At 46.0% G+C, this 288,358-nt stretch overlaps 2 protein-coding genes and 1 non-coding gene across 3 annotated transcripts in view; 2 read left to right on the plus strand and 1 right to left on the minus strand.

Annotated features, from left to right (window-relative positions):
• The first annotated feature begins 23,947 nt into the window (after positions 1 to 23,947).
• Bin1 (histone deacetylase complex subunit SAP18) lies at positions 23,948 to 177,909 on the plus strand. Its single transcript, XM_080276418.1, has 4 exons — positions 23,948 to 24,022; positions 61,157 to 61,263; positions 111,831 to 112,025; positions 176,955 to 177,909. Exons 1-4 carry the CDS (start codon positions 23,951 to 23,953, stop codon positions 177,034 to 177,036), a joined length of 456 nt encoding a protein of 151 aa, XP_080132544.1. The 5' UTR covers positions 23,948 to 23,950; the 3' UTR covers positions 177,037 to 177,909.
• Positions 57,700 to 57,818, minus strand: LOC145405190 (5S ribosomal RNA). The gene has a single exon (XR_013898291.1). It is a non-coding gene; the product is annotated as a 5S ribosomal RNA (ribosomal RNA).
• Positions 177,910 to 248,845: 70,936 nt separating the features above from the next.
• ND-B17 (NADH dehydrogenase (ubiquinone) B17 subunit) overlaps positions 248,846 to 288,358 on the plus strand; it is a 140,933-nt gene continuing 101,420 nt past the window's right edge. Inside the window, exons 1-2 of the mRNA XM_080276417.1 lie at positions 248,846 to 248,889; positions 272,221 to 272,336. Of these exons, the coding sequence (XP_080132543.1) occupies positions 248,874 to 248,889; positions 272,221 to 272,336 (132 nt within the window). The 5' untranslated portion in view covers positions 248,846 to 248,873. The remainder of the gene's footprint in view (positions 248,890 to 272,220; positions 272,337 to 288,358) is intronic.

Raw genomic sequence — 288,358 nt, forward strand, 5'->3', positions numbered from 1 at the left:
TCCCCCCCCCAACGGCAGCACGCCCTCACCACCACCACGTGCCCAACCACCCCCACCACCCCCCCTACCACCACCGCCACCAGGTCAGGACATCTTTCACGCCCATCCTCCAGATACACACCAACACCGCCGCCCACCACCCACACACCCCACCATTCACCACCACAAACCACCCACACCCCAGACACCTCCCCCATAACCCTCCCTCTCCACCAAGCACGATGGAATCCTCCCAAATCCCAATGCCACACAGTACAACGCTCCTCCCACCGACCCATCCCCCATAAAACCACCAATCTCCCGTCACTCTCCAGCATTCAGCTTTTGCCTCCCCACCAAGCACCATTACCCGAGATGAAGATCACCAGAATCCACTGGCTGCCCTACGACCGCCCACATGTCAGGATCCAGGAGACACACCACCTTCTCCGCCTCATACACCGGACCGACCACCCATCCTCCCTCCGACTCACTCTCAACCTCCACCGAGAGCCAAACCCCGCACCTTCCACTGGACCAGCCTCCTACAACTCACCCCGGCCCACCAGACATCCACCACTACAACATACCACCTCCAGTCACGGGGCCATGACTTCTTTACCACGGAGGGTGGTAAAATACCAGCAGCCGGACCACCCACCCCGTCACCCCTCACCCCACCACCGAGCCGCTGCCACACCACCACCCCAGGAGGACACAACGGTGGGGCTAGTGACCCAAAACAAGAGGGTCACCGGGACACTACTGTCCTGAGTCCCTTTTCCCCGCAACCACCTCAACACCAGGTGAGCGGAAAGAGGCAACGACCCTGCGAGGAGGACAGCCGTCACCAGAACAAGATTCAGTCCCAGGTGACACCGCGTCGACAGCCACTGTACGTGACGGGGGAAGGAGCGGCCACTGTACGCCCTTCAGTTACTTCCCCAAGGGCAGGAAGGCCCAAGGCTACGGCCAAAGTACACACCAGGGTAAGTAGACCCTCGGCTACGGCCTCAGTGTGTACCGGAGAGGACGCGGCCTCTGTGCACCCCTCTCCTGCTGTTCTCTCCTATTGGAGCAACACCGCGTCGACGGCCACTGTACGTGACGGGGAAGGAGCGGCCACTGTACACCCTTCAGTTCCTTCCCAAAGGGCAGGCAGGCTTACGGCTACGGCCGAAGTACACACCAGGGTAAGTAGACCCTCGGCTACAGCCTCAGTGTGTACTGGAGAGAGTGCGGCCTCTGTGCACCCCTCTCCTGCTTTTCTCTCCTACGGGAGCAACACTGCGTCGATGGCCACTGTATGTGATGGGGAAGGAGCAGCCACTGTACGCCCTTCCGTTGCTTCTCTAAGGGTAGATAAGCTCCCGGCTATGGCCAAACTACGTACCATGGCAAACAGACCCTCAGCTACGGCCTCAGTACGTACTGGAGAGGGCGTGGCCTCTGTACACCCCTCTCCTGCTTTTCCCTCCTACAGGAGCAACACCGCGTCGACGGCCACTGTACATGACGGGGAAGGAGCTGCCACTGTACACTCTTCAGTTGCTTCTCATAGGACAGATAGGCTCACGGCTATGGCCGCAGTACGTACCAGGGTAAGCAGACCCAAGGCTACGGCCTCAGTACGTACTGGAGAGGGCACGGACTACGTGTACCCTTCTCCTGCCTTTTCCTCCTGCGGGAGCAGCACCGCCAGTACGGCCACTGTACGTGCAGGGGAAGGAGCGGCCACTGTAAGCCCTTCAAGTAACTGTGAACCAAGTCTAGGGTGTGAGGAAGAATCAAAAGTCTGTGAATAAGTGCCGTCGCGACTAAGTGACTCCATCAAGTGTCACGATCCGCACCCTGTCTAGTTATAGTAGTATTCACCCCACTGACTCTTGGCCTTGTTCATCCCCAGTAGGAGGAGGTAGTGGATGAGGGGCATACAGTGGCCGAACCCTCCCTGACACGTACAGTGGCCAATATTGCGGTTCCACTCCTCCTCTCTCTGCCAGTCGGAGTGCGCTCAATAGCTGTCACTCCGCGGCCTTTGCCAATCGGAGTGCGCTCAATAGCTGACACTCCGAGGCCCTTGCCAATCGGAGTGCGCTCAATAGCTGACACTCCACGGCTCTTTCTGCCAGTCGGAGTGCGCTCAATAGCTGACACTCCGAGGCCTTCTCCAGAGGTGGCTGTAGCTGAAGGGTGCACAGTGGCCTAACCTTCCCCCACACGTACAGTGGCCGATGTGGCAGCGCTACAAGGGTAAAACAACTGAGGGGCGTACAGTGGCCGAACCCTCCCTGGTACGCACTGAGGCAATACCGCGGTGTTGCTTGGGACTGACTCTGGATCAGTCCCACCCTGAACCTGGTGAGTGCTGTCCCGCCTGCAGGGTCGTGTCTTCTGCCAGCGTAGTTTCCGTCGAGGGGGTTGAGGGTTAGAGGGACTCAGGGCAGGGAGGCACCGATGTCCTTCTTGCCCCGGGTTGACCTCTCGGTGACCCGGCCCTCCGTGGTGTCCTCCTGGGGTGATGGTGAGGCGGCGGTTTGGTGGTGGGGTGGGGGTGGGTGGGGTGGCCAGTCTGGCGGCGGCAGGTATTGCACCACCTTCCGTGGTGGAGAAGTCACGGCCCTGTGACTGGAGGTGGTATGTTGTGGTAGTAGAGGTCTGGTGGGCCGGTGTGAGGTGGTTGAGGAGGCTGTTCCAATGGTGGGTGATGAGGTTCGGCTCCTGGTGGGGGCTGAGGGTGAGGTGTAGGGATGATGGTTTGGTGGTGTGCCGTAGGAGCCAGAGGAGCTGGTGCGTCGACCGTATCCTGATGCTGGGGTGGTCGGGAGAGCACCACCCTTTCGATCTTCATTTCGGGTGGTGGTGTTTGGTGGAAGGGTAGAAGCTGTATGCTGGCGAGTGTGGAGATCTTGGGGTTTATATGGGGGATGGTTGGGTGGGAGGAGCATTTTCCTTTGGGGAATTGGGATTTGGAGAGTTTCCATCTTGCCTGGTGGAGGGGTAGGGTGATGGGTGTGGTGTTTGGGGGGAGGTTAGCACGTGGTGGGGAATGGGGAGCAGGGTGGGGTGGAGATGTGGGCGTTGGGGTATATCTAGGTGGTGGGCGGGACAGGCGTCCTGATCTGGTGATCATGGGTGATGAGGGTGGTTGGACAGGTGGTGGTGTTGGGGTGTGATTTTGGGTGGTGGCGGGCACGGGCGGGGATGTGGTGCGTTGTGTGTAATGAGAATGGTGGGAGGGTAAGGGGTGGGCAGGGGTGGTGGTGTGGGTGGTGCGAGTGAGAGGAGGTGTGGGCGCACTTGGTGGGCTGGAAGGTGGTGTGGCGACAGATGTAGTGCGCGGGGTAGGGTGAGGGGAGTTGGTGGTAGGATGCGGTGGTGCGATGGTGGTGGTTGGGAAATGTGCTGATTGGTCGGGAGAGGGCGGGGTGGAGGGTGCCATGGGCGGTGTAGGAGACGGGTGTGGAGGTGTGGGCGTGGGAGAGGGATGTAGAATGGGTGGTGGTGGGGGATCGGGGTTGGTGGAAATGGGTGGTGCGTCAGGGGCTGGGGTGAGGGGCGGTGGCGTGACCATTGGTGAGGTGGAGGGGGGTGGGGAGAAGGAGTAGGAGTAGGAGTCTGAGGGGTAATTCTTAGAAGAGGACACGGTGGCAGGTGTGTGGCGGGTGGTGTTTGGCGTGCGAGTGAGTGCAGGGTCATTGTTGGAGGATGGGAAGGGACGCACGTGCCTGTTCCTGTAGGTCCGTGGTTGGCCCTCATGGTTAATTGTGACTTGATAGGGGTTAGGGACTTTGATGATGGTGAAGGGCCTGTCAAAACGGGGGGAGGTCTTGGTGAGGGTAGGGAGCTGTGCTACGACGCCCGAATCTCCCAGCTTGTAGGGGTTTGTGGGGTTAGTGTCAGGTTGCAGGTCTTGTTGTGCTTGAAGGTGTTGGAGGCGTCATTTGAGGTGGTGTAGGGGGTCGGTGGTGGAGAGTGTGGTGGGAGGTTGTAGGTGGTGGAGGAGGGGTAGGAGGAGGGGGGGATTCCCCGAAAACTCGTTCGTGGGGGGTGATGCCGTCCTCTCTGGGGCACGTGTTCAAGCCCCATTGCACGATTTTGACATGCGCCGGCCAGTCGTCATTTCCAGTTTGAATGATTCTGGTCCTCACTTGATTTAGGAGGGATCTATGACTCCTCTCACAAATGCTGTTTCTCTGTGGCCAGTATGGGGATGAATGGGAGATGCGATAGCCAAATATTGATGTGAGTTCCTCCCAGATTTTACCTGTAAATTACGGTGCGTTATCTGAATCTAAGGCCTGTGGGATTCCGAAATAGGAGAAGACGTGGTGGACTAGGGCATCGGCAACTGAAACTGCGTTGTGTTCTTTAGCGGGGCAGGCGATGAGGAATTTAGAGTAAACGTCCACGAAGGTGATGATATATTTGTACCCCGATTTAGGTGTGAGGGGACCGATGACATCGAGAGAGAGCAATTGCCAGGGTTTTTGTGCAATTATTTTCCCTGCTGGTCCAGGTGTTCGGGTGATGTCTTTGCCCAAGGTGCAGGCACGGCATGCTTGGACAATGCTTTTGGCGATGGTGGAGGGGTTAGAGGTCCAATATATATTTTTGAAAACTTATAAAAGTTTCTTTGTTCCGAGGTGGATGCTGTTGTTGGCGTGGAGGTGCAGCATTGCATCGTGGGCAGCAGTCGGGTCGAGGATGATATGGCTGTCTGAGTTGAACAGGTGATCGCTGTGCTGGTGTAATTTAATGAATGTACGCTGGGGAATCCAGATGGGGCATTGTTTATCCCGCTACATTTGAATGAGGTCTGGTTTGGGGCGTACAGCATTGATGGGTAGGCAGGAGAGGGCGTCAGTGTTGGTGTGTAGTTTGACAGGCCGATAGGATATTTCGAAATCGAACTCTTCTAACGCTTCTCGCCACCGGATGAGTTGGGCGTTGCTAGTATTGGACTGTTGTAGTCACTGCAGGGATTGGTGATCAGTGATGATGACCACGTGGGAGCTGGAGATGTATGACCAGAAGTAGTCAAGCGCCCAGATGATTCCGAGGCATTCGCGTTTAGTGGCCGTGTAATTACGTTCGGCCTGATTCAGGGTTCGGCTGGTGCAGGCGATGATGTGTTCGCGCCTGTCCTGCACTTGCGTGAGAACAGCCCCTATAGCAATGAGGGAGACATCGGTGTACAGACGAAAAGGGAAGTTGTAGTCTGGAAAGGCAACGATGGGAACTGAGATGAGTTTTGACTTAAGGTTGTTAAACTCGGCTTTCCTTTCCTCAGTCCATGTGAATGGTTCACCTTTCTTTGTCAGGTCATGGAGTGGCTTTGCGATATCGGCGAAGCCTTTTACGAAACGCCTATAATATGAAGTCAGGCCTAAGAAGGCACGGGTTTCGTGAACGTCTTTCGGTAGGGGGATGTCTGCTATTGTGTGTAGTTTTTCAGGGTCAGGTGAGATGCCCTCAGCTCTGATCTCGTGTCCTAGGAAGGAGACGGATCGCTCGGCTAGGATGCATTTGGAGGGTTTGAGTTTTAGTCCAGCCTGGCGTATATGGAGGAAAACTTGTTTGAGGCGGTGTAGATGGTCGGCCCAGGTGCGACTGAAAACAATGACGTCGTCGAGATATGCCAGGCAGATTTCCCAGGTTAGGCCGCCTAGTACAGACTCCATGAGGCGGGAGAATGTAGCTGGGGCGTTGCAGAGTCCGAAGGGAAGGACGTTAAACTCATAATACTTTCCGTTTGAGGTGGAGAAAGCGGTTTTCTGTTTGTCCCCTGGATGGACAGGGACTTGCCAATAACCTGACTGTAGGAGAACCAGGTTGAGCCGTGTAGGGAGTTGAGGGAATCGTCGATTCTTGGGAGGGGCGTGGCGTTCTTGGTGGTGACATCGTTTAGTTTGCGGTAATCCACACAGAACCGCATTGTTCCGTCTATTTTTCTAACTAGTATGACGGGAGAGGACCAGGGGCTATTTGAGTTGGAGATGACCCCGGCATCAAGCATGTCCTAGACCTGCCGGTCTTCCTCTGCCCGTTGTTTGGGTTTTTGCAGCTTGATGGTTGGCGAATGGGCAGTCCGGTTGTGTGAATTTCATGACTGAGATAGGTCGTGTGGCCGATGTCTGCAGGGCCAGATGAGAAGAGGTCTTGGAAGTCCAGGAGTAATCATTGGAGGCTGTTGGTCTGGGAGGTAGATAGATGTGAAGGGAGAGGAGGTAGAGTGGGGTGGGTGGAGGGCAGTGTTGTACAAGGCTCGGCTTCTTCCATATCGCCAACGATTAGTCCTCAAGGTAGGGTAAGGGGTGTGGCGGCGAGGTTAGCGATACGGACAGTTCGGATGTGTGGGGGGAGGAAAGTCTGGGACACTAAACACGATGACAGGGGTCCGGTTGGTAGGGCGGGAGAAAAGAGAACGGAAGTACCGGAGGGTCTGTTTAGTTCTAATCAAGCCTCGTGATGGGGTGGAATAGTGATAGTGGAGGCGTTAGCGGCAGGGAAAGTCGAAGAGTGAGGTTGAGTTGGTTCGGTGGAAGAGAGGGGTGGTGATTGACGGGGTGGGGTGTGAGGTGACCATGGAGTGGAGTTGCATGTGCAGATGGGTTGGGGAGGATGACTGTCAGGGGGAGGTGGTTTGTATGTGTTGTGTTGATGAGTGGTGATGTTGGGTTGTTTTTGTTTTTGTTTCAACGGGGGTCTGGGGGCTGGACTGAAGTGGAGTCGGCGCTGGTGGCAGTCGATGGTGGTGTGTAGTTTTTGAGGGAGGTCCAGCCCCAGGTAGCCATCGTATGCACGACAGGTGGAGTCGAAGATGATGAAGGGATGAGTGGTTGATGCTTTCTGGTGTGTTTCGGTCTGCAGGGCCCGAGTTTCCCCACAGATAGGCAGGGGGCCATCCCCTGTGTCTACGAGATTGGCTGAGGTGGGGAGAAGGGGGTCGAAGGCAGAGTTGTGGCGGGAGTAGAAGTGCGAATACAGGGATGACCTAGCAGCTCCCGTGTCCACCAGTAATATAGCCTTGACCCCGTTCAGGTGTATTTTGTTGTAGACTGGGGGTCTGTACTTGTGTGAAGTGGCCCCTGCCACCGTGGGGAGGTGCGGGGGCGGACCTAAAAATCCATCGGCTGCGGGTTGTCGTCCTCGTCGGGCTGCTCGTCGCCGGGTTCTGGGTAGATGATGGGTGGAGCGTCGTCCTGTGTAGCATCATTCTCTAGGGATGAGACCTTCCTGCGCCCCTGATTGAAGGTCCTGCATTGGTTCGCCTTAAGTTGTTCCCTGATGTTATGCAGGGGGCAGGTACGACTGCAGGCCGTAAATTCCCAGGGGTTAATAGATATGAGGTTGGAATTTTCCCTGGGGTTGGGGCGTTTTCTCTGTGGATGAGCCCTGGGGACGGTGACGGACGGCTCCGTGGTGGGTTGGCTGGCCTGAATGGGTGGTGTCCTAGCCTTGGGTGGTTGTGGTTTGGTGGTGGGGAATTTGCTCACTGCATGAATAGGTTGTCGCATGGGACGGGCGGCGAGGGGCCGTCAGACGAGTTGCAGATCACGATCCATGTCACCTGAGGGATCGTAAATGGTGAAGTGTTCCCGCGAGGATCCTTAACAGGGTGTTAAAAGTGTGTTGATCCCGTGTTGCAGTGGTAGCCTCGGGATAGGCGGCGCTGATGAGGCGCCTAGCCTGGACGAACGTGTCTTCAAGGCAGCCGTCGTAGGTGAGGGCGTCGAGTTGTGAGAGGGTGACAACTGTGCCCAGTGAAGGCGTGACAACCTGCTTTACAATGTGAGAAAAATTGGTCCCATGTCATTTCAGGGACGATTTTCGTGGCTACAGTAGCAATTATTTTGCCCAGGTTGAGTAGCGTGACAGCTATTTTTTCTCTGTCTGTGTCAAACCCAATGTCTAGGAGGGGTTTTACCATATCTAGGTAAACATCTATGTCATATTGTTCAGTATTGAACTTCGGCAATTGGATGTGAGGTTTGGCTGCCATTGTGCAGGTTTCCCTTTTGTGTTCCTCCGTGCTTTATTCGGATCCAGAACCACCACTGGCCACCAGTGTTATGCAAGGTGTTTTTAGCTCGACTTCTGCGTCAAAAACACTCGCGACTGAGCAGGGTCCTCTTTCCGGACCGGAAATAAAACACTCACAAAGGAACAGGGCATAAAAACTAGGCAGTACACCTTAACACATCTATTAGCTTATTTCAATACACTGTGACAATACAAACAAAGAGTTACAAGATATGATAGGGACAGGGTTACAGAGTTAACTTCACAATAACATATAGCACACACAGCACAGGCAGAGGGTAGAGTTCTGTAATTATATCTCGATGGTAGATCGTAAGTTCAATATACCCGTATTGTGTCTATAGGCAAAATGTGTATTTAATAATCTCGACCTGATGCACTATGGATGGAGTGGGCCAAGGGTCGAGAGAGTGAGTATTACTATAATGGATTATATCACGAGCCGCGACACTCGAGGAAGTTATTTACTCGCGGGGACACTGTTCACTGTCTTTTGGCTTTTCTCTGTGCTCAGGTTCTATGTCTGGGTTCACTGGTCTTTCCTGTTCTGCCTGGGTATTTTAATTCACTGTGTTACTAATATTATTCTGGCCTCACTCTTTCACTGTCACTGTTCACTCCCGTCTCTGTGGTTTTTCTCTGACACAGGAGATACACTTAAGTCACTACTGGCCCTTGTTTCCCGGGGCTTAACACAAGTGGCGCCTGGGCATGGGAGGGGGCTCTACTGGGGAGCTCTCCTGAAGGAGACAGTGGACTGCCCATAGGAGTGTCACTGCCCAGGGTTCCTTCGTCAGAGGGGTGCAGGGAGGCTCTCCCATTTGGGAGCATCGACCTGAGAGGCCCTCGTGGCAGAGCCTCGTTGGTGGGGTGCAGGGAGGCCCTCTGGACTGGGGGCCTTGACCTGAAGGGCGGCACTCTGGACCGGGGCCGAACAGCTGCAGGAGGCTGGCCTGTCGCCTCTTCTTCTGGGCAGAGAGTCGTGGGGGAGTAGAGCTCATGTGGCTGGACTCTGGGGCCTGCCGGCCCGGTCTGGGAGCCTGGGTGCTGCAGTCGCCTTTAGTGAAGGGCGCCGTCAGGGGCAGACTGCGGCACCTCTTCTTTCCAGCGTCCGTCAGAGACCGGGACCGACCAGGGGTAGGCGGCAGCGCCGACACAGGGCCACGCCACCACTCCGGTGGTACCTCGGGGGAACCACACATGAAGGGAGTAAGAGAGGGGCGTCCCACGCAGCCGAGAGGTGAAAGGCCTGCCGCACAAGGGACCTCCTTCTCCGGGAAGACCTCAGAGATCACAGACGAAGGACATACAGTGGCTGATCCTTCCCCCACACGTACAGTGGCCAATGTGGCGGTTCTGTGATCTCCGGGGCCTACAGCTGAAGGACGTACAGTGGCCGATCCTTCCCCCACATGTACAGTGGCCGATCCTTCCCCCACATGTACAGTGGCCGATGTGGCGGTGCTGCTCCCAAAGGAGGAAGAGGCAGGTGAGGGGCGCACAATGGCTACACCCTCCCCGGCACGTACAGTGGCCGATACCGCAGTTCTGCCTGCCCCACGAAAAGTAACAGAAGGACGTACAGTCGCCGATCCTTCCCCCACACATACGGTACAGTGGCCGATGTGGCGGTGTTACTCCCGTAGTAGGAAGAGGTAGTGGATGAGGGGCGTACAGTGGCCGAACCCTCCCCGATACGTACAGTGGCCGATATCGCGGTTCCACTCCTGCTTCCTTTTCCAACCGGTGTGCGCTCAATAGCTGACACTCCGGAGGTAGTACTCCCGTAGGAGGAGGAGGTAGTGGATGAGAGGCGTACAGTGGCCGAACCCTCCACGACACGTACAGTGGCCGAACCCTCCACGACACGTACAGTGGCTGATATCGCGGTTCCATTCCTCCTCTCTCTGCCAGTCGGAGTGCGCTCAATAGCTGTCACTCTGCGGCCTTTGCCAATCGGAGTGCGCTCAATAGCTGACACCCCAAGGCACTTGCCAATCGGAGTGCGCTCAATAGCTGACGCTCCGTGGCTCTCTCTGCCAGTCGGAGTACACTCAATAGCTGACACTCCGCGGCTCTTTCTGCCAGTTGGAGTGTGCTCAATAGCTGACACTCCGAGGCCTTCTCCAGAGGTGGCTGTAGCTGAAGGGCGTACAGTGACCGAACCTTCCCCCACACATGCAGTGGCCGATGTGGCGGCGCTACAAGGGTAAAACAACTGAGGGGCGTACAGTGGCCGAACCCTCCCCGGTACGCACTGAGGCAGTACCGCGGTGTTGCTTGGGACTGACTCTGGATCAGTCCCACCCTGAACCTGGTGAGTGCTGTCCCGCCTGCAGGGTCGTGTCTTCTGCCAGCGTAGTTTCCGTCGAGGGGGTTGAGGGTTAGAGGGACTCAGGGCAGGGGGGCACCGATGTCCTTCTTGCCCCGGGTTGACCTCTCGGTGACCTGGCCCTCCGTGGTGTCCTCCTGGGGTGGTGGTGATGTGGCAGTTTGGTGGTGGGTTGGCCGGTCTGGTGGCGGCAGGTATTTCAAATTGAGTTTTATTACTCATAGGGAGTTTAATTTGTTATTATAAATTATAACTAATTTCTGTTATTGGATAAAGATATACATATATATTTTTATGCATGCATAAACCAGGCTGCAACCGCTGTGGAATAATTTTTTATAATTACTTTTGTTCATGCTGCATTGACACAATACTGTTTAAAAGAGAAGAAATAGAATATTTATGTATTTTTACAACAAGTAAGATGCATGAAAAAGGGCATTCAATTATTGCCCGACATGTGATTTTTTTTCCATCTGAAAAATTAAAATATTGGTGACATCTGACATTTCTCCAGGCGCGCGAACGCTCCTATTCATGGAGAAGGTTTGGGGAGGCCTTTGTTCAGGACACTAAATGGCTGATGATAATATATATATCAGCAGCAGCAGCATGACCTGCCCACCTCCATTTCTGTTCTTTTATAACTTCTATAATGTCTTTTACTAGTTTAGTCTGCTCTCTCACCAAAGATGACGTGTTCTGTCCCTCAAGGATATTTCCAAACAGCAATAGAAACGACAATGTTAGGAATCTATATATATATATATATATATATATATATATATATATATATATATATATATATATATATATATATATATATATATACATATATATAAATATGTGTGTGTGTGTGCACCTCCACTGCTGGACCCTCCACCTCGCTACAGAGCTGCAGCCCTACCTCCACCCCGGGAGGACACCACGGCGAGCCAGGTGAGTGCGGGACTGGCCCAGAGCAAGACAGGCGCTGGGACATCCTGACCTTGTGTCCCTCTTCCCCTCAACCTACCCAACTGCGACGTCGCAGGAATGCAATACTACTTCTCAGCCGGAACAGCCCTCTCCAGGATTGGGGTGGGACTGCTCCAGATACAGTCCCAGGCAACGCCACGGTAATGGCCACTGTACGTACCGGGGAGGGAACGGCCACTGTACATCCCTCAGTTGCTTTCCCCTGCAGCCCCACGGTAACGGCCACTGTATGTACTGGGGAAGGAACGGCCACCGTACGTTCTTCTGCTGCAACCACATCTGGAGACCGCCTCAGTGTGCTAGCTATTGAGCACACACCGACAGGCAAAGGCAGAAGGAGTGGAACTGCGACGACTGCCACTGTATGCATCGGGGAGGCAACGGCCACTGTACATCCCTCATCCACTTCCTCCTCCTCCTATGGGAGTAGCACCACAGTAACGGCCACTGTACGTACCGGGGAGGGAACGGCCACTGTACGTCCCTCAGTTACTCCCTGTTGGGCAGGCAGACCCTTGGCAATGGCCACTGTACGTGCCGGGGAGGGAACGGCCACTGTACGTCCCTCATTTGCCTCTTCCTCCTTTGGGAGCAGCACCGCGGTAACGGCCACTGTATGTATCGGGGAAGGAACGGCCACTGTACGTCCTTCTGCTGCTACCCTTTGAGACTGTGGAACTGCAATGACGGCCACTGTACGCACTGGGGAAGGGACAACCACTGTATGCCCTTCATCCGCAGTCTCAACGGTTCTCCCGGAGGGGAAGGCCCCTTGCGCGACCAGCTCACCACCTCTCGGCTGCGTGGGATGCCCTTCTCTCTCTCCTTCCAGGTGTGGTTCCCCGGAGGTGCTGCCATTCCAGGAGTGGTGGCGAGGTCCTGTCACCAAAGACTGGGTTTCTGCCCTACGGTCTGCCCCTAGACGCCAGCCCCTGACGAACGCCCCATAGGAGAGGTGCCGCAGCCAACCCCTGACAGCGCCCCAACCTAAAGGTAACCACAGCACCAGGCCTCCCAGGGCCAGCCAGTGGACCCCAAGGCGGGACCGTTCCGGCCCCGCTCTCTGTCGCCCCTCCTCCAGGAGCAAGAAGTGGTAGGCCCGACTCCTGACACTGTTTGGCCCCAGTCCCGAGGGCCATTTACCAGGTCGAGGCCCCCAGACGGAAGGGCCTCCCTGCACCCCAGACCAGACACGCGCCCGGGTTGTGATGCCCCCGAGAGCTGTACCATGCCTCCTACAGGAGAGCTCTCCCGAAGGGCCCCCTCCCTCTCCCGGGCACCATCTTCGTTAACCCCAGGCCTCAGGAATCTGGTGACAACACCTCTAACTCCCAGAGTCGTGTTAAAGACTTAGTACAAGTGACAATCAGTAATGTGAACAGTGAGACAGAAACAATACACTAAGATTCCTACTCTAGCTTATCCAAGGTACTATGTTTGTGCTTAAGCCCTTTGGAACCAGGGTAATGTACTAGTGCGCGGCCCGAGACTAACCTACTAAGGACAGTCCAAAAGACAGAACGAGTGATCAGTGTCGCCCCGGCTAAATGCCAACCCCTCGTGCATTGACTCGGGTATAGACACCATGCCCATGTGCTATGTATGCTAGTATTAATTAACTTGTCACTTCACACTATTCATACGTAGTGTATCTTGATGTGTACAGTATATTGAATGGAAATTGTGCACTGGCTCTGACATCCATACCTTCCCCTTGTGACGTTATATATGTGTATTGAAGTGAAATTGTACACTGACTTCGACATCAATACGTTGCCTATGGACATGTTGAACCAGTATTAGTCACTCTGTCACTTTACCTCTTCCATATTCAGCATATCTTTGTATGTGTACTGTAAGGAGATTGAATTGAGACTATAGATGTGTTAAGGTATACTGCCGAGTTTTTATGCCATGTTCCTTTGTAAGTGTTCTACTTCCTGTGTAGAAAGAGGACCCGGCTCAGTCGCAGGCGTCTTTAGGACGAGAGGTCGGACTAAAAACACCCAGCGTAACATATATATATATGTATATATGTATCTTTGTATGTATCTTAATTTCCAATCAATAAATACTATAAAGTACTAATAGGCAAGCTACATAACTACTTTCATATATACCAAAAAAAGAAAAAGAATAAACTCACTGTTCTAATGTTGCAGAATTACAATCGGAACTAATCTATTTCATGTGAACTCTACCACCACATATATATCTTAAAATGCAGCAAAGTGCCCCCTGGAACACCCAGCCACCCCCTCAAGGAATACAGCATAGTGCCCCCATGAACTCCCAGACACCCCCACAAGGAGCCCACGGAGGAGCAACAGCAGCGTGACGGGACTCGGTGCGACATTGGCCTAAGTCAGCCAGGGCCGCGCATCCCTATGACCCGGAGCCTGCCCGCCGTCACCATAGCAGGAATACAGCACTACCTTCTGGGCAAGCCTTCACCAACCAGCTAAGGGGTGGAGTTGCTTATCCAGCTCCTGCCACCACCTCAAAGGAGACGGCCCGTAGCCGCTCTCGCCTTCGTCAGGAAACGGCCTGTAGCCGCTCTGAAGGTGTCTTCCTCTTTGAGACAGCCTGTAGCCACCCACCCCTCACTAAGGAAGCAGCCAGTAGCCGTCCTGAGGGTAATAAGGAGATGGCCAGTAGTCGCTCCTGCCTTCGCCAAGAGATGACCTGTGGTCGCTCTGAAGGTGTCTTTCTGGAGATGGCCGGTAGCCGCTCCAAACCCCTCCTGCAGGAGTCGGCCAGTAGCCGCTCCTACCTTCGTCAGACGGCCTGTAGCCACTCCCACCTTTGTCAGACGGCCTGTAGCCACTCCGAAGGCGTTCCCCCTGAGACAGCCAGTAGCCTCTCGCTAAGGAGATGGCTTGTAGCCACTCTGAGGGTAACAAGGAGATGGCTGGTAGCCGCTCGCCCCTCGCTAAGGAGACGGCCTGTAGCCGCTCTGAGGGTAACAAGGAGACGGCCAGTAGCCGCTCCCGCCTTTGTCAAACAGCCAGTAGCCACTCCGAAGGTGTTCCACCTGAGTTGGCCTGTAGCTGCTCTACACCCCTCCTGAAGGAGTCAGACTGTAGCCGCTCCTGACTTCATCAGATGGCCTGTAGCTGCTCTGAAGGTGTCCCTGGGTTTATTAGTAGACACTCACCCTCTCAGGTCACAGCTAGTAGCTGGGCCTTAGCAGCTTGTAGCCGCACCTCAAGGAAGCCACGGCCAGTAGACGGGCCTTACGGCAGGAAGTGGCCAAGAACCGCCCCGTCGCCTAAGCTTGACACCTATTCCCTGACCCCCAGTGCAGAGGGCATAGAGAAGTATTGGAGAGGCCCTGTAGTTTCCCCTGGCCTCTGCTCCCTACGAGTGGCTCAGTAGGAGACCCACCTGACGGACCCTGACGCAGACTGGTGCCAAAGTCCCCTCCTGTCGGCGCCACCCAGCCCTGGGGACCGCAGTCCTCGGGAACCCCAGACCCTCCCCAGAACGCCCAGGTGGGAACTCCCTATGCCGAGACGGCAGAGGACCTCCCCCTCCATCAGGAGCCCGAACGACCGGTTCAGGCAATTGTTCGGCCCCAGTCCTGAGGGCCGCACCCCTGTCCCGAGCCCTGAGAGTACGGGCCCCTTCGTCACCCATAGCCCCGGACGAGAGCAGATGCCCCTGCACGTGATCCCGTGCCCCCTGAGCACGGAGACTCCTGGTGGTGCCCAGCCCCGTCAGTAGCAGAGCTGCGTTGCCCCTCAGTCACACCCTTGGCGTCAGATGAACCATAGTGACTGTGACTGTGTAATAATAGTGATCGAGCAGTGCCGAGGTGGAATAGTGAATTGACAGTGATAAACCTAAGTGTTAGAAAGAAGAATGGACACAATGAACTGCTATACAGTAATGAGATAAACACCAGGTCCGTGGTGTAAGTGACGGGAATTGACCAAAAGTAACTTACAAGTAGAAAATAACAAAGTGAACACACTACCATTAGACTCCATCTCATAGTACCATAATCACAATTAGACCCCTGTGCCTTACACCCCCCCCCCTTCTTGGTGAGAAATAGCTCTAGCATCTCCAATTGCTTAAAGGCCCTGGACCACACTAATTTAGAACATTCCGCCTCCAGTATTGTTTTCACTGTATTCCCAAACAGTATCCTGCGAGATACTACTACCTTTATCTAGTTATAAGAGTTTATGATCACCAAGAATATCGTTTCTGTAACACCTGCTGATTCCCTTGTCTGATTGAGTAATACACGTGTAAGGATATCGCCTGGAGTTTTTGTGTCCTGCCTCTCTCCTATTTGTCTAAGCCCTGGTCTTGAAAGAAAACTCCGCTACACGTTAGGTGCTTAAGGAAAGGGAAGCCGAACCAAAAACACCTAGCATTACAGTGGTGGACAGCGGTGGTTCTTGACCTGGGTATGCGAGAGAGGTAGTCAGGAAATACCGGAAAAATGGCAATCAAACCGCACGTGCAATTGCCTAAGTTCGACCCCGAACAGTACGATGTTCACACATATCTGGCGATCATCAAACCTTTACTAGATATCGGGTTTGAAAATGACCAACAAAAAACTGCAGTTACACTCCCACTATTGGGCAAAGCGGCGGCTAATATAGCACCAAAAACCGTTCCGGAGCTCGCTTGGCTGAATTTAACGAAAATCGTGATCTGAGCCATCACCCCATCACTCGGGAAAGTGGTGGCACTATCCCAACTGGATAGTTTGACTTTCAACGGGAATCTAGATGATACCCTAATTCAGGCAAGACGCCTAGTCACCGCTGCCTACCCGGAGGCAGATGACGAAACCTGGGAACAACATACCTTTAACACTATCCTGAGAGTGCTCTCCAGTGTTGTAAAAGAACACTTTACGATCCATGACCCGACAGGAGACATGGATAGAGACATCCAACTAATACGGCACATCCTGACCTCCCGCCCTGCACCCCAGCAGATCAACGTGGTGAAAAAGTTTCCCACCAAAATTTCGGCTCCCCCAGTCAAGCCACGTTCGCCCATGCCCCGTACCAGCCCCACCGCAGCGCCTAGTTCACCCAGGGCACACCCCACACACCGGCACCCCGCCCACAGGGAGAACCCCAACCTTCTCCTAGTGAATCCCTGGGAATTCTCAGCATGCAGCTCCAAGTGCCCACTGCACGATATCCGGGACCATTTGAAGGCTGCACGTCAGAAAACTACCACCCCAGGCCAATGCAAAGTCTCCTCTCTGGAGGACAAGATGTCAGAGGATGAACCTGCACCTGTGGAGGAGACCGATCCTGGGGAACAGGAGCAGGAGCAAGAAGGAGTCCTCAGACAGCTGGATTTTTAGGCTCGCCCACGCACCATCCCATGGTGGCGGAGGCCGGTTCCCCCAAATTTCGCCCCCCAGTTTACCATAAGATGAAGCTGAACGGGGTGAAAGCCAGACTTCTGGTCGATACGGGAGTGGCCAGATCCTGCCTTTACAGCCACTACTTCTCCCGCCACAAATCGACCTTTGGCCCGCTCTGCCCCATGGCTACTCAACTTGTGGATGCAGGGAATGGCCCCCTGTCCATCCATGGGGAGACACGGGCCTTAAGAGTCGACACCCACCAACCGGTGTCAACCCAGCACCAGTCTATAATTTTCGACTCTTCCTGCCGGAATTACGATGGGTACCTAGGGCTGGACCTGTTGCAGAAGCTAGGGGCCACCATAGATTGCCGCAACAGACAGCTCCAGTTCCGTGCACCGCCCAACCCTCCCCCCCGGGCCGTTTGCACTTGCACGCCACGGCCCTGGCTGGAAGACTCATCCCCCCCTTCCCTTCTACCTCCTTCCCCCCAGTAATCCCCAGCACCCCCCTCCCTCTTTTCCTGCCACCGTTTCTGCTGCCATCACCATTCCCCCTCATCATGAAGCCTGGGTGCCCCTCAACCTGCCCTCCGGCCCCTCTGTCCTATTTTCCCCACTCCTACCACCAGGAACCCTCTTGGGCTGCCTTTAGACTCCGACTTTCCTCCCCGTGCATCATACAGCAGTCCGAATTGCCAACCTCGCCCCTTCACCCTTCACCCTCCCTAAAGGGCTCATAATCGGAGAGATGGAGGAAGCCGAGCCCCACGCCCCTTCCCCTCCTAGTCTCCCGCCCCCCTGCCCCCCCATTCCCGACCATCTCTCCGCCCATCAGTCAGACACACTATGCTTCCTTCTCCCGGGTTTCCAGGATCTGTTCGTGGCAGGGCCAGCAGACATCGGACACACCATCTACCTGGCTCACGAAATTCATACGACAGGCCTGCCGATACGACAGCCATCCTGATGAAAGAATCCTAAGCAGCAGGAAGAGGAAGACCGCCAGGTGCAGGAGATGATCGAAGCTGGAGTCATCCTCCCCTCCACCAGCCCCTGGTCCTCCCCTGTCATCCTCGAGAAAAAGAAAGAGGGCACGATGCGTTACTGCATCGACTACTGCCAACTTAACGATGTAACTACCAAAGATGCCACTCTGCTCCCATACATAGACAATTCCCTGGATTCCCTGTATGGAGCATCTTGGTTCTCTACCCTGGACCTCCAGTTGAAGTATTGGCAGGTTCCCGTGCATCAGGAAGATCAAGAAAAAACTGCTTTCTTGACTAGTAACGGGCTCCAACGCCCCCACCACCTTCTCCAGGTTAATGGAGTCCGTTCTCAGCAGTCTCACATGGAAAATATGCCTCACGTACTTGGATGATGTCATCATTTTCATCCAAACCTGGGCCAACCACCTGCAGTGCCTCCGCTGGGTTTTTACCAGGATCCGACAGGCAGGCCTCAAACTCTGGCCCACCAGGTGCTTTCTAGTCGCCAGAACCGTCTCGTTCCTGGGGCATGTCATCTCGTAGGTAGGAATATCGCCCAACCCTGACAAGCTCTGCGCTATCGCAGACATATCCCCACCACAGGACGTTCACAGCATCTGAGCTTTGCTCGGCTTCACATCCTATTACCACCGTTTCGTGAAAGGGTTTGCCCACATCGTCAAACCCCTCCACGACCTGACCCACAAGGGGGAACCGTTCCTTTGGACGGACTAGAGACAAGCGGCCTTTCACCAGCTCAAAGACAAGCTCATTTCCGCCCCCATCGTGGCTTTTCACGACTACGACCTCCCCTTCTGGCTCTACACCAACGTCTCTCTCCTTGCCATAGGCACGGTATTAGCCCAAGTCCAAGAGGGCCGCAAGCACATCATCGCCTGTGCCAGCCGTACCCTGAATCTGGTGGAGAAAAATTATGCCGCCACCAAGCAAGAATGCTTGGGCATAATTTAGGCGTTCAAACACTTCCGAGCATATCTCTCCGGGACCCAAGTCACCATCAATACGGACCACCAATCCCTCCAGTGGTTACGACAGTTCGACACCTACAACACCCGACTCATCAGATGGCTCAAAACCCTGGAGGAATTCAATTATGAAATCTCATACCAACCCAGCAAACTCCATACCAACGCTGACGCCCTCTCTTGGCTCCCCGTCCACGCTCCCCAACCAGAGCCAGACCTCCTCCAACAGTGGCACTGCAAGGAGTGTCCCCCTTGGATTCCTCACCACCATTTAAAAAAACTATCGGCAGAGCGATCACCTCCTGATCCCCTCCGGTCATATTCTCCTAGCCCCTGACACCGCCCTTGACACCCTACGACACCTTCACACCCACAATGACATTCATCTGGTTACAAAAAAACTGCTGCAAGTTTTCAACGATGCCTACTGGGCACCAAACCCTTCCGACCTTGCCAAAGAAATCATCCAAAGCTGCCGCGCCTGTGCCCTTGGTAAAGACATCACACATACCGCAGGACCCTTGGGCCATAACACCACCCACAAACCCTGGCAGCTGTTAGCAATTGATGCAGTAGGGCCTCTGCCTCCAAAATCAGGCTATAGATACATCATCACGTTCATAAACACGTATTCCAAGTTCGTTGTGGCCTGCCCAGCAAATGAACACCACGCTGTTGCAGTAGCTGACGGCCTCCTTCGGCACGTTTTCCCCTATTTTGGCATTCCCCAAGCGATCCACTCAGATAACGCACCCGAATTCACTGGTAAGATCTGGGAGGAACTAGCCAATATTTTCAGGTACAACATCTCCCACTTCTCCCCCTACTGGCCACAGGGAAATACAGTGTGCGAGCACAGCCATCGTACCCTCATGAACCAGTTCCTCACACGAATAGAAGCCACTAAGGACGACGACTGGCCCGCCCACGTAAAAATCGTACAATGGGGCGTCAACTCCTGCCCCCGAGAGGACGGAATTTCGCCATATGAGCGAGTATTTGGAGAGACGCCCCTCCTGCTGCCCTTTCGGCAGCATCTGCAACCACCCACCTCCGCCCCCACGACGGACCCACTACACCACCTCAAGCACCGTTTGACCTACCTCCAACACAACCTAGACCTCAGCCCCGACAGCACCCAACCCCTACAAACCAGGCGACACTGTCATGATTGCCCAGCTCCCCATCCCTCACAAACTCGCACTCCACTTCACTGGACCCCACACCATCACTCGCGTCCCCAGCCCCTATCAAGTCACTGTTAACTCCCATGGCGCCCCTTGCACCCTCTGAAACCGGCACGTGTGCCCCTTCGGTGCTCCTACCCCCCACCGCCTCAGCCCCACACCCCATCCTGCCCCCTACCCTGGCGCCACTCCCCCTTCTACCTACAAATGCAACATCTCCTCTCCATCCCCCTCCCCCTCCCCTACCACTTCCGCCTCCCTGGCCGCCACGCTGCATCACACCTCACCTGACAACTCACCTGCACCACCAACATCCCGCCGCTCCTCCACCCCTTCCCTACCCGCCACCCCCTCTCCCGCGCCCAGCACCATGTGTCCCGCCCTCACCCCCACACGTCCACCTCCCTCCTTACCCACCGCCACCCCCACCCCATCCAGTCTCCTGCACCTCCACATCCCCACTCCTCACTCCCCACACCCCTCCTCAACCACCTCCCCCCCAACAACACGTTCCCCATGCGCCTCACGTCTACGCCAACCCTGCACACCGACATTACCATCCACACCAACCCTCAAAACAACCACCACCCGCTCCAGCTGCCTCTCCTGCTCACCCGCCCGATATACCCACTGCCCCACCCCACCCGTCTCGCCGCGAAATCACACTCCCACCCCTGACCTAAACCATCTCACCCTCATTCTAAATCAGGCCCAAATCCCAGCCACGTACACTCCTCAGAGACATCACGCCGCATTACCCCGGCATAAAATCCGACTCCTAACTTCTGTCTCAAGCATTCAGCACCACACCACACCACAGGCAAAAACCTTCAACATGAGGATACGGCGAGCTGTATGGGCACCATCACTTGGACGCAACCAACGAGTCCGAGGACTACACCACCTCCTCCAACTCCTCCACTACCACATCCACCCTCTTCCTCACCTGTGACCAGAGAAGGACAAGAACAATGCCGCCACAGCCTGGCATGCCCTCCTCCAACATTTTCAACCGATGTATGCCACCCACGATACGCAAGTCTACCACCTCTGGTCATGGGGACGTGACTTTTTCCCAGCGGACAGTCGTAAAATGCAGCATAGTGCCCCCTGGAACACCCAGCCACCCCCACAAGAAATACAGCATAGTGCCCCCATGAACTCCCGGACACTCCCACAAGGAGCCCACGGACGAGCAGCAGCAGCGCGCCGGGACTCTGTGCGACAACGGCCTAAGTCAGCCCTGGCCGCGGGCCCCTATGACCCGGAGCCTGCCCGCTGTCGCCATAGCAGGAATATTGCACTACCTTCTGGGCGAGCCTTCACCAACCAGCTAAGGGGTGGAGCTGCCTATCCAGCTCCTGCCAGCACCCCAAAAGAGACGACCTGTAGCCGCTCTGAAGGTGTCTTCCTCTTTGAGATGGCCTATAGCCGCTTGCCCCTCGCTAAGGAAGTGGCCAGTAGCCGTCCTGAGGGTAATAAGGAGACGGCCAGTAGTCACTCCCGCCTTCGCCAAGAGACGACTTGTGGTCACTCTGAAGGTGTCCTTCCGGAGACGGCCGGTAGCCGCTCCCACCTTCATCAGACGGCTAGTAGCCGCTCCCACCTTCGTCAGACGGCCAGTAGCCGCTTGTCCCATGCTAAGGAGATGGCCTGTAGCTGCTCTGAGGGTAACGAGGAGATGGCCGGTAGCTGCTCCCGCCTTCGTCAGACAGCCAGTAACTGCGCCGAAGGTGTTCTCCCTGAGTCAGCCTGTAGCCGCTCTACACCCCTCCTGCAGGAGTCGGCCTGTAGCTGCTCCCACCTTCGTCAGACGGCAGCTGCTCCAAAGGTGTCCCTGGGTTTGCTGGCAGACACTCACCCTCTCAGGCCACGGCCAGTAGCCAGGCCTTAGCGACTTGTAGCCGCGCCCCTAGGAAGCCATGGCCAGTAGCCAGGCCCTACAGCAGGAAGTGGCCAAGAGCCGCCTAAGCTTGACGCTTGTTCCCCAACCCCCAGTGCAGAGGGCGTACAGGAGTATTGGAGAGGCCCTGTAGTCTCCTCTGGCCTCTGCTCCCTACGATTGGCTCAGGAGGAGACCCACCTGACAGACCCTGATGCAGACTGGTGCTGCAGCGCCCTCCTGTCGGCGCCGACCAGCCCTGGGGACTGCAGTCCTCGGGAACCCCAGACCCTCCCCAGAACGCCCAGGTGGGAACTCCTTACGCCGAGACGGCAGAGGACCTCCCCCTCCGTCAGGAGCCCGAACGACCGGTTCAGGCAATTGTTCGGCCCCAGTCCTGAGGGCCGCACCCGTCCCCAGCCCTGAGAGTACGGGCCTCTTCGCCACCCGTAGCCTCGAACGAGAGCAAACGCCCCTGCGCGTGATCCCGTGCCCCATGAGCACGGAGACTCCTGGTGGTGCCCAGCTCCGTCACTAGCGGAGCAGCATTGCCCCTCAGCCGCACCCTTGGCGCCAGATGAACCATAGTGACTGTGTAATAATAGTGATCGAGCAGTGCCGAGGTGGAATAGTGAATTGACAGTGATAGACCTAAGTGTTAGAAAGAAGAATAGACACAGTGAACTGCTATACAGTAATGAGATAAACACCAGGGCCGTGGAGTAAGTGACGGGAATTGACCAAAAGTAACTTACAAGTAGAAAATAACAAAGTGAACACACTACCATTAGACTCTATCTCATACTACCATGATCACAATTAGACCCCTGTGCCTTACACCCCCCCTCCTTCTTGGTGAGAAATAGCTCTAGCATCTCCACTCGCTTAAAGGCCGTGGACCACTCTAATTTAGAACATTCCGCCTCCAGTATTGTTTTCACTGTATTCCCAAACAGTATCCTGCGAGATACTACTAACCTTATCTAGTTATAAGAGTTTATGATCACCCAGAATATCGTGTCTGTAACATCTGCTGATTCCCTTGTCTGACCGAGTAATACACGTGTAAGGTTATCGCCTGGAGTTTTTGTGTCCTACCTCTCTCCTATTTGTCTAAGCTCCGGTCTAGAAAGAGAACCCCGCTACACACTAGGCGTTTACGAGACAGGAAGCCGGCCCTTAAAACACCTAGCATTACAATAACCACTGCTTTGTGAAAGTATTTGAATCTGAGTGCTTTTGTTTCAATATGGTGGCCAAAACCACACGCTCGCGGCGGAGATAGCTTCTTCATACTATAGAGCTCTACTGCATCCGAAGCCCGCGCCTTTTGAAATCAGCCGATGACTTCGAAAAAACATAGTGTCATAGTCCATTGCGCAGCTAAAAATATATTTCCATTGGCCACTCCTCAGCATCTGCAAGCAACAGTGAATCAGAAACAGCAAGCATTACCACGGTGGAGGCGACGATTGCGGGTGTTTCAATGTGGCGGCCAAAGTCACACACTCGCTGCGGAGATTGCCCCGCCATATTATAGAGCTCAGTGGTTTTTATCCGTTTCCCACATGACATACAGCCTTTGTGTTTTGCTTCGTTTAATTTAGCCATTTCGCTTTTTCTTAGTCCGGAAAATTTCAGTTATTTAAAGCTCAGCACAGCACATCCAGGGAGTTTTGTTGTATTTTCATCGAAGAAAATGAATAAGGAGGAACTTTATATTTGCACATAGTAAAAGAAATTTCCTTTTTTGTTACTCTTAAAAACTACTACATACCATTGAATGCCCAAAATCCCTAGGTTTCTAAGAATTTAAGGGAGGGCGTCTCTCCGTCCCTACTTCTTGGAAAATAGGTTTAGGCAAGTAGGGACATGTTTATATAGGAAATGAAAACAATTTAATAGGACAATTACTGTTTAGTGAAGAAAATATAGGAAGAACAAAAGACTATTTACATCATATATGGAGGAAAAGAGAGAAATTAAGGAAAGACGAATACGTTAACAAATAGCAAAGAATAGGAAAAAAAAAATACAAAACAAAACAAAACAAAAGACACGAGCAAAACACGAGAAAAATAATAAACTAGAAAAATGAATTGACAAGAGGAGTGCCGATGAAAAGGCAATACTCCTCACCTATCAACTGACCTGAACTGATGTGGCCGGGGTTGGCAACACTGCTGGCTGTAAACACTAAACATACACACACGCAGAAGATGGCGTCGACGCTGGAGAGCAAAGTAGAGGAGCGGAAAGATAATAATGAGAAGACTATTGACAGAGAAAAAGTAAGGGTTGGAAACGTGAAGATATTATGTAGGCGAAATCTTGAGGATTAAGTAGGTAGTGGAACGATGATTTTGCTTCTGTAAACAAGGTACCTGTAAAGTGTAAGGTCTTGGACGATACTCGGCCAACCGCTTGTTGTGGGAAATTGCACTTGAAACCTGGTAAGCGTCCTGTATCTGTCTATCTGTTGCCAGGCGCCTTAATCTAATTAATTGTTTATATTTGCATGATTTTGTTGTTACTGCCGTAAAAGCCGACTGGGCGAGTAACAACGTTTAGTTGAAATTATATAGAGTTGTTAAGGTTGCTATAACATGGGCAGAGTTAATGATTTAGTGATGCTGTTTGGGTTTAGCCATGGTCTGGCATTTGTATAAATAGAGTTTCATAAGGTAATTTTGCAGTTTTAACCCAAAATAACTCGAAGTCAAATGGCCACCCCTTGCGGGATTTTGGCGTCTGGCAATAGATAGGTAGACCTTTAAGACCAGTGCTAGGTAAATGATTGATTCTTTACCAAACAGGTGCGACCTTTATGTTTTGGTAAACGTGCTTTATTATAAACAGTAGAATAATTCTAGTAGATCTTCTTCCTGATTATCTTATATTTTCTGATTATTTCTGAGATGGTAAAGAAACATTTCATGCGAAATCTGTTTCCCCATTGTTTTAAGCTATGGTCCACTGTATCCACTGAAGGATAAGTTTGACGGTGGTCGAGGTCGGACATGTCTAAGAGAGCTCTGGCATATTGCCCATTATGTACCTGTTGTGCCCATATTTTTACTAGTTTGTGCTGAGAATAGTGAAGATGAGTGCAAGTAAGGTCCAAACATTAGTTAGACAAGCTGGGAGAAAGGAGAAAGGTGTGGATGCAGGAGAAAAAATCGTCATAAAACCCAGTCAAGGTGATCAGCTGACTGAGAAGCAAGATGGAGGTGCAGGTAAACAAAGAACCAACAAATGTCCAGGATGCAACGCTATAGTCCTTCGGTCAGAAAAAGCCTTGGGATGTGACTTAGGTGAAATGTGTCACCACATCAAATGTGAAGATGTAAGTGAGACTGTATGAGTTTCTAAAGGAGAATAATGCCATCTCTATTCACTGGTATTGCTCTAAGTGCAATGTGGTAGTAGGTAAAGTGGTCTCTCATATACCTGTATCCAAACTTTCAGTCAAGCAGGATAAATTGAGGAAAGAATGGATACTCATGAAAGTGATGTTTCTGAGGGCTATAGAACAATAAAAGAGGAGATGGTTAATAGCAGTGTCAGCATTAGCCAGGAAGTTGCTAACCAGGTGGAATCCATTAAAGGAAACATACTTGAGGAAGTTAAGGAAGAAATGAGTCATGAAGTGAAAGAAGGTATTAAGAGTGAACTCGCAGGTGTTAAATTGATTTGTCTCGCACATATAGAGATGTGGCACAGGAGGAAGCAGAGAAATTAAGTATTCGTCAAGCACAATCCCTGCAAGCCGGAAAAGATGTAACTCAGGTGGTTCAGAATAGGATGGATCAAGTGAATAATTTAGTATTGTTCAACATACCTGCTCGGTGAAGAAAGGTATAAATAAGAAGTGAAAAAATTGAGCATGATAAGATGGTATTTATATACTGAAATATGTGAGGAAATGAATTTGTCATGTTCTGGAGGATTGGGCAATACACTGAACCCAGTGTGATGGGACAAGAGAAAAAGCCCAGGCCTATGCTGGTGACTGTTCAGAGAGGCCTAAAAAATAGAATACTGTCAAGGGTATACAAGTTGAAAACTGCCAAGAATTCAGTGTATCGGAAAGTGAGCATTACACAAGACATGACGAAAGTTGAAAGAAAGACTGATGCAAATCTAAGAAAGGAAGCAAGGGATAAGAATGAGGGGGAAAGGAAGTCAGGAAATTTTTATGTAGTTTGAGGAGATCCATGGAACCACTACATCTTGAAGGTGAGGAGGAGGGAATTTGGTGAGGCACCTTAGGATCGGGAGAACAAAGAAGGAGTCAGCAGTCAGTAAGAAATGAAAGTAACAATGTCTGTTTATCTATCTATTGCCAAACGCCATAATCTCGTAAGGGGTGGCCATTGGACTTTGAGTTATTTGTTTTATGGGGAGGGGCACTAATCCTCCACCAACCCACTTGCTGACATGTAGAGAACACTTATGGTTTGGTTATATGGTTACCACCCAGCGATGTAAATGGTTTCTAGGCATACAGAAAACCGTTTGGCTTGTCACACAATGTAAAGCCACCTGTAAAGGAAAGAAAAGCAATAAGAAGTGACAGGAAAGATGGGAGAAATAGGAAGAGAGGAGGGCAGGCACAGAAAAATAATGATACAGGCTAAGGAAGAAGTAGGCAGCACTACATCAAGTGAGTGGATGATGGTTGCCACCACCTACGACACTAGATGTAAAAATATCACAGTTACGTTTAGTAATGTAGATGTACTTACTGTAGATATGCTAAATGAATTAAAAACTAGGATTAAGGATATGGATTTTCCTCCACATGTGAGAGTAATCAGGAGGATGGATGGTGAACTTGTTGAACGAAAGGCAATGATAAACTACGTGTGTGTGGATGAGCGAATGAGAAGACAAGTGTTGGATGCAAGAGGGTGGGGGAATGGAGTCTTGGACCATCACTTAGTGATGGCCAAGGTGAAGCTGCAAAGAAAATGGTTGAGGAGACGAAGGGGAAGACAGGAGGAAACAGCTCCTGTGAGAAGAGTGGAGAATTTGCAATATAGTGAGAAAATGGCAGAGTATAAGAGCATAGTACAAGAAAGATTGGGAAGATACGAGCTAGAGCAGATGGAAGGAGTGGAAGACGTATGTAAGATATTTACTGAAGAGATAGGCGCAGCGTGTGAGGTGGTTTGTGGAGTGAGGAGGAGATGCAAAGGTGTACAAGGGACAGCATGGTGGAATGATGAGGTGAAACGACCTGTGGAACAAAAGAAGAAGGCATATAGTGAATGGTTAGCGAGTAGAGGTAGGGGAGAAGATGAGAGAGAGAAGAGAGAGAGATATGTGAGTAGGAGAAGGGAGGTGAAGAGACTGGTGAAGGAGAGTAAGAAGAAAGTGGATGAAGAGTTTGGAAGGAATATGAGTGTGAAATGGAGGGAGAGTAAGAAATTGTTTTGGAAGGAGGTAAAGAAAGTAAGGCAGTGTGAAAGGGGAAATAGTAGGGGAGTGAAAGATAGGAATAATAGATTGTTGGTGGAGAAGAGAGAGAAATTGAGGAGATGGAAGGAGCACTTTGAGGATTTGTTGAATGTAGAGAGTGACAGCAGTGCGAGTATAAGTGGTTGGGGAATGGCTGGGAGAAGGAGAGATGAGAGGAGGGAGGAACAGATCAGTAGGACGGAAGTAGTGGAAGCAATGAAGAAGATCAAGTTGGGGAAGGCCCCAGGAATTGATGGAGTGTGTGGTGAAATGCTGAGGTATGGGGATGAGATTGTTGTGGAGTGGATATGGAAGTTGTGTAGATTGGCTTGGGAAGAGGGAAGGGTTCCAAAGGACTGGAAATCAGGTATAATTGTTCCTTTATACTGCATGATAGAAAAAGGGGAGAGAGAAGTATGTGGTAACCATAGGGGTATTTGCCTTCTTAGTGTGACTGGTAAAATATATGGTAGTATACTCATTGATAGGGTTAGGCATATGGCAGAGGAGCTAGTTGGAGAAGAACAAGGGGGATTTAGGAAGGGAAAAGGGTGTGTATATCAGATATTTGTTCTCAGATGTTTAGTGGAGTAGTATTTAGAGAAGGGAAAGTGTATGCCGCCTTCATGGACTTGGAGAAAGCTTATGACAGAATAGATAGGCAAGGTATGTGGAAGGTATTAAGAATATATGGAGTGGATGGGAAATTGTTGAATGCTGTGAAGAGTTTGTACGAAGGAGCTAGGGCTACGGTGTGAGTGGATGGTGAGCTGTGTGAATTTTTTTAGCTCAATGTGGGGCTGAAACAGGGTTGTGTGATGTCTCCATGGCTGTTTAATATATACATGGATGGGGTTGTAAAGGAGGTGCAGGGTAGGGCAGTGGATGTGGAGGTGGCTCTAATGAATGAGGGTGAGATTTGGAAGATTCCGGTGTTGTTGTTTGCTGATGATACAGTATTGCTGAGTGAAAATGAATGGGAGTTGCAAGGTTTGGTGAATGAATTTGGGACAGTGTGTAGGAGGAGGAAGCTGAAAGTTAATGTAAACCAAAGTAAAGTTATGGTGTTTGAGAGGAATGAAGTCACAGAATGTACAGTGAGGTTGGATGGTGAGGATATGGAGAGTGTGAGTGCATTCAAGTACTTGGGTAGTGTGATGAGTAAGGATGGAACTTTGGGAGTTGAAGTGCGTGAAAGGGTACAGCAGGGAAGGAAGGTTGTTGGTTCACTGAAAGCAGTGATGAGAAATAGGGAAGTGAGTATGGAAGTTAAGAAGTCACTGCATGATAGTATTGTGATCCCTACCCTGACGTATGGAAGCGAGGCGTGGACCTTGCAAGAGGGGAACAAGTCAAGAGTGAGAGCAGTGGAAATGAGTTACTTGAGAGGAGCTTGTGGAGTGACATGGAGGGACAGGTTGACGAATGAAGAAGTGAAGGAATGTTGTGGGGTGGATGTGAGAAGATTAGGAGAAGTACACTGAGGTGGTTTGGACATGTGGAGAGAATGGAGAATGAAAGACTGACTAAGAGGGTGTATGTAGGTGAGGTAGAGGGAGGGGTAGACCGAGGATGAGGTGGAGGGATGGAGTTGAGAGGTATATGAGGGAGGGGGGGTGAGCTGGGGGGAGGGTAGTCAAATGGTGGGTGACAGAGCGACTTGGAGGCGTTTTGTCTGTGGCCACCCTTTGCGGGATTAGGGCGTCGGGCTATAGATAGATAGATAGATAGATAGTGATTGCCTTACAGAAGGTAAAATCTAAGAATTTTAGAGCTGAGAGATTATTAGTAGAATTTCACATTGAAGGATATGATATACTTGATAAAAATGTTTCACAGGGTGGTGAAGGAAGAGGGCTGCTATTCTATGTACAACAAGGAATCTTTTATGCCTCTGTTGTGTTTGAGAAAAGTTTTTGTGAATATATTGATGTTAAAATGAAAAGCGACAATGGTGATATGCTTATTTTATCAATATATAGAAGCCCAATAGTGACACAGTGAACAGTGGTAATTTTCTGGAGCATATGCAAGAAATCAGCAACTATAAAGGTGCTAGAAACAAAGTTTTGATAGAAGATTTTAATGTGCCAGGAATAAATTGGGAGAACTGTGCTGTATCAGTTACTGAGGAAACCTTTTATTATGAACTAGTTGAAAAAGTAAGGGACTGCTACCGTACTTTACACAGCTTGTTCAGGATATAACAAGATTTAGAGGTAATGTACAGTACAAGGAAGTAGTTTAGATCTTATATTTACTGATGATGAATGTTTGGTGGGTAATATAATAATAACAGTTCCATTGGGAAGGAGTGATCACAGATTTATTCTGTTTAAGTGTGATGTAAAACAGTATGAGCGAGAATGTAATAATGCTAGATGTCTCTATGAGAAAGGAAATTAGCTATGAAGAACTGAATAGAAAGTTGAATATAAATTGGACACAGTATTTAGATACGGGACACACAACATGGATGAGATGTGAAAAAGATTTCTATACAAGTTTCAAGAGGCAATCAGTGAATGCATACTATGCAGAGAATTAAAGGTACAGTTGGCCATGGGAAGCAAACAAACTGTGACTTACCCATGAGTGGAAAACTATGGAAAAAGAAAAAAGGAAAGCAAAGGTTATGGGAAAGGCTGAAGAAAATGAGAAAGGACAATAGAGATATGGATAGAAAATATGGTGAAGTGCTACTAGAGTATAAGTGAACGAATAATCAGGTGAGGAAGGAAAGTAGAAAGGAGATGAAGAATAAAGCAACATAGCAAGGAACATTAAGGATAACCCAAAAGTATTTTGGAAGTATGTCCAGTCCAAGACAAAACATAAATCAAACATATCTGACCTAGGGCCTATGTACTAATGAGGAGGAGAAGAACAAAACTAGCGACCACAAGGAAATGGCAGATATTTTGGTCAAATACTTTAGCAGTGTCTTTACAAGAGATGAAGGGGATATCCCTACAGTAACAAGAAAACAATTTCCAGTACTGGAAATTGCGGAGATTACAAGGGAGGATGTAAGGAAAGAAATTAATAAACAAGCAAAATAAATCACTGGGGCCTGATGGAATACATCCCTGAATTGTTAAAGAGGTAGTGGAAACTATACTGGACCCACTACAAATCATACTTGATCATTCAATAAGGAGTCATCAAATCCCCCAAGATTGGAAGAGAGTGAATATTACGGCTAATTATAAGAAAGGGGACAGGAACGACCCAGGGAATTATAGACCAGTTAGCCTGATAAGTATCATCTGCAAAATCTTGGGAGTCCTTGGTACGAGGAAAAACTATGAAGCATACAGAAGGAAACAAGCAATTTAGTGAAAAACAGTGTGGGTTTATATCTGGAAGATCAACAGTACTACAATTAATAAAAGTTATTGATGAATGGACAAAAATACTGGATGAAGGTGGGGCCATAGACATTGCATACTGTGACTTTATGAAAGCTTCTGATACATTATCACATCAGCGATTATTGCAAAAAATCATAGGATATAACATTACAGGAGATATACTCGGTTGGATAAAGGCATTTTTGAGTGACTGGCAACAGAGGGTGATAGTTAATGGTGTGGCTTCCGCCTGGAGTGAAGTAGTGAGTGGTGTTCCACAGGAATCTGTGCTGGGACTGCCATTATTTGAAATATTCATAAATGATTTGCCTGATGTAGTAAGGAACTGCGATGTCTATCTCTATGCTGACGATGCTGTGATTTTTAGAAAAATTTATGATGACGATTTTAACAAGATGGAAGAGGATATAGTAGTAATCAGAAAATGGTCTCAAGAATTCCACCCCCAAAAATGCAGTTATATGAAGATTGGAAGGACAAATTTTGAAAAAAGAAAATATAAAATGGAGGAAGAAATGAAAGAAATACATTCCGAAAAAGACCTGGGTGTGGTGACTGATACGGTAGTGACTTAAGTTTCTCAGAACATACGGCAGAGAAAATAAATAAAGCAAACAAGATTGTGGGCCTCATAAGAAGAACATTCAGTGCTCTGAATGAAGAAATCTTTAAACCTCTGTTTACTGCCCTAGTTAGACCACATATTGAATATGCTAATCTAGTTTGGTGTCCTTATAAGATGAAAGATATTGAGGCGATAGAAAACATACAGCAGAGGGCGATGATGCTGATTCCTGCTCTATGAGATTTGTCGTATGAGGAGAGGTTAAAGAAGCTGGATTTACCCACTTTGGCTTATAGACACATAAAAGGTGACATGATAGAGGTTTTAAAATTTTAAGAGGCGTTTATGATAAGGAGGTGCGCAGAGGTATTTTTATCCAGCAAGACTCGGCCACAGGAGGACATAACAAGAAGATCTATAAACAACGAGCAAGACTGAACATCAGGAAACATGCTTTCTGTAACAGGGTAATTAATGTATGGAATGGTCTTCCTGATTCAGTGGTTAGTGCAGAGTCAGTGATAGATTTTGAAAAGAAATTAGATTATGGGCCAATCAGGATAAAAAATATAATTATAGAGTATGTTTGGAGTATAGTCGCCTCGACCACCTGGGTGACATGACTAGCTTGAGTAGTAGGGAGCTGGATGTACAGGCTTAGAGGAAGCCTCCATCCAGAAGACATCTGTGAGTACCGGTATGGTATCAGCTCATTTGACTCAACAGGATAATGGTGGAAGAGACTGTCCTAATTTACCGTAAGTGTTCAGGTGACGAACATCATCCACTCACTTGATGTAGTGCTGCCTACTTCTTCCTTAGCCTTTATCATTCTTTTTTTGTGCCTGCCCTCCTCTCTTCGTATTTCTCCCATCTTTTCTGTCACTTCTTATTGCTTTTCTTTCCTTTACAGGTGGCTTTACATTGAGTGATAAGCCAAATGGTTTCCTGTAAACCAAGAAACCATTTACAGTGCTGGGTGGTAACCATATAACCAAACCATACATGCTCCCTACGTGTCAGCAAGTGGGTTGGCGGAGGGTTAGTGCCCCTCTCCGTAAAACAATAACTTAAAGTCAAATGGCCACCCCTTACAGGATTATGGCATCTGGCAATAGATAATAGATAGATAGTTTAACTAAACCTAACCTAACCTAGCTTAGCTGTACCTACCTTAATAATTTCATGTAACTTAACCTAACCCAGTATCGATTTGGGAAACAAAAAGTAATTTGAGTACGTTGAGTAAGACAGGCAATCATAGGTCTCGTAAAGTGGGGTGACCGGACGATTTTTACCTATTCTAAGTCTCAACATGTTAAGTTTTAACAAGATTATTTCTTGCATGAATGTGTGGCTTAAGAACGTAGCTTTATTGTGAGACAGATGAAAAAAATTCAGGCCTCCGCTTGTATTTAAAAAAAATATTTATAATGCTGTCCGAAGTCATAATCGATGTGGGGTAACTTCGGACTGGGGTGGGGTGACTTCAGACAGTTAATGCTTTTGCCCTTTAAATGGGAGTGCGTTATTTGGCAATGGTTTCGGACACTGCTGAGGTGACTTCGGACACTGACGGAAGTTTTTAAAAAAAGAAACTGTGAAAAACATATTTTTGTAACCCCTATAGAACTAAATAAAGATTATAATTTATTTTGCACTCCTTTTCTCACACTGAAGACATACACATATGTCTGTTTGAAATAAAGCCACGTAAGTGTTTATCACAATTGAATTCTGGTACACAGAATGTGTAGGAACATTTCTAACTTAAAGAAATATATGATTTTCTTTGTGAAATACATGTAATGATGCCTTGAAAATGTAAGGCACACCTGTGACACAACTTCTAATAATAATAAAAGTGATATTCTTGAGATAAAGCAAATAAATCTTAATTAGGTATATATAAGTATCACAAGTAACACCAGACTTAACACATTACAGCCTGAGTAATTTATGGCTCATTGTGCCATTTTGCTATAGTAATGATATGCGAAATTAAAGCCCGTAAATTACACAGATATTTGTGTCACATGATTATCACTTTTCTTATTCATCCCCTTCTTCTACATCTATTAATCTAAACTTACTGATCATGTTGAGCCTCATTACCCAATAATTCTCTCTCTCTCTCTCTCTCTCTCTCTCTCTCCACATTGAATATCATACGACATTTTTTGTCAGGTGTTGGCTCTGGCAGTTTTTTAACAATGTCATCCTTGTCTACAACACTGCAATCATCTATGGTAGGGTTAATGAACGCGTTATGTGTTCCATTGACATGTTTGAGAAAACGCTCAATGTAATAATTCTGTCACAAAGGTATTTCTCTTCTACTGATGACAGCACAGTCAGTCCACCAGCTGCTTTGCTGTGCTTTCCCTTTAGATAGTCATATAAGGTACTTTTACTTAAGTTCCATTTTGTAGCTGCCTTATGCACACTCAGGTGTTTTTTTTCAATGTCATCTTTGGCTTTTTTTTTTATGCAGTCTTTATATACTTTGCTGGTATAGTCCTCTTTTCACTTTGCACTTTTGGGACGTATTTCTTAGGCATTTTGGCTCAGTAAAAGAAAGACAACTTTAATATACAGTAATTTCACTTAGTAATGCTCAGCAAGCATCCCCCAAATCATGTCAACATCTGTCGCCTTACATAGTTAAGGTTTCTTAAGAAGGGAGCAAGTGACAGATGTTGTCAAGATTGAAAGGATGCTTGCTATGTATAGTTAAGTAGAAGTACTGTCTGTGTGCCTCTGTGTGTCTGCGCATGCACACACCCAGGTTGGAAGTTATATTTTTTTCCTTTCCCTGTCCGAAGTAACCCCAGATCATGTCCGAAGTAACCCCATTAAGTCTAACAAAAGAAGAAAATTTACTGTTAGGCCTGTGGACCTTGAACTATGGACACTGAGGCCAAAGTAACTGTATGTATGGTATTGCAAATGTTTTTGCAACATTCTGGCAATAGTCATATGTCTTCACACCTTCCCATCCTTTACGCTTAATAGAAGTTTGACTGATGCAAAAAAGCATGCCTTTTTTTGTGACGTATTCAGTGAATAGGCTATTTACACAAATTGTGTAAATGGGATTACATTATTATTTTATCTAACTTATAGCTACAACATTCCTCTTCAATAATACTCGTATTTTTTTCACAACCAGATTTTCATTTCTCTGTATTTTAATTGGTTTACATTTTTTCCTGAAATGTCCGAAGTCGTCCCCAAGTCCGAATTCACCCCACTTTACGGTACCATACAGCTTAAGAAATGTGATGATAAAAACAATGGAAAATTTTTTATCAGGAAGAGGTAATTTACCATTCTGAGAATAGTCAGGAAAATACTGTACAGAGAACACACTGAAGGAATTTATGAACTTAATTGATAAGCCCCTTCTACTGCTTCAAGTAAAGCATCTGTTTACCCATATTTTCTGTTGAAATGAGTCTGTCACAGGTTACTTGTTAGTTTTCCTGGATCACCATAGCTGCTGGGTATTTTTGTAAAATTACCTCTGAAAGCTATAAATGAGGATTTAGAACATATAAGTATTCCGCCGATGTGTACCAGTAGCTGGACATATCTGACATTCCTAATGCATTTTGTTCAAATTCCAAAAGTGGCTGTTAAAGGTTGAATTAGGTTTGGTTAAATTGTTTCCCATAGTTTTGGCATGGATACCGTATTAATGTTCTTTCCATGTGTACATTCTGAGTATGGTTAACACACTGAGGTTACACTCAATGACCTCGTCCAGGTCTTTTTCGGTCTGCCTCTTGCAGCCCTACCGCTAACGGCAACACTTCTCGCTTTCTGCACCCAGTTATCATCCCCCGTCCTCTCTACATGCCCAAACCATCTCAGTCTACCTCTCCTTATCACAACACCAAGTACACTCCAGTCCCATCTTATCTCTTAACTCTTCGATTGTAAACCTAGTCTCCCCCAGGCCTCGCACCCAGGGACACATTTCATATCCACCTAATCATTTTCATTCCTGTACGTTTGAGCCCGCAAGTATCCTCTTCCTTTACTGCCCAGGTCTCAGTCCCATACAGCAATACTCTCATAACACATGCCACATACAAAGATCCCTTAGCACAGAGGGAGAGTCCTCTCAGTGTCAGTAGAGGCAACAGCTCCCTGATCTTCTTCCAGCCACTCCTCACTCTAGCCACGGGGCAAGCTCCAACCCCACCTTCAACACATAACGTGTCTCCCAGGCAACAAAACTTTTTCACGCACTTGATAGACTCACCAGTAGGATCAGTCCTTTCATATCTGACAATTTGCACATGCTCCCGCTGATACATTGCCCACACAAAATTGGCATTATCTCGCAGTCTGCTTATAATACCTCTGCATCTCTTATGCACCCACTTATCACAAACACTGCACAAGATGGAATTATAGTACAGTAGGGTCCCCATTTATGTGACAGTTTGGTTGGCAAACAAGCATGAGTAGATGGAAAACATATAAATGGAACCACAGGCCTTATGGGAAAAATGGAGTTTGGTGGACAGACGATCTCCACTTTATGAGTTAGACTTATGATTACCTATTATATTCTCACTCACATGGGCATTACTACTCCTCCATTATAAAGAACAATGATATTTATTCAAACTAAGGTACAATAATAAACAAAGAACAATGTACAAATGGTTGTTTACCATAATTCTACCGAGTTACGGGGAAGGATGGGATTCCGTTGCTGTGGGCGAGGTTACTGCTCATCCACATCCTCTTTATTGCTATCACCTAACACTGCCCCAGAACACCTCATAGCATCCACCTCTTCAATGAGTCCTTCAAAATTGTGATGACTCACAACAGACATTTCATCATTATTCTGGTGTGATGGGCCTGGCCTGGTCTCGAACGGTGTGGCAGGCTGGGCTGGCTGGGCAAGACGAGCGAATTTTGTTGTTAGCTAATGTTTGCTTCCTCTCGTTCATTTTTTTCACGTGCTGTTCTTTGTAGAAGTGAAACGTGTTGTCAGTGGCATGAATCACTTCTGTTTTGTGAATGCTTGACTGCTCGTTTGCCATTAAGACATCCTTCAATACATCTACAGTTGCCAAGATAGCACAGATGTTTGCCATAGCGAGCTCTCCTCATGTGTGACCTGCCGGGGTTGTGGCTGATCCTGTAGACTGTCCTCGATTGCTGTAGCACTGATGATGTTTTCTGGAGTAGTCACTTCACCAGCTGCACTGCTATGTCCTCAAGAGTCACCTCACTAAACCTGGGAACCTGCCTTGCTGCCTATGGCTTGTGTAACACTGTCACCCAAGTTCTGCACTTGCCCACGCTGCTCACTAACTAGAACGAGACTGAGAGGCTTCTAGGCACGGTAAATTGTAGTATAACTGATCCTGTTCCATGCCTTAAGAAGATTATCCACTGCCTCCTTAATGGTGAACTGGCGCCAGAATTGGTGCACGCTCAGCACTTGGTGGTCAGCCTGGGGTAGTGGCTGAGGATCATCAACTTTCTCATCATCTTCAGCCTTGCGCTGAGGGTCGTTAATGTCAGCATCCTCGTCGGCCTGAGCGATGATTTGAATTTCTTCCCCACTCTCAGTTCCTGACCTCAGCAGCTTATAGACATGCATTTGATAAAGTGCTTTCACATTAGCAATGATTTCTTGATCTAATGGCTGGACCACACTTGTAGTATTAGGGGGAAGGAAAACAGTCTTGACATTGGGGTGAAGATCCAAAAGATAGTCAGAGTGGGCAGGGCAGTTGTCCATTATTAGCATAACTTGAAAGAGTATCCTCAACTGTTGACACTTTAACTTTGCATCCGGCACAAAACACAGCCAATCCTTGGTTGTTGATGAGTTCATCCAGCCATTCTGGGTTGCCCTTCGGTAAACAGGTGCGTTGCTCATGCCTCGTAGGTGCTTGAAACACATGGGATGCTTTGGTGTGTGTACCACCATAGGCTTGAATTTGTGGGTGCTAGTCAAGTTACAACAAAAGAGCAGTTATTCTAGACTTATCTGCTTTTCTGCCCTGAGCTTGCTTGATTTGTTTTGAGAGGTAGGTTTACTTTGGCATTTTTTTGTATTGTAATCCAGCTTCATCTATGTTATAAATGCAGTCAGGACTATAGCCTCCCTCGTTGATTAGCTCTTTCAGATAAGTAGAAAACGTCCCAGCTGCCATGCTGTCTGCTGAGGCACTCTCCTCAGTCAGCTTCACATTACGAATTCCTTTCCTTCCCAGGAAACGCTGTAACCACCCATTTGATGCAGTAAGCTTGCCTGGAGGGGAGTTCGACGTGCGACAGATAACTTGGTAAAATGCCTTAGCTTGCTGTTTAATTTGAAGCTTGTCCAGTGGTACCTCCTCTTGTTCTTTCCTCGATATCCAGATGTTCAGAAATCTCTCCATCTTTATCACTCGATCATCTGTAGTGTAACTGCGAGAGTCTAGGCCAAACAAGCCATAGGCCTTGATACTTTTCAAAATTTCCACCTTGTTCTTCCAAATTGCTTTCACTGATGATTCACCCAACCCAATAGCTGTACCGATGGCTGTATTACCCTCTCGTTTCTCTTTTCTCTCGATAACTTCTCTCTTCATCTTTAGAGTGATACTCTTATGTTTCCCTCCTCGACTTAGCAGCAGAATAGCAGCCAAACAATATGCAACTCAGCCTATGTGAAAGTAAGCGAAATTGTGCGACTGGCAAACAATCACGAGGTCAATGGAGAGCAAGCCAGGGGTAGACTGAGCACTATGTTCAAATGGCGGGAGTGGTGGAATACCGCCCAACTCTGAAACTGACTCACAAGCAGTGCAGTAGCTATGTGCAGCCAGCTGGCAGCAACTCCACTCATCCACTAGTGATGGGCGATACTCACTTTTTACGGTAATCGATTATTTTGATTACTTTTGTGGTCAGTAATCAATTAGTAATCGATTATTTTCTATTACTTCTACCTTAAAATAGATATTACATGAATATATTGGTAGAGAATAAAGTATAAAATTTTATGATCTTTGGTGAACTCTCTCTTTCTCTCTCTCTCAGCCAGGCGCCAGCCAGGCCACCACAGCCTCACATAAAATGATGGAGTGCACGCATGATTGTGTTTCTCCCTGAATTTAGGCCACTATGTGTAGCGAGCTGCATAAAATGAGTTAATTTCGCATAAACTGATAATTATTGAATGAATATTTTGCCGCTCGCATAAATGGAGAAACACATAAATGGGGGCCGTACTATACTTCCCACGTCCTTGTGGCAAACCGCACTTGGCCACTGTCCCTCTTCTTTGGCAGTACCACAACCAGCCCAAGATTCCATCAACTTTGTTTTATCTTCATTTGCTCTCAAGCCCTTGTGCCCCATACAGTCTCTCCACTTCCTGAATCTTTCCCCCACCTCCCTTTCATTCACAGCAATCAACACCAAATCATTGGCATACAACACCTCTGGTCCATTTCTTCCAGGTTATTGATGTCTAAATACTCTTTCCAGTTAATATTTATTTTCTATGTCAAGGCTATGTAATCAGCTTTCTCGGAGGTAAACCAGTCTTTTTCTTTCTCATTTTGGCAATTTCACATCATTTGAATGCATGCATAGTCACTTTTGCCTAATGGACTCATTATGCATATATCATCCATTAGACATTCGTCTTCAGAAAATACAAGATCTAGTATGTTTCCCCTGGTTCTACCCCTGTTTATTGTTATGTCGTGTACCTGCTGTATAAAGTCTGATCTTTTCAGCAAATTCATATCCTAAACTGCCCTCTCCTGATTGAACTGTAACGAATTCCCAGTCTATGCCTGCTGTAACTGATGTGATTCTCTGAACCAATATACAGTAGTTCGTCAATTTTTTTATGTAATAGAGCCAAAGGCATGTCCAGGTACAGTAATGACATTGTCTGGATAATGAACAATATCCCCCCTACTATACCCTGATCCTACCTACTGTATACCCAACCTCCAACCTGTACCTTACCCATTTGTACAGTAGCTACCTCTGCTTACTTTGGCAGTGTTTTCAGTCATTCAGGCATATGTAGACGTCGAAACACATCTCGGAATATCCAAAGTAATGCTAAACACCATGCAAACCACTGAAAACCTAAAAACACCCTACTGATACACTACTGAATGTGCAGCACCCCTTCTAATTTTGGCAGTCTTTTTTGGTCATTCTGACATTTTGACATCAGAACACACGTAGGAGTATCCAATATAATTTTTAACACCAAGAAAACCATGCAAAATAAAAAATATGTATCTGTTGCCGGACGCCCTAATCCCGTAAGGGGTGGCCAGAAAAAAATTGCCTCCTTGTCGCCCTGTCCCACGCCATTTCACTGCCCTGCTCCCAGCTCACACACCCCTTTCTCATATACCTCTCCACTCCATCCCTCCATCTCATCCTTGGGCTACCCCTCCGTCTCCCCTCCACCTCACTCACATACACTCTCCTCGTCAGTCTCTTCCTTTCCATCTTCTGCATGTGGCCAAACAACCTCATTGTGTTTCTCCTAATGCATTTTGTCACATACACATCCACACCACAATGATCCTTCACTTCCTCATTTGTCAGTCTGTTTCTCCATGTGACTCCACATGCTTCTCTCAAATCGCTTATTTCCACTGCTCTCACTCTTTACTTATGTCCCTCCAACGAGGTCCAAGTTCCACTTCCATATGTTAGAGTTGGTATAACAATACTGTCATGCAGTAACTTTTTCATTTCAATACTCACTTCCCTGTTTCTTATCACTGCTTTCAAAGAATCAACAACCTTTTTCCTTGTTGCACCCTTTCAAGCACTTCACCCTCTAAACTTCCATTCTTACTTATCACACTACCCAAGTACTTAAATGCACTCACATTTTCCATTTCCTCCTCATCCAACCTCACTGTGCATTTACAGACTTCATTTCTCTCGAATTGTTGAACATAGAGGTTGGAAGTAATGCGAGTATAAGTGGCTGGGGAATGGCTGGGAGAAGGAGGGAGGTGAGAAGACAGGAAAAAATCAGTAGGATAGAAGTTGTGGAAGCAATGAAGAAAGTTAAATTGGGGAAAGCCCCAGGAATTGATGGAGTGTGTGGTGAAATGCTGAAGCATGGGGGAGAGATAGTAGTAGAATGGATGTGGAAGATGTGCAGATTGGCCTGGGAGGAAGGTAGAGTCCCGGAGGATTGGAAGTCAGGTATAATTATTCCCTTGTACAAAGGAAAAGGGGAAAAAGAAGTGTGTGGTAATCATAGGGGCATTTGTCTTCTTAGTATAATAGGAAAAGTGTATGGTAGGATACTTATTGACAGAGTTAGAGAAAGAACAGATAAATTAGTTGGAGAAGAACAGGGAGGCTTTAGGAAGGGAAGAGGTTGTGTAGATCAGATATTCATTCTTAGATCTTTAGTGGAAAAGTTTCTAGAGAAGGGAAAGAAGTTGTATGCGGCTTTCATGGATTTGGAGAAAGCATATGACAGGGTGGATAGACAAGGATTGTGGAAAGTGTTAAGAATATATGGAGTAGATGGGAAGTTGTTGAATGCTGTGAAGAGTATGTATGATGGTGCGAAGGCTGCAGTGCGTGTGAATGGTGAACTAAGTGAATTTTTCTCTTTGAAAGTTGGGTTGAAACAGGGATGTGTCATGTCTCCATGGATGCTCAATCTGTACATGGAATGGGTAATAAAAGAGGTACAAGGTAGGGTAGTGGATGTTGGAGTGGCCGTGGTGAGAGAGGATAGTGTTTGGAAACTCCCTGTACTGTTGTTTGCAGATGATACTGTGTTGTTGTGTGAAGACGAAGGGGAGCTGCAAGGCTTGGTGGATGAGTTTGGGAGAGTGTGTAAGAAACGGAATCTAAAGGTGAATGTAGGGAAGAGTAAAGTGATGGTCTTTGAGAGATGTGAAGTCAGTGAATGTACAGCGAGGTTGGATGGTGAGGAATTGGAAAATGTGAGTACGTTCAAATACTTGGGTAGTGTGATGAGTAAGGATGGAGGTTTGGAGGGTGAAGTGCTTGAAAGGGTACAGGAGGGAAGAAAGATTGCTGGTTCTTTGAAAGCAGTGATAAGAAACAGGGAAGTGAGCATGGAAGTGAAAAAGTTACTATATGACAGTATTGTGATACCAACTCTAATGTATGGAAGTGAAGCTTGGACGTTGTTGGAAGGACACAAGTCAAGAGTGAGAGCAGTGGAAATGAGTTATTTAAGAGGAGCCTGTGGAGTCACATGGAGAGACAGGCTGACGAATGAGGATATAAAGGAGCGTTGTGGTGTGGATGTGGATGTGACAGGAAGCGTGAGGAGGAACACACTGAGGTGGTTTGGCCATGTGGAGAGGATGGAGGGTGAAAGACTGATGAAGAGAGTGAATGTGAGTGAGGTGGAGGGGGGAAGAGGGAGGGGGAGGCCAAGGATGAGATGGAAGGATGGGGTGGAGAGGTTTATGAGAGAGGGGGGTGTGAGTTGGGAACAGGGCAGTGAAATGGCGGGGGACAGGGTGACTTGGAGGCGATTTGTTTGTGGCCACCCCAAATGGGATTGAGGCGTCTGGCAATAGATAGATAGATAGATTTCTCTCAAAGATCATAACTTTACTCTTCGCAACATTCACCATTAAATTCAGTTTCTTACACACTCTCCCGGACGCATTCACCAAGCCTTGCAGCTCTCCTTCGTCTTCACTTAACAACACCTTATCATCTGCAAACAAAAGTACAGGGAGGGGAGTTTCCAAACACTGTCCTCACTCATTAGGGCTGCTCCAACATCTACTGCCCTACCTTGTATCTCATTTATAACCCCATCCATATACAGATTGAACAGTCTCAGTGACATGACACATCTCTGTTACAATCCAACCTTCAAATAGAAAAATCACTCAAAAAACACCCTATCTACAGTTTATACTACTGTATATGCAGTACCCGTACTAATATTGGCAGTCTTTTTTGGTCATTCTGCCATATTTTGACATCAGAACACATATAGGAATATCCAAAATAAATTTTAATGCCAAGAAAACACTGAAAACCAAAAAATACCCTACCTCTACGGTACTGTGTGTACAGTACCTCTCCTAATTTTCGCACTGTTTTCAGGTCAATCTGTCATATTTTGACATCAGAGCACACCTGGGAATATCCTAAATAAATTTTAACACCATGAAAACTGTGAAAAAAAAACTAAAGTTTCCTGCCAAAAAACATTCAGTTGGGATACTTACCACCTAGGACACCGCAGACAGGCTTTGTAACCTGCACACCTCCAGCAGATGTACAGTTGTCCCATGTGGTCTAGTGGCTAACCTTCACACTCAGCAATGGTGGAAGAACTCCTTCTCTTCCTCCTCCTGTAGCTGCTGGAGCTGGGCAATGAGCAGTGACGTGCAGTGCAGTGATGGTGCCCTACCTGCCTCAGGAGACTCGGAAGACAGATAAAAACTTACATCCAAAGGAGACTCAGCGATTGTCGATGTGCTTGGATGCGGGTCCAATGGTGAAGGTGGGAAACGAGCTGGTGGTGGGGTGGTGGTGAGAATGGGCTGACACTTGTGGGGGTCACAGGCTTGAAGAATGAGTCGATCCTGGTCTGACGATAGGACTGACGATTCTGCCAAAGGATGACAGCGTCCTGGACTGCCCGCAGCTCCATCGCCAGGCTGAGCAGCACCAACTCACAGTGCGGGTGCTCAGAGTACTTCAGTACCCCCTCCAGATTGGCACGAAGGGCACTGAGATTAGGGAGGGAATGAGTTGTGAGTCAGGGTCCTCATCCTCGTCCTTATCAGTCTCGCTGTCCTCTTTCGTGCCTGCAGAGACAGCAACGGCTATCTCCTCATCAGACGAGGTCTGATAACCGGGATCACCTTCGTCGTCGTCCAGTCAGTCCCTTACTTTGTCGATGTCCACCTTCTCACCTGCTGTTCGAAGACGGCAGTGGAAATCATCCACGTCAAACCCCTCAAAGTTGTGTTCAGCTTCAGTTCCCTGAAGGAGACGAGACCAACTGCTTGTGAGGGTTTTCACTGAGAATTCCTTCCACGCATTCGCCCACTTGAACACTGCAGACTTCAGGTTGTAACTCTGAAGATTCTGCAAGGTCTGCTCCCCATATGTGTCCTCAGCCCCGTCCTTGTCCTCCAACATCACCATCACCTCGGTCAGGAACCTCCACTGGTACAGTCTCATGGCAGCCATGATACCCTAGTCCACTGGTTGAATCAGAACAGTTGTATTAGGTGGCAGAAATGTGCATCTAAGCCACCTTTCATCAGCAACCAAATCCTTCTTAGATGAATGCAAGGATGCATTGTCCAGGAGCAGGAGTGTCTTCACCTGGTCGCGAGTGATACCAAGGACCTCCATTTGATAACAGATAACCTCCTTGATGAAGTGTCTGTGGAACCAGTCTCTGAAGATCTTGGCAGTAAACCAGGCCTACACAGATTGGTACCACACAATAGGCAGGCTATCTATCAACCCACGGAGACAGCATGGTTGTATTGCACATCCAACAACAACGGGTTTGAGGCGGCGCATCCCATTAGCATTGGCATAGCATGAAAGAGAGACATATTGTTTGGATTATGTCCAAACAGGCACAGTCTTCTCTGTCTCCTCTGCCAGGGTGCTGTTGGTAATGAACGGTAGAATAAACCAGTTTCATCAGCTTTATAGACTTGACCAAGGGCAAGGCCCTCATCCTCGATCAGGCGCTGAACTTTCTGGCAAAACAGGTCTACTTCCTCTGCTGCTGCGTCCAAGGCCTCTCCATGTGCCTAACGGCTATTAAGTCCATGGCAAAGCTTGAAGTGAAAGATCCATCCTTCGGAAGCCTTGAAGTCTATGTTGTGCAGGCATGCAAACTTCTCGGCTGCAGCCTTCACTTTGGTCCTACGCACTAGCTCACCGGCAGCACGTTGCTTGCGAAACTACATCAGTGTCGACTGGTTGATGATGGTGTGCCTGGCCTGGGCCATGACTAGGTCGCCCCTACCTGTTCTTTCACTGAAGCCCTGTCCGTACTGCATAAGCTTGTCCTGTGATTTCTTGATATCGAACAGTGTTGAACGGGCTAGATCATATTCCTGCAGTATGCGTCCTGTGGCAACCTACGAAACCGTGCCCAATATCTCACACTTCTCCAGAGTCAAAACCTTCCTGTTCTGCTTGTCAGGTGGTGGTTGGGCAATCGTCACACACACACAAGAATGCAGCAGAGGAGGACCACAACCTGAAGAAGGTGGGGGACCACCACAAAAGGAACTGCATTCACAGCCATACTTACAAGTGTTACCACTCATGGGCGAGACAAAGGCAGGAACTGAGGTTTGGGGTTGTAGGCCGCCAATCAGTTCGCACCCTACGCTTGCATCCGAGCACAGAGGAAGCAAAATACATCAAACTGACATCTGCATTTAAAGTTTACTTCCGTTTGCCTAGGCAAAGGTTATCACATGATGACAGCAGTGGATGGCCAGTACATCATCACCTCAGGCAGTGTATGACTAATGCTGCCTGCCAGGCGACTCTCACCATTCAGTAGGGAAGCAGACAGGTGCGCATGGTGGGGAGTTTCCACACTAATCCCGGAGGCTGAGGGACTTCTCTCATTCGGTGTAGAGGTGGACAGGCACTTTTACCAAACATTTGCTTGTGGCTTGCGGTCAGTATATACAGTACTACATGCCCGGTTGCCATTCGGAAATTCAACTCCCAGTGACCAGGTGACTTTGGACGTTCGATTGAGAGGCGGATGGCTGCTGTCACCGAACATGTACTTGTGGCTTGTGGTCTGTGTTACAGACTTGGTAGCAGTTATGAAAGACTTGGCCCGGTGGCCACGCGACTTTGGACATTCGGTGGGGATGTGGACAGAAGTTTTGACCGCTTGTGGATTACAGTTGTATTACAGTAATCCCTGTACTTTCCGGACACCTCTCTTACCGGACATTGGACCTTCGGAACCCAAAAATAACCAAAAAAAGAAAAAAAATCCTCCCAAAATCCGAATTTTTTCCCACCCGTAATTTAAAATTGCCACGCATCGAACAGCTGGTTTACACCATGGCCCCTTCACCCCTTCCTTCCTCCCCACTCCCCCCTCCCCTGTCAGGGTTGCCATTTGGTATTTTTCATTACCAAATGTGGGCCAATTTGGTAATGAAAAATTCGTTTGGTAATGAATCAGAATAATTCATTACCAAACGGATTTTTCACATGTATGAGGATACACAGGATGGAGATGGTGGATTGTTTGCTCTTTCTCATTAATCTGCTAGTCAACATAATGTGAAAATAATCAACATGCTGTTAATTGTGAGAAGAGTGATTACATGTATTTCCACTTGTATATATAATTAGTGAAGAATAAATGCTAGCTTTACGAATTTGGTAATGAAAAGTTAAATTTGGTAATGAAAATTGAGGAGTTTGGTAATGTGGCCGTTGAGATCTGGCAGCTCTGTTTCCATGTCACCACTCCAACAGCTACTGCCTAACTTTGATGGCGAGTAGATGCCTACCGCAGTGGCAGCCACACGTGCTCATTTTTTGTGAATAAACCGTGAATAAACTGCAATACCTCACCAGTAGACCACACGGGAATTTACAGTGTTGTGCAGTGTTAAGAAATTAGAATTTAGAGTGCAAAGGATTAACTGGAGTGCAAATTGGGGGTTGAAACTGGTGTGTTAAGAACAATGTGCAGTGTTAAACAGTTATAACTCACAGTGCAAAGAACTAAGTGCAGCACAACACTGGATTACTGTACGAGCTTCTAGAGCATTTTCACCACTGCCAAAACCTAAGAAAACCCTGGCTGAGGTACAGTCACTTCTGATTCCTCTTTTTTGGTTCCTTTTCATTTATTTCATGCTTTACGTCCATTATTGGTGTGAATAGAGTCTTAAATAGGTTTAAATAGGAGCCATGTATGTCTGGTAGGGAGTTATTGAGGTGGCTTTCAAAGTTAGGCTGGGTTAGGGTCCTTAAGTACCAGTTCAGGAGCTAGGGGCCTACTTTCCGGACGGGAGCACTTTCCGGACATGCCTTTGGCTCTAATACATCGGGTTGTAGACAGATTACTGTATTTGGGTGCTGGAGGCTCGTTGGGAGTGATAGGACGAGCATGCGACTTTGACCATTCAGTACTCGGGCAGACGGATATTTTAGCTCTGGTTGTTGGTTATAGCCTACATTCCGCTCACAGCTCGAGCCTGCCCACAATACCAAATGTTTGAACATGTTGGCTGGCTGGCCGAAGTTCTTGGGGACTTTTACGTCCGGATAATAGCAGGTAAATTCGGATAATGGTTTAATAGAGCCAAGGTCCAGCGTCCAGATAAATGAGGGACTACTGCATTGCCGATACTTGCATTTTTTCTGATACAGAACTGATACCACTATTTACTGCCGATATCAGGATATCGGAAATGGGCGGAAGACTCTTTAAAATGACTTTTATTGAGGATTTCTTTCATTGTTTTGCCAGATTCTGTGTGAAAGAATGTTATTACCTTGACACTGTTTTGCAGCTTAATAGTCTTACTCAGAATCATTAACCCGTGGATTGCACATTTACCTTTTTTTTATCACACCTCGTGGTGCGCAAAAAACGAAGGAATTTTTTTTTTTTTCCTTTTTAGTTTTGTTTATTATAAACTTGAAGATAAACATCGAGGACATCGTCTGGTGAAAAGAAAATAATCTCCCTCTCTTCGTCTTTGTGTAGGGCCATGTGTAAGTTTACGTACAGGAGTAGTGAAAAAATGAAAAAAAAAATGTTTTTGCTTATTATAAACTTGAAGATAAACATCCAGGGCATCATCTGCCGAAAAGAAAAAAATCTCTCTCTCTCTCTCCGTCTTTGCGTAGCGTCATGCATAAGTTTGCGTAGGGGTCAAATTGATTATGGTGATGCACGGCCAGCACAGCCTGAGCTGTGGCTCGCAATGCGACGCTACCCAGCCTGAGCTGTGGCTTGCAGTCCATGGGTTAAATGTTCATAAAAAGTAGGCATGTGGGAAAGGAGAGGAAAAAATAAGAATTAAGCAGCAATTTGAATGTGAGGTATACTGCGTACTGGTGTTGTGCAAGTGTGGTGCCCGTTTGGACTTCTGTCTATCTACCATATCTATTGCCAGACACCTCTGTCCCATAAGGGGTGGCCACAAACAAATCGCTTCCATGTCATCCTGTCCCCCGTCATTTCACTGCCCTACTTCCAGCTCACAAGCCCCTCTCTCATATACCTCTCCACTCCATCCCTTCATCTCATCCTTGGCCTTCCCCTCCCTCTCCCCCCCTCCACCTCACTCATATGCACCCTCCTCATCAGTCTCTCACTCTCCATACTCTCCACTTGTCCAGACCACCTCAATGTGTTTCTCCTAACGTTTCCTCTCACATCCACACCACAACACTCCTTCACTTCCTCATTTGTATGTCTGTCTCTCCATGAGACGCCATGTTCTCTTCTCAAATAACTCATTTCCATTGCTTTCACTCTTGGCTTCTCTCCCTCCAACAAGGTCCAAGCTTCACTTCCTTACAGTAGAGTTGGTATTCCAGTACTGTCATATACTAACTTTTTCACTTCATGTTTCTTCCCTGTTTCTTATCACTGCTTTCAAGGAACCAGCAACCTTTCTTCCTTGTTGTACCCTTTCAAGCACTTCACCCTCTAAAGTTCCATCCTTACTCATCACACTACCCGAGTACTTAACCCGCCGAGTGCTGGAGCCATACAGGTATGGCGGTGCCTATGTCTGCAGACAGTGCCGGAGCCATACCTGTTCGGTCTGCAATTGTAACGGACGTCAACACACGAATTTTCAAATTTGGCGGGAGTTGACTGCATGGACATGCATGCACCCTTCCTGCATCTGTACCCACTTCCTGTATTATCTGTATACCCAACTAAAGTGTCATTGGCTCAAATAGCATAGCAGCCAGTGAAGAAAATGAAGATCTACCTCAACTCAGTGGGTGTTGGCAGGGGCCGATAAAGTCTATTGGCGTTACTCTGAAGTTTTCAGCCGCCTGTGCAGGGAGAATCGACCTCAAAATTGACCTAAATGGCTCCTGTGGGTACTTTTATGGTTGTTCTCCATGTTTTCTCATGATTTCTAACCTATCTAGCAAAAAAAAAAAAAGTTGAAAATTGGCCGGCTCCACGGCTCCATGAGGGTCCAAAGTCTGCTGGCACACAGCAGGTTAAATGCACTCATATTTTCCATTTCCTCCTCATCCAGTGGTTATAAATGAAACAATAAAAGCAAAATTCAGTAAAAGAGGATGCACACAAGAAATCTGTGTCCCTTGCTGTCTTATCACTTGCTGAGACAATTTACACAAGCCACCACAGACAGTTTTGGTATATGTGCAGCTCTCATAAGGGCTACCTAGTTTCTCTCTCTCTCTCTCTCTCTCTCCATTTATAACATTGTCATAGCATGTCAGTATGGCCACGTGGAGAGGATGGAGAGCGAGAGACTTGATGTGGAGAGTGTATGTGAGTGAGGTGGAGGGAGGGAGAGTCCAAGGATGAAGTGGAGGGATGGAGAGGGCAGTGAAATGGCGGGGAACAAGGCGACAGGGAGGCGATTTGTCTGTGGCCACCCCTTGCGGGGTTAAAGCGTCTGGCAATAGGTAGATAGATAGATGTCAACTTATATGTCGTTATTATCACTCCAATGGTGAGTGGTTAGTCATTTGGAAGGGAAGGGTTGAGGAATGGGGACGGATACCAAGAGGGGTGTTGTTATTATCCCATGACTGCTACATCACTTGCCTGTATTTTGAATGATGATCACTGCTTGTGTAACCATGTAAACTGCAAAGTTTTCTATGTACCGTATATGCTGAATGTACATTGCTTGGGGTTACTACTTATGAGGTGGATGGTACAAACAGTGAACATGTAATGGTGAGCATAATGTATGGAGAAAAATTTCCTGACATTTTCATTATCATTTAAACAATAGATCGTTGCATACCAGGTCATTGTTTAACGAGGGTCTATTGTATATGGTTACCATCCGGTGTTGTAAATGGTTCGGGTTACAGGAAATCATGTGGCCTGTCCCTCAGTGTAAAGCTGTCTTAGGTGCAGAATAATAAAAAGTAACAGAGAGGAAAGGGAGAAGGTGGAAGAGAGGAGTGCAGACACAGAGATATAATGAGAAAGGTGATGGTCTTTCCTCGTCCATCTGCATATGGGTAACTTTACACTCCCTCTTTTGTCTTTCTTTCCTTCATTCTTTCCTGTTTCTTCTGCCTATGGGTGATTCTGCACTGAGTGGCAAGCCAAATGGTTTCCTGTACACCAGGAAACCTTATAACCATATGGCGCCTGGTGGTTTAGTGGGTAATTGCGGCGCTCCAGTCGGATTGAGCTGGTGAAGGTTGATATCCAAGAGGTGGTTGGGGTTTATTGCTCAGGGAATGCCACTTGGATGAGTGAGACTGGTCACTCTCATCTTAAATGCCAGGACCAACTTGCCTTGCCCCGGGCATGTACGCTCCTCGTGGGGCAACGTAGGAATGGATGATGGATGGATATATATATATATCTCTAGCCAGACGCCGTAATCCCATCAGGGGTGGCCATATGTCTTTGAGTTAGTTGTTCTACGAGGAGGGACACTAACCCTCCACCAACCAACTTGTTGACACGTAGGGAACACGTATAGGTTGGTTATATGGTTACCATCCAATATTTCCTGGCTAACAGGAAATCATTAGACTTGTCACTCAATGCAAAGCCACCTGAAAAGGAAAGACGAGTAATAAAAAGTGACAGGAAAGATGGGAGAACGGGAAGACAGGAGGGCAGACACAGAAAAAGTATGATAAAGATGAAGCAAGAAGCAGGCAGCGCTACATCAAGTGAGTGGATGGTGGTTACCACCACCTACCACAAATATATATATATATATATATATATATATATATATATATGTATATATAAATAATCTCTCCAATATCCGACGTAATAGAGCCATAAGCAGGTCCAGATAATGGTCCTGTCAGGATATTGGGCCCCAGCTTATGGACTTGTACTTATGGACCCTAACTCAGAGAAACACCTATACAACTCCCTCTGGACATGCATAGCACCTATTTAAGACTCAAATCACACCAGTAAGGCACATAAAAGACAAATAAATGCAAAAGAAGCATAAAATGAGGTTTTTGAGGTAGGTTCATACAATATTCAACATTCTGGGTACTTACAAGTCCCTGGCTCCTGGACTGGTAGTTATGGACCCTAACCTAGCCTAACTCAGAAAAACACCTTCCTACTGCACATGCATAGCACCTAAGACACAGCATATTCACATCAATAAGGGACATGAAAGAGTGAAATGAGGTGTTTGAGGTAAGTATAGTATGGAAAATACAATAAAGTACAGTATGAAACATTCTGCCTACTTACAGCAAGTCCATGGCCATCTCGATGAGTAACCGCCTCCTCTCGGACTCTGACAGTAAGAAGGATTTCCTGAAGCACTTGCAGTACACTGTTCATGAAGTCTTGCATTGAACTTAGTCATTCGCACTCAGAAGTCCGTTTTCTTCACAGTGCGCACTCTTGTCTAACTTGTGCTCCATTGTAACTTACTAAGTGTTGCACTCTGCACTTTAACTTTTCTCACTCTTCTAACCATTTTCTGAAGCAAAAACACACAATTCTATTTGGTTCAAAAATTGTCTTTTCACTCACAACTGTAAATCCTTAACACAATGCACTGTTTTTTTCACTGCACAACACTGTAAATTCATGTGTGGTCTATTGGAGCAGTTCTTGGTGTCTATTCACTGTCAGAGTCCAAGAGTATCACTGGCAGGTGACCTAGGGGTGCGTCGCTGGGTCGTGGTGATGGCGTACCCACTGCAGACGACTCTGAAGACAGACGCAAACTCACGTCGAGCGGTGACTCCACCATGGCTGATGTGCTGGGGTGTGGCTCAGAGCATGAGGGCCTGTCTTGGGGAGGCAACGGAGTGGAACCAGGGCTGGGCACAGCGGGGGTCACGGGCCTGAAAAAACTGTCAGTCGTTGATTGACGCAAGGAACGACGATTCTGATGATTGATGATGCGCGCCTGAAAGCACGCACTTCCCCCACAAGTCCTAGAGGCCCCATCTCCCTGTTGCAGTCCAGGTGTTCCAGGTAGTCAAGAACGAACTCTAGGTGTTCCCGGAGTGCGCTCAGCTTGGGGATGGCTGGAGTAGTGTCATGCTGAGAGGAGTCGCATCATCGTCGCCGTCCTCGTCAGAATCATCAAGCTGGGTACTGACACCTGCAACTGAAGATGCGATCTCGATACCAAACAAGGTCTGATACCCAGGATCGCCCTCATCATCATCCAACCACTCACGCACATCGTCCACGTCAACATCGTCGCCATGCATACGTAGATGTGCATGGAAGTCATCCACGTCAAAACCTAGGAAATCGTACTCCACATCCGTTCCGAGAAGTAGACGAGACCAACCATTTTCTAGAGTCTTGACAGGGACTTCCTTCCATGCACTGGCCCAGTTGTAGATTGCAGACTTGATGTTGAAGCGGCGAAGGTTTTCCAAAGTCCGCTGGCCTCGCGTGTCCCGTCCCTCCCTGCGCTCGTCCTCGTCCTCGAGAACAGCCATCACCTCGTCCAGGAACTTCCTTCTGTATAGGCGCTTTGTTGCCATGATCTCTCCTTGGTCCATTGGTTGGATGAGAGCAGTCGTATTAGGTGGCAGAAACATGCACCTAATGCAGCCATTCTCAGCCACCAAGTCCTTGTCGCACAGGTGGGCAGGTGCATTGTCGAGGAGAAGGAGGGCCTTTACCTGGTCGCGCGGGATTCCCAGTGTCTTCGTCTGGTAATGTATGACCTCCTTGGCGAAATGGCGGTGGAACCAGTCTTTGAAGATGTGGGCTGTGAACCATGCCTTCAAGGAATGGTACCAGACGACAGGAAGGACATCCATCACTCCACGAAGACACCGAGGCTGCTTTGCACGGCCAACAATAACGGGCTTAAGCTGGTGCATGCCGTTAGCATTGGCACAACACAAAGCAGATATCCGTTGCTTGGAGAGCGTGCGGCCAGGTACACGCTTCTCTGTCTCCTCGGCTAGAGTGTTCGTTGGCAAAGAGCGATAGAATAAACCAGTTTTGTCAGCATTGTAGACTTGACCGAGAGTGAAGCCCTCCCTGTCGATCAAGCCCTTCACCTTGTGCCGAAACTCGTCAACTCCATCCTCGTTAGCGTCCAAAGCTTCGCCATGAGCTTTACAGTTGGTAAGGCCATGCCGTAACTTGAACACGAAGAGCCAGCCCTCGGATGCCTTGAAGTCTAGGGCATGATGAAGCCTGGCGAACTTCTCAACAGCAGCCTTCAGCTCCATACCACATACCATCACACCAGCAGCACGTTGCTGTCGATACCAAATCAACGTGGAGCGGTCGACTTCAGCAAACTTGGGAGTAAACATCACCTTCCTCTCCACGTTGCGTTTGCTTCTCGACGAGAAGTCATCCGTGTACTGCATGAGTTTGTCTTGGGATCTCTTAATATCAAACAGAGTAGATCGAGCCAGGTTGAACTTGTGGAGGATGCGGGAAGAAGACCACCCCGCATCTACTTTCTCCAATATCTCCCATTTCTTCTCCAGAGTCAACACCACTCTCTTCCTGTTCTCAGGCGGTAGGGCCATCATCACACACACTAATAAGAGGCACGAGAGCAACAGGAGTGCCTGCAGCAGGTAAGGCACCCCACAACAGCGAGCACGTGGGCAGCCATGACGATGTGCGTGCACTAACGATGAGAGACAGGCGGAAAGTGGGGAGGATGCAGGGGCGCTCTAGTGGACATCGGAGGAATGATGCGCTACAACAAAGCTGTCCCGCGCCCCATGTGCCAAGTTCAATTTATGGGCGGGGAAAATTTTTTTTCTTTCTTTTTTGCGGTTTTCGGACCATTTTGGGAATATTGGATCCCAGGAGGATTATCTCCGGTTAGTGGGGATGTTCGGATATTGGGCGTTTGGATATTAGAGGGAATATATATATATATATATATATATTTCTATATATTCAGTAATCCCTCCACTATCCGATGTAATAGAGCCAAAGGCATGTCCGGAAAGTGGTCCCGTCCGGATAGTGGGCCCCTGCCTGCTGGACTGGTACTTATGGACCCTAACCTAACTTTGAAAGCCACCTTAAGTAGCTCCCTACCAGACATGCATAGCATCTTTTTAAACCTATTTAAGACCCTTTTCACACCAATAATGGACATAAAGCATGATGTAAATGAAAAGAAACCAAAGAATGAGGAATTAGAAGTGACTGTACCTCAGCCATACTTACAGCACGTTTGTGGCCGCCTTTTGTAAGGTTTTGGTAGTGGTGAAAATGCTCTTGAAGCACGTACAGTAATCCTGGGTTGTGCTGCATTTACTGTAATTCTTTGCACTGTGAGTTATAACTGTTTAACGCTGCACATTGTTAATTGCATCAGGCCAGTTTCAACTGCCAGGTTTGCACTCCACAGTTAATCCTTTGCACTCTAATTTCTAATTTCTTAACACTGCACGACACTGTAAATTCCTGTGTGGTCTAGTGGCGAGGTATTGCAGTTTATTCACTGTTTATTCACAAAAAAATAAGCACCTGTGGCTTCCATTACGATAAGCTATCACTCGCGATCGAAGTCCACTCGTGATCGAAGTTAGGCAATAACTGTTTGGGTGTTGGTGAGGGGGAAACAGAGTTGCCAGATCGCAATGGCCACATTACCAAACTCCTCAGTTTTCATTACCAAATTTAACTCTTCATTACCAAATTCGTAAAGCTAACATTTATTCTTCACTAATTATATATACAGTAATCACTCCAATATCCAACGTAATAGAGCCATTGGTAGGTCCGGTTATTGGTTTTGTCCGGATATTGGGCCCCAGCTTATGGACTTGTACTTATGGACCCTAACTCAGAGAAACACCTATACAACTCCCTCTGGACATGCATAGCACTTATTTAACACCCAAATCACATCAATAAGACACATAAATGACTGAAATAAATGCAAAAGAAACATAAAATGAGGGTTTAGAAGTATGTTCATACATTAATAAACATTCTGGTACTTATGGACCCTAACCTAGCCTAACTCAGAAAAACACATTCCTACTGCACATGCATGAGGTAAGTATAGTATGGAAAAAGTACGGTATGAAACATTCTGGTAAGTATAGTATGGAAAAACGTACAGTATGAAACATTCTGGCTACTTACAGCAAGTCCCTGGCCACCTCGATGAATAACCGCCTCCTCTCGGACTCTGACAGTAAGAACGATTTCCTGAAGCACTTGCAGTACACTCTTCCTGAAGTCTTGCACTGAACCTAGTCATTAACGCACAGAAGTCCGTTCTCTTCACAGTGTTCACTTTAGTCCAAATAATGTTCCATTTCAATTTAGTGTTGCACATTAACTTTTCCCAATCTTTTCAAAATTTCCAAAGCCAAAACAAAGAAGTTTATTTACGTTAAATTTAGTTTCCACTGAGTCTTTTCTCTCAACTCGAAAACCTTAACACAACACACCATTTTTTTCACTCCACAACACTCAAAATTCCCATGTGGTCTAGTGGAGAAGTTCTTGCTGTTTATTCACTGTCAGAGTCCAAGAGTATCACTGGCAGGCGACCAAGGGGTGCATCGCTGGGTCGTGGTGATGGCGTACCCACTGCAGAGGACTCTGAGGAAAGCTGCAAACTCACGTCGAGCGGTGACTCCACCGTGGCTGATGTGCTGGGCTGTGGCTTGGAGCATGAGGGCCTGTCTTGGGGAGGCAACGGAGTGGAGCCAGGGCTTGGCACAGCGGGGGTCACGGGCCTGAAAAAACTGTCAATCGTTGACTGACGCAAGGACCGACGATTCTGGCGATTGATGATGCGCTGCCTGAAAGCACTCACTTCCTCCACGAGTCCCAAGGGCCCTATCTCCCTGTCGCAGTCCGGGTGTTCCAGGTAGTCTAGGACGAACTCTAGATGTTCCCGGAGTGCGCTCAGCTTGGGGATGGCTGGAGTAGTGTCCTGCTGAGAGGAGTCCGCGTCATCGTCGCCTTTGTCGTCGGAATCTTCAAGTTCGGGACTGACACCAGCAACCGAAGACGCGATCTCGATATCAGACAACGTCTGATACCCAGGATCGCCCTCGTCGTCGTCCAACCACTCATGAACATCGTCCACATCAACATTGTCGCCGTGCGTACGTAGCCGTGCATGGAAGTCATCCATGTCAAACCCTAGAAAATCGTACTCCACATCCGTTCCGAGAAGCAGACGAGACCAACCATTTTCAAGAGTTTTCACAGGAACTTCCTTCCATGCACTAGCCCAGTTGTACAGCGCAGACTTGATGTTGTAGCGGCGAAGGTTTTCCAAAGTCCGCTTGCCTCATGTGTCACGTCCTTCCCTGTGCTCGTCCTCGTCCTCGAGAACAACCATCACCTCGTCCAGGAACTTCTGACGGTACAGGCGCTTTGTTGCCACGATCACTCCTTGGTCCATGGGTTGAATGAGAGCAGTTGTATTAGGTGGCAGAAACATGCACCTAATACGGCCATTCTCAGCAACCAAGTCCTTGTCGCACGGGTGGGCAGGTGTATTGTCGAGCAGAAAGAGAGCCTTTACCTGGTCGCGAGGGATTCCCAGTGTCTTCGTCTGGTAATGGATGACCTCCTTGACGAAGTGACGGTGAAACCAGTCTTTGAAAATCACAGCTGTGAACCATGCTTTCAAAGAATGGTACCAGACGACAGGAAGGACATCCTTCACCCCATGAATGCACCAAGGCTGCTTTGCACGGCCAACAGCAACGGGCTTAAGCCGGTGCATGCCGTTAGCACTGGCATAACGCAAAGCGGATATACGTTCCTTGGAAAGCTTGCGGCCAGGTACACGCTTCTCCGTCTCCTCGGCGAGAGTGTTCGTTGGCAGCGAGCGATAGAATAGGCCAGTTTTGTCAGCATTGTAGACTTGACCGAGAGTTAGGCCCTCCCTGTCGATCAAGCCTTTCACCTTGTGCCGAAACTCGTCAACTCCATCCTCGTTAGCATCCAATGCTTCGCCATGTGCTTTACGGTTAGTAAGGCCATGTCGCAACTTGAACGCGAAGAGCCAACCCTCGGATGCCTTGAAGTCTAGGGCGTCGTGAAGCCTTGCGAACTTCTCAGCAGCAGCCTTCAGCTCCATTCCACGTACCATTACACCAGCTGCACGTTGCTGTCGGTACCAAATCAATGTGGATCGGTCGATTTCTGCAAACTTGGGGGTAAACATAACCTTCCTTTCCACGTTGCGTTTGCTTCGCGACGAGAAGTCAGCCGTGTACTGCATGAGTTTGTCTTGGGAACGTTTGATATCGAACAAAGTCGACCGGGCCAGGTTGTACTCGCGGAGAATGCGGGAAGACCAACCCGCATCAACTTTCTCCAATATCTCCCTCTTCTTTTCCAGAGTCAACACCACTCTCTTCCTTTTCTCAGGTGGCGGGGCCATCATCGTACACACTAAGAGGAGGCCCGAGAGCAGCAGGAGGCCCTGCAGCAGGTACGGCACCACCACAAAAGCGAGCACGTGGGCAGCCGTTGCGAAGAGTGTGGGTCCAGTCGCGGTGAGAGACAGGCGGGAAGTGGGGAGGATGCAGCGGCGCTCTATCAGACGTCGGAGGAATGACGCACCAAAACAATGCTCTCCCGCGGCGTGCGCGGCAAGTTCATATTACAGACGGGAAAAAAAATCGTTTTTTTTTGGGGGGGGGGCGTTTCGGACCATTTTGGGAATGTTGGATCCCAGGACGATAAGGTCCGGGTAGTGGGGATGTTCGGTTAGTGGGCGTCCGGATATTAGAGTGATTACTGTATACAAGTGGAAATACTGTACATGTAATCACTCTTATAGTTAACAGCATGTTGATTATTTTCATGCTATGTACATTAGATTAATCAGAGAGAGCAAACAATCCACCATCTCCATCCTGTGTTTCCTAATACATGTGAAAAATCCATTTGGTAATGCATTACTCTGATTCATTACCAAACGAATATTTCAGGACCAAATTGGCCCACATTTGGTAATGAAAAATACCAAATGGCAATCCTGACAGGGGAGTGGGGGAGGAAGGATGGGGTGAGGGTCCGTGGTGTAACAGCTGTTCGGTGCCACGCGGCAATTTCAAATTACGGGTGGGAAAAAATTATGATTTTGGGGGGATTTTTTTCTTTTTTTGGCCATTTTTGGGTTCCGAAGGTCCAGGCCCACAATATCCGGTAAGTGGGGATGTCAGGAAAGTGGGCGTCAGGAAAGTACAGGGATTACTGTGTAATATATATATATATATATATATATATATATTCATTCATTCATTGCCAGACGCCATGTATCCCAAACGGGATGGCCAGGGGCTTAGAGTTAATTGTTTTACAGGGAGTGGCACTAATCCTCCACCAACCCCACTTGACACGTAGGGATGCCAACAGCATCTGGTGTTCCCACTCAGTCACCCATCCAAGTACTAACCAGACCCAACGTTGCTTAACTTCGCTGATCGGACAGGAAGCGGTGTACTCAACGTGGTATGGCCGTTGGCTAACTCACGACCTTGAGATTATTCTCATGCGCTGCCAACTGCACATATATATATATATACAGTAATTCCTCTAATATCCGAACGCCCAATATCCGAACATCCCCACTAACCGGACATAATCGTCCCGGGATCCAATATTCAAAAAAAAAAAAAAAATTCCTGCCCGTAATTTGAACTTTCGTGCACGGGGCGCAGGACAGCTTTCTTGTGGTGTGCCATTCCTCCGACGTCCGCTAGAGCGCCCCTGCATCCTCACCACTTTCCTCTTGTCTCTCGTTGCGAGTGAACTCTCGTCGTCACGGCTGCCCACGTGCTCGCTTTTGTGCTGGTGCCTTACCTGCTGCAGGCACTCCTGCTGCTCTCGTGCCTCTTATTAGTGTGTGTGATGATGGCCCCGCCACCTGAGAAGAGGAAGAGAGTGGTGTTGACTCTGGAGAAGAAACGGGAGATACTGGAGAAAGTAGATGCGGGGTGGTCTTCTTCCCGCATCCTCCGCGAGTTCAACCTGGCCCGATCTACTTTGTTCGATATCAAGAGATCCCGAGACAAACTCATGCAGTACACGGCTGACTTCTTGTCGAGAAACAAACGCAACGTGGAGAGGAAGGTGATGTTTACTCCCAAGTTTGCTGAAGTCGACTGCTCCACGTTGATTTGGTATTGACAGCAACGTGCGCTGGTGTGATGGTACGTGGTATGGAGCTGAAGGCTGCTGCTGAGAAGTTCGCCAGGCTTCACCATGCCCTAGACTTCAAGGCATCCGAGGGTTGGCTCTTCGCGTTCAAGTTACGGCATGGCCTTACCAACTGTAAAGCTCATGGCGAAGCTTTGGACGCTAACGAGGATGGAGTTGACAAGTTTCGGCACAAGGTGAAGGGCTTGATCGACAGGGAGGGCCTCACTCTCGGTCAAGTCTACAATGCTGACGAAACTGGTATATTCTATTGCTCTTTGCCAGCGAACACTAGCCGAGGAGATGGAGAAGCGTGTACCTGGCCGCAAGCTCTCCAAGCAACAGATATCTGCTTTGTGTTGTGCCAATGCTAACGGCGTGCACCGGCTTAATCCCATTATTGTTGGCCGTGCAAAGCAGCCTCGGTGTCTTCGTGGAGTGATGGATGTCCTTCCTGTCGTCTGGTACCATTCTTTGAAGGCATGGTTTATAGCCCAGATCTTCAAAGACTGGTTCCACCGCCACTTCGTCAAGGAGGTCATACATTACCAGACGACGACACAGGGAATCCCGCGCGACCAGGTAAAGGCCCTCCTTCTCCTCGACAATGCATCTGCCCACCCGTGCGACAGGGACTTGGTGGCTGAGATTGGCCGCATTAGGTGCATGTTTCTGCCACCTAATACGACTGCTCTCATCCAACCAATGGACCAAGGAGTGTGGCAACAAAGCGCCTATACCGCCGGAAGTTCCTGGACGAGGTGATGGCTGTTCTCGAGGACGAGGACGAGCGCAGGGAGGGACGGGACATGCGAGGCCAGCGGACTTTGGAAAACCTTCGCCACTACAACATCAAATCTGCAGTCTACAAGTGGCCCAGTGCATGGAAGGAAGTCCCTGTCAAGACTCTAGAACATGGTTGGTCTCGTCTGCTTCTCGGAACGGATGTGGAGTACAATTTCCTAGGTTTTGATGTGGATGACTTCCATGCACGTCTACGTACGCCTGGCGACGATGTGAGATGGGGCCCTTGGGACTTGTGGAGGAAGTGCGTGCTTTCAGGCAAGCGCATCATCAGTTGTCAGAATCGTCGTTCCTTGCATCAGTCAACGATTGACAGTTTTTTCAGGCCTGTGACCCCTGCTGTGCCCAGCCCTGGCTGCACTCCATTGCCTCCCCAAGACAGGCCCTCATGCTCCGAGCCACAGCCCAGCACATCAGCCACGGTGGAGTCACCGCTCAACGTGAGTTTGCGTCTGTCTTCAGAGTCGTCTGCAGTGGGTACGCCATCACCACGACCCAGCGACGCACCCCTAGGTCACCTGCCAGTTATACTCTTGGACTCTGACAGTGAATAAACAGCAAGAACTTCTCCACTAGACTACACGGGAATTTACAGTGTTGTGCAGTGAAAAAAACGGTGCGTTGTGTTAAGGATTTACAGTTGTGAGTGAAAAGGCAATTTTTGAACTAAATTTAACGTAAATAGACTTGTTTGTTTTTGCTTTAGAAAATGGTTAGAAGAGTGGGAAAAGTTAAAGTGCAGAGTGCAATACTTAGTAAGTTATAATGGAGCATAAGTTAGACAAGAGTGCTCACTGTGAAGAGAACGGACTTCTGAGTGCGATTGACTAAGTTCAGTGCAAGACTTCATGAACTGTGTACTGCAAGTGCTTCAGGAAATCCTTCTTACTGTCAGAGTCCGAGAGGAGGCGGTTATTCATCGAGATGGCCATGGAGTTGCTGTAAGTAGGCAGAATGTTTCATACTGTACTTTTTTCCATACTGTACTTACCTCAAACACCTCATTTCACTCTTTAATGTCCTTTATTGGTGTGAATAGGGTGTTAGGAGCTATGCATGTGCAGTAGGAAGTGTTTTTCTGTGTTAGGCTAGGTTAGGGTCCATAACTACTAGTCCAGGAGCCAGGGATTTGTAAGTACCCAGAATGTTGAATATTGTATGAACCTACCTCAAAAACCTCATTTTATGCTTCTTTTGCATTTATTTCAGTCTTTTTTGTGCCTTACTGGAGTGATTTGGGTCTTAAATAGGTGCTGTGCATGTCCAGAGGGAGTTGTATAGGTGTTTCTCTGAGTTAGGGTCCATAAGTACAAGTCCATAAGCTGGGGCCCAATATCCGGACAGGACCATTATCCGGACCTGCCTGTGGCTCTATTACTTCGGATATTGGAGAGATTACTGTTTATAAAATCACTGGTGCAAATGCTGTCCCAAATTCCCAAAAAGGAAACCTTCCTAATTTGATGAAATATGACTGTTGAACAGTTGCAAAACCGAAAATTCCATATGATATAGAAAGTTAAAAGTAGTTCAAACTTTACTTGCCATAGTCAGTGAGGCAAGTGGGTTATGTAATGTATTTCATCCTTGAAGTATTCCAGTATTCAGCTTACTGTATGGGAGAGCCCTTTTTGTGAAAGGCTTAAACAGTTTTCAGTAATTTTTTCTGTGCAAGTGATAGCTCTCCATTTATTCTTGCCACCACCAGATCTTTCAGGGTGAAGGGGTTAGGAAAAAAACATCAGCAATCTTTCATTGTGATGGTATTTTTTTTATATTATTCTTACTAATGTCACATAACTTCTTCCAGGTTAGGAGAGAAATAATCTGTGGTGTGGTAATGTTATGTGTTGTGCTTCAGACTTGCCCACTGTTGCTGCGGGTGTTCTGCTCCACTGGACGTCACAATGCCCTCACAGAGTACCGTCGAGGCAATGTTCCCCCAAATGAGCTACAGATATACACATGGTCAGTTGCTGTTGGATATACACGTGGTCATTAGCTGTTACTGCCTACCTTCCTCACTGAACCTCTTACCTTCAGATCTCTCAGTCCTAAGCAGAGCATAAAATTGAAATATGAAATCATAGTATCACTAGCTAGCTGTGTATGTAACTGTATCTCTTCCTTAACTTCCATTAATTTCAGTGAGGTGGGAAAGTTTCAGGAATAGGAGGAAGAAACCATAAGAGAAGAGTAAAGCCTGACATACTTCCATCTTTTTGTCAGCTGTATTTGATCGGTCGGTCATTGACTCATTCATTTGTAATTCTTGCCTCTAATATTCTTGTATCAGCCCCAAAGATGAAACTTGTATGATACAGTAACAAGAAGCAACAAATACCATACTGGATGTAATATGCATTAGATATTATAATGGAAGAGTTACAGTACTTGGGCCACCAAGGTCTTTGAGAATTTCTTACTTTGATACTCTCCATTCATAAATTATTAATTTTCTTTCATTCAGTAACTATGTAAATATCCAATATACAGTACATACCAGCCTCTGTGTGTGTGTGTGTGTGTGTATGTGTGTTTAAGAAAGAGGACAGTGTCGATTGATGATGATGATGAAAGTTACTTTCTGTATTTTAAGATCATAAAATCCATAGACATTCATTTCCTGTAATAGATTTCCCTTGGAAGAAGTTGTACCTTTCTGTGAAATAAGTACTGTATATCTTAAATTCTTCTTGTGGTGCTGATGATTAACTACATGTGGTGGCATTGTGTATCATTGATGAAGTAAAGTAGCTGTGGCATCCACTTCAGAGCCAAACCTGATATTTCCCTGCTCCGCATCATGGCAAGAATCCTGGTTTGACCCTGGCTAAGTGCTGTCCACCAAATAAGGGGGCATCAACCCCCAGTGTGGTGTATGTACGTTACCATACCTAAGGGACTGCTCCATAGTAGCAGGTGCTTACCTTTGGTTGATTAGTCTGCTTAGCCAGACTCTGTCTTCTGTCTAACTATTGCCAGATGCCTTTATCCCATAAGGGGTGGCCATAAAACAAATTGCCTCCATGTTTGACTGAGGTGAAGTACCGAGAACAACACTCGTCATGTTACTATTTATTTTATTTTTTATTTATTGTTCATTTATTTATTTTCATTTATTACATCCACCAAGGAGATTGTGTTTTACCCCACTTTTTTTTTTTTTTCTGTCTGCCTGTATGTATGTTAGCAGGATTACTCAAAAGTTATGAACGGATTTTGATGAAATTTTATGGAAAGTTGGACCATGGTCCAAGGAATAAATAATTAAATTTTGGGCTAGATTTGGGTCCAGAGTATCCTGTACAAGATCTCCAAAAGTTCTCATTGAATTTCAGTGAAATTTTGTGGAAACATGTGCCTTGGACCAAGAAAGAATTGATTAAATTTGGGGGCAAATATGGATCTGGGAATACTCAAAAAGTTATTGATGGATTTTCATGAAATTTTGTGGAAGGGTGGGCCATGGGCCAAGGAAGAAATTATCAATATTTGGGCTGGGTCTGTAGTATCCTACACAATATCCCTAAAAGTTCTCAATGAATTTCAATGAAATTCTGAGAAAACATGCCCCATAGACCAAGAACGAACTGATTAATTTTGGGGCAGATCCGGATCCTTTTTCGATGGCAGTAGCATTGGCAGAGTTATGTGCCCTCTGAGTGCTTTCTAGTTCTTTATTGTAATTACCTCTGCCAAGGAGGTTGTGTTTTTGCACGTGTTGGTTTGTTTGACTGTTTGTCTGTTAGCAGGATTCCTTAGAAAGTTATGAACGGATTATGCTGAGATTTTTTGGAGGGATAGGATGTGGCCCAAGGAACAATCATTAGATTTTGGTGGTGATGTGGATCATCATCAGGATCCAGGAGTTTTTTGTTTGTTTGTCCACACTTTATCTATATAAGTTCTCAGTGAATTTCAATGAAATTTTGCAGAAGGGTGGGCCATGAGCCAAAGAAGACTTGATTACCTTTTAGGGTGGATCTCGGTCTGGATCCGGAACCTGCGATGGCATTGGCAGAGGTATGCACTCTCTGAGTGCCTTGTAGTTATTTTTTTTTTTTTTATCTATTCTATCTATTGCCAGACGCCTCAATCCCGTTTGGGGTGGCCACAAACAAATCGCCTCCAAGTCGCCCTGTCCCCCGCCATTTCACTGCCCTGCTCCCAACTCACACCCCCCTCTTTCATATATCTCTCCACCCCATCCCTCCATCTCATCCTCGGCCTCCCCCTCCCTCTTCCCCCCTCCACCTCACTTACATACACTCTCTTCGTCAGTCTTTCACCCTCCATCCTCTCGACATGGCCAAACCACCTCAGTGTGTTCCTCCTAACGCTTCCTATCACATCCACACCACAACGCTCCTTTATATCCTCATTCGTCAGCCTGTCTCTCCATGTGACTCCACAGGCTCCTCTTAAATAACTCATTTCCACTGCTCTCACTCTTGACTTGTGTCCTTCCAACAACGTCCAAGCTTCACTTCCGTACGTTAGAGTTGGTATCACAATACTGTCATGTAGTAACTTTTTCACTTCCGTGCTAACTTCCCTGTTTCTTATCACTGCTTTCAAAGAACCAGCAACCTTTCTTCCCTGCTGTACCCTTTCAAGCACTTCACCCTCCAAACCTCCATCCTTACTCATCACACTACCCAAGTACTTAAACGTACTCACATTTTCCAGTTCCTCACTATCCAACCTCGCTGTATATTCACTGACTTCACCTCTCTCAAAGACCATCACTTTACTCTTCCCTTCATTCACCTTTAGATTCCGTTTCTTACACACTCTCCCAAACTCATCCACCAAGCCTTGCAGCTCCCCTTCGTCTTCACTCAACAACACAGTATCATCTGCAAACAACAGTACAGGGAGTTTCCAAACACTATCCTCTCTCACCACGGCCACTCCAACATCCACTACCCTACCTTGTACCTCTTTTATTACCCCATCCATATACAGATTGAACAACCATGGAGACATGACACATCCCTGTTTCAACCCAACTTTCAAAGAGAAAAATTCACTTAGTTCACCATCCACACGCACTGCAGCCTTCACACCGTCATACATACTCTTCACAGCATTCAACAACTTCCCATCTACTCCATATATTCTTAACACTTTCCACAATCCTTGTCTATCCACCCTGTCATGTGCTTTCTCCAAATCCGTGAAAGCCGCATAGAACTTCTTTCCCTTCTCTAGAAACTTTTCCACTAGAGATCTAAGAATGAATATCTGATCTACACAACCTCTTCCCTTCCTAAAGCCTCCCTGTTCTTCTCCAACTACTTTCTCTGTTCTTTCTCTAACTCTGTCAATAAGTATCCTACCATACACTTTTCCTATTATACTAAGAAGACAAATGCCCCTATGTTTACCACACACTTCTTTTTCCCCTTTTCCTTTGTACAAGGGGATGATTATACCTGACTTCCAATCCTTCGGGACTCTACCTTCCTCCCAGGCCAATCTGCACATCTTCCACATCCATTCTACTACTATCTCTCCCCCATGCTTCAGCATTTCACCACACACTCCATCAATTCCTTGGGCTTTCCCCGATTTAACTTTCTTCATTGCTTCCACAACTTCTATCCTACTGATTTCTTCCTGTCTTCTCATCTCCCTCCTTCTCCCAGCCATTCCCCAGCCACTTATACTCACATTACTTCTATCCTCTGTGTTCAACAATTCCTTAAAGTTCCTTAAAGTGTTCTCTCCATCTGCTCACTTTTTCTCCCTTCTGCATTAGTAATTACCATTTTTATCTTTCACACCCCTGCTAACTTCACTTCCACCCTGTCTTACTCTTTTCACCTCTTTCCAGAACATTTTCTTACAGTCCCTCCACTTTACACTCAAATTCCTTCCAAATTCCTCATCCACTCTCTTCTTACTCTCTTACTAATCTTTTCACCTCTCTTTCTTTCTGCATATAACTCTCTCTTCCGCCTCTCAACTTCTTCCATGCCCCTATTTCTCATCCATTCATTGTATGCTTTCTTCTTTTGTGCCACAGCCTGTTTCACCTCTTCAGTCCACCACGCTGTTCCTTGCACCCCCCTCCGTCTTCTCTTCCTTCCACACACCACATCACATGCTGCACATATTTCTTCTGTAAATATCCTACACACACCTTCGACGTCTTCCATCTGCTCCATTTCATATTTGCCCAATCGTTCCTCCACTTCTCTCTTATACTCTGCCTTTTTCTCATCCTCTTGTAACCTTTCCACTCTCCTTTTTTTTTATATTAACACCAATATGCACCACTGGCTTTAGTAACTTGCCTACCTGTATAAAAACGTAATGCAGAATGGGGACTCAGTTTATTGAACATTTCACCAAAGTTGACTTCTTCTGGAGCAACACACACTGGATGCAGTCAGTGCCTTAAATAGACTATACAGGGAAGTGACAAACAGGTCAGTTTTTGTGTAAATCATGTTTTTGGTATATGGAAGTGATACGATAGAAGGAATTGACAGTTATATAAGACTGTTTACCGATGACGCTAAGGAAAGTGAAAAAAGAGGAAGACTGTAAACAGCTGCAAACTCCTTGATAAGATGTCTGACTGAGTCAAAGGTGGGAAATGCTGTTTAATGTGAAGAAATGTAAAGTAATGGGATTTGGAGAGAGTACAAAGAGACAAACAGGGAAATACAGAATGGTGAACAATTGGATTAGTAAAACTGAAGAAGAGAAAGATTTAGGGGTACTGTTTTCAGATAACCTTTTGCCGGAAAATCACATATATAATCAAGATCACCCGAGATACTTATAACCTTTTGAGAAACATAAGAATTGCATTTACTTATCTGGATGAAGAGATGATGAAAAAGTTGATTGTATCAGCGATTCACCTGAGGCTGGAATATGCAGCTTTGGTATGGTCATCACATAAAACGAAGGATTGAAAGAATACAAAAAGCAGCAAGGAAAATAGTACTTGGCTTGAGAGAATTACCGTACAAGGAAAGACTGTTGAGACTAAATCTTCCAGCCCTAGAAAAAAGAAGGATAAGGGGAGATCTGATTAAACCTGGAACACGGTCGTGGGAATTTTTTACTACTAATACGGTTCTGGGGTGTATTGTACCCCTTTTTGAAAAATAAAATAAAAACAGTTGTAATCAAAATTTAATAAATCTGTAAACATTACAAGAAAATATAACATCTGTACTTCCAGAATCTGTTATATTGTACTTAATAATGAGGTATATTAGGATCCTTAGGGACTACTAAAAAAAAAAAGCCAAAAATCGTTATTTTTTTATTTTTATTTTTTTTTTTATTTTTTTTTTTTTTACTGTAAATGAATGATAATTTTGACTGAAATAAAAGATAATATATATATTTGCCCTAAAAATAGGTTTTACTGTTATTTGCCATTGTAACACGTTATTTATTCATTCTTTGGTTATTCTTCTTGGGTACAATTTACCCCCCCCCCCCTACACTGCACCACGCGCGAGGAAGCACCGCGACACTACCTTCCCCACTAGAGCACACTGAGACATGAAGCTACTGAGAGGCCCAAGTGGTGACGGAATCTCACACCCCACGACCGTGTTCCAGGGTTAATGTGTACAGAGTGTTCAAGGGAATGGAGAGATGTAATAGGGAGGACCTGTTTTGTGGGACGAAGGAGACTTGAGGGGTCACAGAAAAAAGTTGAAAAGTACCACATGCAAGAGGGAGACATTTAGAAATACAGCTTCCCTTACAAAACTATTGAAGCATAGAATAACCTGGATAAAAAGATGATAAATGCCAAGAATATTCATAATTTCGAAACTAAGCTGGACGTTAGCAGTTATGGAGACAGGACAGTACGAGCATAGCTCCTTTCTTGTAAATCACAACTGGTTAAATACACACACACACACACACACACACACACACACATTCTTAAAGTTGTCCTTCATCTTTAGAAGACAGTGGTTGCCATACTCAAATGGGTGATGTGTTTCTCATTGTCTTTGATGTCAGTGTGTATGGCTGTTTAGATCAATTCTGTACACACAAACTTTGCCACACAGTCAACATGTCAAGTCTGGATTTGCAGGGAGAACTCTTTGGTTGTACCTCTGTTGTCTGTGCTCTTCACTGGCCAGGCTCCGAGATTCTTTAAGATGAATGGTTCTTTCCCTCAGAGGGCTCGCCAGTGTTCTTTGTCCAAGGCATTGGTTTCAAGATATTTTGGTATGAGGTTGCATTTCTTTAGAGTTGTTCTCGCATGATCTTTGTATCTCTACTTCTGTGCCCCTGAATTATGGTGTCCTGCAGGGAGTTGGCCATACAGAACCTGGCGGGGAAGATTGTGCTCAGGCATGTGGGACATGTGTCTGACCCACCTTAGCTCCTTTTTAGCCAGCATGGCTTCTATGCTGATTGACACTGCCTGCTAGAGAATTAGTGAGTGAGGAAATTTTTGTTCAGTGGGATAATGTTTGCATTTATATTGGCATGTGCTCCATAGGCAGGCGTGGATGAGGTATAGAAGGATAGATTCTGGGATGACCTAATATGTGCAGTAAGTGGTATGAGGGATCATGAGATTGTAGTTTTGGGGGGAAACTTAAGTGGTCATGTAGGTGAAACAGCACAAGGAAGTGAAGGATGGGGGATATGCATATGGTAAAAGAAACGAGGAAGGGGAAAAGATACAGGCAAACCCTGATTTACGATACCCCTAGATGCGTTACCCTGGAATAGTGATGGAGGTAAAAATACCACCCTAACCTGCCTATCGTAGGCCTACATCTGGTTTTGCAATGTTTTTATTTATTTATTTTTTTTACTGATTTTGATTAATTTATTTTAGACTTAAATTTTGTTTAGGTTGATTTATAAACTGTTTTTAGAATTAGATTAACCCCTAAAGACCGCAATTATTTCAGGCAGGGTACCTCCCACAGCCGCAATTCGGGGGTGTTTTGGCGACTTTCACCAAGGGCAAATTGATTCTGTTCGGGCTAAAGAGGAAGAATTTACACACCTGACATCACAAGCCGCACCCCTGTAGGCCAAATGATTACCGCACAATCGCGTGTCAAAGTTAACAAAAGTTTATAGTAGATACCCCTCGCAGACACTCTAAAACGTGAAAATTTTGATTACATATTTCTCTTATTGAAACACTCTAAAACATGAAAATTTTGGTAACTACATATTTGTCTTATTGAAACAAGTCATTTCAAAGTGTTTTGTCACACCAACCTTGAAAACAGGTGTATGTAGTTGTGGGGAGATTGCTAGGCTGTGGGGAGATAAAGTAGGCTGTGGGGAATAGGCCCATTGGTATAGGGGTTGGAAAAAAAAACAACTTTTTGCACGAAGAGAAAGCACTTCTATGTGTTCTGTAACATCTTGGCGGCCTGATACCTCTCGGGGGTCTGTAGGCGGTGGGATGGTAATGAGGGACAAGGAGGGAGGGATGGGGTGGAGTTCAGGGGGGACACAAGACTAGCACTGTGGGGGGAGGGGCAAGAGTGGGTGGGAAGGGACACAGGTGGTTGTGGGAGGAGAGATGCAGGTGCTTGGAGGGGTAGGAGGGTGATGGGGGACAAGCAGGGAGTGAGGGAGTCGGGTAGAGGGTGGCATGGAAGCAACCCAGAGGGGGGGTGTCCCCCCACCGCCCGGGAAGGTCCGATCCCCCCTCATGCCACCTTGGGTGAGTTCTCATTGGCCTGAAGCCATGTACGTCATAATCAGGGCAGAGGAAGTGCTCTGGAGTTTTTTACAGGCCCCACTCAGTTGATGCGATTAGGCATTTTGGCATAAAACTCAAATCACATCAATTGATGTGATTAGGACTTTAGGGGTTACTGTAATGTGTTTTAGTTGTAGGTGGAGCGAACACTGTCATTTGGGGCACGGATTCTTGGCCATCAGACGAGGTAGAAAACAGTATGGACAGCTAGGGGACTTAACAAAGAATATTTCATGTTTGACCACTGAACTGCCATCTAACCTATTATGGAATACGTAATAGTAATTTTAACCCATGGATTGTGCAGTTACCTTTTTTTATCCCACCCCATGGTGTGCAAAAAATGAAGGAAAAAAAATGTTTTTTTTTAGCATTTATTTATTATGAACTTGAAGATAAACATCCAGGGCATCACCTGGTGAAAAAAATAATAATCTCTGTCACTCCGTCTTTGCATAAGGCCATACGTAAATTTACGTAGGGAGGTAGTGAAAAACATTTTTGTGTGTGTGTGTGTTTATCATAGACTTGAAGATAAACATCCAGGGCATCATCTGGTGAAAAGAAAAAAAAATATCTCTCACTCCGTCTTTGCATAGTGCCATGTGTTAGTTTGCGTAAGGGTGGAGCAGTTAGTGGTGATGCACAGCCAGCACAGCCTGAGCTGTGGCTCGCAACACGACGTTACCCAGCGTGAGCTGTGGCTCGCAATCCATGGATTAAATAGTAATTTTAAATGATTATGGAAGTCTTAGAGAGTAAATACAGTATGCTCGCCCTGAACACGTTCTCACCGAACGCTCTTGTAATTATACGCGGTTAGTGCTGGGATACGTATAAGACAACATAAGATTAAAGAACCATTACGAAAACTATGAATTTACGCAAGAGAGGCCTTTGATAGTTCAAATTCTCGAACCTCAGCACAGCGCGCATGGCTTGTTTTGATCACTGTATCAGCAGCATAGGAATTTCGCCACTGTAATCATTTCGGCTATGGAATTCCTCAACTAGTCACTAATATACTGTATATCAGCTTGGAACCCCACAGCTGATCACCAGTTTATTATATATCAGCTGAGTCGTGACCTCACACTTCCAAGCAAGATAACGTTGCTCCTGGTTAAGTCACCTCCGGCTGACACACCCCACCAAAACTCTTCTCACACACAGGAGATGGTGGGAATCGGTGTAGAATCCTGTTGAAGGAATGTAGAGGTAGCGTGTGCAGGCGAAGAGAAACGGAGCAGATTAACTCTCTATTTATTGGCCACAGAAAGTTACAACTGCGACACAGAGAGAGAGCGCAGAGTTGTACGTCCCTGTCGTTTGAATGATATATGCGTTCTGCTGTTAGCCACCTTCCCCCACTGGGGAGTGGCACTGGAGTCAGCATAAGATAGAGGTGCCAAACCCCACAGACAACTGGGATTTATACATGATTAGAAGCATTATAACTGTTCCATGTACATTATACACATCAATAATATAGTATTGATTACATTAAGGTATACCAACAAGGTAAATATTTCCCCCAAGACTTAAACATATCTACAATTCATATTTCTCTATCGCCTTCCCTTTACTCTAGGTTTTTGATTAAAAACAGATGTCTGATTGCGCATCCCATCCCAAGCCATACTTTACAGTGAAATGGCGTTTGGTTGCTTATCATTCACAGTATCTTATACATTGTTAATTGTGAATAAACAACTTTGTATGTAATATGTAACAATAGTGTGAAACTACAACTAGTCATGGGAAACAATATTGGCACCAGAACATCGCTCGGCCACACCTTTCGATGTAACTGTCGACATTTTTGTCCTAACTACTGTGTAGCCTAACCAATGTGTAGGGTAGCTAACTATTTATCCATGTCCACTTGCAATCTGCGAGTACGGATCCATGGTTTTAGTGGGTTTCTCATTTGGTTTTGTAGATAGTAGCCCCAAACACAAACACAGGACAAGACCACAACTAGTAGAAAACCAACGCCAGGACCAAATAGGAAGGAGAAGGGTATGAAGAGAGATAGGACAGTACATATGGTTCTAAATCAGTCTTGTTCAGGTGGGAGAGGAACTGTATCTCCTTGAGCACATGAGACAGCCTGTTGACTTTCAAGGTAGAAACATTGAATGAATGTAAAAAGGGTCGTAACTGGGACGAGAAGTTCACCGACAAGGTTAGATGGTGCTTGTTAGGTAGAACTGCTCTCACTTTACTGTGTAACTCACAATAATCGGGTGCAACATAGTACCCCTTTACCGTAAGGAACTGGTTTTGTGAGGTACATGTGAGTGTTACGTCCTCTGTCTCAGGAAAGAAGAAGTATTTTTTCGCATGTACAGGTAACTCGCACGGAACACGATCTCACGGAACGCCTCGCAATTATACACGGTAAGGGCTGGGATACATCTAAGACAACGTAAGACTAAAAAACCATTATGAAAACTACAAATTAACGCAGGAGAGGCCTTTGAAAGATCAAATCCTCGAACGTCACCGCAGCGCGCGGTTTGTTTTGATTACGTGACGATCTAGGCGGGAAATTATTCAGTGAGTGAGACATTCCCGAGTACAGTAGCACAGTACAGTAATCCCTCTAATATCCGAACGCCCAATATCCGAACATCCCCACTAACCGGACATAATCCTCCTGGGATCCAAGATTCCCAAAATGGGCCAAAAACTGCAAAAAATTCGAAAAAAATCTGACTTTTTTCCCTCCCATAATTTGAAATTCCCGCCTGGCGCCAAACAGCTGTTACACCATGGTCCCTTCACCCCTTCCTTCCTCCCCCTCCCCCCTCCCCTGTCAGGTTGCCATTTGGTATTTTTCATTACCAAGTGTGGGCCAATTTGGTAATGAAAAATTCGTTTGGTAATGCATTAGAATAATGCATTACCAAATGGATTTTTCACATGTATGAGGATACACAGGATGGAGATGGTGGATTGTTTGCTCTCTCTGATTAATCTGCTACCCTACATAGTGTGAAAATAATCAACATGGTGTTAGTTATAAGGAGAGTGATTACATGTATTTCCACTTGTATATATAATTAGTGAAGAATATATGCTAGCTTTACGAATTTGGTAATGAAAAGTTATATTTGACAATGAAAGTTGAGGAGATTGGTAATGTGGCTGTTGCGATCTGGCAACTCTGTTACCCCACCAACATCAACAGTCACAGCTTAACTCCGATGGAGAGCAGATACTCATAACAGTGCAAGCCACAGGTGCTTGTTTTTTGTGAATAAACAGTGAATAAACTGCAATACCTTGCCACTAGAACACACAGGAATTTACAGTGTTGTGCAGTGTTAAGAAATTAGAATTTAGAGTGCAGAGGATTAACTGTGGACTGCAAACTGGCGGTTCAAACCAGTCCAAGAGCAAGGGACTTGTAAGTACCCAGAATGTTTAATATTGTATAAACTCACCTCTAAAACCTCATTTTATGGTTCTTTTGCATTTATTTCAGTCTTTTATGTCCCTTATTGCTGTGATTTGGGTCTTAAATAGGTGCTATGCATGTCCAGAGGGAGTTGTATAGGTGTTTTTCAGAGTTAGGGTCCATAAGTACAAGTCCATAAACTGGGGACCAATATCCGGACAGGACCACTATCCGGACCTGCCTATGGCTCTATTGATCCGGATATTGGAGGGGTTACTGTATTTGTAAGTTAAATATTTACAGTACTGTACTGTTCTGGTAAGTTTATGTGCAACTTAAAGTACTATTAAATAACATTAAAGCAAGAAATAAAGTCTTATAACCAGTTTACCTGATAGGCGTCAGAATATTGCCTTTTTTATTTGTTCGTTTTTTACACAGTACTGTACAGTATTTGTTAGTTAAATATTTACTGTTCTCGTATGTACTGTACTTACAGGCACTTAAATAAAGTTAAATCATTAAATAAAGCCTTGTAACCAGTTAACCCGAATTATATGATTACCCATGATCGGCATCAGAATATTGCCTTTTTTGTTTGTTCGTTAAACTCTTACTGTACTGCTTTTGTACAGTACTGTATTTGTAAGTTAAATATTTACTGTTCTGGTATGTACTTGTAAGCAATTAAAGCATTAAATAAAGCCTTGTAACCAGTTAACCTGATTTATATGATTACCCATGATTGGCGTCGGAATATTGCCATTTTTGTTTGTTCGTTAAAGACTTATAATAAGAGAAAAATACATTTTTGTCTTGGTATCTTTACCTATTTGCTCAGGTTTGCTGTAATGGTTTGGATCATTTGATGCAATGCAACTTGTAGAAAACTGTGAAAACTTTCGGGAAGTGAACGAAAATCTGGGACATGAGACTGACCTTGACTTCACCCTCTCATGTATCATCTGTCAGTTCACCACCTGCTATCGTGAGGAGTGGATGTACGATTTTTTCGCTCGCAGCCATGCCCAACCACACATAGTTACACCTATTATCTCGACCCAGACAGAAAATACAACCTTTTTCCTCCCTTGCAAAACACAATCAACCACCCTGTTTACGAGACAGCAATATATATTGCGAAAATGACAAGGTAAAATGATAAAGATGAATGTAAAATGATAGGGAAAGATGAACATGTTATGACGGAAGAAGTACGTTTTCCCCGTCTGTAAACGTATTTATTTCTGCTTTGTATCTGTATTCGTAATAATTAGACTTATTGTTAGTTCTGAAACTGCATTATGATTCTATTTTTAGCCATTCTCGTGGTGTGGGAGCTGGAAGTTGTGACACAACTTCCTTATTGCTAATCGGACTGACCCTTCACTTTATTCTCCCCTGGCAGAGTCTAGCCTTGGAGGACGTGCAGTTTTCTCATTTAGGACTGAAAATTCAACTCTTTCGCTCCCTTTTCCAAGCATGGGCACAACGATAATGTAAAAAATAACTCGAAACTACCATAAACATATATCAAAAAGGTGAAAATGTATTCATAACATTTTTTTTTTTTTCAGCCATTCCTAACAGATTATGTACTGAAATCATTCGATATCACAGTACTGCATTTCTAAGTTAAATATCTACTGTTCTGGTATGTACTTGGAAGTTAAAGCACTGGTACCAGTTAACCTGATTTATATGATTACCTATGATCGGTGTCGGAATGTTTCCTTGTGTTTACGTACAGTATTTGTGTGTTTAAGTTTTGCTCTGGAGTACTGTATTTGTGAGTTATAACATTAAATAAACCTTCTAACCACTTAAAGTGCTTTCTAGTGATTACCAGTGACAGATAACAGCAAAACAACACATTTGGGAGGTCTAGGGAGCAAAATACGGAGTAGTTTAAATATACGCGATTTCGCACCTAACACGGCACGGTAGGAACGAAACCCACGTGTTCCGTGCAAGTTACCTGTACATAAACATGGAAAACTGACTTCAACTGAATGGGTTAGTAAGTGCAATGTTGCAGTGCAGAGGAAGTATTTGTGTCCAACAAGGTCATCTTACATTTCTCTACCCTTGATGGAATGAAGACAAAATGGAAAGCAGGACATACATGGAGATCAAGAAATGAGGCCTTACACTTCTCAAACTCATCCACAGTCGTTTCAGCTATATACCCTTTGTCATCCGACATAACTAGCACCTCTGGTCCCTCATTCAGAATAACAAGTGTATTGTTAGTAGGAGCAAAAAGGAAAGGAATGAACTGCCATGCATGGTATTTTACAGCATTCCTCATAGGTACCAATATCAGGATGCCCTCATGAGTCAACTGGGCCTCTAACAATGGGTAATAATATTCCAGTTGATTCATACCAAAAAGTGGCGTAAATCCATGCTTCTCCATAGCTACATCAAGAGCATTGATCAAAATGTGAGTAGGAAGCAATAAAGCATTAACCCTATTCAAACTTGCATCGATTAAGCCGTCCACCATATTGGCTGCATGCGACTCCAAAGCAGTGGTTGACTCGTCGAGAGCATGTAAGTACTCAGCGATTAACACTAAGTTAGCCAGGGCTGGTAGGGTGGTTTGGATGTTGTTCACAACTCCTACGAGATGGTTGGTAGTCTTAATTATCTCATTAGCTTTGTCAGTGAACTCACCTAACTGTTCATACATGTGTACGATTAGCCTGTTATTCGCCTTTGCTTCCAACATCAAATCATGCATCTGTCTACCCAATTGCACTACGTCCTTGTCTAGCACTGTACCAAAAAGCTTTTGAGACAGGATACCTAGAAAATCCACAAGTCCTCTCTTAGTACGTACATGGACATGCTTGGAAAGATCAGATTCTGCATTATAACTGTTCCATGTACATTATACACTTCAATAATACAGTATTGATTACATTAAGGTATATCAACAAGGTAAATATTTCCCCCAAGACTTAAACATATATACAATTCATATTTCTCTATCGCCTTCCCTTTACTCTAGGTTTTTGATTAAAAACAGATGTCTGATTGCGGATCCCATCCCAAGCCACACTTTACAGTGAAATGCCATTTGGTTGCTTATCATTCACAGTATCTTATACATTGTTAATTGTGAATAAACAACTTTGTATGTAATATGTAACAATAATGTGAAACTACAACTAGTCATGGGAAACAATATTGGCACCAGAACATCACGTGATCATGTGATTTGTTGTACTGCTTTTCCACAGTACTGTATTTGTAAGTTAAATATTTATATTACTGTTCTGGTAAGTTTATGTACAAGTTAAAGTATTGTTAAATAACATTAAAGCAAGAAATAAAGCCTTATATCCAGTTTACAGTACCTGATAGGTGTCGGAATATTGCCTTCTTTACTTGTTCATTATAGATTTGCTGCACTGATTTTCCACAGTACTGTATTTGTGAGTTAAATATTTACTGTTCTGTAATGTAAGTTAAAGTACTTATATAAAGTTAAAGCATTAAATAAAGTCTTGTAACCAATTAACCTGATTTGTATGATTACCCATGATCGACGGGTTCCAAGACAATTCTCCGTCGTCAATTCGCCACCAGACAGTTCCCCATCAAAACATGGACGATTCCCCATCAGGACAATTCGCACCCTGAACGATTCCCCGTCATTCTATAAATATACTTATTTCGCCTTTGAGTTATATTCTAGCATCACCCACAGCTGTCTTCATTAATGACGGCAGATTGTCTGGTATTGTTGTGATGGTGAATTGACTTGACGATGAATTGTTCCGAAACCAATCGGCGTCGGAATGTCGCCCTGTGTTTATGTATTTGTGTGTTGAAGTTTTGCTGTGCAGTACTGTATTTGTAAGTTATAACTTTACATAAACCATCTAACCACTGAAAGTGCTTCATATTGATTACCTATGGCAGATAACAGCAAAACACCACATTTGGGGGGTCTAGGGAGCAAAATAAGGAATAGTTAAACTTACGCGGTTTCACGCCGAACGCGCCATGGTTGGAACCAAATCCTTGCATTAGGGGCGAGCTTGTTGTACTGTATTTCATGCATTGATGAAAACTGTGACATCGATAGATCATGTTTACATTCGGTCTGTTCAAGGAAGAACGTGTTGAATATACAAAGGAATTTCTAAATAAGTGCTGGAAAATAAGAGTGGAGAAAGTAAAGGAGCTCAGCAACCAGAACAGAAAACTAAAACGTCATAAAGAGGGACTGTTGAAAAGGCTGTTCCGATTGGATCATCGATTGATAAATCAGGTGTTTACATTCGGGTTGTTCGAGGGAAAATGTTTTCAAAATACAAAGGAATTTCTAAATTTCTATCTATCTATCTATTGCCAGACGCCTCAATCCCGTTTGGGGTGGCCACAAACAAATCGCCTCCAAGTCGCCCTGTCCCCTGCCATTTCACTGCCCTGCTTCCAACTCACATCCCCCTCATATACCTCTCCACCCCATTGCTCCATCTCATCCTCGGCCTCCCCCTCCCTCTTCCCCCCTCCACCTCACTCACATACACTCTCTCCATCAGTCTTTCACCCTCCATCCTCTCCACATGGCCAAACCACCTCAGTGTGTTCCTCATAACGCTTCCTATCACATCCACATCAACACCACAACGCTTCTTTATATCCTCATTCGTCAGCCTGTCTTTCCATGTGACTCCACAGGCTCCTCTTAAATAACTCATTTCCACTGCTCTCACTCTTGACTTGTGTCCTTCCAACAACGTCCAAGCTTCATTTCCGTACGTTAGAGTCGGTATCACAATACTGTCATGTAGTAACTTTTTCACTTCCATGCTCACTTCCCTGTTTCTTATCACTGCTTTCAAAGAACCAGCAACCTTTCTTCCCTGCTGTACCCTTTCAAGCACTTCACGCTCCAAACCTCCATCCTTACTCATCACACTACCCAAGTACTTAAACGTACTCACATTTTCCAATTCCTCACCATCCAACCTCGCTCTACATTCACTGACTTCACCTCTCTCAAAGACCATCACTTTACTCTTCCCTACATTCAACTTTAGATTCCGTTTCTTACACACTCTCCCAAACTCATCCACCAAGCCTTGCAGCTCCCTTTTGTCTTCACTCAACAACACAGTATCATCTACAAACAACAGTACAGGGAGTTTCCAAACACTATCCTCTCTCACCACGGCCACTCCAACATCCACTACCCTACCTTGTACCTCTTTTATTACCCCATCCATATACAGATTGAACAACCATGGAGACATGACACATCCCTGTTTCAACCCAACTTTCAAAGAGAAAAATATACTTAGTTCACCATCCACATGCACTGCAGCCTTCGCACCATTGTACATACTCTTCACAGCATTCAACAACTTCCCATCTACTCCATATATTCTTAACACTTTCCACAATCCTTGTCTATCCACCCTGTCATATGCTTTCTTCAAATCCATGAAAGCCGCATACAACTTCTTTCCCTTCTCTAGAAGCTTTTCCACTAGAGATCTAAGAATGAATATCTGATCTACACAACCTCTTCCCTTCCTAAAGCCTCCCTGTTCTTCTCCAACTAATTTCTCTGTTCTTTCTCTAACTCTGTCAATAAGTATCCTACCATACACTTTTCCCATTATAAGAAAAAGACAAATGCCCCTATGATTAACACACACTTATTTTTCTCCTTTTCCTTTGTACAAGGGAATAATTATACCTGACTTCTAAATGGATGTTGGAATATAAGGATACAAGAAAATAAAGGAGCTCAGCAACCAAAACAGTACCAAAAATGACTTAAAGTGGGGTCTTTCAACAGGCTATCCCGATTGCATCATTGATTGATAAATCATATGTTTACATTCGGGCTGTTCAAGGGAAAACGCTTTGAAAATGCAAAGGAATTTCTCTTATCATCGATCTCATTCCCCGTCAAGAGAATACCCCGTCAAAATACAGTATCATTGATTCTCCGTCAAAACATTTCGCACATTGGATGATTCTGTGTCGTTCATACATTATTATTATGCATAACAGATGTTTATTTAATTGTCCCGGGACTGTGTGATGGTGGGATTGTATACAATGCTGCTGCTTCTTTTCTACCGAGTTTCAATCTGAGTCGGAGATGCTTGCTCCAGTGACTTTGACTGGGTACAAGCGAGGTGGACTCAGATTTTAGGCTTAGGTTAGCTTGTTTTACAGCCGTTAGGCCATTTAGATTGGCTTTAAATTTTTTTGGACTCATTTGGGAGGGTTTATGACTTGGTTGGGGGGAAAAACCCAAGGCTGAAAAATGCATCTCTATGCTTGACATATTACATCTACCCTGAGATACGATATCTCACCTAGTGATGGGTATTTACGTAATCAGTTGGCTTGTTAAACTGAGGTATGCCTGTACAGTCAAGTCGCCTATGGCACGTGCTTCTATGCCACGATTTTCTATGACACGGCAATGTGCCAGACCCGAAAAAACGAACCACATGCATAAACTGTGCCTATGGTGCGGACACAGCAAGGTTTGAAATGCGGGCAAATTCCCCTGGTGGCATGCTTCCCTGTTTGTAAACAAAGAAGATGGTGGCCACTTCAGCTCCATACTACAAGTGCTCCAATTGTGGTCTTTTTTCTCTCTTATGAGGAGGTTAAAATTCACTAAATTCATTTTGTTAATGAAACATTAAAGATTCTTTGGGTATTGTGACTAGTTTATGGGTTTGTTCGTAAAACCGCTATGAATGGGTTAGTGACGAAACACCTATCTCTGAGCTAAATCGAAGTGTAATGCCTCCCCGGAAAACAACTAACTAAAAAGACGAACAAGAATCCTCGGACAAGGCCTGACCAAAAGAAGACGACCAAGGACCGGACAAAGGACGTGGTAATTGCAACTTGGAATGTAAGAGGTGCGAATGATGAGGTGAAAGAGAGAGAGATTGTCCAGGTGCTTGAGGGTGCGAAAGTTGATGTATGTGGAGTAACTGAAGCTAAATGGAAAGGTGAGAGCGTGAGAGAATGGAAGTATGGATGGGGTATATGTGCAGGAGTAGGTGAGAATGAGAGGGCAAAAGAAGGAGTGTGTATAGTTGTGAGTATAAGATGGAAGAAGAACATAAGAGAGTATGGATCAGTTGGGTCAAGGATTGTGTGGGGAAGTTTGAAAGTTGGAATACAAATGTGGGCAATTGTGTGCGTGTATGTGCCAATGCAAGATAATGCAAGCAGAGTGAGAGAAGAGTTCTGTACAAATGTGGAAGTGTGCATGGAAAAGTTTGGAAGGAATGAGAGAGTGTTTTTGATTGGTGATATGAATGATAAAGTAGGGAATGTGAAGGTGGATGGAATAGTTGGTGAGTGGGGTGTGCCTGCTGAGATAGATGAGAATGGCAGTGCTGGGAGGGGGTTGGTGATAGTCAATACCCTCTTCAGGTATAAAATGATCCACAGGTATACATGATGAGTGATGAGAAGGGTGGGTTGTGAACTGAATGAAAGGAAGGCAATGATTGATTATGTGTGTGTGGATGAAAGGATACGAAGATGTGTAATGGATGCAAGAGCTTATAGAGGTTGGGGGAGTGGACTTTCTGACCACTACTTGGTGGCCAGAATCAAGATCCAAATAAGATGGAGAAATAGAAGAAGGGAAGGAGGGGAAGAAGCAGTATTTGCAAGGAGAGTGGAAAGGTTACAAGAGGATGAGAAAAAGGCAGAATATAAGAGAGAAGTGGAGGAACGATTGGGCAAATATGAATTGGAGCAGATGGGGGACGTGGAAGGTGTGTGCAGGATATTCACAGAAATATGTGCAGCATGTATGTGGTGTGTGGGATGAAGAGAAGACGGAGGGGGGTGCAAGGGACAGCATGATGGAATGAAGAGGTGAGAGAGGCTGTGGCACAAAAGAAGAAAGCATACAATGAATGGATGAGAAATAGGGGTGTGGAAGAAGTTGAGAGGCGGAAGAGAAAGTTATATGTAGAAAGAAAGAGAGAGGTGAAAAGATTAGTAAGAGAGAGTAAGAAGAGAGTGGATGAGGAATTTGGAAGGAATTTGAGTGTAAAGTGGAGGGACTGTAAGAAAATGTTCTGGAAAGAGGTGAAGAGAGAAAGACAGGGCAGAAGTGAAGTTAGCAGGGTTAAAAATGGTAGATTACTAATGCAGAAGGGAGAAAAAGTGAGCAGATGGAGAGAACACTTTAAGGAACTTTAAGGAATTATTGAACACAGAGGATGGAAGTAATGCGAGTATAAGTGGCTGGGGAATGGCTGGGAGAAGGAGGGAGGTGAGAAGACAGGAAGAAATCAGTAGGATAGAAGTTGTGGAAGCAATGAAGAAAGTTAAATTGGGGAAAGCCCAAGGAATTGATGGAGTGTGTGGTGAAATGCTGAAGCATGGGGGAGAGATAGTAGTAGAATGGATGTGGAAGATGTGCAGATTGGCCTGGGAGGAAGGTAGAGTCCCGAAGGATTGGAAGTCAGGTATAATTATTCCCTTGTACAAAGGAAAAGGGGAAAAAGATGTGTGTGGTAATCATAGAGGCATTTGTCTTTGTAGTGTAACAGGAAAAGTGTATGGTAGGATACTTTTTGACAGAGTTAGATAAAGAACAGAGGAATTAGTTGGAGAAGAACAGGGAGGCTTTAGGAAGGGAAGAGGTTGTGTAGATCAGATATTCATTCTTAGATCTTTAGTGGAGAAGTTTTTGGAGAAGGGAAAGAAGTTGTATGCGGCTTTCATGGATTCGGAGAAAGCACATGACAGGGTGGATAGACAAGGATTGTGGAAAGTATTAAGAATATATGGAGTAGATGGGAAGTTGTTGAATGCTGTGAAGAGTATGTATGATGGTGCTAAGGCTGCAGTGCATGTGGATGGTGAACTAAGTGAATTTTTCTCTTTGAAGGTTAGGTTGAAACAGGGATGTGTCATGTCTCCATGGTTGTTCAATATGTACATGGATGAGGTATTAAAAGAGGTACAAGGTAGGGTAGTGGATGTTGGAGTGGCCCTGGTGAGAGAGGGTAGTGTTTGGAAACTCCCTGTACTGTTGTTTGCGGATGGTACTGTGTTGTTGAGTGAAGATGAAGGGGAGCTGCAGGGCTTGGTGGATGAGTTTGGGAGAGTGTGTAAGAAACGGAATCTAAAGGTGAATGTAGGAAAGAGTAAAGTGATGGTCTTTGAGAGATGTGAAGTCAGTGAATGTACAGAGAGGTTGGATGGTGAGGAATTGGAAAATGTGAGTACATTTAAGTACTTGGGTAGTGTGATGAGTAAGGATGAAGGTTTGGAGGGTGAAGTGCTTGAAAGGGTACAGCAGGGAAGAAAGGTTGCTGATTCCTTGAAAGCAGTGATAAGAAACCGGGAAGTTAGCATGGAAGTGAAAAAGTTACTACATGACAGTATTGTGATACCAACTCTTAACGTATGGAAGTGAAGCTTGGACGTTGCTGGAAGGACACAAGTCAAGAGTGAGAGCAGTGGAAATGAGTTATTTAAGAGGAGCCTGTGGAGTCACATGGAGAGACAGGCTGACAAATGAGGATATAAAGGAGCATTGTGGTGTGGATGTGGATGTGATAGGAAGTGATAGGAGAAATACATTGAGGTGGTTTGGCCATGTGGAGAGGATGGAGGGTGGGAGACTGACGAAGAGAGTGTATGTGAGTAAGGTGGAGGGGAGGAGGGGGGGGAGGCCAAGGATGAGGTGGAGGGATGGAGTGGAGAGTTATATGAGAGAGAGGGGTGTGAGCTGGGAGCAGGGCAATGAAATGGCGGGGACAAGGCGACATGGAGGCGATTTGTTTGTGGCCACCTCTTACGGGATTAAGGCGTCTGGCAATAGATAGATAGATTGAGTCTTGAGGATCATCTGCAGTGTATTTGTGGGTGTATGACTAGCCTAGTTGCAGTGTAGTGAGAGTAAGGTCATAATATGGTCTGTTGAACACTCAGTACCTCTCATAGCTTGGGTTATGAAACTTCTCTTTTGTCATCCTACCATACAATGGCACAGTCAATTTGGTGCCAGTGTCTAGATTGTGAGTGCATCCATATGGTCTTGTGTTTTTTCATAAGTTGAAAATGGTGTTGGTGATGACCAGACCTATGACCCTGGCAGTTGTGCCACCAGATTTTAAATATTTGCAATCAATCAATTTGATGAGCAGACTGTGTTCCAAACATAAAGAAAGCAGTGTAAGGCCACTGTTGTTGATGTTATCAACACCATGGCAACCTGTATGCCTTGCCAGAGGTGAATATCTTTTCCTACTGTGGCATTAAATTTTCCAGGCAGAATGAGTTTGTCATTATATGGTATTGAGCAAATGGCAGCATCCAGAGAGTCAGAAAAGAAATTTTTGACAGTGTTCTCAAAGTCAGGTGCTGGGACATAGGCACTGCTGAGTGTTGCATATTGGCCTTTAGAAAGTGGTATATGCAAGGACATCAGCCTCTCTGATATACCCACAGGTGATTCTTCGTTCTTATGTAGTAGGTTGCTTTGGACTGCAAATCCAATCCCATACCGTGGTTTCTTCTTACATTGCCTGGGTATCCCCTCCAGAAATTGGTCTCCAGCTGCTATTAGGTTGCCCTCTCCTGAGAGGACAGGCAGTTGCGTCAGTTTTATATCGTATCAGTTCATGGGCAATAAGGGTGGTCCTACAGTGTGGTCATGTGTCTTGGTCAGTGTCATACAAGGTGCAGTAGTGTCAGTTTTATATCTTATCAGTTCATGGGCAATAAGGGTGGTCCTACTGTATAGTGTGGTCCTTTGTCTTGGTCAGTGTCATATAAGGCGCAGTAGCGTTAGTTTTATGTCTTATCAGTTCATGGGCAATAAGGGTGGTCCTACTGTGGTCCTACATGGTTTGTACATTCCAGATAGCAAGAGTCAGTTGGATTCTGATGATTTTTTCGACCACAGTGTGCAGTGCCTTGACAGAAGTGGTTATCTGCCCAGGTGCTGTGGAGGAGCAAACGTTTAGGTTACCTTTTCTAAACCCCTGCAGTCAGGGTAAGCAGTTGGGCATCCAGTGCCAGCTGCTTAGTCACACTGGATGCTGCCGAAGGCATGACCTGATCCTATGCAGTCATGCCAGTGACTGCTGTACCAGTGCTGCCTATGTGCAAGACTTGACCAGATGACTTCCAGCCACATCCTTGACCTGTCACTGTCAACCTGTCCTGTTGCCACAGGTCTTTTGATTTTGGTGAAAGAATGAAGTGGGAGGTGAGTATTGCAGTGGGCTTGTGCTGTGGCTGGATATGGTGTGATGGTGAGAGTGTGCAGTCCATACCACCACATACCTTGGCCCTTCTCAGCCTGTGATATTGGAATGAAGGTTCACAACAACCATCTACTACCCAGAGTTGCAGGAGTCTGTCGGGAGCTCTATCTTTCGAGCCCCACCTTCAGTGGGACTCCACTCACGGATTTTTCGTTTTGGGCTACCATCCACTCATCATCCACTCACTCGCGAGATGAGCTTCCCTCTCCCTGGCCAATAACTCGAAGTATAAAGAGATCTGGCTTTCTGTCTATGTCTGGTCATCCTCTTCTCAGGCTTGTCGGGGTTTTGAGACGAGGTTGACTAGGCTGCGAATTGGCCATACGCGTTTGACTCATGGGTTCCTTTTGTACTGAGGGGTCCCACCCCAGTGTGACATCTGTCATGTCACAATAACTTGCCGGCATTTTTGGGGGGACTGTCCGACCTATGCCCGTTCTCGGGCGAAATTTTTAACAAATAGGGGATCCCTATCAGTTGTTTTAGGTAATAGGGCAACTGTTTCTAGCCTTATGGCATTTTTAAAGGAGACAGGGCTATGCTGCAAGCTGTGATTAGTGTTGTCATAGTTATGTTTTAGGGCTCGCTGTCTGCATCTATCTTCATTTTACCTACGATTTTTAGTTGCATGATTATTGTGTAGTAGTTTTCTCTATTTTTATATTCATTCTTTTAAACTATCATCTTTCATATCTCACTCATCAAAGCGCTGAATGACCTCTCAGGTCCCAGTGCTTGGCCTTTGGCCTAAACTTCATATTCCATTCCATTCCATTCCATCCACTCACTCGATGTAGTGCTGCTCTCGGGTGTGTGTCCTTTCCTCTCCTTCCTCCATTCCTTCCTTCCTCTTCTGTCTTTCTTTACTTCATTCTGTCCTTTTCCTTCTGCCTACGGGTGATTTTGCACTCCCTCTTTTGTATTTCTTTCCTTCATTCTCTCCTCTTCTTCTGCCTGTGGGTGACTCTACACTGAGTGACAAGCCAAATGGTTTCCTGTACACCAGGAAACCATTTACTACGCTGAGTGGTAACCATATAACCAAATTATGGTGGCTGGTAGTTTAGTGGGTAATTATGGCGCTCCAATCAGATTGAGCCGGTGAAGGTTCATATCCAAGGGGTGGTTGGGGTTATTGCTCATGTAATGCCACCCATGGATGAGTGAGGCTGGTCACTCTCCTCTTAAATGTCAGGACCAACTTGCCTAGCCCCGGGCTCCTATGCTCCTCATGGGGCAACGGAGGATTGCATGATGGATGAATGGATGGTTTACTCCTGTAGCCTTAACCCATCCAAGGTTAATCCATTAGGTACTGGGACTAGGAACACGTGGTCTGACCCCTCACTGATGGCCTTTCCAGTATAGGTAAACTTATCCTCCTGCTGAGGCTGTGGGGATCTCCCCTTGCTGGTACAGCCCACCAGACTCACAGGGTAGGCAAGCCCACCACCACAGCAAGGTGGTTCCCGTTGGGGAAGGACACACACACACACACACACACACACACACACACACACACACACACACACACACACACACACACACACACACACACACACACACACACACACACAAGTACAAAGGAGAATTACTAACACAGACTTTTGTAAAGAGCTACAAGAAGAATTAAACTTCATGAATGGAGTAGTACATGGCAAATGGAATTCAATGTGGACAAGTGTCATGTAATCAAGTTTGGTAAAAGTGGAAAAAGACCTGATTGGGATTATAAGTTAGGAAATAAAACCCTATACACATCAGAAAGAGAGAAAGACCTAGGTGTGATTATCAATAACAGACTATCTCCGGCTGACCACATCAGCGAGAAGGTACGGAACATGTATACACTGCTTGCAAATATGAGAATAGCATTCACATACATAAATGAAGACATGCTAAGAAGGATAATAACATCATTCATTAGACCAACCCTGGAATATGCATCAGTAGTCTGGAGTCCTCATCTCAAAAAGCACATAGACAAGATTGAAAAAGTTCAAAGGGCCGCTACAAGATGGATACCAAGCTTAAGGGACCTAAGCTATGAAGAAAGACTAAATAAACTGAATCTACCAACACTACAGGAGAGAAGGAAAAGAGGTGACATGATAATGCTATATAAGTGCATATCAGGGAAGGAGAAAATAGACATAAATGATTACTTAACACATGGAGAAGCATCAGCAAGAGGACACTGCAAAAAACTGCATAAGAACAGAGGTGATAAAGACCTAAGGAAATTCAGTTTCCCAAACAGAGCAATTGATCAATGGAATGCACTACCGAATGAAATAGTGTGTGCCAAAACAATTCACAAATTTAAGGATATGTACGATAAATATGGTTTAAGACACGGAACAGTACAAGCTTGACTCATTCCTGTAAAGATACAATTAGGTAAGAACACACACACGCACACATACGGATACTACCATACAGAGTCTGATTCAGTCCAGTGAGATAGCGAATGAAGAGATTAGAAATTTGAAGCTGAAAATGTCGAGTTGAGGAGGAAACTAGAAGAGAGTACTAATAAAACGGACAAGGTGAGTAGTGTAGTAGAAGAACATAAGGCAAAGTGGGCACACGTAGAAGAAGAACAGAAAGAAGTGATCAGCTTAAGAGAGATCATCCAGGAAGAAAGGGAAATGAACAAGAAAAAAATGGAAGAAAATGTAGTGAAAATACTGAAGAAAAAAAAGAAAATAGTGAGAGAAATTGTAGAAAGGAACAGATGTGTGGCAATATTTGGAAACAGGGAAGAGGAAGAAAAGGTTAGGTTCGTAAGACTTGAGAGAGACACGAACCTGGTGAGAGGAATATTAGGCTAGATTGACCCCGAAGGAGACAAGTGGGTAAGAGAAATTGAGGAAGTAAGGAGGATAGGGCCTTATAAGAAAGGGGAAACAAGACCAATGAGAGTCAAGTTTACATCACAAAGTGTAATAAATGAGATACTTAAAGTGACCTGGAAATTAAGCAAAGAGGCGGGGATGGAAAATATTATAGTAAGAAAAGATATGAATGAAGAAGAAAGAGAAGTTTTAAAATCATTAAAGGAAGAAGTAAAGGAAAAAAATGATAAGAGGACAGAGGAAGAATTTAATACTTTTTTTTGGAGAGTATTGGATATGAAAGTAAGGAAGTGGTATTTAAGGAAATAGAAGTGAAGGAAACTAAGTGGGATGGCTGTGAAAGATCAGAAGTTGAGGAAGTGGTACGGACAGAGAGTAGGAGAGAAGATGGTATTAAAAACGCCAAAAATAATTTGAAGGTGTTATATACTAATGTTGATGGTTTCATATCGACAAGGATCGAAATTAACGATTTCTTGAGAGAACATGAACCTGATGTCATGTGCTTTGTAGAGACCAAATTAAGAGAAGATATTGATGTTCATTTGGGAGATGGTAAATACAAACTGTGGAGAAAAGACAGAAAAGAAAAAAAAGGAGGAGGAGTGATGATAGTAGTGAAAAACAACATAAATGTAGATACTGTGGAAATGGGAGAAGGCAGGGCTGAAGTGATATTTATGAAATTAGAAACTGGAGAGAATGTTAACAGAGATATGATGGTAGTGTATGTTCCCCCAAAGACGAGAGCATGGAAGGATGACGAATACCTTGAGATGTTGTCAGATATGGCTAGCTATTTGCAAAAAATAATTGAGAAAAGCAATAATATAATTTTGGTGGGTGACTTTAACTGTAAAGAGGTGAACTGGGAGGAATGGTTCTCGGGAGGCGGCAAGGATTCGTGGGGCACTATGTTATTAAATATAATAATGAATAATGTGATGAAGCAATGGGTCAAAGAAGAGACACAGTTTCGAGGTGAGGACACACCAGCAAGGTTAGGTTTACTGTTCACCAAAGAACCCGATGCAATAGAATCATTGAAATATCTCTGTCCTTTTTGGGAAAAAGTGATCACGTGGTCATTGAGTTCCAGATGTTAATAGGGAACATCGAGCCAAGAGACGAGCTTAATAAACAGGGAAGATACAACTTTGGGAAAGCAAATTTTACAGGATTGAGAAACTTTTTTGAAAATGCGGATTGGAGAAAACTCAGAGAAACAAGAGAGATACAGAGGAAGTGGGATATCTTTCTAGACCTCTATACAGTAATTTGGGAGTGGAAAAATTTGTACCAAGAGTAAGAGGGAAAGAAAACAGGAAAAAGGAGTGGTTTAAGAGAAGGTGTATGAGAGCAGAAAAAGAGAGAGATAAGGCGTGGAACAATTGGAGAAAGAGAGGTAACAACAGAACAAAAGAAGAATATAAAAGAACAAGAAATGAATACACAAGAATACGTAGAGAAGAAGAAAGGAATTTTGAAAAAGGTATAATAGACAAATGCAAGGATGAACCCAAACCGTTTTATAGATTTGTTAATGGCAAACTGAAACAAAAGGAAGGAATCACCAAACTGAAAGTAGAAGGAGAGGTCTTTAAGGATGCGGCAATGCAAGCAGAAATAATGAACAAACGTTTCCAGTCAGTTTTCACTAAAGAAAAGGAGCTTGTGGAAGGGGAGGGAGTGATTAGAAATGTTCCGGTGATAAAAGATATAATAGTGGAGGTACAGGAAGTGTATAAATTACTGGAAACTCAAGCTGTAAGGAAAGCCCCAGGACCTGATGGAATTTCTAATTGGGTACTGAAGGAATGCAGAGAACAACTGGCGGATAAAATTCACAGTTTAATCGTATGCTCACTGGAAGAGGGGAAAGTGCCACAAGAATGGAAGAGGGCAAATGTGGTACCAATTTACAAGGGAGGAAACAGGGAAGAACCTCTGAATTATAGACCAGTGTCTCTAACCAGCATGGTCGCAAAATTGTGTGAGAGAATCCTGAAAGACAGACGGATAAAATATCTGGAAGAGATGAATATTTTGGCTGAATGTCAGTTTGGATTCAGAAATGGAAGGTCATGTGTTTCTAACTTGTTGAGCTTTTACTCAAGAGCGATTGACGTGGTACAGGAGAGAGATGGTTGGGTGGATTGTGTGTACTTAGAGAAGGCCTTTGACAAGGTACCTCATAAGAGACTAATGTGGAAACTTGAATATATAGGAGGACTGAAGGGGAAACTTCTGGAATGGATGAGAGACTTTTTGAGAGACAGACAAATGAGGACAGTTATAAAGGATAGGATGTCTGGATGGAGGGAAGTAACAAGTGGGGTCCCTCAAGGCTTGGTGTTGGCGCCAGTAATGTTCCTGATTTACGTAAATGATATGGTAGATGGAGTGAACAGTTATGCAAGTCTGTTTGCTGATGATGTAAAGATCTTGAGGAAGGTAGAGGTTGAGGAGGATTGTAAAATACTGCAGGAGGATTTGGATAGGATACACAATTGGAGCCAAACGTGGGAAATGAAATTTAATGTAAAGAAATGTAAAATATTGAAAACGGGTAAAAGTACCAGGAGGCCATCACTGAATTATTTGTTGGGTAATGAATTAATCACAAAAAGGAGAGAAGAGAAAGATTTAGGAGTGCTGGTCCAAGATAGTTTGTCACCAGAAAAGCACATTAACAAGATATTTGGAGAGACTTATAAACTCTTGACTAACATAAGTGTAGCATTTCATTATATGGATGAGGAGATGATGAAAAAATTGATAGTGGCCATGATCCGCCCCAGATTAGAATATGCAGCGGTAGTGTGGTCCCCACACAAAAAGAAAGATATAAACAAGATTAAGAGAATGCAAAGAACAGCAACCAAGATGGTCCCCAGTCTGACAGACCTGTCATACAGAGAGAGGCTGGAAAAACTGGATTTGCCTTCCTTAGAGGAAAGGAGAAAGAGGGGAGACATGATTGCAGTGTTCAGGACCATGGTGGGAGTAGATAAAATTGACAAAGAAGATCTGTTTGTATGGGATAAGAGAGCAACAAGAGGACACGGAATGAAATTGAAAAAGTCAAGCTGCTTGAAGGATATCAAGAAATATAGCTTTCCTTACAGAAGTATAGACTTATGGAATAGCCTGGACAAAGAGATCGTCCAGTCTAAAAACTTAAATGAATTTAAAGCTAAATTTGACTTATTGAGAAACAGCGACGGAAACCCACGAGCATAGTACATTCCGTGTATATCACAATTAGGTATATTAGGTAAATACTTAAATATTTGGAATGACTTAGACAAAGAGGTGGTGGATGAGAAAAACATTCATGTGTGTAAAGGTAGATTTGATAAATGTGGATATGGAGACAGGACAACACGAGCATTGCTCAATTCCTGTATACTACAAATAGGTAAATACACACACACACACACACACACACACACACACACCATCAACATAGATGGAGCTCTTTGTGGATTGTAGGGAAATAATCGCCTAGTCAACGGCGAAAAGGAGACCAGCCCCTTGTGATTATGTGAATGAATATGTGAGGGGTGGTCCCGTTGGATATTAGTGAAAAAAAACATAGGTTCCAGTCATAAAAAGAGTACAAGAGACAGTGAAAGTATAAAGCTTTCGTATGGTTGCATCATGGCAGAAAGAGATAGTTCATTGTATACATCTAATGACTGTGAATTTGCGGTTTCTCTGATGAAGATAAGGGTAAAGGAAGTATTAAACTGAACCAAACAAGAGTAGCAGGAGTGGTGAAAATGGCAGAGAGGAATATCCAAGAGTTAAAAAAGGTATGGTCAATACAGAGTTGCAGGGACGGACCTTAGAACAGGGAAAAGAGATTAAGGTAATGCAGAGCAAGTTGGAAAGCATCTGCACATGCAGTGTTGAATAAGAAAGACAAGTTACAGAATTAGGAGTGATTAACGAATCTGCTTCAAATGAAATAAAACAGCTCAAGAGGGAAAATAAGAGGTTGAAAGAAGCAAGGGACAGGGTGAAAATTAAACTAGATGAGCATGAATCTAGATCAAGGATGCAAGACGAACACATTAAGGAAATCAAGGAGCAACACAAGGTGTGGAAGAAATTTCAAGAGAAAGGAAATATAAATTTGAAAGAGAGTATAGAACAATAAAGCAAGGAAAAGGTGGAGAAGGAAATGGTTAGGGTACTAAGAAGTAGAGAATCTTTAGTTAGGGATGTAGCAGACAAGAAAAAAATGCTTGATAATTTCAGGAGTAAAAGAAAAACATATGGCAGTAAGATGAGGAAAGGAAAGAGAAGAACTGAGTAAGGCCAAAGAGATAATATCAGTAGTTATGGAGGGTAACAACGAAGCTCAAGAAGAGATTGAAGAAGTGTTTAGGCTAGGAAAGTATGAGGAGGGAGGGGCGAGGCCACTTAAAATAAAATTTAAGTCTCAGGTAATGGTAAATGAAATCATCAACAGAGCATGGAAATGATCAAAGAGGGGTTCAAGAATGTTTGGATAAGGAGAGATGCAAATGAGGAAGAAAGAGCTAAAATAAAGGAGCTAGTAAAGGAAGCAAAGGAAATAAATACAGAACAGAGGAAGAGAAGACAATGTTCTATTGGAGAGTTATGGATCAGAAATTGTAGGAGTGGTACTGACGGAGAGAGGAAGAGAAGAGGGAATAAAAGACAACAGAAAAAGTTTGAAAGTGGCATATATTGATGTTGATGGTTTAATATCGGCACAATTAGAAATCAGCATTTTCTTGAGGGTACATGAACCAGATATTATGTGCTTTATAGAGACCAAGTCAAGAGAGGATATTGATATCCATATGGGAGATGGTAAATACAAACTGTAGAGAAGAGATAGAAAAAATGGGAGGAGGAGTGATGATAGCAGTGAAGAACAACATAAATGTGGGTATGTGGAACTGGGAGAGGGCAGGGCTGAAGTGATAAATATGAAATAGAAACCGGAGAGAATGGCAAGGGAGACATGGCAGTAGTGTATATTCCCCCTAAGACAAGGGCATAGAATGACGATGAATGCCAGATATTGTCAGATATGGTTAGATATCTACAGAAAGTGATTGAGAAAAGCAAAAACATATTCTTTTGGGTGATTTTAATTGTAAAGAGGTGACCTGGGAGGATTGAGACTCAGGAGGCAGTGAAGATTCGTGGGGCACTATATTGTCAAATATAGCATTGAATAATGTAATGACCCAGTGGGTCAAAGAAGAGACAAGATTCAGAGGCAATGACACATCAGCAAGACTAGATTTACTGCTAACCAAAGAACCTGGCGTAATTGAATCTTTGAAATATCTGTGTCCTATAGTAAAAAGTAAGCATGTGATCATTGAGTTCCAGATGGTAAAAGGGAACGAGGTGTGAAGAGATGAGTTTTATAGGCAGGGAAGGTACAACTTTGGGAAAGCAAACTTTCCAGAACTGAGGAAATTTTTCAAAAATGCGGATTGGAGAAAATTGAGAGAAACGAGAGATACAAAGGGAGTGGGATATCTTTCTAGACCTCTGTTATTCAGGAGTGGAAAAATATGTGCCAAGAGTAAGTGGGAAAGAAAACACGATAAAAGACTGGTTTAACAGATGGTGTGTGATAGCAAAAAAAGAGAGGGACATGGCATGGAACAACTGGAGAAAGAGAGGTAACAATAGAACAAAGGAAGAATATAGAAGAACTAGAAATGAATATACAAGAATATGTAGAGAGGAAGAAAGGAACTTTGAAAAAGGTATACTTGACAAATGTAAGGAAGAACCCAAATTGTTTTGTAGATTTGTTAATGGTAAAAAGCCCGAGGACTGGATGGAATCTCTACTTGGGTACTGAAGGAATGCATAGAACAACTGGCAGATAAGATTCACTGTTTAATTGTGTGTTCTCTGGAAGAAGGGGAAGTGCCTCGGGAATGGAAGAGGGTCAGTGTGGTACCAATTTATAAGGGAGGAGACAAGGAAGAAGCCCTGATTCATAGACCAGTGTCCCTGACCAGCATGGTCGCAAAATTGTTCGAGAGAATCCTGAAAGACAGATGGATAAAATATCTAGAGGATGTGAACATTTTGGCTGAAAGTCAGTTTGGATTCAGAAATGGAAGGACGTGCTACAGGAGAAAGACGGTTGGGTGGATTGTGTGTATTTATATTTGGAGAAAGCCTTTGACAAGGTACCCCACAAGCAACTAATGTGGAAAGTGGAGCACATAGGAGGACTGAAAGGAAACCTGGATTAGATGAGAGACTTCTTGAGAGACAGACAAATGAGGACATTAATAAAGAATAGGATGTCTGGATGGAGGGAAGTAACAAGTGGAGTCCCACAGGGCTCAGTGTTAGTGCCAGTAATGTTCCTAATTTACGTAAACGATATGATAGATGGAATGAACAGTTATGCAAGTCCGTTTGCTGATGATGCAAAGATCTTGAGGAGAGTAAAAGTTGAGGAAGACTGTAAAATGTTGCAGGAGGACCTGGCTAGGATTCATGATTGGAGTTGGATGTGGGAAATGAAACTCAATGCAAAGAAATGTAAAATATTGGAAATGCGTAAAAGTACCAAGAGGCCATCACTTTTTGGGTAATGAACCAGTTATTTGATGGGTAATGAGCCAGTCACAAAAGTGAGGGAGGAGAAAGCTTTTGGAGTGGTGGTCCAGGATAGTTTGTCACCTGAAAAACACATTAACAGGAGAGAGAGACGTATAATCTCGTGACTAGCATAAGAGTATCATTTCATTACATGGATGAGGAGATGATGAAAAAATTGATGGTGACCATGATTCGCACCAGGTTAGAATATGCGGCAGTAGTGTGGACCCCACACAAAAAGAAAGATATAAAAAAGATTGAGAGAATACAAAGAACAGCAACCAAGATGGTCCCTAGCCTGGTAGATCTGTTGTACAGTCGGCCTAAGAAGTGACGGCGGAGTATCAAGAAATTTTCGGTCAGCGACAGTGCACATATTCTTCCTTATATCTCTATGAGGTGAAACCTAATACGTAAAATTGTTACAAAAAACAATAAATCAATGCCAAAGTACCTGTATATTTCAGAATTGTATGAAGCAGTTCGTTAGTTACGATAATAGGAAATCCTAAACGGAACTAATTGAAAATTCACAACTGTCGCTCAGGGACAGTCAGGAATAATTTGCGGAGTTCAAATCTAGTATGGTAACACGCAATAATTTTTTAGTAGCGTAAGACTGATCAAAAGGGAGCTTCAATAAACAATAAAATTTAGCAATTGTTATTTATAAAATAATTTCCGTTACAATACCAGGGAATAATTTATAGTTGTTTATTTCCGTTTCCAATATCTCCATGGATGACGACAGAAAGCGGGAAGACGGCGTAAGCCAGTAAGCTATTTTAAATGTTTCGATCAACACGCACGAAAAGGGATAACATTTACTCAAAGACATGCAGTTATTACACTGCCTTTGGCCAGTTTTCCATTAAGAAAAATCTCTGGATTATTTAATATAAGGCAGAGCGCTGCCGGTGAAAGAAGTATAAAAATAAAACCTCGATGTTTGCCTAGAGTCGGAGTTCCTTGCAGAATGCTAACTTTTGTCATAGTCTGATATCCTCAGTGCATAATCGATTAGCAAGAGTAATAAAATGCAGAGGTTCATAAACAAATCATTGAGTTCAAAACTTCCAAATCAGCATTTTCTGTTCAGCAGGACATTATAGTTTCTTTAAAAAGACAGATATTAAGATTAAAAGATGGAGTAAAGAGTGCGTGGTTTTGCATTGCAAGAGTTTATGAACTCATGTTTTGGTCCTGTTTATTGCTTAATGTATGAGAAAAAGGCAGAATCTGTCATACCTCCTTACAACTAATAATAATTTTGCATCAGTTGGGAATAAAGTTGCTAATTATAATTATTATTGGAGAGAGGAAGACGGAATAAAAGGCAGTATGGTCTTGCTGCTACCGCAGGTAGGGCATCATTACGAAGAATATTTTCATTGTTATGGCATCTTTATTGTTGTTGGATCATCACCATAGCATTTTAAAATAAGGCAGTGTATTGCAGTCACTAGAATTTTCCTTAACTGGTCTTCAAAACTAGAGCTTCTGTATTTGAAATCCTGGGAAACAAATCAGGAACACAGAGTTATAGACCTACTACCCACCGCACGTGGAGTAATACATCTCACATTCATTCAAATTGGGAAAGGTAAGAGTAAGAAGAGGACACAGAATGAAACTGAAAAAGCCAAGTTGCTTGAAGGATATCAAGAAATATAGTTTTCCATATACAGTAAACCCTCGATATAACGAACTAATTTGGGGGAGGGATGGGTTGCTATATCCGAAAGTTCACTGTATGCGAGGGGTCAGTTTTTCTGAAGGATTACCAAACTCAGTTCGCTATATAAGGGGAGTTGTTCGGTCCTGCGTGCTCAAACATAACCTAAACTAACTCTGTGAAGTTTTACATGTAGAATTCAATGGTTTATGAATTTATACATGTAAATACAATACTGTATGAAGTTGTAGGCTACATATAGATACAATACATATAATAAGAATACAGTATAATGTAGTGCTGTTACAGTACACTTACTTGCCAGGAAAGGATGCTGTTGAAATGCACTTACTGTGCCAGGAAGGGATGCTGTTGTCACCGAGGACTGATTCCCAAACTTCCCCCTCATTTAGCAACTTTTGTTCGCATAATCCAGGGGAAGTTTGGTCGCGAATTGGCTGTTCGTTTTATCCAAAATTCGCAGTACCAGGGTTTGTTATATCGAGGGTTTACTGATGCATAGACCTGTGGAATAGCCTGGACAAAGAGATTGTCATTGCAGAATTTGACTTACTGAGAAACAGAGATGGGACCCCACGGTTGTAGCTCATTTCCTGTACATCATAGCTAGGTAAATACAACTAGGTAAATACACACACACACACACACACACACACACACACACACACACACACACACACACACAGGAAGCAGGAGGCAGTGAAGATTTGTGGGACACTATATTGTTAAATATAGCAATGAATAATGTAATGACCCAGTGGGTCAAAGAAGAGAAAGATTCAGAGGTAATGACATGCCAGCAAGACTAGATTTACTGCTGACCAAAGAACCTGACATAATTGAATCATTGAACTATCCGTGTTGACACACCACCATGACTAGATTTACTGCTGACCAAAGAACCTGACATAATTGAATCATTGAAATATCTGTGTCTTGTGGGAAAAAGTGATCATGTGGTCATTGAGTTCCAGATGATAAAAGGGAATGTGGTGTGAAGAGATCAGCTTTTTAGGCTGGGAAGATACAACTTTAGGAAAACAAACTTTCCAGGACTGAGGAAATTTTTCGAAAATGCGGATTGGAGAAAATTCAGAGAAACAAGAGAGATACAGAGGAAGTGGAATATCTTTCTAGGCCTCTGTAATTCAGGAGTGGAAAAATATGTGCTAAGAGTAAGTGGGAAGGAAAGCAGGAAGAAGGATTGGTTAAACAGAAGGTGTATGATAGCAAAAAAAGAGAGGGATATGGCATAGAACAACTGGGGAAAGAGAGGTAATGATAGAACAAAGGAGGAATATAGAAGAACTAGAAATGAATGTGCAAGAATACGTAAAGAAGAAGAAAGGAACTTTGACAAAGGAATAATTGACAAATGTAAGGAAGAACCCAAATTGTTTTATAGATTTGTTAGTGGCAAATTGAAACAAAAGGAAGGAGTCACCAGACTGAAAGTAAAAGGAGAGGTCTATAAAGATGTGGCAGCACAAGCTGAAATAATGAACAAATGTTTCCAATCAGTCTTCACCAAAGAAAAGGATTTTTTGGAGGGAGAGGGAGTGACTAGAAATGTAGTGAAAAAAGTTATAAAAGTGGAAGTGCAGGAAGTGAATAAATTACTGGAAACTCAAGATGTAAGGAAAGCCCGAGGACTGTACGAAATCTCTACTTGGGTACTGAAGGAATGCAGAGAACAACTGGCAGAAATGATTCACAGTTTAATTATGTGTTCTCTAGAAGAAGTCGATAAGTTGGATTTGGAGGATGGTACGAAGGGTGATCAGAAAGTAATGACAGTTCGTGCTATAACATGAAAACCTTGAATGATGGGAGGTAGGGGAGCAAGGAGAGTGCAGAGTTGCCTGTCCTTACGAGTTTGAACTTGTCGCCGTATGCCTGACTTTTCTTGTTTTATTGTTGTGAGTGAATGCTTCACTCTTGTTTTTGCTCTCTGGCCAGAAACATGGATTACTCGAAAGAAGGCTGCAGGTTCTACATTTTTACGAGGTGGAAACTGGGAAAGAAAGCAACAGAGATTCGAGGGGAATTATTACAAGTTTATCCAGACACTACTCCTTCCCTGGAAACTGTTTCCCGCTGGATTCGTGCTTTCACAGCAGGAAAAACTGAATTGAAAGATGAACAACGCTCTGGACGCCCCCGGACATCCGTGACCGAAGCAACAACTGTCCGTGTACGGTCCATCATTGACGAGGATCCAACTGTAACTCTTAGGTTCTTAGCCTTGGAGCTTGATATCAGTTATGGGAGTGCATATGACATCGTGCATGAACAATTACACCTGAGGAAGAAGTGTTGTCGATGGATACCCCATTTGTTGACTGATGAGCAAAAGGCTGAACGGGTGAGGATTTGTCGTGTCTGGCTTGCTGAATTTTAACCAAATGGTCCAAAACGGTTCTCAGATGTTGCTACTGGAGATGAGTGTTGGATTTCATTCTTCACAACCCGTGACAAGCAGTCAAACATGGTGTGGTTGGGCGATGAAGACCCTCGACCTCAGATTTTGAAGGAAGGATTTCGCAGCCGGAAGCGCCTTTTCACCATCTTTTTCAATTCTCAAGGACCAATATGCGTGGATGTGATGCCTGAAAAGTCCACTATCACAGCCCAATACTACACAGACCAGGTCCTTCCACAAGTCTTGGAACACAAGGCCAACACCGCACCAACCCGCCGTCGGTCTCGCCTTTTGCTGCACCACGACAATGCTGCACCCCACAAAGCTCGCCTCACTATGCAGTACCTGGAACAACAAGGTATAACTCTGCTCCCCCACCCACCCTATTCCCCTGACCTGGCTCCCTGTGACTTTTGGTTGTTTCCAAAAATTAAATCTGCCATCGCTGGGAAGCAATTTCATCGCATCCAAGACTTGGCACGGACCGTCAATTCAGAACTCCGAAGTATACCGTCTTCAGAGTACCACGCTTGCTTCATGAAGTGGAGAAAGAGAATGGAACACTGCATAGAGGTTGGAGAGGAGTACTTTGAAGGAATGTGAGTCATAGTTTGATAGTTCTTCATGCTAATAAAAGTTTATGGACTCACTGTCATTTCTTTCTAATCACCCCTCGTATACGTTTATTGATATCTGGTCGACAGGACGGAATGCATTATCAGGGAGTAGGATTGTTGCTGGGTTGTAAGGCAAATAAGGCTTTATGTGAGTGGGATCCTATAGATGAGCGATTGTTATACGCACGGTTTAAATCAAATCATGGCAACATCAGTCTGTTTGTGTGTTATGCACCTACTAATGATGCACTCAATGAAAGGAAAGACACATTTTATGAAAAGTTGCAAGAAGGAGTGGGAAGGGTACCTAGACATGATGTTTTGATCTGCATTGGAGACTTTAATGCAGTAATGGGCTGTTCAAATGAGGGATTTGAGGCATGTATGGGTAAGATGGGAGTTGGTAGTAGGATGAGTGAAAACGGAGTGAGGTTTGGAAGCTTCTGTTTAGCAAATGACTTAGTCATCGGGGGCACACTCTTTCAGCATTGCAATATACAGAAGACAACTTGGGTGTCGCCGTGTGGAAAATATAAAAATCAGATTGATCACATCGCTATCAGTAGGAGGCACAGAAGTTCTCTGCTAGATGTTCATGTTAAACGGGGAGCGGATATTGGTAGTGACCATCAACTCAGCATTGCAAAAATAAGGTTTAAACTTAAAAATCAGAAGAAGGAAAAATCTGGTGTTGGTAGATACGATATTGTTAAGCTTAGAAGGGAAGGAGAAGAAAAGGAGGAATTCAGATTAGAATGCAGAAATAGGTTTTTGGTGTTGGAAACATTGGAAGAGGGGGAGAGAAGTGTAGATGAGATGTGGGAGGATGTGAACAAAGTTTTGCATGAGACTGCTGAATGTACGATTGGAAGGAGACATAGCTTCAGGAGAAAGAAATGGATATCAGAGGAAACGTGGGATATGATAAAAAAGAGAGGTGAGGCTAAATTGAGGAGTGAGATGCAATGCGTTGATGAACAAGAGATTGAATTAGCAAGAGCTGCGTACTGGAGTTTGAATTCAGAAGTAAGAAGGTTAGCTAGGAGAGATAAAAGAAGATGTGTGGATGAAAAGGTTGCAGAGACTGAAATCTTAATAAACAAAAATGATGGACAGAGTCAAAGAATAGCATATGAATCGATTAGAGAACTGAGTGGTAATGCAGGTAAACGCAAGGAAATACCAGTTAGAGACAGGGAAGGAAATTTATTGACCAAAGATGGAGATATTAAAAATAGATGGAAAGAGCATTTTGAGACAGTTCTTAATAGACCAATACCACCAGAAGAGGATATACCGTCTGCTCAGGAAGATTTAAATATAGAAACAGGAGAGTTGAGGCTTGCAGAAGTGGAGAAAGCAGTAAAACAGTTAAAGAATAATAAGGCACCAGGGGAGGATGGTTTATTTCCGGAAATGTTTAAAGTGGAGGGGGATAGATTAATAATGATCTTGACCAAGCTATTCAATAAGATATGGGTGACGGGGTTACTACCATCAGTTTGGAAGAATGGTGTGATTGTTAAAGTTCCGAAGAAGGGAGACCTGAGTGAATGTGGTAATTGAAGGGGAATCTCTTTGTCACCGATAGCTTTGAAAGTTTTCAGTAGAGTGTTGTTAAATAGGTTGGAGCCAGTGGTTGAGGGTATTCTGAGGGATGAACAGGCTGGTTTTAGAAAGGGACGTGGTTGCAATGATCAGATCTTTATAGTTAGGCATTTGATGCAGCAAGTTAATGAAATGAGAGTACCGTTAAGTCTTTGTTTTGTTGATTTTGAAAAGGCTTTTGATAGTGTTTCGAGAGAGACTATGGGGAAGATCATGAGACATTATGGAATACCAGAGGAGTTTGTGAGGGTCATTATGAACATGCTTGAGGACACATTTTGTAAAGTGATGGTTGATGGTTGTCTGAGTGATTCGTTTGAAGTCAAGTCCGGAGTAATTCAAGGTGGTGTTCTATCGCCTTTACTATTTATATTGGTCATTGATTACATTATGAAACGCGTTGGAACAGAAACCGGTGCAGGTATACTTTGGGGAGAGAACAGGAAACTTTTGGATTTAGATTATGCAGATGATATAGCTTTGATTTGTGATGGCCCAGAAGAGATGCAGAGAGTGTTGGACTGTTTGGTGAGTGAAGGTCGCAAGGTGGGTTTGGTTATTAATTGTGGAAAAACTGAAATAATCAATATGAATATGGAAAATGCGCAGGAATGTGTAATTGGAGGTATGGTTGTAAAGCAAGTTGATAGGTTTAAATATTTAGGTACTTATTTAGCCAAGGATGGTTCTTTGAACTTTGAATTCGAGGAAAGGTTAAAGAAGGCTAATCAGGCAATGGGAATGCTTAAAAATATTTGGAATAACAACAATTTCTCTGTGCATACAAAAATCAAACTTTTTAAGGTAATGGTTAGGAGTATCTTAATTTATGGACATGAGTCTTGGTACAGCACTGTGACTATGGAAAATAAATTCTTGGTGTTTGAAAATAAAGCACTTAGAAGAATATTAGGAGTTAAGTGGTGGGAAAGGATACCAAATAGTAGAATTAGAGAAATAACGGGAGTGCAGCCGGTCGATGAATATGTTAGATTCTCACAATGGAAGTGGCTAGGACATGTGTATAGGAGACAGGGAATAGTACAAGGTACACCAGGGTGGGTGGCACTTGGTAGGAGAGGTAGAGGAAGGCCAAAAGAGACGTGGGTGAGGACAATGAGACGGGAAGCTGGAGATGAATGTTGGGGAGATCTTGAGGAGTTAGCACAAGATAGGATGTGGTGGTGTGAGTTCATCGAGGCCCTATGCATCCCCGAGGGTGCCACAGGAAATGATTCATTCATTCATTCATTCATTCTAGAAGAAGGGGAAATGCCCTGGGAATGGAAGAGGACCAGTGTTGCACCAGTTTATAAGGGAGGAAACAAAGAAGAACCCCTGAATTATAGACAAGTGTCTTTGACCAGCATAGTCACAGAATTGTGTGAGAGACTCCTGAAAGATGGATAAAATATCAGGAGGAGATGAACATCTTGGCTGAAAGTTTGGATTCAGAATTGGACGGTCGTGTGCTTCCAACTTGTTGAGCTTTTACTCAAGAGCGATTGACGTGCTACAGGAGAGAGACAGCTGGGTGGACTGTGCGTATTTAGATTTGGAGAAAGCCTTTGACAACCCCACAAGCAACTAATGTGGAAATTGGAGCACATAGGAGGACTGAAGGGAAACCTTTTGGATTGGATGAGTGACTTCTTGAGAGAAAGACTAATGAGGACAGTAATAAAGGATAGGATGTCTGGATGGAGGGAAGTAACAAGTGGAGTCCCACAGGGCTCAGTGTAAGGGCCAGTAATGTTCCTGATTTACGTAAATGATATGGTAGGTGGCATGAACAGTTATACAAATCTGTTTGTTGATGCTGCAAAGATCTTGAGGAGAGTAGAAGTTGCAGAAGACTGTAAGATGCTGCAGGAATACCTGGCTAGGATTCATGATTGGAGTCTGATGTGGGAAATGAAATTCAACACAAGAAAATGTAAAATATTGGAAATGAGTGAAAGTACCAAGAGGCCATCACTGAATTATTTGATGGGTAATGAACCAGTCACAAAAGCAAGAGAAGAGAAAGATTTGCGAGTGCTGGTCCAGGATAGTTTGTCACTGGAAAAACACAGTATCAAGTAGTTAGAGAGATGTACAATCTCTTGAGTAACATAATAGTGGCATTTCATTACTTGTATGAGGAGATTATGAAGAAATTGATAGTGATCATGATCTGCCGCAGGTTGGAATATGGGACAGTAGTGTGGTCCCCACACAAAAAGAAAGTAATTAACAAGATCGAGAGAATACAAAGAATAGCAACCAAGATGATCCCTAGCCTGGCAGAGCTCTCTTACAGAGAGAGGCTGGAAAAGCTGGATCTGCCTTCCCTAGAAGAAAGGAGAGAGAAGGGAGACGTGATCGCAGTGTTCATGATGGGAGTAGATAAACTTGATAGAAAAGATCTGTTTGTATGGGATGAGAGAGTAAGAAGAGGACGCGAAATGAAACTGAAAAAGCCAAATTGCTTGAAGGATATCAAGAAATATAGTTTTTCATATAGATGCATAGACCTGTGGAATAGCCTGGACAAAGAGATTGTCCAGTCTGAAAACTTAAACGAGTTCAAAGCAAACTTTGACTTATTGAGAAAAAGAAACGGGACCCCACGAGCATAGCTCATTTCCTGTATATCACAACTACGTAAATACTAGGTAAATACTGTACACACACACACATCACCAAAAGAGGAGCAGCTTTGTACTGACTGTAGAGAAATATAGTTAAAACAGCAGCAAAAAGGAGGCCAACCTATTGTGATTGTGTGAATTGAATGCGTGAGTGGTGGTCCCAGGCGATATTAGTGTAAAAGCCGGAGGATTTAGTAAAATAAGTGCGCAAGGCACAGTAGAAGTTTAAAATTTTCGTTCAGCTGTTTAATGGCGGAAAGAGAGAGTCATTTGTTTACCTCCACTGAAGGTGAGTTTGCGGGTTTCTCCAATGAAGACCGGAGTGGAGAGAGTATTAAACTGAACCAGACAAGAGTAGCAGGTTTAGAGAAAATGGCTGAGAGAAATGCCCAGGAATTAAAAAGAAAGGTATGGTCAGTAATTAGAGAGATGCAAGAATGACCACTAAGAGAGAGATTAACCCGAGGCATCCCATCGATATATGGGTACGTCACAACATTTTGTCACAGCTAGTCCTGTTGATGTACTGGTACGTCGCGCAGTTGCAAGGTTCATAAATTGCACAATTTTCAATTTTCGCATGTGATTTTTCGTACGTATACACGGAATACCTTCCTCTGTTCCTCTGCAAGATGCCAGGCAGGGACAATTCCTTACACCGCGTTACCCTCCCCCCCCCCCGCATGCCATTATCTTGGCAATTCACCTGTTACCAGTGACCTCGCCAATAAAGACATTCAGGGCCAGAGTGATTCCCCAATCGATGACAATGTAGAGGACAAAGTTTACATAGCATTAGAGGAAGAAACAGTCAGAAATGATGATCAGGTAATGTTGCCGTAAAAGGTCAGGTATGTTGATGAATTACTGAGTGAAACAATGCTTATAATGCCTATATTACTGTTTGAAAACCAATATACTCTCGTACTACATATAAATTCGTACCAAATAGATAAATAAATACTGTTTATGAGTGGTGTGGAATAGTTACTCCCTCATAGAACTTGTTTTCTTTGGAGCCAGCCTGATAGAAAACCCAGTAAGGTAAGGAGGTACTGTTACCTGTATCGAGTATTTTAAACCTCAGGTGAGCGATTTCTCTATGAATTTTTTATGTTTCTCACCAAAAGCGGAGGTTTTAACCAAAAAAAAAATTTTCCAAAATAGCTCGGGATTGGGGGGTGTCAGAGGTGCGAAATAGCTCGGGACGTGACGGGTTAAGGATTTGAAAAACGAGTTACAGAGCGTATGTTCATGTAGTGTGAGGCAAGAGAGAGAAGTTGGAGAATTGAAAGTAAGTAATGAATCAGCCACAAATGAAATAAATCAGCTTAAGAGGGAAAATAAGAGGCTGCAAGAAGAAAGGGATACGATGAAAAGAAAACTTGATGAGAATGAATCGAAAGTGAAGATGCAAGATGAGCACATTAAGGAAATCAAGGAAGAACACAGAAAATGGAATAAATGCAGGAGGAGGGGAAAATAAACCTAAAAGAGATTATGGAACAACAGAGGAAAGAAAACCTGGAAAAGGTAGAGAATGAAGTGGTTAGAGTACTAAAAAGTAAAGAATCACCTGTCAGAGATGCAGCAGACAAGGAAATGCATGATTATCTCAGGTTTGGAAGAAAAACCAATGTCAGTGAGGTCAGAAACAGAAAAGGAAGAGGGCGAAGGAAATAGTGTCAATAGTTATGGAAGGAAAGGATGAAGCCCAAGAGGAGATCAAAGAAGTGTTTAGGCTGGGAAAATATGTGGAGGGAGAGGCTAGGCCACTAAAAGTAAAATTTCAGTCTCAGGTCACAGTAAATGAAATAATCAAAAGATTTGAAAATTAGCAGATAAGGAGGGATTCAAAAATATCTGGATAAGGAGAGATGCAAATGAGGAAGAGAGAGCTAAAATAAAGGAGCTAGTTCAGGAGGGTAAAGAAAAAAACGACCAGAGAACAGAGGAATAGAAGACAGCTCTATTGGAGAGTCATGGCTCAGAAGTTGAGGAAGTGGTACCGAGAGAGAGAGAGGGAGAGAGAGAAGGACAGAATAAAATGCAGTGCAAAAAGATTGAAAGTATGAGTAGCATATGCTGATGTAAATGATTTAATCGCAGCAAGGCTTGAAATAGACGATTTCTTGAGGGTAAATGAGCCAGACATTATGTGGTTTGTAGACACCAAGCTAAAAGAGAATATTTAAATCCAAATGGGAGATGGGAAATACAAACTATGGAGAAGAGATAGAAAAGAGAAAACAGGAGGAGGTGTGATGATAGTTAAAAACTGCCTAAATGTGGATACTGTGGAACTGGGAGAAGATATGGTTGAAGTGATACACAGGGTAAGAGGAACCAGAAGGAGAGGCAAGAGAGACATCGCAGTAGCATGTGTCCTTCTCAAGACGGGCGTGGAATGAGGAGAAATATCAGGAGATGTCGGACATGGTTAGATACCTACAGAAAGTGACTGCGAAAAGCAACAACATAATCCTGATGGGTGACTTTAATTGTTAAGAGGTAAACTGAGAGGAGTGGGACTCAGGAAGTAATGGAGAATTGTGGGGCAGTATACTGTTAAATATAACAATGGATTATGTAATGACCCAGTGGGTCAAAGAAGCGACAAGATTTACGGGGGATGACAAACGAGCAAGACTAGATGTAATTCTAACCAAAGAACTTGATGCAATTGAATCCCTGAAATATCTGTGTCCTGTAGGAAAAAGTGATCATGTAGTGATAGAGTTCCAAATGATAGAAGGAAATGGGGAGACGAGATGAGCTGTACAGGTATGGAAAATACAACTTTGGGAAAGCACAGTTTACAGGATTAAGGAAATTTTTCAAAGAAGCGGGTTGGCGAGAATTCAGGGAAACGAGAGATACAGAAGAAGTGGGATCTTTCTAGACATGTATAATATGGGTGTAGTAAAGTATGTGCTAATAGTTAGTGGGAAAGAGAACTGGTGAAATGACTGGTTCAGCTAGAGGTGTTTGATACAAAAAGAAAGAAAGGGATAAGGCTTTGAACAAATGGAGAAAGAGAGGTAATGATAGAACACAGGACGACTATAAAAGAACCAGAAATGAATGTACAAGAATACGTAGAAAGGAAGAAAGAAACTTTGAAAAAATTATAATTGACAAATGTAAGGATGAACCTGAATTGTTCTACAGGTTTGTTAATGGCAAATTGAAACAAAAGGAAGGACTCAATAAACTGAAAGTAGAAGGAAATGTCTATGAAGATGCAGTTATCCAAGCTCAAGTAATGAAGAAATGCTTTCAATCAGTCTTCACAAGAGAAAGTGATTTTGCCGAGGGGGAGAGAGTGACTAGAAATTTAGTGTTAAAAGAAGTAACAGTTGGAGTGCAAGAAGTATACAAATTACTGGAAACTTAAGATGTGAGGAAGGTCTCAGGACCAGATGGGATCTCTAATTGGATACTAAAGGAATGCAGAGAATAACTGGCAGATAAGATTCACAGTTTTTTCAAGTGTCCTGTGGAAGAAGGGAAAGTGCCTAGGGGAAGAGGTCAGTGTGGTGCCAGTTTATAAAGGAGGGAACAAGGAAGAACCCCTGAACTATAGACCAGTGTCTCTGACCAGTATGGTTGCAAAATTGTGCAAGAGAATCCTGAAAGACACATGGATAAAATGTCTGGAGGAGATGGACATTTTGCCAGAAAGTCAGTTTGGATTCAGAAGTGGAAGGCCATGTGTTTCCAACTTGTTGAGCTTTTACTCAAAAGCGATTGATGTACTACAGGAGAGAGATAGTTGGGTACATTATGTGAATATAGATCTGGAGAAAGCTTTTGACAAGGTACCTCATATGTGACTAATGTGGAAATTGGAGCACATAGGAGGACTGAAGAGGAACCTCTCAGAGTGGTTGAGAGACTCTTGAGAGACAGACAAATGAGGACAGTAATAAAGGACAGGATGTCAGGATGGAGGGAAGTAGCAAGTGGAGTCCCACAGGGCTTGGTGTTAGCACCCGTAATGTCCCTGATTTATATAAACAGTATGATAGATGGAATGAACAGTTATGCAAGTCTGTTTGCTAATGATGCAAAGATCTTAACAAGAGTAGAAGGAAGAAGTCTGTAAAATTCTGCAGGAGGACCTGGATAGGATTCATGATTGGAGCCGGATGTCTGTCTATCTGTCTGTCTATCTATCTGTTGCTGGACGCCTCAGTCCTGTAAGGGGTGGCCAAAAACAAATCGCCCCCATGTCGCCTTGTCCACCGCCATTTCATTGCCCCGCTCTCAGCTCACACCCTCCTCTCTCATGTACCTCTGCACACCAGCCCTCCATCCCATCCTTGGCCTCCCCCTCCCTTTCCCTCCCTCCACCTCACTCACACTCACTTCGTCAGTCTGTCGCTCTCCATCCTCTCCACATGGCCAAACCACCTCAGTGTGTTTCTCCTAACACTTCCTATCACATCCACATCCACACTGCAGTGCTCCATCACTTCCTCATCTGTCAGTCTGTCTTTCCATGTGACTCCACATGCTCCTTTCAAATAACTCATTTCTACTGCTCTCACTCTTGACTCGTGTCCTTCCAGCAAGGTCCAAGCTTCGCTTCCATACGTTAGAGTTGGTATCACAATACTGTCATGCAGTAATTTTTTTACTTCCATGCTCGCTTCTCTGTTTCTTATCACTGCTTTCAAAGAACTAGCAACCTTTCTTCTTGTTGTAACCTTTCAAGCACTTCTTCCTCTAACCTTCCATCCTTACTCATCACACTACCCAAGAGTAATCCCTCCACTATCCGATGTAATAGAGCCAAAGGCATATCCGGAAAGTGGTCCCGTCCGGAAGGTGGACTGGTACTTAAGGACCCTAACCCAACGTAACTTTGAAAGCCACCAAAAGAACTCCCTACTGGACATGTATAGCACCTATTTAAACCTATTTAAGGACCTATTCACACCAATAATTGACATAAAGCGTGAAATACATGAAAAGGAACCAAAGAATGAGGAATTAGAAGCGACTGTGCCTCAGCCAGGCTACTTACAGCATGTCTGTGGCTGCCTTCTTAAGACTTTGGCAGTGGTGAAAATGCTTATGAAGCACGTACAGTAATCCAGTGTTGTGCTGCACTTTCAGTAATTCTTTGCACTGTGAGTTATAATTGTTTAACACTGCACATTGTTAATTGCACCACGCCAGTTTCAACCACCAGTTTGCACTCCACAGTTAATCCTTTGCACTCTAAATTCTAATTTCTTACCACTGCACAACACTGTAAATTCACGTGTGGTCTACTGGAGAGGTATTGCAGTTTATTCATTGTTTATTCAGAAGAAAAACGAGCACGTGTGGGATCCACTGCGATAAGCATCCACTCTCGATCGAAGTTAGGCAGTAACTGTTGGAGTGTTGGTGACGGGGAAACAGAGTTGCCAGATCGCAACAGCCACATTACCAAACTCATCAATTTTCATTACCAAATTTAATTTTTCATTACCAAATTTGTAAAGCTAGCATTTATTCTTCACCAATTATATATACAAGTGGAAATACGTGTAATCACTCTCCTTATAATTAACAGCATGTTGATTATTTTCACACTATGTAGGCTAGCAAATTAATCACAGAGAGCAGACCCAATCCACCATCTCCATCCTGTGTATCCTCATACATGTGAAAAATCCATTTGGTAATGCATTATTCTGATTCCTTACCAAACAAATTTTTCATTACCAAATTGGCCCACATTTGGTAATGAAAAATACCAAATGGCAACCCTAACAGGGGAGGGGGGAGGAAGGAAGGGGTGAAGGGGACATGGTGTAAACAGCTGTTCAGCGCTGCGCGGCAATTTCAAATTACGGGAGGGGAAAAAAAAAAATTTTTGGAGAGGGGGATTTTTTTCTTTTCTTGGCCATTTTTGGGATCTGAAGGTCAAGGTCCACAATGTCCGGTAAGTGGGGTGTCCAGAAAGTGGGCGTCCGGATACTATAGGGATTTCTGTACTTAAATGCCCTCACGTTTTCCATTTCCTCCTCATCCAACCTCACTGTACATTCACTGACTTCATTTCTCTCGAAGACCATAACTTTACTCTTCCCTACATTCACATTTAGATTCTGTTTCTTACACACACTCCCAAACTCATCCACCAAACCTTGCAGCTCCCGTTCATCTTCACTTAACAGCACATTATCATCTGCAAACAACAGTACAGGGAGTTTCCAAACACTACCCTCTCTCATAAGGGCTCCTCCAACATCCACTGCCCTACCTTGTATCTCTTTTATAACCCCATTCATATACAGATTGAACAACCATGGAGACATGACACATCCCTATTTCAGTCCAACCGTCAAGTAGAAAAATTAACTCAGTTCGCTATCCACACGCACTTCAGCCTTAGCACCCTCATATGTATTCTTCACGGCATCCAACAACTTCCCATTTACTCCTTATATTCTTAATACTTTCCACAATCCATGTCTATCCACCCTTTCATATGTTTTCTCCAAATCCTTGAAGGTCGCATACAACTTCTTTCCCTTCTCTAGAATCTTTTCCACTTATGATCTGAGAATGAATATCTGATCTACACAACCTCTTCTCTTCCTAAAACCTCCCTGTTTTTCTGCAACTAATTCCTTCATTATTTCCCTAACTCTGTCAATAAGTATCCTATCATATACTTTTCCTATATCACAAAGAAGACAAATACCCCTATAATTACCACACACTTCTTTTTCACCTTTATCTTTGTGCAAGGGAATAATTATACCTTACTTCCAATCCTCTGGGACTTTACCATCCTCCCAGGCCAATCTGCACATCTTCCACATCCATTCTAGTACTCTCTCTCCCCCCTGCTACAGCATTTCACCACACACTCCATCAATTCCTGGGGCTTTCCCCATTTTGACTTTCTTCTTTGCTTCCACAACTTCCATCCTACTGACTTCTTTCTCTCTTCTCACAACCCTCCGTCTCCCAACCATTCCCCAGCCACTTATAATTGCATTACTTTCATTCCCTATGTTCAACACTTCCTTAAAGTGTTCTCTCCATCTACTCACTTTTTCTCCCTTCTCCACTAACAATTTACCATTTTTATCTTTGCTCCCCGACTATGGTAATTTCTTAGACACTGTCTAACTCTCTTTACCACTTTCCAGAACATTTTCTTACATTCCCTCCACTTTACAATCAAATTCCTTCCATATTTCGCATCCACTTTCTTCTTACTCTCTCCTACTAGCCTAATCTTTTCACCTCTCTCTTCCTCTCAACATATAACTCTCTCTTCTCTCCCTCAACTTCTTCCACACCTCTGTTTCTCAGTCATTCACTATATGCTTTCTGCTTTTGTGCCACAGCCTGTCTCACCTCTTCATTCCACCATGCTGTTCCTTGCACCCCCTTTCGTCTTCTCTTCACCCCACACACCATCTCACATGCGGCACAGATTTGTTCTGTGAATACCTTGCACACACTTTTCACGTCCCTCGTCTGCTTCAGTCCATATACTGTATATCCAATTGTTCCTCCACTTCTATCTTATATTCTACCTTTTATCCATCCTCTTGTAACCTTTCCACCCTCCTTGCATGAACTACTTCCTCCTGTCCTTCCCTTCTTCTATTCCTACATTTCATTTGACACATGATTCTGACCACCACCAAGTGGTGCTCAGAAAGTCCACTCTCCCAAACTCTATATGCTCTTGCATTCATTACGCACCTCTCATCATTTCATCCACACACACATAATGAGTCATTGCCTTCCTTTCATTCAGTTTACCACCCACTTTTCTCCTCACTCTCCACATATACCTGTGGATCATTTTGTGCCTGAAGAGGGTATTGGCTGTCACCAACCCCCTCCTGGCACAAATGTCCACTAGAGCACTGCCATTCTCATCCACCTCTGCTTGCACACCCCACTCACCAGCTACTCCATCCACTTTCACATTCCCTACTTTTCCATTCATATCTCCAATCAAAAACACTCTCTTATTGCTTTCAAACTTTTCCATGCACACTTCCACATTTGTCCAGTACTCTTCTTTCATCCTGCTTGAACGATCTTGCATTGGCGCATATGCTTACACAGTCGCTGACATTTGTAGTCCAACTTTCAGTCTTACCCACACAATCCTTGAGCCAACTGATCCATACATTCTTAGATTCTCCTTCCATCTCTTGCACACAACAGTACACACCCCTTCTTTTGCCCTCTCATTCTCACCCACTCCCATGTATATACCCCATCTATACTCTCATTCTCTCACCTCCCCATTTAGTTTCAGTTAATCCACTTACATTCACTTTTTCATCCTCAAGCACCTGGACACACTCTCTCTCCTTCAGCTCATCATTTGCACCCCTTACATTCCATGTCACAATCCATACCATGTCCTTTGTTCAGTCCTTAGTCATCACCTGTTGGCCAGTCCTAGTCCAGGGTTTCTTGTTCGTATTTTTAGTTGTTTTCTGGGGAGCGGCACTAACCCTCCGCCAACCCACTTATTGTCACGCAGGGAACACGTGTTGGTTGGTTATAAGGTTACCACCCAGCGTTGTAAATAATTTTGTGGTTTACAGGAACCAGATGTGGGAAATGAAATTCAGGAAGAAAATAAATTTAAATATTGGAAATGGGTGAAGTTCCAAGAGACCATCACTGAATTATTTGATGGGTAATGAACGAATCACAAAAGTGAGAGAACAACTTGGGAGAGCTGGTCCAGGATGATTTGTCACCCAAAAAACACATTAACAAGATAGAGAGATGTATAATCTCTTGACTAACATAAGAGTAGCATTTCATTACATGGATGAGGAGGTGTTGAAAAAATTGATAGTGGCCATGATCCGCCCCAGGTTGGAATATGCAGCAGAAGTGTGGTCCCAACACAAAAAGAAATTGACAAGATCGAGAGAATATAAAGAACAGCAACCAAGTTGGCCCCTAGCCTGGCAGATCTGTCATTCAGGGAAAGGCTGGAAAAGCTGGATCTGCCTTCCTTAGAAGAAAGGAGAGAGAGGAACGATATGATTGCAGTGTTCAGGGCCATGATGGGAGTAGAAAAAATTGACAGAGAAGATCAGTTTTTATGGGATGGGATAGTAATAGGAGGACATGGAATGAAACTGAAAAGCCAAGTTGCTTAAGGATATCAAGAAATATAGTTTTCCATATAGATGCATAGACCTGTGGAACAGCCTGGACAAAGAGATCGTCCAGTCTATAAAGTTAATTGAGTTCAAAGCAAAATTTGACTTACTGAGAAACAGAGATGGGACGCCTTGAGCACAGCTTATTTCCTGTATATCACAACTAGGTAAATACACACACACACACACACACACACACACACACACACACACACACACACACACACACACACACACACACTCACACACAATTACACCCAAGTGGAGTGACATCTCACACAGCTCAAACCACATTACAGCTGTTTCTGATGAAAGTGTCATTTTTATCAGCCATGTAACATTTTCATGAAGTATACTAGGCTCTAGTGTATAGGGTAGTCTTTGTTTCTGCCATCAGTTTTTCCTTGACAGTTTTCTTCTCATGTTTCCTCAGCACTGCCTAACCTTTTCTTTTTCTTTCTCTCTCCCCCCAACCAGGATGGATGCAACCTTAAAGGAGCTTGTTAACCTCATCCAGGACGTGAATCCAGACACTCGGCGCCGTGGGACAATTTTTGAGTTTCGTCTGATATACCCAGACCTAAACAAACCAATACCACGTATGAAAGAGCTTGGCACCGTTACCATGGGACAAAAAGGCTTCGATGATACGAAGACACTATTACAACTAGGGTATGTGCATGAGAGGGGTGCAGGGAATAGGTGATTGAATGAAATGATGGATGAGGAACAGTCATATACAGTGGGCTTGCACAGTATGCGTGATCACAGTGCGTGAATCACATAGTACACGTGTGACCAAAAGCATGGCTATAAAACTTTGAATGTGTGAGTTTAGTCCACAATACGTGAGGGAGAAGCAAGGAGTGGCCTAAAACCGCTATTTACCCAGACTATTTGGCCCCCCCCCCCCTGCACAGCGTGTCTATTCGTGACGTTAGAGGCTCGTGGAGAAGGTGCTCAAGAGGAGTCTACAGTAAGATCTCACCAATAACAACTTTGACAATAACATTTTCAGCAATAACGGTATGTTTGAATAGATACCTGTACTCAGTTTCTATAATTACATTTGGATTCACTAGAATAACGGTTATTTCACGAATGTCAAGTTGTTATACTACAAATATGTCCATAAAGAAGAGATGAAGGAAATTGTCGAAAATGTGAGCAGTAGCGAGGAGGAGGATCCTCCCTTCACCACCTCCCCTGACTTGCCTGCCACCATCCCCTCCACCTCCACTGCCCACCCTACTCATGAGCCACCTCCACCTCCACAACCCCACCTGATGCACCTGCTCAACCTGGCACACCTGCAACCCCCACCATAATGACTGTTGCTGCTTTCTAGAAGTATAACATTCGACTGACTGTAAATTTCTTCATCAAGGCCTGGAATAATACAACATTGGCAACCATTAGACATGCATGGTGCGGCGGGGACATTCTAAGTGTGTTGCCACGCCTCGGAACCCCTGCTATTTAAGTCCATCAGGCCTGTCGTCTTTTGTTTTTGAGATGACTGACCATATTTTTATTTTAGCTATACCTGTAGCATATGTCTTAAAAATTTTTCCTTTAGTATGTCCCTAAAGTTAAAAAAATATCAAGGTTTGAGGAGGTCCTGCCCATATGTTATCTTCCCACAAGATTATGTATTCACATTACGAGAAATCACAGTGTGCAAGGTTGTGGACTGCCCATCCACTCACGTACTGTGCGAGCCCACTGTATATGAGTGTAATGATGGTTGAGGGAAATTTTATTTAATAGGGGAAAATAGGAGTGGAATAATGCATACATGTGAAAGCAAGCTCATGAAAACTATGATGCTGATCACAGACAACTATATTAATGTTATACACTACCTTTTTTTTTTTTTCCCTCAGCTAGTGTTATTTCTATCTTTTTGGACCTGTTCTTCATTTTAAAAAACTCTAACAGTAGGATATGAACTGCTGTAGGTTGAAGTTTGGGGAAAAATGGATCTGGGAAGTGAGTTCAAACAGAAGCAGTTTGGTGATTAAGGAATTCTGATAACGTAGAAATTATTCAATATGGCAGTACAACAGTCAAGTCATGGGCGCAATCAGATGCCCATGTAGCAAGGGGGAAGGTGTGGAGATGTGGCACAATAGCTGCAACTTTGTCTGGTATAACTGAAGAGGTAGAGCTGGAACTGGATTTGATTTCCATAAAAAAACCATTTGAAATACCCTATGAGACTGGCATTGGACAGATTCCCCATTTCCAAGTAGCTTAGACATTATCTTCACATAACTGCTTCTCTCTTCATAACCTGAACCTAGGTGGACTGCACCAGAAGTATTCTGCCAAACTGGATTACCAGACCCAGCTTGTATCAGAATTAGCCAGGTGAACTAGACAATGACCATCGTAATTGTAGCTGCCAGAGCTGGATTGGAACACATTTCTGGAAAGAAAGATGAACTAGATCAAATTTGTTTTTTAGTAGTAGATCCAAACTGTGAAGAGCAGAGGCAAGGCATTACAGTGAAACTCCAGAATATTAGGAAGTCAGCAAAAAGGTTTAGATAATGCCACAGTATGAAGCTGTGATGTGGGGAGGAAAAAAAAAAAAAAGTGCAATATTATGTTGGTGAGAGGGGAGGAAGAGAAAAGTTTGTGTTAAAAATATATATATATATTTTTTTGGGGGGAGGGGGCATCCTGTCAGAATTTGAGTACAGTTGTATATGTAACTTTTGTGTGTGTGTGTGTGTGTGTGTGTCTTACCTAATTGTTCCTACCTAACTGTATCTTTACAGGAATGAGTCAAGCTCGTACTGTCCTGTGCCTTAAACTGTTTTTATCATACATCGCCTTAAATTCATGAATTTTTTTCACACATATTGTTTCATTTGGTAGTGCATTCTACTAATAAATTGTCCTGTTTGGGAAACTAAATTTCCTTACATCTTTATCACCACTCTTTTTATGCATTTTTTTGCAGTGTCCTCTTGCTAATGCTTCGCCACAGGTTATATATTAATTTATGTTTATTTTCTCCTTCCCTGATATGCATTTCATCCATCCATCCATCATCCAATCCTACATTGCACCATGAGGAGCGTAGGAGCCAGGGGCTAGGCAGTTGGTCTCGACATTCAAGATGAGAGTGACCAGCCTCACTCATCCCTGAGTGGCATTACATGAGTAATCAACCCCAACCACCCCTTGGATATAAACCTTCACCGGCTCAATCCTATTGGAGCGGAATAATTAGCCACAAAACCACCAGGCGCCAAAATTTGGTTATATGGTTACCACCCAGCGTAGTAAATGGTTTCCTGGTGCACAGGAAACCATTTGGCTTGTCACTCAGAGTAGAGTCACCCACAGGCTGAAGGAAGTGGAAAGAATGAAGGAAAGAAAGACAGAAGAGGGAGTGTAAAGTCACCCATAGGCAGAAGGACAAGGAAAGAACGACAGAAGAGAATGGAAGGAAAGAAGGATGGAGAGGAAAGGGCAGACACCCGAGAGCAGCGCTACATCGAGTGGGTGGATGGTGAGCGCCCCCACCTATGCATTTATATAGCATGATCATGGAGGGATTAGGGGTTAGTGCCCCTCCCCGGAAAACAACTAACTAAAAAAACAAACAATAAGCCTCGGACAAGGACTGACCAAACGATGACGGCCAAGGACCGGACAAGGGACATGTTTATTGGAACGTGGAATGTAAGGGGAGCGAATGATGAGGTGAAAGAGAGAGAGATTGTCCAGGTGCTTGAGGGTGCGAAAGTGGATGTATGTGGAATAACTGAAACAAAATTGAGAGGAGAAAGTGTGAGAGAATGGGAGTATGGATGGGGTACATGTGCAGGAGTAGGTGAGAATGAGAGGGCAAAGGAAGGAGTATGTATAGTTGTGAGTAAAAGATGGAAGAGGAGCATAAGACAGTATGGATCAGTTGGGTCAAGGATTGTGTGGGTAAAGTTGAAAGTTGGAATACAAATGCGAGCGATTGTGTGTGTCTATGCGCCAACGCAAGATTGTGCTAGAAGAGTGAGAGAAAAGTTCTGGACAAATGTAGAAGTGTGCATGGAAAAGTTTGGAAGGAATGAGAGAGTGTTTTTGATTGGTGATATGAATGGTAAAGTTGGGAATGTGAAGGTGGATGGAATAGTTGGTGAGTGGGGTCTGCCTGCTGAGATAGATGAGAATGTGAGTGCGTTAGTGGACATTTGTGCTGGGAGGGGGTTGGTGATAGCCAATACCCTCTTCAGGCATAAAATGATCCACAGGTATACATGGCGAGTGATGAGAAGGGTGGGTGGTGAACTGAATGAAAGGAAGGCAATGATTGATTATGTGTGTGTGGATGAAAGGATGCAAAGATGTGTAATGGATGCAAGAGTTTATAGAGGTTGGGGGAGTGGACTTTCTGACCACTACTTGGTGGTGGCCAGAATTAAAATTCAAGTAAAATGGAGGAATAGAAGAAGGGAAAGACGAGAGGAAGGAGTAGTTGCAAGGAGAGTGGAAAGGTTACAAGAGGATGAGAAAAAGGCAGAGTATAAGAGAGAAGTGGAGGAACGATTGGGCAAATATGAATTGAAGCAGATGGGAGACGTGGAAGGTGTGTGTAGGATATTTACAGAAGAAATATGTGCAGCATGTGATGTGTGTGGAAGGAAGAGAAGACGGAGGGGGGTGCAAGGAACAGCGTGGTGGACTGAAGAGGTGAAACAGGCTGTGGCACAAAAGAAGAAAGCATACAATGAATGGATGAGAAATAGGGGCGTGGAAGAAGTTGAGAGGTGGAAGAGAGAGTTGTATGTAGAAAGAAAGAGAGAGGTGAAAAGATTAGTAAGAGAGAGTAAGAAGAGAGTGGATGAGGAATTTGGAAGGAATTTGAGTGTAAAGTGGAGGGACTGTAAGAAAATGTCCTGGAGAGAGGTGAAAAGAGTAAGACAGGGTGGAAATGAAGTTAGCAGGGGAGTAAAAGATAAAAATGGTAGATTACTAGTGGAGAAGGGAGAAAAAGTGAGCAGATGGAGAGAACACTTGAAGGAATTGTTGAACGTAGAGGATGGAACTAATGCGAGTATAAGTGGCTGGGGAATGGCTGGGAGAAGGAGGGAGGTGAGAAGACAGGAAGAAATCAGTAGGATAGAAGTTGTGGAAGCAATGAAGAAAGTTAAATTGGGGAAAGCCCCAGGAATTTTTGGAGTGTGTGGTGAAATGCTGAAGCATGGGGGAGAGATAGTAGTAGAATGGATGTGGAAGATGTGCAGATTGGCCTGGGAGGAAGGTAGAGTCCCGGAGGATTGAAAGTCAGGTATAATTATTCCCTTGTACAAAGGAAAAGGGGAAAAAGAAGTGTATGGTAATCATAGGGGCATTTGTCTTCTTAGTATAATAGGAAAAGTGTATGGTAGGATACTTATTGACAGAGTTAGAGAAAGAACATGGAAATTAGTTGGAGAAGAACAGGGAAGCTTTAGAAAGGGAAGATGCTGTGTAGATCAGATATTCATTCTTAGATCTTTAGTGGAAAAGTTTCTAGAGAAGGGAAAGAAGTTGTATGCGGCTTTCATGGATTTGGAGAAAGCATATGACAGGGTGGATAGACAAGGATTGTGGAAAGTATTAAGAATATATGGAGTAGATGGGAATTTGTTGAATGCTGTGAAGAGTATGTACGATGGTGCGAAGGCTGCAGTGCGTGTGGATGGTGAACTAAGTGAATTTTTCTCTTTGAAAGTTGGGTTGAAACAGGGATGTGTCATGTCTCCATGGTTGTTCAATCTATACATGGATGGGGTAATAAAAGAGGTACAAGGTAGGGTAGTGGATGTTGGAGTGGCCCTGGTGAGAGAGGATAGTGTTTGGAAACTCCATGTACTGTTGTTTGCAGATGATACTGTGTTGTTGAGTGAAGACGAAGGGGAGCTGCAAGGCTTGGTGGATGAGCTTGGGAGAGTGTGTAAGAAACGGAATCTAAAGGTGAATGTAGGGAAGAGTAAAGTGATGGTCTTTGATAGAGGTGAAGTCAGTGAATGTACAGCGAGGTTGGATGGTGAGGAATTTGAAAATGTGAGTACGTTTAAGTACTTGGGTAGTGTGATGAGTAAGGATGGAGGTTTGGAGGGTGAAGTGCTTGAAAGGGTACAGCAGGGAAGAAAGGTTGCTGGTTCTTTGAAAGCAGTGATAAGAAACAGGGAAGTGAGCATGGAAGTGAAAAAGTTACTACATGACAGTATTGTGATACCAACTCTAACGTACGGAAGTGAAGCTTGGACGTTGTTGGAAGGAACATGTTAAGAGTGAGAGCAGTGGAAATGAGTTATTTAAGAGGAGCCTGTGGAGTCACATGGAGAGACAGGCTGACGAATGAGGATATAAAGGAGCGTTGTGGTGTTGATGTGGATGTGATAGGAAGCATTATGAGAAACACACTGAGGTGGTTTGGCCATGTGGAGAGGATGGAGGGTGAAAGACTGACGAAGAGAGTGTCTGTGAGTGTGGTGGAGGGGGGAAGAGGGAGGGGGAGGCCGAGGATGAGCTGGAGCGATGGGGTGGAGAGGTATATGAGAGAGGGAGTGTGTGATTTGGGAGCTGGGCAGTGAAATGGCAGGGGACAGTCCCCAAACGGGATTGAGGCGTCTGGCAATAGATAGATAGATAGATGTCTCCTCTTTTCCTTCTCTCCCATAATGTTGGCAGATTCAGTGTTTCTAGTCTTTCTTCATAGCTTAGATACCTTAACCCTTACACCGCAGGCATGTTTCCCAATGTTTTGCGTCTCCAGCAGGCTTATTCGGGCTCCGACAGACTCTCAAAAAATATTTGCCAAAAATCAGGTATTAGTCCTAGAATATTAAAATTACATATGCGTATGGCACATACCTCCAGCTTTCTCCTGGGATGTTTGTTGAGCCTTCGTCGATTACCGTTGGACTTGTGGAGACCTCTGAAGTTGGGTAACGAAGTCTCCACTTTACACTTCCCGACAACCTGTGATATGATTACCACAGCCAGATATTAACACTATAAACACAACTCTATGATTATCAAGTAGTTTGGTATCCATACTCCAAATAAAAACCACTGTGAAAGCAATGAAAATTATGAGCGTGTATGACCTTCCCACTTGCGCTAGTTTGCTGTTGGTATTCTGTCATTTATTATTCATAAAACCCCTCACACTTTATATTTCTATTACTATATAACACTTATATATCTCTACAGTCTTTATCCATAAGTTTCCTTCAGTAGTATTAGTTTATTGTCACTGTAGGGATTCAATTTCTTTCAGTAAAATACGTAACATTCACTTTCTTGTCCTGTATACTAGCATTGAGAGTGGATGTCACTTTCACCTTCACTCTCATAACTCATAGTAATCAGACATGCTAGAGTGAAACTTTCACTTTCATTACTCCTAGGGTATATACTCGTATTCTTATAAAACTACTCATTTACATTTCTATTTACGTTCTCTATTTTATTTACGTTATTTACATTTCTATTTTATTTACACTGTGTTATGCACTGTCACTTGAAGTAACTTATAAAACTATTTTCCACTGTTCACGTATCTTTACATTCATTACTTTCACTTGCTGTTTACACATTATTTACAATTCCACTTGCACTGTTTTACTCAATAGAAAGATCGTAGTCACTCTTTTATCAATTGTCAGCCCTTTACCTCTTTCCACACGAGGTTTAGTAGGGGGTAAAGGTCACACGGCCCTTTGCATGGGTGTGAAAAGTCCCTGAAGTCAGCAAGAGCAAACAGACGTACCTCCACATTGGGAAGATGAGAGTGAACTGATAAGGGTGGGCTGGGGTGGTGGCCTACCTAGGGAAATGCATTACTGCCAATATTAGCCTCTTGACAGAGCTAATATATAGCAGTGAAATGATTGGCAGGAAATCTAGACAATACATTATAAATTAGGTAATTCCAGGTGAATGTAAATATCACTTAGGCTTCTCCCTTCCCTCCTTATATGTATATTTATTACGAAAATAGATTATACGGCATATTTCAAGGGGAAATAAACAGCGAAAATTAGCGAACGAGTGCACGTGAGGTGTTGTCAGGTGATAATTAGCCAATTCCAGGTGTATGGCACTCTCCCTTACCTTATTTCTTTCTTGTATATATTATTTGGTATAAGAATAGGGCATAGGGCTTATTTCAATGGATGAAATCAGTGAAAAATTCCAGGTAAGATTTCCTTAGCGTAGCACGGCTGGGCAGGCGAGAGGATAGGGTAATGGAGGGGGGGTAGGGAGGGGAGTCAAGAACGGGGAGAAATGGCTAAATTGTCAACAATGGATGGGAGTACAGATGAGATTAGGAGTGCTGACTAGTGTTGGACATTGGCAGTATTGATAGATGATACAAGCCACCACTTGGAAGCCCGGGTAAATTCAAAATAACACAGAATCACAAAAGCGACGCCCCGCGGTATGATCCCTTGCTCCCAAGCGTCACGAAAGTGACGCCCCACCGTTAAGGGGTTAAACTTGGTACCCATCTTGCAGGGGCCCTTTGAACCCTATTGATCTTATCTATGTGTTTCTTGAGATGAGGATTCCACGCCACTGATGCATACTACAGGGTTGGTTTGATGAAAGATGTTATTATCTTCCTCAGCATGTCTTCATTTATGTATGTGAATGCTATTCTCATATTTGCAAGCAGTGTACTGTATACATGTTCCATACCATCTCACTTTTGTAGTCAGTTGGAGATAGTCTGTTATTGATAATCACACCTAAGTCCTTCTCTCTTTCTGATATGTGTAGGGTTTTACTTCCTAACTTATAATCCCAGTCTGGTCTTTTTCCATTTTTACTAAACTTGATTACATGACACTTGTCCACATTGAATTCCATTTGCCATGTATTACTCCATTCATGAAATTTATTTAATTCTTTTTGTAGCTCTTTACAAGAGTCTGTGTTAGTAATTCTCCTTTGTATTTTTGCATCATCAACAAATATATTTAAATAGCTTTCATTTCCAATGTTACCATCTGTATCATTTATATTCACTAAAAACATATTTGGTGCCAGCACTGAGCCCTATGGAACTCCGCTAGTCACTTCCCTCCATGATGAGTAATTTCCTCTTAGTACTGTTCTCATTTCCGTTTTTCTGAGAAAATCTTGCATCCAACAGTACAGTTTGCCTCGGCTTCCTCCTTGATGGTACAGTTTCCAAAAAGGTCTCTGGTGCGGTACTCTGTCAAATGCTTTCTTGAAATCTAGGTTGATACTGTCCACCCATCCTTCTCTTTTCTGTAATGTTTCTGCAGCTCTGTCATAGTAGCTCAATAGATTAGTAACACATGATTTTCCCTTTCTGTTATCATATTGTACAGAGTAGCTCAATAGATTAGTAACACATGATTTTCCCTTTCTGTTATCATATTGTGTTCTTCCAGATGATTTACCTAAACTTTTCTTATCAGCTTTTCTAATACCTTTCTTACAACACTGGTTAGTGATACTGATTGGTAGTTGAGTGGATTTTGTCTATTCCCTTTCTTGAATAAGGGAACAATGTTATCGTTCTTCCAAATATCAGGTAGTTTACCTTGACCCAAGGATTCCTTGAATATTAAGGATAATGGTCTGCTTTACTCCTTTGCACAGTCATGTAGCACCCAGCATGAAATTTCGTCTGGACCATTTGCATTTCCTTTGTCTAATGTGCTTAACTCCTCTTGTATTTCTTTTTCTGATATTTGTATATGTGGTAATATGTTTGGGCATGCATGTTCCATATCATTCCTCTCAAAATTATTTTCTTCTGTAAAAACTTATTGGAAGTTATTACTTAGTGCTTCACAAATATCTTTCTCTTGTGTATAGAGGATCCCTTCATCCGTAATGGATTGTATTTTCTTTTTCTCTGGTTTTGCTTTGGATGTAGCTGTAAAGTAGCTTTAAGTTGATCACTACTTTTGTTTATGATGTCCTCCTCAAACTGCTTTTGGACAAGTTTGAGAGGAGCAAGAGAGTGCTGTTGATTGGAGACATGAATGGCAAAGTTGGGAATGTACGAATGGATGGAGTGGTTGGTCAGTGGGGTGTGCCAGCTGACGTAGATGGGAATGTAAGTGCTTTGGTGGACATCTGTGCTTGTAAGGGGTTGGCAATAGCCAACACCTACTTTCGGCATAAGATGATCCACCGGTATACATGGAGAGTAATGAGGAGGATGGATGGTCAACTTGTCGAACGAAAGGCAATGATAGACTACGTGTGTGTGGATGAGCGAATGAGAAGACAAGTGTTGGATGCAAGAGTGTGGAGAGGGTGGGAGAATGGAGTCTCGGACCATCACTTAGTGATGGTCAAGGTAGAGCTGCAAAGAAAGTGGTTGAGGAGATGAAGGGGAAGACAGGAGGAAGCAACTCCTGTGAGAAGAGTGGAGAAATTGCAAGATAGTGAGAAAATGATAGAGTATAAGAGCATAGTGGAAGAAAGATTGGGAAGGTATGAGCTAGAGCAGATGGAAGGGGTGGAAGACGTATGTAAGATATTCACGGAAGAGATAGGCGCAATGTGTGAGGCGGTTTGTGGAGTGAGGAGGAGATGCAAGGGTGTGCAAGGGACAGCATGGTGGAATGATGAGGTGAAACAAGCTGTGGAACAAAAGAAGAAGGCATATAGTGAATGGTTAGCGAGTAGAGATAGGGGAGAAGATGAGAGAGAGAAGGGAGAGGTATATGTGAGCAGGAAAAGGGAGGTTAAGAGACTGGTGAAGGAGAGTAAAAAGAAAGTGGATGAAGAGTTTGGGAGGAATCTGAGTGTGAAATGGAGGGAGAGTAAGAAATTATTTTGGAAGGGGGTAAAGAAAGTAAGGCAGTGTGAAAGGGGAAATAGTAGGGGAGTGAAAGATAGGAATAATAGAATGTTGGTGGAGAAGAGAGAGAAACTGAGGAGATGGAAGGAGCACTTTGAGGATTTGTTGAATGTGGAGAGTGAGAGCAGTGCGAGTATAAGTGGTTGGGGAATGGCTGGGAGAAGAAGAGATGAGAGGAGGGAGGAAGAGATCAGTAAGGCGGAAGTAGTGGAAGCGATGAAGAATATTAAGTTGGGAAAGGCCCCAGGAATTGATGGAGTGTGTGGTGAAATGCTTAGGTATGGGGGTGAGATTGTTGTGGAGTGGATATGGAAGTTGTGTAGATTGGCTTGGGAAGAGGGAAGGGTTCCAGAGGACTGGAAATCAGGTATAATTGTTCCTTTATACAAAGGAAAAGGGGAGAGAGAAGTATGTGGTAACCATAGGGGTATTTGCCTACTTAGTGTGACTGGTAAAATATATGGTAGAATACTCATTGATAGGGTTAGGCATATGACAGAGGAGCTAGTTGGAGAAGAACAAGGGGGATTTAGGAAGGGAAAAGGGTGTGTAGATCAGATATTTGTTCTAAGATGTTTAGTGGAGAAGTATTTAAAGAAGGGAAGGAAAGTGTATGCTGCCTTCATGGACTTGGAGAAAGCTTATGACAGAATAGATAGGCAAGGTATGTGGAAGGTATTAAGAATATATGGAGTGGAGGGGAAATTGTTGAGTGCTGTGAAGAGTATGTACGAGGGAGCTAGGGCTGCGGTGCGAGTGAATGGTGAGCTGAGTGAGTTCTTTGATCTCAATGTGGGACTGAAACAGGATTGTGTGATGTCTCCATGGCTGTTTAACATATACATGGATGGGGTTGTAAAGGAGGTGCAGGGTAGGGCAGTGGATGTGGAGGTGGCTCTAATGAATGAGGGTGAGATTTGGAAGCTTCCGGTGTTGCTGTTTGCTGATGATACAGTACTGTTGAGTGAAGATGAATGGGAGTTGCAAGGTTTGGTGAATGAATTTGGGACAGTGTGTAGGAGGAGGAATCTGAAAGTTAATGTAAACAAAAGTAAAGTTATGGTGTTTGAGAGGAATGAAGTCACAGAGTGTGCAGTGAGGTTGGATGGTGAGGATATGGAGAATGTGAGTGCATTCAAGTACTTGGGTAGTGTGATGAGTAGGAATGGAACTTTGGGGGATGAAGTGCGTGAAAGGGTACAGCAGGGAAGGAAGGTTGTTGGTACACTGAAAGCAGTGATGAGAAATACGGAGGTGAGTATGGAAGTTAAGAAGTCACTGCATGATAGTATTGTGATCCCTACCCTGACGTATGGAAGCGAGGCATGGACCTTGCAAGAGGGGAACAAGTCAAGAGTGAGAGCAGTGGAAATGAGTTACTTGAGAGGAGCATGTGGAGTGACGTGGAGGGACAGGTTGACGAATGAAGAAGTGAAGGAACGCTGTGGGGTGGATGTGGATGTGGTTGAGAAGATTAGGAGAAATACACTGAGGTGGTTTGGACATGTGAAGAGAATGGAGAATGAAAGACTGACTGAGAGGGTGTATGTAGGTGAGGTGGAGGGAGGGAGAGGGAGAGGTAGACCGAGGATGAGGTGGAGGGATGGAGTTGAGAGGTATATGAGGGAGGAGGGGGTGAGTTGGGGGGAGGGTAGTCAAATGGTGGGTGACAGAGCGACTTGGAGGCGTTTTGTCTGCGGCCACCCTTTGTGGGATTAGGGCGTCGGGCTATAGATAGATAGATAGATAGACTGTTTATAATTGTTATATGCCCTCTCACTTTTGTGTCTTCTGTATCTATTTCATAACAAGAGTCTTTTCTCTTTTGATCTTTAACATTCTTTATTAAACCATTTCTCTATTTTCATTTCTGCATCTTTGTACTGAGGGATGTAATTTTGGATTCCTGTTTCATAAAGTTCACAGAATTTTCTATATATACAATTTAAATTGTGTCCTCTAAGCTCTTTTTCCCAATCCATTACTAAGAAGTATTTCTTTAGGTCATGATAGTTGCCCTTTTTATAGTTATGGCTCTTTTTGTAACTTTCATTAGTGTTAACTATGTCATATGCAATCCTGAAGTTGTAATTTAGTACTGCATGGTCACTTTTGCCGAATGGAGGGTAATACATAATATTGTCAGTATCATTTTCTTGCCTCATAAATACAAGATCTAGTATTGATGATTCATCAAGTCCTCTTTTTTCTGGTGCTTTCTTTTACATGTTGTGTTAAGAAAAACTCCTCCACAAGGTCCAGGAGCTTTTTGGTCCCAACAGCTTTCCTGGCTTTTTATATTTAGAGTATTCCAAGTTATATTTGTAACGAAATCTCCAGTTAGTATAATTCTTTCAGATTTCTCCTCCGTTCTATGTAGTAATGCTTTTAAACTTTGAATTTTTTCCTCTGCCAGGTATTCATTTTCGCCTTTTTCCCAAATGTTTGATCTGGGTGGCATGTATAAATTTGCCACAGTTACTTTTCCTTCAGACGGAATAATCTCTACTGTGATCAGTTCTACGTGTGAGGGTACATCTAGTTCTATTTCTTTGACTTGCAGACTTTTCTTTGTTAATATGTTAATATTATAATTCCTCCTCCTTTTTTTAAGTTCGTATCTCTTCTCCATATATATTGCATTCCTCTAGGTTTAGGGTATCATTTGATATCCTAGGTGTTAATTTTGTTTCATTCGTATCTCTTCTCCATATATATTGCATTCCTCTAGGTTTAGGGTATCATTTGATATCCTAGGTGTTAATTTTGTTTCAGTCAGGCAGACAGTATGTGGTTCCTTTTCTAATCATTCATCTCTAGTAATTTAGATACCATTCTATCTTCATTAGAGTACATCAGCTTAATCATCTTGTTTGCATACTTGCCATGACTTGGGTCTACTACCTTTCTCCTTTTTAATCCCTCCTGTTTATGTACCACTTTTGAACCTGCAATCCAATTACTTTGTAAGAAAAATGTGTTCTTCTCTTCCTCTGATCTTCCCTCATTCTTTGTTCTTTCTTCCTCTCTCTTCTCTTTTAGTAATCCCTGTTCCTCCTGAGTTAGGCATCTTTTTATCCATACATTTTTGAAGTCCTCTTTTTCCATAAGTTTGTACCATTTTTCAGTATTCCCTCCACAGTGTTTACACTCTGGAAGGTTACTTTCAGGGGCCTTGATTTATTTCTTTCATACAGTACAGTCCCTGCTATCCAGTATCCAGACAAACGGAATACCTAGAGAAACAGGAAAATTCAAGGGCTGGTAAAAATGTCAGTAAGTTAAAACTGTGCGCCAATTTGAATTGACCGCCAAACTGCCATTTTATCTTGTCACCCGAGGCTGGGTGAAGTCGGACAAAGCAAGGTGAAGGCATTTCCGACTAATGTAAATTCCTAGTAAATCCTCTTAACCACCCCTCCTCTCCCCCTCTCTTCCCTACTTGAATTCAGTCATCCTCTACACCCTCCACAAATCACCAGTCTGCTTTTTACCACCAGACAGTAAACAAGCTCTCTTGCTGTTGTGTTGCTCTGATAGACGGTAATTTCTACATTGCAAAATGCCTAAAGAACAAACTAAACGTAAGCGTGTCGTGCCTACCTTGAAACAGAAGCTGGACATATGCAATAGACACGAAAAAGGCGATCATTATAAAACACTGATGACTGAATAATGTAGGAAATTCAATGATTTATGATATCAAGGCCCAAGCATCCAAGCTTAATGAATTTTTCATGAAAAGCAAGACAAGTCCATTGAAAAAAAGGCATACTCTTCATTGTACTAGTGGTTTTGCTCAGAAAGATCTAAGGGAGCACCTATTTCTGGTCCTTTTTTACAAGAAATAGCAAGAGAGTTTCACAGTAAAATGAATATAGAAGTCGAATGTGATTTCAGTATTGGATGGTTAAATCGTTTCAAAGACAGGCATGGAATTCGTAAACTAGACATCTTGGGAGAGAGCAAATCAGCAAACAGTAAACGCTGGTGCTTTTTTTTTCCTACGGACTGATTTGCACCACATAAATTCATCTTAGAATGCATATGCGCTGGCAGAGATTAAAAAATAAATAAATGTTAATAGGAATGAAGGTTTACTTTGTTGGAAGAAAAAAAAATAATATGCTTGCACTTCATATGTACATTATTTATTTTATTTTGTGCAAAGCAGCTGATTGGCAGGTGAAGGGTGGAACAGCGGCGGTCAGTTGGGGCCGGGACCATAAACAAAGCTCACGTGGGGGCACAGCTGTCGTGATAATTCTGCAGTGCAATCTTGACATAACATCAGTTCACCAATAAATGTTCAAGATTTTATTTATTTATTTTTCCGTTTTTATGAGTACAGTACATACAATGAATAATTTGGTAGTTAACAGAATGGACTTGTGCATTTTGCATTACTGCTAGACATTGCATGCATGTGTGTTATGACCATGGTGTTTGTTTACAAGGCGGTTTTTCAGGTGGAATCTTTTTGTGTGGCCCCTGATGTGTGTGGTGAGTACCTGATTTACTGTTGTGATAATTATAGCCTTTGTATAGATTTGATCTGAATATCAGAAATACGGGAAAAATCTGCAACCGGGAAGGTAAATTCCCCAAGCCTCCCGGTTAGCTGGGATTGTACACTATTTCCCTAGCCGTTTGTGTTCCTCTATGTCCTTACTACAGATTTCCTCTGATAATTCCTTCAACATGCTCATTACATTTGCCATCTCCTCTTTGTCTCTCGAAATCTTGTTTTGTGTGTGTGTGTGTGTGTGTGTGTGTGTGTGTGTGTGTGTGTGTGTGTGTGTGTCACATTGGCATAAGAGAAAAATTCTTTGATGTGGTTAAAGAATGGAAAGGCATCAGATGTTGATGAGGCTTTCATAGAGATGAATAAGTGCAGTTGGGAAGTACAGTACATAAGGAGGCTTTGGTGAGTGGGTCTGTACCAGGAGAGTGGGCTGTGATTGCACCCTTATACAAGAATGAGGATGATCAAAGTGAGTGCAAAAATTCTCATAGTATAGGTTGGGGGAGTGGACTTTCTGACCTCTACTTGGTGGCGGCCAGAATCAAGGTCCAATTAGGATGGAGAAATAGAAGAAGGGAAGGACGGGAAGAAGAAGTATTTGTAAGGAGAGTGGAAAGGTTACAAGAGGAAGAGAAAAAGGCAGAGTATAAGAGAGAAGTAGAGGAACGATTGGGCAACTATGAATTCGAGCAGATGGGGGACGTGGAAGGTGTGTGCAGGATATTTACAGAAGAAATATGTGTAGCATGTGATGTGGTGTGTGGGATGAAGAGAAGACAGAGGGGTGTTCAAGGAACAGCGTGGTGGAATGAAGAGGTGAGAGAGGCTGTGGCACAAAAGAAGAAAGCATACAATGAATGGATGAGAAATAGGGGCGTGGACGAAGTTGAGAGGTGGAAGAGCGAGTTATATGTAGAAAGAAAGAGAGAGGTGAAAATATTAGTAAGAGAGAGTAAGAAGAGAGTGGATGAGGAATTTGGAAGGAACTTGAATGTAAAGTGGAGGGACTGTAAGAAAATGTTCTGGAAAGAGGTGAAAAGAGTAAGACAGGGTGGAAGTGAAGTTAGCAGGGAAATGAAAGATAAAAATGGTAGATTACTAGTGGAGAAGGGAGAAAAAGTGAGCAGATGGATAGAACACTTTAAGGAATTGTTGAACATACAGGATGGAAGTAATGCAAGTATAAGGGGCTGGGAGAGGAAGGGAGGTGAGAAGACCGGAAGAAATCAGTAGGATAGAAGTTGTGGAAGCAATGAAGAAAGTTAAATTGGGGAAAGCCCCAAGAATTGATGAAGTGTGTGGTGAAATGCTGAAAGATGGGGGAGAGATAGTAGTAGAATGGATGTGGAAGATGTACAGATTGGTCTGGGAGGAAAGTAGAGTCCCGGAGGATTGGAAGTCAGGTATAGTTATTCCCATGTACAAAGGAAAAGGGGAAAAAGAAGTGTGGGTTAATCATAGGGGCATCTGTCTTCTTATTATAATAGGAAAAGTGTATGGTAGGATACTTATTGACGGAGTTAGAGAAAGAACAGAGGAATTAGTTGGAGAAGAACAGGGAGGCTTTAGGAAGGGAAGAGGTTGTGTAGATCAGATATTCATTCTTAGATCTTTAGTGGAAAAGTTTCTAGAGAAGGGAAAGAAGTTGTATGCGGCTTTCATGGATTTGGAGAAAGCATATGATAGGGTGGATAGACAAGGATTGTGGAAAGTATTAAGAATATATGGAGTTGATTGGAAGTTGTTGAGTGCTGTGAAGAGTATGTATGATGGTGCTAAGGCTGCAGTGCGTGTGGATGATGAACTGAGTGAATTTTTCTCTTTGAAAGTTGGGTTGAAACAGGGCTGTGTCATGTCTCCATGGTTGTTCAATCTGTACATGGATGGGGTAATAAAAGAGGTACAAGGTAGGGTAGTGGATGTTGGAGTGGCCCTGGTGAGAGAGAGTAGTGTTTGGAAACTCCCTGTACTGTTGTTTGCAGATGATACTGTGTTGTTTAGTGAAGACGAAGGGGAGCTGCAAGGCTTGGTGAATGAGTTTGGGAGAGTGTGTAAGAAACGGAATCTAAAAGTGAATGTAGGGAAGAGTAAAGTGATGATCTTTGAGAGAGGTGAAGTCAGTGAATGTACAGTGAGGTTGGATGGTGAGGAATTGGAAAATGTGAGTACGTCTAAGTACTTGGGTAGTGTGATGAGTAAGGATGGAGGTTTGGAGGGTGAAGTGCTTGAAAGGGTACAGCAGGGAAGAAAGGTTGCTGGTTCCTTGAAAGCAGTGATAAGAAGCAGGGAAGTGAGCATGGAAGTGAAAAAGTTACTACTTGACAGTATTGTGATACCAACTCTAACGCATGGAAGTGAAGCTTGGACGTTGCTGGAAGGACACAAGTCAAGAGTGAGAGCAGTGGAAATGAGTTATTTAAGAGGAGCCTGTGGAGTCACATGGAGAGACAGGCTGACAAATGAGGATATAAAGGAGCGTTGCGGTGTGGATGTGGATGTGATAGGAAGCGTTAGGAGGAATACACTGAGGTGGTTTGGCCATGTGGAGAGGATGGAGGGTGGGAGACTGACGAAGAGTGTATGTGAGTAAGGTGGAGGGGGGAAGAGGGAGGGGGAGGCCGAGGATGAGATGGAGGGATGGAGTGGAGAGGTATATGAGAGAGGGGGGTGTGAGTTGGGAGCGGGGCAGTGAAATGGCGGGGAACAGGGCGACGTGGAGGCGATTTGTTTGTGACCACCCCGAACGGGATTGAGGCGTCTGGCAATATATAGGTAGATAGATAAATTTTTTTTAGTGTAATGGAAGTGGAAAGTAGAATTACAGCATGCCCTAATTGTGTATATATATACAGTAAACCCTCGATATAACGAACTGGGGGAGGGCTGGGTCGTTATATCCGAAAGTTTGCTATATCCGATGGTCATTATTAACCGAGGGATTATCGACCCAAGGTCACTATATCCGTGGAGTTGTTCGGTCCTATGTGCGCAGCCACAACTTACTCGATGAAGTTTCACATGGATAATTCAATGGTTTATGTACTGAAGTTATACAGTACATGGACAGTAAATACCAAACTGTATGAAGTTGTACATATAAATTAAATACAATGCCCATAATGTAATGCAGTACTGTTACAGTCCACTTACCATGCCAGGGAGCGAACTTCCGCCGGATATAGCGACCAAAGGTCACTATATCCGGCAGAAGTTTGCTCTGGAAATGATGGGTCATTGTATCCAAAGTTCACTATAAAAGGATTTGTCATATGAAGGGTTTACTGTTTATACAGTACAGTCACTATTTTCGCTACCACAATTGCGGTGCGATACTTAAACTCGCTATATTTGTGCGTATACTTTACATGTAATAAGTGGTAATTGGTTCCGGGGTCAGCCATCTCATTCCCCCTTAGCTACCCAATAATGACACAATACCCCTACTATAAATTACATAAAGTTAATCAGACATATAATATATTACTGAACAAAGAATTTAGTAACATTGACACTTAGGCTGAACTGCTTGATGGGGCTTGAAGATGAGTTCCAAGGCTGGGAGCAGTGGTTAGTTACCACCTTCCCCCTCACTGCTTCCCGCCACCACTATTGAGTCCCTCACACCACCACTTCCCGATGCTTCAACATCAAAGCCCTGAAAATCCAGTGGGAGCTCATCAAGCTCCCCAGTGTCGTCAGTGTCCTCATCCACAGCACTGTCGTCCTCCCCAGCCTGTGTGTTTTCCAAAGCCTGGGCTTGTTGAGTATGAGAGGACAGGAATGATGTTATCAGAGTCTGATGACGTGCATGTACTCTGGCGTTGAAAAGGTCTTTGTAATTAGCCAGAAGTCTATCCACCATTGGGAGGAAAGTGTCCCTGATCTCTGGCCTCCCATCACATTCCTCAATTTGCTCTTTCAAACAAGCAGTGGTTGCCAGCAAGTCTGTGATTTGGTGACATGTTGGCTCACCTGGTGGGATAGGTAAGGGTTCTTCCTGAACTTTGTTGTCATTGACTTGTTTGTCAGTTTCCATCATCTCCTCAGTGGTTGGTTCAGGCTGCCGTTCAGCAATGATTTCCTTGAAATCAGACTCTTGCACATCAGCGAACCCTGGTGCTGGGATAGGGCGAGCTGCCTCAACCGTTTCTCGGAGAACAACTTCTTCCCGCTGCCTGTGCTCACCACCCTCGGTAGTAGGAAACAGTGGCTTCCAAGCATGATGCACTGTTGCAGTATTCACACTTTTCCAAGCATCGACGATTCTGTCAACAGCATTTCTTATGTTGAGCTTCCACCAGAACGCATTGACAGTGATAACTTCACGAGTGAGGGGTTCTGTGGTGGAGGTTCCTGCACTCCCAGGCAAGGGTGGTGAGGTGGGAGCGGAGGGTCCAGCAGGTGAGGAACCATCCACATGAATGTCAACATCTTCTACTTGAATTTGCTGAAGCTCCTCCAGTGAATCTGTCTCTTGGCTTAGGTCATTGTAGAGGCCTTTGTAGTACAGCAGCTTCACATTACAAATGATCTCCTGATCAAGTGGCTGCAGTAGGGATGTGGTGTTCGGTGGGAGGAGCACTACTTCCACATTAGGGTGATGACCAACTAGAAACTTGGAATGGCCAGGTGCATTATCCAGGAGTAAAAGAATCCTAAAGTCGATTTTCTTTTTTCTACAATAAGCCATAGCATCGGGGACAAAATGTTTGTCGAACCAGTCTGTGATAATGGGTATTGTCACCCATGCTTTGGTATTGGAGGTCCAGTAAGCATTTAACTTGGACATATCTGCATGTTTGTAAGCCCTGGGGTGGGCTGCTGTGTACACCACTAAGGGCATCATCATGCAATCACCTGTTGCGTTGCAGGTAAACAGCACCGTCACTCGGTCTTTCAATATTTTCACACCCTTGGCTTGTTTCTCCTGTGTGGCAATGTATGTTGTTTTCGGGGCTCTTTTCCAAATAAAGCCAATTTCGTTGCAGTTGAACACTTGATCCATGGTGTAACCACCCCGTGCAACAATGTTTTGCAAGACTGCAGGAAAATTCTTCACAGCTTCAGTATCAGTGGAGCCAGCATCACCCTGATACACACAAAATTTCTTCTTGCAACGTCTTTTGAAAGCGTTGATCCAACCAGTGGATGCACTGAAGGGAGATGGATTGTCAATTCAGTTTTTTCGTGCAACAGCCTGGTAATAGAGACATGCCTGGTTCCTCATCTCAGCCCCAGAGATGCTGCCTTGCCCATGGTTTCTCCTGGCCTCCCACTCCCTCAGATAATGTTCAGTTACAAGAAGGAGTCTGTTTCTTTCAGAGGTTAAACTAAATGCACGTCCAGTTGAGAAACGGGAAAATAAATTCACACTAGCACTCACTGCATCACGGTTCGTTTTAATTGAACGCGCTGTTGATTCTGGGCACTTAATCTTCTTCACAATAACATATGTTCTAGCACCGCTGTCCAGCATGGCTAGTATACCACGCTTTTCTTCCAGAGAATATTTCTTCTTACTCACACCTTTGCGGTACTCCCGGGTGCCCTTGCCCTTTCTTGAACCCTCAGCGCTGCGGTCACTCATTATGTAATCATGAAACACGTTACACAACACATGAACTAGAGACTCAAGAGAGATTGTCCTGTGAGTGTGAGATCAGAACACAAAGTGGTGCGGGATATGACGTCACAAACATGGTGGTGGTGGCTCAAAAAAAGTGACTGTGGAGATGTGGGGGCTCGTGAAAATTGTAGGAAAATCGCAAGACTCCAAGGAAGAAAAAACATTCCCTTGCCATCGCGAAACGAAATTTTGCAAGAGTATATATCGCGACAATAGTAACTGTACTGTATATATACTGTATATATATATACACACACACACATTTATATATACATTCAACCCTCTGCTATCGCACATTCAGGTATCGCTGTTATCTGTCATCGTGCACACATCAACTGCACAAATGTACATGCTATCACGCACCCCAAGACCGCTATCACACATCGAGTTTGAAGTGCTTGGGTCATGAATGCTGCACCGGATTGGTGCAACATCATCCGCCTATGTCACAGAGTACCCCCGCCGGTGATTTGCTGACGCTCCCCAACCACCCCGCCACTTCAGTTGAATGCGTGTTAGCTGTCTGCCGACATTGAAAGAAGAATTCCTTACACCTTTTTTTTGTGTGTGTGTGTGTGTGATGTAATGGCTGACAGACCACACAAAAAACCACCACCATCGCCAAGTGGAAGATGGCGGGAAGTTCAAGGGAGGTAAAGCCACGAATAAATCTGACATATGCCCTGGAACTAGAAATCTGCAAGCTTATTTATGGTAGCGAGACAAAGAGAAGAGTAGCAAAGAAGTTTGGAGTGAATGAGACTATTGTGAGAGGAATTTACTTAAAAAAAAATATTTTGAGGAGAGAGTCTGGCCTGTGAGGGCTCTGGCAGCAACTAAGCCACTCCCAAGCCTCGGAAGCCTTCACAGCACCCAAGCCTTCGTTAATCCTTAGAAAAGTAAGTTTGATGGCCTTTTATGTTGTTTATTTATTGATTATAATGTTATTATTAATATAATAATGCTTTATTTCATGTTGGAGGAGAGATTGGCTGGAAATCATAGTCATAAAGTGGTTAAAAGTTAGAGAAATGGGCCACCGAAAAACCAGTTAGAGATTTTCCCATTGATTCTTCAGTTCAGGTATTGCAAATTCATCTATCACACGCGTTTGCTGTAACCAGCTAAGCGTGATAGCTGGGGGTTGAGTGTATATATATATATATATATATATATATATATATACAGTACGCTCGTGTCCAACACGCGTTTGTCCAGCATGATTCGTGTCCAGCACGGAGAGCAAAAAAATTGTACGATTTAATACTATTTAATTACTGTAACACGGGTGCGTTAGCATAACACGGATGGAGCTCCGAGAAGTGGGTGAAATCTGCAGAGTTTGCCTCTAGCATGATGACCCCCGGTCCAACACGGTCATACTTGACGTTCCCGTGACGCTGACAGCCAATCAAAACTTCTGATCAAGTAGCCTCCCCCATCTGCTATCGTGATGTGATCATGATGTTGCCCAAATAAAAATGCCTCTGCTCTCACATGATGTTTTGTTTAAATTTCTCCCGCCACAGCACCACTCAGTCACATAATTCGCATTGGACAGTGCTTTTTTCTTGCTGCATTTTCTGCCTTTGCTACTGCATTTCACCCTGCTCACAATGCCTAGGAAGCCTTCTGAGAACCCCAAGAAGTGGCGGCACCTCCCTCAGGCCACCAAGCTAGAAATCATCGAGGAAGAAGAAAGGGGAGAGGAATGTGGACATCGTCAAGGCCTACGACGTGAATGAAGCCAGTGTGAGGACCATAATAAAAAACCAAGACAAGATCTTCCAGCAAATAGAGGAAGAGAGAAGAGTGCTAGGACAGGCAGAAGCAGGACCTTCCATGGATGTGGATGAGGATAGTGATTCTGAGTGTGATTTTCAAGGATTTATGGGGGAGATTGAGGAGCAGCAGCTGCCATTACCCTAGTGAAGCCAGCAGCCATTCTCTGGGGACCCAGTAGGACTACTTATAGCCTCGAATACCACTTTCCATTCCCAGCAAGCCCACCAACACTATCCTAAAAGGTTAGTTATCATTCATAGTACAGTACCACTTATTATAATTACAGTAGTACCAATATACGTATAGTGTATGGCAGGTATGTAGGGTGACTTTTCCTAGGGTTGCTGACATACAGTAATTCAGTTTTCCCCATAAGCTCTGTTGTTTGTCCAACACGTTTTTGGTCCAACACGGGACCTGTGCATGACACTATTACCGTGTTGGACGCGAGGGTACTGTATACTGTATATATATACTGTATATATATATATATATATGTATATATACACAGTAATCCCTCCAATATCCGACATAATAGGGCCATAGGCAGGTCCGGATAGTGGTCCTGTCCGGATATTGGGCCCCGGCTTATGGACTTGTACTTATGGACCCTAACTCAGAGAAACACCTATACAACTCCCTCTGGACATGCATAGCACCTATTTAAGACCCAAATCACACTAATAAGGCACATAAATGAAATAAATTCAAAAGAAGCATAAAATGAGGGTTTAGAGGTACCGTAGGTTCAAACAATATTAAACATTCTGGTTACTGGCTCCTGGACTGGTACTTATGGACCCAAACCCAGCCTAACTCAGAAAAACACCTTCCTACTGCACATGCATAGCTCCTAACACCCTATTCACACCAATAAAGGACATTAAAGAGTGAAATGAGGTGTTTGAGGTAGGTATAGTATGGAAAAAAGTACAGTATGAAACATTCTGCTTACTTACAGCAAGTCCATGGCCATCTCGATGAATAATCGCCTCCTCTCGGACTCTGGGACAGTAGTTCAGGATTTCCTGAAGCACTTCCAGTACACTGTTCATAAAGTCTTGCACTGAACTTAGTCAATCGCACTCAGAAGTCCGTTCTCTTCACAGTGCGCACTCTTGTCTAACTAATGCTCCATTATAACTTACTAAGTGTTGCACTCTGCACTTTAACTTTTCCCACTCTTCTAACCATTTTCTAAAGCAAAAACAAACAAGTCTATTAACATAAAATTTTGTTCCAAATTTGTCTTTTCACTCACAACTGTAAATCCTTAACACAACACACTGTTTTTTTCACTGCACAACACTGTAAATTCCCGTGTGGTCTAGTGGAGAAGTTCTTGCTGTTTAATCACTGTCACAGTCCGAGAGTATCACTGTCAGGTGACCTAGGGGTGCGTCGCTGGGTCGTGGTGATGGCGTACCCACTGCAGACGACTCTGAAGATAGACGCAAACTCACGTCAAGCGGTGACTCCACCGTGGCTGATGTGCTGGGCTGTGGCTCGGAGCATGAGGGCCTGTCTTGGGGAGGCAACGGAGTGGAACCAGGGCTGAGCACAGCGGGGGTCACGGGCCTGAAAAAACTGTCAATGGTTGATTGACGCAAGGACCGACGATTCTGACGATTGATGATGCGCTGCCTGAAAGCACGCACTTCCTCCACAAGTCCCAAGGGCCCCATCTCCCTGTCGCGGTCCGGGTGTTCCAGGTAGTCGAGAACGAACTCTAGGTGTTCCCAGAGTGTGCTCAGCTTGGGGATGGCTGGAGTAGTGTCATGCTGAGAGGAGTCCGCATCATCGTCGCCGTCCTCGTCGGAATCTTCAAGCTGGGTACTGACACCTGCAACTGAAGATGCGATCTCGATATCAGGCAATGGCTGATACCCAGGATCGCCCTCGTCGTCATCCAACCACTCACGCACATCGTCCACATCAACATCGTCGCCATGCGTACGTAGCCATGCATGGAAGTCATCCACGTCAAACCTTAGAAAATCGTACTCTACATCCTTTCCGAGAAGCAGACGAGACCAACCATTTTCTAGAGTCTTGACAGGGACTTCCTTCCATGCACTGGCCCAGTTGTAGATTGCAGACTTGATGTTGTATCGGCGAAGGTTTTCCAAAGTCCGCTGGCCTCGCGTGTCCCGTCCCTCCCTGTGCTCGTCCTCGTCCTCGAGAACAACCATCACCTCGTCCAGGAACTTCTGTCGGTATAGGTGCTTTGTTGCCACAATCACTCCTTGGTCCATTGGTTGGATGAGAGCAGTTGTAGTAGGTGGCAAAAACATGCACCTAATCTGGCCATTCTCAGCCACCAAGTCCTTGTCGCACGGGTGGTAGGTGCATTGTCGAGGAGAAGGAGGGCCTTTACCTGGTCGCGCGGGATTCCCAGTGTCTTCGTGTGGTAACTGATGACCTCCTTGACAAAGTGGCGGTGCAACCAGTCTTTGAAGATCTGGGCTGTAAACCATGCCTTCAAAGAATGGTACCAGACGACAGAAAGGACATCCATCACCCCATGAAGACACCGAGGCTGCTTTGCACGGCCAACAATAACGGGCTTAAGCCGGTGCATGCCGTTAGCATTGCCACAACACAAAGCAGATATCCGTTGCTTGGAGAGCTTGCGGCCAGGTACACGCTTCTCCGTCTCCTCGGCTAGAGTGTTCGTTGGCAAAGAGCGATAGAATAAACCAGTTTCGTCAGGATTGTAGACTTGACCGAGAGTGAGGCCCTCCCTGTCGATCAAGCCCTTCACCTTGTGCCGAAACTCGTCAACTCCATCCTCGTTAGTGTCCAAAGCTTCGCCATGAGCTTTACGGTTGGTAAGGCCATGCCGTAACTTGAATGTGAAAAGCCAACCCTCGGATTCCTTGTAGTCTAGGGCGTCGTGAAGCCTGGCGAACTTCTCAGCAGCAGCCTTCAGCTCCGTACCACGCACCATCACACCAGCAGCACGTTGCTGTCGATACCAAATCAACGTGGAGCGGTCAATTTCAGCAAACTTGGGAGTCAACATCACCTTCCGCTCCACGTTGCGTTTGCTTCTCGACGAGAAGTCAGCCGTGTACTGCATGAGTTTGTTTCGGGATCTCTTGGTATCGAACAAAGTACAGTGCTTGTCAGAAGTACAGAGCGCCCTGTTTCCCTCCTAAGAAACAAACCTTTCAACATTGAAAAAACATATAAATAATGCATTTTATTTACCTTTAGTGCTTCATACGGTAGCCTTTACGTTTCTTCACGGACCTGAGACGTCTTGGAAGTGAAAGGGCGAGGCTCCTGAGGTGCTGGAGGGGTATTTTGTCCCAGGAGTCACGAATGGCGGCTTCCAGCTTAGGCAGAGAGCTCACGTCCTTCCCTTGGAGACTCTTCTTTACGAGGTACCAGAGGTTTTCAATCGGGTTGAGGTCTGGGCTATTTCCTGGCCAGTCTGTCATGAATGATACCTCGCAGTCACGAAGCCAATTGGTGACCGATTTGGCCTTGTGAGCAGGTGCACCGTCCTGCTGAAACACTCGTGCACCTGTTAGCTTGAAGGAGTCTGGTAAATGATCACACAGAAGCTCCAGGTAAACATCCTGATTCACTCTGAGGTTCTTGGGAAGTACAACAAGCTTCCCCAAACCTTTCCCTGAGAAACAACCCCATACCATGAGTGAATCAGGATGTTTAACTGTGCTTTCTACATTCCGTGGGTCAAGTGGGTCACTACCTTTGCGTGCTCCTCTGTTACAGGTAACACTAAACGTTGCCTCATCAGACCACAACACTGACAACCATTGCTCCTCACCCCAGTTTAGATATTTATTAGCAAAGGCAAGCCTACGAATTCTCTGGCTGCTAGAGAGAAGAGGCATTTCCACAGGCCTGTGACTTGTGTAACCAAGCTCATGCACCCTACGAGACACTGTTCTCATTGACACCTCACCAAACACTTCCGGGTTGCTCTCCTTAATTTTCCTTGCACTCACACGAGGATTAAACTCCACTGCACGTTTTAAAACATTAACAGACCTTGGGGAAGTTTTCCTAGGCCTACCAGACCTCGGTTTCTTTGTGGGAACTTCACCACTGTTTTCCTCCCGAAACCGCGCACACCAACGACGCACTGTCGATCGTGCCACACCAACCAATTCACTAATTTCCTTTGTCTGGTGGCCTGCCTCCTTTAGAGCAATGATCTGGGATATGATTTCACTCGATAGTTCACGGGTAGGTGCCATAACAAAGTTTTAAAGGGCAAAACACTGCGGGACACTCGGTAAAAAATGGCTTAATTTGAGAGGGACACTCGGCGGAGTTCCTCTCTCTCAGGCAGCCCGTGGGCGACTGAGGCGGGAACCAACCAGTGTGTCGGAAGGCCTCAGGCTACCGTGACGTCATGCTCGGAGCTCAAACTTGTGGCTCAATTCTTAGCCCCAAAAATGGGTGATTCTTTTTGGGCCATAAGTATTGCGCGCCCGGCGGACAACGCTGAATACTTCTGACGAGTACTGTAGATTGGGCCAGGTAGAACTCGCAGAGGATGCGGGAAGAAGACCTCCCCGCATCTACTTTCTCCAATAACTCCCGTTTCTTCTCCAGAGTCAACACCACTCTCTTCCTCTTCTCAGGCAGCAGGGCCATCATCACACACACTAATAAGAGGCCTGCGAGCAGCAGGAGTGCCTGCAGCAGGTAAGGAACCACCACAAAAGCGAGCATGTGGGCAGCCATGACGACTAACGTGCACTCGCGGCGAGAGACAGGCGGAAAGTGGGGAGAATGCAGGGGCGCTCTATCGGATGTCGGAGGAATGATGCGCAACAACAAAGCTGTCCTGCGCCGTGCGTGGCAAGTTCAAATTACCGGGGGGTTTTTTTTTTTTTTTTTTTTTTTTTTTTTTTTTTTTTTTGGATCCTGGGATGATTATGTCCGGTTAGTGGGGATGTTCGGATATTGGGTGTTCGGATATTAGAGGGATTACTATATATATATATATATTTTTATATATATATATATATATATATATATATATTTATGTGTGTGTGTGTGTATATATATATATATATATATATATATATATATATATATATATATTTATTACACTCATCCCTCAGCTATCATGCCCAATTGGTCCCGCTAGAGCTACGCTATAGCCAAAAGCGTGATAGCCGAACTGAAGAACTTACGGTAATAATTCTAACTGGTGCCATTACCTCAATATTTACCCCTAAGATGCCCTTTTTGTCACACATATTAACATATAATAGTCTAAAAATGAGCATGCAAATTAGAAACAAACCAAGGTTAATTAAAAACAGAGCTTAATATCCCTATTTATTCACCTTTTGGGGGATGTTGAGTGGCTTGGGTGGGATAGAGGGGTTACAAGGCTCGGTTGGAGTCTACTGAGCACCTCTTCGACGTTCTATCTCATCAAGGAAATTCTCAGCAAACCCATGAAATTCCTCCTCCTCCTCATCATCATCAAAGTCCAGGAGGGCAAGTGCTGACTGACGGTCCTGGTTTGAAGGTCCTGGTTGTGTGTTCGGTTGTGCCTGTGTCCGACGGCGTAGGAAGTCGGTTATTTGCCCTTGCTGTAGAGAGTTGATGTGAGCATGGTATTGCTCTTCATATCCTGCCTGTGCCTGAGTAATTAAGGAACATTTCTGGTGCGCGATAGCAGGCATTTAGTGCGTGATATAGGTATTTGGGTGGTTTTTTATATAGGCATGATACTAGATACGCTATAGCAGAACCCGTGATAGCAGAGGGTTGAGTGTATATATATACAGCGGGTTCTCAAATTTCGATGGGGATATGTACCAAAAAAAACGCATCAAAATTGAAAACATCGAAATTTAAACTGAACTTCGTGTGGGAAAAATTAGTTTGGGTTCAGGGCCTCTGAACCTAGCTACCTAAAATCATGATTTTTTTGCCCGCACCCCCTGTAAACTTTATGAACTATAATTGTGGTTAAGTAACTGTAGTTCTGCATTGTATTGCCATACTGTCAGCAAGTGTATACTTGGTGTATTTCTGCCATTTCCTGTATTGCCATTTCTCCTTTGGCTGCGAAGATTTAGAGGTGCCAGGCTGCTGTCATCCATTACCATTGCTACCCGAAGAACCACTCTTGCTTACCATCTTGAAACAGGTAAGTTGCAATGAAAATACAAAGAAAATACATACAACGAAATTGCAGTGAAATGCATGTTCACATATGGAAGGTACATGCGAAAGTGCAGCACTTGGCTGTAGAGGGCTGGCTGCTGGCAGGACAGTCGCAAGATGGCCGCTGACAATAGAGCATCGCCTTGCACATAGCTTGTTGGTGGTGCCTACTCTCATCTGGGAGCTCTTGTCCTTAAACAACATGACTATTTTTTTTCTGTCTCTATTGTTCATTTCTATGTTGCTCCTTATATTCATAATTACCATACTTCTCTTCGTTTCAGTATTCTGCCTACTGTACGGTATTTGCTACCACCTGTAATTCATTTTGTTTCAGTATTTCTGCTATTGATTCTCTTCCTCTAATTTCTCTTGTTATATCTTTGAGTTATTAAAGTATTGATTAATTAATAATAAGTATATTTATAGAATGACGGGGAATCGTCCAGGGTGCGAATTGTCCTGACGGGAAATTGTCCATGTTTTGACGGGGAATTATCTGACGGGCGAATTGACTTGACGGTGAATTGTCTCGGAACCGTATCATCGCATGCTACATGTACTGTATGAATAAATGATGTTGATTTTCATTCTCTTCTTGACACATAAATATTATCTTGCTTGTTTTGGTTGGAATCGGGCCTTGAGAGCACGTCACATACGATATTAGGTTAGGTTCATACTTTTTCTATAATCTTCCTTCACTTCTAGCATTTTGGTTCGCATCAAAAATATCTTTGCTTGTTTTGGTTGGAGTCTGGCCCTGAGAGCATCGAAATATGCGACTTTGCAGTGAAAAGAAAGGTAGGCAGACCACTCCAAAATGCATTGAAATATGATTAATTTAATTCTAAGCTGTCGAAATTTGAGATTTGACTATATATATATATACAGTAGGTTCGCACAGTGCGCGTCATCACAGTGCGCAATTTGCATTGTGCGCGAGTGACCAAAAATCATAACCAAAAACCCTTGAATGCGCGAGTTTACCGCACAGAACACGAGGCAGAGGCAAGGAGTGGTTAAAATATGCCATTTTCTATTAGTGTGCGACCACTCCTCACAGCGCGTCACGTGTCGTCATGTTGATGCGCAGAAATTCCCGAGCATTCTACTGCGCAGCTTGGGGTACAAGGGAGCAGGCACGCCATAACAGTCCTGGCTCGTGCACTGTGCGGATCCACTCTCTACAGGTAACCTGTCGTGTACAACGTGTGCTCCTTGTGCTTGATAATGCACCAAGTCACCCTCCATACCTTGAAGATCTGCATAAGGATTGTCGTGTTGTGTTTCTGCCGCCCCGCACGACGTCACTATAGTAGTACTCGCGTATATTTGCGCCTGTGGTGTGGCCCGCACCTGTGTACAGTGTTGCCACGTTTTCTATACCGTTATCTCTCTCTCTCTCTCTCCTGGCGGGAGATGTGAGCCACCCTGAGTACTTTTGATTCTTTTATAAGTTATTTATAATTGTGCTTCCATTTGTTAATTTGGTTTTGTTATATTTAGTGATATCATTTTTTGTATACGGCGACAGATGACCCGTTATTTCAGTACCATTATTGATTTTCATTCATTCATTCTCTTTCCCCTTCCTCCATCTCTCTCTCAGCCTGACAATGCCTCCACCACCACCACCCCTTGTCATGCCGACAATGCATTCAACCTTGCCCCTCTCCTGCCTGCCTCTCTCTCTCTCTCTCTCTCTCTCTCTCTTTTATTGCAAGAGACATTTTGGATATTTTTTTTAACATAATATTGTATATATTGTAAATTTGACATCATTTCCACGCCACCCTTCAGGTCAAGGCCACGGACTGGGTGTGGAAGTGTTGCCGCTCGCGAATAATGTTTTTTTTTTTTTTTTTTACTTCGGTATTGGCATATGCCTACTATTTTGTCCTACATATTAGCTTATGATTATAAATGTGATTATTCCTCGCCCTTAAAATTACGGTAAAAACCAGTAAATGTGAGCATTTTTCCCTATCAACACCTGTACAAGCTATGCTTGGGTCTATGGAGGGGTACGTACTTTACCTTAGGCCAGACAGTGTTGCCACTCACAAGAATTATATGAATTATTTCTTTTACTTTGGATATTGGCATATTTATTCTTTTTTCAGGCTCATTATCTTATATCCATAACTGTGATATTATTACCCACCCTAAAACTACGCTAAAAACCATTAAAAGTGACTACAATTTCTTTTAGCAACACTGTACAATATGTATGCCATGTTTCTGTGTTACTGTATAAATATTTTATGCATAATAAGATTGCTGTTGATTCATCCATCAAAATACACAAGTGTAAGTTTTATTCATATGAATTTATCGTATTTGTTATGCCTTTTACATAAATAGCTTCCGTTTTACATCGCAAGTTGGGGAAACGTGGCACCATTGTACACAGGTGCGGGCCACACCAAAGCCACACATTTACGTGAGTCCTACTATAGTGCAGCCACTGGATCAAGAACAAATCGCCACTGTGAAGCACTTCTACCATAAGCAAGTGTACGACTACCTACGCAGGAAGACTGACACACAAGAGGAGCTTCATGCCCTACAAGAAGATCACGACGAAGACCTTGATGAGGCATCTGCTCCCGTTCCATCTCCACCAGCATCTGTATCCCGACCTGCCACAGATGCCATGACTGTTGAGGCATTTTGGCATAATTTTACGGTGAAGGACGCAGTTGAATTTCTTCTACAAGCTTGGCATCAGATTACACCTGCAACGGTGAACCATGCGTGGCGAATGCTCGTGCCTCGCTTATGCACGACCCAGGAGACGGCCATTCAACCACTGGCCTAGGCCGAGGTAGCAACACTGACAGCAGCACAAGCTGTACCAGGTTTCGAGGACGTTACATTGGCGGACATACAAGAAGTGCACACTGCTACTGAGGAACAGCCTCCCAAGGAAGTGTTGCAATGGGTAGACAAGGCTGAAGTAGAGCCCGACGCCAGGCAGAGTCAAGTTGAGCAGCCTAGCGTGTTGGAAGGCAGAACTGAGCTGTGTATGTCAAACATTAGCAAGATCGTTGCTACCGTGGATAAGCTCAAGGAAGAGGTGAAGGAACAGGAAGTGAGCAACCTAAGAACGGAGGAACTTCTGGTTGGTATCGACAAACTCTTCCGTTTCTACACAGACAGGCACAGGGAAGAAATAAACAGGAGAAGACAGACGCTCATAACAAGATACACACAGCGGGCTCAAGTTGGTGAAATTGCGGAACCAGCGACATCGTCTGCTCCAGTTCCTGTTGAGGATGAAGAGGATGCAATATCAGAAGTGTCAGCATTGGACTTTGAAGGGTTTATGGCCGAAGTGAGTGACTTTGATGCTCCTGGGAAAGGTGCTCAAGAGGAGTCTGTGGAGGGAAGTGTTGGTGCGGTGGGAGATGCGGTGGGGAGTGCGGCACTGTAAGTGTTGCTGCGCCTCAGAACACCTGTTATTTAAGGTCATCAGGCCTGTTGTCTACTGTTGTTAAGGTAACTACCCATGTTTTTGTTATTGTAGCTATAGCTTTAGTACAATGTCTGAAAAATATGACCCTTATTATGTCTCTAAGGGCCAAAAAATGTCCAGGTATGAGGGGGTACCGCCCATATGTAATTATTCCCATAAGATTATGTATTCCCAGTACGTGAATTCCCAGTGCGTGAGGTCGTGGACCGCCCAATCTCTCGCGCACTGTGCGAGCCTATTTATATATATACAGTAGAACCTCTCTCATTCGGACTATATGGGGGGAAGGGTTGTCCGAATTAGCAGATTGTCCGGACCATCAGGGTAATCTCCAGTTCATACCAAAAACTATCTACATATGGTATGTTTGTTAATTACTAACATATGTGGCATATGTCAACCCTACGTAACTGCAAAAGATGAAAGGATACTAAAATAACCAAACTAATCATGTACGATAGTTTTGTATTGCATAATTTACAGGTAAGGCCATGACAAGAAACTGGCCTACATTTTAAATTGTAGTAAGTGACTAAGGTCCGTGTAGGCAAAAAAATAAATTAATTAATTAACTGTAATATTTGGAATAAATATAAAACTTATGTAGGCAAAAAATACATTGTCATATTTGGCATATTGATAATGCCCATATGCAGGCAAAAAAATAAATTAATTAATTAACTGTAATATTTGGAATAAATATAAAACTTATGTAGGCAAAAAATACATTGTCATATTTGGCATATTGATAATGCCCATATGGGCAAGAAGCTAATGTTTGATGTACAAGTAAAGCACATTTAAGTACAAAAAATAACCTACAGTAATCACTAAACACTGCAGAATATTCTGACCCATTTTTGTGTAAGCAAACTCCTCCTTTTAACACCTTTATTCATTGCAGAAACTACACTTGCATTAAGGGGCATGGTAAAGAGGATTAACTTTTGAAATACAGCGTAAAAATGTAAGTAGTTGGTGAACTAGTTGATGGAACGAATGCTAGCGTGTGTTTAAACAGGCGCTCATGTTGCGACCTAGCATGATCCGAGACTAAACGAATGACGATCGCTTTCTGCACCGATAATGAAAATGACTTTAGAATTACTTTCAACATATTTTTGGAGTTTATTATTTTTAAATTTTGTCTGAATTAACAGAAATCCGGATTAAAGGGGTCCAGACTAAAGAGGTTCTACTGTATATATATATATATATATATATATATATATATATATATATATATATATATATACATATATATATATCTATATATATATATATATATATATATATATATATATATATATATATATATATATATATATATCTATCTATATACCTAGGCTGCTTCCCCCAAGGAAAGGGAGGTAGCATATATATATATATATATATATATATATATATATATATATATATATATATATATATATATATATATATATATATCTATCTATCTATATCTATCTATATACCTAGGCTGCTTCCCCCAAGGAAAGGGAGGTAGCATATATATATATATATATATATATATATATATATATATACAGTATATATATATATATATATATATATATATATATATATATATATACAGTATATATATATATATATATATATATATATATATATATATATATATATACAGTATATATATATATATATATATATATATATATATATATATATATACGGATAAGCCCTTAATTCACGCGAACTTTTTTCATGCGATTTCGGTTATCCACGAATTTTTCGTACAATAATTTAAACATAAAATTATAGTATTCAAATAAATAATTTTGATATACAAGAGAAATAAATAAAATATAAAAATGCCTACCTGCTGCCCGTGTGTATACATATATGTGTGTGTGTATGTGTGTGTGGGAGCCTGGGAGATCGGTCTACCACGCACCACACAGTCAGTTTGAAACTGATGGTCGAACCATGCGTGGCTCGCGAATCGTTATTTTTGGCTTACTTTTCTGCCTTCCAGTGATTGCTTGCCTTGTCTGCCAACATGGGGCATAAGCGTAGTGCTAGTGATGCATGTGGTAACACACCAAAACTGACTTGTAAAGTGATGTTGCTGACAGAGAAAGTTAAAGTGTTGGACAAACTTAAGGGAGGAATGTCGGCGACAATTCTCCTTCAGGATGATTCCCCGTCATTTATTTACATACCAGTTTATTTAGCAAGTACAGTACACTAGTTTTTTACTTATATGAGGTATAAAATCCCCCTGAAAATTAGTTATTAAAGTATTAATTAATCAATAATAAGTATATTTATAGAATGACAGAGAATCGTCCATGTTTTGATGGTGAATTGACTTCATGGTGAATTGTCTCGGAACCGTGTGTTTGGGGTGAGTCAACTGTTCTTACAATAAAGAAGGCAGAACGTAGCATACGGGAGGCAGTGAGGGCTAGTGCACCAGACTGTGCTAAAGTGTCTCCACCTACGCCTGTGAACTGGCTCGGAACCGTATGTTTGGGGTGAATGAGTCAACAGTTTGGACAATAAAGAAGGCAGAATGTAGCATATAGGAGGCAGTGAGGGCCTGTGCACCAGACCACTGAAGTGTCTTCACCTACGCCTGTGCTTATCAGGTTTCAGTGTTAAATTTCGTACATTTTTGTTGTTTTTCATACTTTATGCTAGTTTATAAGGTGTATGTAGTGCATAAACAGTATTATTCAGATGTAATATACTTAGTAGACATGCGTAATTATGTGCACACAAGGGCAGAACATATACGCGAAGGGTCTGGGAATGTAACCCTCGCGTGATTTAAGGGCTTACCTGTATATATACACTCAATCCTCGTAAATCGTGGCAATTTGGGTCTGGACCACTGCTACGATTTACAAATTCCGTGGTTTATAAACAATAACTCTTATGTGAAAAATGAATTTGGGTCTGGACTTTGGCCAACCACTCCCCACAGCATCCTATCTACACCTATCTAGGCACCATCAAACACAAACATACAAATTTAGGAATATTCAGTGCATGTATTGAATAGTAATAAGCAATGTTAAGCGATCTCACCTTAATCCTATGACGAAATTGCTTTAGTGAATGGAGTGGGGTGGTGTTGGGAAGAACTTAGAACCTCTCAGCACTTGTTCTTCCCAAACTCTTTTGCCAGCTTTGAAAACTTCTCTCCCCTCTCAACACGACGAATGAGCTCCAAACGTTGACTGTACAACAACTGCGGCAGCTTCTTGATGCCATACTGCTTAGAGTGCTTCATTGGGGGGTCGGGAGGGGCCATGGCAGGTAGGAGGCGGGGGGAAGTTGCACAAAAAAGACAGTTAGCTCTCGTACTCCACGGCGACGGTCTGTAGTGTGCGGACTGGCGGGACAAGAACAACAACAATATGGCGACATTGGTATGCACATATGCCACCAGGGACGCACGATGATTGGTTGTTGGGTCGCGATTTTCAATTTGGATGCCGCGGTTTACAATTCTCTTCAGAAAAGGCCCACTTCGGTGCCTAGGTCCGCGATTTTCGTGACTTAACAGCGATTTAAGGGTTGACAGCCACTTAGCCGTGATTTATGAATCCGTGATTTATAAACACGCAGTTTACGAGGATTGAGTGTATATATATATATATATGTATATACGGTATATATATATATATATATATATATATGTACTGTATATATGAGGTGTCTAGAGCCACAGGGGCATCCCCGCCAATATACTGGCTTTGAGTTAGGTAGGGGAGACAACAGGCTTAACCCTCTTCTCAGTGACAGCACTGGTTGCCATAAGATTCGACCTTTTGGAGAGTGGTAGAAGGGCTCAAAGTCATGTGGTTTTGTCCATGCTGCCGGGCGAGCATATCTGAGCAGGCAGGCATCTAAGCCACCCAGCCCAAACCAATCAGCATTCTCACTCTCTACCACTCTCCCAGAGCAGCCAATCAGCAAGCGTGTGGCCCGCCCGGTGTGCCGGTGAGGCTTCCCTCCTATGTTCACTGAGGTGTATAATTATTACGTATTGGATTTGTACCCCATTTATCGTGGATTATTGGTGACAAGATGACCTGTTGTTATTGGGGTTGAAGGGGGAGTGACAAGATGAGTTCATCACATAGTTACAGTGAGGAGGTGGTGCCTATAACCTCTCGTAAGCGTCAGAAGTGTGTGGAGAAGTGGAAAAAGGTAGGAAGGAAGAGGAAAAGAGAATGGTGAGGGGAGACAGGGGGAGGGGGCATGGCACCGAGGAGGCAGAGTTGGATGTCGATCTCCTAGATGACGACCCCACCATTTAACCTCCCACTACCCCTTCTCAATTTACTTAAGCACTACACTACTTTTTTTTTTGTTTTTGAGTGTTATTATTTCAATCTATTGTGGTAGAGGAAAAATATTAACTGCATTGATTTCAGTTTTAGTTGTGAAAAATGTGAAATTACAGTAATAATTATTCATTTATTAATATTAAGTGAACTGGAATCTTCAGTTAATAAAGTTTTGTACATTAATACATTTGTTGATGTTTTTTCTGCTATGTTTTTAAATCCCTACAATATGTTATTATGCCCACTTATAAATTGGGGGTTTGGTTTACTGCATATTTTGTGGTTACGATTATTATTGTTTTGTTTTTTTTGCTTTACATGTAGAGCATAGGCGCTGATGATCATTTTGATATATAAAAGGTTTGTTTATTGCCTTCTGGTTATGACGTTGCCAGAAATATATATACAGTAATCACTCCAATATCCGGATCAATAGAGCCATCGGTAGGTTCGGATATTGGTTTTGTCCGGATATTGGGCCCCAGCTTATGGACTTGTACTTACGGACCCTAACACAGAGAAACACCTATACAACTCCCTCCGGACATGCATAGCACCTATTTAACACCCAAATCACACCAATAAGGCACATAAATGACTGAAATAAATGCAATAGACACATAAAATGTGGGTTTAGAAGTATGTTCATACATTAATAAACATTCTGGTACTTATGGACTCTAACCGAACCTAACCTAACCGAACCTAACCGAACTCTGAAAAACCCATTCCTACTGCACATGCATGAGGTAAGTTTAGTATGGAAAGAAGTACAGTATGACACTTTCTGGTAAGTATAGTATGGGAAAAAATACAATATGAAACATTCTGGTAAATATAGTATGGAAAATAGTACAACATGAAACATTTTGGCTACTTACAGCAAGTCCCTGGCCACCTCGATGAATAACCGCCTCCTCTCGGACTCTGACAGTAAGAACGATTTCCTGAAGCACTTGCACTACACTCTTCCTGAAGTCTTGCACTGAACTTAGTCACTAACACACAGAAGTCCGTTCTTTTCACAGTGTTCACTTTAGTCCAAATAATGTTCCATTAAATTTAAGTGTTGCACATTAACTTTTCCCAAGTTTTTTAAGTTTCCAAAGCCAAAACAAAGAAAGGTTAGTTACGTTAAATTTCTTTTCTACTTAGTCTTTTCTCCCAACTTGAAAACCTTAACACAACACACCGTTTTTTCACTGCACAACACTCAAAATTCCCGTGTGGTCTAGTGGAGAAGTTCTTGCTGTTTATTCACTGTCAGAGCCCGAGAGTATCACTGGCAGGCGTCCAAGGGGTGCATCGGTGGGTAGTGGTGATGGCGTACCGACTACAGAAGACTCTGAAGACAGCCGCAAACTCACGTCGAGCGGTGACTCCACTGTAGCTGATGTGCTGGGCTGTGGCTCGGAGCATGAGGGCCTGTCTTGGGGAGGCAGCGAGGAGTGGAACCAGGGCTTGGCACAGCGGGGGTCACGGGCCTGAAAAACTGTCAATCGTTGACTGGCCCCGCAAGGACCGACGATTCTGGCGATTGATGATGCGCTGCCGGAAAGCACGCACTTCCTCCCACGAGTCCCAAGGGCCCCATCTCCCTGTCGCAGTCCGGGTGTTCAGGTAGTCTAGGACGAACTCTAGATGTTCCCGGAGTGCGCTCAGCTTGGGGATGGCTGGAGTAGTGTCCTGCTGGGCGGAGTCTGCATCATCATCGCCTTCGTCGTCGGAATCTTCAAGTTCGGGACTGACACCAGCAACCGAAGGCGCGATCTCGATATCAGACAACGTCTGATACCCAGGATCGCCCTCGTCGTCGTCCAACCACTCACGAACATCGTCCACATCAACATCGTCGCCGTGCGTGCGCAGCCGTGCATGGAAGTCATCCACGTCAAACCCTAGGAAATCGTACTCCACATCTGTTCCGAGAAGCAGACGAGACCAACCATTTTCAAGAGTTTTCACAGGGACTTCCTTCCATGCACTAGCCCAGTTGTACAGCGCAGACTTGATGTTGTAGCGGCGAAGGTTTTCAAAAGTACGCTTGCCTCGAGTGTCACGTCCTTCCCTGCGCTCGTCCTCGTCCTCGAGAACCACCATCACCTCGTCCAGGAACTTCCGACGGTACAGGCGCTTTGTTGCCACGATCACTCCTTGGTCCATTGGTTGAATGAGAGCAGTCGTATTAGGTGGCAGAAACATGCACCTAATACGGCCATTCTCAGCAACCAAGTCCTTGTCGCACGGGTGGGCAGGTGCATTGTCGAGAGAAGGAGAGCCTTTACCTGGTCGCGAGGAATTCCCAGTGTCTTCGTCTGGTAATGTATGACCTCCTTGACGAAGTGATGGTGAAACCAGTCTTTGAAAATCACAGCTGTGAACCATGCTTTCAAAGAATGGTACCATACGACAGGAAGGACATCCATCACCCCACGAAGGCACCGAGGCTGCTTTGCACGGCCAAGCAATAACGGGCTTAAGCCGGTGCATGCCGTTAGCATTGGCACAACACAAAGCAGATATCCGTTCCTTAGAAAGCTTGCGGCCAGGTACACGCTTCTCCGTCTCATCGGCGAGAGTGTTCGTTGTGGCACCGATAGAATAGGCCAGTTTCGTCAGCGTTATAGACTTGACCGAGAGTGAGGCCCTCCCTGTCGATCAAGCCTTTCACCTTGTGCCGAAACTCGTCCCTCCATCCTCGTTAGCGTCCAATGCTTCGCCATGTGCTTTACGGTTAGTAAGGCCATGTCGCAACTTGAACGCGAAGAGCCAACCCTCGGATGCCCCTTGAAGTCTAGGGCGTCGTGAAGCCTTGCAAACTTCTCAGCAGCAGCCTTCAGCTCCGTTCCACGTACCATCACACCAGCTGCACGTTGCTGTCGATACCAAATCAACGTGGAGCGGTCGATCTCTGCATGCCACTTGGGAGTAAACATAACCTTCCTCTCCACGTTGCGTTTGCTTCTCGACGAAGTCAGCCGTGTACTGCATGAGCTTGTCTCGGGAGACGCTTGATAACAAACAAAGACGACCGGGCCAGGTTGAACTCTCGGAGAATGCGAGAGGAAGACCAACCAGCATCAACCTTCTCCACAATATCCCGTTTCTTCTCCCGAGTCAACACCACTCTCTTCCTTTTTCTCAGGAGGCGGGGCCATCATCACACACACTAAGAGTAGGGCAGAGAGCAGCAGGAGGCCTTGCAGCAAGTACGGCACCACCACAAAAGCGAGCACGTGGGCAGCCATGACGAACAGCGCAGGTCCAGTCGCGGTGAGAGACAGGCGGGAAGTGGGGATGATGCAGCGGCGCTCTATCGGACGTCGGAGGAATGACGAACCAAAACAATGCTCTCACGCGGCGCGCGCGGCAAGTTCAAATTACGGACGGCAAAAAATCGGTTTTTTTTCCAATTTTTTTGGATTTTCGGACCATTTTGGGAATGTTTGATCCCAGGACGATAAGGTTCGGTTAGTGGGGATGTTCGGTTATTGGGCGTCCGGATATTAGAGTGATTACTGTATATATATATATATATATACTGTATATATATATATATATATATATATATATATATGTATATATATGTATAATATATACAGGTAAGCCCTTAATTCACGCGAGGGTTAGGTTCCCAGACCCTTCGCGTATGTGGTAAATTCGCGTATATGTTCTGCCCTTGTGTGCACATAATTGCGTATGTCTATACGTATATTACATCTGAATAATACTGTTTATGCACTACATACACCTTATAAACTAGCATAAAGTATTAAAAACAACAAAAATGTAACAAATTTAAAACTGAAACCTGACAAGCACAGGCATAGGTGGAGACACTTCAGCAGTCTGGTGCACTAGCCTTCACTGCCTCCCGTATGCTACATTCTGCATTCTTTATTGTATGAACAGTTGACTCATTCACCCCAAACATGCGGTTACAAGACAATTCACAGGCGTAGGTGGAGACACTTTAGCAGTCTGGTGCACTAGCCCTCACTGTCTCCCGTATGCTAGGTTCTCCTTCTTTATTGTATGAACAGTTGACTCACCCCAAACATACGGTTCTGAGACAATTCACCATCAAGTCAATTCACCGTCAAAACATAGGCAATTCCCCGTCATTCTATTAATATACTTATTATTGATCAATTAATACTTTAATAACTAATTTTCAGGGGGATTTTATAACTCATATAAGTAAAAAACTAGTGTACTGTACTTGCTAAATAAACTGGTATGTAAATAAATGACAGGGAATCGTCCTGACAGAATTGTCGCCGACATTCCTCTCTGAAGTTTGTCCAACACTTTAACTTTCTCTGTCAGCAACATCACTTTATGAGTCAGTTTTGGTGTGTTACCACATGCATCACTAGCACTACGCTTATGCCCCATGTTGACAGACAAGGCAAGCAATCACTGGAAGGCAGAAAAATAAGCCACATATAATGATTTGCAAGTCATGTATGGTTCGACCGTCGGATTCAAACTGACTGTGTGGTGCGTGGTAGACCGATCTCCCAGGCTCCCACACACACATACACACACACACATACATATATGTGTGCACACGGGCAGCAGGTAGGCATTTTTTATACTTTATTTATTTCTCTTGTATATTGAAATTACTTATTTGAATACTATAATTTTGTTTTAATTATTGGACGAAAAATTCGTGGATAACCGAAATCGTGTGAAAAAAGTTCACGTGAATTAAGGGATAACCTGTATATATATTATATATATATGTATGTATATATATGTATTTGTGTATGTATATATAGATATAAATATACAGTATACAGTAAGACCTCACTATAGCAGACTAATTGGGGCCCAAGCCATTCCGAAAAATGTGAAACTCCGATAAAAGCAACATCTGGACTTCCCCCTGCTAACCCGGACTTTTTCCGATATATCAGACATTAGTCTGGAACTATTTTGACTACCGTTGCAGTAATGTACTGTGTTATAACTTCAGCACATTAATCAAATGGTATAATATATATTATAATACTGTACTATACACCGATATACGTCTTTTATTTACTTTATTGTGGTTAACATAGCTGAAGTGGTCAGGCAGTCCGGACTGCTTCTGGCTTTATCTGACTTTTTCCAGTATACAGTATAGGAATTTAGTCCGGTAGCTCCTCAAGTTCGATAAAAGTGAATTCCGGTCGATTGAAGTCCGCTATATTGAGGTTTTACTATATGAATTTTATGCCGTGTCTCCTTTTTTCAATAAGGGATAAGGCGTTGCCTGTGGGTAGAGAACTTTGGTTTTGGAGGGTGTAGCTCTTTGTGACCGGATGCCCTTCCTGATGTCTACCAATGACCCTTGGGTGGACTCAAACCTCTGATCTTTCGGTCAGAGCACTGTAACCCACTGAGCCGTGGCTGAATGTGTTTGGAAGAAATCCATCACATAATGATGTATTGTACATCTAGTATTTTATAACGTGGGTTCAGTAGGAATACGTTTTAGGTCATGGGTCACCTCCCCATCAGAGTTTAATAACAATTTTCCAGCTGTCCAAACCATTATTTATTTCACATCATTGCACTTCGCTTGCTGCATACATATTTACCTCAATATACAATACCCCGGCTTAGCGATGGGGGTAGATATACTGTACCACCATACCCCACTTGACGATGACCGTGCCCCGGTTTAATGATGGGCCCTCTGAGGTCATGTCCACGGGTGATAGGCCAAAATATTGAATCACACGCGTTCCCACGGCCAGCTGAACCCTCCTGCCTCCCAGGATGCACAGAAATGCTTGCGCAGCCTCCACAGCCATTGCTTACCCCATGCTCACCCATATCGTTCTTCTCGCACCAGCCATCTCTAAGTGAGGAACTCTCTTACTTCCGTCCACCCCACATTGTGTTGCATCACCAACATTACACAAGCCACTATTGTAGTGCATCATAACTAAGTACGAGCAGTGCCATGAGTAGAGCAGCGATACTAATTGTGTGTGGAATGCGATTTTGTGTGAATTTTGACCTAAATAATTGTGATCGTGTCTGGCAAGGGCACTGCACATTGTGGGGCTAGTGGTGGTACTAGTGGAGACCCTAGTCGGGGTGGTAAGCGGCCTCCTGTGTTGGTGCTGGTGATGTTTCTGCGAAGTGTGCTCATAAAGCTATGTCTCTGGAATTGAAACTAGATCACAACAAAGTCAAGGGTGAGTGTGCCATTGCCTTGTCTCTCCACCTGGCCCAGTCGACTGTCTCCACCATTATCAAGAAAGGGGAGGCCATTAGAGCTGTCGCTGGGGAGGTTGCAACTTTATCCGCCTCCCGTATCACCCACCATAGAGAGCCCACAGTGGAGGAACTGGAGCGGATGGGTGGAAGACCAGAACAGGAGGAAGGCATCCATGAGTCAGGCGATCAACAGCAAGGTTTTCTCACTATGGGAGGAAATTAAGGTGAGGCGGAATCTTGATGATAACAAGACATTTAAGGCTAGCCGTGGGTGGTTTGACAGCTTCAAGAGGCCGGCAAGCCTGCACCATGTGGAGATGTATGGTGAGGCGGTGAGTGCTGATATAGTGGCAGCAGCAGTGTTTCCTGACGAGCTGAAGCGCATCATCATGGAGGATGGCTACAGTGTGAAGCAGGTGTTGAATGTTGATGAGACGCTATTTTGAAAGAGAATGTTCTCAAAGACTTCTTTGCAACAGAGGAAAAGTCTACGCCAGGGTTCGAGGCCTTGAAGGACCGGCTTACACTGCTGCGGGGGACAGCGCTGAGGGCGACCTCAAGTTGAAGCCACTGCTTGGCTACCACTCCGAGAGCCCCAGGGCTCTGGTGGGGTATTTGAAAGAAATTTAGGGGTGGTTTGGAAGTCTGACAGGAAGGCCTGGCTGACTTCCGACATCTGTTCGTCCTATTTTCACTCCTACCTCTCCTGTGTCCTCAAGAGGTATTCCTCCAGGTAGAATTTGGCGAACAGATTTCTCGTGGTGGAAGACAACGCACCTAGCCTCCTTCCTGCGATGAAGGCCTGGGCAGGCAACCTAGAAGTGGTGTTCCTCTGCTGCATTATGCAGCAGTTGGTGAGGATCTGTGACAGCAACGACAAGACAGTAGTGCAAACATTCTGGAAAGGCTGCAATATATGCTGTGACATAGAGAACATTACTGCAGCATGGCAGGAAATTAGCCAGCCCACCACGAACGGTGTGTGGCAGAAGCCGTGGCCGGAGTGTGTTTACTCCTTCATTGGCATCTCTGAGGGCATGCAGGTTCCGCCAGTGCAGTGTGTGCGGCAGGAAGCTGTTGAACTGTTGCATGAGGCGGGCTTTGGGGAGGTCAACAAGGAGGACATGGAGGAGGTCCTGGAAAGCCACAGGGAGGAGCTTCATAATATGGAAATTCAGTAGGCACAGGAGGAGGAGGAGGTTGTCCGTGAAGTGTGACCCCTCAATATGAACATTCTGAGGGAGATGGTGACGAAGGTGAATGAGGGCGTTGCGCTTATGCGCACACACGACTCTCTCTCAGGACAAAGCAGGGATGCAGCTGATCGGCTGGAGGAAGAGATGAAGGTGTACAGGACGATGCTGGAGGAAAAGAAGAGGGCTGCCAGGCAGACTACAATCACTGTCTCCAAACAGGTCCCCACCATGCCAGCGACCCAAAGAGGATCTTTTCAGCCCTTGACCAGCAGAGCATCTCCCCAGCCATCAACTAGCAGAGCATCTCCTCAGCCATCAACCAGCAGAGACACACCCAGGGCCTCCTCCCATCGAGGACATGCGCAGCCCCAAGTGCTGGACCGCACCTCCAGTCAATCTCCGTCTCTTGTGTCACCTGTCTCCACTGTAGCACTCCGCCACTCCATCACTGCCTTCCTCACCCAGCCTCCATACACCACTTCGGCCACTGCCTCTGTCTCCCTCGCCACGGCATGAGCCACCGCGTCTGTCTCCCTCGCTACCTCATCAGTCATCGCACCGGTCTCCCTTGCCACCTTACCGTTCATTGCAGCTGTCTCCCTCACCACCTCCTCTGTCATCGCATCACACCCCATTGCCACCCACAGAGCCAGCCCATTGCACCCCATTGCCACTGCCTGAGCCATCGCATCGCACCCCATCAGCACCACGTGAGCCATCGCATTGCACCCCATTGCCACCTCCAGAGCCAGTGCATCAGTCTCCTTCTACGTTCACCCCACGTCGCGAGGCTTCCCCCTCCCTCTGACGTTCCCTCGGAGATGGGGTTTGAGGGCTTTGAGGAGGATCAGTGAGTGCTAGGGAGCACCACGCCCCCTAGCCCCAGGGCAGATAGCAAGGATGATGACCAGGACCGGACCTGGACTCACAAGAAGTAGGTGACGAGAAGTGTTTGATATTTTCTGATCTATTTTTTATGATTTTCAGATTTGTATGGTTAGTGAGTTATTTACAGGTGTTAGGCTTAGGTTAGCTTCCTTTACAGCTGTTAGGTCATTTTCGATTGGATATAAGCTTGTTTTTGTGCTCATTTGGGTGGGTTTAGGACTTGGTTGGTGGGGAAACCCAAGGCTGAAAAACGCATCCCTATACTGTACATGTTAAATATATCCCCGATATACGATACCCCTCCTAGTGATGGGTTTTTACTTAACCAATTGCATCGGTAAACTGGGATATACCTGTACCACCAAAAACAATTCAAAAAATTAATTTCCAGCTCACCTAAGCTAATATCTATTTCAGTTCTGTGCACTTCACTAATTGCTTGAACTCTAACAGCACACTCTTCATCTGTTACTGACAATTAACACATCTGACAGTGACCAAGTTAATGGTCATCATGGAATAAACAAATGACTCAAAGCTTGCCTGTCGGTGATTGCTGGGCCAATAACAGTGAGACCTCATCATAATGGAATACAGGTATCTCTCAATTTACACGAGTTTAAATTACACATTTTTGAAATAACATGCTGTAAATAATCTGTCTTTTTGTTTACAATATACGTTGTTTTTTTTTGTTTTTTGTTTTTTAAATACACAATTTAAGAAAAAATGAAATTCTCGCCATGGGGTATTTCATTTGCGGCCACCAGAGGTCTCACACTGTCTTCCTGCGTTGGCGGATGAAAAATGTCGCCAGACATGCACGCTCTGTTGTACCAGCATTGTGTCAGCATCACTGTGCAGCCTCACCAGTGTTTTACACCATTCTTTCGTTACCTAACTTACCTTTGTCTGATTCATCATGACCTCCAAGTGTCCATCTACCTCTGGAGTTAATGGAAGTGTGGTGAAGAGGAGCAGGAATTCTTTAAGTCATATAAAACTTCTTTAACCCCTAAACTGCGGGGCGTCACTTTCGTGACGCTCGGGAGCAGGGGATCATACCATGGGATGTCACTTTTGTGATTCTGTGTTATTTTGAATTCACCCGGGCTTCCAAATGGTGGCTTGTATCATCTATCAGTACTACCAGTGTCCAGCTGTACTCAGTTCTGCTAATGTCACCTGTACTCCCATCCATTGTTGACAATTTAGCCATTTTTCTCCTGTCCTTGACTCCCCCCTTCCTTACCTTCCCTCTATTACCCTCTCCTTCCGCCTGACCAGCTGCGCTGCGCTACACATGTGCTGGACAGATTTTTCCACTCATTTTATCCATTGAAATGTGCCCTTTGCCCTATTCTTATACAAAATAATATATAAAAGAAAGAGAAAAGGTAATTGATACTGCCATACATCTGGAATGGGCTAATTATCACCTGGCAACACCTCACGTGCACTCGTTCGCTAATTTTCCCTGTTTATTTCCCCTTGAAATATGCCGTATGACCTGTTCTCATAGTAAAAATATATATAAGAAAGGAAGGGAGAAGCCTAAGTGATATTTACATTCACCTGGAACTACCTAATTTATTATGTATTGTCTAGATTTCCTGCCAATCATTTCATAGCGTATATATTAGCAGCTGTCACCATGCTTACCATGCTTACATTGGCAGCCCTTCACTGCCCCTAGGCCACAGCATTCAGTTTACTGTCGTCTTTCAAGGTGAAACCACGTCGGATTCGCGCCTGTCCAATTCCGCCACTTTTTAGCCCCATGCAAAGGGCTCTGTGACCTCTACCCCTACTAAACCTCATGTGGAAAGGGGTAAAGGGCTAAGTGACTGCTGTGGAATGTGAACTGGCTAATTTATAAATGAAAATGATGGAGAGTGAGTACGATCTTTCTGGTGACTCTAAAACAGTGCAAGTGAAAATGTAAATAATGTGTAAACAGCAAGTGAAAGCAATGAATGTAAATATAAGTGAACAGTGGAAAGTAGTATTATAAGTTACTGCAAGTGGCAGTGCATAACACAGTGTAAATAAAATAGAAATGTAAATACTGTAAATAAAATAGAGAAAGTAAATAGAAATGTAAATGAGTACTGTAGTAATATAAGAATACGAGTATATATACTAGGAGTAGTGAAATTGAAAGTTTCACTCTAGCATGTATGAATACGGGGAGTTATGAAAGTGAAAGTGACAGATTCGCTCTCAGCACTAGTATACAGGACGAGAAAGTGAATGCCTGGAGTGAAAATAAACTACTAGTACTGAAAGAAACTTATAGAAAAATATTGTTTATATAAATAAGTGTAATAAAGTACTAGGAATATAAAATGTGAGTGTGTTTATAAATAATAAAAGACAGCTCCGCCTCAGAATTCCATCGGGGAACTAGCACGGAAGGAAAGCTTGTATGCGCTCATAATTTACGTTGCTTTCACAGTGTTTTTTTTTTTTGGAATATGGATTCCAAACTACTTGAAATTCATAGAATAGTGTTTGTAGTTATAATATCAGGCTGTGGTAACCATATTATGGGGTATCGGGAAGTGTAAAGTGGAGACTTCGTAACCCAACTTCAGAAGTCTCCACAATTCCTACGGTAGACGACGAAGGCTCAACAAACATCTCAGGGGAAAGCTGAAGGTATGTGCCATTTGCATATATAATTTTAATATTCTAGGACTAATAACTGATTTTTGGCAAATATTTTTAAAAAGTCAGTCGGAGCGCGAATATCCTCGCGGGACGCGCAAGGAGTGCAAAAACAACTCCGCAGTGTAGGGGTTAAGAAGAGGAAGCCAGAGCCAGCTGCCAGATGCAAGTCAGAGCAGGAAACTGATTTGGAAGAATTGTTTTGATGTGAGCTGCCTGTGCCTCTCCTCTCTGTCTGTACAGTGTGTGTACATAATTCATGTGTATTTAAAGGTATGGAATTATAGTATAACTGTATTTTACTTACTGTATATTACTCTAGAAAGTTCACAGAACCTAACTCCTTCACTTAACTTGTAGTCTTATGGGAAAATTGTGTTTAAATTACACGAAATTCAAATTATACAACTTCCCCTGGAACGCAATACTCACGTAAATCGAGAGACATAGTACCTGTCTATCTATCTATCTATTGCCAGACGCCTCAATCCCGTTTGGGGTGGCCACAAACAAATCGCCTCCAAGTCGCCCTGTCCCCCTGTAATTGGGGGAAAAGGCAGATGGTATATCTGATAGTTTGTTATATATATTATATCCAGTAAGAACCCGCTAAACCAGACCTAGGGTTGGTATATATAAAAAATGGTCTGGTAGATACCCCATGTTGGACATGTTATGTCAAAAACTCAGTATTGCATGAGTTTGACCTGTGCTCCTGGACTTATGATAGAGCAAAAGACAGTACAAAACTAATGTTGGCTCTCATTTCACTAAATAATAATGAATAGTAGAGGAAATGCAACAAGAAATGGCTTTTCTTTGCCTTGTAACTTTGATCCTCGCCAAGGTCTTGGTGACTGGTTGTTTTAGCCACTCCACTTACAACTTATGTAGACTAATCTTCTACACTTAACATCATCATCATCATCTTCCGGACCTCCTTTCCCACCATAGAGGAGGGTGAGGAGGCGGTGGCTCAATCGGTAGAGAGATGGCTTGCAGTCCTTACGGACCCAGGTTCGAATCCCGGCTGGGGCAGGGAACAGTTTAAGGATTTGAATTTCATTAAATCAGGCTTTACTGATCTACCAGAAGACCCGCCGACATGTCGTAAAAATACCCCCGCTAATACCAATACACCAGTCCTGTATGAGACAGCCCTAGCATGTATTCAATATGGACGGTGGGTGTTAGCGCCGAAGTGGTGACATGTAGAGGTGTATGGTATGTAGGAGGACTGCTGGGCCTTGATAGCAGGCTGTGAAGCCTATGCCCAGAGTCGGACACATTAAAAAAAAAAAAAAAAAAAAAAAAAAAAAAAAATCTAGACAGCCTACTTTGCCCAGTCCAATGGGCCACACTTCCACTCACCCATCTTTCAAGCCCCTGGAATCCTGGCTCTGTCTGATATGCGAAAAACTTTCACCATATTCTGTAGCTTCACATAAATGTATCCAATAGAGTCAGTCCGGATGCTGTCACGTTAAAAAGGGGTGCCAAGTCCCTGACCATGCACTTCTTTTCACATCTGTCCAGCCAGCTTGATCTCGTCAGTTCCCTAGCCTTACCGACTTCCATACCTCTCTTCCACCCACATTCATCCACCATATCCCTCCACTTTCTCCCTGGCCTACCTCGCCTCTTTCCTCCTTCAAATTCGCTCAGATATACTTTTTTCACGACTGTATTGTTATCCTTTCATTCTACCTGACCATACCATCTCAGTACACTTTCATCGATTCTGGTGTCCACAGACTTCCTCACTCCACATCTTTCATGAATCACATTATTTCGTATCCTATCCACTCTCTGTACTCCATGTACATTCCGCAGCGGTCCCATCTCCACTGCTCTTACTCATGACTTTTCATTTTCATGCCAGACCATAGTCTTTCATCCATAAGTTAAAGTTGGCACTAACACTCTTCATGTAAGCCTCGTGCAGCAGCAACACTCAAGCCTCTGTTACTTAAGAAGACCTTCATAGCACCAGCTACTTTCCTTCCTTGTGTCACTCTACTTTCTGCATCTTTTGCACATTTTCCTCTCTTTTCTATCACTGTACCCAGGTATTTGAACTCTCTCACCAATTCCAGTCTCACACCATTCACTGTAACATCACACTGGGAGTCACCTTCCTCCTCAGTTACCATCAGTTTACGCTTTTCTTCATTTACTATCAAGGCACGATGCTCACAGACATAAGCAAAACTCTGCAATAATCTACCAAGTTCTTGTCCGATATTTGAAAGTAGCACTGCATTATCAGCATACATGAGATTTGAGATGTTTCATTCATCACCATTCATTACCAATGCCATCCCTTTCCCAGCTACTTGCATTTTTACTTCTTTCATACGCCAGCCATATATATACTGTATTGAACAGCCATAGGGACATCACACAACCTAGTTGCACGCCCACACCAATTGTGAACCATTCACTTAGATGCCCATTTACCTTTACACATGCTTCACTACCATTATAAAAACTCTTGATGGCACCTAACAGCCTCCCATCTACACAGTACATGCGCAAAACCTTCCTCAATCCTTCTCTGTCTGCTTTGTCGTATGCTTTTTGCAGATGCATGAATGCCATAAACACCTTATGGTCCTTCTCACAAGCCTTCTCCACTATCTGTCTTACTTAGTACAAATGAAATTGCTGTATTCTTAGCAAAACGAAAAACAGACTCAGCACCGTTGTGGGCAGCGATATAAAAGAAATGGGCTTCAGAGGTGGATGATATCTAGGGCTGGTAGCAATACTTTCAAAGCAGAGGGAATGTGGCCATGTGCAGTTTGCCACAAGGATGTAAGAGTATCTCCATGTTGTGCAGTGTTTGTGATAAATGAGTGTATAAGAGATGCAGTGGTATTGGAGGTACACTGCAAAAGAATGCTGATTTCATGTGTGTGATGTGTCGTATAGAGCATTTGGAGAATGTTTGGCTCAAAAGGACTGATCTTGCTGGAGAGCCTCTTGAGTACATGGAGGAGTTTTGTTATTTCGGGGACATGTTAGGTGCTGGAGGTTGGGCTGGATCTAGCTCTGTGGCTAGGGTATGGAGTGGTTGGAGGAAGTTCAGGGAGCTGTTGTCTCTCCTGTCATTTGAGAGGGCTCTTCCTTCATGCTAAGGGACCTTTGTATGCATCATGTGTCAAGAGTATAATGCAGTATGCTAGTGAGACGTGGACAGTAATGGAAGAGGATATTCATAGGCTCAAATGTACAGAAATATCAATGATCAGATGGATGTGTAGTGCGTCCTTGAATGCAAGGCCTGTGGTGGCTAAGATTGATCATGAAAACTTAAGAGGAGGGAAGGGACTGGAATGTATTGGTTTTGTAATGAGGAGAATTAGATATGAGATGGTTGGGTATGTTGAGAATATGTAGGATGACAGTTGGGTTTGGAAGTTGAGAAGTGTGAACACTGGGATTAGGGTTGTGAGAGGCAGACTGAAAAAGACCTGGGATAAGGTCATAGATTTTTACCTCAGGGTTAAGAGACTGAATAGGGAGGCTGCCAAAGAACGAGCAGTATGGAGAGCTGCCATTAGGCAACCAAGGTTAACATATGCAAACATGTTGGAGCCTTTGTACAGTCCTTCGTCCAATTTTGTGAGAATATGGTCGACAAAAACCCTCGCAAAATAAAAATTCGCAAAATTGACACAATTAAATATATGAATTATAGGCAAATTGGTCGACATCACCCCAGGTTAAGCACTTTCCCACTCTTTCTCTTGACTCTTACCTCTTAATTTTACGATGATAAATGAAACAAACATGATTTGGTTCATTTAATATAACTGTACAGAACTGATGTACTGTACAGTAATATTAATAAGAAAACATCATAAGTAAAAAAAAAAAAAAAATGCATTTACACTGATGTAAAGACTGGCGTGGTGTACGGGACTGGTGGCGGGGCGAGGCCTGGGTACGGCTACTGTGGCCCCTCGGGGCCTATGTCATCACTATCACTGTCGACAGATATTTCCACATCGTGCTGTGTTTTTTCTGCCTCTCTCATGAATCCCTCAAAGTCAGAATCATCACTGGGGTCATCAGAATCAAAAAGGTTAGGGATGCTAGGATCGCTGGCTGCTTGGGGAGGGGTGGCAGGGCGGCTGGTCAATGGGGCAGGGTCACTTGGGGTTCTCATGAATTTTGTGATTAGAGACTGCTTCCTCATGTTAACCCCATCTCTGTGGAGGTCAGCATAAAAGCGAAGGGCCCTGTCAACACCGTGGCATGCTTCCTGAGCCCTAAATTGGTCACATTCATTGCTCACGATGGTTTCTTTCAGCTGGTCAATGATGGTGAGGATATTGGCCAGGTTATGCATCGTTAATTCTCGGCGTGCTTGTGGTTCTGGTTGCTCTGATTGCTGGTTGGCTAGTGCATCTTCTTCGTCATCTCTGAGCTTGGTGGTCGTGGCACTTTCTTGTTCTTCTTGTTCTCTCTCCCTCACTTCCTCAGCTGTAACTTCGCGGCATCCAACAACCAACTGCGCTGCTGCCAGCACTGCCCGTTCAGCCTCTTCCACCTGCTGAACCTCGCTACCTGGCTTTTTAGGGCAAAGGTGGGGTACCAGACAGTGCCAGGCATGGTTGATGGTGGCCCCATTTATTTCCTTCCATGAGGCAACAACAAATTCTAGGGCCGTCTTGATAGTAAATTGCCGCCAGAACTGCCTTACTGTCATCTCTGGGGCAGTGGGTCCAAGTTCCGGGGCTGGGGCAGGGTTGGGCGGTTCTTCCTGTGGCAGGGGGTTGTCCATATCCAGGTCTCCATGCTCATCCTCTGCCTCTATTATCCTTATTTCCTCATTAGTTTCAGTTTTTTCTGAGATAATTAAAAAGTTTGGTGCGGTAGAAGTTTTTCATGTTTGGTATGATTTCCTGATGAAGGGGTTGCACGAGAGAGGTGGTGTTTGGGGGCAGGAAAATTATTTTCACACTGGGGTGAACATCTGCGACGTAGTGTGGACGGCAAGGGGCATTTTCCATCAGATGGCACACTTTGAAGGGAAGCTTATTCTGATGGCACACGAGACGAGCATCGGGCACAAAATGTTTCAGAAACCATTCCTTTATGATGCTGGAAGTCATCCAACCATTATCAGATCGGTACCAATAAAAATCACAGATGCTTTCCATGCTCCTTACATTATTATAGCACCTTGGATGCCTTGCCGTGTGAACGATCACAGGTTTCATTTTGCAGGTGCCTGATAAATTTAAGGTCAACATGACTGTAAACCGTGACTTGTCTAGTTTTTTCCCTCTTTCTTGTTTTTGGTGTTTAGCAATGTAGGATGACCTTGGCATGGCCTTCCACTTCATGCTTGTTTCATCTAAGTTAAAAATTTGGTCCTTGGTGTACCCTTCCTCCTCTATTATGCCCCTCAAAACATTGGGAAAGGAGTTGGCTGCTTCGTAGTCAGCACTGCCTTGCTCACCACTGAACCTGATGTGTTTAAACCCCTTCCTTTTGAGGAACTGGCATAGCCACCCACTCGATGCCTTGAAAGGTTTTGTTGGAGGATTTATGGCTTTTTTAAGGCACATGTGATAGAATATCTTTGCCTGCTCCCTTATATGGCGCCCATCTAATGCAACCCCTTCCTTTTCCTTTCTTTGTATGTAGTGAGCAAGATACCTTTCCATTTTTATTAGCACTTCTTTGTTGGCCACCTGCATTCTACCATCAGATTGAGCACCTCCATAGTTCTTTGCTGCTCGCTTGATTTGTTCACTGTTCTTTAAAATCATTCTCACTGTCGATTCACCAACACCAAACTCCCGACCAATAGCAGAGTTACCTTTACCTGCTTTTTTCCTTTCAATCATTTTCAGTTTGGTCTCCAAACTTATTTTCTTGTTCTCCTTACCCATTGGCACCATGATAACACTCCTGCAAGGTTAGACTGCTGGGATATTGCGAGGAGCATCACGAAATTGTGAGGGTCAGTGACCTTGGTTAGGAACAGGTTCAAATAAACGTGGTGGGCCGGCAGACCACTGCACTAGGAGGCACAGTACGCCCAGTGAACCATGACGTCACTACTCCGCGTGGCAAAGTAGTGCAGGAAGACGACTCTCCCACCACTCAGCCTCGCAAAGTGTGTGATCGCTCGCAGAGTTCATCTGTCTATCTATCTATCTATTGCCAGACGCCACAATCCCATAAGGGGTGGCCATTAGACTTTGAGTTATATATTTTACGGGGAGGGGCACTAACCCTCCACCAACCCACTTGTTGACACGTAGGGAGCACATATGGGTTGGTTATATGGTTACCACCCAGCGTTGTAAATAGTTTCTTGGGTTACAGGAAACCATTTGGCTTGTCACTCAATGTAAAGCCACCTGTAAAGGAAAGGAAAGCAATAAGAAGTGACAAGAAAGATGGGAAAACCAGGAAGAGAGGAGGGCAGGCACATAAAACGAATGATAAAGGCTAAAGAAGAAGTTGGCAGCACTACATCAAATGAGTGGATGATGGTCGCCACCACCTACCACAACCCAAAGTTCATAAATGTTAAAAAATACGACTTTTGAAACTACCTCGCAACATTGGTGAATCGCTAAGTTAAAACTCGCAAATGTGAAAGATGTACTGTAAATGACATGAAGGATATGATAGTAAATCTTAAAAATGGCAGCAGTCAGCTGTATCCACTATGTATAAGCCGACTAGTTTGGCCAGCCTAAGCTTAAGTGGGACCCAGATTAGTTTGGGTTTTTTAAGTACCCGACATCTTTGATATAGCAATCAGAGTCAGTGGAAGGATTTCTTGATAATTATTCTTGATTTATTGACATCTTATTAGAGATTTGTATTTGTCCAGTAATCAGTCCCTATTTGACTAAATATCTGAAAGGATAACCATTAATGCTCATTAAATTTGAAAGTAATCCCTCTACTTTCTGGACGCCCACTTTCTGGACATCCCCACTTACCAGGCATAATCATCCTGGGATCCAATATTCCCAAAATGGTCCAAAAACCGCAAAAAATTTGAGAGAGAATAAAAAAAGATTTTTTCCCTCCCGTAATTTGAACTTGGCGCGCGCGGCGCGGGACAGCTTTGTTGTGGTGCGTCATTCCTCCGACGTCCGCTAGAGCGCCCCTGCATCCTCCCCACTTTCCGCCTGTCTCTTGTCGTGAGCGAACGCTCGTCATCATGGCTGCCTACGTGCTCGCTTTTGTGGTGGTGCCTTACCTGCAGCAGGCACTCCTGCTGCTTCCGTGCCTCTCCTTCGTGTGTGTGAAGATGGACCCGCCGCCTGAGAAGAGGAAGAGAGTGGTATTGACTCTAGAGAAGAAGCGGGAGATATTGGAGAAAGTGGATGCGGGATGGTCTTTGTCACGCATCCTCCGTGAGTTCAACCTGGCCCGATCTACTTTGTTTGATATTAAGAGATCCCGAGACAATCTCATGCAGTACACGGTTGACTTCTCGTCGAAAAGCAAACGCAACGTGGAGAAGATGATGCTTACTCCGAAGTTTGCTGAAGTTTACCGCTCCACGTTGATTTGGTATCGACAGCAACATGCTGCTGGTGTGATGGTACGTGGTACGGAGCTGAAGGCTGCTGCTGAGAAGTTCGCAAGGCTTCACGACGTCCTAGACTTCAAGGCATCCGAGGGTTGGCTCTTCGCGTTCAAGTTACGACATGGCCTTACCAACCGTAAGTCTCATGGCGAAGCTTTGGACGCTAACGAGGATGGAGTAGAGGAGTTTCGGCACAAGGTGAAGGGCTTGATCGACAGGGAGGGCCTCACTCTCGGTCAAGTCTACAACGCTGACGAAACTGGTTTATTCTATCGCTCTTTGCCTACGAACACTCTAGCCGAGGAAACGGAGAAGCGTGTACCTGTCCGCAAGCTCTCCAAGGAACGGATATCTGCTTTGTGTTGTGCCAATGCTAACGGCATGCACCGGCTTAAGCCCGTTATTGTTGGCCGTGCAAAGCAGCCTCAGTGTCTTCGTGGGGTTATGGATGTCCTTCCTGTCGTCTGGTACCATTCCTTGAAGGCATGGTTCACAGCCCACATCTTCAAAGACTGGTTCCACTGCCAAATCATCAAGGGGGTCATACATTACCAGACGGAGAAACTGGGAATCCCACGCAACCAGGTAAAGGCCCTCCTTCTCCTCGACAATGCACCTGCCCACCCATGCGACAAGGACTGAGAATGGCCGCATTAGGTGCATGTTTCTGCCACCTAATACTACTGCTCTCATCCAACCAATGGACCAAGGAGTGATCGTGGCAACGAAGCGCCTATACCGACGGAAGTTCCTGGACAAGGTGATGGTTGTTCTCGAGGACGAGGACGAGCGCAGGGAGGGACGGGACACGCGAGGCCAGCGGACTTTGGAAAACCTTCGCCGCTACAACATCAAATCTGCCATTTACAACTGGGCCAGTACATGGAAGGAAATCCCTGTCAAGACTAGAAAATGGTTGGTCTCGTCTGCTTCTCGGAACGGATGTGGAGTACGATTTCCTAGGTTTTGACGTGGATGACTTCCATGCACGTCTGCGTGCGCACGGCGAAGATGTTGACGTGGACAAAGTGCGTGAGTGGTTGGATGACGACAAGGGCGATCCTGGGTATCAGACCCTGTCTGATATCGAGATCGCATCTTCAGCCGCAGGTGTCAGTACCCAGCTTGAAGATTCCGACGAGGACGGCGATGATGATGCGGACTCCTCTCAGCATGACACAACTCCAGCCATCCCCAAGCTGAGCGCACTCCGGGAACACCTAGAGTTCGTTCTGGACTACCTGGAACACCCGGACTGCGACAGGGAGATGGGGGGCCCTTGGGACTTGTGGAGGAAGTGCGTGCTTTCAGGCAGCGCATCATAAATCGTCAGAATCGTCGTTCCTTGCGTCAATCAACGATTGACAGCTTTTTCAGGCCCGTGACCCTCGCTGTGCCCAGCCCTGGCTCCACTCCATTGCCTCCCGAAGACAGGCCCTCATGTCCGAGCCACAGCCCAGCACATCAGCCTCAGTGGAGTCACCGCTTGACGTGAGTTTGCGTCTATCTTCCGAGTTGTCTGCAGTGGGTACGCCATCACCATGATCCAGCGACGCACCCCTAGGTCACCTGCTAGTGATACTCTTGGACTCTGACAGTGAATAGACGCCAAGAACTTCTCCACTAGACCTCACAGGAATTTACAGTGTTGTGCAGTGAGAAAAACAGTGCATACAGTATTGTTAAGAAATTAGAAATTTGAGTGAAAAGACAAAATTTTTGGACTAAATTTAACGTAAATAAACTTGTGATTTGTTTTGAAATTGGTTTTATGAGTGGAAAGACTTAAAGTGCAGAGTGCATCACTTATTAAGTTACAATGGAGCATAAGTAAGACAAGAGTGCGCAGTGTGAAGAGAATGGACTTCTGAGTGCGAATGACTAAGTTAAGTGCAAGACCTCATGAACAGTGTACTGCAAGTGCTTCAGGAAATCCTTCTTACTGTCAGAGTCTGAGAGAAGGTGGTTATTCATCGAGATGGCCAGGGACTTGCTGTAAGTAGGCAGAATGTTTCATACTGTACTGTACTGTATTTTCCATACTATACTTACCTCAAACACCTCATTTCACTCTTTTATGTCCCTTATTGGTGTGAATATGTAGTGTCTTAGGTGCTATGCATGTGCAGTAGGGAGGTGTTTTTCTGAGTTAGGATAGGTTAGGGTCTGTAACCACCAGTCCAGGAACCAGGGACTTGTAAGTACCCAGAATGTTTAATATTGTATAAACCTTCCTCAAAAACCTCATTTTATGGTTCTTTTGCATTTATTTCAGTCTTTTATGTCCCTTATTGGTGTTATTTGGGTCTTAAATTGCAATGCATGTCCAGAGGGAGTTGTATAGGTGTTTTTCTGAGTTAGGGTCCATAAGTACAAGTCCAGGAGGCTGGTGCCCACTATCCGGAGAGGACCACTTTCCGGACATGCCTTTGGCTCTATTACGTTGGATAGTGGAGGGATTACAGATGCCCAATAAACGGACACCCCAATGTCCGGACATTTTGGGCCCGGGCCTTCTCGGGGGGGCCCCCCCACCCCAAAAGGACTTTTTTTTTTTTTTTTTTTTTTTTTTTTTTTTTTTTTTTAACCCATATTTTGAACTTGACGCGCAGCGCCGACCATCTGTGTTTTTGCGCGAAGTACAGCGACTCCCTCCTTCCTCCCCTACCTATTTGCTGCCTAACTACCGTCCTGACTAGGTGCTTGTCACAATAGCTGCCGCAAGTGCTTGTGTTTGCTGCGTGGTGTTTTTTCTCACTTCTTGCCAGTTTTGGCTGGAGGGTTTGGAGGCGGGGGGAGCCTTCTTGCTTTACTATCCTTATCCTTCAGCATGTAGAGTTAGATCTTGTAATCATAGTCTACTCTGTACCAAACAGCCTCGAAAGGACCATAATGTCTATTGCTGTTTGCTTTCCTTTGTACTCCTTTGTAATCAGTGAATAAACTGCATTACCTCACCACTAGACCACATGGGAATTTACAGTGTTGTGCAGTGTTAAGAAATTAGAATTCTGAAGCTGCAACTGGTGTGGCGCAAGTAAGAACAGAATGTGCAGTGTTAAACAATTATAATGCACAGTGCAAATGATTAAGTGCAGCACAACACTAGATTACAGTACTTGCTTCAAGAGGATTTTCACCACTGCCAGAGCCTTAGAGGAGGTGGGTTAATCTTTGTAACAGCCACGGACGTGTTGTAAGTACCCTGTACGCTGCTAAATATTTTCCATACTCATTTCTAATTCCTCATTCTCTGGTTCCTTTTCATTTATTTCTTGCATTCTGCCCCTTATTTGTGTGAATAGGGTCTTAAATAGGCGCTATGCATGTCCAGAAGGGAGTTATGTAGGTGGTTTTCTGAGTTAGGCTGGGTTAGGGTTCATAAGTACCTGTCCAGGAGGCATTTTCCCAGTATCTGGACAAACCCACTTTCCGGACATGCCCTTGGCTCTAGCATATCGGATATTGGAAGGATTACTGTAGTATTTTAAAGATCATGAAGTTCATAGGGCACCGTACTTGTAATTATTTATATCCTCTCTGTGTTGAGCTTGTGGTAATTAATTTACTTTCATGCCAGTATATGTTTGTTATACAGTATTAGAAACATTCAGTTGTAGTTGGTGGGGGCTCACCATGCACTCACTCGATGTAGTGCTGTTCTTAAGTGCCTGCCCTTTCCTCTCTTCCTTCTTTCCATCCTTGCTTTTCTGTCTTTCTTTCCTTCATTCTTCCCTCTTCCTCCTATCTGTGGGTGTCTGTACACTGAGTGACAAGCCAAATGGTGTCCTGTACACCAGGAAACTATTTACTACACTGGTTGGTAACCATTTAACTAAATTATGGCGCTTGGTGGTATAGTGGGCAGTTATGGTGCTCCAGTTGGATTGAGCCGGTGCAGGTTTATATCCAAGGGGTGGTTGGGATTTATTGCTCACATAATGCCACTCAGGGATGACTGAGGCTGGTCACTTTCATCTTAAATGTCAGGACCAACTTGCCTAGCCCTGGGCTTTTAAGCTTGTCATGGGGCATTACTGGATTAAATGATGAACGATTGATTGAGTAGGTGAGAATGAGAGGGCAAAAGAAGGAGTGTGTATAGTTGTGAGTAAAAGATGGAAGAAGAACATAAGAGAGTATGGATCAGTTGGGTCAAGGATTCTGTGGGTAAGATTGAAAGTTGGAATACAAATGTGGGCAATTGTGTGTGTGTATGTGCCAATGCAAGATCGGTCAAGCAGAGTGAGAGAAGAGTTCTGGACAAATGTGGAAGTGTGCATGGGAATGGTTGGAAGGAATGAGAGAGTGTTTTTAATTGGTGATATGAATGATAAAGTAGGGAATGTGAAGGTGGATGGAATAGTTGGTGAGTGGAGTGTGTCTGCTGAGATATATGACAATGGCAGTGCGTTAGTGGACATTTGTGCTGGGAGGGGGTTGGTGTACCCTCTTCAGGCACAAAATGATCCACAGGTATACATGGCGAGTGATGAGAAGGATGGGTGGTGAACTGAATGAAAGGAAGGCAGTGATTGATTATGTGTGTGTGGATGAAAGGATGCGAAGATGTGTAATGGATGCAAGAGCTTATAGCGGTTGGGGGAGTGGACTTTCTGACCACTACTTGGTGGTGGCCAGAATCAAGATCCAAATAAGATGGAGAAATAGAAAAAGGGAAGGATGGGAGGAAGGAGCATTTGCAAGGAGAGTGGAAAGGTTACAAGAGGATGAGAAAGGGAGAATATAAGAAAGAAATGGAGGAATGATTGGGCAAATATGAATTGGAGCAGATGGGGGACGTGGAAGGTGTGTGCAGGATATTCACAGAAGAAATATATGCAGCATGTGACGTGGTGTGTGGGATGAAGAGAAGACGGAGGGGGATGCAAGGAACAGCATGGGGGAATGAAGAGGTGAGAGAGGCTGTGGCACAAAAGAAGAAAGCATACAATGAATGGATGAAAAATAGGGGCGTGGAAGAAGTTGAAAGGCGGAAGAGAGAATTATATGTAGAAAGAAAGAGAGAGGTGAAAAGATTAGTGAGAGTAAGAAGAGAGTGGATGTGGAATTTGGAAGGAATTTGAGTGTAAAGTGGAGGGACTGTAAGAAAATGTTCTGGAAAGAGGTGAAGAGAGTAAGACAGGGTGGAAGTGAAGTTAGCAGGGAAGTGAAAGATAAAAATGGTAGATTACTAGTGGAGAAGGGAGAAAAAGTGAGCAGATGGAGAGAACACTTTAAGGAATTGTTGAACATAGAGGATGGAAGTAATGCGAGTATAAGTGGCTGAGGAATGGCTGGGAGAAGGAGGGAGGTGAGAAGACAGGAAGAAATCAGTAGGATAGAAGTTGTGGAAGCAATGAAGAAAGTTAAATCGGGGAAAGCCCCAGGAATTGATGGAGTGTGTGGTGAAATGCTGAAGCATGGGGGAGAGAGAGTAGTAGAATGGATGTGGAAGATGTGAAGATTGGCCTGGGAGGAAGGTAGAGTCCCGGAGGATTGGAAGTCAGGTATAATTATTCCTTTGTACAAAGGACAAGGGGAAAAAGAAGTGTGTGGTAATCATAGGGGCATATGTCTTCTTAGTATAATAGGAAAAGTGTATGGTAGGATACTTATTGACAGAGTTAGAGAAAGAACTGAGGAATTAGTTGGAGAAGAACAGGGAGGCTTTAGGAAGGGAAGAGGTTGTGTAGATCAGATATTCATTCTTAGATCTTTAGTGGAAAAGTTTCTAGAGAAGGGAAGGAAGTTGTATGCGGCTTTCATGGATTTGGAGAAAGCATATGACAGGGTGGATAGACAAGGATTGTGGAAAGTATTCAGAATATATGGAGTAGATGGGAAGTTGTTGAATGCTGTGAAGAGTATGTATGATGGTGCTAAGGCTGCAGTGCGTGTGGATAGTGAACTGAGTGAATTTTTCTCTTTGAAGGTTGGGTTGAAACAGGGATGTGTCATGTCTCCATGGTTGTTCAATCTGTACATGGATGGGGTAATAAAAGAGGTACAAGGTAGGGTAGTGGATGTTGGAGTGGCCCTGGTGAGAGAGAGTAGTGTTTGGAAACTCCCTGTACTGTTCTTTGCAGATGGTACTGTGTTGTTGAGTGAAGATGAAGGGGAGCTGCAAGGCTTGGTGGATGAGTTTGGGAGAGTGTGTAAGAAACGGAATCTAAAGGCGAATGTAGGGAAGAGTAAAGTGATGGTCTTTGAGAGAGGTGATGTCAGTGAATGTACAGCGAGGTTGGATGGTGACAAAGTGGAAATTGAAATTGCGAGTACGTTTAAGTACTTGGGTAGTGTGATGAGTAAGGATGGAGGTTTGGAGGAAGTGCTTGAAAGGGTACAGCAGGGAAGAAAGGTTGCTGGTTCCTTGAAAGCAGTGATAAGAAGCAGGGAAGTGAGCATGGAAGTGAAAAAGTTATTACATGACAGTACAGTATTGTGATACCAACTCTAACGTATGGAAGTGAAGCTTGGACGTTGTTGGAAGGACACAAGTCAAAAGTGAGAGCAGTGGAAATGAGTTATTTAAGAGGAGCCTGTGGAGTCACATGGAGAGACAAGCTGATAAATGAGGATATAAAGGAGCGTTGTGGTGTGGATGTGGATGTGATAGGAAGCGTTAGGAGGAATACACTGAGGTGGTTTGGCCATGTGGAGAGGATGGAGGGTGGGAGACTGACGAAGAGAGTGAATGTGAGTGAGGTGGAGAGGGGAAGAGGGAAGGGGAGGCCGAGGATGAGATGGAGGGATAGGGTGGAGAGGTATATGAGAGAGGGGGGTGTGAGTTGGGAGCGGGGCAGTGAAATGGCGGGGGACAGGGCGACGTGGAGGCGATTTGTTTGTGGCCAGAAAAATGGGATTACGTGGTTGACAATAAGAGTCCTGTTCAGAATCTTCTCAGGCAACTTGTATGAATGTAATTAAGTCTGGTTATTGTAGCACATTGCCTGTACACGGAGTATTAACCATGGAGTATCACAGCCAATGATTTTTCACTGAGGCAGGAGTGATAGTACTATGTCCAACTGACACTTGTTTGTTAGAAATTGAGTGCATTTTCTTAATGCCGTGGCTGCTGTGTGAGTCATGAAACATACGAGGTGCTGCCCAAAGTTCCCAAAATATGAAAGTAGGGCAAAAACCACTTGCCATACAGTGTGGGATGCTACTTGGTAGTGCATGCACCTTTTGTTTGTTAGCGTGTCAAGTGGTGGTGTTCAGGGTGGATGCGTTAGCTGCATTTGGGTGTTTTTATATCGTTGTGTTTGGGTTAGTTTGCGAGTTTTGTGATCTCAAAAATGTAGGATGTGAAAGTGCAATGTGTGTGCATCAAGTTTTGTGTGAAACTCAGGAAGAGTTCATCAGAAACTCATAAAATGTTAAAACGAGCATTTGTTAACAATGCTTTGGGGCTGCATAAGTCTACAATTCCCACCGTCACTAACTCAAGAGTTGCCATTGATCGCCAGCTAGTTCAATATGGAAGTCGGGCAACTCATGCAGAGACCACAGAAATCGCATATCTTTAAAAATCTCTCCCGTGATATTTAATGATATTCCGTACGCAAGTTCATCATGATATTATTCTTTAGTAGTTATACTAATTTCCTAGATATGCTTTAATGGGGTAAATGCAGGAAAACGTTACTATAGAAGCCGTGAAAGCACAGCGGGTGTGATAGCATTCATCACATATTTACAAGTCTCTAGGTGCACATTTTGTTTGAAACCCATATAATTTAGCTTTCTAAAAGAACAATGCTTCATCTCCAAAATGCTGACGAAAATCAACAAAGTTCTTCATATGAAAATTGTACAATGTTTAAAGCCGAAATCGTGCAGAGACGAGACTGCTGGCCGAAATCCGACGATGCCAAGGGCTCCAAAATATCGTACAAAAACTCAAAGCAACACGCCAGTGGTGTACCCTGAACAGGGTATTCCTCTAGACTTCAGGAAATACTTCAGTCTAGGTACTGTCTATTTTTCTCTCCAACGGTTTTCCATGATCTTTGTACAGTAGGTCCAGCGGGGATGTAGACACACGTGAGTTTGTTATTGTTTATAATTGTAACATACGATCTTCAACTGTGTCGTGCTAATATTTCTTAATGAAGAATCGTTACATATTTCTCATAACACTGTTTATTTTGTTCTGATTGACAAATACATGAAATGGATGCAAAATAAAGCTTATCAATATTTAAGGAAGGGAAGAATAATAACCGTCCCCAAACCGAGATGGTAGACTCAGCCCACCATTTCTTTATATTCTTTGAATATAATACAGCCTCTCTTCCTTGTAGCAGTTACTAAAATAATGTTGTTATAATTTCTCCCTTCCTTTTAGTGACACAGAGGGCACATAAAATGAACGGAGTTTGGTAGACCAACTTTGATGTCGAAAATTAAATAATCTGGTGAAGAGTGGCAGTTTTTCCTTGGTTAGTGACATCGGGAATTGGTTTCAGCATTTTAAAAATGAACAAATGTCAGCAGATGATGGTACATGTTCTGGTCGCCCTTCCATTGGTTCAGCTCCTGACTATGTGGCCAAAGTTTGTGCAACCATCCTCGAAGATCACTGGAGGACAGTCCAAGATGTTTGTGACATTGTTGGCCTATTGTATGGAACTTGCCAATGCATTTTGTCTGGAGATGTGGGGCAAAAACATCTAGACAAATGGTGTACGAACAAATGGGTGCTTGACCATGACAGTGCACCTTCGCATACAGCCCTTGTTGTTCATCTATTTTTTGGCATAAAAAAACATGCTGGTTGTCCCCTACCCCCTTGTATTCACCAGATCTTACCCCCTCTGACTTTTTACTTCTTCCAAAAATGAAAATCCAGCTGAAAGGACTAAGATTTGACACCATTGAGGGGATCCAGGAGAAAATTGCAGAAGGTCCTGAGGTGGTGGCTCAATCGGTAGAGAGGTGGCCTGCAGTCCTACCGGACCCAGGTTCAAATCCCGGCTGGGGCAGGGGACAGTTTAAGGATTTGAATTTCTTAAAATCAGACTTTACTGATCTACCAGAAGACCCGCCGACATTTCGTAAAAATACTCCCACTAATACCAATACACCAGTCCTGAATGAGACAGCCCTAGCATGTATTCAATATGACGGTGGGTGTTAGCAGCGAAGTGGAGACAAGTAGAGGTGTATGGTATGTAGGAGGACTACTGGCCCTTGAGCGCAGGCTGTGAAGCCTATGCCCAGAGTCGGACACACACACACACACACACACACACACACACACACACACACACACACACACACACACAGAAAGCTATTCTCATGGACTTCCAGAACACGTTCTGATCGTGGGATAAGTTTCTGGGATCGATGTCTGCATGCCCAAGGAGACTACTTTGAAGGGATGGTGGTGATTAAGACTTGATATAAATTTTGTTCCTTCGTTAGCCAAATATTAAGAACTTTTAGGTAGCACCTTGTAAACATATTCCAGCACTGAATACCATCATTTGTATAGATGCATTGTAGAAAGAATTTTTTTAGTGCAAAATTTATTGTAGGATTGACGAGAGTAGCTGAGAGAACTGTTGAACTCTGGGTCAAGAGATGCTGGAGGCAGTCACTGGCAAGACCCAGACATTTATAGAATACTGGATGCCCATGCAAAAGTGATGGACCCTGAATGTGATTAAAAGGCATTGGATGCCAGACCTACAGGCACAGCTCATGAATTAAGGAAAAAATCTTGCATTACTGAGTGATGTGTCAGTAAGAAGTGTGAAGCATTGTTTGCTGCACCCAAGATGATGCAGCATTCAATTTTACTTGTATTAAGATGTGGCAGTGTAATCTTAACTAAATCATGCCATTTATGATGTATAATACTCACTGCACAGAAATTTTGATATCATGGTGACACAGATCAATACGATAACATCACATAGTGCAATATTAGCTTGAGGGTGGACTAAGACCTCTCATCCTCTAATGGGATAGGGATTAGAAATTTTACGAAACCCCTATTTGGGAAAGTGTTTATAATTTATGTACTTTTTATCACCTTCATTCAGTGATATCTTTTCAATCTTATTCGTTTTACCACCAAATCATTTTATTAAGACATAGGAAAGCTGCTTATTATGGAGATTATCTCCATTAGTTTCTCCACTATATTGACATTTATTTTTTCTTGGTACAGTACAGTACTGCCAAATGTTATTTAGCCATGGAGAGATTCCTCAGAGTAAAGGAGTTAATGCTGCATCTTACTTTGTCACCTGTTTTCTACCATGCTACTTTCAGGTTTATGATTGGTGACTTCATGGATATCGCCATCACTCATCCAAGCCGTGGCCCCCCACCTCGCCGCATTAGACCATACTAGTCAACAAGCAGAAACTTCCAGTGTCTGATGGTTGGCATGACATACCTCCAAAATATGACAGGAGCACTTGAAAGTAGTTTTTAAAGAACTTTTGGGAAACACAGAACTTTAAGGAGATCCAATGTTGTTTTGGAAGTGACCATGGTTGGTACTGAATGACTGCTGTGGTGTGGAGTGAACTACACATTGCATTTGCAGTACAGGTTAAGCAGCTGTTCAGACTCAAGGAACTGTAAACAGTTTTTGTAGTATATTCAGTGGGATGAATACATTATCAGAGCAGGCAAATTGTATCACTGGAGCAAAATGTACATGTGTTGGTAATGATGCTGAAGAGTATAATAGGAAAGTGAAAACATTTATTTAATACATTCTTACAAAAAGTTTATTTAGATTCCATTACACTTGGAGGATACAATGTAGCTGGAAGCATCAGCAGAGTTTTGAGCCCAGCTTATTATTATAATGGTTGTAGATCATTGTTGAAAAAATTCAAGTTTTTGACTTTTGGAGTGAAATGTGAGATGTAATTACATTTAAGTGTTGAAAATATTTAATACCAAAAAATAAACTGAGGGAAAACGTTTTTATGAACATTGACAATGTTAGGTTCTGTGCACTGACTCCTTTGCCCCCATTTATGTGAATATTTGCATTTGCACATGTGGTTCCATTCTTTTCACCCCTAGATTATTGCATTTTGTAACACTGATTTTTATGTTGATAATTTTATCATATTAATAAAGAATTCCATAAGTCGAGAAAATTTTCAGTCACAGTTAGATCTTAACCTCTAAAGGCCGCAAATTTCTTAGCGCATCTATCTCTAGAACAACAATTAGGGTCTGATTTTTAAACTTTCTCTGATTTTAATTTTTTCTTTTACAAATTTTAAGAGCTTGAATTTACACACCTGAAAATGTATCTCTCACGCACGTATGTCCAGTGGTTACTGTACTAGCGACCATCAAAAGTAAAGAAAAAAAAAAAGCCAACCTTTGAATCTCCCAGAGAATGGCTAATAACCCAACAAACATATCTGTAAACAATATAATATATATTCCTAGGCATAAAACAAGGTGAAATAATGATCATGAAAGGAAAATAAAGTTGATAGTGGTGTGTAGCATGGGAAAACCCCACATGCCTGGAAACAAAGGGAAAGGATGAAGATGGAGGGAGTGTGGTGGTGGATGAAGGGAGGAGGGGAGGTGTTGAGGGTGAGGAGGAAGGGAGGAAGTATGCTTGCTATGCACACCAGTTACGGTATCCAGGGGGTATATGGGGATATGGGTGGTTGAAAAATAAAGAGAGGGCCCAGTGGGGCAGAGGTAGGTGGAGAAATGGCAGGGGGTCACCCCCCCTCTAAAGGCCCAATCCGGCCATACCCCACCAGATACTGTAGTTCCCATTGGCTTGGTTCCAGACACATAATAAAAGAGGTGGTGCTACCTACCGCCAGTTTTTGGTAGGCTCTGTACCATCGACAGACAGAGGACTTTATGTTACATTTTCTGAAACTATCTATCTATCTATTGCCAGACGCCTTAATACGGGGTGGCCACAAACAAATCTCCTCCATGTCACCCTGTCCCCTGCCATTTCACTGCCCTGCTCCCAATTCACCCCCCCCCCTCTCATATACCTCTCTTCTCCATCCCTCCATCTCATCCTTGGCCATCCCCTCACTCTCATACACTCTCCTCGTCAGTCTTTCACTCTCCATCCTCTCCACATGGCCAAACCACCTCAATGTGTTTCTTCTAACGCTTCCTATCACATCCATATCCACACCACAACGCTCCTTCACATCCTCATTTGTCAGTCAGTCTCTCCATGTGACTCCACAAGCTCCTCCCAAATAACTCATTTCCACTGCTCTCACTCTTGACTTGTGTCCCTTCAACAACGTCCAAGCTTCACTTCCATACGTTAGAGTTGGTATCACAATACTGTCACGTAATAACTTTTTCACTTCCATACTCACTTCCCTGTTTCATATCACGGCCCTCAAGGAGCCAGCAACCTTTCTTCCTTGTTGTACCCTTTCAAGCACTTCACCCTCCAAACTTCCATCCTTACTCATCACACTATCCAGGTACTTAAACGTACTCACATTTTCCATTTCCTCATCATCCAACGTCACTGTACATTCAATGACTTCACCTCTCTCAAAGACCATAGCTTTACTCTTCCCTACATGCACCTTTAGATTCCGTTTCTTGCACACTCTTCCAAACTTATCCACCAAGCCTTGCAGCTCCCCTTCGTCTTCACTCAACAACACAGTAACATCTGCAAACAACAGCACAGGGAGTTTCCAAACACTACCCTCTCTCATTAGTGCCATTCCAACATCCACTGCCCTACCTTGTATCTCTTTTATAACCCCATCCATATACAGATTGAACAACCATGGAGACATAACACATCCCTGTTTCAACCCAACGTTCAAATAGAAAAACTCAGTTCACTATCCACATGCACTGCAACCTTAGTACCCTCATGCATACTCTTCACAGCATTCCCCATCTACTCCATATATTCTTAATACTTTCCACAATCCTTGTCTATCCCCCCTGCCATATGCTTTCTCCAAATCCATGAAGACTGCAGACTTCTTTCCCTTCTCTAGAAACTTTTCCACTCAAGATCTAAGAATGAATATCTGATCTACACAACCTCTTCCTTTCCTAAAGCCTCCCTGTTCTCCAACTAGTTCCTCTGTTATTTCCCTATGTCCATAAGTATCCTAGCGTATACACTTCCTATTACACTAAGAAGACAAATGCCCCTGTGATTACCACACACTTCTTTTTCCCCTTTCCCATTGTACAAGGGAATACTTATACCTGATTTCCAATTCTCCGGGACTCTACCTTCCTCCAGGCCAATCTGCACATCTTCCACATCCATTCTACTACTATCTCTCCCCCATGCCACACACTCCATCAATTCCTGGGGTTTTCCACATTTTGACTTTCTTCATTGCTTCCACAACTTCTATCCTACTGATTTCTTCCTGTCTTCTCACCTCTCTCCTCCCAGCCATTCCCCAGCCACTTATACTCACATTACTTTCTTTCTCTATGTTCAGCAATTCATTAAAGTGTTCTCTCCATTATTTGGCAGATATAGGTCTTTAGGGGTTGGGGATATAAATCTCTCTTCGATTATTTGAACATAATCAAGGTATTAAAGTCGAAATGTTGAGATATTTGGCAGATTGAATCAAGTTATGCTGACAGTTTTTTTTTTTTTTTTTCAGATAACAACTATCATTTTTACATGGAGAAACAGGAGTGGGGAAGGCAAATATGCAATATAAGGACGTAAGGGAGGAATGTAGAATACTGTAGTAATTAACTGTAAAACGGTGGTACTTGCCCGGGCGACCGAAGCCACTCCCAGGTCCTAGGCCCAGTGAGGGGCCGGGGGGGGGGGGGGTTGCGATGGTTTGGCCCCCATGCTGTCCTCTTCTGTTTCGACAGCCTCTGGGGGGTAGACCCACGGTGAAGACGCCACCGCTCCAGATGATGGCTGGGGATGATCCACCCCAACCCTTACCTCCATCACAACCTTCTCCTTCCCCTTCCTTTCCACCCACACCATTACCTCCACCCCCGTGCTGCAGCAGCCAACACATCGCACACACAACATAAACATCCTTCAATTAAACATAGATGGCATAAACACCAAAAAACAAGAACTCACACAATTCATCAAACAACAAAACATACACATTGTCATCTTACAAGAAACAAAACTACACAGAACACAAAAAACACCTACATTTCATAATTTCACCACCATTCGGCAAGATCAGGCCGACGGCGGTGGCGGTGGACTCATCACCCTGCTACACAAATCCATCAACTTTTCAGATACCAGTGCACGCACAAAGTCACTTCCCTCCCCCCCCCCCACCACCACATGACACCACAACAGAAATATAATCAATAAAAATACGCATTGGTAACAAATCACATATAACAATCGCCAACACATACATTCCCCCCCCCCCAATTGTCCACCACAGTACCACACAATTACTCTCCACAAATACACCACATGACTAACATACCCAATATCATCCTGGGTGGTGATTTCAATGCCAAGGGGTCGGCCTGGCACGTGAACAACACTGACAGAGACAGAGGGCTGGTACTACAATCCCAAACAGGTCATTTTTTCATACTGAATAATCTTCATCAACATACCCATATCCCACACCAAGCCCTCTTCCCATCATCCCCAGACATCGCCTTAGGCTTAAAGCTCCCCGGACCTCGCCCCCACTACATCCTGGAGAGTGGTCAAAACCTTTGGATCTGATCACCTCCAAATCTTCATTACTACCAAAACCAGAATCGACACACTCTAATTATAAGAGAGCCAACTGGTAGGCCCTCACAACTGAAACATAACATTTCGAAACACTAAACAGTACACCCATCACAAACATCAACACCGCTGTACACACCTTCGATACAACTATACAAAACGTAGACAGAAGACATCCCTAGAGGCAACAGAAAGAGTGACAACCCCAACTTCACACCAGAAACTCAAGGCCTCATTAGTCAACAGGACACACTGCGACACTCCCCAACACCCCATACACAAGACACTATACAATATATACAAGAACTCAACACTCAAACAGACAATAAAATATCAGAACAGCAAACACTAAATTGGAATACAGTAATTATCTCCAAACACTTCACCACAAAATAAACACCAGCAAACTCCACAAAACACTAAACAGCATCACACCCTCCAACAGCAACACTACACAATCACATGCTGCCATCACAACAACAGACACTGTACCTTCAAACAAACAACAAGCAAACACTGTCATCAATCAATTTTCACATGTCAGCCATTTAAACACCCATCGTGACGACCGTCGTATCATCAGACATAATAGACAGTTCCCCACAGACCCAGACTACGCACCTTTCACTTTCAACCTGACGAAGCACATCATTAACAACCTTAAGCACTCATCTGCCTGTGGGCTAGACAACATAAGTAACATTCACCTTAAACACCTTGAACCACAAGACATACAAGCACTCACCAACATATCAAACTACAGCTACTCACACAACATAGGACCCAACATCTGGAAGCATGGCATTATCATCACTATGCCTAAACCCAACAAAGACCCAACGTTACCTTCCTCACACCGCCCCATCACATTCCTCTTCACCCCCTCTAAAGTCACTGAACGACTGTTACTACAACTAGTTACACCTTACAACCCCCTAGCCCAGTCACAATATGGGTTTAGGCCTCTACACTCCAGAAACACTCTTCTTACAGACCTTACACAGAGAGTTTTTGATGGCATGAATTCAGCTAGGCCACCACACAGAACCCTCCTAGTCACACTAGTCATTAGCAAAGTTTTTGATGCCATCCCCCGCCACAGCCTCACAAACAAAATATGCAACACAAACATGCACAATAACACAAAAAGATGGTTGGCAAACTACTTAGCAGGCAGATGTGCACACGAAACATTTGCCGGTCAGTCTTCGAACATCAGAAACTTCACAAATGGCGTCCCCCAAGGTTCTGTTTTGTCCCCTGCACTCTTAACCAATACATGCATGACATACCCACACCCCACACACCACAGATACACATAGGTTCCTATGCATATGACATAACACATGTACAGTACTACAGCCACAGACCACCTACATCGAGAAACCAAAGTCCTCAAAGTCAAGGATCACCTAGACATGAGAGGCACCCAAATTCTTGCTGCAGCCTCCATAAACCCACAACATCCCCTACACTACATGGCAACACATCCACACACCAAGCAACATCAAAACAACACCCAGCACACGATATCATACACAAATACTGTCATCTCTCCCCTCTCACCCGTCTCAGACCAGCTTCCAGAAGCATATCCATACTCAAATCACTCGCTGCTCCATTCAGTCACATAAAGACAACACACAGCTGCATCCACGGCCTTCTGATATCCACCCTTCTGAAACTTACCTCCCTCGTGAGGACAGGGTCCATCTGCCCAGCTGACATGTGGGCATCATCCAGCCCTCTTAAGTTATCAGAAGAGGCTGGATGACTCCATCGCTGATGTCCGTCCAGGATGTAACACAGCAACCGATACTATTTAGCACATTATAGAAGACTGCATTGCACACATTCACCTACGCCAACAACACAACATACACTCCTTGAGAGCTCTGTGGGATAGCCCGGTCTCAGCCATGGCCTTCCATAGGGACTCGGGGCTGTTCGGCCAGACTGGCTAGGGAACAACTACTACTACTACTACTACTACTGTAAAACTGTCAGGCGTTAAGTTCAAGTTGAATCCATGATTTTCCTTGTGTGCACATTGTTGCATGTTAAGTCAATGTGTTTCATCTGATGAAACAAAGCCACTCCTACAGCTTGAATAGTGGAGCATGGCAGCATGAAGTTGATGGTCCTACTAATGAAGTTGGAAATTGTAATGCTAGGTGTTTTAGGCTCAGCTTCCCGTTCCGTAAACGCCTAGTGTATAGCGGGGCTCTCTTTCAAGACCGGGGCTTAGACAAATAAGAGAGAGGCAGGACACAAAAACTCCAGGCAACAACCTTACACGTGTATTGCTTAGTTAGACAGGGGAATCAGTAGATGTTACAAACACAAGTATACTGGGCGATTATGAACTCTTATATCTAGATATGGTTAATAGTATCTCACAGGATACTGTTTTATGACATGGTGAAATAGCACTTAAGACAGAGTGTTCTCAATTAGGGAAATGCAGGGTTTCTATATGTGTGGAGTGGCTAATGTTAATTCACTCTGGGGAGGGTGTGTGAGGCACTGGGGTCTGGTTTTGATTATGGTAGTATGGGACAATTTCTGATGGTAGCGTGTTCACTTCATTACCCTCCACTCGTATTCTGCTTTTGACTAATTATCATCACTTTCTATACCATTTTGATCTTGTCACTGTATCGTTCGGTACCCTGTTCCCTGTATCTATTATTCTCTCCAACACTGGGTATTGTCACTGATAAGATTAATTCACCGCTCTGCCTAGGCACTGTTTGGTAACTAATATTTCACAGTTAGGGTCACTCTGGTCTGCATCTGGCGCCAGGGGCACGGGCGGAGGGGCAGCACAGCTCCGCTACTGACGGAGCTGGGCACCACTAGGGGCCTCCGTACTCAAAGGGCACGGGACCACACGCAGGGGCGTCCGTTCTCATCCAGGGCTGTGGGTGGCAAAGAGTCCAGCACTATCAGGGCTGGGGACAGGAGTGTGGTCCTCAGGACTGGGGCCGAACATTATTGCCTGAAACTGTCGTTCAGGCTCCTGACGGAGGATGAGGACCTCAGCTGTCGAGGTGTGGGGAGTTCCCGCCCGGGAGTTCTGGGGGCGACCTGGGGTTCCCGAGAGCTACGGTCCCCGGGGCTTGGCAGCGCCGACAGGGAGGGGCTGCGGTACTGGTCTGCGTCAGGGTCCCTCAGGTGGGTCTCCTCCAGAGCCAGTCGTAGGGAGCAGAGGCCAGGTGAGATTACAGGGCCTCTCCAATACTCCTCTACACCTGAGACTCCCTCTGTGTCGGGGGTTGGGGAATAGGCATCTGCTACAGGCAGCGGAGCGGCTACAGGCTGTCTCTTGCCGTAGGGCCCGGCTACTGGCCGTGGCTTCCAAGGAGTGCGGTAACAGCCCGGCACCAAGGCCTGGCTTCTGGCTGTGGCCTGAGAGAGTGGGTGGCTGCCAGCAAACCCAGGGGCACCTTTGGAGCGGCTACAGGCCGTCTAACGAAGGCGGGAGCGGCTACAGGCCGTCTCCTGCAGGAGGGGTGTTGAGTTGCTATAGGCCGCCTCAGGGGGAACACCTTCAGAGCGGCTACAGGCTGTCTGATGAAGGCGGGAGCGGCTACAGGCCGTCTCCTGCAGGAGGGGGTTTGAGTGGCTACAGGCCGTCTCAGGAAGAACACCTTCAGAGCGGCTACAGGCTGTCTTCTGACAAAGGCGGGAGCGGCTACAGGCCCTCTCCTGTTTACCCTCAGAGCGGCTACAGGTCATCTCTTGTTTACCCTCAGAACGACTACAGGCCATCTCCTGTTTACCCTCAGAGCGGCTACAGGTCGTCTCTTGTTTACCCTCAGAACGACTACAGGCCATCTCCTGTTTACCCTCAGAGCGGCTACAGGCCGTCTCCTTAGCGAGGGGTGAGCGGCTACAGGCCGTGTCAAGGAAGACACCTTCAGAGCGGCTACAGGCTGTCTCCTGACGAAAGCGGGAGCGGCTACAGGCCGTCTCAGGGGAAACACCTTCGGAGCAGCTACAGGCCGCCTCCTGCAGGAGGGGGTTTGATCGGCTACAAGCCGTCTCAGGAAGAACACCTTCAGAGTGGCTACAGGCCGTCTCCTGACGAAGGCGGGAGTGGCTACAGGCCGTCTCCTGACGAAGGCGGGAGTGGCTACAGGCCGTCTCCTGACGAAGGCGGGAGTGGCTACAGGCCGTCTCCTTAGCGAGGGGCGAGGGGCTACAGGCCATCTCCTTAGCGAGGGGCGAGCGGCTACAGGCCGTCTAAAGGAAGACATCTTCAGAGCGGCTACAGGCCGTCTCCTGATGAAGACGGGAGCAGCTACAGGCTGTCTTCTTAGAACCATCAGAGTGGCTACAGGCCATCTCCTTAGAGGGGTGAGTGGCTACAGGCCGTCTCTGGGGTGCTGGCAGGAGCTGGATAAGCAGCTCCACCCCTTAGCTGGTTGGTGAAGGCTCGCCCAGAAGGTAGTGTAGTATTCCTGCTATGGTGACAGTGGGTGAGCTCCGGGTTATAGGGGTGCGCGACCTGGGCTGACTTAGGCCGTTGTTGCACCGAGTCCCGGCACGCAGATGCTGCTCCTCTGTGGGCTCCTTGTGGTGGTGTCTGGGTGTTCTTGGGGGCACTATACTGCATTTTACCACCATCTGCTGGGAAAAAATCACGTCCCCGTGATTGGAGGTGTTAGACTTGCATATCATAGGTGGCGTAGACTGGCTGTAGATGTCGGAGGAGGTCGTGCCAGGATGTGGTGGCGGTGTTCTCGTCCTGTTCCTCATCGCAGGTGAGGAAGAAGGTGGATGTGGTGGTGGAGGAGTTGGAGAAGGTGGTGTGGTCCTCGGACTCACTGGTTGTGTCCGAGTGACAGTGCCCATACAGCTCGCTGTATCTTCACGGTGGTAGTTGTTGCCCGTGGTGTGGAGTGGTGATGAATGCTTGAGATGAATGGTGAGTGTCGGGTTTTATGCCTGAGTATGTGGCGTAGTGTCTCGGGGGAGTATAAGTGGCTGAGATTTGTGCTTGATGTATCATAAGTGTGAGATGGTTTAGGGCAGGGGTGGGAGTGTGATTTTGCGGCAAGGCGGGTGGGGTGGGTAGGTGGGTGTATCGGGCGGGTGGGCGGGAATGGCACCCGGAGCGTGTAATGGCTGTTTTGAGGGTGGGTTTGAGTGGTGATGTGGGTGTGTGGGGTTAGTGTGAGGTGCATGGGGCACGCAAGGGCGGCCTTGGGGCGGCGGGGGTGTGGGCGGCAAGGCATGGGGAGCGAGGTGTGGGGTGAATGGGTAGTGGTGTCGTGGGGTTGTGGGTGGTGCAGGTGGAGGTGGTGTGTGTGCAGGCAGTGGGGTAGGAGTCGTGGTGGCGGTGGTGGGTGACAGCTGGGGCGAGGGTGTGGTGGGCGGAGGGGATGTGAGGGTGTGGGCAGGACATGCGGCACTGGACGTGGGAGAGGGGGCAGCAGGTGGTGAGGAGGTGGGGGAGCGGTGGGGAGCTGGTGGCGTTGGTGAGTTGTCAGATGAGGTGTGAGGCGGCGTGACGGGAGGTGAGGTGGAGGCGGCAGGGAAGGGGGAGGGAGAGAGAGGTGGTGGGGGGGAGATGTAGCAATCATAGGAGTCAGGGGGAGGGTTGACGGTGGGGAAGGCGGAGTTGGGATTGGGGAGGGGGTGGTGTGTCTTGTGGGCGGGGGTGGAAGGTGGCCAGAGCAGGTGAGGGCAGGTTTTAGGGTGGGAGAGAGTGGTGAGATGAGAGCGCGGCCCTTTCGTGCTGTGGCTGCGTGTGGTGTGGTGGTGGAAGTGGTGCACCAGGGCGGGGCAGTTTTGGGCGGCGCTCCAATGGTGGGCGTGGGCGAGGCGGTGGGGCTTGAGGTGGGTGGTGTGTGGGGGTGTTAGGGTGATCTGGCACTGGAGGTCGGTAGCGGTGGTGAGGTGGCAGGTGAGGTGGCTTGAGGTGTAGGTGGTGAGGAGGGAGTGTGGTCTTGTGGCGCCATTCTGGTGTTTGGTGGTGGGGTGGCTTGGGCGGTGACAGGGTTCTGTGCTTGCGGTGTGGGGTGGGCGGTGGGTGCAAAGCCAGGGGATGGTGCGGGTGTGGGGGTGGTGGCTGGCGGTGTGCGGTTCTGGAATCATGGTGGTTTGGTTGGAGTTGGTTGTATTGGCGGTGGTGGTGGGGTGGCAGAGGCTGAGGAGTGGGGTGTGGCAGATGGTGTGTCATCAGAGACGAGGAAAGGTGGGGTGAGGTGTGGGGGGGGAAGGAGCCGGTGGTGGTGGGGAGGTGTGGCCTCTGTCTGGATGTTCAGTGATGGGGCGGTGCAGGTGGTAGCAGGGGTCTGAGCACGTGATAGAGTGGTGGGTGGTAAGGTGTGGGGTGTGGTGGGCAGCAAGGCATCTGGTGAGGTTATTGGGGATGAGCGGGGGGTCCGTGGGGATGGTGAGGTTGAGGGTCGGGTAGGGAGGGCGAACGAAAAAGATGAGGTGGGTGAGGGTGGATCAGAGAAAGAAGGGGGTAAACAAGAAGAGATAGAGGGAGCAGAATAAAAGGAAACGTGCAGTTTCCCTCTGTTGTAGACTGGGGGGGGATGTGAGGTGGCCCCCGCTAGGATAGGAGGGTGCGGGAGCGGTGGTGGGCGCCTTCTGAGCTTTTTATTCCGTTTTTTCCTGTTTCCCCTAAGCTCGGGGCAATCGGCGTGTGGTGGGGTGGCTTGTAGGCGCCCTCCGGTGTTTCTGCTGTGCCAGGCAGCTTTGAGCTGCCTGCGGATGTCGTAAATGGGGCACCCGTGGCTGCAAGCAAAAAATTCCCACGGGTCAATCGCGATGATGCCCGTGGGAAATTGATCGATTGCGCCAATGTGTTGAGGGGTGGAGTGAATGGCTAGAAGACGCCTTGTTTTTGGATGTCTTTCTCCAGGTCTCCCGTAGGGTCATGTATGATAAAATGTTCTTTGATGAAACTGGGGAGGATCCTGATAATTGCGTGAAACATGAGTTGTTCCTGGGTTTCATCATCTGCCTCCGGGTAGGCAGCGGTGACCAGGCATCTTGCCCGGATTAGGGTATCATCTAGATTCCCATCGAAAGTCAAACTATCCAGTTGGGATACTGCCACCACTTTCCCTAGTGATGGGGTGATGGCTTGGATCACGAGTCTTGTGAAATTCTGCCAGGTAAGATCCGGGACGATTTTGGGTGCTATATTAGCTGCCGCTTTGCCCAGCAGTGGGAGTGTAACTGCGATTTTTTGTTGATCATTTTCAAAACCGACATCTAGCAAAGGTTTAATGATCGCCAGATACGTGTGAACATCATACTGTTCGGGGTCAAACTTAGGCAATTGCACGTGCGGTTTGGTTGCCATTTTTCCGGTATTTCCTGATTACCTTCCTCGTATGCCCGGGTCAAGAACCACCGCTGTCCACCAGTGTAATGCTAGGTGTCCTAGGCTCGGTTTCCCATTCCGTAAACGCCTAGCGTATAGCGGAGCTCTCTTTCGAGACCGGGGCTTAGACAAATAAGAGAGAGAGGCAGGATACAAAAACTCCAGGCAACAACCTTACACGTGTATTGCTTAGTTAGACAGGGGAATCAGTAGATGTTACAAACACAAGTATACTGGGCGATTATGAACTCTTATATCTAGATATGGTTAATAGTATCTCGCAGGATACTGTTTTATGTCATGGTGAAATAGCACTTAAGACAGAGTGTTCTCAATTAGGGAAATGCAGGGTTTCTATATGTGTGGAGTGGCTAAGGTTAATTCACTCTGGGGAGGGTGTGTGAGGCACTGGGGTCTGGTTTTGATTATGGTAGTATGGGACAATTTCTGATGGTAGCGTGTTCACTTCATTACCCTCCACTCGTATTCTGCTTTTGACTAATTATCATCACTTTCTATACCACTTTGATCTTGTCACAGTATCATTCGGTACCCTGTTCCCTGTATCTATTATTCTCTTCAACACTGGGTATTGTCACTGATAAGGTTAATTCATTGCTCTGTGTAGGCACTGTTTGATCACTAATACTTCACAGTTAAGGTCAGTCTGGTCCGCATCTGGCGCCAGGGGCACAGGTGGAGGGGCGGCACAGCTCCGCCACTGACGGGGCTGGGCACCACTAGGGGTCTCCGTACTCAGAGGGCACGGGACCACACACAGGGGCGTCCATTCTCGTCCAGGGCTGTGGGTGGCGAAGAGTCCAGCACTATCAGGGCTGGGGACAGGAGTGTGGCCCTCAGGATTGGGGCCGAACATTATTGCCTGAAACTGTCGTTCAGGCTCCTGACAGAGGATGAGGACCTCAACTGTTGAGGTGTGGGGAGTTCCTGCCCGGGAGTTCTGAGGGCGGCCTGGGGTTCCCGAGAGCTGTGGTCCCAGGGCTTGGCAGCACCGAAAGTGAGGGGCTGTGGCACTGATCTGCATCATGGTCCGTCAGGTGGGTCTCCTCCAGAGCCAGTCATGGGGAGCAGAGGCCAGGTGAGATTACAGGGCCTCTCCAATGCTCCTCTATGCCCAAGACTCCCTCTGTGTCAGGGGTCAGGGAACAGGGGTCTGCTACAGGCGGCGGAGTGGCTACAGGCTGTCTCTTGCTGTAGGGTCCGGCTACTGGCCGTGGCTTCCTAGGGGCACGGCTACAGGCCGGCACCAAGGACCGGCTACTGGCCGTGGCCTGAGAGAGTGGGTGGCTGCCAGCAAACCCAGGGGCACCTTCGGAGCGGCTACAGGCCGTCTGACGAAGACGGGAGCAGCTACAGGCCGTCTCCTGCAGGAGGGGTGTTGAGCGGCTATAGGCAGTCTCTGCGGGAACACCTCCGGAATGGCTACAGGCCGTCTGACTAAGGCGGGAGCAGCTACAGGCTGTCTCCTCGTTACCCTCAGAGCGGCTACAGGCTGTCTCCTCATTACTCTTAGAGCAGCTACGGGCCATCTCTTTAGTGAGGGGCGAGCGGCTACAGGCCGTCTCTTTAGTGAGGGGCGAGTGGCTACAGGCCGTCTCAGGGGAAACACCTTCAGAGCTGCTACAGGCTGTCTCAGGGGAAACACCTTCAGAGCTGCTACAGGCCGTCTCAGGGGAAACACCTTCAGAGCTGCTACAGGCCGTCTCAGGGGAAACACCTTCAGAGCTGCTACAGGCCGTCTCAGGGGAAACACCTTCAGAGCTGCTACAGGCCGTCTGATGAAGGCGGGAGTGGCTACAGGCCGTCTCCTTCAGGAGGGGGTTAGAGCGGCTACAGGCTGTCTCAGGAAGAACACCTTCAAAGCGGCTACAGGCCGTCTCCTGATGAAGGCGGAAATGGCTACAGGTCGTCTCCTGTTTACCCTCAGAGTGGCTACAGGCCATCTCCTTAGCGAGGGGCGAGTGGCTACAGGCCGTCTCAAGGAAGACACCCTCAGAACGGCTACAGGCTGTCTCCTGATGAAGGCGGGAGCGGCTACAGCCCGTCTCCTTAGAACCCTCAGAGCAGCTACAGGCCATCTCCTTAAAGAGGGGTGAGCGGCTACAGGCCGTCTCTTGGGTGTTGGCAGGAGCTGGATAGGCAGCTCCACCCCTTAGCTGGTTGGTGAAGGCTCGCCCAGAAGGCAGTGTAGTATTCCTGCTATGGTGATGGCGGGCGAGCTCCAGGTTACAGGGGCGCATGGCCCAGGCTGACTTAGGCCCCTGTAGCACCGAGTCCCGGCGCGCTGTCACTGCTCTGTGGGCTCCTTGTGATGGTGTCTGGGTGTTCTTGGGGGCACTATACTGCATTTTAGAAATAATCTTCCTGGTTATTACTCAAATTGACCATCCCACATGATTGCTCTTGTCCATCAGCTGAGCTAAAAAGGACTAGGGATCTTCATCCAATTAGAGAGAGAAAAAAAAAAGCTCCCCCCCCCTCCACACACACACACACACACACACATGTGAGACGCGAGAGAGGACGTGCTTGGCATCGCTCTGCAGCGGGTCAATCTCGGCCATCAAATGGCTGCCAGGCAGCATACCACTACACCACGACCAGGTAAAAGTTAATTCACGTTGTCACAATCTTGTAACCAACGTCCCTCCATCCCTACGGTGGGCCTGAAGAGGGTGAGTTAATCCCCTGGCACTCGGGCAAGTAGATCCTTTTAATTTATCCCAAGCACTTACGGCAAGTCAGAATGAAGAGAGAAACCTGTATTTTACACAGGAAAAATCATCTGAGAGTCCCGGGTTCGATTCCTGGCATACTGGTAATTTCTCAGATGATTTTTCCTGTGTAAAATACAGGTTTCTCTCTTCATTCTGACTTGTCGTAAGTGCTTGTGTTAGATTAAAAGCATCTACTTGCCCGAGTGCCAGGGGTTAACTCACCCTCTTCAGGCCCACAGTGGGGGCGGAGGGACGTTGGTTACAAGATTGTGACAACGTGAGTTAACTTTTACCTGGTCGTGGTGTAGTGGTATGCTGCCTGGCTCTCACCTGAGAGTCCCGGGTTCGATTCCCGGCATATTAGTAATTTCTCAGACTGTAAGTAGATCTTTCTGTTAGTACCAGCAGATGACCACCATTTTTAGCTAAAATGCAGTATTGTGCCCCCGGAAGTGCCCAGACACCCCCACAAGGTGCCCACAGAGCAGCAACGACAGCGTGCTGGGACTCGGAACGACAAGGGCATAAGTCCGACTGGGCCGCGCGCCCTAATGACCCGGAACTAGCCCGCCGCCACCATAGCAGGAATAATAGACTACCTTCTGGGCGAGCCTTCCCCAACCAGCTTCGGGGTGGAGCTGTTTCTCCGGCTCCTACAAGCATCCTTGAGACGACCTGTAGCTGCTCACCCCTCCATAAGGAGACGGCCTGTAGCTGCTCCAGCCTTTGTCAGGAGACAGCCTGTAGCCACTCTGAAGGTGTCTTCCTCGAGACGGCCTGTAGCCGCTCTGAAGGTGTCTTCCTCGAGACGCCCTGTAGCCGCTCAACCCTCCTGAAGGAGACGGCCTGTAGCCGCTCTGAGGGCAATAAGGAGACGGCCTGTAGCCACTCTGAGGGCAATAAGGAGACGGCCTGTACCCGCTCCCGTCTTCATCAGGAGACAGCCTGTAGTCGTTCCAAAGGTGCTCTTCTCAAGATGGCCTGTAGCCGCTCAACCCTCCTGAAGGAGATGGCCTGTAGCAGCTCCCACCTTCGTCAGGAGACAGCCTGTAGTCGCTCCAAAGGTGCTCTTCTCGAGATGGCCTGTAGCCGCTCAACCCTCCTGAAGGAGACAGCCTGTAGCTGCTCTGAGGGGAATCAGGAGACGGCCTGTAGCTGCTCTGAGGGGAATCAGGAGACGGCCTGTAGCCGCTCCTGCCTTTGTCAGGAGACGACCTGTAGCTGCTCCGAAGGTGCCCTTGGGTCTGCTGGTAGCTGCTCCCTTCCCCACGCTACGGCCAGTAGCTGGGCCTTGGCGACGGCCGGTAGCCTCGCCCCTAGAAGGCCACGGCCAGTAGCCAGCCCCAGTGGCAGGAGACGACCTGTAGCCGCTCCTCATTCGGAAGCTGACATCTGTTCCCCAACCCACGACCCAGAGGGAGTCTCGGGCCTAGAGGAGTACTGGAGAGGCCCCTTGGTCTCCCCCAGCCTCTGCCCCCTACAACCGGCTCTGGAGGAGGCCCACTTGACGGACCCCGACTCAGACTGGTGCCGCAGCCCCTTCCTGATGGCGTTGCCAAGCACCGGGGACCGCATCCCTCGGGGATCCCAGACAGCCCCCATGACTCCCGGACGGGAACTCCTCACACCTCAATGTCGGAGATCTTCGACCTCTGTCAGGAGCCTGAGCGAAAGGTTCAGGCAGTTATTCGACCCCAGTCCTGAGGGCCGTACTCCCGCCCCCAGCCCTGAGAGCGTGGGGCCCTTTGCCACCCACAGCCCTGGACGAGAGAGGACGCCTCTGCACGTGATCCCGTGGCCTCTGGATATAGAGGCCCCCGGTGGAACCCAGCCCCATCAGTAACGGAGCTGTGACACCTCTGCCGCCTTTGTACCTGACCGCCATGACACACGGACTCGAAAGGAGTGACAGTGATAGTACAGTGTCTGTGACCTAGTAATATAGAGGCAGAACAGTGAACTAACCCTCTAATGGACGTCAGTGATAATACCAAAGTGATAGAGTGAGTAACAGTGACACTGTAACCACAAATACGGCCACCCAGTGAGAGTCAGGTCTATCAGAGTGAATACGCTACCACCAGAAAATACTTCCTGATACTAAGACCATACCCAGACCCCAGTGCCAAAGAAACACTTACCAGCAAGGAACAATATTAGCAACTCAACAAATACAGAAAACCTGGACTTCCTATAATTAATAATACTCTGCCTCAAGTGCTATTCACTGTGATCCGAGCAGTACCCTGCACGATACTGATAACCCATATCTAAACGTAAGAGTTGTAATTGTCCAGTGTATCTGTATCAGTGACATCTACTCGTTCCCCTGTCCATCTTAGTAATACACGTGCAAGGTTGTTGCCTTGAGTTTTTGTGTCCTACCTCTCTACTATTTGTCTAAGTTCCGGTCTAGAAAGAGAGCCCCACTACACACTAGGCGTTTACGGGATGGGAAGCCAGACCCTAAAATACCTAGCATTACACTGGTGAACAGTGGTGGTTCTTGACCCGGGCATACGAGAGAGGTAATCAGGAAATACTGGAGAAATGGCAACCAAACAGCATGTGCAATTACCTAAGTTCAACCCCGAACAGTATGATGTTCACACATACTGGGCAATTATTAAACCTTTGCTAAATATCGGTTTCGAGGATGACAAGCAGAATATTGCAGTCACACTCCCACTGCTGGGCAAAGCAGCAGCTAATATAGCACCCAAGATCGTCCCAGGGCTCACCTGACAGAATTTCACGAAACTCGTGATCCAAACCATCACCCCATCACTAGGTAAAGTGGTGGTGCTCTCCCAACTGGATAGTTTAATTTTCGATGGCAACTTAGATGATACTTTAATCCAGGTGAGACACCTGGTCACTGCTGCCTATGCAGAGCCAGATGATGAAACCCGGGAGCAACACATCTTTAATACTCTTCTGAGAGTGATCCCCAGCATAGTCAAAGAGCACTTTACGATCCATGACCCGACTGGAGACATGGATAAGGACATTCAACTGATACGTCGCCTCCTGACCTCCTGCCCTGGACCCCAACAAATCAATGTGATAAGGGAGTTTCCCACAAAGATTCCGGCACCTCCAGTCAAGCCACGTCCGCCTATGCCCCACACCAGCCACACCCCAGCACCCAGCCCGCCTGGGGCACACCCAACCCACCGGCGCCCCAGCAACAGGGAGAACCCCAACCTCATCTTAGTGAATCCCTGGGAATTCTCCGCGTGCAGCTTCAGATGCCCACTACACGATATCGGAGATCAGTTAAAAGCTGCAGGAAGGAAAACTACCACCCCAGGCCAATGCAAAGTTTCCTCTCTAGAGGTTGAGGTAACAGAGGACGATCCCACACCTGTGGAGGAGACTGACCCCGGGGAACAGAAGCCGGAGCAAGAAGGAGGCCCTAGACTGTTGGATTTTTAGGACTGCCCCCGCACCTTCCCACGGTGGCAGGGGTCCACATCCCCCAAATACCACCCCCCGGTTTACCACAAGATGTAGCTGAACGGGGTGAAAGCCAGACTTCTGGTCGATATGGGAGCTGCCAGATCCTACCTATACAGCCACTGCTTCTCCTGTCACAAATCGACCTTTGGCCTGTTACGCCCAACGGCTACTCACCTTGTGGATGCGGGGGATGGCCCCCTGCCTATTTGTGGGGAAACACGGGCCCTGAAAGTCGACACCCATCAACCGGTGTCGACCCAACACCAGTTCATAATATTCGACTCTTCCTGCCGCAATTACGATGGATACCTGGGGTTGGACATGTTGCAGAGGTTAGGAGCTACCATCGATTGTTGCAACAGACAGCTCTAGTTCCGTAAATTACCTGACCCCCCCCCCCTTGGGCCATCTGCACCTGCATGCCCCGGCTGGAAGACTCTGCCCCCCCCTTCCTCCTCCACTCCTTCCCCCCCACTGCCCCCTCCCCCCCTTCTTTTCCTGCCACCATTTCCTCCGCCGTCACCATTTCCCCCTCCATGAAGCCTGGGTGCCCCTCAACTGGCCCTCCAGCACCTCTGTCCTGTTCTCCCCACTCCTGCCGCCCGGAACCCTCTCGGCCTGCCTTCTGCCCCCAACTTTCCTTCCCCCGCATCACACAGCAGTCCGGATTGCCAACCTCGCTCCCTCGCCCCTCACCCTCCCTAAAGGGCTCATAATTGGAGAGATGGAGGAAGCCTAGCCCTGCGCCCCCTTCCCCTCCCACTTCCCCACTCCCCTGCCCCCTATCCCCAACCATCTCTCTGCTCACCAATCAGACACCCTCTGCCGCCTACTCCTGGATTTCCAGGATCTGTTCATGGCAAGACCAGCCAACATTGGACACACCACCTACCTGGCTCATGAGATTCATACAACGGGCCCACCGATTCAACAGCCATCCCGGCGGAAGAACCCCAGATGCGGGAGAAGGAAGACCGCCAGGTACAGGACATGATCGAAGTGGAGTTGTCTCCCCCCTCCGCCAGCCCCTGGTCCTCCCCCATCATCCTCGTGAAAAGAAAGGATGGCACGATGCGGTTCTGCATCAACTACCGCCGACTTAACGACGTAACCACCAAGGACGCCATTCCACTCCCACGTATAGATGACTCCCTGGATTCCCTATACGGCGCCTCCTGGTTCTCTACCCTCGACCTCCAGTTGGGGTAGTGGCAGGTCCCTGTGCCCCAGGAGGACAGAGACAAAACCGCTTTCTCGACCAGCAATGGGAAACATTATGAGTTTAATGTTTTGCCATTTGGCCTCTGTAGCACCCCCGCCACCTTCTCCAGGTTAATGGAATCCGTCCTCAGCAGTCTCACGTGGGAGATCTGTCTCGCATACTTGGATGACGTCGTCGTTTTCAGCCAGACTTGGGCCGACCACCTGCAGTGCCTCCACCGGGTTTTCACCAGGATCTGACAGGCAGGCTTCAAACTCCGGCCCACCAAGTGCGTCCTGGCCGCCAGAACCGTCTCATTCCTGGGGCACATCATCTCCCATGCTGGCATATCTTCCGACCCAGACAAACTCCGCACCATCGCAGACATACCCCCATCACAAGACGTTCACGGGATCTGGGGCTTCCTCGGCCTGACGTCCTACTACCGCTGCTTTGTGAAGGGGTTTGCCCACATTGCCAAACCACTCCACGGCCTGACCCGTAAGGGGGACCTGTTCCTCCAACAGCTTAAAGATAAGTTCGTTTCCGCCCCCATCATGGCCTTTCTCGAGTATGCCCCCCATTCCAGCTCTATACAGACGTCTCCCTAATTGCCATCGGTGCTGTGCTAGCGCAAGTCCAAGAGGGCCGCGAGCACATCATCGCCTATGCCAGCCGTACCCTAAATCAGGCAGAGAAGAATTATGCCGCCACCAAGAGAGAGTGCCTAGGAATCATCTGGGCATTTGAGCACTTCCGGGCATACCTTTCTGGGACCCAAGTCACTATCAGTACTGACCACCAGTCCCTCCAGTGGTTGCGGCAGTCTGACACCCACAATGCTCAGCTCATCCAATGGCGTGAAACCCTGGAGAAATTCAACTATGAAATCTCGTACTGCCCCGGCAAACTCCATACCAATGCAGATGCCCTCTCTTGGCTCCCCATCCACGCCGCCCAGCTGGAGCCAGACCTCCTCCAGCAGTGGCATCGCAAAGAGCGACCTGCTTGGATCCCCCAGCACCTTTTCAAGAACCTGTATCTCCAGGGCAACCACCTACTTACCCTGTCAGACCTAGCCCCTGACACCGCCTTCGACACCTTACGACACCTGCACACCCACAACTGCATTCACCTGGGCACAAAGAAAACTACTGCAGGTCTTCAATGACTCCTACTTGGTGCCAAATCCTTCTGCCCTTGCCAAGGAAATTATCCAAACCTGCCACGCCTGTGCCCTCGGTAAACACATCACCCATACCTCAGGTCCGTCGGGCCATATTACCGCCCACAAGACTTGACTGCCGTTGGCGATCAACATGGTGGGACCCTTACCACCAAAGCAGGCTATAGGTACGTGATCACTCATCGACACGTACTCCAAATTTGTCGTGGCCTGCCCAGCGAAGGAACACCATGCTGTTGCAGTGGCCGATGCCCTCCTTCAACACGTGTTCCCCTATTTTGGCATCCTGCAAGCGATCCACTCAGATAACGCACCCGAATTCACCAGTAAGATTTGGGAGGAGCTGGCCCATATCTTCGGGTATAACATCTCCCACTAATCTCCTTACTGGCCCCAAGGAAATGCTGTATGTGAGTGCAGCCATCGCACACTGGTGAATCAGCTCTGCACCCGGATAGAAGCCACCAAAAACGACGACTGGCCCGCCCATGTAGAAATCGTGCAATGGGGCATCAACTCCTGCCCTCGAGAGGACGTAATTTCACCATATGAGCAAGTGTTCTGGGAAACACCCCTCCTCCTGCCCCTTCAGCAGCATTTGTAACCCCCCACCTCAACCCCCACAACAGACCCATTACACCATCTCAGACGCTGCCTGACCCACCTCCAACACAACCTGGACCTCAGCCCCGACACTGCCTCCAACCCCTGTAAGCCGGGTGACATGGTTATGATAGCCAAGCTCCCCACCCCCCACAAGCTCGCGCCGAGTTTCACGGGACCCCACACCATCATCTGTGTCCCTAACCCCTATCAGGTAACCGTCATGTACCACGGCACTCCCCGCACTCTCCGAAACCGGCACATGCTCCCCTTTCGCTCTCCTGCCCCCACCGCCCCGGCCACACGCCCCGTCCCACCCTCTACCCCCATGCCATCCCCCCCAACCACCTATGACTGCTACATCTCCTCCTCCCCCTCTCTCTCTCTCCCTCCCCCACCCCCCCTGCTTCCACCTCGCCTTCTGTCACGCCACATCACACCTCACCTGACAACCCATTGACATCACCAACACCCCGTCACTCCCCCACCTCCTCACTACCTGCCACCCCCTCTTCCACGCCCAGCACTGTGTCCTGTCCCCACCTCCACACCCCCTGTGCCCACCACACCCCTGCCCCAGCCACCGCCCACCACCGCCCCTGCAACTTCCAGCCCACTGCCTGCATGCGCCCTCACCTCCACCTGCGCCGCCCATGCCCCCATGACACCACCACCCACTCACCCCACACCCCGCTCCCCATGCCGTGCTGCCCACACCCCTGCCACCCCACGGCCGCCATTGCGTGCCCCACGCACCTCATACACACACCAACCCTGCACACCCACATCACCACCCACACCCACCCTCAAAACAACCGTCACACACTCCAGGCGCCTTTCCCACCCACCTGCCTGATACACCCACTCTCCCACCCCACCCGTCTCACCGCAAAATCACACCCCTACCCGTGCCCTAAATCATCTCACACTCATGATACACCAAGCACAAATCCCGGCCACCTACAGTACACTCCCCAGAGACACTACACTGCATTACCCCGGAATAAACCCCCCCCCCCTAACCGTCCGGTTCCAGCATTCAACGCCACACCCCACTACAGACAATATCTACCACCATGAAAATACGGCGAGCTGTATGGGCACCATCCCTTGGATGGAACCAGCGAGTCCGAGGACCTCACCACCTCCTGCAACTCCTCCACTCCTCCACCACCTAATCAACCCTCTTCCTCACTTGCGATGAGCAACAAGACAAAAACTCCGCCACCACAGCCTGGCATGCCCTCCTCCAACACCTACAGCCAGCCTACACCACCTACAACACCAAAGATTACTACCTCCAGTCACAGGGACGTGATTTTTCCCAGCAGACGGTGGTAAAATGCAGTATAGTGCCCCCAGAAGTGCCCAGACACCCCCACAATGAGCCCATAGAGGAGCAACGACAGCGTGCCGGGACTCGGAGCGACAACGGCATAAGTCCGCCTGGGCCATGCACCCCTATGACCCTGAACTTGCAGGCCGCCACCATAGCGGGAATACTAGCCTACCTTCCAGGTGAGCCATCCCCAACCAGCTTCGAGGTGGAGCTGTTTCTCCAGCTCCTGCCAACAACCCTGAGGCGGCCTGTAGCTGCTAACCTCTCCATAAGGAGATGGCCTGTAGCCGCTCTGAGGGCAATAAGGAGATGGCCTGTAGCTGCTCCCGCCTTCGTCAGGAGACGGCCTGTAGCTGATCTGAAGGTGCCTTTCTTGAGACAGCCCATAGCCGCTCAACCCTCCTGAAGGAAACGGCCTGTAGCCGCTCTGAGGGCAATAAGGAGACAGCCTGTAGCCGCTCTGAGGGCAATAAGGAGACGGCCTGTAGCCGCTCCCGCCTTAGTCAGGAGATGGCCTATAGCCGCTCTGAAGGTGTCTTCCTCGAGACAGCCTGTAGCCGCTTGACCCTCCTGAAGGAGATGGCCTGTAGCCACTCTGAGGACAATAAGGAGATGGCCTGTAGCCACTCCCGCCTTCGTCAGGAGATGGCCTGTAGCCACTCCGAAGGTGTCTTCCTAGAGACGGTCTGTAGCTGCTCAACCCTCCTGAAGGAGACGGCCTGTAGCTGCTCTGAGGGCAATAAGGAGACGGCCTGTAGCCACTCCGAAGGTGTCTTCCTTGAGACGGCCTGTAGCCGCTCGCACGTTCGTCAGGAGATGGCCTGTAGCCACTCCAAAGGTGTCTTCCTCGAGATGGCCTGTAGCCGCCCTGAGGGAAATAAGGAGACGGCTTGTAGCCACTCCCGCCTTCATCAGGAGACAGCCTGCAGCCGCTCCCACCTTCGTCAGGAGACGGCCTGTAGCCGCTCTAAAGGTGCTTTTCTTGAGATGACCTGTAGCCGCTCTGAGGGGAATCAGGAGACTGCCTGTAGCCGCGCCTGCCTTCATCAGGAGATGACCTGTAGCCGCTTCCGCCTTCATCAGGAGACGGCCTGTAGCCGCTCCGAAGGTGCTCTTCTCGAGACGGCCTGTAGCAGCTCAACACACCTGAAGGATATGGCCTGTAGCTGCTCTGAGGGGAATCAGGAGACGGCCTGTAGCCGCTACCGCCTTCATCAGGAGACAGCCTGTAGCCACTCCAAAGGTGCCCTTGGGTCTGCTGGTAGCTGCTCCCTCCCCCAGGCCATGGCCAGTAGCCAGGCCTTGGCTACAGCCGGTAGCCGCACCCCTAGATGGCCACGGCCAGTAGCTGGGCCCTACGGCAGGAGACGGCCTGTAGCCGCTCCTCCATTGGAAGCTGACACCTTTTCCCCAACCCACGACCCAGAGGGAGTCTCGGGCCTAGAGGAGTACTGGAGAGGCCCATTGGTTTCCCCCAGCCTCTCCCTCCTACAACCAGCTCTGGAGGAGGCCCACCTGACGGACCCCGATGCAGACCGGTACCGCAGCCCCTTCCTGACGGCATCGCCAAGCACCGGGGACTGCATCCCTCGGGAACCCCAGACCACCCCCAGGACTCCCAGGCAGGAACTCCCCACACCTCAATGTCGGAGATCCTCGTCCTCTGTCAGGAGCCTGAATGAAAGGTTCAGGTAGTTATTCGGTCCCAGCCCAGAGAGCTGTACTCCCACCCCCAGCCCCGAAAGCACGGGGCCCTTCACCATCCACAGCCCCGTACGAGAGAGGATGCCCCTGCGCGTGATCCCGTGGCCTCTGGATATAGAGGCTCCCGGCGGAACCCAGCCCCATCAATAGCGGAGCTGTGACACCTCCGCCGCCCTTGTATCTGACCGCTACGACACCCAGACCCGAAAGGAGTGACAGTGATAGTACAGTGTCTGTGACCTAGTAATATAGAGGCAGACCAGTGAACTAATCCTCTAATTGAAGTCAGTGATAATACCAAAGTGGTGGAGTGAGTAACAGTGACAGTATCAGTGACATCTACTCGTTCCCCTGTCCAACTTAGTAATACATGTGTATGGTTGTATCTGGAGTTTTTGTGTCCTACGTCTCTCCTATTTGTCTAAGCTCTGGTCTAGAAAGAGAGCCCCGCTACCCACTAGGCATTTACGGGACGGGAAGCCGGACCCTAAAGCACCTTGCATTAAATTAGCAAGTCAACTTTAGCTGCGTTTTCGTGAGGCTTTTAGACCGTTATCGACCGGTTTAGACCAGTCTTATTGCTGTTAGACCGGTACAGACGGTCCAAAGCAGTCCTGCTCCACAAGCTAGCCTAGGCGATACCGGTCTGCATACAAACGTACGCGCGTCAACAACAGCCAAGGAGGCGAGAGCGTCTGTGGCAGGGTGTAAACATCGATGGCCAAGAAGGGCGGACTTGGGAATATGGTTTGTTTTAAATTACCTTTTTAATGCTAGCAGAAGCCCGTGATCATCCAAGAAGGGAACCAAATTAATCTCACCATAAAGTAGAGGCTTTGTATTACTATAGATCCCACGAAATAAGATTATTAAAGCATTAATGACCGAGATAAAAATCGAGGGCTAACATGAAATTTGTATAATCAACGCTACTCCCCAACATTTGTTTACATTCTTCTAGGCCACGCCCAGTCACTCTTGCAGCCAATAACAGAATCGGACAGACATTAGCCCTTTCTCGCAATCACTTACGGGTCCAGACCGGTCTAAACCAGTCCAAAGTGGCCCACGAAAATGCGGCATTTGGAAGGAGTTAAGAAAAGGAATTGAAATGCACATGCGGCTGGGTGAACCCAACACCACCACCCCAGGAGGAGAGAGTGAGGGGGTGATACCCACCCCACTAGGAGATGACGGAGGGGCTAATTTACCTGACCTGGCGTCCTGGCATCAACGACATATGTCCCTTGTGACTCGGCGGCCTTCTTCCGCGCAGCCAGGCCACCTGGCAGTGTACAGGGAAAGTATACTACTCTCCAACAGAGGGAATGCTCGCCAGAATCAGGGTGGGACTTGTATTGACAAGCTCCCAAGCACACCCTCGGATGCTAAGTCCCTTGGATCGGCCTCATATTTATATGAGGACTCAGGAGGAGCCTCTAGGGTTGCTATCCCCCTACCTCAACCGACAAATGGCATGATCCACCGGAGCTGTGGCGTGAGTCGCAAGAGTATGTCCGACCTTGTCCTCCCAATGTTACAGGTACAGCACCTTCCCCGGCGGAAGGAGGGCATGCTCCACTGGAGCTGTAGGGAAAGCTGCGAGAGTATGTCTGACCTCATCCTCTTGTAGTCCCAGGTACAGACCCATCCTCAATGGAAGGAGGGCATGCTTCACTGGAGCTGTGGCGTAAGCTGCAAGAATATTCCGACCTCGTCCTCCCGACGCCTCAGGGACAGGAGACTCTAGCCCTACAGCAGGAGCGCAGACTCCACTGGAGCCGCGACTATCACCGGGACGGCCCCACGGGTGCCTGCTCCCAGTCGCTGGCACCGGCGGTGTCCAGGAGAGGCTCCCCGACCTCCCCCGCGCCCCTGACCCTCATAGAAGCACAGGCAGTGACCAACAGGGCTGCCTGATGGAGGGAGTCGCCTCTGGCTCACCCTGCCTTTCCTGTGTCAGAGCGGGGGTCCCCTCCCCTCGCTGCTGTCCTCGAGAGGTGAGATTCTATTCCCCTACAGGCTCCCCACCTGAGTCCTGACCAGGCGAGGCGTCCCCAAGGCCTGGTGTCCAGTCCCTCCAGCCCCACCCTCCCCTGACACTGATGGACTCCGCCAGGACCAGAAGCTGCAGCCCAACCCTGACGGCCTCTCCCTACAGTCGAGGTTGCAGCCCAAGGAGTCAGTGGGTCTCTCCAGGTGTTCAGTGCAGCAGTAGGATGTCCCCCGGAGTCAGTGGCCGCAGCCATTTCCTGTTGGCCGCCCCTGGTGGCCGCGAGGCCCGCCCCATCCAGACACCGCCCTCCCCCAGGCCGACCCTAGGCCTGGGCCTCCCTCGGTCCCTCCCCTGGACCCTTACAATGACCAAGGGTCGACGATGTGCCGCCTGACTGCTGGCCCTCTTCGGCCCCAGCCCAGAGAGCCCTGTCTCCTGCAGGGCTAACGCAGACAAGGAGCCGCCGCATACACCGCCCCATCCCTCCCGGACTAATAGCCACCCCAAGGGTCACGCTTTCCTGAGCAGCTCCCCGGACGGCCTGCCTCCCACACCTGGCTGCCACCTGGAGCTCCTGGCATAGGCCCCCTTCACCTGTGGGCCGTGTTCTCCCCTCCAACCAAACTGTGACTAACAGGTCTCGTGACTTTCCGCATCCCCCAGTGTGGTGATCCCAACCCCTAGTGAGCCAACCTGTGTGATATCGTTCCCACCCCCCGTAGTGTCTTCCCAGTGTCTCTCCCTCCCCATGTATCCCTCGACTCCCCCTTGTGTCCCCCCACTGACGAACCGCGTACCTGTGACTTACGAGCGGAGCGTCTAACCCTACCCATGGGGTAGCTTCCCCCGGACAATGCAAAATACCCTTGTGTCACTCACAGAAAACAACACAACCCCAGTGCATCCCAGCTCAATGCAGTTCCCCCCCCCACACACCCCTCTCCCCCTGGCCCCGTCCCTATGGAAAACAGTCCCTCCCTATCCTCACTGCTACCCCCTCTTTCCCCCCCCCAGGTGTGATATACTGTATACTTTCGTCCTGTGTCACGCGACATAGTCTAAGTCTAGCTAGGGCTTCTGTCCATGTCACGTGGATATATTATATTAGCTAGGACCTCGTCTATGAAACGCGAACACCTAGGCTTAAGGACCAACTATACGAGTTGTCACACAGGGAAAGACTGGGTAGTGTTATCTGTGAATATGCTGTTGGTGATATACTTGATGTACAGTATATGTGAGATATTACTTGTGACACTGTGTGCATGCGAATTATACACCAGGAAAGTGTAACCCACATACGAGACACGTAAGCTGAACTAGGTGGACAGTGATTGTCATAAACATCGGTTCAAGTTATTATATATTCTCCACTTTGGATACAGTATTGTGGTGTAATAGAGTAAGGATTGTCATAAACATCGGTCCAAGTTATTATATATTCTCAACTCTGGATATGACATTGTGTGTGTAATATAGTAAGGATTGTCATAGACATCGGTGCAAGTTGTTGTATATTCTCAGCTCTGGTTATAGCATTGTGTGTGTAATTGCTCTCTGATAATACAGCAGTGTATCTTTTGATTCATGGTGTTTGTTTTCCCTTCCTTGTTGATATTGACCCGGTCAGGAACAAAGAACCCAGGGCTGCACCATGTCTAGACCCGAGAAGTCGGGACTCAGAACACGCTGCATAACAGGGACAAAGGTAGAAAGCAGGATGATGATTTCTACCGGGAACTGGTGGAAATGGAGATGCACAATAAGCTGGTGGAACGAGTATACAGATTAGAGAAGGCATTTCAGAGTGAAATAGATGAAATTAAAAAGCAGTTGCACATGCAGAAAGAAGAAAATGAAAATTTAGTAAAGGAGATTAGTAAGAAAGACGCAACAATAGATGAATTATTAGTTGAGGTAGGTACACTTAGAAGAAAGATTAGTGAAATGGGAAGCACAGTTGTCAACCATGAGAGTATTATGGAAGAGTTCAGAAATGATACAGAGACAATATGGCAGCCAAGCATTCTGATAGATCATAGCAGTGATATTGAGGAGAAGATAACCCAGGTAAATGAACTGATGCAAAGCTACAAAAATGATGTATGCTTTAATGGTGAAATTAAAGAAAGACTTAAAAACAAGAGTTGAAGAAAACAGCATTAAAAAGGAAGTGAAGAAAATAATCCAAAACAATCCAAAATTGGTCAAAGATTCAGCAGACATTGAAATACCCTTGCAGCGGGGTGAGCCAGACACCACCACCCCAGAAGGAGAGTATGGGGGAGCAATACCCACCCCACTAGGAGATGACAGGGAGGCTGGCTGACCTGTCACAGCTTCCAGGCAAGAGCATCTTACATCCCTCGTGTCCTGATGACCCTCTCCCTGCAGCCAGACCACCCGGCGGTATGCAGGAAAAGGACACTACACTCCGGCAGAGGGAACGCTCGCCAGAATCAGGGTGGGACTTGTAAAGACAAGCTCCCAAGCAGACCCTTGGATGCCGAGTCCCCTGGATTGGTCTCCTGTTTGACAGAGGACTCAGGAGGAGCCTCAAGGGCTGCTATCCCCCACAAGGAGCAGTGGACGAGTCATTGCGGTCCATTAGTGCTGTATCCGGGACAGGAGTCCCAGACCCTAAGGCCAGAGAGCAGCCTCCGTCGGAGCTGTGGTGAGGGCTGGGCGTATTCATCAGGCGCCTTATCCCCGCCTTTGGGACAACAGCCAGAGAGCAGCCTCCGTCGGAGCTGTGGCTATAGCCGGGTGTATCCATTGGGCACCTTCTCCCTGCCGTCAGAACAACGGCCAGAGTACAGCCTCCATCGGAGCTGTGGCAGTAGCCAGGTGTAACCATTGGGCGCCTACTCCTCACCGTCAGGGCCTGTGGAGTCTGGAGAGTTGATCCCTGGCCGCTCTCCCCAAGTCCATCTCCAGGCTCTGGTAGAGACAGGCACCTCCTGCCCTGACCACCCCTCTGGTGGTGAAGTGAGGTGTCCCTCTGCCTATCCCACTTCATCAGAGGACGACTCCTGTCTCATTTCAATGACCCCACCAGAGTCTGGAGCAGATGTGATGTCCCCAAGAGCCGGTGTCCTGTCCCTGCAGCCCCCGGTGTTGTTGGACTCCTCCAGGACGAGAGGCCGCAGCTCACCCCTGATGGCCTCCTCTCGACGGCGAGACTGCAGCCCCGCTCGGACAGTCGCCCCAGCAGGACGCCCCAGCAGCTCGCCCCAAGCACTGCCCTCTCCATGCCCAACCCCAGCCCTGGGCCTCACCTGGTCCTCCCCCAGGACCCCGACTATGACGAAAGGCCAGCGCCAAGCAGCGTGCCTCCTAGCCCTCTTCGGCTCCAGCCTCGAGAGCCCGCCCTCCTGCTGGGCCACGGCGGCTAGGGAGCAGCCCCGTACACCACACACCTACTCCCCGAGGACTTGTGGCGACCCTGCAGAACACCCGCCCATGTGCTACTCACTGGGCACCCCACCTCCCACGCCGGGCCGACACTTGAAGCTCCCGGCATAGGCCTTTCTGCCCCGTGGGCTTGTCCTCCACTCAGCCAGAACTGTGAGTAGATTCCTGTTTGTGACCCTACCAAATCCCTCTCCAGTGTCTCGGCCCTTCCAAAGGTCCTCTCCCTGTCCCCAAGCCCTAGTGATACTCTCTCAACCCTCCCCAGTGTGACTCGCTCCCAGTATACCACAGTGAACTCTAGTACTCATGCGGAGCATAGGACGCCCATATACGAGACAGTTTCCCTACAGTGACCGCCCTCCCCAAAGTTACTCGCTCCCTCATGGAACCGCATACAACAATGTGATCCTCCCCAGTGTCCGTGTCCCTCCCCCGTCCCGCTCTCCCAGACTCTCCACCCCTCCCTTCCCATAACGGTTGGTGCAAGGTAGTGTGAATATCCGTCCCCTGTACCGCGTGTGTAGTATAAGGTTAGCTAGGACACTATCCAGGCCATTCGGGTGTATTATATTATCTAGGAGCTCGTACCGGTCACGTGGACACCTAGACTTCGGGGTCAGGATATATAATCGTCCCAGGCATTGCACACCTGTCATGCCTAGCGCCAGAGATTATATAGCCTCTCCCCTACAAAGTGTGTAAAGACTATGACTAGCTAGGGCCTCGTAACTCTCACGCAGATACATTGTATAAGCTAGGATCTCGTACCTCTCACGCGGATACCTAGGGTTAAGGATCGAAGATACACTGTCATATGCATTAGAAAGAGGATACACTGTGTGTTGCCTGACATTCCTGTGAAGCTCTGCTTGTAACACTGTGTATCAGGAAGGTGTAATTCCATGTAAAAGGTAAAGACTTGCTGAACTAGGCAGAGAGTAATTATTGTATATGTTATTATTAGTCATTGGACTTCCTTAGTTTTGATCATAGAACCTTGTGTGTACTTTCCTTGTGATAATATATGTGTGCTTTTGACTTGTGGTGTTTGTTTTTTCCTTCCTTGCTGACACTGACCTGGCCGGGAATAAAGAATCCAGAACCGCACCGTGTCTGGAACCGAGGAGTCGGGACCCAGAACACGCTGCATAAGAGACATCAACAAATCTATAGTAATCACTGGTATAGAAGTGGAAGAAATAAAAAACAAGATTTCCCGGAGATAAAAAGGAGATGGCAAATGTAATGAATGTACTGAGGGAAGTGTCAGAGAAAATCTGTAGTAAAGACATAGAGGAACACAAAAGGCTAGGGAAATATGAGAGAAATGAATCAAGGCCCCTGAAAGTAACCTTCTAGAGTCTAAACACTGTGGAAGAAATACTGAAAAATGCAAACAAACTTGTGGAAAAAGAGGACTTCAAAAATGTATGGATAAAAAGATGCCTAACTCAAGAGGAACTTGGATTACTAAAAGAGAAGAGGGAGGAGGCAAGAACAAAGAATGAGGGAAGATCAGAGGAAGAGAAGGACACATTTTTTTTTTTTTTACAAAGTAATTGGATTGCAGGTTCGAAAGTGATACATAAACAGGAGGGAATAAAAAGGAGAAAATTAGTAGGCCCAAGTCATGACAAGTATGTAAACAAGATGTACTCTAATGTACTCTAATGTAATGGAATGATATCTAAATTACTAGAGATGAATGATTATATCAAAGAAAAGGAACCACATATTGTTTGCCTAACTGAAACAAAATTAACACCAAGGATATCAAACGATACCCTAAACCTAGAGGAATACAATTTATGAAAAAGAGATAGGAACAAAAAAGAAGGAGGAATTATAATATTAACAAAGAAAAATCTGCAAGTCAGGGAAATAGAACTAGATGTACCCTCACAGGTAGAACTGATTGCAGTAGAGATTAGTACGTCTGAAGGGAAAGTAACTGTGGCAAATTTATACATGCGACCCAGATCAAACATTTGAGGAAAAGGCGAATATGAAGACCTGGCAGAGAAAACAATTCAAAGTTTATGAGCATTGCTATATAGAATGGAAGAAAAATCTGAAAGAATTATACTAACTGGAGATTTCAGTACAAATATAAATTGGAATACGCTATATATAAACAGCCAGGAAAGTTGTTGGGACCAAAAAGCTCCCGGACCTTGTGCAGGAGTTTTTCCTAACACAACATGTACAAGAACCACCAGAAAAAGAGAACTTGACATACCATCAGTACTAGATCTTATATTTACTAGGCAAAAAACTGATACTGGCAATACAGTGTATCACCCTCCATTCGGCAAAAGTGACCACGCAGTACTGAATTACAACTTCAGGATTGCATATGACATAGTTAATAGTAATGAAAGTTACAAAAAGAGCCTTAACTACAAAAAAGGAAACTATCTTGACCTAACGAAATACTTCTTAGAAACAGATTGGGAAAAAGAGCTTAGAGGACAAGATTTAAATGGTATATATAGAAACTTCTGTAAACTTTATGAAACAGGAGTCCAGAAGTACATCCCACAGTATAAAAAAGCAGAAAAGAAAATAAAGAAATGTTTTAATACAGAATGTAAAAAATCAAAAGAAAAGAGAGATTTGTTGTGGAACAGATACAGAAGACACAATTGTGAAAGGGCATATAACAACTATAAACAGGCAAGAGACGATTATACATGAATAAGGAGGGAAGCCCAGAAACTGAGCAGGACTTCGTAAATAAAATTAGTGTTCAACCGAAGCCATTTTACAGCTACATCCGAAGCAAAACCAAAGTAAAAGATAAAATACAGTCCATTACAGATGAGGGGATCACCTACACACAAGAGAAGTGAAATACAGCATAGTGTCCCCAGGAGTGCTCAATCCCCTACACCAGAACTTCAGCATAGTGCCCCTGGAAATTCACCGACAACCCCACAAGGACCCCATGGAGGAGCAGCAACAGCACACCGAGACTCGGCGCGACAGCGGCAGAAGCCAGCCCGGGCCGTATGCCCCTATGACCCGGAGCCGCCCCACCGCCGCCATAGCAGGAATCCGGCATTACCTTCTGGGTGGGGTTCCACCAAACCATCTCGGGGTGGAGCTGTCTGTCCGGCTCCGATCAGCGCCCGTCAGGAGTTGGTCTGTAGCCACTCCCGCCTTCTACAGGAGTGTGCCAGTAGCCTCTCCGAAAGTGTCTTCCCTCTTGGGACGGCCTGTAGCAGCCCGCCCCTCATAAAGGAATCGGTCCAGCACCGACCTGAGGGTAATTAGGAGACGGCCGGTGGCTGCTCCTGCCCTCGTCAGAAGTTGTTCTTCCGGAGATGGCCGGTAGCCGCTCCACACCCCTTCCTGAAGGAGACGTCCAGTAGCCACTCCCACCTTCGTCAGACGGCTGGTAGCCACTCCGAAGGCATTGCCCCTGAGTCGGCCTGTAGCCGCTCCCCACCCCTCCTACAGGAGTCGGCCTGTAGCCGCTCCCGCCTTCATCAGACGGCCAGTAGCTGCTCCGAAGGTGTTGTCCCCAAGTCAGCCTGTAGCCGCTCCTCACCCCTCCTAGAGGAGTCGGCCTGTAGGTGCTCCCACCTTAGTCAGACAGCCGGTAGCCACTCCGAAGGTGCTGCCCCCGAGACGGCCTGTAGCTGCTCCCCACACCAACAGAAGAAGACGGCCTGTAGTCGCTCCCGCTTTCGTCAGATGGCTGGTAGCTGCTCCGAAGGTGCTGCCCCCGTCTCAGCCTGTAGCCACTCCCCACCCCTCCTGTAGGAGTCGGCCTGTAGCCGCTCCCACCTTCGTCAGACGGCCAGAAGCCGCTCTGAAGGTGTCCTGAGGTGTGCTTGTTCCTATTCCCCCCTCTCAGGCCACAGCCAGTAGCAGGGCCTCGGCGCCTTATGGTCACGCCCCTGGGAAGCCACGGCCAGTAGCTGGGCCCCACGGCCGGAACCTTGAGAGAGCAGTCCTGCCACCCCAGCGTGAGATGAGTGTCCTGTTCCCCGACGAGGTGGACGTGGGAGAGTACTGGGGAGGCCCTATCGTTTCCCCTGGCCTCTGCTCCCTACGCCTGGCCCTGGAGAAAACCCACCTGACGGACCATGACGCAGACCAGTGCCACAGCCCCTCTCTGACGGCGCCACCTGACTCTGGGGGCCGCAGCCCTCGGGAACTTCAGGCCCCTCCCAGAACTCCCGGGCGGGACCTCCCTACACCCCGACGACGGAGGACCTCCAAATCCGGCCGAGACCTGACCGCAAGGTTCAGGGAATTGTTTGGCCCCAGTCCTGAGGGCCATACCCCTGTTCCCAGCCCGGAGGAATCGGGCCCCTTTGCCACTTGCAGCCCCGGACGAGAGAAGACGCCCTTGCGTGCCATACCATGACCTCTTGGCATGCCCTCCCCTGGCGGTGCCCCTGCCCTGGCCGTGCTGTCGCCAGCGTGTCTCTCCGCCGCCCCCCCCCCCCAGTAACTTGTGAGACAGTGACTCTGCTCTAAGTACAGTGGAACAGTGACAAGAGGATAGTGTACTCTCTTAGCACCAGGCCAAGTGCGTAGGTGACAGGGAAATGAAGGCCTAAAATACAAAAGAGCAGAGTAGTGAGCAATCCCTGTGAACCTCAAGTGACAGTGCATAAGACTCGTGTACGACTCCCTCAGTGTAACAACAAAGCCGTGGAACTCAGATTGGTAATTAATCTAAAAGTCCCTTGCTCCTCGAAAATAATAAATCGAACACGCTTTCAATACCGTCACTTCATATTACTATAAACATCATTAGACCCCAGTGCCTTATACCCTTCCCTAGCGAGCTTTACCTTAAATTCTCCTTTCCCTCCCCCACGCGCTCCACCACGTTTGTACTTAAAAAATATACAGTGAACGTGCTGTCATTAACCTCTGCCTCATACTACCATAAATGCAATTCGACCTTATACCCTCCCCTAGTGAGCCATGTCGCTCACCCCTCCACGTGCACCAAGACCCTGGACTATCCTAATCTTGTACATTACCCTTTGAGTGTTATCCCACGTACTTATTATTGTAGTATCCTGCGAGATACTAAGAACCTAGTTATAAGAGTTTGTAATTGACCAAATATTGTGCTGTATCATCTGCTGTTGTCCTGTGCCTAAGTAATACACGTGTAAAGGTTATTGCCTCAAGTTTTTCTGTCCTTCCTATCTCTTATTTGTCCTAACCCCCGGTCTCGAAAGAGGACCCCGCTCCCCGTTAGGTGTTCTAGGAGCGAGATGTCGAACCTTAAACACCTAGCATTACAAGAAGGATGTTTGTGAAGCACTAAATAAGAATTTCCAATCAGCTTTTACAGAAGAAAATGATTTTGAGAGGGATTGTATGGGACATGCATGCCTACACATAGTACCAGATATAAAAATATCAGAAAAAGAAATACAGGAGGAGTTAAGTATATTAGACAAAGGAAAAGCAAATGGTCCTGATGAAATTTCATGTTGGGCGCTACATGAATGTGCAAAGGAGTTAAGTAAACCATTATCTTTAATTTTCAAGGAATCCTTGGGACAAGGTAAACTGCCTGATATTTGGAAGACAGCAAACATTGTTACCATATTCAAGAAAAGGAATAGACAAAATCCACTCAACTACCGACCAGTATCACTAACCAGTGTTGTAAGCAAGGTATTAGAAAAGATGATAAGAAAAGTTTGGGTAAATCATCTAGATCACAATATAACAGAGAGACATTTTGGTTTCAGAAAGGGAAAATCATGTGTTACTAATTTGTTGAGCTACTATGAATACGTTAGAGTAACAGAAACATTACAGAACAGAGAAGGATGGGTGGATAGTATCTATTCAGATTTCAAGAAAACATTTAACCGAGTATCGCACCAAAGACTTTTATGGAAACTGTACCATCAAGGAGGAATCCGAGGCAAACAGTATTGTTGGATGCAAGATTTTCTCAAAAAAAGAGAAATGAGAACAGTACTAAGGGGAAAATACTCATCATGGAGGGAAGTGATTAGCGGAGTTCCAAAGAGCTCAGTGCTGGCACCAACTATGTTTTTAATGTATATAAATGATACAGAGAGAAACACTGGAAACGAAAGCTATCTAAATCTGTTTGCTGATGATGCAATAATACCAAGAAGAATTACTAACACAGACTCTTGTAACGAGCTACAAGAAGAATTAAATAAACTTCATGGATGGAGTAATACATGGCAAATGCAGTTCAATGTGGACGAGTGTCATGTAATCAAGTTTAGTAAAAGTGGAAAAAGACCTGATTGGGATTATAAGTTAGGAAGTAAAACCCTACACACATCAGAAAAAGAGAAGGATCTAGGTGTGATTATCAATAACAGACTATCTCCGGCTGACCACATCAGTGAGAAGGTACGGAACATGTATACACTGCTTGCAAATATGAGAATAACATTCACATACATAAATGAAGACATGCTGGGAAAGATAACAACATCATTCATCAGACCAACCTGAAAGTATGCATCAGTAGTCTGGAGACCTCATCTCAAAAAACACATAGATAAGATTGAAAAAGTTCAAAGGGCCGCTACAAGATGGGTAAAGCTTAAGGGATCTAAGCTATGAAGAAAGACTAGAAAAACTGTGCTATATAAATATAAAATGCTGACTAGTCTTACTGAGGGCAGCCCAACACCCCTAGAAGGAGCGAATAGAGCGCGACTTAACTCCGCACGACAGGGATATAAGTTCGCCCAGTCCGTGCACCCCTATGACCTGGAACTTGCCCGCCGCCACCATAGCAGGAAAAAGAGACTGCCTTCCGAGCAAGCCGACCACCGACACGATCGGGGTGGAGCTATTACCGTTGCTCTAGTCAGCACCCTTGAGATGGCCAGTAGCCACTCAACCCTCCTACAGGAGACAGCCTGCAGCCACTCTGTAGGTAATCAGGAGACAGCCAGTAGCTGCTCCTGCCTTCGTCAGGAGGCGGCCAGAAGCCTTTCTGAATGTGCCCTCAAAAAGACGGCCTGTAGCCACTCGACCCTCCTACAGGAGATGGCCGTTAGCCACTCCGGAGGTAACCAGGAGACAGCCGGTAGCTGCTCTGAAGGTGCCCTAACAAAGACGGCCTGTAGCTGCTCGACCCTCCTGCAGAAGACGGCCAGTAGCTGCTCTGGAGGTTACCATGAGACAGCCAATAGCTGCTCCCGCCTTTGTCAGGAGATGGCCGGTAGCCACTCCCGCCTTCATCAGGAGACGGCCGGTAGCCGCTCCCACCTTCATCAGGAGATGGCCAGTAGCTGCTCCGAAGGTGCCCTAACAGAGACGGCCTGTAGCTGCTCGACCCTCCTACAGGAGATGGCTGGTAGCCACTCTGGAGGTAATCAGAAGATGGCCGGTAGCCACTCCGAAGGTGCCCTCAAGTTGGCTTGTAGACGCTCCCCTCCACAGACCACAGCCAGGCTTTTGTGACGGCTGGTAGCCGAGCCCCTTGAAGGCCATGGCCAGTAGCTGGCCCTACAAGAGGAGACAGCTGGTAGCCGCTCCTCTGTCAGGTGCTGACTCCCCTCCACGAGACTACTACCCAGAGGGAGGCCCCAGCCTGGAGGACTACTGGAGAGGCCCCGTGACCACCACCGGGCTCTTCTCACTACAGCCGGTCCCCGAGAGGCCTCACCTGACGGACCCCAGTGGAGGCCAACGCCGCAGCCCACTCCTGACGGCATCCCCGACCACCGGAGACCAAAGCCCACAGGATCCCCGGGTGGGACATCCCTACACCCTGACACCTGAGACCCTCGTCCTCTGTCAGGCACCTGAGTGAACGATTCAGGCAGGTGTTCGGCCCCAGCCCAGAGGGCCAGACTCCAGCCCTGAACCCTGAGAGCGCGGGGCCCTTTGCCACCCACAGCCCCGGATGAGATAGGACACCTCTACACGTGATCCCGTGGCCCCTGAATGTGGAGGCGCCCGGCGGAACTCAGAACCGTCAGTAGTCAGGCTGAGTTGTTCCCGCCGCCCTTGTACCTGACTGCCACCACACAAAGTCCCGACAGAGTGAAAGTGAAAGCACAGTGAAAGTGATACAGTGAAGCAAGGGCGGAACAATAAATTAATAGAATACGGGAAGTCAGAAATAAAAGCTGACAGTGTTAGTGTAAAAGAAAGGTGGAATAGATAAAGTGACTGAGACAGTGAACATGGCTTGGCAGTGAATAAAGTGTCTGTCTGAGTGAATGCAATACCATCATAGTGACAGCCTCACGCTGAGATCAATCAGAGGCTCCCAGTGCCATAGTAATAATCAATAACGTGACAGACAAACGAGTTAGACTGCCAGCAGTGATATCAGTGCTGCGGCCCTTGTGAACGGAACTTCACCCAATAGATAAAACCTGGACCTTCCCTGAGTGACAGTATTTTGTTTCACTGCCCTAGGACTCCTGATTGTAGTGCTATTCACTTTACCTGATCTTGTCTCAAATAGTATCCTGCGCAATACTAATACCCACAATCTAGATTTAAGGTTTATAATTGTTCAGAATAATTACTCTTGTGACATCTATCCTTTCCACTTGTAGAATTTAGCAATACACGTGTAAGGTTGTTGCCTTGAGTTTTTGTGTCCTGCTTCTCTTATTTGTCTAAGCTCCGGTCTAGAAAGAGAACCCAGCTACACACTAGGTGTAGAGGGACGGGAAGCCGACCCCAAAACTCCTAGCATTACACTGGTGGACAGCCGTGGTTCTTGACCCGGCCATATGAGAGAGGTAATTAGGGAATACCGGCAAAATGGCAACCAAAGCTCATGTGCAACTGCCTAAATTCGATCCCGAACATTATGATGTTCACACATACCTGGCAATTATTAAACCTTTGCTAGACATCGGGTTCGAAGATGACAAGCAAAAATTCGCGGTTACACTTCCGCTACTGGGTAAGGTGGCAGCCAATATCGCACCGAAGTTTGTCCCGGGGCTCACCTGGCAGAATTTCAAGAAGCTCGTGATTCAGGCCATTACTCCATCACTAGGTAAAGTGATGGCGCTGTCTCAATTGGATAGCCTAACTTTTGACGGAAATTTAGATGACACTTTAATCCAGGCTAGATGCCTGGTCACCGCTGCCTGCCTGGAGGCAGATGATGAAACCCGGGAGCAACACACTTTCAATACTCTCCTCAGAGTTCTCCCCAGCATGGTCAAGGAGCATTTTACAATCCACGACCCAACTGGAGACATGGATAAGGATATCCAACTCGTACACCGCCTCCTGACCTCCCGCCCTACACCCCAGCAAATCAACGTGGTGAAAAAGGTCCCCCACTAACATCCTGTCTACTCCAGTCAAGCCACGTCCGCCTATGCCCCACACCAGTCACAACCCAGCACCCAGCCTGTTTAGGGTGCACCCCACCCACCGGCGCCCCGGTCACAAGGAGAACCACAGCCTCATTCTGGTGAATCCCTGGGGGTTCTTCGCTTGCAGCTCCAGGTGCCCATTGCGTGACATCAGGGACAAACTGAAAGCTGCCATGTGAAAGACCACCACCCCAGGCTGACGTAAAGTCTCCTCCTTAGGGAACGAGGAGCCAGAGGACGAACCCGCACCCACAGAGGATACCGAACCTGGGGAACCGGAGCCGGAGAAAGAAGAAGGCGGCCCCTGGCAGTTGGATTTTTAGGACCGCCCCCACACCTTCCCAAGGTGGCAGGGGCCACTTCCCCCAAATACCGCCCCCAAGTTTACCACAAGATGAAGCTGAACGGGGTGAAAGCCAGACTTCTGGTCGATACGGGAGCGGCCAGATCTTGCCTGTATAGTCACTACTTCTCCCGTCATAAGTCAACTTTCGGCTCGCTATTCACGACGGCTACTCATCTTGTAGACACAGGGAATGGCCCCTGCCAATCTGTGGGAAAACAAGGGCCCTGCATGTTGACACCCACCAACCGGCATTGGCACTCTATAACTTCATCATTCCATGCCCCTCTCCCCTCCTCCAGATCCCCCCTCCTTCCCCCTCCCCTCCCCCTCCTTCCCTACCACCACCTCCTCTGCAGTAACCATTCCCCCCACCACGAAGCCTGGGTGCCCCTCAACCGGCCTTCAGGTACATCCGTCCTGTTCTTCCCACACCTGCCCCCTGGAACCCTCTCAGTCTGCCTCCTGCCCCCAACCTTCCTTCCCCCTCATCACGCGGCAGTCCGAATTGGCAACCTCGCCCCTTCCCCCCTCCCCCTCCCTAAAGGGCTCGTAATCGGAGAGATGGAGGAAGCTGAGCCCTGTGCCCCCTCCCCTTCCAGCTCCCCCGCCCCCCTGCCCCCCATTCCCGACCATCTCTTCACCCACCAACCAAACACCCTGCGCCGCCTCCCCCTGGATTTCCAGGACCTTTTCACAGCGGGACCTGGCAATATTGGACATACCACCTACCTGGCTCACGAGATCCACGCGACGGGCCCACTGATCTGACAGCCATCTCGGCGGAAAAATCCCAAGCAGTGGGAAGAGGAAGACCGCCAGGTTCAGGAGATGATCGAGGCAGGAGTCATCTCCCCCTCCACCAGTCCTTGGTCCTCCCCCATCATTCTCGTGAAGAAGAAGGATGGCACGATGCGGTTCTGCGTGGATTACCACTGGGTCAATGACGTAACCACCAAGGACGCTACTCCATTCCCGCAAATAAACGACTCCCTAGATTTCCTGTACGGCGCCTCCTGGTTCTCCACCCTCAACCTCCAGTCGGGGTATTGGCAGGTCCCAGTGCGACCCGAAGACAGAGGCAAAACTGCTTTCTCAACCAGCAACAGGAAACATTATGAATTTAATGTCTTACCCTTTGGCCTCTGTAATGCTCCCGCTACCTTCTTGAGACTAATGGAATCTGTTCTTAGCGGCCTCACCTGGGAGATCTGTCTAGCCTACTTAGATGACGTCATTGTATTTAGCAAGACCTGGGCTGACCACCTTCAGCGCCTTGGCAAGGTCTTCCCATGGATACGACAAGCAGGCCTCAAACTCCGACCCTCCAAGTGCGTCCTGGTCGCCAGAACTGTCCAATTCCTGGGACATGTCATCTCCCAGGCTGGCATATCTCCTGACCCAGACAAGCTCCGCACCATCGCGGACATCCCCTTGCCACAAGACGTTCACGGGATTCGGGCCTTCCACGGCCTGACGTCCTATTACCGACGTTTCGTGAAGGGAATCGCACACATTGCTAAACCACTCCACAATCTGACCCAGAAGGGAGAACCATTAGTCTGAACGGACAAGAGAGACGAGCCGTCTTCCAACAACTTAAAGACAAACTCAGTCCATCCCAGTCATGCCCTTCCCTGACTATTCCCTCAATTCTGACTCTACACCATTCTCCTTGATTGCAATCAGCGCTGTGCTAGCCCAAGTCCAAGATTGCTGTGAACACATCATTGCCTGTGCTAGCCACACCCTCAACCATGTGGAAAAAAATTATGCCACCACAAAGAGGGAGTGACGAGGCATCATCTGGGCACTATAGCATTTCCGGGCATACCTGTCAGGGACCCAAGTCACCATCATTACCGATCATCAGTCCCTCCAATGGCTGCGGCAGTCTGACACCCACAACGCCCAGCTCATCAGATGGCACGAGACACTGGAGGAGTTCAACTATGAAATTTCCTACCGCCCCGGCAAACTCCGTACCAATGCAGATGCTCTCCCCCAGCTCCCCATCAGTGCCATACAACCGGAGCCAGATTTCTTCTAACGGTGGCATCATAAGGAACAACCCCCCTGGATTCCCCAACATCTCTTCAGAAAGCTATATTGCCAGGGCGACAACCTGCTCACTCCATCTGGGCATATCATCCTAGCCCCCAACGCCGCCCTCGACGCCCTCTGGCACCTGCATACCCTCAACGGAATCCACCTGGGCATGAAAAAACTCCTGTAGGTCTTTAACGACACCTACTGGGAGCCCAGTCCCTCCACTCTAGCCAAGGAGATTATCCAATCCTGCCAGGCATGCACATTGGGTAAAGACATAACCCGCAAAGCCGGTCCATCAGGGCATATAACCACCCACAAGCCTTGGCAGTTATTGGTGATAGATGTAGTGGGACCTCTACCTCCAAAATCGGGCTATCGGTATGTTATCACGTTCACTGATACGTATTCGAAATTCGTCATAGCCTGCCTGGCAACAGAACACCATGCTGTCGAAGTTGCTGACGCCCTGATTCGACACGTTTTTCCCTACTTTGGCATCCCACAGGCCATCCACTCAACAACGCACCAAAGTTCACCAGCAAAATCTGGGAGGAGCTAGCTCACATCTTTGTCTACCACATATCACACTCGTCCCCTCACTGGCCCCAAGGAAACGCTATATGCAAACGAAGCCATTGTACACTAACAAACCAACTCTGCACCCAGATAGAAGCCACCAAAGACAACGACTGGCCCGTCCATGTCAAAATCGTTCAATGGGGCATAAACTCCTGCCCCCGCAAGGATAGCATTTCATTGTACAAACAAGTGTTTGGGGAAACACCTCTCCTCCTACCCCTGTGACAACACTTACAGCCCCCCACCTCTTCTCCCACATCTGACCCCCTTCACCATCTCAAGCGATGACTATCTCACCTTCAGAACAACCTGAACCTTCAGTCCGACACTGCCTCCAACCCCTTCAAGCCGGGCGATACTGTAATGGTACCGCAGCTCCCCACCCCCCACAAGCTTGCGCCACGATTCATGGGACCCCATACCATCATCCGCGTCCCTAACCCCTACCAAGTGACGGTTGAATATCACGACACCCCTCACACTCTCAGAAATCATCACGTATGCCCATTTCACGCCCTCACGTCCCCCGCCCTCGTACCACGCCCTGCCCCACCCACTGTCCCTGCTCCACTCCCCTTTACCTCCTATGATTGCTAGATCTCCACCTAACTGCCCCCTCCTCCACCGCCTCCACCTCACCCTCCGCCACGCCGCCTCACACTTCACCTGATGGTTCACCAACACCACCAAGTCCGGACATTTCCCCCATCGCCACGGGCCACCCCATCCCCCACACCCAGCACCACATGTCCTGCCCACGCGCCCGCACCCCCTTCAACCGCCACACCCCTGCCCCAACCATCACCCACCACCGGCCCCAACCCACCCCACCTGTCTCTCTCTCCTGCCCCCTTGGCCCGGCCTGCCCCATCCCCACACTCGACCTCACCTGTGCCACCCACTCACCCATCACATCACCACCCACCAGGCCTACACCGTGCCCAGTGCCCTGTGCCACCCCCAACCATACCGCCACACATCCGCCCCCGCACACCCCACCCACCTCCCACACACACCGACACCGCACACCACATCACCTCCCACACCCACCCTTAAAACAACCATCACATGCTCTGGCCGCCTTTCACGCCCACCCACCTGATACACCCACACTCCCACACCACCCACGTCACCACAAAATCACACTCCACCTCCTACCCTAAATCATCTCAAATTCATGCTACACCAGGCCCAAATCTCAGCTGCCTACACTCCCCAGGGACTTAGCGCTGCATCACTCCGACATAAAACCCCACACTCGTCGTCCATCTCCAGCATTCAGCACAGCTCTCTACAGGAGACAATATCTACCACCATGAGGATTCTCCAAGCCATATGGGCACCGCCCTTCGGATGTAAACACCAAGTCCGTGGACTCCACCTCCTACGGCTCCTCTGCTATTCCACTGACCCATCCACCCTCTTTGCCACCTGCGACACCCAGCTAGATGAAAATCCCGCCACCATAGCCTGGCATGCCACCCTCCAACACCTGCAGCCAGTCTACCATACCTACGACACTAAAGGTTACAACCTTCAGTCACAGGGACGTGACTTTTTCCCCAAAGACCGTGGTAAAATCCTGAATGGGCAGCCCAGCATCCCCAGAAGAAGTCTATGGAGGGGCGAATAGAGTGCGACTTGACTCCAGGGGACAGGGACATAAGTCCGCCCGGGCCACACGCCCCTATGACCTGGAACTTGCCTGCCGCCATCATAGCAGGAAAAAGGGACTACCTTCCGGGCTAGCCGACCACCAACAGGATCGGGGTGGAGCTATTACTCTAGCTCCAGTCAGCACCCCTGAGATGGCCAGTAGCCACTCAACCCTCCTACAGGAGACAGCCTGCAGCCACTCTGGATGTACTCAGGAGATGGCCGGTAGCCACTCTCGCCTTCGTCAGGAGATGACCAGAAGCTGCCCTCAAAGAGACGGCCTGTAACTGTTCAACCCTCCTACAGGAGACGGGCGGTAGCTGCTCCAGAGGTAACCAGGAGACAACCGGTAGCTGCCTCCGCTTTCGTCAGGAGACGGCCGGTAGCCACACTGAAGATGCCCTATCAGAGACAGCCTGTAGCTGCTTGACCCTCCTACAGGAGACGGCCAGTAGCCGTTCTGGAGGTAATTAGGAGACACCTGGTAGCCACTCCCGCCTTCGTCAGGAGATGGTTGGTAGCCGCTCTGGAGGTGCCCTAGGAGATATGGCCTGTAGCCGCTCGACCCTCCTCCAGGAGATGGCTGGTAGCCACTCCGGAGGTACTCAGGAGACAGCCGGTAGCCGCTCCTGCCTTCTTCATGAGATGGTCAGTAGCTGCTCTGAAGGTGCCCTCCAGTCATCCTGTAGCCGCTCCCCTGCACAGGCCATGGCCAGTAGCCGGGCCTTTGCAACGTCCTGTAGCCGCCCCCCTAGAAAGCCACGGCCAGTAGCTGGGCACTACGAGAGGAGACAGCCAGTGGTCACTCCTTCAGCAGGTGCTGACTCCCCTCCACGAGACTTCTACCCAGAGGGAGGCCCCAGCCTGGAGGACTACTGGAGAGGCCCCATGACCACTACTGGGCTCTTCTCAAGAGGCCTCGCCTGACGGACTCCTATGGAGGCCAAGGCCACAGCCCACTCCTGACAGCGCCCCCGACCACTGAAGACCGCAGCCCGCAGTATCTCCAGACCGCCCCCAGGACCCCCGGGCAGGACATCCCTACATCCGGACGCCGGAGACCCTCGTCCTCTGTCAGGCACCTGAGTGAACGATTCAGGAAGCTGTTCAGCCCCAGCCAAGAGGACCAGGCTCCAGCCCTGAGCCCTGAGAGCATGGGGCCCTTCGCCACCCACAGCCCCGGACGAGAGCGGACGCCCTTACGTGTGATCCCGTGGCCCCTGAGTACGGAAGCCCCTGGTGGAACTCAGCCCCGTCAGTAGTCAGGCTGAGTTGTTCCCGCCGCCCTTGTACCTGTCCGCCACCACACCAAGTCCCGATAGAGTGAAAGTGAAAGCACAGTGAAAGTGATACAGTGAAGCAAGGGCAGAACAGTGAATTACTAGAATGCAGGAAGTCAAAAATAAAAGCTGTCAGTGTTAGTGTAAAAGAAAGGTGGAATAGATAAAGTGACTTGTGAGACAGTGAACATGGCCGGGCAGTGAATAAAGTGTCCGTCTGAGTAAATGCAATACCATCATAGTGACAGCCTCACGCTGAGATCAGAGGCCCCCAGTGCCATAGTAATAATTAATAACGTGACAGACAAACGAGTTAGTCTGCCAACAGTGATAATTAGTGCCGCGGCCCTAGTGAACGGAACTTCAACCGATAGATAAAACCTGGACCTCCCTTGAGTGACAGTATTTGGTTTCACTGCCCTAGGACTCCTGATCGTAGTGCTATTCACTTTACCTGATCTTGTCTCAAATAGTATCCTGTGCAATACTAATACCCACAATCTAGACTTAAGGTTTATACGAGGGGTGATGAGAAAGAAATGACAGTGAGTCCATAAACTTTTATTAGCATGAAGAACCATCAAACTATGACTCGCATTCCTTCAAAGTACTCCCCTCCAACCTCTATGCAGCGTTCCATTCTCTTTCTCCACTTCATGAAGCAAGCGTGGTACTCTGAAGACGGTATACTTCGGAGTTCTGAATTGACGGTCCGTGCCAAGTCTTGGATGCGATGAAATTGCTTCCCAGCGATGGCAGATTTAATTTTTGGAAACAACCAAAAGTCACAGGGAGCCAGGTCAGGGGAGTAGGGTGGGTGGGGGAGCAGAGTTATACCTTGTTGTTCCAGGTACTGCATAGTGAGGCGAGCTTTGTGGGGTGCAGCATTGTCGTGGTGCAGCAAAAGGCGAGACCGACGGCGGGTTGGTGCGGTGTTGGCCTTGTGTTCCAAGACTTGTGGAAGGACCTGGTCTGTGTAGTATTGGGCTGTGATAGTGGACTTTTCAGGCATCACATCCACGCATATTGGTCCTTGAGAATTGAAAAAGATGGTGAAAAGGCGCTTCCGGCTGCGAAATCCTTCCTTCAAAATCTGAGGTCGAGGGTCTTCATCGCCCAATCACACCATGTTTGACTGCTTGTCACGGGTTGTGAAGAATGAAATCCAACACTCATCTCCAGTAGCAACATCTGAGAACCGTTCTGGACCATTTGGTTCAAATTCAGCAAGCCAGACACGACAAATCCTCACCCGTTCAGCCTTTTGCTCATCAGTCAACAAATGGGGTATCCATCGACAACACTTCGTCCTCAGGTGTAATTGTTCATGCACGATGTCATATGCACTCCCATAACTGATATCAAGCTCCAAGGCTAAGAACCTAAGAGTTACAGTTGGATCCTCGTCAATGATGGACCGTGCACGGACAGTTGTTGCTTCGGTCACGGATGTCCGGGGGCGTCCAGAGCGTTGTTCATCTTTCAATTCAGTTTTTCCTGCTGTGAAAGCACGAATCCAGCGGGAAACAGTTTCCAGGGAAGGAGTAGTGTCTGGATAAACTTGTAATAATTCCCCTCGAATCTCTGTTGCTTTCTTTCCCAGTTTCCACCTCGTAAAAATGTAGAACCTGCAGCCTTCTTTCGAGTAATCCATGTTTCTGGCCAGAGAGTAAAAACAAGAGTGAAGCATTCACTCACAACAATAAAACAAGAAAAGTCAGGCATACGGCGACAAGTTCAAACTCGTAAGGTCAGGCAACTCTGCACTCTCCTTGCTCCCCTACCTCCCATCATTCAAGGTTTTCATGTTATAGCACGAACTGTCATTACTTTCTGATCACCCTTAGTAATTGTTCAGAATAATTACTCTTGTGACATCTACCCGTTCCACTTGCAGAATTCAGCAATACACTTGTAAGGTTGTTGCCTTGTGTTTTTGTGTCCTGCCTCTCTCTTATTTGTCTAAGCTCTGGTCTAGAAAGGGAACCCAGCTACACACTAGGCGTTAGAGGGACGGGAAGCCGACCTTAAAACACGTAGCATTACAAAATACATATCAGGGAAGGAGAAAATAGACATAAGTGATTACATAACCTATGGGGATGCATCAGCAAGAGGACACTGGAAAAAAACTGCATAAAAAGAGAGGCGATAAAGACGTAAGGAAATTAGTTTCCCAAATAGGGCAATTGATCAGTGGAATGCACTGCTGAATGGAATAATGTGTGCCAAAACAATTCATAAATTTAAGGATATGTACGATAAAAATGGTTTAAGACAAAGGGCAGTACGAGGTTGACTCATTCCTGTAAAGCAGCGTTTCTTAACCTGGGGTGCTAGCACCCCCAGGGGGTGCTGAAATCAATTTTAGAGGGTGCTGGAAAATGCTGCATTATATTTTTTCTTACTGGATTTGCTTAGTATTGGCATCCTTGATTTTCTTTTTTTTTTTTTTGAGGCAGTATAAAATAAACTGTCAAGCAGTACTTCACTTTACTTTAACCCTGCAGTAGTGTAGCAACTGCAGTCCCAGTAACCAGATATAGAGGGGTGCTGGACTGAGACTTTATTACAAGGGGTAGGTGCTGAGGTCGGAAAAAGTTAAGAAACGCTGCTGTAAAAATACAATTAGGTAAGAACAGTTGGGTATAGGTAAGAACACACACACACATCGGCACTCCGCACCAAACCAACACGGCCAGTGGCATTACCTAAATTAGAATCTTTGAATGAGTCAAGCTCTGTACCAGATTAGACTAATGATTTTTCATTATTAAAAGGAAAAAAAAATAAGTTTAAACAAGACTGGTTCAAACAGAACAAAGAACCACGAAGAAAAAAAATGCGCTGAGTCAGCTGGGTTTGTTTAGACTACAGCAACACGGGGAAAGTGTACATACTCTGTAAGTACATACTCTGTTCATTTAGTATTACAAAATGGATACATACTTCAGTAAAACAAATTTGGAAAAGAAAAGGGATAAAAGTAAAAAGCAAAATGATGATTTCTACCAAGAACTGGTTGAAGTGGAGACTCACAATAGACTGGTTGAACGTGTACACAAACTAAAAATGGCTTTCAAAAATGAAATTGATGAAATAAAGAAGCAAATGCACTTGCAAAAGGAAGAGATAGAAAAACTAGGAAGGGAGGCCAATAAGAAAGACACAACCATCAGTGAACTAACAGTGGAATTGAGTACGCTTAGAAAGAAAGTGAGTGAAATGGCAAGTACAGTAGTCAATCACGAGAGTGTTATGGAAGAGTTCAAAAATGACACAGAGACAATTAGGCAAGCAAGCAGTCTTATGGACCAGAGCAGTGATATTCAGGAGAAGATAACACAGGTGAATGAAGCTGTGCAAAGCTACAAAAATCATGTAGAAACCACGTATGCTGAAATGGTGAAAGTAAAGAAAGACTTAGAAACAAGGGTGGAGGAAAAAAGCATTAAAAAGGAAGTGAAAAGAATAATCCAAAACAATCCAAAGTTAGTCAGAGATTCAGTAGAGATAAACAAATCAATAGTAATCACTGGTATAGAAGAGGAAGAAGTTAAAAACAAGATCACAAGAGACAAAAAGGAGATGCCAAATGTAATGAGCTTACTGAAACAAGTATCAGAGGAAATCTGTAGTAAAGACATAGAGGAACACAAAAGGTTAGGGAAATACGAGAAAAACAAGACAAGACCTCTAAAGGTGACTTTCCAGTGTAAACACTGTGGAAGAGATACTAAAAAATGCAAAGAATCTTATGGAAAAAGAGGAGTTCAAAAATGTATGGATAAAAAGATGCCTAACACAAGAGGAACTGAAATTACTGAAAGAGAAAAGGGAGGAAGCAAAAACAAAAAATGAGGGAAGATCAGAAGAGGAGAAGAAGAAATTCATTTACAAAGTAATAGGATTGCGGGTACGAAAGTGGTACACAAACAGGATGGAATAAAAAGGAAGAAGGTAGTAGAACCATGTCATGACAAGTATATAAACAAGATGATAAAGTTGATGTACTCAAATGTGGATGGAATGGTATCTAAATTACTAGAGCTGAATGATTATGTCAGAGAAAATGAACCACAAATAATATGCCTAACTGAAACAAAATTAATACCAAGGATATCCAATGACATACTAAACTTAGAGGAATACAATATATGGAGAAGAGACAGACATTTAAAAAAAGGAGGAGGAATTATAATATTAACTAAGAAAAATCTAAAAGTCAAGGAAATAAAACTAGATATACCATCACAAGTAGAACTGATTGCAGTAGAGATCGACACATCTGAAAGTAAAGTAATTGTAGCCAGTTTGTACATGCCACCCAGATCAAACACATGGGAAAGAGACGAATATGAGGACCTGGCAGAGAGTACAATTCAGAGTATAAGATCATTGCTACATAAAATGGAAGAGAAATCGGAAAGAATTATACCAACTGGGAACTTCAATACAAATATAAATTGGAATACTCTAGATATAAATAGCCAAGAAAGCTGTTGGGACCAAAAGCTCCTGGATCTCGTACAAGAGTTTTTCTTAACGCAACATGAGGGAAACCACCAGATAAAGAGGACTTGATGTACCTTCAGTGCTAGATCTAATATTTACTAGGCAAGAAAATGATATTGACAGTTTAATATATCACCCTCCACTCGGCAAAAGCGATCATGCAGTACTAAATTATAACTTCAGGATAGCATATGACATAGTAAACAGCAATGACAGTTACAAAAAGAGCCTAAACTATAAAAAGGGAAATTATCAAGACCTAAAGAAGTATTTCTTAGAAGTTGATTGGGAAAATGAGCTTAGAGGACAAGATTTAAATGCTGTATATAAAAAATTTTGTGAATTTTATGAAATAGGAGTCCAGAAGTACATCCCACGGCACAAAGAAGCAGATAAGAAAATACAGAAATGGTTCAATACAGAATGTAAAAAATCAAAAGAAAGAAGAGATTTATTGTGGAATAGATACAGAAGACACAATAGTGAAAGGGCGTATAATAATTACAAACAGGCAAGAAACGACTATACAAGAATAAGGAGGGAAGCCCAAAAACAGTTTGAGGAGGATATAATAAATAAAAGTAGTGATCAACCAAACCTGTTTTACAGCTATATCAGAAGCAAAACCAAAGTAAAAGATATAATACAATCCATTACGGACGAGGGAATCACTTATACACAAGAGAAAGATATTTGTGAAGCACTAAATAAGAAAATCCAATTAGTTTTTACAGAAGAAAAAATTTTGAGAGGGACTATGTGGAACACGCATGTACACACATACTACCAGATATACAAATAGCAGAAAAAGTAATACAGGAGGAGTTAAGTAGATTAGACAGAGGAAAAGCAAGTGGTCCTGATGAAATTTCATGTTGGGTATTACGAGAATGTGCAAAGGAGTTAAGTAAACCATTATTTTTAATTTTCAAGAAATCCTTGAGTCAAGGTAAACTACCTGATCACTGACCAGTGTTGTAAGCAAGGTATTAGAAAAACTTATAAGAAAAGCTTGGGTAAATCATCTAGAAGAACACAGTATGATAACAGAAAGACAGTTTGGTTTCAGAAAAGGAAAATCATGTGTTACTAATCTGTTGAGCTACAATGACAGAGTAACAAACACAATACAGGAAAGGGAAGGATGGGTGGACAGTATCTATTTAGATTTCAAGAAAGCTTTTGACACAGTACCACATCAAAGACTTTTATGGAAACTGTATCATCAAGGAGGAATTCGAGGCAAACTGTTTTGTTGGATGCAAGACTTTCTCATAAAAAGAGACATGAGGACAGTACTAAGAGGAAACTACTCATCATGGAAAAAAGTGACTAGTGGAGTACCACAGGGTTCAGTGCTGGCACCAATCATGTTTTTAGAGTATATAAATGATATAAACAGTAACACTGGAAATGAGAGCTATCTGAATACGTTTGCAGATGATGCAAAAATACAAAGGTGAATTACTAACACAGACTCTTGTAAAGAGCTACAAGAAGAATTAAATAAACTTCATGAATGGAGTAGTACATGGCAAATGGAATTCAATGTGGACAAGTGTCATGTAATCAAGTTTGGTAAAAGTGGAAAAAGACCTGATTGGGATTATAAGTTAGGAAATAAAACCCTATACACATCAGAAAGAGAGAAAGACCTAGGTGTGATTATCAATAACAGACTATCTCCGGCTGACCACATCAGCGAAAAGGTACGGAACATGTATACACTGCTTGCAAATATGAGAATAGCATACACATACATAAATGAAGACATGCTAAGAAGGATAATAACATCATTCATTAGACCAACCCTGGAATATGCATCAGTAGTCTGGAGTCCTCATCTCAAAAAGCATATAGACAAGATTGAAGAAGTTCAAAGGGCCGCTACAAGATGGATACCAAGCTTAAGGAACCTAAGCTACGAAGAAAGACTAAATAAACAATCTACCAACACTACAGGAGAGAAGGAAAACACGTGACATGATAATGCTAAATAAGTGCATATCAGGAAAGGAGAAAATAGACATAAATGATTACTTAACATATGGAGAAGCATCAGCAAGAGGACACTGCAAAAAGCTGCATAAGAAGAGAGGTGATAAAGACGTGAGGAAATTCAGTTTCCCAAACAGAGCAATTGATCAATGGAATGCAGTGCCGAATGAAATAGTGTGTGCCAAAACAATTCACAAATTTAAGGATATGTACGATAAATATGGTTTAAGACACGGGACAGTACGAGCTTGACTCATTCTTGTAAAGATACAATTAGGTAAGAACAATAATGATTACTTAACATATGGAGAAGCATCAGCAAGAGGACACTGCAAAAAGCTGCATAAGAAGAGAGGTGATAAAGACGTGAGGAAATTCAGTTTCCCAAACAGAGCAATTGATCAATGGAATGCAGTGCCGAATGAAATAGTGTGTGCCAAAACAATTCACAAATTTAAGGATATGTACGATAAATATGGTTTAAGACACGGGACAGTACGAGCTTGACTCATTCTTGTAAATATACAATTAGGTAAGAACAATTAGGTAAGAACACACAACGAGGCACCGAGAGAGCAGACGCACGTTGACACCGCGCTATACCTGGCCAGCGGCATTACCTAAATAAGTATCTTTATATGAGTCAAGCTCTGTACAAGGTTAGACTAAATGGTGTTCTAATATAAAAAAGAAGTTTTAAGTAAGACTTGGTCAAACAGAAAAGTAAACAAGCAGCGCAAGAATGCCCACAATCAGCTGATCGTTGTGAAATACCTGCCGCCAACAGACCGGCCACCCCAGAACCCCCCACCCTACCACCAAACAGCCGCCTCACCACCACCCTAGGAGGACACCACGGAGGGCCGGGTCACTGAGAGGACAACCCGGGGCAAGAAGGACATCGGTGCCCTCCTGTCCTGAGTCCCTCTACCCCTCAACCGACTCGACGGAAACTACGCCGGCGGAAGACACGACCCTGAGGCGGGACAGCTGTAATGCTGTGTTTTTAAGACGACTTCTCGTCGTAAAAACACGAGCACTGGACGGGGTCCTTTGGCTAGACCGGATGTAATGCACTAACAAAGGAACAGGGCAAACAAAGAGACAGTACACCGAATCACATCTATTGCTTAAATTCTATCCCTTACAGCGCTACATACACAACATTTGGTACACAATTACACAGAGATACAACAATACACTTATAATTGGATCCAATCTACTTTTGCACAGGGCACAGGGCAGTCAGGGATATGGGTTACTGTTATTGAGGAGAGATATCACTTCACTGCGATGGTCAATCGAGAACACTGGTCGTGCCGCTGGTGGATAATAATAAACGGGGGAGTCTCACTTATATTCACTGTGATCGGGAGTCTGTGGGGGATATGATACTATAATAAAGGTAGGGTGCGTGTGGCGACATCCGACACCGTCACCTAGTCGCAGGGAAGCACTTCATTAGCCTTTCGGCTCGTTCACACACCTACCTTCGACTCCACAGAAAACTCCCCGCGTCCTTTCTGAGAGGGGGAACTGAGCTGTTTAATGTTCAAGCACGGCTTACTCCGATATCACTGTTTAACATAACTTTTATTTGTCACTGCCACTGTGCATTGGATCACTGTCACTGTATTAGGGGTCACTGTCACTATCACTGTTCTACCCGTGTTTCCTGGGTAGTTGGGTCACTAGTACTTACTGTCCAGGGAGGCTCCCTTGTTCAGGGCCTTGACCTGAGGGGCGGCTCCTTCCTAGGGCCGCACTGGTGGGGTGCAGGGAGGCCTCGTAGTCTGGGGCCTCGACCTGATCAGGGGCCCTCAGGACTAGGACCGAACAGGCGGAGGATTCGGGCCTGCTTCTTCTTCTGCTGGGGCGTGAGAGAGCCTAGGTCGCCGTCGTCGGGGAACGTGGTGGAAGGCCTGGGCGTCCGGGGTCTGCAGGTGCTCAGGGGGAGAGGCGCCGTCAGGGCTGGGCTGTGGCAGTGACTCCTGTAGGGCTCCAACAGTGCTAAGGAGCGTCCGGGTGTGGGCGGTAACTCCGCAATCGGGCCTTGCCACCACTCTAACACCTCCGCTTGGCCAAGAAGCCTGGATGGCGACGAAGGGCTCCCCGGAGGGAAAGAGGCTTGAGGGAGACTCACGCTCTTCGTGGTTCCCTGAGTGTGTTCATTGGGCTGAGGTGGGGCTCCACTTCCCCTAGTATGGACTTTGGCTGGTGCCGTGAACTTGTCCGGCGTGCGAGGGACACCAGTAGGGTGATCGGGGTCGCCCTTTCGCCGAGGCAAGCGGCCGTCAGCGTGGTGTTCCTCCCGCAGTAGGGAACAAGCCGGAGTGAGGGGCACGAGGGCCGCACTCTCTCCAATACGGACAGATCCTACCGTCAGGGAATTCTCCACCCTGGTACGTGCCCCAGTCGTAACTGAGTGTCTGCCCGTACGGGAATCGACTAACGGAGAAACGGGATCACCCGTCTGCTCCGGCGAGAGGCCGGCCCCGAGTCGCCGCTTCCGTAATTGGGTAGCGCTACACGTACGGTAGCAGGGTCTCTCTACCCAGGACCGTATTCTGGCCGTAGCCAAAGTACAACTGAAGAGGGATGCACACAGGCAACTCTCTCTCTCCTCAGCGTGTTAAGGCAGGAGCCTGGGGTCGCCTTCCCCTTTACACACTTTGTCAGGCCGTAGCCTGTGTCTATTTCTCTTTTAAGGCCATAGCCTTGGGCCTCTTCCTGCCCTTGGGCCTCTTCCTGCCCTAGAGGGTGTAGCAAGACCGTCAAGACGGTGCTACTTGGGACTGACCTCTTTTCAGTCCCACCCCTGGTCTGACGGTCACTAACCCACCCGCACAGTAGTTCAGGTTGTCTGAACGCCTGGGGTTGGGGCACTTGCGAGGAATAGGGGCTCAGGGCCGGGATGTCCCGATGACCCTCTTGCCCGAGATCGCTAGCCTCACCTGTGTTTCCTCCTGGGGTGGTGGTGGGGTGGCGGCTTGGCGGTGATGTGGGGGGTGGTGAGGTGGGAGGCCCTGTGGCGGTCTCGGCGGGCATTTTACCACCCTCCGCGTCGTTGAAGTCACGGCCCCGTGACTGGAGGTGGTAGGTAGTGGAGGTGGCTGTGGTGTGGGGCGGGCGGCGAGCAGACGTCGGACGAGTTGTAGGTCATTTTCCATGTCCCCAGAGGGGTCGTAGATTGAGAAATGCTCCCTGACTACTCTGGGGAGGATTCTCAACAGTGCATTGAATGTATGGATATCCCGGGCATTGGGTGGTGCCTCGGGATAGGCGGCGCTGACGAGGCGCCTAGCCTAGGTGAATTTGTCATCCAGGTTCCCATCGTAGGTGAGGGCGTCGAGTTGAGAAAGAGCGACAACTCGGCCTATGGATGGCGTGAAAGCCTGTCTCACTATTTGTGAGAATTGGTCCCATGACAGTTCTGGGACGACTTTTGGTGCGACACTAGTGATTATTTTACCCAATTTAGGTAGAGTGACAGCGATCTTTTCTCTGTCAGAGTCAAACCCTAAGTCTAGGAGGGGTTTGACCATGTCCAAATATATGTTTATGTCACACTGGTCCGGGTTGAACCTCGGCAATTGGATGTGCGGTTTAGCTGCCATTATAAGTTCCCTTTCGCGTTCCTCCATGCATTACTCGGATCTAGGACCACCGCTTGCCACCAGTGTAATGCTGTGTTTTTAAGACGACTTCTCGTCGTAAAAACACGAGCACTGGACGGGGTCCTTTGGCTAGACCGGATGTAATGCACTAACAAAGGAACAGGGCATAAAAAGAGACAGTACACCGAATCACATCTATTGCTTAAATTCTATCCCTTACAGCGCTACATACACAACATTTGGTACACAATTACACAGAGATACAACAATACACTTATAATTGGATCCAATCTACTTTTGCACAGGGCACAGGGCAGTCAGGGATATGGGTTACTGTTATTGAGGAGAGATATCACTTCACTGCGATGGTCAATCGAGAACACTGGTCGTGCCGCTGGTGGATAATAATAAACGGGGGAGTCTCACTTATATTCACTGTGATCGGGAGTCTGTGAGAGATATGATACTATAATAAAGGTAGGGTGCGTGTGGCGACATCCGACACTGTCACCTAGTCGCAGGGAAGCACTTCATTAGCCTTTCGGCTCGTTCACACACCTACCTTCGACTCCACAGAAAACTCCCCGCGTCCTTTCTGAGAGGGGGAACTGAGCTGTTTAATGTTCAAGCACGGCTTACTCCGATATCACTGTTTAACATAACTTTTATTTGTCACTGCCACTGTGCATTGGATCACTGTCACTGTATTAGGGGTCACTGTCACTATCACTGTTCTACCCGTGTTTCCTGGGTAGTTGGGTCACTAGTACTTACTGTCCAGGGAGGCTCCCTTGTTCAGGGCCTTGACCTGAGGGACGGCTCCTTCCTAGGGCCGCACTGGTGGGGTGCAGGGAGGCCTCGTAGTCTGGGGCCTCGACCTGATCGGGGGCCCTCGGGACTAGGACCGAACAGGCGGAGGATTCGGGCCTGCTTCTTCTTCTGCTGGGGCGTGAGAGAGCCTAGGTCGCCGTCGTCGGGGAACGTGGTGGAAGGCCTGGGCGTCCAGGGTCTGCAGGTGCTCAGGGGGAGAGGCGCCGTCAGGGCTGGGCTGCGGCAGCGACTCCTGTAGGGCTCCAACAGTGCTAAGGAGCGTCCGGGTGTGGGCGGTAACTCCGCAATCGGGTCTTGCCACCACTCTAACGCCTCCGCTTGGCCAAGAAGCCTGGATGGCGACGAAGGGCTCCCCGGAGGGAAAGAGGCTTGAGGGAGACTCACGCTCTTCGTGGTTCCCTGAGTGTGTTCATCGGGCTGAGGTGGGGCTCCACTTCCCCTAGTATGGACTTTGGCTGGTGCCGTGAACTTGTCCGGCATGCGAGGGACACCAGTAGGGTGATCGGGGTCGCCCTTTCGCCGAGGCAAGCGGCCGTCAGCGTGGTGTTCCTCCCGCAGTAGGGAACAAGCCGGAGTGAGGGGCACGAGGGCCGCACTCTCTCCAATACGGACAGATCCTACCGTCAGGGAATTCTCCACCCTGGTACGTGCCCCAGTCGTAACTGAGTGTCTGCCCGTACGGGAATCGACTAACGGAGAAACGGGATCACCCGTCTGCTCCGGCGAGAGGCTGGCCCCGAGTCGCCGCTTCCGTAATTGGGTAGCGCTACACGTACGGTAGCAGGGTCTCTCTACCCTGGACCGTATTCTGGCCGTAGCCAAAGTACAACTGGAGAGGGATGCACACAGGCAACTCTCTCTCTCCTCAGCGTGTTAAGGCCGGAGCCTGGGGTCGCCTTCCCCTTTACACACTTTGTCAGGCTGTAGCCTGTGTCTATTTCTCTTTTAAGGCCATAGCCTTGGGCCTCTTCCTGCCCTTGGGCCTCTTCCTGCCCTAGAGGGTGTAGCAAGACCGTCAAGACGGTGCTACTTGGGACTGACCTCTTTTCAGTCCCACCCCTGGTCTGACGGTCACTACCCCGCCCGCACAGTAGTTCAGGTTGTCTGAACGCCTGGGGTTGGGGCACTTGCGAGGAATAGGGGCTCAGGGCCGGGATGTCCCGATGACCCTCTTGCCCGAGGTCGCTAGCCTCACCTGTGTTTCCTCCTGGGGTGGTGGTGGGGTGGCGGCTCGGCGGTGATGTGGGGGGTGGTGAGGTGGGAGGTCCTTTGGCGGTCTCGGCGGGCATTTTAACAGCACTCACCAGGTTCGGGGTGGGACTGATACAGAGTCAGTCCCAAGCAACACCGCGGTACTGCCTCAGTACGTACCGGGGAGGGTTCGGCCACTGTACGTCCCTCAGTTGTTTTCCCCCTGTAGCGCCACCACATCGGCCACTGTACATGTGGGGGAAGGGTCGGTCACTGTACGCCCTTCAGCTAGAGTCACCTCTGGAGAAGGCCTCGGAGTGTCAACTATTGAGCGCACTCCAACTGGCAAAGGCTTCGGATGTCAGCTATTGAGTGCACTCCCATTGGCAATGGCCTCGGAGTGTCAGCTATTGAGCGCACTCCGATTGGCAAATGCCTCGGAGTAACAGCTATTGAGTGCACTCTGACTGGCAGAGAGAGGAGGAGTGGAACTGTGATATCGGCCACTGTACATGTCGGGGAGGGTTTGGGCATTGTACACCCCTCATCCACTACCTCTTCCTACTACGGGAGTATCACCGCCACATCGGCCACTGTACGTGTAGGGGAAGGATCGGCCACTGTACGTCCTTCGTTACTTTCCTTGGGGCAGGCAGAACAGTGGTATTGGCCAATGTACTTGCCGGGGAGGGTGTAGCTTTTGTGTGCCCTTCATCTGCCTCCTCCTTCTTCGGGAGCAGCACCGCCACATCGGCCACTGTACGTGTGGGGGAAGGGTCGGCCACTGTACGCCCTTCAGCTGCAGGCCCTGGAGATCGTGGAACTGGCACATCGGCCACTGTACATATTGGGGAAAGATCGGCCACTGTACATCCTTCATCTGTGATCTCTGAGGTCTTCCCGGAGAAGGAGGTCCCTTGCGTGGCTGGCCTTTCACCTCTCGGCTGCGTGGGACGCCCCTTTCTTACCCCCTCCAGGTGTGGCTCCCCCGAGGTACTACCAGAGTGGTGGCATGGCCCTGTGTCGGCCCTGCCACCTACACTTGGTCAGTCCCGGTCTCTGACGAACGCCGGAAAGAAGAGGTGCTGCATTCTGCTCCTGACGGCACCCTTCACTAAAGGCGACCGCAGCACCCAGGCTCCCAGACTGGGCCGGCAGGCCCCCGAGTCAAGCCACTTGTGCTCTACTCCCCCACGACTCTGCCCAGAAGTAGAGGCGACAGGCCCGCCTCCTGCAGCTGTTCGGCCCCGGTCCCAAGGACCAACCTTCAGGTCGAGGCCCCCAGTCCAGAGGGCCTCCCTGCACCCCACCGACGAGGCTCCAACACGAGGGCCTCTCAGGTCGAGGCCCCCAAACGGGAGAGCTTCCCTGCACCCCCCTGATGAAGGAACCCTGGGCAGTGACACCCCTACAGGTAGTCCAGTGTCTCCTGCAGGAGGGCTCCCCAGTAGAGCCCCCTCCCACGCCCGGGCGCCTCTTGTGTTAAGCCCAGGAAACAAGGGGCCAGTAGTGACTTAAGTGTATCTCCTGTGTCAGAGAAAACCACAGAGACGGGAGTTAACAGTGACAATGAAAGAGTGAGGCCGGAATAATATTAGTAACACATCGTGAATTAAATACCCAGGCAGAACAGAAAAGACTAGTGAACCTGGACATAGAACCTGAGCGAAAGGAAAAGCCAAAAGATGTTGAAAAGTGTCCCCGCGACTAAGTAACTTCCTCGAGTGTCGCGACTCGCGCTCTAATCAATTATAGTAATACTCCCCTCTCGACCCCTGGCCCACTCCACCTATAGTGCATCAGGTCGAGACTATTAAATACTCATTTGCCTATAGACACAATACGGGTATATAGAACTTACATTCCAGCATCGAGATATTATTACAGAACTCTACCCTCTTCCTGTGCTGTGTGTGCTATATGTTATTGTGAAGTTAACTCTGTAACCCTGTCCCTATCATATTTTGTAACTCTTTGTTTGTATTGTCACAGTGTATTGAAATAAGCTAATAGATGTGTTAAGGTGTACTGCCTAGTTTTTATGTCCTGTTCCTTTGTGAGTGTTTTATTTCCGGTCCGGAAAGAGGACCCGGGTCAGTCGCGAGCGTTTTTGGCACGAGAAGTCGTGCTAAAAACGCCTCGCATAACACGTTGTTTAGTCTACAGTCTGCCCCAGGGAATGTAAGTACTATATGCGCTTTTAGTACTGCAAAATGACCACATACTTTAGTAAAGCAGATTTGGAAAAGAAAAGGGATAAAGGTAGAAAGCAGGATGATGATTTCTACCAAGAACTGGTTGAAATGGAGATTCACAATAAACTGGTTGAACGAGTACACAGGTTAGAGACGGCTTTTCAAAATGAGATTGATGAAATTAAGAAACTGTTATGTGGTGTGTTTTTAGCTCGACTTCTCGGACTAAAAACGCCCGCAACTGAGCGGGGTCCTCTTTCCGGACCGGAAATAAAACACTTACAAAGGAACAGGGCATAAAAATTAGGCAATACACCTTAACACATCTATTGGCTTATTTCAATACACTGTTACAATACAAACAAAGAGTTACAAGATATGATGGAGACAGGTTTACAGAGTTAGCTTCCCAATAATATATATGACACACAGCACAGGCAGAGAGTAGAGTTCTGTAATTATATCTCGATGGTGAGTTGTAAGTTCTATGTACCCGTATTGTGTCTATGGGCAAAATTAGTATTTGATAGTCTCAACCAGATGTACTATGGGTGGAGAGGGCCTGGGGTTGAGGGAGTCAATATTACTATAATTGATTAGAGCGCGAGTCTGACACGAAAGTTACTTAGTCGCGGGGACACTGTTCACAGACTTTTGGCTTTTCCTCGCGCTCCGGCTCTATGTCCGTGTTCACTAGTCTTTTCTATTCTGCTTGGGTATTTATCTCACAGTGTGTTACTGATATTATTTTTGCCTCACTCCTTCACTGTCACTGTTCACTCCCATCTCTGTGGTTTTCTAAGACACACGAGATATATTTCAGTCACTGTTGGCCCTTGTTTCCTGGGCTTAACACAAGAGGCACCCGGGCGTGGGAGGGGGCTCTACTGGGGAGCCCTCCTGCAGGAGACAGTGGACTACCCGTAAGGGTGTCACTGCCAGGGGTTGCTTTGTCAAGGGGGTGCAAGGAGGCTCTCCCGTTTGGGGGCCTCAACCTGAGAGGCCCTCGTGTTGGAGTCTCGTCGGTGGGGTGCAGGGAGGCCCTCTGAACTGGGGGCCTCGACCTCAAGGGCGGCCCTCGGGACTGGGGCCAAACAGATGCAGGAGGCAGGCTTGTCACCTCTTCTTCCGGGCGGAGAGTCGTGGGGGAGTAGAGCCCAAGTGGGTGGACTCTGGGGCCCGCTGGCCCTGTCTAGGAACCTGGGTGCTGCGGTCGCCTTTAGGAAAGGGTGCCGTCAGGGGAAGAATGCAGCACCTCTTCTTTCTGGCGTCCGTCAGAGACCAGGACCGACCAGGTGTAGGTGGCAGGGCCGACACAGGGCCGCGCCACCACTCCGGTAGTACCTCGAGGGAACCACACCTGGAGGGAGTAAGAGAGGGGCGTTCCACACAGCCGAGAGGTGAAAGGCCGGCCGCACAAGGGACCTCCTTCTCTGGGAGGACCTCAGAGATCACAGATGAAGGATGTACAGTGGCCGATCCTTCCCCCACACATACAGTGGCCAATGTGGCAGTTCCGTGATCTCCAGGGTCCACAGCTGAAGGGCGTACAGTGGTCAACCCTTGCCCCACACGTACAGGGGCCGATGTGGCGGTGCTGCTCCCAAAGGAGGAAGATGCAGATGAAGGGCGCACAGAGGCTACACCCTCCCCGGCACGTACAGTGGCCGATACCGCGGGTCTGCCTGCCCCACGGGAAGTAACAGAAGGACGTACAGTGGCCGATCCTTCCCCCACATGTACAGTGGCCGATGTGGCAGTGTTACTCCCGTAGGAGGGAGAGGTAGTGGATGAGGGGCATACAGTGGCCGAACCCTCCCCGACACGTATAGTGGCCGATATCGCGGTTCCACTCCTCTCTCTGCCAGTCGGAGTGTGCTCAATAGCTGACACTCCGAGGCCTTGTCCAGATGTGGTAGTAGATGAAGGACGTACAGTGGCCGAACCTTCCCCCACACGTACAGTGGCCAATGTGGTGGCGCTACAGACAGAAAGCAACTGAGGGGCGAACAGTGGCCGAACCCTCCCCGGTACGTACAGAGGCCGTACCGCGGTGTTGCTTTGGACTGACTTTGGCTCAGTCCCACCCAAAACCTGGCGAGTGCTGTCCCGCCCGCAGGGTCATGTCTTCTGCTGGAGTAGTTTCCGTCGGGTCAGTTGAGGGGCAGAGGGACTCAGGACAGGGGGGCACCGATGGTCTTTTTGCCCCGGGTCGACCTCTCGGTGACCCGGCCCTCCGTGGTGTCCTCCTGGGGTGGTGGTGAGGCGGTGGCTTGGTGGTAGGGCGGGGTGTGGTGGGGTAGCTGGTCCGGCGGCTGCAGGTATTTCACCACCTTCCACAGTGGACAAGTCATGGCCCTGTGACTGGAGGTGGTATGTTTTGGTAGTGGAGGTCTGATGGGCCGGTGTGAGATGGTTGAGGAGGCTGGTTCAATGGTGGATGGTGAGGTTCGGCTCCTGGTGGGGGCTGAGGGTGAGGTGTAGGACGATGCTCGGGTGGTGTGCTGTAGGAGCCGGAGGAGCTGGTGCGTCGCCCATATCCTAATGCTGGGGCGGTCGTGGGTGCACCATGTTACCCTTTCGATCTTCATTTCAGATGGTGGTGCTTGGTTTAAGGGCAGAAGCTGTATGCTGGCTAGTGAGGAGATCTTGGGGTTTATATGGGGGATGGTTGGGTGGGAGAAGCATTTTCCTTTGGAGAATTGGGATATGGGGAGTTTCCACCTTGCCTGGTGGAGGGGTAGGGTGATGGGGGTGGTGTTTGGGGGGAGGTTAGCACGTGGTGGGAAATGGGGAGCAGGGTGGGGCAGAGATGGGGGTGTTCGGGTGTATCTACTGCAGATGGTGGGTGGGACAGGCGTCCTGATCTGGTGGTTGTGGTTGTGAGGGTGGGTGTGGGTGGTGAGGGTGGTTGGACACGTGGTGGTGTTGGGGTGTGATTCTGGGTGGTGGCGGATGTGGGCGGGGTGTGGTGCGTCATGTGTAATGAGAATGGTCAGTGGGTATAGGGGGGGCAGGAGTGGTGGTGTGGGTGGTGCATGTGAGAGGTGATGTGGGCACACGTGATGGGCTGGAGGGTGGTGTGGCGGCACGTGTAGTGCGTGGGGTAGGGTGAGGGGGGTGGGAGAGAGGATGCGATGGTGCGGTGGTGGTGGTTGGGAAATGTGCTGGTTGGCCGGGAGTGGGAGGGGTGGAGGGTGCCGTGGGTGGTGTTGGAGACAGGCATGGAGGAGACGGTGGAGTAGGCGTAGGAGAGGGATGGAGAATGGGTGGTGGTGGGGGATCGGGGTGGGGGGAAGTGGGTGGTGCGTCGGGGGCTGGGGTGGGTGGGGTGGTGTGACTGTAGGTGAGGTGGAGGGGGGTGGGGAGAAGGAGTAGGAGTAGGAGTCCAGGGGGTAATTCTCAGAAGACACCACAGTGGTAGGTGTGCGGCGGGTGGTGTTTGATGCGCGGGTGAGTGTGGGGTCATTGTTGGAGGGTGGGAACAGACGCACGTGTCTGTTTCTGTAGGTCCGTGGCTGACCCTCATTGTTAATTGTGACTTGCTTGGGGTTAGGGACTTTGATGATGGTGAAGGGCCCGTCAAAACGGGGGAGGTCTTGGTGGGGGTAGGCAAGCGTGCCACAATGACGGAATCTCCCGGCTTGCAGGGGTTGGTGGGGTTAGTGTCGGGCTCCAGGTCTTGTTGTGCTTGTAGGTGATGGAGGCGTCGTTTGAGGTGGTGTAGGGGGTCGGTGGTGGAAGGTGTGGTGGGAGGTTGGAGGTGGTGACGGAGGGATAGGAGGAGTGGGGATTCCCCGAAAACTCGCTCGTGGGGGGTGATACGGTCCTCTCTGGGGCACGTGTTCAAACCCCATTGCACGATTCTGACATGCGCCGGCCAGTTGCCATTTCCAGTTTGTATGATCCTTGTCCTTACTTGATTTAGGAGGGACCTATGACTCCTCTCACAGATGCTGTTTCCCTGTGGCCAGTATGGGGATGAATAGGAGATGCGATAGCCAAATATTGATGCGAGTTCCACTGAGATTTTTCCCGTAAATTCCGGTGCGTTATCTGAATGTCAGGCCTGTGGGATTCCGAAATAGGGGAAGACGTGGCGGACTATGGCGTCGGTAACTGAAACGGCATTGTGTTCTTTAGCGGGGCAGGCGATGAGGAATTTAGGGTAAACGTTCACGAAGGTGATGATATATTTGTATCCCTCTTTAGGTGTGAGAGGGCCGACGACATCGAGAGAGAGCAATTGCCATGGTTTTTGTGTGGTTACTTTCCCTGCTAGGCCGGGTGTGCGGGTGATGTCTTTGCCCAAGGCGCAGGCACAGCATGCTTGGACAATGCTTTTGGCAATGGTGGAGGGGTTAGAGGTCCAATATATATCATTGAAAACTTGCGAAAGTTTCTTTGTCCTGAGGTGGATGCCGTTGTTGGCGTGGAGGTGCAGCATTGCGTTGTGGGTGGCGGTCGGGTCGAGGATGATGTGGCCGTCTGAGTTGAACAGGTGGTCGCCGTGCTGATGTAATTTGGTGAACGTGCGCTGTGGAATCCAGTTGGGGCATTGTTTATTCTGCCACATCTGAATGAGGTCAGGTTTGGGGCATACAGCATTGATGGGTAGGCGGGAAAGGGCGTCAGTGTTGGTGTGTAGTTTGCCAGCCGATAGGATATTTCAAAATCGAACTCTTCTAACGCTTCTCGCCACTGGATGAGTTGGGCGTTGTTAGTATCGGACTGGCGTAGCCACTGAAGGGATTGGTGATCAGTGATGATGACCACGTGGGTGCCGGAGATGTATGACTGTAAGTAGTCAAGCGCCCAGATGATTCCGAGGCATTCGCGTTTGGTGGCCATGTAATTACGTTTGCCCTGATTCAGGGTGCGGCTGGCACAGGCAATGAAGTGTTTGCGCCCATTCTGCACTTGAGCGAGAACAGCTCCTATGACAATGAGGGAGACGTCGGTGTACAGACGAAAGGGGAGGTTGTAGTCTGGAAAGGCAACAATGGGGGCTGAGATGAGTTTTGACTTGAGGTTGTTAAATGCGGCTTTCCTTTCCTCAGTCCATGTGAATGGTTCACCTTTCTTTGTCAGGTCATGGAGTGGCTTTGCGATACTGGTGAAGCCTTTCACGAAACGCCTATAATATGAGGTCAGGCCTAGGAAGGCACGGGTTTCGTGGACATCTTTTGGTAGGGGGATGTCTGCTATTGCGCATAGTTTTTCTGGGTCAGGTGAGATGCCCTCGACTCTGATCACATGTCCTTGGAAGGAGACGGATCACTTGGCTAGAACACATTTGGAGGGCTTGAGTTTTAGTCCAGCCTGGCGTATACATAGGAAAACTTGCTTGAGGCGGTGTAGATGGTCGGCCCAGGTGCGACTGAAAACAATGACGTCGTCGAGATACACCAGGCAGATTTCCCAGGTTAGGCTGCCTACTACAGACTCCATGAGGCGGGAGAATGTAGCTGGGGCGTTGCAGAGTCCGAAGGGAAGGACGTTGAACTCGTAATGTTTGCCATCTGAGGTGGAGAAAGCTGTCTTCTGTTTGTCCCCTGGATGGACAGGGACTTGGCAGTAACCTGACTGTAGGTCTAGCGTGGAGAACCAGGTTGAGCCGTGTAGGGAGTCGAGGGAATCGTCGATTCTCGGGAGGGGCGTGGCGTCCTTGGTGGTGACATCGTTAAGTTTGCGGTAATCCACACAGAACCGCGTTGTTCCGTCCTTTTTTCTAACCAGTACGACGGGGGAGGACCATAGGCTATTTGAGTTGGAAATGACCCCAGCATCAAGCATGTTCTGGACCTACCGGTTTTCCTCTGCCCGTTGTTTAGGGTTTTTGCGGCGTGTTGGTTGGCGAATGGGTGGTCCGGTTGTGTGGATCTCATGGCTGAGGAAAGTCATGTGGCCAGTGTCTGCAGGGCCAGATAAGAAGAGGTCTTGGAAGTCCAGGAGTAATCGTTGGAGGCTGTTGGTCTGGGAAGTAGATAGATGTGGAGGGAGAGGAGGTAGAGTGGGGTGGGTGGAGGGCAGTGTTGTACAAGGCTCGGCTTCTTCCATGTCGCCTACAATTAGTCCTCGAGGTAGGGCAAGGGGTGTGGCAGCGAGGTTTGCGACACGGATAGTTCGGATGTGGGGGGGGAGAAAAGTCGGCGACACAAAACATGATGACAGGGGTCCGGTTGGTAGGGCAGGAGAGAAGAGGACGGAGGTACCGAAGGGTCTGTTCAGTTTTAACCAAGCCTCTTGGTGGGGTGGAATCGTGATAGCGGAGGCGATAGCGGCAGGGAAAGTCGAAGAGGGAGGTGAATTGGCTGGGTGGAAGAGGGGGGTGGTGATTGAGGGGATGAGGTGTGAGGTGATAATGGAGTCGAGTTACATGTGCAAATGGGTTGGGGAGGATGACTGTCAGGGGGAGGTGGTTTGTATGTGTTGTGTTGATGAGTGATGTTTTTTTTTTCTCTGGGGGCGTGGGGGCTGGACTGAAGTGCAGTTGGCGCTGGTGGCAGTCGATGGTGGTGTGTAGTTTTTGGAGGAGGTCCCCAGGTAACCATCGTATGCACGACAGGTTGAGTCGAAGATGATGAAGGGATGAGTGGTGGATGCTTTTTGGTGTGTTTCGGTCTGCAGGGCCCGAGTTTCCCCACAGATAGGCAGGGAGCCATCCCCTGCGTCTACGAGATTGGCTGAGGTGGGGAGAAGGGGGCCGAAGGCGGAGTTGTGGCGGGAGTAGAAGTGCAAATACAGGCATGACCTGGCAGCTCCCGTGTCCACCAGTAATATAGCCTTGACCCCGTTCAGGTGTATTTTGTTGTAGACTGGGGGTCTGTACTTGTGTGAAGTGACCCCTGCCACCGTGGGGAGGTGCGGGGGCGGACCTAAAAATTCATCTGCTGCGGTTTGCCGTCTTCGTCGGGCTGCTCGTTGCCAGGTTCAGGGTAGATGATGGGTGGAGCGTCGTCCTCTAGGGATGAGACTTTCCTGCACCAATGATTGAAGGTCCTGCGTTGGTTCGCCTTAAGCTCTTCCCTGATGTCATGCAGAGGGCAGGTACGACTGCAGGCAGGAAATTCCCAGGGGTTAATAGAGATGAGGTTGGAATTTTCCTTGGAGTTGGGGCGTTCTCTCCGTGGGTGAGCCCTCGGGACGGTGATGGACGGCTCCATGGTGGGTTGGATGGGATGAATGGGCGGTGTCCTTACCTTGGGTGGTTGTGGTTTGGTGGTGGGGAATTTGCTCACCGTGTGAATAGGTTGTGGCGTAGGACAGGCAGCGAGGAGCCGTTGGACAAGTTGCAGGTCACAATCCATGTCGCCTGAGGGATCATAGATGGTGAAGTGATCCCGTATTGAGCTCGGGAGAATCCTTATCAGGGTGTTAAAGGTGTGTTGATCCCGTGTAGCAGTGGTAGCTTCGGGATAGGCGGCGCTGACGAGGCGCCTAGCCTGGACGAAAGTGTCGTCGAGGCAGCCATCATAGGTGAGGGGGTCGAGTTGCGAAAGGGCAACAACTCTGCCCAGTGAAGGCGTCACTGCCTGCTTTACAATGTGCGAAAACTGGTCCCATGTCAAGTCGGGGACGATTTTCGTGGCTATAGTAGCAATTATTTTGCCCAGGTTGGGTAGTGTGACAGCTATTTTTTCTCTGTCCGTGTCAAACCCAATGTCTAGGAGGGGATTTACCATATCTAAGTAAACATCTATGTCATATTGTACAGGACTGAACTTCGGCAATTGGATGTGAGGTTTGGCTGCCATTGTGCAGGTTTCCCTTTTGTGTTCCTCAGTGCTTTATTCGGATCCAGAACCACCGCTGGCCACCAGTGTTATGCGGGATGTTTTTAGCTCGACTTCTCGGACTAAAAACGCCCGCAACTGAGCGGGGTCCTCTTTCCGGACCGGAAATAAAACACTTACAAAGGAACAGGGCATAAAAACTAGGCAGTAGGCTACACCTTAACACATCTATTGGCTTATTTCAATACACTGTTACAATACAAACAAAGAGTTACAGGATATGATGAAGACAGATTTACAGAGTTAGCTTCCCAATAATATATATCACACAGCACAGGCAGAGTAGAGTTCTGTAATTATATCTCGATGGTGAGTTGTAAGTTCTATATACCCGTATTGTGTCTATGGGCAAAATTAGTATTTAATAGTCTCAACCAGATGCACTATGGGTGGAGAGGGCCTGGGGTTGAGAGAGTCAGTATTACTATAATTGATTATAGCGTGAGTCATGACACTCGAGAAAGTTACTTAGTCACGGGGACACTGTTCACAGACTTTTGGCTTTTCCTCGCGCTCCGGCTCTATGTCCGTGTTCACTAGTCTTTTCTATTCTGCTCGGGTATTTATCTCACAGTGTGTTACTGATATTATTTTTGCCTCACTCCTTCACTGTCACTGTTCACTCCCATCTCTGTGGTTTTCTAAGACACACGAGATATATTTCAGTCACTGCTGACCCTTGTTTCCTGGGCTTAACACAAGAGGCACCCGGGCGTGGGAAGGGGCTCTACTGGGGAGCCTTCCTGCAGGAGACAGTGGACTTCCCATAGGGGTGTCACTGCCTGGGGTTCCTTCGTCAGGGGGGTGCAAGGAGGCTCTCCCGTTTGGGGGCCTCGACCTAAGAGGCTCTTATGTTGGAGCCTCATCGGTGGGGTGCAGGGAGGCCCTCTGAACTGGGGGCCTCATCCTGAAGGGTGGCCCTCGGGACTGGGGCCGAACAGCTGCAGGAGGCAGGCCTGTCGCCTCTTCTTCCGGGCAGAGAGTCGTGGGGGAGTAGAGCCCAAGTGGGTGGACTCTGTGGCCCGCCGGCCCGGTCTAGGAGCCTGGGTGCTGTGGTCACCTTTAGGGAAGGGTGCTGTCAGAAGCAGACTGCGGCACCTCTTCTTTCTGGCGTCCATCAGAGATCGGGACCGACCAGGTGTAGGTGGCAGGGCCGACATAGGGCCATGCCACCGCTCCGGTAGTACCTCAGGGGAACCACACCTGAAGAGGGTAAGAGAGGGGCGTCCCATGCAGCCAAGAGGTGAAAGGCCGGCCGCGCAAGGGACCTCCTTCTCTGGGAGGACCTCAGAGATCATAGCTGAAGGGTGTACAATGGCCGACCCTTCCCCCACACGTACAGTGGCCGATGTGGCGGTGCTGCTCTCGGAGGAGGAAGAGGCAGATGAGGGGCGCACAGAGGCTACACCCTCCCCGGCACGTACAGTGGCCGATACCGTGGGTCTGCCTGCCCCATGGGAAGTAACAAAAGGACGTACAGTGGCCAATCCTTCCCCCACAGGTACAGTGGCTGATGTGGCGATGTTACTCCCGTAGGAGGAAGAGGTAGTGGATGAGGGGCATACAGTGGCTGAACCCTCCCCAACACGTACAGTGGCCGATATCGTGGTTCCACTGCTGCTTTCTTTTCCAACCGGAGTGTGCTCAAAAGCTGACACTCCGGAGGTAGTACTCCTATAGGAGGTGGAGATAGTGGATGAGGGGTGTACAGTGGCTGAACCTTCCCCATGTACAGGGGCCGATATTGTGGTTCCACTCCTCCTCTCTCTGCCAGTCGGAGTGCGCTCAATAGCTGACACTCCTAGGCCTTTCCCAGTCGGAGTGTGCTCAATAGCTGACACTCCGAGGCTTTGTCCAGATGTGGCTGTAGCTGAAGGGCGTACAGTGGCCGAACCTTCCCCCGCATGTATAGTGGCCGATGTGGTGGCCCTACAAGGGGAAAGCAACTGAGGGGCGTGCAGTGGCCGAACCCTTCCCAGTACATGCAGAGGCCGTGCTGCGGTGCTGCTTGGGACTGACTCTGGCTCAGTCCCACCCCGAACCTGGTGAGTGCTGTCCCGCCCGCAAGGTCTTGTCTTCCACCAGCGTAGTTTCCGTCTGGTCAGTTGAGGGGCAGAGGGACTCAGAACAGGGGGGCACCGATGTCCTTCTTGCCCTGGGTTGACCTCTCAGTGACCCAGCCCTCCGTGGTCTCCTCCTGGGGTGGTGGTGAGGTGGCGGCTTGGTGGTAGGGTGGGGGGTGGTGGGGTGGCCTGTCCGGCGGTGGCAGGTAATTCAGAAACAGATGCACTTGCAAAAGGAATAGAAAAATTAGGAAAGGAAGTCAACAAGAAAGACACAACCATTGATGAGCTAACAGTTGAATTGGGTTCACTTAGGAGGAAAATTAGTGAAATGGCAAGTACAGTAGTCAACTACGAGAGTATTATGGAAGAGTAAAAAAATGATACAGAGACAATTAGGCAAGTAAGCAGTCTGAGAGATCAGAGCACTGATATTGAGAAGATAACACAGGTGGATGAAGCTGTGCAAAGCTACAAAAATGATGTGGAAACCACTTATGCTGAAATGGTGAAAGTAAAGAAAGACTTGGAAACAAGGGTGGAAGAAAAAAGCATTAAAAAGGAAGTGAAAAGAATAATCCAAAACAATCCTAAGTTAGTCAGAGATTCAGTAGATATTAACAAATCTATAGTAATCACTTGTATAGAAGACGAAGAAGTAAAAAAAAAGATCTCAAGAGGCAAAAAGGAGATGGCAAATGTAATGGGCATATTGAAAGAAGTATCAGAGGAAATCTGTAGTAAAGACATAGAGGAACACAAAAGGTTAGGGAAATACGAGAAAAGCAAGTCAAGACCCCTACAGGTAACCTTCCAGAGTGTAGACACCGTGGAGGAGATACTAAAAAATGCAAAGAATCTTATGGAAAAAGAGGAGTTCAAAAATATATGGATAAAAAGATGTCTAACACAGGAGGAACTGGAATTGCTGAAAGAGAAAAGGGAGGAAGCAAAAACAAAAAATGAGGAAAGATCACACTGGGTCTGCGTCGGTGGGGTCCAGGGAGGCCCTCCGGTCTGGGGGCCTCGACCTGTGAGGTGGCCCTCGGGACTAGGGCCGAACAGCTGCAGGAGGCGGTCCTGGCGCCTCTGGTTCCGAGGAGAGAGGGGGCCGGGGTTGTCTGGGCCTGGGGGCTGCTGGCCAGACCTGGGAGTCCGGGGACTGCGGCCACCTATAGGAAGAAGCGCCGTCAGGGGTGAACTGCGGCGTCGCCTCCATCGGGTATCCGTCAGGGACAGGGACCTCCCAGGGGTAGGTGATAGGGCTTGGACTGGGCCACGCCACCACTCCGACAGCACCTCCGGGGAACTGCTCCTGTGGGGAGACAAAGGGCGTCCCACGCAGCCGAGAGGAAAGGAGTCAGCCGTGCAAGGGACCTGCTCCGGGAGGGCCTTCAGAGTCACGAATGAGGGGCGTACAGTGGCCGCTCTGTCTCCATCACGTACGGTGGCCTTGAACTCGGTTTCGTGACTCCTAGGGCTCACAGCTGAAGGGCATACGGTGGCCGCTCCTTCCCCATCACATACGGTGGCCGTGAACGCGGTGCTGCTCCCGAAGGAGGAAAAGGCAGGAGAGGGGTGCACAGGGGCAGCGCCCTCTCTGGTGCGTGCTGAGGCCGTAGCTGAGGGTCTACTTACCCTGGCATGCACTGCGGCCGTAGCCGTGTGCCCGCCCACCTGCCGGGAAGTAACTGAAGGGCGTACAGTGGCCGCTACTTCCCCGTCACGTACGGTGGCCATGAACGCGGTGTTAGTCCCGCAGGAGGAAAAGGCAGGAAAGGGGTGCACAGGGGCAGCGCCCTCTCCGGTACGTACTGAGGCCATAGCCGAGGGTCTATCTACCCTTGTACACACTAAGGCCGTAACCGTGGGCCTGCCTGCCCTTCGGGAAGTAACTGGGGCGTTACTTCCGTAGTAGGAGGTAATAGTGGATGAGGGGCGTATGGTGGCCACTCCCTCCCCGTCATGTACGGTGGCCGTGATTGTGGTTCCGCTATTCCTCTCTCTGCCAGTCAGGGCGCGTTCAATAACTAACAGCCCGAGGCCATCGCCAGAAGTGGCTGTGACTGAGGGGTGTACGGTGGCCACTCCCTCCCCCTTCACGTACGGTGGCCGTGACGGCTGTGTCACAGGGGGAAACAACCAAAGGGCGTACAATGACCGCTCCTTCCCCGGTACGTACGGTGGCTGTACCGCGGTGTTGCCTGGGACTGACTCTGGATCAGCCCCACCCCGAACCTGTTGAGGGTTGCCCCGCCTACAGGGTCGTTGCCTCTTGCCTGGTGTTGTGACAGTTGCGGGGAAGAGGGGCTCTGGACAGAGGTGTCCTGGTGACCCTCTTGTCCTGGGTCACTAACCCCGCCGTGGTGTCCTCCTGGGGTTGTGGTGTGGTGGTGGTTCGGTGGTGGGGTGGAGGGTGGCGGGGTAGGTGGTCCGGCGGAGGCGGGTATTTTAAGAGGGGCCTGTAGAGTCACATGGAGAGACAGGCTGACGAATGAGGATATAAAGGGGCGTTGTGGTGTGGATGTGGATGTGATAGGAAGCGTTATGAGGAGCACACTGAGGTGGTTTGGCCATGTGGAGAGGATGGAGGGTGAAAGACTGACGAAGAGAGTGTATGTGAGTGAGGTGGAGGGGGGAAGAGGGAGGGGGAGGCCGAGGATGAGATGGAGGGATGGGGTGGAGAGGTATATGAGAGAGGGGGGTGTGAGTTGGGAGAAGGGCAGTGAAATGGCGGGGGACAGGGCGACTTGGAGGCGATTTGTTTGTGGCCACCCCAAACGGGATTGAGGCGTCTGGAAATAGATAGATAGATAGAAAATAGAGTAAATGAAAAATGCTGATATTTTTCCGAAGACTAAGAGAATCCTAATATTCGTTATTTAATGTGTAACGTTGTAGTAACGTGAATCAAATAGCTGTCAAAAAGCTCTTCCCGTTAAGCAACTTAAAATATTAGTGAACATATATATTTTCCAGTTTATAGGATTGTATTGTAAAACTGACGGACAAACGCTTCTAGAGATCAGACGTTCTCAGAGACTGTGGAAGATGGCTCCGTCGTCTGGTAATCTCATATTTATTATAGATTAGCCTCATATGTGCATTTGTTTGATTTATACATATTTAGAATATGTTAATACAGAGTCAGTTTAGTAACTGGATATATGAATGGGGCCTAAGATTAGTGAGGTGCAATGGTGCTTGGTCCCGGCTTTCTTGTTTACCTTTTGTGGTTGAATGTAATGTGAAAGTATATGGTAAATGTTGCCTTTACTCACAGCTACTCACAGAAGGTTCCCTGGAAGAGGCCCTATGGGGCCTGTGGCTCCAGTATGTTAGCCTGAATGCTGATTGTTGGCTGCGTGTGGTGTTATCAGTGCTTTGTAATTATATTTCTGGTCCTGGTTTTTCTAAAATTTAACCAGCCTAGACTTAAACTTTTCAGCAGAGTCATCATTCACCACCCACTCTGGCGGCTTATTCCAGTTGTTAACAACACGGTTGTGAAACGAAAACACTCTTAGATCCAGCCTAGCTCTTGAACTGTAGATTTTCTTAGTGTTCTCCTGTGTAGTGTTGCTTTCCCTGAATTCAAAGAGACCCTCGATGCAGTCGCTGTCGTATATACCAGTGACAATTTTATAGGTTTCTCCTGTATGCCAGCGTGGGTAGGTCTAGCTTCCTCAGTCTTTCTTCGTAGGGAAGGATTTTTAGGCTAGACACCAGCTTTGTTACTCTCTGCTGTATATTCACAGCCTCCATGTCCTTCACAAGGTGGGGACACAATGCCTAGTTGGCGTATTCCAGATGTGGCCTTACCAAAGCTGTAAATAATGGCTTGAAGAGTGCAAGTTCCAGGTGAACAAATGATCTTATGAGCCCCACAATTTTATTTGCCTTGTTGATTTTCTTGGCTAGATGGTCGGAGAATGCAAGCAGGTCATCAATGACCACACTGGTATCCTTTTCCGCTCTGGTCCTGTCGATGCCATTGTACATATTGTATCCCTTGTTCTCAACAGGAGTCCTTCCTATTCTCATGTACCTGCTCTTCTCTGGGTGAACACTTAAGAGCCACTTTTCCGTCCATCCCCTGAGCTCATCCAGGTCCTCCTTCAACTTGTTACAATCCTCTATGCTCTGTATCTTCCAAAAAATCTTGGTGTCATCTGCATACAGAAATACCTTGCTTAATATCTGAAAGGTTAGCGGTAAATATACGCTTTACCTATTGTTGTAAAGGTATATGGTAAATGTATGCTTTACTTGAAGCACCAGAAAGACCTTACCAGTGCAGTTCATATTCTTCCAGTAGATATTGTGTATTTTTGTGACTTTTCAGAGTGGTAAATGACCTTTTCATGGTGAATTCTCCCCTCCCCCGTTATCATCACATTCCTTAAGCCGTACCTACAATTGATTGACTGAACATTCAATTGTATGTTTTCGGCGTAGTGGAAGGAACTTCCTCAGACGTACTCAGTGTTGGATTTCGTTTCCCATTTCCTAGCTGGAGGTTAGGTAAGGGTAGGGTAAATTATTGGGTACAGTTATGCGAGATAAGGGTAGGTTTAGTTAACCTGTTAAGTTAGGACAGTCACTTCTGCCTTTGCACTGACAGATTAAACAAGAGTTGACACAGCAGAACATCTGTCTGACAATTGCCAAACGCCTTAGCCTAATCCCATAAAGGGTGGCAACAAACAAATTACCTGCATGTCACGCGGTCCCCCATTATTTCACTGCCCTGCTCCCAGCTCACCCTCATCCCCCCTGTCTTATATAGGCTATGGTACCTCTTCACTCCATCCCTCCATCTCATCCTTAGCCTTCCTTTCCACCTCACTCACATACACTCTCCTTGTTAGTCTCTTGCCCTCCATCCTCACCACATGGCCAAACCACCTCAGTGTATTTCTGACGCATCCACATCCACATCACAACGCTCCTTCACTTCCTTATTTGTCAGTCTCTCCATGTAACGCCACATGCTCCTCTCAGATCACTCATTTCTACTGCTCACACGCTTGACATGTGTCCTTTCAACAAGGTCCAACCCATCAGGGTTGGTATCACAATACTGTCTTGCAGCGACTTTTTTACTTCCATTCTCACTTGCCTATTTCTTACCACTGTTTTCAAAGAACCAGCAACCTTTCTTCCTTGTTGTACCCTTACAAGCACTTCACCCTCCAAACTTCCATCCTTATGCATCACACTACCCAAGTAGGCTACAATCAAGTCACCTAAGGCGTGATTAATTGGTTGTGGACCGCTTCATACAAATAACTGAACCTATGGGAAAAATGCAATTTGGTTCTGGACGTTTGCCCAAAGTTCCCCTTTTCACTCCACTTTTTCCCATTTTTCCCCACTTTACACATGCACACAATCAAGCAATCAGTCAGTGCATGTATTACAAATTAAACACTAAACAATAATAATGGGCTTTAAGGGCATAAAATACTGTACGGTACGTGTCTGACTGCGACGACGATATTGCTTAAGTGGAAGGGGTAGGGTTGGGGGTTCCGAGGCAAGAGGCAGGCTACTGCATGCCAGAGGAATTTGCCCGTGCGTTTCAAGCCTTGCTGCGCAAGCGCCATAGGTATAGTTTATGCACGTGGTTCGTTTTTTTGGTTCTGGCACCTTGCAGTGTCCTAGATATCTGTGCCATAGAAGCACGCGCCATGGGCGATTTGACTGAATTTAAATGCACTGACATTTTCCATTTTCTCATCATTCAGCCTCACTGTTCATCCAGTGACTTCATATCTCTCAAGGACAATACAGTAACTTAACTCTTCCCAGCATATCATACTTTAGCTAAAAACAACAGGGAAACAGATTTAACAAGAAACGTTTATTTACCACTCCAGAAATACTGTAATCAGAAAAATATAACAGACCATTCGGAAGAAGAAGAACTGGTTTGGTAAGGTTCTTCTACTGCTTTTATGTTTATTCAGAGTACATATGAGGCGTTCCGAGCCAGAGGGGCGACCGTGCATTTTGCATACTTTCAGTAATTAGTTGTTAAACATTGACATGGCGAATTATACAATGGTAAAATTATACTTATATGCAGTTTATTGTTTAGCTTGAAAGTGCTAGCCAAGACGATTAAAATGGTGGTTAACCTGACATGTTTAAAATATATTACAGTTTGGTAATTAGATGTCAAAGCAAATATGCAAAATGCACAGTCGCCACTCTGGCTTGGAGCGCCTCATATAGAACATAAGGAGGTGGTGGGTCTTGTCACACACCTTCTTCAGTAACCTTAGTTATACACAGTCATTGGTTACAAATTTGTGCATGCAGTAAAAAAAAAAAAGTAGGTCTTGCCTCAGCCATTGACACAAACAGGGATGGAGTAGCTAACATATATGTAGTAGATACAGCGCAGGAGAGATAGAAGTAGCCTTAGAGCAGGAGAGCACAAGCACTTTTTATAGGCACCGTGGTGTAATGAGGCAAGGAAGCATGACCCGTATAAGTACCACTTCACAAATAATGATAAATGTTTACAAAACCATAACACTGTCTATCTATCTATCTCTACATGTATTGCCAGACGCCTCAATCCAATACAGGGTGGCCACGAACAAATCGCCTCCGTGTCGCCTTGTCCCCCGCCATTTCACTGCCCTGCTTCCAGCTCACACCCCCCTCTCTCATATACCTCTCCATTCCATCCCTCCATCTCATCCAAGGCCTCCCTCTCCCACTTTCCTCCTCCACCTCACTCACATTCTCTTCGTCAGTCTCTCTCCATCCTCTCCACATAGCCAAACCACCTTACTGTGTTTCTCCTAATGCTTCCTATCACAACCACATCCACACCACAATCCTCCTTCACATCCTCATTGGTCAGTGTGTCTCTCCGTATGACTCCACATGCTCCATTCAAATAACTCATTTCCACTGCTCTCACTCTTGACTTGTGTCCCTCCAGCAATGTCCAAGCTTAACCTCCATATGTTAGAGTTGGTATCACAATACTGTCATGTAGTAACTTTTTCACTTCCATGCTGGCTTCCCTGTTTCTTATGACTGCTTTCAAGAAACCAGCAACCTTTCTTCCTTTTACTCTTTCAAGCATTTCGCCCTGCAAACATCCATCCTTACTCATTACACTACCCAAGTACTTAAACATACTCACATTTTCCATTTCCTCCTTATTCAGCCTCACCATACAATTACTGACTTCACTTCTCTCGAAGACCATAACTTGACTCTTCCCTACATTCACCTTTAGAGTCTGTTTCTTACACACTCTCCCAAACTCATCCACCGAGCCTTTGCAGCTCCCCTTCATCTTCACTTAACAGCACACTATTATCTGCAAACAGCAATACGGGGAGTTTCCAAACACTGCCTTTCTCTCATTAGGACCACTCCAGTGTCCACTGCCCTACCTTGTATCTCTCTTATAACCCCATCCATGGACAGATTGAACAACCATGGAGGCATGACACATCTCTCTTTCAACCGAGCCTTCAAACAGAAAAATTCACTCAGTTCACTATCCACACTTACTGCAGCCTTAGCACCCCCATACATTCTCTTCACAGCATTCAACAACTTCCCATCTACTCCATATATTCTTAATACTTTCCATAATCCTTGTCTATCCACCCAATCATATGCTTTTTCCAAATCCATGAAGGCCTGTTCTTCTCCAACTAATTCCTTTGTTATTTCCCTAACTCTGTCAATAAGTATCCTACCATATACTTTTCCTATTACACTAAGAAGACCAATGCCCCTATGATTACCACACACTTCTTTTTCCCTTTTTCCTTTGTACAGTGAAATATTTATACCTGACTTCCAATCCTCTGGGACTCTACCTTCCTCTGAGGTCAGTCTGCTCATCTTCCACATCCATTCTACTACTATCTCTCTCCCATGCTTCAGCATTCCACCACACACTTCATCAGTTCCTGGGGCTTCCCCTATTTTGACTTTCTTCATTGCCTCCACATCTTCCATGCTACTGATTTCTTCCTGTCTTCTCACCTCCCTCCTTCTCCCAGCCATTCCCCAGCCACCTGCATTACTTTCATTCTTTATGTTCAATAGTTCCTTAAAGTGTTCTCATCATCTGCTCACTTTTTCTCCCTTCTTCATTAGTAATCTATCATTTTTATCTTTCACTCCCCTACTATCTTCACTGCCACCCTGTCTAACTCTCTGTACCTCTTTCCAGAACATTTTCTTACAGTCCCTCCACTTTACACTCAAAATCCTTCCAAATTCCTCTTCCACTCTCTTCTTACTCTCTCTCTCTCTTTCTACGTATAACACTTCCATCTCTCAACTTCTTCCATGCCCCTATTTCTCATCCATTCATTATATGCTTTCTTCTTTTGTGCCACAGCCTGTTTCACCTCTTCATTCCCATGCTGTTCCTTGCACCCCCGTTCGTCTTCTTTGCACACACACACACACACACACACACACACACACACACACACACACACACACACACACACACACACACACACACACACACACACACACACACACACACACACACACACACACACACACACACACACACACACACACACACACACACACACACACACACACACACACACACACACACACACACACACACACACACACACACACACACACACACACACACACACACACACACACACACACACACACACACACACACACACACACACACACACACACACACACACACACACACACACACACACACACACACACACACACACACACACACACACACACACACACACACACACACACACACACACACACACACACACACACACACACACACACACACACACACACACACACACACACACACACACACACACACACACACACACACACACACACACACACACACAGAGCTCGCTGGTGCAGTGGTAACGTTCTCGCTTGCCAACTGGTGGACGGGAGTTCGCGCCTCGCTCAGGTTGCGAAAAGTTTCACTGATGAAGTGGGTGGTTACTGTCCCCCTTGAGCAAGGGGATGGGTGTGTGTGTGTGTGTGTGTGTGTGTGTGTGTGTGTGTGTGTGTGTGTGTGTGTGTGAAGGTCACAGCCTTGCCCTTAGATCGGACTATATGAGCTCTCAGCTCCCTTCCGGGAGGGTAAAAGCTGACGATCACGACCATCAAGTGATAATGACCAATCCGGTGAATTACACACACACACACACACACACACACACAGCTATATCAGAAGCAAAACTAAAGTAAAAGATATAATACAATCCATTATGGACGAGGGAATCACTTATACACAAGAGAAAAATATTTGTGAAGCACTAAATAAGAATTTCCAATTAGTTTTTGCAGAAGAAAAAAATTTTGAGAGGGACTATGTGGAACACGCATGTCCACACATACTACCAGATATACAAATAGCAGAAAAAGTAATACAGGAGGAGTTAAGTAGATTAGACAGAGGAAAAGCAAGTGGTCCTGATGAAATTTCATGTTGGGTATTACGAGAATGTGCAAAGGAGTTAAGTAAACCATTATTTTTAATTTTCAAGAAATCCTTGAGTCAAGGTAAACTACCTGATATTTGGAAAAAAGCAAATATTGTCCCCTTATTCAAGAAAGGAAATAGACAAAATCCACTCAACTACCGACCAGTATCACTGACCAGTGTTGTAAGCAAGGTATTAGAAAAACTTATAAGAAAAGCTTGGGTAAATCATCTAGAAGAACACAGTATGATAACAGAAAGACAGTTTGGTTTCAGAAAAGGAAAATCATGTGTTACTAATCTGTTGAGCTACAATGACAGAGTAACAAACACAATACAGGAAAGGGAAGGATGGGTGGACAGTATCTATTTAGATTTCAAGAAAGCTTTTGACACAGTACCACACCAAAGACTTTTATGGAAACTGTACCATCAAGGAGGAATTCGAGGCAAACTTTTTTGTTGGATGCAAGACTTTCTCATAAAAAGAGAAATGAGGACAGTACTAAGAGGAAACTGCTCATCATGGAAAGAAGTGACTAGTGGAGTACCACAGGGTTCAGTGCTGGCACCAATCATGTTTTTAGTGTATATAAATGATATAAACAGTAACACTGGAAATGAGAGCTATCTGAATATGTTTGTAGATGATGCAAAAATACAAAGGAGAATTACTAACACAGACTCTTGTAAAGAGCTACAAGAAGAATTAAATAAACTTCATGAATGGAGTAGTACATGGCAAATGGAATTCGATGTGGACAAGTGTCATGTAATCAAGTTTGATAAAAGTGGAAAAAGACCTGATTGGGATTATAAGTTAGGAAATAAAACCCTATACACATCAGAAAGAGAGAAAGACCTAGGTGTGATTATCAATAACAGACTATCTCCGGCTGACCACATCAGCGAGAAGGTACGGAACATGTATACACTGCTTGCAAATATGAGAATAGCATTCACATACATAAATGAAGACATGCTAAGAAGGATAATAACATCATTCATTGGACCAACCCTGGAATATGCATCAGTAGTCTGGAGTCCTCATCTCAAAAAGCACATAGACAACATTGAAAAAGTTCAAAGGGCCACTACAAGATGGATACCAAGCTTAAGGAACCTAAGCTACGAAGAAAGACTAAATAACCTGAATCTACCAACACTACAGGAGAGAAGGAAAAGAGGTGACATGATAGTGCTATATAAGTGCATATCAGGAAAGGAGAAAATAGACATAAATGATTACTTAACATATGGAGAAGCATCAGCAAGAGGACACTGCAAAAAATTGCATAAGAAGAGAGGTGATAAAGACGTAAGGAAATTCAGTTTCCCAAACAGAGCAATTGATCAATGGAATGCACTACCGAATGAAATAGTGTGTGCCAAAACAATTCACAAATTTAAGGATATGTACGATAAATATGGTTTAAGACACGAGACAGTACGAGCTTGACTCATTCCTGTAAAGATACAATTAGGTAAGAACAATTAGGTAAGGTAAGAACACACACACACACACACACACACACTCAGGTGTGGATGGAATGGTATCTAAATTACTAGAGATGAATGATTATGTCAGAGAAAATGAACCACAAATAATATGCCTAACTGAAACAAAATTAACACCAAGGATATCCAATGACATTCTAAACTTAGAGGAATACAATATATGGAGGTTATGAAGGAGTGCATGGGGGATGTGCATATGGTCTAAGGAATGCAGAAGGGGAAAGGATACTCGAGTTTGGGGAGGCAACGGACATGATTGTGTGCAACACATATTTTAGGAAAAGAGACAGTAGGTTAATTACGTATGAGTCTGGGGGAAATAGCAGTCAGATAGATTATTTTCTGGTTAGGAGGGCCGATAGGAGGTTAGTGAGGGATGTTAAAGTTATAGGAAGTGAGGAGTGTGTGCAGCAGCACAAACTATTGATTTGTGATATGGTGCTTAAAGAACAAATGATGAAAAAGAGGACTTATGTACCTAGGAGGAAAATATGGAAGCTGAAAAACCAAGTAGTAAGGGATGCCTTCTATAGCGAGTTGAGGAGAGTGGTGGCTGAACAGGGAGCTGTAGACAGAGGCGTTAATGAACAGTACAGAGCCCTCAAGAACAATTTCTTGAGAGTTACTGATGTAACATGCGGCTGGACAAGAGGACCACCAAGACATAAAGTAACTTGGTGGTGGGATGAGGGTGTAGAAGCTGCAATTAAGGAGAAAAGAAGGCTCTTCCGGGAATGGAAGAAGGGTGGTAGCAAAGAGGAATATTTGGCTGCCAAGCGTAGGGCTAGGAGAGAGGTATACAGGGCAAAGTCCGAGTCACAGAGACAATTACTTGATAACCTAAATCATGGGGAAAGGAAAAATATATTTAGGGTGGCAGGTCAGGTGAAGAGGGATAATCGGGATATCATAGGTGAGCAGTGTGTGAAGAATGATGAAGGAAGGGTAGTGGTGAACAGTGAGGATATTAAAGATGCATGGAGAGAGCATTATAACCGGTTGTTGAATGAGGAGTTTGACTGGGACAGGGAAGGTTTGGAGCCAGCAGATCCAGTGTCTGGCCCTTGGCCTTTGATTGATACTGCTACTGTGAGTGAGGCAATAGGCAGGATGAGGGTGGGGAAGGCAGCAGGTGTGTCTGGGTTGACTGCCGAAATGTTGAAGGCCTCAGGCGATATAGGGGTGAGTTTAGTCACTGACCTGATAAATAGGATTATTTATGAGTGTGTTGTCCCAGATGATTGGCTGAAGAGTGTAATTGTAAATGTGTATAAAGGGAAGGGTGATGCCCTGGAAAGAGGGAATTATAGAGGTATAAAGCTTTTAGATCAGATAATGAAGGTAATGGAGAGAGTTTTAGAAGGTATGATTAGAGAAAGAGTGAATATTGATGAGATGCAGTTTGGGTTTATGCCAGGTAGGGGGACCACTGATGCCATATTCATTGTTCGACAGCTTCAGGAAAAATATATTGGTAGGAGAAGGGATCTTTATTTTGTTTTTGTTGATTTGGAAAAGGCCTTTGACAGAGTCCCTAGAGAGGTGGTGAAGTGGGCAATGAGAAAGCTTGGCTTGGAGGAGTGGCTGGTTAGGGTGGTTATGGCCATGTATGTGGGTGCTCACACCCAGGTGAGAGTGAATGGAGATTTGAGTGATGAGTTTTCCGTGAATGTTGGTGTGCATCAGGGGTCAGTCTTGAGTCCCATGTTGTTTATCATGGTACTTGAAGCCCTTTCACGTGACTTTAGAAACGGACTCCCGTGGGAGTTGTTGTATGCTGATGATTTGGAGTTGATTGCAGAGAATGAAAGGGAGGCGGAGGAAAGGTTTAGGAAGTGGAGACATGGTATGGGGCAAAAGGGTTTAAGGGTAAATGCAGATAAAACAAAAGTGATGATATCTAGGGTTGGTGGCGGTACTGTCAAAGACGAGGGAGAGTGGCCATGTGCAGTTTGCCACAAGGGCGTGGGAAGTAATTCCATCTTGTGCGGTGTGTGTGATAAATGGGTGCATAAGAGATGTAGTGGTATCAGAGGTAGACTGCGAGATAATGCTGATTTTATGTGTACGGCGTGCCGGGGTGAGCAGGTGGAGATCGTCAGACGTGAAAGAATTGAACTTGCTGGTGAATCTCTTGAGTGTGTGGAAGAGTTTTGTTATTTAGAAGACATGTTGTGTGCTGGAGGTGGGGCTGGAGCTAGCTCTGTGGCTAGGGTGAGAAGTGGTTGGAAGAAGTTCAGGGAGCTCTTGCCTCTCCTGACATTGAGGGGGCTCTCCCTACGTGCTAAGGGGTCTTTGTATGCAGCGTGTGTTAGGAGTGTAATGCTGTATGGCAGTGAGACCTAGGCAGTGAAGGAGGAAGACATTCGCCGGCTCAAACGTACAGAAATGACAATGATTAGGTGGATGTGCTGTGCGTCCCTGCGTCCAAGGCCTGGAGGGGCTGGGTTTACAATGGAAGAGTTGAGAGGTAGGATGGGACTGGAGTGTATTGGTGTTGTGATGAGGAGAGGTAGATTGAGGTGGTTTGGACATGTGGAGAGGATGGGGGATGATAGTTGGGTGAGGAAGGTGAGAAGTGTTAATATTGGGGGTGGGGTTATGAGGGGTAGACCGAGAAAGACATGGGACGAGGTCATTAACTGTGACCTTAGGGTTAAGGGACTGAACAGGGAGGCTGCAATGGATCGTGCAGCATGGAGAGCCGCCATTAGGTGACCAAGGCCGACACATGCAAGCATGTTGGAGCCTTTAAAAACGAAACGAAACGAAGAGACAGAAATTTAAAAAAAGGAGGAGGAATTATAATATTAACTAAGAAAAATCTAAAAGTCAGGGAAATAAAACTAGATATACCATCACAAGTAGAACTGATTGCAGTAGAGATCGACACATCTGAAAGTAAAGTAATTGTAGCCAATTTGTACATGCCACCCAGATCAAACACATGGGAAAGAGACGAATATGAGGACCTGGCAGAGAGTACAATTCAGAGTATAAGATCATTGCTACATAAAATGGAAGAGAAATCGGAAAGAATTATACTAACTGGGGACTTCAATACCAATATAAATTGGAATACTCTAGATGTAAATAGCCAAGAAAGCTGTTGGGACCAAAAGCTCCTGGATCTCGTACAAGAGTTTTTCTTAACGCAACATGTGAGGGAAACCACCAGAAAAAGAGGACTTGATGTACCTTCAGTGCTAGATCTAATATTTACTAGACAAGAAAATGATATTGACAGTGTAATGTATCACCCTCCACTCTGCAAAAGCGATCATGCAGTACTAAATTATAACTTCAGGATAGCATATGACATAGTAAATAGCAATGACAGTTACAAAAAGAGCCTAAACTATAAAAAGGGAAATTATCAAGACCTAAAGAAGTATTTCTTAGAAGTTGATTGGGAAAATGAGCTTAGAGGACAAGATTTAAATGCTGTATATAAAAAATTTTGTGAATTTTATGAAATAGGAGTCCAGAAGTACATCCCACAGCACAAAGAAGCAGATAAGAAAATACAGAAATGGTTCAATACAGAATGTAAAAAATCAAAAGAAAGAAGAGATTTGTTGTGGAATAGATACAGAAGACACAATAGTGAAAGGGCGTATAATAATTATAAACAGGCAAGAAACGACTATACAAGAATAAGGAGGGAAGCCCAAAAACAGTTTGAGGAGGATAAAATAAATAAAAGTAGTGATCAACCAAAGCTGTTTTACAGCTATATCAGAAGCAAAACCAAAGTAAAAGATATAATACAATCCATTACGGACGAGGGAATCACTTATACCCGAGAAAGATATTTGTGAAGCACTAAATAAGAATTTCCAATTAGTTTTTACAGAAGAAAAAAATTTTGAGAGGGACTATGTGGAACACGCATGTCCACACATACTACCAGATATACAAATAGCAGAAAAAGTAATACAGGAGGAGTTAAGTAGATTAGACAGAGGAAAAGCAAGTGGTCCTGATGAAATTTCATGTTGGGTATTACAAGAATGTGCAAAGGAGTTAAGTAAACCATTATTTTTAATTTTCAAGAAATCCTTGAGTCAAGGTAAACTACCTGAAATTTGGAAAAAAGCAAATATTGTCCCCTTATTCAAGAAAGGAAATAGACAAAATCCACTCAACTACCGACCAGTATCACTGACCAGTGTTGTAAGCAAGGTATTAGAAAAACTTATAAGAAAAGCTTGGGTAAATCATCTAGAAGAACACAGTATGATAACAGAAAGACAGTTTGGTTTCAGAAAAGGAAAATCATGTGTTACTAATCTGTTGAGCTACTATGACAGAGTAACAAACACAATACAGGAAAGGGAAGGATGGGTGAATAGTATCTATTTAGATTTCAAGAAAGCTTTTGACACAGTACCACACCAAAGACTTTTATGGAAACTGTACCATCAAGGAGGAATTCGAGGCAAACTGTTTTGTTGGATGCAAGACTCTCATAAAAAGAGAAATGAGGACAGTACTAAGAGGAAACTGCTCATCATGGAGAGAAGTGACTAGTGGAGTACCACAGGGTTCAGTGCTGGCACCAATCATGTTTGTAGTGTATATAAATGATATAAACAGTAACACTGGAAATGAGAGCTATCTGAATATGTTTGCAGATGATGCAAAAATACAAAGGAGAATTACTAACACAGACTCTTGTAAAGAGCTACAAGAAGAATTAAATAAACTTCATGAATGGAGTAGTACATGGCAAATGGAATTCAATGTGGACAAGTGTCATGTAATCAAGTTTGGTAAAAGTGGAAAAAGACCTGATTGGGATTATAAGTTAGGAAATAAAACCGTATACACATCAGAAAGAGAGAAAGACCTAGGTGTGATTATCAATAACAGACTATCTCCGGCTGACCACATCAGCGAGAAGGTACGGAACATGTATACACTGCTTGCAAATATGAGAATAGCATACACATACATAAATGAAGACATGCTAAGAAGGATAATAACATCATTCATTAGACCAACCCTGGAATATGCATCAGTAGTCTGGAGTCCTCATCTCAAAAAGCCTATAGACAAGATTGAAAAAGTTCAAAGGGCCACTACAAGATGGATACCAAGCTTAAGGGACCTAAGCTATGAAGAAAGACTAAATAAACTGAATCTACCAACACTACAGGAGAGAAGGAAAAGAGGTGACATGATAATGCTATATAAGTGCATATCAGGAAAGGAGAAAATAGACATAAATGATTACTTAACATATGGAGAAGCATCAGCAAGAGGACACTGCAAAAAACTGCATAAGAAGAGAGGTGATAAAGACGTAAGGAAATTCAGTTTCCCAAACAGAGCAATTGATCAATGGAATGCACTACCGAATGAAATAGTGTATGCCAAAACAATTCACAAATTTAAGGATATGTACGATAAATATGGTTTAAGACACGGGACAGTACGAGCTTGACTCATTCCTGTAAAGATACAATTAGGTAAGAACATTTAGGTAAGAACACACACACACACACACACCATAACCATAACACCTGTCTGTTTATCTGTTGCCTGTTGCCTCAGTCCCATAAGGGATGGCCACAAACAAATCACCTCCATGTCACCCTGTTCAGTGCCATTTCACTGCCCTGCTCCCAGTTCAACCCCCCCTCTCTTATATACTTTTCCATGCCATCCCTCCATCTCATCCTAAACCTCCCCCTCCCTGTCCCCTAATTCCTACAAAATAATAACAGTAGGAATCAATTTGTTGCACAGTATACAGAGCAAAGTCTGAGTCACGGAGACTTTTACTTGATAACCTAAATCATGGGGAAAGGAAAAATATGATATTTAGGGTGGCAGGTCAGGTGAAGAGGGATAATTGGGATATTATAGGTGAGCAGTGTGTGAAGAATGAAGGAAGGGTAGTGGTGAACAGTGAGGATATTAAAGATGCATGGAGAGAACATTATAACTGGTTGTTGAATGAGGAGTTTCACTGGGACAGAGAAGGTTTGGAGCCAGCAGATCCAGTGTCTGGCCCTTGGCCTTTGATTGATGCTGCTACTGTGAGTGAGGCAATAGGCAGGATGAAGGTTGGGAAGGCAACAGGTGTGTCTGGGTTAACTGCCGAAATGTTGAAGGCCTCAGGCAATATAGGGGTGAAGTTAGTCACTGACCTGATAAATAGGATTATTTATGAGTGTGTTGTCCCAGATGATTGGCTGAAGAGTGTAATTGTAAATGTGTATAAAGGGAAGGGTGATGCCCTGGAAAGAGGAAATGATAGAGGTATAAAGGTTTTAGATCAGATAATGAAGGTAATGGAGAGAGTTTTAGAAGGTATGATTAGAGAAAGAGTGAATATTGATGAGATGCAGTTTGGGTTTATGCCAGGTAGGGAGACCACTGATGCCCTATTCATTGTTCGACAGCTTTAGGAAAAATATATTGGCAGGAGAAGGGATCTTTATTTTGTTTTTGTTGATTTGGAAAAGGCCTTTGACAGAGTGCCTAGAGAGGTGGTGAAGTGGGCCATGAGAAAGCTTGGCTTGGAGGAGTGGCTGGTTAGGGTAGTTTTGGCTATGTATGTGGGTGCTCACACCCAGGTAAGAGTGAATGGAGATTCGAGTGATGGGTATTCCGTGAATGTTGGTTTGCATCAGGGGTCAGTTTTGAGTCCCATGTTGTTGATCATGGTACTTGAAGCCCTTTCACATGACTTTAGAAACGGACTCCCATGGGAGTTGTTGTATGATGATGATTTGGTGTTGATTGCAGAGAACGAAAGGGGGGCGGAGGAAAGGTTTAGGAAGTGGAGAGATGGTATGGGGCACAAGGGCTTAAAGGTAAATGCAGATAAAACAAAAGTGATGATATCTAGGGTTGGTGGCAGTCCTGTTAAAGATGAGGGAGAGTGGCCATGTGCAGTTTGCCACAAGGGCGTGGGAAGTAATTCCATCTTGTGCGGTGTTTGTGGTAAATGGGTGCATAAGAGATGTAGTGGTATGAGAGGTAGACTGCGAGATAATGCTGACTTTATGTGTACAGCGTGTCCGGGAGAGCAGGTGGAGCTTGTCAGACGTGAAAGAATTGAACTTGCTGGTGAATTTCTTGAGTGTGCGGAAGAGTTTTGTTATTTGGGAGACATCTTGTGTGCTGGAGGTGGGGCTGGGGTGAGAAGTGGTTGGAAGAAGTTCAGGGAGCTCTTGCTCTCCTGACAATGAGAGGACTCTCCCTACGTGCTAAGGGGTCTTTGTATGCAGCATGTGTTAGGAGTGTAATGCTGTATGGTAGTGAGACCTGGGCAGTGAAGGAGGAAGATATTCGCCGGCTGAGACGTACAGAAATGACAATGATTAGGTGGATGTGTAGTGCGTCCCTGCTTCCAAGGTCTGGGGGGGCTGGGTTCACAATGGAAGAGTTGAGAGGTAGGATGGGACTGGAGTGTATTGGTGTTGTGATGAGGAGAGGTAGATTGAGATGGTTTGGACATGTGGAGAGGATGGGGAATGATAATTGGGTGAGGAAGGTGAGAAGTGTTAATATTGGAGGTGGGGTTACGAGGGGTAGACTGAGAAAGACATGGGACGAGGTCATTAAGTGTGACCTCAGGGTTATTGGACTGAACAGGGAGGCTGCAATGGATCGTGCAGCATGGAGAGCCGCCATTAGGTGACCAAGGCCGACGCATGCAAGCATGTTGGAGCCTTTAAAAACGAAACGAAAAATGAAACGAGTTGTAAGTCAACTTTCTTCTTTAATGTTTCTTCCTCAAATAAAAAAAAAGTGGGATATTGATGGATCTTTAATGTGGTGTTATGGTTTTGTAAATGTTTGACCTCAGTCTAGTTTCATTTTATGGTGAAAAAAAAAAAAAAAAAAAATCTGGATTTCAAGCCATTTTAGGCATTAATCTACCCAAATGCCATATAATGTAAACTAGATCCATGTCATTCAAGCTTAACAGAGACCAATTTCCTATCACGTCCATAGTTGTTGGCGAGTTCATGTTTAATCTAATTTCAGATCTGAGTCAGTCTTGAGCCCCTTATTGTTTGTCATGTGAAAGAAGCCTCTCATATGACTTCAGAAATGGACTCTCATGGGGGATGTATGCCAGTGATTTGGTGTTGATTACAGAGATTGAAAGGGAGGTGGAGGAAAGATTTAGAAAGTGGAGAGATGATATGGGGCACAAGGGTCTTGAGAGTAAATGCAAATAAAACAAAAATGATGATATCTAGGGTTGGTGGGGGTAATGTCAAAGAAGAGAGTGATTGGCTATGTGCGGTCTGCCATAAGGCCATGAGAAATAATTCCATCCTGTTCAGTGTTTGTGATAAATGAGTACATAGGAGATGTAGCTAGTAATATTAGAAGTAGACTGTGAGATAATGCTCATTGCATGTATGGAGCATGTCTGGAGGAACATTTGGAGACTGTCAGGTGTGAAAGGATTGGTCGTGCTGGTGAGTCTCAGGAGTGTCTGGAGGAGTTTTGTTACTGGGAGACGTGTGCTGGAATTAGGGCCAGAGCTGGCTTTGTGGCAAGAGTGAGGAGTGGTCGGAAGAAGTTCAGGGAGCTGTTGCCTCTCCTGACATTGAGAGAACTGTCTTCGTGCAAAGGGATCTTTATATGTAGTATTTGTTAGGAGTGTAGTGCTGTATGGTAGTGAGACCTAGGCAGTAAAGGAAGAGGATTTTTGTTGATTCAAATGTACAGAAGTGACCATGATGAACTGGATGTGCAGTGCATCTTTAAATGTGAGGCTTGGAGGGGCTAGGTTTACAATGGAAGAGTTGAGAGGAAAGATGGGATTTGGAGTGTAATACTATTGTGATGATGAGGGGTAGATTGAGATGGTTTGGGCATGTGGAGATGGGGAATGACAGATGGGTGCAGAAAGTGTGAAGTGTGAATGTTGGGGTTAGGGTTGTGAGAGGCAGACTTAAAATTACCTGGCACGAGGTCGTTGACTGTGGCATGAGGGGTAAGGTAGCTACTGAATAGGAAGGCTGCCAGAGATCGAACAGAACAGAGAGCTGCAATTAAGTGACCAAGGCTGATGCTTGCAAGCATGTTGGAGTCTGTAAATGAAATAATATGAATTATTATTGCGTTAGGTGGTTGCAACCATCATCGACTCACTTGATGTGATGCTGCCTACTTCTTCCTTCACTTTTACCATTCTTTTTCTGTACTTGCTCTCCCATCTTCTTGTTTCTCCTATCTTTCCTGCCACATTTTATTACACTTCTTTCCTTTTCAGGTGGTTTTACATTGCATGACAAGCAAGATGGTTTCCTGTAAGCTGGGAAACTGTTTACACTGTTAGGTGATAACCATATAACTAACCCATACTGTATGTGTTCCCTACATGTCAACAAGTGGGTTGGCAGAGAGTTAGTGCCTGTAAAATGGGGTAACCTTGGACTGAGGGGTAACATCGGTCATTTCTGGATAAAATGTAATGCGCCAGAGTTATGGGAATATGGGTCTGTATTATGGAAAAATAAAAATGTAGGCAGTTAGGATAATCCTTAAAGTATGTTATCTGCATATACAATCCATGTATCTTATATGAATATGTGTATGAAAGATATTAGCAAAACTTGTGATTTTTTTTATTTATTATTATTTTTTTTTAACCCTGAAAAACTTTGTGCGGGACAAACAGGGATAGCTGTATGAACATGAGTATGATAATTTTAAAGTAAATGTAGTTTAGATAACATATGCTAAATGATTCTTCAGAATGTTCCTGTATAATCATGTGACAACAGTAACATTAGCAATAACTTTTTTCCCAGAAAAAATGTGTAACTTCGGACACACGGAGAAACACATGTAACTTTGGACGGTGAAACTGTTGGCAAAAATAGTGCAGAAAGTTAGTAGGCCTATATATACTTACAGCAGACAAAATGCCGCAGACAAAGACAAACCCATCCCCTGCCAAGAAATGAAAGTGCACCAGTATTGTGTCCAAAGAAGCATTAGAAAAAGCTAATGATGATGCTGAAAACAAAAATTTGAGTGTCTGACAAGCAGCCAAGAAATGGAAATTAAGAAGAAGCACTTGTATGATTATATTAAAGGTATCCACAGCAAATCAGTGGGACATGAAACAGCTTTAAGTCATGAGGAAGAGCAGCTGTTGTGTCAGAGGATAGAAACTCAGGCAGATTGGGGCTTCCCTCTAGACATACCAATACTGGATCTATGGATGCTCTTGAAGCGTACCTTGAGAAGTTAGGGGTTGTGGTGTCTCACTTTAAAAACAATGTTCCAGGTCAGGAATGGGGACTTTATTTCTGAAAAGGCACAAAGCAGTCCTCATGAGACTGGTGTCACAAAATATAAAGACAGAAAGATCTAAAGTAACTAGGGCCACACTAACGGAGTTCTACAATAACTTGAGAGATTCCCTGGAAGGAGTGCGTCCAGAGAACTTAATAATTTATGATGAAACAAATCTCACTGATGATCCTGGAAAGAAGTAAATTATAGTTAGAAGAGGCACCAAGTATCCAGAAAGAGTCATGAACTTGACAAAATCATCAATAACTGTTATGTTCTTGGGAACAGCTTCTGGTCATTCATTGCCGCCTTATGTTGTGTACAAGGCTGTTCACATTTATGACACCTGGACGGACAGGGGGCCCCCAGGGACGAGGTATAGTAGATCACTCAGTGGATGGTTTGAGGCTTGCAGTTTCAGTCACTGGTTTCACAAAATTATCTGGCCCTATGCCAAAGACAGAACAGGTAGAGTTGTTTTGATAGTGATAATCTAGCAAGCCATGTCAGTGCAAGTGTAGTAGAAACATATGAAAAGAATAACATTTCCTTTGTTCTGTTAGTCCCTAATTCCACCCTTTTAACCCAGCCCCTTGATGTTGCAGTATTTAGACCATTAAAAAGACACTGGTGTCAGGTGTTGGAAGACTTCAAGAAAACTACTGTAGGCAGGCCACATAATGCCTTGCCAAATGACTGCTTCCTAGTTCTTGTGAATGAGCTGATGGACAAAGTCAAGGGGTCTTTTAAAGATAACCTCCAAAGTGGGTTCAGAAAGTGTGGCATATATCCCCTTGATCCAGATGAAGCAATATCCCGACTGCCACAGGAATCCTCTAGTGGTACTGATACAACAGCATCTGCTCATGCCCTAGATAGCTCAGTTAGGTTATAGACATTCTGAAGGAAATGAGGCATGGCCTAGGGGAGACAAGTTTTAGAACAACTGGACCCAGGTCCACACAGAAGTGGAAGAAGTGGCTGAATGTTGCACCTGGTTGAAGTGTATCTACAAAATCCTTAAGAACTGAGGACACTGAAGACAGAAGTGAGGAACATGATGTGGATGACCCACAAGAACTACAGCCTGATTCCCCCAGCCAAGTCCCTACAATAGAGAGGCCACCCCATCCTGGCACCTTTACTCAGTTCTCTAGAGTAGTGGTGACATCAAAGCCAGCTGAGCCAGGCACCTCTACCCATAATTGCACTGGTCCAGCAGAGAAAGCAAGGCAGCCAGGCATCTCTACCCAGGACCCTACAGCAGAGATGGCACCGCATCGAAGTATCTCAGCCCAGAGACCAGCCAGCCACTACACTGAAGAATTGTGCCCTCAACCTGGGTAGTAGTGAGGGGTCCTTTGGATAAAAGTAAGACATTAAAATACTGACATTTTATCACAGTTGTTGTAAAAGTTGAATCTGAAATTCTTATTAGGTTCTTGAAACATGTAAAGGGTACATGTCATGCATTTGTAAATCATGAGATACATGGCTACAGTGGTGTTGATGAAGATATTAAGAAGGTGTTACCAGAGCCAACACTTGACAACAATTCTAGGATGATTTTTGATGTAGATGTTAATCTCTGGCCCAAATACATAATGTTTGAATTATCTCTTAGCCAAATAATGTTTGAGCTATCCTTTGCCCAATAATGTTGTGAGTTATTTCTTGCCAAAATAATGTTTGGTTACCAAAGTCTTTTTGCCAGTAGGTTTTAGTTTTAATCATTACAAAGCCAGGGTGATGCTAAGCAACTGCAGTTTTTAGTTTCAGAGTTTGAGTTTCGGTAATAATAATCTGATTTTTGTATCTCCTAAACAGTGTTGTTAGCTTGAAAATTGCAGAACCAAAGTTAAGCTGTATAGTTTCAGGGTTTGAGTTCCAATAATATCTTGTGGCCAATAATGTATACTAATGTGTAGTTTTTATGATTTACTGATATCTCTTAATTGGAGTTAATGTACGAATGTGGTTAGCATGAGTAGCATTAATGTGGTAATTATGCTTAACATGTGAAGTTTAGCAACAGGAAAGAATGCTCTTGTTGCATTTTGAAGTATATGGGATTTTTTTTTTTTTTTTTCTGGAAAAATTTATGAATGAACTGTGTCTATTTTCATCACAAAAATACCTGATTGCAATGTGATATAATGGTCAGTATTGTGCTGTCAATTTTCAGATGAAAAAAGGGAATATTTTTTTTAGTTATTTTTTTTCATTAACCCCTCCATGGCCACCGGCGTCGAATGACATTTAGCCAATACATGGCCGCTGGCGTCGTTTGAGCGCGGCCTATAAAAAACTGCAAAAAAATTTGTAAAGTGAACGAACATTCTGAATGTCTTCAGACTGACCTACACTATACTTCCATACACCCAATCAAGCAGTTCAGAGCCAGCTGTTGTGATGAGTGGATTTTCGAATTTTTTGATCCTGCCCATGCCTAAACAAGCACAACTACACCCGTTATCTCAACCCAGGCAGAAAATATCATCTTTGTCCTCTCTTGCAAAACACACACAACCAGCTGTTTGTGAATATGAATTAATACAGGCACAAACAAGACATAATAATAAATGAAAAATACATTTTTGTCTTGGTATCTTTACCTGTTTGCTCAGGTTTGTTGTAATGGTTTGGATCATTAAATGCAGTGTGACTTGTAGAAAACTGTGAAAATTTTCGGGAAGGGAGCGAACATCTAGGACATGAGACTGACCTTGACCGCCCTCTCACATATCATCTGTCAGTTCACCACCTGCTGCTGTGATGAGTGGATGTACGATTTTTTCGGTCATGGCCATGCCTAAAAACACATAGTTACACCTATTATCTCGACCCAGACAGAAAACATAATCTTTTTCCTCCCTTGCATAACATGCACAACCACCGTGTTTATGAGACAGCAACATGTATTGCGAAAATAACAAGGTAAAATAATAGAGAAAGGTGAACGTGTTGTTATGGAAAAAGTACATTTTCCCTTGTCTGTAAACGTATTTATTTCTGCTTTGTCTCTTTATTGCAAGGTTTGGTGAATGAATTTGGGACAGTGTGTAGGAGGAGGAAGCTGAAAGTTAATGTAAACAAAAGTAAAGTTATGGTGTTTGAGAGGAATGAAGTCACAGAGTGTGCAGTGAGGTTGGATGGTGAGGATATGGAGAATGTGAGTGCATTCAAGTACTTGGGTAGTGTGATGAGTAAGGATGGAACTTTGGGGGATGAAGGACGTGAAAGGGTACAGCAGGGAAGAAAGGTTGTTGGTACACTGAAAGCAGTGATGAGAAATAAGGAGGTGAGTATGGAAGTTAAGAAGTCACTGCATGATGGTATTGTGATCCCTACCCTGATGTATGGAAGCGAGGCGTGGACTTTGCAAGAGGGGAACAAGTCAAGAGTGAGAGCAGTGGAAATGAGTTACTTGAGAGGAGCATGTGGAGTGACGTGGAGGGACAGGTTGACGAATGAAGAAGTGAAGGAACGTTGTGGGGTAGATGTGGATGTGGTTGAAAAGATTAGGAGAAATACACTGAGGTGGTTTGGACATGTGGAGAGAATGGAGAATGAAAGACTGACTAAGAGGGTGTATGTAGGTGAGGTGGAGGGAGGGAGAGGGAGGGGTAGACCGAGGATGAGGTGGAGAGATGGAGTTGAGAGGTATATGAGGGAGGGGGGGGTGAGTTGGGGGGAGGGGAGTCAAATGGTGAGTGACAGAGTGACTTGGAGGCGTTTTGTCTGCGGCCACCCTTTGCGGGATTAGGGTGTCGGGCTATAGATAAATAGATAGATAGACACTTTATTCGTAATAATTAAACTTATTTGCAGTTTTGAAACTGCATTATGGATCTGTTTTTAGACATGCACATGGTGTGGGGGCTGGAAGTTGCTACTCAACTTCAGTATTGGCAATCAGATCTGACCCTCCACTTTCATCCCCCATGGGAGAGCCTGGCCCCGGGGGATGGTCAATTTTCTTATTTAGGACTGAAAAGTAAACTCTTTCACTCCATTTTCCAAGCATGGGCACAATGCTAACATAAAAACTAACTTGAAACTACCATAAACATATTTTATGCAAAAAGGTGAAAAAATATTCATCCATCCATCCACCCATCATACAATCCTACATTGCCCCATGAGGAGCGTAGGAGCCCAGGGCTAGGCAGTTGGTCCCGATATTTAAGATGAGAGTGAAAAAATATTCATAATAATTAAAATATTCATAATAATTATTTTTCCAGCCATTCCTAACATATTATGTACTGAAATCATTCGATATCATCATATCTCATATATGTGCGACATTTCAGCACCATTCGCATTTTTTGGGGGATAAAAAGAAACAACACCTGCGAGATTGCACTACAGCAGCAGCTCTGGGTGGCGGATATCGGTTGCTGATATTATTGCAACTTCCGTGCTCCATTGCAAGCCACAGAATGGGTCTAGGAAGCTGGGATTTGCACTGTTAGGTGCATCTGAACTTTCTCTTCAATATGGCGAGAAAAAAAATCAATATTCGAAACTTCAAACAATGACCCTGGCGTCGGCCTGGCGTGCATGGAAAATTCCGGGCCTTTGGCCACGGAGGGGTTAAGTGTTACAGTCACCACTTTTGTGTGCATTTTTTTTTCTGTATTTTCTAGAAACATCCTAGGTGTACTCGTGTTTATATGGCAAAGTTAAGAGGTGTCTGAAGTTACACAGACCTGTCCAAAGTTACCCAAACTCATGGTTAACTTTGGGCACTTTAATATCTTTAATAGCACTCGCAGTATTACAACTAAATTTTTTTCCTTTACATGCGTTCAAATGCCACTTGCCCTGGCTACACATAGACACCAACAGGGCTTTACTAATGCAATTCTACACTGTTATCCCCTACATACCTTCAAAACTGTCCGAAGTTACCCCATTTTACGGCTCATCAAACGGTCCCCCCGTACATGAGTATGGTGTCTGGCTATTGTTTGATAGATAGATATTATTATTATAATTTTTTATTATTTTCTTCTTCTTCTTCTTCTTCTTCTTCTTCTTATTATTATTATTATCATGATGAAACATGAAAAGAATATGGTACATAACAGTATGTGCTTTCAGATACGGGAGGAGTGAAGGCGTTCCCCATTGAGGGTCCATTCAAGGATGAGCGCACAAGATTGGCAGGAATGACTGATGCTGACCGGGCCTTCAGAAGACAGTGGCTTAAAGATCAGGTAAACTTGTCATTTTACACAGTACTTTCTTCAGTCTTGGCTACTTTTACCTTTTCCCTGTTTCAAGCCAGCTATTTCTCCCAGAGCCATAAAGGTGTGGTGGCAGCAAATATGTCGTGTGTTCCATGTCTGCTCAATATTTTGAGTTTAAAATTCAAATCATGACAGACATTCAAACTTTGAAGTGGGTGCTTGTTGTATCATTTCGATTTTGTAGGCTCCACCATGCTTGCATGCGTTGGCCTTGGTCACTTAATGGTGGCTGTCCATGCTGTTCGATCTATGGCAGCCTCCATGTTCAATCCCTTAACCCTGAAGTCACACTTATTAACCCCGTTCCAAGTCTTTCTCAGTCTACCCCTCGCAGCCCCACCCCCAATATTAACACTTCTCACCTTCTGCACCCAATTATCATCCCCCATCCTCTCCACGTGCCCAAACCATCTCAATCTACCTCTCCTCATCACAACACCAATACACTCCAGACCCATCCTACCTCTCAATTGTTCCATTTTAAACCCAGTCCCTCCCCCAGGCCTTGCACGCAGGGACACACTGCACATCCACCAAATCATTGTCATTTCTGTACATTTGAGCCTGTGAATATCCTCTTCCTTTACTGCCCAGGTCTCACTACCATACAACATCACACTCCTAACACATGCTGCATACAAAGACCCCTTAGCATGTAGGGAGAGTCCTCTCAATGTCAGGAGAGGCAACAGATCTGAACTTCTTCCAACCACTTCTCACCCTAGCCACAGAGCTAGCTCCAGCCCCACCTCCAGCACATAACATGTCTCTCAAATAACAAAACTCTTCCACACACTCAGGAGATTCACGAGCAAGGTCAGTCCTTTCATGCCTGACAATCTCCACCTGCTCTCCCTGACACACCGCACACATAAAATCAGCATTTTCTCACAGTCTACCTCTAATACCACTACATCTCTTGTGCATCCATGTATCATAAACACTGCACAAGATGGAATTATTTCCCATGCCATTGTGGCAAATTGCACATGAGCACTCTCCCTTTTCTTTGACCGTACTGCCACCAACCCCGGATATCATCACTTTTGTTTTATCTGTATTTACCCTTAAGCCCTTGTGCCCCACACCATTTCTCCACTTCCTAGATCTTTCCTTCGCCTCCCTTTCATTCTCTGCAAACAACACCAAATATCATCATACAACATTTCCTGCAGGAGTCCATTTCTGAAGTCACATGAGAGGGCTTCAAGTATGATGATAAACAACAAGGTACTCAGAACTGACCCCTGATGCACACCAACATTCACGGACAACCCATCACTCAAATCTCCGTTCACTCTTACCTGGGTGCGAGCACCCACACACATGGCCATATCCACCCTAACCAGCCACTTCTCCAACCCAAGCTTTCACATTGCCCACTGCACCACCTCTCTTAGGACTTTGTCAAAGGCCTTTGCCAAATCAACAAAAACAAAATACAGATCACTTTTCTTTCCAATATATTTTTCCTGAAGCTGTCGAACAATGAATATGGCATCAGTGGTCCCCCTGCCTGGCATAAACCCTTACTGCATTTCATCAATATTCACTCTCTAATCATACCTTCTAGAACGCTCTCCATTACCTTCATTATCTGATCTAAAAGATCCATCCATCCATCATCCAATCCTACATTGCCCCATGAGGAATGTAGGAGCCTGGGGCTAGGCAGTTGGTCCTGACATTTAAGATGAGAGTGACCAGCCCCACTCATCCCTGAGTGGCATTACATGAGCTATTGCTGGTTGGGTAGCAGGGATGAGGTTGGTGGGTTGTGTTGGATAGGTTGAGTGGGTAGGTTGATGAGTAGGTGGGTGGATATGTGGCTGTCCAGATGACAAGGCAGGAGGGGGACTTATGTGGCGATGTAACTTGTCACTGTTACTTGGATTTTAGTCTGTCACTTAGAACATATTGGATAAATATTTGGAAATCAACCTCTATACATGAAGGTCATTGTATTGAAATCTTCTAAAACTTACCGGTGTGTAAAAGGTAAGGATGTGTTTGGGGCATTTATGTATTTAGAGAAAGCATATGATAGACTTGATAGGGAGGCTTTTTGGACTGTTTTAAGATTGTATGGACTTGATGGTAGGTTGCTAAAAGGAGTGAAAAGTTTTTATGTAAATAGTAGAGCATGTGTAAGAGTGGGAAGTACAGTGAGTGATTGGTTTCACGTGAGAGTGGGGCTGCGGTAGGGATGTGTGATGTTGCCTTGGTCGTTTAATATTTATATGGATGGTGTTGTAAGGGAGGTGAATGCAAGAGTGTTAGGTGGAGGTTTGAATCTGGTGAGAGCTAATGGTAGGGAGTGGAATCTGAATCAGCTGTTTGCAGTTGATACTGCACTGGTGGCTGATTCAGAGGAGAGATTGAGACAGGTGGTAGAGGAGTTTGGAAGGATGTGTGAAAAGAGGAAATTGAGAGTAAATGAGAATAAGAGTAAAGTGAAAAGAGGAAATTGAGAGTAAATGAAAATAAGGGTAAAGTGGTGAAGTGTACAAGGTTGATAGATGGTAGGAGGATCAATATAGTTTTGAATGGTGAGTTGCTTGAGGAGGTAGAGTGTTTAAAGTAATTAGGGTCACATGTTGCTGTGGATGGAATAATTGATGCAGAAGTGAAGTTTAGAATGAATGAAGTAGGAAAGGTGATGGGAGGAATGAAAAAAGTGTTTAGATGTCGTTCACTTAGAATGGATGTAAAGAGAAGGCTGTATGAGGGTGTTGTGGTACCGACTGCATTATATGGGGCTGAATCATGGAATATGGGTGTAGCAGAGAGGAAAAGTTTGAATGTAATGGAGATGAGGTGTTTGAGGAGTATGTGTGGAGTGACGCATATGGATCAAGTGAGAAATGATGAAGTGTGAAGGAGAATTAGAGTTGTTTGGAAGATGGCTGATCGAGTTGAGTAGAGGGTGTTGCAATGGTCTGGGCATATGGAGAGCATGGATGATGAGCGATTGGTGAAAAAGATAACTGGATCAGATGTGAGAGGTGTAAGGCTGAGAGGAAGACCACGAATAGGATGGATGGACAGTGTGAGGAAAGCATTGGATGCGAGATGGATGTCTGGTGATCAAGGAAGAGTGGCTGCGCATGATAGGACTGACTGGAGAGAAATTGTGAATGAATAAATGATGACGCAGCCCTGAGGGGATATTCCCCCTCATTTGGTCTGATCAGCTGATTAGGTCAGGTGTGGTTAGGGGATGGGTCCATTGTGATGTGGCAGAGGTAAACCAGCTTTCCTGTTAGGCCCTGCTGCAGATGTTGCTGATTGCACTGCGCAGTTGACCCTCGTGCGGTGTGGTGCAATGAGGATCTGTCCCTTCTCCTCTGGGGCTAAGATGCGAATGAATGTGTGTGGATGAGTAAATTGGGAGTGTTTCGTCCTGTCTCAGCTTCCTCCCTTTCTTTGGGGGAAGCAGCCTAGGTATATAGATAGATAGTCTTCTCATGGAACTGAAGATGGACCCATGCACATGATAATATACCAAATAGTAAGATAAATGAAAGTAACATTACATGCGGCAAGACATGAGAGTGAAGCTTCATATCTCCGATCCATCTGCTTATTAACCCCATCAGGTTTTTGGGCCGGGCAGATTATGTCTGTGTCAAAGTCAGCCACTCACGCTGACCCACATCTTTGCGGCCCGATATTTTACTTTGATCGCTCTGTGTAAATACACTTTTCAAGATAGAATGTTGGTTTTGGTGTCATATTAAAGCTGAATAGTTATACTTTATTGTAGAATGTTCAAAAATGGAGAACAAAGAAAATAAAATGTCAAAATGATGAGTTGAAGTTAGGCAAAAAGCAAAAATTTTATATCTTGCCTTAGAAAAATATTCGGAAAAAAATAACGAGTAAAGATATGTAAATTTGGTTTAAACCATGCAAAAATACAATAAATTACCTTTACAATGATATATAGATTATGGTAATTTTTGCATTTCATTGTGCAGTAAAGCGAAAGGAAAGAGATGCACAATTTTATTTTAGTCTCGGCCACATATTCGCTTTGCGATGTTTTTCTTTGATCGGTCAGTGTAAATACACTTTTTATGATAGGATGCTGGTTGTGAAGTTATTTTGAAGCTGAGTAGTTGTACTTTATCGTAGTATGTTCATAAAAGGAAAACAGAGAAAATAAAATGTCAAAGTGACAAGTTGACGTTAGGCAAAAATCAAAAATTTTATACCTTGTTGTAGAAAAATATTCACCAAGAATAAAGTTATAAAGAAACAAAGCTATGAGTCAGACCAGCTGTGCAATACCCCCACACATAGAGTAACCATTCCGAGACAACATGCTTGAGCCTCTTTGTTATGATGCGTAAATGCGATTTATGGTGAATATTTTACAAAAGATTCTTAAAATGAAGATTAACCCCTAAAACGCGGCTGTGTACGGGCGATCCCCCCGCTGTGGCGGGGTTGTAGCGGGGTCTGAGTACCTGTGGAAAAATATTTGCCAAAAATCATAGATTAACCCTAGAGCATTAAAATTTTTATGGCATATAGTACTTACATTCAGCTTTCTCCTGAGCCACATGTTGAGCCTTCGTTGACTACCAAAGGACTTGTGAAGACTTGCAAAGTTGGGTAACAAAGTCTTCACTCTCACACCTCCAGAAACCCGGTTTTCTTTCTACCACAGCCTCAATCTGTCACAGTACACTTTATACAACAACGTACAGGTTGTTTGGAATCCATATTTGTAAATAAGAACTGAAAATAAGGCTAAAATGGACGGAGCGCACGGCCGACATGCAGCGCGGTGGCGATCTTCCCGTCAATATTGTCACATTTGCCTTTTCTCGGCAAAAAACACGTATACTACTTTTTTTTTCATCATAGGACTTCGCAAACGTTTGCCTGTCACTATTATGGCCATAAAAATCACTGCCACTGCCAGTATTGTGGATCGGAACTGAGGAAGACCACCGCGGCGCGAGTTTATTCAGCCTTACGGCAGGCACTTTATGCTCGCTCCTGTCGGCCACTCGCACTTCATTTCTATCGCTCACTTTCACTGTATCTGTTCTTTTTTTTGCCTTATTCATCAGTGTCACTGTCCAGTGTTATAAAAATAATATTTTCTACACAACAAACTGTCACTGTCAGAACATAGAATAGGAAAATATGCTTTCATCTTCTTACACTGGAGTGACTGTCACTCGCAATACTTATATTATTACTATGTACAATTATTTACACCAAAAAACACTGTCACTGTCAGTGCTTTTACAAGTACATACACTAATTTACACTCATCAGGCTGTCACTGTCAGCACGTAAAAGAAAACTAAACAATATTATCACTATCACTCTCAGTATTATTTCAAAGATTCTTACCCTTATTTTCAAAATCTACTTAGGCTGTGGTAGTCAAAGAAACACGGGTAAGCACAGAGGGGAACTTTGCACTCTTTGCACTGCAAGGAGGTGCGCCTAAAGGTTCTTTCCTGCCTGGTAGTGTGGCTGCACACATGACACCTCCTCAGTGCTTTCCCCCTCTTTGCAGTGGCTGGCAGTGGCTCCAGGCAGTGTCGCTGAAGGTAGTCCTGACACTGTAGGCGGTCTGGAGGTGTGTGAGGGTGGCGTTTGGGACCTGTAGAAAGAACCTGGCCGTAACGCTGAAGCAGCTGGTAGACACAAGTCTTGGAAAATCGTCTGAGAGAGTAGTTGGCTGGCTTCCTGTTCTTGATTTTATACAGGATGAAGGCGTTCAACATGCACATATCAATCAAGTGCAAGAACACCTTCCTGTACCAACGACGATTTTTCCTCAGGCAGTCAATCTCTCATAACATCATATCAGACTTGTCCACCAGCCGCATATTGATGTTATAGTCAATGACAGCATCAGGCTTCATCACAGGCTCGCCAGTCCTTCTGTCGACCTTCCCTGTTGCCAGCATTTCACCCTTGTGTACTGTGGTGAGCATGTTCACGACTCTCTTATCTTGCCACCTGATCGCCAGCATCTTGTCAGATTTCTTCAGGTGCACGTCTCCCCGCTTTGACTTTTCAGCCTCGGGGAAGGCAGGGTAATGTGCCCTTTTACTTCTGACAGTGCCACAGGAGCCGATGTCGTGTTCAGAAAGGTACTTGGCGAGTTTAGGAGCGGTATAGTAATTGTCCGTATACAGGACATGATTCTCGCCAAAGTACTTTTTCAAAAGCACTTTCACCACAGAACCAGAGAATCCAAGGGGTTCAGTCTTATCCAAATCGACATTGCTGGCGGTGTAAATGACGAAGTCAAGGATGAACCCCGTCTTGCAGTCGCACAGCACGAAAAACTTGATTCCAAAGCGGTGGCGTTTGCTTGGAATGTACTGGACGAACCGAAGACGGCCCCTGAACAATATCAAAGACTCGTCAATCACGACTTTCTTGAACGGGCGCAAGAACCTCGTAAACTTATCCTTGATCATTTTTCAGGATTCCCCTCACTTTCCATAATGGGTCAGTTTGGGAAGGCTCATCATTGTTCGCAAAGTGAAGATAAGTCATCAGCTGCCTAAAACGATCGCGGCTCATGTATTTATTGAAAATGGGTGTTGGGCACAGCTCGTCGGAAGTCCAGTATTCTTCTAACTTGTGTTTCCAGTTGTGCAGCGTTAGCAACATCAATCCAATAAATACAAAAAGCTCTCGGATCGTAAGAGGCACCCATGCTGCCATCCGTGACGTGGATGGCGTGGCCGCCTCACCTTCTCCTTCGCGAACTGGCGCACATTGCCCCTCGTACCTGTTTGTCTCGGTACAGATGTGCTCCATAACCTCGTCGTCAAGGAAGGCCAACAGGTAGTCAAGGCATTCACCATCCTCGTCCACAGGGAAGTCAGCCTGAAGTCCACACTCACTGTCGTCAAAGGGCAGATCCTCAGGCACAAAATCTGATCCCTCTGACCACACGAAGGCATCCAGCGTTCCCTGCCTAGGCTGGGAGGTGCTTGGGGCGGCGAGGGGTGAGGCAGGTCGTGTGGGAGTGGGTGAGGCAAGCGGGGCAACAGTAGGTGAGGCAGAGGCTATCCCAGGTCATGTTGGTGTTGTGGTGGTGGTGGTGGTGGTGGGAGGGACATTATCACTTGGGTCAAGGTCACTCGCGGTGGCGTGACTCCTGAGTTGCCTAGTGCGAGTTAGCCTTATACAGTAATCCCGCATTTTTTGCGGATTTTTTGTCTACGGTTTTGCCCTCTCGCGGATTTTCTTAGCATTAATAAGTTCAACTAAAATATCCTTGAATATACAGAAAACAAAAAATTTGAAATTCCCGCAACTTCCAATTGTAGCGTGGTAAACTCACGCCACCCTCTGTCCCTTTCCCGCGGCCCCTCTGCCAGTGTTACCATATCTAGCATAATTTTATTCTTTTAGCATAATTTTGATAAAATTTTCGAGTCTGGAATATTTTTTAGCATATTAGAAGTTTTAGCATCATTCTAGCATAATTTAGAATGGAATGGAATATTTTTGGAATAATTTTATAAAAGCTACAAATCAGAGAGAGAGAGAGAGAGAGACGAATAAGGTAAGAAGATGTAAGGTTTGAATAGTTGGTTACTTTCAGTTTGGGCTTGGTTGGGTTGGATTAGGTTAGGTTAGGTTAGGTTAGGTTTTAGGTTAGGTTCGGTTTGGTTCGGTTAGGTTTGGTTAGGATAAGTTTGAGCTTTGTATTTTACCCATGAAACCTAGGTTTTTCCGATGGATTTTGGTATGATTCATTCGATTTTCAGCTTCATTTCAGTGGGAAATGACTATTTTCTGTGTTTCCCCCCCTCCCTATAACCCCCGATTCCCCAAAGATCCCCCATTGTTGCAGGGGGATGGGGGGGGTCATATCTCAAAATCTGGTTATTTCCGACGGAAATGATGCTCAAAATCGAATGAATCACATCAAAATCCATCAGAAAAACGTAAGTTTCTTGGGAAAAAGCAGTATGGGCAGAAAACCGATATTTACCCTCTTACTGTATGTAGGTTATTTTAATATTTTCATAGTAAACAGTACATAATTAATATATAGCATGAATATGTATAGAATTTTATCATTTAGCTTCAAGTTAGCATAATTCATTTTTTACTTGGAACAAATTTGCTCAATCTAGCATAATTTTTTCACTGCCCTAGCATAATTTCGTTGTTTGGGTATGGCAACACTGCTCTCTGCCCCGCATAATCCTCAGTCCACGCCTGACTGGCTCACGTGTCTGGTGTTCTTGTAACCGTACTATGATATGAGCCTCTTGCCTCCCACTTGCTTTCCACATGGCCCCAGGACGTAAGCCAGCCTCACCAAAGGCTAATAATACAATTAGTAAGAACTCCAAAGTGACAAAACGATCAAGAAAAGTTATGACCTTAGCAGAGAAAATTGTGTTACTGGACAAGCTAAGAAACGACCGTGCGAGTGTTTGCTATCACCAGTTAATGCATCTTTTCATTTTGTACTGTTTTGTGAATAAATGTGTAGATAATTGTGTATTACAGTACGGTGTTTACGTTTTTCCTTCATAATGGAGTATGTGCTTTCAATCTTGTAAGAAGGTATTTCGGGATGAGTATGGAGGTTTCGGAACAATTCGCAGTCACAACAAACACAAGATAATTCGCCTTCATTAATGAAGATAGCTATGGGTGACGCTAGAATATAATTCAAAGGCGACTACAGCGAGGAAGAAACAAGTTAATTATTGACTAAAGGTGCAACTAATAAATAATATCCAGAACCTACGCTACTGAACATAGACACTTCTGGATCCCCCTGAAATATAGTTATTAAAGTATTGATTAATTAATAATAAGTATATTTATCAAAGTATTGATTAGTATATTTATAGAATGGCGGGGAATCGTCCAGGGTGCGAATTGTTCTGAAGGGGAATCGTCCATGTTTTGACGGGGAATTGTCTGACGGCGAATTGTCTTGTAGTTAGTATGGACGTGGACTGTGTGATGGGCAGCATGGTGGACACAAGTGCAAGATTCAATTGTTAATAGAGTATTCGCGAATTTAAATTTTCGCGGGGGTTACAAGAACGTAACTACCGCGAAATATGCGGGATTACTGTACTAGGGGACTTAACTCTACCAGCACTAGGCCTACGATAACCTCTCAAACGTAAAGATGCTCTTTTACTTCCCTTTCTCGGTGGTGAAGGAGACTCCGACGACTCAGGAGACAGGACAGCAGAGGAGGAGGACGAGAGAACAGGGCTGGGAGTACGTGGCGGGCTTGCGGTGGCGTGACGTGGCGTAGGGGACAATGGCGGTGAGCTGGGGTCACCGCTCCTTTTCCGTTTTTCCCCCTTCCCATACTCGAGGCCCCTTCTCACCGGAGCCTTCCCTGTTGAGGTGCTGGGCACTGACACAGTCTCCTCCGGCACAGAAACAATCACTTCTGGGCCGGACTCTGCACTAGATTGTGTCTCAGACTCAGCCAGGCTCGACCACACACCGACGTCACTGCCATAGTCCATTGAGGCTTTCAAAAGTTCTGAGGCTATTGCAGAGTCACTTAGCCCCTTAGTAGTTCCTGGTAAGGTTTTGAAGGGGGTTGAGGTCACAAAACCCTTTTTCGGAGGGCTAGAAGGCACAGACTCGGAAGAGCTCGAGTTAGACATGGTGTCACCGTGGCAGATTTGTGTGGACTGACGCTATTCTGGGGCAAACCGCGCGAAAAAATGACAGTGTGACAACTGGGGAAACAAGCGTTTCCCAGTAGCAAAAAGTGCTTGCGAGATGACGGCGCAGATTGACATGTATCAGCCGTCCGCGCGTTGCCATATGGCACGACGAGGGAGGGCTGCGCATCGGTGTGTCGGTGGGTAAAAAAAATGAGACTTGACAACAACCGAGGTCAGTAGTACAAAGGTCAAGTGTGCTAAACGTAGCTCACGGGTGGCGGGACTAATAGACAATACCAGCTGGAGCATGCTTGCCCGCGGTTATTCAAAATTAACTCAAATCGCAAACGCGACGACCCGCCGTTCTGCCCTTTGGGCCGACCGTCGCAAATGCGACGATCCGCGTTTTAGGGGTTAAAAGCGTCATCCAAATCTCTGAGGTTGGATTTGAAATGACAATCAAAATAGTCATTTGAATCTCAAAGGGTTAATCAGTGTTTTGGTGGGGGTAAGGTGGGGAAATTAGAGGGTAGACATGTGCAGTTAACCTGACCTCAAGTGGTAGATTACCCTGTACCACAAATTTCTGTCCAGAGTTGCACATATAAGTTGGGTATGGGTATAGGCAGGGTATGGGCACAGTAGAGGATATTGCTTCGTATCCATTCCTTGCCTGTATCCGGTCATGTCTTTGGCTCTGTTATGATGGATAATCGAGGGATTACTGTATACCAGATAGATGGAGATGGTGGTAGGTGGGAGTGCTCACCATCTACTCACTCGATGTAGTGCTGCTTTGGGTGTCTGCCCTTTCCTCTCATCCTTCTTCCACTTCTGTCTTTCTTTCCTTCATTCTTTCCTTTTACTCCTGCCTACAGTTGACTTTACACCCCTTCTTCTCTCGTTCTTTCTTCATTCTTTCCTCTTCTTTCTGCATGTGGGTGACTCTACACTAAATCAAGTGGTTTCCTGTATACAGGAAACCATTTACTGCTCAGGGTGGTAACCATATGACCTTCATCCATTTCCCTTACATCTGCCTATGGGTGACTCTACACTGAGTGGTAAGCCAAATGGTTTCCTGTACACAAGGATACCATTTACTATGCTGTGTGGTAACCATATAACCAAATTATGGCACCTGATGGTGTAGTGGGTAATTAAGGTGCTTCAGTTGGACTGAGCCTGTGTAGGTTTATATCCAAGGGGTGGCTGAGGTTTATTGCTCACGTAATGCCACTCAGGGATAAGTGAGGCTGGTCACTCTCATCTTAAATGTCAGGACCAACTTGCCAAGCCCCGGGCTACGATGCTCCTCCTGGGGCATCATAGGATTGAATGATGATGATGGATGGATACATATATATATATAGATAGATAGATAGATATAGATAAATATATATATATATAGATAGATAGATAGATGTAGATAAATATATATAGATATAGATAGATAGATATAGATATATATCTATATCTATATCTATCTATCTATCTATATATATATATATATATATATATATATATATATATATATATATATAAATATATGAATATCTATCTATCTATCTATCATCTATATACTGTATGTATATATATATATATATATATATATACAGTAGAACCTCTCTCATCCGGACTATATGGGGGGAAGGGTTGTCCGAATTAGCAGATTGTCCGGACCATCAGGGTAATCTTCAGTTCATACAAACTCTATCTACATATGGTATGTTTGTTAATTATTAACATATGTGACATATGTCAACCCTACGTAACTGCAAAAGATGAAAGGATACCGGTACTAAAATAACAAAACTAATCATGTAAGTTAGTTTTGTATTGCATAATTTACAGGTAAGGCCATGACAAGAAACTAGCCTACATTTTACAATGTAGTAAGTGACTAAGGCCCGTGTAGGCAAAAAAATAAATTAATTAATTAACTGAATATTTGGAATAAAAATAAAACCTATGTAGGCAAAAAATGCATTGTCATCTTTGGCATATTGATAACGCCCATATGGGCAAGAAGCTAATGTTTGATGTACAAGTAAAGCACATTTAAGTACAAAAAATAACCTACAGTAATCACTAAACACTGCAGAATATTCTGACCCATTTTTGTGTAAGCAAACTCCTCCTTTAACACCTTTATTCATTACAGAAGCTACACTTGCATTAAGGGGCATAGTAAGGAGGATTAACTTTTGAAATACAGCATAAAAATATAAATGGTTGGTGAACTAGTTGATGGAACGAATGCTAGCGTGTGTTTAAACAGGCGCCCATGTAGCGATCTAGCGTGATCCGAGACTAAACGAATGACGATCGCTTTCCGCGCCGATACTGAAAATGTCTTTAGAATTACTTACAACATATTTTTGGAGCTTATTATTTTTAAATTTTGTCCGGATTAACAGAAGTCCGGATTAAAGGGGTCCGGACTAAAGAGGTTCTACTGTATATGAATGGATGAGAAATAGGGCCGTGGAAGAAGTTGAGAGGCGGAAGAGAGAGTTATATGTGGAAAGAAAGAGAGAGGTGAAAAGATTAGTAAGAGAGAGTAAGAAGAGAGTGGATGAGGAATTTGGAAGGAATTTGAGTGTAAAGTGGAGGGACTGTAAGAAAATGTTCTGGAGAGAAGTGAAAAGAGTAAGACAGGGTGGAAGTGAAGTTAGCAGGGGAGTGAAAGATAAAAATGGTAGAATACTAGTGGAGAAGGGAGAAAAAGTGAACAGATGGGGAGAACACTTTAAGGAATTGTTGAACGTAGAGGATGGAAGTAATGCGAGTATAAGTGGCTGGGGAATGGCTGGGAGAAGGAGGGAGGTGAGAAGACAGGAAGAAATTAGTAGGATAGAAGTTGTGGAAGCAATGAAGAAAGTTAAATTGGGGAAAGCCCCAGGAATTGATGGAGTGTGTGGTGAAATGCAGAAGCATGGGGGAGAGATAGTAGTAGAATGGATGCGGAAGATGTGCAGATTGGCCTGGGAGGAAGGTAGAGTCCCGGAGGATTGGAAGTCAGGTATAATTATTCCCTTGTACAAAGGAAAAGGGGAAAAAGAAGTGTGTGGTAATCATAGGGGCATTTGTCTTCTTAGTATAATAGGAAAAGTGTATGGTAGGATACTTATAGACAGAGTTAGAGAAAGAACAGAGAAATTAGTTGGAGAAGAACAGGGAGGCTTTAGGAAGGGAAGAGGTTGTGTAGATCAGATATTCATTCTTAGATCTTTAGTGGAAAAGTTTCTAGAGAAGGGAAAGAAGTTGTATGCGGCTTTCATGGATTTGGAGAAAGCATATGACAGGGTGGATAGACAAGGATTGTGGAAAGTGTTAAGAATATATGGAGTAGATGGGAAGTTGTTGAATGCTGTGAAGTGTATGTACGATGGTGCGAAGGCTGCAATGCGTGTGGATGGTGAACTAAGTGAATTTTTCTCTTTGAAAGTTGGTTTGAAACAGGGATGTGTCATGTCTCCATGGTTGTTCAATCTGTACATGGATGGGGTAATAAAAGAGGTACAAGGTAGGGTAGTGGATGTTGGAGTGGCCCTGGTGAGAGAGGATAGTGTTTGGAAACTCCGTGTACTGTTGTTTGCAGATGATACTGTGTTGTTGAGTGAAGACGAAGGGGAGCTGCAAGGCTTGGTGGATGAGTTTGGGAGAGTGTGTAAGAAACGGAATCTAAAGGTGAATGTGGGGAAGAGTAATGTGATGGTCTTTGAGAGAGGTGAAGTTAGTGAATGTACAGCGAGGTTGGATGGTGAGGAATTGGAAAATGTGAGTACGTTTAAGTACTTGGGTAGTGTGATGAGTAAGGATGGAGGTTTGGAGGGTGAAGTGCTTGAAAGGGTACAGCAGGGAAGAAAGGTTGCTGGTTCTTTGAAAGCAGTCATAAGAAACAGGGAAGTGAGCATGGAAGTGAAAAAGTTACTACATGACAGTATTGTGATACCAACTCTAACGTACGGAAGTGAAGCTTGGACATTGTTGGAAGGACACAAGTCAAGAGTGAGAGCAGTGGAAATGAGTTATTTAAGAGGAGCCTGTGGAGTCACGTGGAGAGACAGGCTGACGAATGAGGATATAAAGGAGCGTTGTGGTGTGGATGTGGATGTGATTGGAAGTGTTATGAGGAACACACTGAGGTGGTTTGGCCATGTGGAGAGGATGGAGGGTGAAAGACTGACAAAGAGAGTGTATGTGAGTGAGGTGGAGGGGGGAAGAGGGAGGGGGAGGCCGAGGATGAGATGGAGGGATGGGGTGGAGAGGTATATGAGAGAGGGGGGTGTGAGTTGGGAGCAGGGCAGTGAAATGGCGGGGGACAGGGCGACTTGGAGGCGATTTGTTTGTGGCCACCCCAGACGGGATTGAGGCGTCTGGCAATAGATAGATAGATATATATATTTTTTTTATGTGAGGAAGAAGGAACCAAAGGCCATGAGCCCGCAGTAACAGTTCCCTCCAAGAGAAAAACAAAATACAATAGAGAGCCAAATTCAAGATCTGATCATTTTGAGATGCCTGGACACACTGCGTTTGAAAGACTGGAGATCATAGGCAGCAGGAAATACAGACAGAGGGAGACAGTTCCAGAGTTGACCTGTTGCATAAATGAAAGACTGGGAGTAACGGTTAACTCTTGCATTTGAGAGTTGGACAGAAAAGGGATGAGAGTTTGCTGCCAGACGGGTGCTACGCGCCTGTCGTAGAGGTGGAGGAATGCAAGCAGACAGTTCAGAGGAGCAGTGACCATTAAAGTAGCGATAGAAGAGAGGTAAAGATGGAACAGTGCGGCGAAGAGACGGAGGTTGAAGGGAGTCAGTAAGAGGAGGAGAGTTAATGAGACGAAAAGCCTTTGACTCCACCCTATTGAGAAGAGCTTTATGTGGGGAGCCTCCCCACACATGACAGTTGTACTCCACTCAGGGGCAGATAAAACCCCTGTATAGAGTCAACAATTGTGCAGGGGTAAAGAAAGAGCGGAGTTAGCTTAGCACACCGAATCTCTTGGAAGCAGATTTTACAAGAGATGTAATATGATCTTTCCAAGATAAGTCCCGAGTAAATGAAACCCCAAGCATGTTCAAGGATGATGCAGGATTAAGCTGAATATTATTAAACATTAGTGGGTATACCTGTGGAAGATTTTGTCGGGTTGATAGGTGTAAGAACTGAGTCTTAGATGCATTAAAAACAACCATATTATTTTTACCCCAGTCAGAGATACGAGCCAAGTCAGACATTAGGTGTGCCATAGCCTCATCCCTTGTTTGTTGAAGTACCTGTTGAGATGGGCGTTGCGAGAACCGAATGGAAAGGTGAAGGGTTGAGTCATCAGCGTATGAGTGGATAGGGTTAGATGTACAGCTTAGATGATCATTGATGAATAAAAGGAAGAGAGTTGGTGATAGGACAGAGCCCTGAGGAACACCACTGTTGATAGATCTAGGAGAAGAACGATGGCCATGTACAACAGCTACTATAGAACGACCAGAAAGAAAGGTAGCGATGAAGGCACAGATAGAAGGATAGAAACCGTTGGAGGGCAGTTTGGAAATTAAAGATTTATGCCAGACTCGATCGAAAGCCTTTGAGATGTCAAGTGCAATGGCAAAGCTTTCGCCAAAGTCCCGAAAGGAGGATGACCAGGAGTCTGAAAGGTAGGTGAGAAGACCGCCAGTGGAGTGTCCCTGACGGAACCCGTACTGACGATTGGAAAGAAGGTTGTGATAGGAAAGATGACTTAAAATTTTTCTATTGAGAATTGACTCGAAAACTTTTGAAATACAGGACGTTAACCCGCCCCGTCCCGACCACTTTTTCACCACTGGTACCCCCCAATCCCGACCATTTTTGGACCCAAATTTTTTTCGCGAAAACTTTCTCTTTTGGTCAGAAACAATGATCAATCACCAAGAAAGTGTTCACCGGGGTCCATAAGTGGCCTAAACAGGTATACCTTCGTTACACCTGGTACCGTGTTGTGGAGGTCTGTGGCTCTCATGTTTTCTATGGTATTATAAGTCTGGGAAACCAATGAAAGTAAGTAGATATGTATTTATTACAAACATAAAAACATGTGGTACAAGAGTAAATTGGATTTTATACAAAAATAGAGGTGAAATAAGCATTGTACCATCGGGCGAACCAAGCGAAATCGCCCAAACTGTTCATGATGAATCGCTAACATTGCTGAATCATGATACATATCATTTTTTTTACTTACATAATACTTCTACAATAACATTATACCATTTTACATTTTATTGAGCTGTTTTTACGTATTCACAGGCCTTTCGATAACATTTAGCGTAATGTTAGCGCTTATTT

The sequence above is a fragment of the Coenobita brevimanus genome, chromosome 65 (genome assembly GCF_032717465.1).
Source record: "Coenobita brevimanus isolate Jiangsu-jjx chromosome 65, ASM3271746v2, whole genome shotgun sequence".
Classification (NCBI taxonomy): Eukaryota; Metazoa; Arthropoda; class Malacostraca; order Decapoda; family Coenobitidae; genus Coenobita; species Coenobita brevimanus.

Coding starts and splice junctions, on each gene's coding strand:
- Bin1 (XM_080276418.1), top strand. CDS start 23,951: ATGGCGTCGACGCTGGAGAGCAAAGTAGAGGAGCGGAAAGATAATAAT. Junction 61,264..111,830: donor GAGCTACAGATATACACATG/GTCAGTTGCTGT, acceptor CCCCCCAACCAG/GATGGATGCAACCTTAAAGG. Junction 112,026..176,954: donor AAGACACTATTACAACTAGG/GTATGTGCATGA, acceptor TGCTACTTTCAG/GTTTATGATTGGTGACTTCA.